At 36.8% G+C, this 279,570-nt stretch overlaps 3 protein-coding genes and 1 long non-coding RNA gene across 6 annotated transcripts; 1 reads left to right on the plus strand and 3 right to left on the minus strand.

Moving 5' to 3' along the window:
• The first annotated feature begins 12,130 nt into the window (after positions 1 to 12,130).
• NECAB1 (N-terminal EF-hand calcium binding protein 1) lies at positions 12,131 to 181,317 on the plus strand. Its single transcript, XM_009455618.5, has 13 exons — positions 12,131 to 12,397; positions 22,132 to 22,156; positions 45,132 to 45,240; positions 94,398 to 94,423; positions 103,077 to 103,174; positions 139,534 to 139,670; positions 147,487 to 147,608; positions 150,174 to 150,250; positions 156,259 to 156,312; positions 162,738 to 162,850; positions 171,749 to 171,826; positions 173,056 to 173,147; positions 177,412 to 181,317. The coding sequence occupies exons 1-13, from the start codon at positions 12,299 to 12,301 to the stop codon at positions 177,438 to 177,440; spliced, it is 1,059 nt and encodes a 352-aa protein (XP_009453893.3). The 5' UTR covers positions 12,131 to 12,298; the 3' UTR covers positions 177,441 to 181,317.
• LOC129135790 (uncharacterized) lies at positions 168,478 to 175,991 on the minus strand. Its single transcript, XR_008536927.2, has 2 exons — positions 175,894 to 175,991; positions 168,478 to 168,775 (listed from the first exon to the last, which is right to left on the minus strand). It is a non-coding gene; the product is annotated as an uncharacterized LOC129135790 (long non-coding RNA).
• On the minus strand, positions 180,372 to 207,583 carry C8H8orf88 (chromosome 8 C8orf88 homolog). 2 transcript variants are annotated; one of them, XM_016959660.4, is made up of 7 exons: positions 206,868 to 207,001; positions 206,153 to 206,373; positions 202,278 to 202,376; positions 200,445 to 200,518; positions 192,940 to 193,015; positions 182,624 to 182,730; positions 180,538 to 180,931 (listed from the first exon to the last, which is right to left on the minus strand). In XM_016959660.4, the coding sequence occupies exons 3-7, from the start codon at positions 202,348 to 202,350 to the stop codon at positions 180,908 to 180,910; spliced, it is 354 nt and encodes a 117-aa protein (XP_016815149.1). In that variant the 5' UTR covers positions 202,351 to 202,376; positions 206,153 to 206,373; positions 206,868 to 207,001; the 3' UTR covers positions 180,538 to 180,907. The 2 variants fall into 2 exon arrangements, with proteins under 2 accessions (XP_519853.2, XP_016815149.1); XM_519853.9 differs by lacking the exons at positions 206,153 to 206,373; positions 206,868 to 207,001 and adding an exon at positions 207,028 to 207,583 and having other exon boundaries at positions 180,372 to 180,931.
• Positions 207,584 to 212,619: 5,036 nt separating this feature from the next.
• Positions 212,620 to 263,628, minus strand: PIP4P2 (phosphatidylinositol-4,5-bisphosphate 4-phosphatase 2). Of its 2 annotated transcripts, none has more exons than XM_054657396.2 (8): positions 263,305 to 263,628; positions 243,900 to 244,048; positions 242,801 to 242,907; positions 241,046 to 241,169; positions 231,416 to 231,468; positions 218,667 to 218,757; positions 217,664 to 217,832; positions 212,620 to 214,060 (listed from the first exon to the last, which is right to left on the minus strand). In XM_054657396.2, the coding sequence occupies exons 1-7, from the start codon at positions 263,408 to 263,410 to the stop codon at positions 217,689 to 217,691; spliced, it is 774 nt and encodes a 257-aa protein (XP_054513371.1). In that variant the 5' UTR covers positions 263,411 to 263,628; the 3' UTR covers positions 212,620 to 214,060; positions 217,664 to 217,688. The 2 variants fall into 2 exon arrangements, with proteins under 2 accessions (XP_054513371.1, XP_054513372.1); XM_054657397.2 differs by having other exon boundaries at positions 213,046 to 213,064.
• Positions 263,629 to 279,570: the final 15,942 nt, after the last annotated feature.

Consider the following 279,570-nt stretch of genomic DNA (forward strand, 5'->3'; position numbering starts at 1 on the left):
GTGTGAGCCACCGTGCCCAGACTTGAGTTGATTTTTCTAGATGGTGAGAGATAAGAGTCCAGTTTCATTTTTTTTGCACATGGTTAGCCTGTTTTCCCAGCACTATTTACCAAATAGAGTATCCTTTCCCCATTGTTTATTTTTGCCAATCTTGTCAAAGATCTGTTGGTTGTAGGTGTGTGGCTTTATTTCAAGGGTCTCTATTCTGTTCCGTTGGTCTATGTGTCTATTTCTGTATCACTGTTTTGGTTACTATAACCTGGTATCATTTGAAGTTGAGTGATGTGATCCCTCTGGCTTTATTCTTTCTTCTTAGGATTGCATTAGCTATTCAGCCTTTTTTTTTTTTTTGGTTCTGTATGAAATTTAGAATAATTTTTCTAATTCCCTCAAAGTAGTCTTACTTACTACATTATCTGACTTCCTTAAAGAGCAGGACTTCAGGCTTCACATCAGGCCCCAGTATGGCAGGGCTCTAGTGTATGGAAAGAGAGACGTAGCATCCAAGTTTCTCTGGACAGTTTATTGAATCTTGGACTCGGTACGAAAATTCAGGTGCAGTACCAGATTCAGGAAAAGTACTCTGCCCCATGCCTGTGATGGTCTATCCAGTTACCTTTACCAGGCTGTGTGCCAGTTCCCCAGCTGCTTTGGGTCTTAGCTACTGTCAGCTCAAATCTACATCCTGATGGGAACTTACTCTTCTCCCCATCTCCAAGCCCCACATGACAAATGCCTGGCTGCTGAGGCAGTATAGTGGTCTAATCTCAGTAGGACTGACTGGGGAGGGTGCACAAGTACCCCCAGAAAGAACGTGAGTGTGCCTCAGAGTAATTTGGAGGGTGCGGACTGAAGTGGGAGGTGTGAATGAAATGCAAGATGCAGGAGATTTTGTCAATATAGGGAACTCTCCCAGTCTCCTGGTTGTTATGTCCTGGCAAAGGTCTCTAGAGCTACTCCTAATACACTTGCTTCTGGGATCATGCTTGGAAGCTTGGACAAAACTGTGGCCTACATAAATCTAGCAGAGATGGCAGAAGCACTGTGGCTACAAGGTCATCTAACTAGCATCAAGCCTCTTGCAAACTGTATGATCTTGGGATTATTTAAATTTCTGAGGCTCAATTTTCTTGTGAATGAAATGGGGATAACAATAATACCTACGTCATAGTGGGAGAATGATAAATGAGTTCTGAGAAGGACATGTGATTCTAAAAGGCCCTGGCTCCATTTAAGGAATAAAAAATATCGTTTTATCACTACTGTAAGAGTTCTTTGATGGATGTTATTTGCTTGGGACTCGGAATATTGCCTCTTCCTGCATTCCCCAGGGCTTTACTGAACTTGTGTGTTGGAAACCAATGCTCTCCCACCCCAATCCTGCCTCGTATTAGTCTCTTTGGATATGGCTGCAACCTCCTTCCTGGATCCCAGGTTCTGTCGGCTGGCCTCCACTCCCAGTGGGCAGATCTGGTTCTTAACTCCAGCCCCCTCTCAACTATCTCTCACTTCCTCTCAGTCTGCATTGGGTGGAAGTGGTCCCACCCCTGGAAGAAGTACAATGGAGTTTACTATGGTCTCTGTGCTTTGGAACTAATCACATTATGAAGCAAGAGCCAGCTTCAGAGTGTAAGAGTCTTCAAAACCACCATGTCATTTCATTTATTCAACTTCAATGCTTTAGAATATATTTGTACTGTATCGCTGTCTCATTTTGCAGCTGAGTATTATTTTCAAGCATGATTCGTTCATGTCACATAAAATGATAAATTTGTTCGTTTAGAACTGCAAATCTAGTTATTCATGCTTTATGTAAGCAAATTAAATTTTTTTCTTTGGGATTCTTGATAATATTTAATATTATGAATTCTATCAAGGTGTTAAAAAGGGAATCTGAATTTTAAGAATCATAGTAAATTGCAAAATGGGTTTATTAATTTGGGGAGGAGAGGTGTTGCAGAAGAGGTGACATGTGAGCTGGGACTTGGAGGAAGAAGTCAAGTTCCCCAAGTGCAGATATGGGGTAGGGGAGAGCAGAGAGTTGGATATACTGGAGAGAAGATGGCATGAGCAAAGGTGTGGGGAAGGGAAAGGATGGGGTTAGAGTGAGACAAATCTACTGGTGCCCAGTTTGGAACACAGTCCGAACAAATGGCTAGAAAGGTATTATGCGGACACATCTATAGAAATCCTTGAATAATGCATTTTTGATGTATCCATGCTTCAGCCTTGCTGCTTAACAGCAAATGAAATTAATTCATTTGTGATAATAAAACCATAGGTAATGTTATGGGGTGTTGATATACATACCAAATCTTTTGAGGTTAGAGTCACAGTGGATCTATTGGAGAAAAGCAGACCCAAAATGAAAATTATTCTCTTTTTATTTATGACAAGTGCTATGGTATCATAATATGACCATCTATCTTAATGTGAAATGCTTAAAAATATAAATAACTGCAATATTTCTGATTATAAAATGTATGCAGTCATTTGTTGTAATTTTTAAATACAAAAAATATTTAGAAAGAAGGTCAAAAGTCACTTGAAATACTTTCATCCAGATAAAATAGCCATTAATGTTTTGCATTTTGGTGATCTTCCTTCCCAAAGTCTTGTGTGTGTGTGTGCATGTGTGCATGTGAAGGTAAGTATATGTGCACATGTATGTGTGTGCATAGGCATGTATGAGCGTGTGTCTGGAAGGTGGGCTCATGGGGAGAGAGGCAATCAGACTTTGCAGAGTCTTGAGAGCAACACAATGGATATTTGGACTCAGTCTCAAGGTCAGTGATCGCCAATGAACATTTATGAACAGAATAAAAAATGAGATAGTATGTTCAAGATTGTTGCTCTGACTGTGACATTAATAGGGAAAGGAAATATGAGAGGTCAGGTATTTCAGGAAGAGGCTATAACTCTGGAGTTGAGGTAGTCAGAGAGGTGAACTAGGGCAGAAATTCAGGCAGGTAGAGGGCTGTGCATCCCAGAACTATTTATGTGTTCAAATTCACAAGACCTTGTGGATGACCAGATTTGTGAGAGATGAAGGGAATCAAAGATGATTCTTACTCTTCTTTAAAAATAAAAAGATGAAAATGTTCATCAAAGCATGTCCTGTTCTCTTGCTCATATTCACAAGGCATTACAAAGAGATTTATAAAATTGCTTATTACATAAACTAATGATAATGAACTTTACTGAGCAATCATTTTGAGCCAGAGGTCAGATATTTCATTTAATCCTCACAACTGTCCTTAGGTCAAATGATTGACCTAAGGACACACAGTTCAGAAGTAAAAGAGCCTGTGCAAGACCTAATTCTCTCCCTCTCTCAAAATTTCACATTATATTGATGACTGCTATGGACTGGATTTTTCGCCACCCCACCACCCAAATTAATTTGTTAAAATGAGGTTGCAAAGGTGAAGGTTTAATCCAATAAGGCTGGTATCCTACCAAGAAAAGGAAGAGACACAAAAGCTCTCTCTCCACACACACATATAGAAAAGGTCATGTAAAGGCATAGCAAGAAGATAACTGTTTACAAGAGAGGAAGAGGGCCCCTGCCAGGAACCAAATCAACTGACACCTTGATCTAGGACTTCCCAGCCTCCAGAATGGTGAGAAAATTAATTTCTGTTGTTTCAGCCCCCTAGTCTGTGGTATTTTGTTATGGCAGCCTGAGCCAATTAATAGAATGCCTTCTAGTAGCAACAATCAAAGAGAATCCAGTGACGTTAGGGAATCCTTTTAAACCTAAAGCAAGTTTGCCAATTGGAAGATGGGCAGTTCACTTAAAAGAATTTTAAAAGTCCAACTTCTTAGACATTAAGTATCAGTTAAGGCTAGTGGAGCAGAACTTCATGATTACTTAGAAGTTTTTTTTATTTTTGAAATGATCAGTATTGTTAATTTTTAAAGTGTTAATGCTTTTAAGCCAAAACTTTCTCCTTTTTTTTTTTTAAACAAAAGACAAATTTGAAGCTGTGAAGGAAATTGGAAGGAGGAAGTCACTGCTGTTGTTAAGCTCTGAGAATTTTCCCAAGTGTAATTCAGTCTGTAAATTGCTTTTGTAAAGTAGATTCTTTGGAAAACGTTTGCAAAGATGTAAATAAAATGCTGTATTTTATATAGTACCTACATAGTATTGAATCTACTCACCTCAAGGGTGAACTACGATCCACAAGGACTAATTTTGTTCTTAAAAAATGTTATAACAGGTTTATGTTGTTGGTTCTGAAATGTCTACTAGAAGAATAGCTGCATGAATAGAAGAATATAATTTCCAACTCATGGAGTGAAAAGCAGGTTAATAAATCTAGTTCAAAAATCACTTTAAAATTGTTTCAAATAACCTTGGCTCACTCACAAGCTAAGTAACATATTTTAGCTTTCAGGGGTTCTGTTTAGAGAAATTGTTAAGTGGTCCATCTGTTTTATATGTATTTCCCTAATTAGAAGCTAATTTGCACAGTTTAAGGGAAATGTCAAATGCATTACAGAAGCCCCTTTGCATATATAAAGGAGCAACCAAGAGCAGAAAATGGAAACCAGGGTGAAACTGGGTGCTTTTACCCTCTCGATAATTACAGGCTTATGAAGAACGTCATGACTACCACAATGCCTGCCAAGGTGAAGAGTGGGCACATTATGGCATTCACAGTATCATGCACCTGCCTCTCTTTACATCTCTTTGAGGTTAATAAAGTTCATGATACTGTACACGTAATGATGATCCTACTGTGCACGGGTTGCTGATTTATTCAACCAGTATTCACTGAGAGCTGGGACACAATGAACAAAACAGACAGGGGCTGCCCATAGAGTATTCACAGCAAAATCTTCATCCATCATCATGAATCTCACAAAAGTCTTATGAAGTGGCTATTATTATCTGATCTTTAGAAATAAAATTAGGGCTTGGACAGTTAAGTGACTTGCCCATGGCTCAGTGGCTGGCATGGCCAAGTTGGATGCGGCTCCCAAATCCTGCCCCTACTGCATTTCTTCCTAATGGTTCCCCAGGGTTTAGTAACACATCTTTAGGAATTTACTGTGAGATTCCTAGGTGTCCCCATTAGTGTGAATAGGCCAAGTCTGAAATAAATTAGGCCTTTTTTTTAAGACCTGGGCAAAACCCTTAGGGCCTCTATACAGAGTTGCCAGATCCTCTCTTCCATCTCCCTACATCTCCCTTAATTAAAAAAAAAAGTAGATGCAAAATTATAATAGCTGTTTTCTGCATTTTCTGACTGTGACATGGTAGCTTAATTCATCAAAGTTTAACCTTTCTTTTTGGGGGAGGCAGGGTTCCTGTGCTTTGTTTCCCTAAGCACATCCTTAATTTGCCACTTGGTGACCCAGCCCTCAGCTCTGCCCACCTCTAGAAGCCGATGCTTATAAATCTTTCACCAGATTTTGAGGCCTCTCTGCTTTGTCTCTGTATCTTTTTAATCATCAATTCATGTCATCGGACGTTATGACAAGGAAGCAGCTAACATCATTCAATTTCTTACTCTGATGCCTATGTTCAGTATAAGATTGATTTAGCCTTTCCTTCCTTTGTTCATTCATTCCACATTTGAGTGCCTACCATGTGTGTAGCAATATACCAGGCACAAGATACAGATGAAAAATAGAGTTCCTACTCTGAAGCATCTCAGAGTTCAGACAGGCAGGCAGAGAAGGTACTAAAAAATCATTTTTAAAAATATGATAAAGGACGTGAAAGGGGTACGCAGAGAGTGCTATGGAAACAAGGAGGAGAAACCAATCCAGCCCGGGGGATTGGTGGGGCTGGAGCAGGGAGGAGGCTCTTCTGCAGAGGAAAAGATGTCTGAGCTGACTCTTAAAAAGCCAACTAAGTGATGGGCCACATGATTAAGAAAGACATGTATTCTAGGCAGATAATGCCAAGGGCAACGGCCCAGGAGCATGGGAGAGCAGTGCACAACCAGGGATCTACAAGTAATGATAAATAGGCACATTTTTTCTGTCATTATTTTTGTGCAGGCTTCTATGCTAAGTGTCTTGCATACATTATTTAACTGAATTCTCATCTAAACACTGTGCAGCAGGTACCATTCTTATTTCTATTTGAGAGTTGAGAAAAACAGAGGCTAAATAACATACCTTAGTATTAACCAAAGATAATAAGAAGTTAGGCTGGGCTTTGAGCACCAGTCTTTTGAATATCATAATTTGCCTGCTCAACCACCCCATGCCACTCCAGTAATTCTGTGTGGCTAGAATATTGAGGCTGGGAAGGAGGCAGGGAGAGAAAGGCAAGAGATGACACAGAAAAGGTGATTTTACTTTAAAGGCTCCAGTAAGCCTCTGAAGGATTTTAAGCAGGTGTGTGCTATGCTTAGATGTGCATTTTAGAAGCCTCACTCTGTGGAAAGGATAAAGTACAGATGAGAAGAGAGCCAGATTGGAGACAGAGAAATCAGACAGGCAGCTGGGCACTGCTCCTGGTGAGAGATGACAGGTTTTTGGTCGCATATAGTGGCGACAGAGATGGAGAGGAGAGGAGTGATTCCAAAGATAACCCTTGCAACTGATTAGAGAGAGGTGAGGATGGGATAGAGGTAGGGTGAAGGACAGTGAGGGAAGGAGTCCAAGTTTATTTCGGGGTTTCTCTTTTGGATGAATTGGTGAAGGTTGATGTTATTCAACAAGTGATGGAGCATAAAATAATTAGGAAAAAATGATGAATTCCTTTTTAGACATGCTCAATTCAAAATGCCTAAGAAACATTAATAAGAAGACGTGTACCAGTCAGACTGAAATATGAATCTACATAGTCATCAGCCTACACATGAAAAATCATGGGCTTGGGTAATATCAGTGTATGGAGGAAAGAAAGAGAACAAGAATGGGAAGGGAGCAGATGAAGCAAGGGTACAATTTAGAAAATCTAACATCTAGAAGGCTAGAAGAATTAGGAGACTCCATGAAGACTAAGGAGAGTAGGAGGAACATGATCAGAAAGAAAAAGCAAGAGTTTCAAGAAGGAGGGGAAAATCTGTAGCATCCAGGACAATAGACAGCAATGTCTTGGTCACAGTGACCACCACTGCTCACCAGACCCGCATGTTCCAGACACCATACCCTACCGGGTACTTATGTGAAGTCTCTCTATTCTTAACAACATGGTTGCAAAGCAGTGGTGCTGGTGGGGAAAACAGTGACTAACTGTTGAATACCTGCTTTGTGCCTACTGTTTACTAAGCTCTTTGCACACAATACCTCATTCTTGCTTTTACAGATGAGAAATTTTGCCTGTGATAAAGATAAAGACAGGGAACACTAATTGTAACAACACAGAGGGTTAAGGGAGGATACTAGGCACTGAGGATTTCTTTTCTTTTTTTGTTTCAAAATGGAAGAGCTCCAAGTTGAGTAAGCTAGTAGCACACACTGGCATAACACAAAAATGTATCCTCAGGGTAAAATAGTTCATAGGAAGATCACCATTATTAGTTAATAATTTTGGCCCATGGCACTTACTACTCCTGAGTCCTAATTTTGCCCTCTTCAGTTAGATAAACGGTCACACAGAATAGGCACTTATGGGGAGAAGTCTCTTTCTCTGTCCTGCCTCAGCCTTCACCACAAACATCTGGTGTTACTCTTGTCTCACTGCATTAAAATTATCTATTAAAATAGTGTTTCCTTAAGTTGTGTATGTTCTGCAAAGGCAAGGCCAGTCCTTTTCATCATTTCCCCAGCTTGCCTGTCAGTTGCCTGGATTGAAGCAAGCAATCAATAAATGTCGGAAGATAATTAAATGTTTTAAACAGCTATTTCCAATGACTTAACTATGGCCTTCTTTAACACTAGAAATTTAGATTGAATTTATCTGTCAGAATCCAAACATAAAAAACTAACTTTGACTAAGGTAAAACAGAAAAGAAAGTTTTGGAAGGATACTAGGTCTCTCAGGAAGTCGGCAGAAAGCCTCGAGATCAAGATTGGAGGACAGGGCTGCTGAAATCACAGAGTGCCATTATCCATTTGATTAATTCATCCTCAGGGCTCCCCTGGCACTGTGGCCACACTCAACACTACACTGTGAGTGTCTACTGCCATTAATAAACTTCCCTGCACATCCCTTGATTCAGGTTTAAACACACAAGTGAAGTGTCCTATCAGCTGAGCCTGGCTCTCAGCCTGTGCTCCAGCTACCAGGGAAGAGGGAGAGGATCTCCTTCCTTTCCTTCAGAAGGGGCGAGTTCTGCCCCCAGTCAGGAAACACACCATGGGGATAGGCACTTAAAGCGGAAGGGGATTTGGATCCTAAGCTGCCAAGGCAACAAAAATGTCCACTAACCTGACTGAAAGGATTCTGAGTCATCACTCAAAAGGGAAGGATAACCTTCCCTAGAATTTAAGATATAAATAAGATAGATTCCCAGCTGTCTGAAATGGTTTAGATAATAGTTCTTCTACAAGGCAGAGATGGATTGAAATACAATATATTCCCACACAGCTATCATCTCCTGAAATGCTAGAAATATCTTCACGTCAAAGTCTTATCATAGGAAGCCTGAGAGCTGGAATCTGGAATTACATTTCTATTTTTTTTAGGCCCTTGCTACAAAGAAGTTGCATTTCCTCCCTCAAGTGGGTTGTCTGCTGTTTGTGACTGATACTATGCACAGCAGTGAGGCATGTGTGTTTCACGAAAATGTGTGAAAACTGCTTTCAAAAATGCATGCCATCTAGATAAAAAGAAAACTATAAAAATATGTTTGGTTGCCACTTCGTAGAGCCTATTGAATTTGTCTGTGAATGTGAATCTAATTGCCATTTTTTCTACTACAGCCTCTGTGAACATTACATTTCCATTAAAAAGAGAAGTCAGTTACAGCAGAATGTATTCCTGTGTTCACATAGGAATCATAAAAATAAATAATGATCGGTTGATTGCTTAATAATTTATGTTTCTTCTTGATAGACCATTAGAGGAAATAAGCAAATCCGCAGGTACAGAAAATGTCATTCATTGTCAGTAAAGTGTTACAAACAGCTTCCTGTAACTGAAGTGTTTGTAACTAAAGTGTTACAAACAGCTTCCTGGTTTTGAATGATGACTGCTGATTATTCTCCTGTTCTTCATTTATAATCAGAGAAAGTCTCCTTTATTAACTATTCTTGTTACCATGGGATTGGCATAAAAATATTATCACTTGTGTGGTTGAATTTGAGGGCTGAGGGACCCGCACAACTTGGGTTAGAGGGGTCAGACTTAAACTGCACTTGTTGCAGAAAAATCTATTCCATTCTTCATCCAATGGCAGGAATAAACAACATGTTATTTTGATAAATTCAGTAACTTGATGTTAATGGTTGACAGCCCCCCTCCTTCTCGTGGTTTTTCTCCTTCAGTGATTTGAATGACCTGTGTCTATCTGATGGGTTGACCAGTATGTTTTTTTTTTAATGATTTTGTATCTATTTTGATGAACAGTTGTCAAAGAGAAGGGTCTATTCTCACTGTTCAGGTAAGGAAATTTGCAGTTAATGAGGAAAATGCACATAAAGATGCCAGATAAATATTCCTAAAGCACAGCTCCAATCAATATCTCACCCCTGATTAAGTTTAATGTCTCTAACTCTCTACCTAATTAAGTCCAGAGTTCTATCCCCGGGCTTCACAGATTTTCATCCTATAGCCTCTGCCTATTTTCTGAGATTTTATTCTACTTTTTTCCTGTACTGTATGTACAGCACAGTTAAGTTTGGTGATTCTTAATCCTTGCTGCACATCAGAATCACATGGAAATCTTCAAACAAACAAACATTAATCCACTGGGCCCACCGCATACTAATTGAAAGTGAATTTGAGGATGAAGCACAGGCATCAGTTTGGTTTGTGTGTGTGTGTGTTTGTGCAGGGAGGGTTAGCTCCTTATTTTGGTTATCTATTGTTACAAATCCAACCACCTCAACACTTATTTGTATGAAACGGTATACATTTTATTATGCTCCCAATTCTGTGGTCCAACTGTTCTGACACAGCACAGCACTGGTAGTGTGCCTTTACTCCATGATGCCTGGGGTTTTGGCTAGGACAACTCACACGGCTAGGGATGTCTGCAAGAGCTGGGAGCTGGAGTCATTTGCAGGCTTCCTCATTGACATTTCTGCTGCTGAGGCTGGGATAATGCAAAGGCTCTGCTTAGCTATACCTGTAAGCCAGGTGTCTACACTTGCCTTTCCATATAGCTTGGGCTTCCTCAAAGCATGGTGGCTTAAGGTAGAAAAACTTCCTATACGGAAGTTCAAGAATCCAGGAGCAAATCCACTGTAAAAAGTGGAATTGCAAAGGCTTTTATGCACCTACCCTCGGAAAGCACATAGCAACACTTCTGTTCCATTTCATTCATTGTAGCAGTCACAACCCTTCAGATTTAAGGGGAGGGGACCCACTTCTCTATAGGAAGAATGTCAATGAATTTGTGGGCACATTTTAAAGTTACCACACACCCCAGGTGATTCCAATGTACAGGCAGAGTTGAGAACAACTGGATTCATTTTTTTTTTTTTGTAAGCACCCATCCACAAAGGAGCAGTGGGACTTGGGTGAAGTGAACAAGACACCTAGGGTGCAAAATTTAAGAAAATCATTCTCAGGATCATGCAAGCACAGGATAGAGATTGAGAGCAAGTGCCTCCTTACATTCTGTGCTCAAGTGGCCCCACTTGCCACACCCTAGTCCTGAGCCTACTACAGAGCAACTGTGTATGAATCATTAGGGTGAGGGGGACTTGGATTTCTGGACTAGACAGTACTTTAGTATTGGGATTTGGAAAGCCCAGGTAGGATCTGGGATTCTGTATGTTTATAGGAATCCCCAGTGGACTACTTCCAGCTTCCACGTGCTTTCCTGGTGCCATGCTTTGCTTACGCTGTTCCTTCTGCCTGGAAGTGTTTTCCTTCTATTTCTATCAAGCATGGAGTATCCACTGATTTTTAAGGTCCATTTCATATACCGCTTCTTTCATCAAGCTTTTATTGGTCCCCACAGCCAGAGTGTAACCTGTCTCTCCTGAGAAACCCCTAGCATGTTTTACATGCCTTTAAGACACTCACATGTTGATCAGCATTTTGGTTGTGTGTGGGCCTGTCTTATAGGAAGAATATGTTTACTTTTCTCTGAAGGCCACAAAATGGAGATCTGGATCCTCCTCACCCGTTCTCACTGGTAGAGGCAGAGTCTTGTTTAGACAAGGTTCCCTCTTTTTTGCCTTATCTCGCTCCCAGATAGCTCAAGTTTGTAACCAACACATACACATTTTAGATGCCCAATAAACTGGATCTCTCTCCTGATGAAAGGTGTGGTCAGTTTCCTATTTTTACAGCCTTCGCAGAAGCCGTCAAATATTGAATAATTACCCTGGTTTAAATGCTTAAACACAGATAAGGACTTCGTCTTGTGACTTTGGAAAACTTCATATTTGAATATTACCTAACAATCCTTGCCCCATAGCAAACGTTTCGAAGCCTACTCTAGGCAGAGTTCATAGCACCGCCTTTGTCAGCAGCACTGCCATAGGTAAGCCTCAGAACCCTCTGGGGTGAGACCGGTGTAACCATTTTACTGATGAGGAAAAGTGAGGCTTACAGGTTAAGTCCTTAGAGCGCAAGATAACACCGAATGGCTTAATCCCTACACCAAACCAGCTGCTCCTCGATTGCTGGTATTCGTGAACCCTGCCCCCGCCTTTGGGGAAGGTCGGGCAGACAGGCCACTGGGACCAAAAGCAGAGTAGGTAGAACCTCTCTGAGTTCCTCCCTATTTATGGCATCCACTCAGGTGAGGCTGGCGGCGTCCTTACCTTGCGCTTTGGCTGCTCAGGACAAACGCCCTGCCATTCGTCCCTTCTCTCTGTCCGGACGCCCTCCTCCATCCCTGCACTTGGGGCCGTCGTGGGGCTGGTAGGGGTCCCCAGGCTATCTCCAGCCGTGGCCGATGGCCGTGCCGGGGGCAGAGCCCGCTCCCCTCTGCGCGTTGCTACGTGCGGGGATGACATGGATCCAGACGCTGTCAACTACAGGAAGGGGGAGGCGAGAGTTGGAGCGCGTGGGAGCGCAGAGGCCGGAGGAGGGAGGGGGGACACCGAGCGCGGAGAGCGCGGAGAGCGCGGAGGGAGGCGCGCGCGGGAGCGAACATCCTCCCGGATCCAGAGCCCGGCGGCGGCGAAGCAGCAGCTGCGGCCGCGCCCTTGCCAGAGCAGGTGCGTCCGCCTAGCCCCGCTCCGCCTGAGGCCGTCAGGGCTCCCGAGGATGGAAGATTCCCAGGAGACATCGCCGTCCTCCAACAACTCCTCGGAGGAGCTCAGCTCTGCTCTGCACCTGTCCAAGGGCATGTCGATCTTCCTCGACGTAAGTACAGATGGTGGGAGCTGGGCGGTTGCTTCCCAGCACCTTTCTTTTCCCCGAAAGGAAGGGGTTCGGCTCAGGTGCTGACCAGCCAATGCTTTGTCCCCAGAACACAGGCGAGAACTACCTCCTTTCCCTCTAGAGAACCACCGATGCAAATGCAGGAGGAACGACTGTCCCTTAACTTGCAGCTAAGGCTGTCCCAGACCTGCAGCTTGTGGCTTAACACCCTTAAGAAAACTGCAAAAGTTAGATTTTCCAACAGGCTGGGTTTCGTAGAGACACTATTGCAAATACAACAGACAACATTTGAGTGCATAGGACATTTTAAAGAGGCACAAGGTGTGGGGGGTGAGGTGGGGACAGTGTCCCAACTCATCTCTCTAATGCGCCCTATTCGCAGCCTTCACACTCGTGGATGCTCTCAAGCAACCCAGCCAGGGAAGCAGCAGCGATTGAGATGCCCTCGTCATCCTCCCCCAGACCCCCTCGGAAAACAATTACTTTGAGCATATTTGTTTTTCTTTTTACAGCGGTGGGAAAGATCATTTTCATAATGATTCTTTTTGTCACTGCCACCTCTTCTATTTTCCCTTTTTCTTCCCTGATATTCTCCTTCTCTGTACCTCTCCAAGTTCTAATTACTACTGTCACCTCCATCAATTCTAGCTTTTGACTATTTTCCCTTTGGTCCTATTTCTCACTTCGGTATCGACTGCCTGCCTTCATTACTCTGATCTGATTACATCCTTTCTTTTCCTTCTGTGCTGTTTCTTTTTCCCGTATGGTGTGGTTTCTATCTTTACAGCACTTTTATTTCTTATTTATTTCTCAATTTTGTTTTCCTCTCCTGCCTGCTGTTTCTGTTCTCTCTATTTTTCCCTCTGTTGCCTATCTCTTCTCTCTGCTTTGGGGTTTCTCTCAGCTGCTTGCCGGGCTCCAGGCTCTCCCAGCCCCTCAGTTGTCACATTCATGCTGTTGCCGGAGGTCGTGTCTATCTCAGTGGGGACAATTCTGTCTGCTTCTTGTTTAGGCATGATAGAAAATGTCAAAGGACATGGAGGAGTGCTACGTGCTCTGTCCTCTACCCTTCTGAGTTATCTTTTCTTATTAAAGTCAAAATGAGTGGGAGATGGGCCAGAAGCCAGATACATTTGTTTGTGGAGAGATGAAAATATGAGGAAATCAAATTATTAGTATCATAATGGTGAGGCAGAGATAAAGAGGATAGGAGGATGTGAGGCGCTCTCCCAAGCTTATTTTGAATGGATTGGCTAGAATTCTTTTTAATTCTAGGGAAAGAAACTCCTATCAATAATTCAAACTGTTGTAAGGCAAATGATAGAAGTGAGGTTCAACTGTGTGTACTGGCAGCCTTCACCCTTTATCACCTGGTGGCTCCAATTGGCGATCCGGGCATTCTGGGCTGGTCATCTCCTTCCCACCAAATCTCAGGTGTGGTCATTCCTATTCAGCCACCCAATCAGGTGGTTAAGTACCTTATCCTTCATGAGCATTTATCTCTGCCTGGCTTGGGTCAGTCAGATGGTATTATTGGTGCTCATGGCTTAACGGGCTGATCTTATGCAAGTTTTGCTGTTCAGGGCCATAAAGCACTTGAGGAGGTAAGCTGAGAGAAGAGAAGGGCACCACAACATGCCTGAAAAGTCAGGGCCCCTGGAAATCATGTCAGTTATGAGGCTGACAATTAAGGGGCCATGGAGTTGATTCAAAGGGGACAAGTGGGGCCTCCATTCATTCTGACCTGATCTTCACTCTGTCCCCCATTGAGATCAAGTGCTTCCCTGTGCTTTTTAAAAAGCACTTAACAAACCCCAGTGATAGTGTGGAGATGAATGGATTAAAACTACACAAATGGAAAATCATCCTCCTGACTCATACACCAGCCATTGCTTAAGTGTTCAACTGCAATGTTTTCGAAGAGAAAATTAAAATTTCATTTTTTATTATGTATGCATGATTGTTTCCAAGTCTGTAAACAAATAGCATCAGGTCCCTGTACTAAAGGAACTTGTAGTCTGTGAATAGGGTGGTCTTGCCTTTTATATTTCAGAGATTTAAAAATAAAAATAGGAAACTGATTCCCTATGAGAGGTGTTGGCATGCTTGTTTGTCGGTAAAATGCTAGAGTCTACAAAAAAAAACCTGCCATTGGATTTTGTGTCAAATGGAAAAGATTTTGTTTACACTTTTCTTTGAGTTATTTTGTGAAAAATCTAACACTGGTGAAATATGTGATATGAAAAATGATTTGTTACTTAGGGATTTGTGAATTATTCATTTCTGGATCATACCACTTTTAGCAAAATAAAATGTAAAATATACATGCATCACTTTATTTATTTGATTTAATATATTCTAGTGGCACTAGCAAGAAAGATTACTTTTAAAATTATCTTCATATTATAATACATAGGTGATAGATATTACCTGTTCCAAACTGGAACAGGTAATTTTCTGTGTGTCTTCTGTATCAAACAGACAATTTCCAAATTTGAGGAAAACTTTGATTTGCAGTGCTTTTTATTGCAATGTCACTGGAATAATCAATCATTTAAGAAATGATGTAAACTGCTACTGAGAACACTATTAATGACATGATACATGACCAGCTGGTTAGAAACTAGAGACAGATTTTAACAAGAAAATCAGAGATAGATTTGCCACAACTGTTGGCTTTTCCTTCAGTATCCTCTCCAAATCAGCAATAGTAATCACTATGATACTTCCTTAGGCTGTTGTGAGTATGAAATAAGGGAAAATGGAAACAAAGCAAAAAGTATTGCATAAATTTGAAGTATTATGGTTATTTCAGTGCTGCACACTGAGTGTATTAAATAACAGTAACAGTAGCTAAATCCACAAACTGATGCAGGGACTATTTCTTCATGAATCTAATTTATAGAATTGTCTTGCTAGAATATGACAGAATTAAGTATCGGTTCATCATAAATACTCTTGAATACTGACGGGAGGCTTAGAAAACCTAGCACTGGTGCCAAGGTATGCCAGTGCATTGAGGCTGGAGCAAGCATTTGCATATGGCATGCCTGCCAGCCACAGGAGAGGGACTCTACTGGGTCCTGGCAACACATAGGACCACAGGGATTACTATTGCTTTTCCTTTTACACCAATGGACTATCATTTCCCCAGTTGCTGCAATCCAGTTAACAGAAGAGGAACTCTAGTTTGGAATACTAGTCCATGTAGCATGTGTCTCCTCTTTTAAGTCATTACATTAATCAACTCCGCTACTGTGAAAAGGGAGAAAAACAAACCTTCAACTCATCCCCAAAAGCAAGAGAAATTCCCAAACGAAATTAGTTGCAACTTCATCCACCCAATGCCACTTTCCTTTCCCATCAGTTTTCCTTTGATTTTTAACTGGAAGGGAAGTGACTGTTCCCCACTTCACTGCTAAAGTTGGAATGAGGCTGGAAAGTTGTGAAGGGGATGAATGACTTTACTGCTTGTCTTCCCTTCCTTCCTTCGTCTAAGCATGCACACTCATGTACACTCTGAATGCAAGATACAGAGCATAGATGGTCAGGAACTTGGTGAAAACAAGAAATAGTTTCTTTTCACAAGGACACTTAATTCTGAAGCCCCATATATGCTCATTTGTATGATGTGTGAGATGCACAGAGGAATGTCGAAGCCGAATGAGTCTTCCAGATGCAATGGTTCTGTGACTGAACTCTGTTATAGCCACACACCTCCCATCTCACCTCATCTCTCTCTCACACATACACACACACACACACTTGCTCATTTGAGTGAGATTGTCCAGTTCAGAGGATGGCAGTTAACCCCATCATTGTCTACCCTCATTGGCAAGGCAAATGTCACTCTTGTAGTTACAGGAAACAGCAGAAATTAGGAAAAAAAAATTTAATGCATGCTGGGCTTAATACCTAGGTGATGGATTGATAGGTGCAGCAAACTACCATAGCACACGTTTACCTATGTAACAACCCTGCACATCCTGTACATGTACCCCGGAACTTAAAAAAATTTTTTTAAAGTATTTAAAAATACACTTAGTCTTACTGTTATCATACATTAAAAATTGTTTTCCCACACTGGGCCTACCCTAGGCAAAATTGAGAAGATGAAAATATGTGCGCTGATTCCTTCTCTCCATCCATCTTTCAGTGCCTGCTTCCCCTTATCCAGTTTCAGGGCAACCAGTGGCCTGGTAGTAAAACTACCTGCTGGAAGTCTGGGCCCACCCACCCTGGTAATGGGAGAGACTCCCATCTGACCCCAGGCAGTCTAATGATTGAGACACCTGGGCAACACCAGGCATTCTAATGGGAGAGACTCCTGCCGACCCTGTGTGGTGGGACTCCATGTTCTGGATTAGTCCTGAGTCCCTGTCTTATATTCTAGTTTCTCAGGAATCTACCAAGGGACTATTTCACCTCATTATCAAATCTTAACCTAATTCATGGTAGGAGGCACTTAGAAATATTAGTTCAGTAAATTATGATTGTGTCCATCTTTTAATGTTTCAAAGATAACATTTACATTTTAACACCTGCCTTCAATAACTTAAAGTGATGAATAAGGGATTTTAGTTGAGGCCATCAAAGAATATTTTTGAAATAAAGGAATCTATTTGATAATCTTTGAATTGTAGTGAAAACACAGTATTGCCTGTCTTCAAATTTTAAGCCTGACCATAATATTTAAATTTATTTACCATCCATCCAGTGGTAGCAACCTTAAGATCGGCTGACACAGATTATTCTGGTACCATAAAATAATGAACTTGATTCTCATCTGGAGTACATTTTTTATTAGTCTGTGGGATCAGAGGCAAAATTTGCAGCAGAGACAGTTCTGTTCATATTTAATTACAAGAACTGTCTTAATAACAAAAGCTGCTGTTTTTATTTCATCTTTCAGAGGCTAAATGCTACTTGAGATTGTTCTTTATGAAATGAAATGAACAGAAGTCCTGGGTCCAACTCTGTGGTGTGTGATTATTCTATTCTAGTTACTTCAAAATCCTGAGGACAAAATACAGCTTGAAATAGAATCTTAGAATGAACCAAAAGTAAGAAATAGGATGCGTTTCATGTCTCCCTGACTCTCAGCTGGGGCTCCATGGTTGCAGAGGACAGGAAGAAGCTGGTTGTGATAAGGGAATGAATCCTCAAAATCCCCTCTATCAATTAACTCTATGGAGGAAAAATAATCTGGGTCTCATTTTGCTTTAAGCATAGCTCTTACTATTGAAAGCAGTCCTCCTGCAGTAATTACATCAATTTAGTAAAAAACGAGGACCATCTTCTTCTGCATGCGAGTCTAGGTGATACCTACCTGTTGCTGGAACAGTTTCATGGGTGAGATCTTTAATAGTAATACTAGTATCTTAAAACACATTGTGGCAATGATTAGATTTATCTATACCTCATTTCCGTGAAGTTGGCAGAATGAAAGGAGGATAATGTTTTTATAGTAGAAAGCAGTAAAACAGACAACTTGGGAATAAAAATGATTGCTCATGTTTCAAGCTGGCCAGCAAGAAGTGACAATCTAAATATAAGAGTAGTTCTGGTTATTTAACTATAACTACAGGTTACTTAGGGAAAAAAAGTCATCCTCAAGGGCCCCTTCCAAGCAATTAAAGTTTGTCTTTGCAATGTGCTAGTGGGGCATCCTCTTTGGTACTGTATATAACATAGCTCTGTAGTATGTTATCCAGATTATTTTCTATTAGCATACCTATCAGGGTTAACTTCATTGCAGCTAGCAGGAAAAATAATGCAAACTGTTTTAAGATTGTTTTAAAAAATAATGTATTGGCTCCTGTAATGAAAAAGCAGAGATCATCTCATCAAGATTACTTAATCAGAGACTCAAGGAGTGCTATCTGGACCCAGTTTCCCTAAGTCTCTGAAAACTACTTTCCTGGGTGTTGGTTCTTTCCAGGTTATATATTGTATTAGTTTCCTAGGGCTGCTCTAACAAACTATCACAATAGAATGTACCCTCCACAGTTCTGGAGGTGAGAAGGGCGAAATCAAGCTGCTAGCAGGATGATGCTCCCTGGGAAGGCTCCAGAGGGGGAACTGTATCATGCTTCCTCTCTTGCTTCTGATGGCACCTGTCAGTACTTTGGCATCCTTGGCTTTCAGCTGCACCACGCCAATACCTGACTCTTTGATCATATGGTCTCTATCCTCTATCTCTGCATCTCTGAATTTCTCTCCTTGTAAGATCCCCAGTCATTGGACTTAGGGACCACCCAATCCAGTTATATTTTATCTTAATGGGATTACATCAGCAAACCCTATTTCTTTTCTTTTTATAACTTAAAGTTTTATTTTAGATTCAGGAGGAATATGTGCAGGTTTGTTACATGGGTGTATCACATGATGGCGAGATTTGGGGTACAAATGATTCCATCACCCAGGTAGTGAGCATAATACTCAACAGTTAGTGTTTCAACTCTTCTCCCCAACCTCCGTCTTCCCTCTATTAGTCCCCAGTGTATGTTGCTGCCATCTTTATGTTCATGTGTACCCAATGTTTAGCTCCCACTTATAAGTGAGAATATGCAGTGTTTGGTTTTCTGCTTCTGCATTAATTCACTCAGGATAATGGCCTCCAGTTGCATCCATGTCACTGCAAAGGACATTATCTTGTTCTTTTTTATGGCTGTGTAGTATTCCATGATGTATATGTACCACATTTTCTTTATCCAATTGACCACTGATGGGCACTTAAGTTGATTTAGCATTTTTGCTATTGTGAATAATGCTGCAATGAATATACGAGTGCCATGTGTCTTTTTGGTACAATGATTTATTTACTTTTGGATATATACTCAGTAACGGGATTGCAGAGTCAAATGGTAGTTCTGTTTTAAGTTCTCTGAGAAATCTCCAAACTGCTTTCCACAGGCTAGACTAATTTACATCCCCACCAACTGTATATAGGCATTCCCTTTTCTCTGCAGCAGCTCCAGAATCTGGTTGTGTTTTTTTTTGACTTTCTGATAATAGCCATTCTGACTGGTGTGAGATGATAGCATATTGTGGTTTTGATTTGCATTTCTCTGATGATTAGTGATGTTGAGCATTTTTTCATATGTTTGTTGGCCACTTGTATGTCTTCTTTTGAGAAGTGTCTGTTCATGTCTTTTCCCACTTCTTAATGGGGTTCTTTTTTGTTTTTTGAAATATAATTTTTACAGATTCTGTATATTAGTAATATGTTGAATACATAGTTGGTGAATATTTTCTCCCATTCTTTAGATTCTCTGTTTACTCTGTTGATAGTTCATTTTCCTGTGCTCTAGCTCTTTAGTTTAATTAGGTCCCACTTGTCAATTTTTGTTTTTGTTGCAATTGCTTTTGAGAACTTAGTTATAACTTTTTTCTCAAGGCCAATTTTTTCTCAATGTCAAGAATGATATTTTCTAGGTTTTCTTATAGGATTTTTATAGTGTGAGGTCTTATATCTAAATTTTTAATCCATCTTGAGTTAATTTTTGTCTATAGTATTAGATAGTGCTCCAGTTTCATTCTTCTGCATATGACCTACTAGATATCCCAGCACCATTTATTGAATAGGGAATCCTTTCCCCATTATTTATTTTTGTTGATTTTGTTGAAGATCAGATGGCTGTAAGTGTACAGCTTTATTGCTGGGTTCTCTATTCTGTTTCATTTTTGTATCTGTTTTTTGTACCAATACCATGCTGTTTTGTCTACTGTAGCCTTATTGTATAGTTTGAAGTCAAGTAATGTGATGCTTCCAGCTTTGTTCTTTTTGTTTAGAATTGCTTTGGCTATTCAGGCTCCATTTTGGTTCCATATGAATTTTAGAACAGTTTTTTCTAATTCTGTAAAAAATGACATTGGTAGTTTGATAGGAATAGTATTGAATGTATACATTGCTTTGGGTAGTATGGCCATTTTAACAATATTGATTCTTCCAATTCTTGAGCATGGAATGTTTTCCCATTTGTTTCTGTCATCTGTGATTTCTTTCAGCAGTGTTTTGTAGTTCTCCTTGTGGATGTCTTTCACTTCTTTGGTTAAATGTATTCCTAGGTATTTTATTTTTTGTGTAGCTATTGTAAATGGGATTGCATTCTTGATTTGGCTCTCAGATTGAATGCTATTGCTGCATAGATATGCTACTGAGTTTTGTACCTTTATTTTGTATCCTGAAACTTTACTGAAGTCATTTATCAGTCCCAGGAGGCTTTTGGTGGAGTCTTTGAGTTTTCTAGGTATAAGATTATATCATCAGTGAAGAGAGACCATTTGGCTTCTTATTTTGCTATTTGGATGCCTTTTATTTCTTTCTCTTGCCTGATTGCTCTGGCAAGGACTTCCAGTACTATGTTGAATAGGAGTGGTGAGAGTGGGCGTCCTTGTCTTGTTCCAGTTCCAGTTCTAGTTCTAGCATTCAAGGAGATGCTTCCAGCTTTTGCCTGTTTAGTGTGATGTTGGCTGTGGGTTTGGCATAGATGGCTCTTATTATTTTGAGGTATGTTCCTTCAATGCCTAGTTTGTTCAGAGTTTTTATCATGAAGGAAGGTTGGATTTTATCAAAGGCTTTTCCTCCCAAACCCCTATTTCCAGATAAAGTTACATTCGTGGATACTGAGCATTAGGATTTCAACATTTGGTTTTGGAGGACACAATTCAACCTACAATATATCCAATAACAAAACGAATGACAGCAGTGCATTGCCTATATATTCCTAGGTTCAAAGTCAGCAGAAAGAAGAGTATGTCTCTCTCCTAACCACTCAGGCAAAACCATGGCCTGTCATTCACTGGCCCTAATGTGCTCATCCCTGAGCAGTCACCGTGACCAGAGGGATATGACACCGTGTTTGTCAGACTTAAGTGCCCTGCCCAGCACTGGAGCACCTAGGCCAAGCATGTAGGAAAGGTTGGCTTTCCAGAAGAACATTAGAAATCATTACTAAAGAGTAATGGATACCGGATGGCCAAATAGTTCTTATACATCAAGACAATTTAAAATACGTCCAAGATAATATGATTAATAAAGTATAAATAAAGTAGATATAGCATAGACATGTGGTTACTCTTTACCCATGATGTATTATTTTTCTTTTATGTTTTGTTGAATCCCAGTTTTATTGAGGTATGATTGACTTACATTAATGTGCACATATGTAAAGTGTAAACGTGATGAGTTTTAACATATATGAAACCATTTCCACATTCAAGATAATCACTATCTCTATCACCTGCAAAAGTTTTCTTACATCCTCTTGTAATCCACCCTCCCCTGCCCTGCCCATTCCTAGGAAGCTTAATCTGTTTTCTGTCCCTATAGATTAGTTTGCATTTTTAAGAATTTTATATAAATGGAATTATAAGTAGGTATTATTTTGCATCTAGGTTTTCTACTCAGCCTAGTTATTTTTGGTTCTATCCAAGTTGTTGTGTGTATAAATAGCTCATTCATTTTTATTGCTCAGTAGTATTCTATTGTATGGCTATATCACAGTTGGTTTGTTCATTCACGGTTTGTTTATCCATGGACATTTGGGTCATTTTCAGGTTTTAGATATTATAAAGAAAGATCTCAATTGGGAAACGCTTACTTAAAATTAGAATATATTTTATTTAATTACGAATAAATTATGTGTAAGTGTAATGTTCGCTGCAATATTTATTTAAAATGCTGATAAAATTTTTTCCTTTTTCCTTTCCAGATACTGAGGAGAGCAGACAAAAATGGTAAGACCAAAAATCTACAATATCTATTTATTAATCTCTTACATTTTATATTACCTTATAAATAATAATCAGGAAAAAGGGGAGAGTCCGGGAAAATTACATATAAAATACTACCTTATTGTACTAGTGATCGTTTTAGATAAGTTTTAGGCCCTAAATATTCATAAGAAGTTGGCAGAAGGATTTACATTTGAAAGGAATGTTTATGCCTTTGAAGTGAGGAGCTCTGCCATATTTGGACTCTGGCTTTTCCTTTTCATGCACCAAAAAATAATTTTGCAGCAATAGCAGCTTCTATTCATTGAGTGTCTACTGTGTGCCAGGCATTGGGCCAAGTGCTTTGTGCATATTATGTCCTAGAATTATTACGATACAAAGCTGAGACTGGACCCCAGGTCTGTATGACACGCAAGTCTAGACTCTCCACACTGAGCTTTAACATGGCTTTGGGGATTTTACTGTACTCCAAGAGGTCTGCCTGGAAACCTGCATTGCTAGCTTTATCTCTACCCCATTGTTCCTGGCCACTGCTTTCCTATTTGAAGTGTATGCCCTGGAAATGATCATCTATAGCAACAGAGAAGTAGGAGATGGCAACCTCGAAGTAAAAACTTGCTCTGTTGATTTAATGATGACTGCACAACATCTAAGTTGTCATAAGCAGTATCTTTCGACTCTATTATTCCACTAGAAACTTTGTCCCACAGAACACCAAATAAAAGCTTGTTTTGTTTTTGTTTTGTTTTGTTTTTCTTTTTGCTGCTATATTATAAGTACCATGGTAGAGGTATATTCTTGACAAGAATTTCTTGACAAATTTAGGATACAAAGGGTTCTTTCCCTTTTTTGAAATCCCATTTATCTATGGGGAGAGATTATAGGCAGAGTCCAGATCTGACAGTTTAAAGATATATGTTGTGGTCTATTTTACCCTTACGCGGGCAGATCAAGAAAAGCTTGACTGACAAGACACACCTTTCTACACAAAAGAAGATTATTAATCCAAGGAACAATGTAATAGCATCCCAAGTCCCAATAATATTTAATTGTGCTTGGCCATCAAAATATTTTCTCAGACTCTGTTGTGGTGATTGATATATTGTCAGTTCAAATGTGCTTTTTGTCCCCATTTGAAGCATTTCACTATTTTGTTTTTAGTTTTAGTTTTTGGGTTTTTTTTTTTTTTTTTTTGAGACAGAATCTCGCTCTGTCACCCAGACTGGAGTGCAGTGGTGGGATCTCGGCTTACTGCAACCTCCGTCTCCTGGGTTCAAGCAATTCTCCTGCCTCAGCCTCCCAAGTAACTTGGAATACAGGCACACGCCATCACACCCGGCTAATTTTTGTATTTTTAGTAGTGACAGTGTTTCACCATGTTGGCCAGGCTAGTCTCAAACTCCTGACCTCAAGTGATCCACCCTCTTCGGCCTCCCAAAGTGCCGGGATTACAAGCATGGGCCACTGCGCCTGGCCCATTTGATTACTTTTAAAGACAGAAATAATGATGGCATCATTTTGTCTTCTCATCTCATCCTTTGGTCTTTTGCCTGATATCCAGCCCCAGGGATGCCTGGTGTACAATTGAATAGCCCACCTGTCTCTATGCCACCTGCCTTGTATTTTAATAGCAGTCTCCAGCTCAGAAATGCTTTTGCTCCCTCTCCACCCAAGCTCCTAGTTTTCTCAGGCTATACTTTCATTTCCTAGACCCCAAAGCTCTGATTTAGGTCCACCCTTACCTTTGTATGTATTTCTCTTCTTTCCATCAAAATTAGGATAATCCACAGTCAGAACAAAAAGCACTGAACAAAACAATGCACATGATTCAATGGCTTATGATAACCTCAAATATCGTGCTGCATGAAGTGGTCACTTGCACTGGCAGACCCATGTCTCATATTTCGTCACCTGCCCCCACTCTGCCTTCCTTACCGCCTCTCCTAATGTCCATTCCAACATGCTGTCAAACTACCTGCCTTTCTGCTCTTACTTCTCAAAATCTTCCACATGTATCCTCCTCTGCAGCTGCTGAAGCACTCAGTCCCCCTGTGCACCCTCCATCTGCCACACTGTTATGTTACCCTGCTGTGACCTCCGCCTCCTGTAACTTTCCACCCTCAGTCAGCTTGGGAACACTCACGCTTTGCTTACATTCCTGCTCAAAGACACCTTATCTGGGAAACCTCCCCCAGTTCCCTTGACAGGGTCCCACCCTCTCCCTGTGTTCTCAGCACAATTGGACAAATTAGCACAATTGAGTGTTCTCAGCACTTTGGCACATATTGATTATTGTCCTTAAGGTGGAGACTACTTGTTGGCTGGAGATTTTATTTCTCTAAGCCAAGCATGCCTCTCTAAGGCAAGGAACTTATGTTACAAGTAGATGGTATGCCCAGCCAGTGCTAGATGCTCAATAGACATTTGTTTAATGAATTAAGAAGAAAATACAGTATATATACTATTCAGCCTTAAAAGAAAGAAGAAATTCTGTCATTTGTGACAACATGAATGGAATTGGAGACCATTATGCTAAGTGAAATTAGCCAAACACAGAAAGACAAATACCTCTTATACATCTATATTGAGCCTAAAACAATTGAACTCATAGAAGCAGGGGGTAGAATGGTGGCTACAGAGGCTGGGGAGTGAAAGGAGTAGGGAGGTAATAGTTGAAGGGTACAAAGTTTCAGGAGGAATAAGTTTAATTTATTTTTAGATCAATTGCACAGCATAGTGAATATAGCTAATCATTGAGTTCTGTACATTTTAGTACCACTGAGAGTAAATTTCTTCTAATGTTCTCATCACCAAGAAATCGCAAATATTTGAGGTGATAGAGACATTAATCTTAATCTTTCCACATTGTATTCAAAAATCATAACATCACTTTTTATCCCATAAATAAATACAACTATAATTTGTCAATTTATGATAACAATTAAAATAAAAGAGGATTGAGGATGTTCTGCTCTATTATTTCTCTCTCTTCTCTCTGTCCACTTTTCCCCCTGCCTTTCATCCCACCTTACTCTTCTCCCTCATTCTCAGTGTAAAGTTGGAGGGAAGCAGAGTCAGGCAGTTTGGGTTTAAACCACAAGTATGCCACCTAGGAACCTTATAAAGAGCATAGATAATGACCTCTACCATGTCATGTGGTAATTATGAATAATAAATGAGGGACTATCCATAAAGTTACCAGGCAAGTGCCTGGAATGTAGTAACAACTAAACACTTGCTCATTTTGCTGCTATTATGATTAATATCATCTCTATTGCTACTGAAAGCTTGAGCTGTTTTTTCTGCTGTGATGACTTGGCTATCTGAGATACTTTTTAACATTTTAGTTATTTCTATTGCAGTGGAGTTTAGTAGAAAAGAAAAATAAAGCTATTTACCATATATGGAGTATTTGAAAGGGAAAAGGATAGTGGATAATCTAATGTAAATGAGAAGATAAAAGCATATAAAAGTAAGCATCCTTCTGTACCATGTGTTCATGGCATTCTGTATTTGCAAATAGACAGCTGCTACATGTATTTGAGCTCTTGCTAACAGACCCTCATGTGATAGAATCCCTTGTGGACAGCATAATTGGTGACAGAATAACGAAAGGAAGAAGAGGCAATAGGCAGTATAATTGTTCGCCTGCCCAGAGGACAGATTTAGCTTTTGGAATCTATCTGACATCTGACAAAAAAGAGAAGCTGCTGGATAAATTGGGTGGGGTGGGAGGGATACACATTAACAATTAGCTATAATAATGACATCTTGGAGAGATTTTTTTGGTTGTTTTTTTTTTTTAATCATAGGCTAGGATCCTAAACATAAAGATAGCCTTCAGAGTAGGATTGCTTAGGAGAGATGCTAGTGCTTTGAGCCAAAGAAACCCAAATTCAAATTTTTAGAAATATAAAACTTCTGAGAAAGCTTATTTACAGGATGAATTAAAATGGAAATGATACATGGGTATTTATACAATTTGCAAAAATATTTTTTAAATTTAAATATATTTTATTTTAAAATATTTAATTGGGAAATAAAGGTCAAATATATTCAAGGTATATAATATGATGATTAGATAAATGTATACATTGTGTAATTCTTACAATAATCAAATTAATTAAAACATTCATCACCACCCATCGTGTACATTAGAGCCCCAGAACTTGTTCATCTTATAACTGAAAGTTTGTACCCTTGATTATCATCTCCCATTTCCTCCACCCCCAGCCCATGGCACCCACTATTGTACTCTCTGCTTCTACGAGTTCAACTTTTTCAGATTCCACATGTAAGTGAGATTGCACAGTATTTGTTTTTGTGTGGGGTGGGGGGCAAGAATAGCTTTGAAATCTTAGTAAGAGGCAAAATGAAAAGCTTCGTAGTTGTGAATAGCACCATTGGATTCCTCTTGTTGATTTGCACTTGCTAAGGTCTGCTATCATTCTTGATCAGTAAGTAGGAAGGCTATATGGGTGGCACAATTGATCCCTGTTTAATCACTGTTCCCTCTAAGAGATTGTTATAGTTCTCCTCAGGACTTTAGTCCAATCCAGCAGCCTGCACGTATTAAATTTGTGAGAGCAGAGATGGTGCCTATTTCACATACCCCCAGGTCCACCGTGGTGAGCAAAATGCCTGCTGCAACACAGACATTCATTAATATTTGTGAATTATTTGTAAGAAATGCATAACCAACAATTTCACTGAAGAAATATAATCATATATATAATTTAATCAAACAAAGCACTGTTGTTATTTATCTGTTGCTTATTAATTAATAATGTTCGATAAAATGTATGGAGGACATATTACAAGCTGAGTCCTACCCTCTGTGATTTATATACATTGTCTTCAATCATTATGACAAGCCAACAGAATAAACAGTTTAGAGCAGTGGCGAGAACATAGGCTTTGAGGTCACACAAGCCCATGCTTGGCTGCGCCTCCTTCTAGCTTTATGACCTTGAGCAAGTTGTTCAAATTCCCTGTGCCTCAGTTTCCGCATCTGCAAAGGAAGGATAATAATATTACTTCTCATAAAGTTGTTTTGAGAATTAAATGAGATTATGCCTCTGAAACACTTATCCTGATCTCACCTAGTGATAATTGCTCAATATTTTTAGCTATTTTTATTATTTTCCCTATTTTTTAAGTGAAGCAAATGAAGCTCAGAGATGTCAGATAACTTTCTCCAGGTTACATTGTATGTTAACAGTAGCACCAGATTAGTGAACCCAGGTCTATTTCACTTCATATTTGGTGATTTTTTTTCACTTTGTTGTATATGCACCTATGTCACCTATGTATGTATTTCAGACTACAAATATACAAATATAATTATAGTTAGAGCCTGAATTTGTATACATCTTGAATATGATGTTCTGATGCTCCAATATGTGGTAGTTTAATTGATTTAATGCATTTGATGTTTCCTTGGTAGTCTGAATTATGAATGAATGACTAATACACCTCCAGAAAATAATGTTGGCAATGAAAATCCCAGCCTAAGAATAGTTGATGTAGTATTTATGTATTTAGAGATACTTTAAATACTTCATTGGATTATGATCAATTCATTTGGAATTGATTATGTAAGAATTGGTAATAGTCTTTCCAAACTGGTCACCTAAAGTTTGGTTTATTCTATTAACATGTAAAAATATGACCTTGAGTAGAAGCTGGAACAAAGGTTCGGTACGTATGAGTATTTCCAATAAAGGCTGGGTCATCACCTAGCAACACTTCAGAGTCCCGCAGAGCTCTGTGATTCTGTCTTTCGCACTTGGGAATAAAGCTGCCCTTTGATGTGAGCTATTCAGTCAAGCATCACCACCCCGCACTGTGCTCTCCAGACCCTCTTATCTTCTAATCGGGGCTCCTAGCTCCAAGTAAAATGTAAAGATTAAGGGCCGGGCCCTAGAAATGAGGGACATTGACATAAGGCTCTGTATTTCATAATTCCTCATACTTTTTGCAAACATTTTTGGGAAAATAATGAAACTGAGAATCAGATAACTTATAGATTAGTAGGGTTCTCACATAGCTCTGTACTCATATGTTAACTCTCAGGTACATGCAGACACCTCAACTACACATCTACCAGCTCGAAAGTCAAAGCAAAGTCTATTAGAAGTGATTCATTTAAAAAAAGTGCCCTAGCAATGACCTTATTGCAAGAAATGTCTCCTCCACCACTGCAAAATATGTGGGAGAAACCCATGAGTGCAAGTTCTGACTGTAATGATTTTTTTAACAAAATAAAGAAAAATAAATTTTCTATTTTCATAGTATGACTTTTTTTTCTAAAATGCAAAGCACTTTCACACCCATAAATGTGTTACTTTTCTGTTAAAAGCAGAAAACGGAAAATTCTTATCTTTACATAGCTGGGTTTATCAGCTGCCACAGAAACAAACAGAAATTTCAGATTCACTTTCCTGAGCCCTCAAAATGGCTCCCAAGGGCTGTCAAAGGCTCAAAATCAGGTCCTGCTCCAATACCAGATACTGGAGGGCACACAGCATAGACTTATCCCAAAACGTGGCTGCTACCTTAAGTGCTTTCTGTAATGGGCATCTGTGGTTGTCATCCCAGCCTTCCTTTCCTTTCTGTTCCTGCAATTTAATCGTCTACTCTGCTCCATCTAGATCCCAGAGATATGTAGCATAAGGGTTAAGCTTATGTATGATTTTGCAGTCAGATTACCTGGGCTCAAATCCCCATTCCACTTACGGTGCAATTTGGGTAACTTAATTTCCCCACATGTGAAGTGGAAATAAAGGCAATGCCTCTCTCACAGACTTGTTGGAAAATTAAATAGATCATACACAGAAACTCTTGGAAAGGTGCCTGGCCCTTAGGAAGTTCTTAATGTGTTACCTATTTCCATTTTTTCATCCTAATCCTTTTTTTCTTTTCTTTCTTTTTTTTTTTTTTGAGATAGAATCTCACTTTGTCGCCCAGGCTGGAGTGCAGTGGCGCAACCTCGGCTCACTGCAACCTCCACCTGCCGGGTTCAAGCAGTTCTCCTGCCTCAGTCTCGCAAGTAGCTGGGACTACAGGTGTGTGCCACCATGCCCGGCTAATTTTTTGTATTTTTAGTAGAGATGGGGTTTCACCATGCTGGTCAGGCTGGTCTCAAACTCCTGACCTCATGATCTGCCCACCTCAGCCTCCCAAAGTGCTGGGATTACAGGCGTGAGCCACCGCGCCCGGCCTTTTCATCCTAATTCTTATTCTTATTTGGCGGGACTGTCAATCACAATGTCCTGGTGCTGAATTTTTCACATGGCAGTGCCCAGAGGTCTGTCCATGACCACCTTACTAAGACTCCAGAGCTGCACTAGTGTTTGTTCTGCCTTTGCCCTGGTCATTCAGCTTTTCTTATTGTTTGCAAACCAATAATCCTAGTTGAAATTCTCGTGTGTCTTGGAGTTGGTGCTTTGCGCCCAGCCACCTGACTTGCCCCTCTAGATGTGTCTCCATCTCAGGACAGGAACCACCAAGCAACCCTTGCTCCAACCAAAAGTTTCAGAGGCTTCCACAACTCTTCTCTTTCTCTAGTAATTCCACATCCAATCTATTAGCAGGCCCTGTTGGCTCCACTGTCAAAACATCTTCAAAACCTAGTCACTTCTTGCTATTTCCAAATCTTCAACCCTAATTAAAGCCTCCTTAATCTGGCACTTAGCATACAGCAAAAATTTCCATATTAGAGCTATTGAAGACCAGAAAATCAGTGGCAAAGATGATAGAGATAAGAAAATGCATTTGATACTTTTGGATATATAATTAGCAGATTTGGTAATTAATTGGAAGTGTTAAGAGAGATGAAGGCATTTACTGACGTGGACATGTGCAAGGTTGTGTATGTTTCAGATTTCCAGTTTCTGACTTCAGTAACTAGATGGATAATGAGGCTATTAACTTCTTTATGGTTATGAAAGTGCCTTACATGTGAAAAACTTGATTTTGTTGTAATATTGGTTACTTTTAGTTATGAGAGTTCTCCTGTGAATATCTGTTGATCTAGTAATAAGTGATATTTCTGTGTTTTTCTTAATATTCAAAATCACACCTAAGTTGTTAAAAAATACTGAAAAATGTAATAGCCTCTATATTATCAACTCTTTATGGCCATGAGAATATTGGTTTAGACTTTACAAGAAAATATTACAGTAATAACAGTGAACAATCTTATTAAAAGATTATTATGCTGTGCGAGGCATAATTTTATTTAATCTGTATAACAATATTGCAAGGAAGATACTGTCATTGTCCCAATTTTATTTATGAGTAATCTGAGACATAGGGAACTCGTCCAAGGGCATGGAGTGAGTAAATAGGATTTGTATCCAGATTTTCTTCTAAACTAAAAGTCTTAGCACTTAACCAGGATGCTTCATTTGCTGTGGCTCATCTCTGTAGCAGAATTGTGCTGTTGAAATCTAGAAATACCAACATTTCCACATGGAGAATCCTAAATGATTCAGTGTAATTTAAAAAAAAGACAAAAATATTTGAAATTATTTTGGCTATGTTCCTGTTTTAAGGTGGCATGGTATGATGGAGAGTTGGAACTTTAATCTGCCATTTGTTCATTCACTCATTCCTTTATTTGCTTAATATTTTGTGAGTGCTCTTTAAATGCCGGAGACTGTGCTAGATGGCGGGAATACAAAGACAAAAGAATACATTTACTTTAGTATACATTTACTTGGATGTGATCTTAGACTAATTCATTAACCTCTCTGAGTTCATTTCCTCATTTTTTGAAAATAGGAATAATAAGAATTTGCAGGACTACTGGGAAGAAAAAGCCAAGTAAATATAGTTAAAGTCCCAAGGATGTTGTTTAGAATATTGTGAGTAATCAAAACATGTCAGTTCCCCTTTGCCTTCACTAATTTCTTATAGGTCCTAAAGATATGATTTCTTCACTTGCGAACTAAGGAAGGCAGACTATAAAAAAACTGAGCCCTTACAAAATTTTACGTTACTAGGAAAAATTATATACTTATGTAATAAAGGGAACTCACCTTTGATTTTTGCACATGGATTTGAGAAAACTTAGTCAATAAACTCTAAACTCTTAGAGATTTGAGGTGGGGTAAGGGGCATGGTGTTTGGGGACAACATTGTCCTCTGGGAGCTCAGCATCTTCTTGATAGATGAGTCATGCACATGGAGAAAATTGAATATTTTTCTTTTCTTTTCTTTTCTTTTTTTTTTTTGGAGACAGAGTCTTGCTCTGTCTCCCAGGCTGGAGTGCAGTGGTGCAATCTCGGCTCACCGCAACCTCCACCTCCCAGGTTCAAGAGATTCTCCTGCCTCCGCCTCCCGAGTAGCTGGGACTACAGGCGCTTGCCACCATACCCGGCTAATTTTTGGGGGTTTTTTTCAGCAGAGACAGGGTTTCACTCTGTTAGCCAGGATGGTCTCGATCTCCTGACCTCATGATCCACCTGCCTCGGCCTCCCAAAGTACTGGGATTACAGGCGTGAGCCACTGCACCTGGCGAAAATTGATTAATTTTCAACATCAACGTCAACAGCACAACTCTGCTACAGCGAAGAGCTACAGCAAATGAAGCATCAATAATTTTCAATGTGTTCACAATGCAAGAGGCATCACTAAGCCAAATGAGTGAGAAAACACCCTAATGCATTAGAGTTCTGAGGAGGAAGAGGTCTCTGGGATAGGATGGCCTAGGAAGGCTTATGGACTCATTGTCCTCAAATAAATCTCCAAGGATGAATAAAAATTCAGATAGCTAGCAAAAAAGAAAGATGATTATCAATTAGGACCAATTCAGTTTAAGTGACAGAAACCTAATTCAGATTAAAGTAAAATTGGGAAATTGTTGGCTCCTATAATTGAAAAACCCCCCAAATGGTAAAGCTTTGAGTACAGCTTTATCTAGGTGTTCAGAAATTACTCTCTTTATCTATCTCCTTTCTTGTCTCTACATCTCAATTTTGGTTTGTGTCTGGTTGGTCTTCCTTTCAGGTAGGCTTTCTTATCAGGGTGGTGAGATAGTACCTAGAACCCATCCCACCAGTTCAACAGGTCAGAATAAAGAGAGAATTTCTCCTTTACATTAATTTTAGCAAAAATCTCAAGATTTTCTCTGATTTATCAACTAGTCACATGCCCATCCTTGAAGCAATAACTGAGGGTTTGGATGAAGTGGTTTTCTAGGCTTAGATTATATACACCCCCCCAGAGATGATGGGTGCATAAAGCTGCACCTCAAATAGAGCTGGAGAGACAGCAGATGATCTCTCAAGCAAAAATCAGTGTTTCTACCAAAAGAAGAGAGAATAGATGTTGACCAGGCAAAATTAACAGATGTTCCTCTTTTGGAGGGTAAACTAGCTGAAAAAGCAGTGATTATCCAGTGAGAATGCAGGTATAGAGGAGGGGAAATGCAAGCGATTCGATTATGTATTGTACTCCTCTTTCTACCTCTAATGCCTGTGTTAAAATATTTAATTTTCATTTACCAGTGAAATTTGTCTACAAATGGAGTATTCTTCACGTTGCTAATTTTGAATCTACATCCGCTACAAACTAAATATTCCTCCGACACGTTTCATCTGTCATTCTACGAAAGCCTGAGTAAATAGAAGTGTTTTTTTCTTACTTTTCTCCTAGGCTCACATAAAATGTTATTGTTAATTCTCCATGGAAATGACATTAAACGGATTTTTTTTCACTAAATTAGGAGCACATTCTTTCTAGCCACGAAAACTAATACACATTCATTCCCTCAGAATGAAGACAGTTTTTTTCATTTTCCCAGCACATTTCCAAGTGACAAAAATATTTTGATGTAACAAATGAGGCTTCCCCAAAAAGTACCTAAATATATGATGTCAAGTCAGTAAAGAGCCAAGCATTTGACTGAATTATTCATTTTTCTACCTGATATCTGAGCATTTGGTTGATTTTAAACTGAGAGCAGCTTTAAAGACCCGCTTCCAGGAATGGGTCTCGGGAGGCGTGCTTTCCGGCCCCTCATCTGAATCATTTAACCTTGTCATATTTCAGTTTCCTTCCCCTCCTGAAAAGACAAATAAGAAGATGAAACTACTTCAAGAAATTATTGTGACTATAGTCAATAAAATTTAGACTAAAAGTACCTAGCAAAATAACAGGTCAAAATATACTTACTTGTGGCAGGGCGCGGTGGCTCACGCCTGTAATCCCAGCACTTTGGGAGGCAAGGCAGGCGGATCACGAGGTCAGGAGTTTGAGACCATCCTGGCTAACACGGTGAAACCCCGTCTCTACTAAAAATACAAAAAATTAGCCAGGCGCGGTGGCGGGTGCCTGTAGTTCCAGCTACTCGGGAGGCTGAGGCAGGAGAATGGCGGGAACCCGGGAGGCGGAGCTTTCAGTGAGCTGAGATTGTGCCACTGCACTCCAACCTGGGCGACAGAGCGAGACTCCGTCTCAAAATAATAAATAAATTAAATAAATAAATATATATGTGTGTATATATATATATATACACACACACACACACACTTGTATAAGCAGTGACACATGAAACGAATTTCATTTCTCCAAATAATCTGTAAAATACATGGAGCCAGGGTAGAATGTCTAGAGTTAAGAAACTGAATCTGTTGAGTCTATTACTGAGTTAAATATATGTTATATTTCAATATCTAATATGAATAAGTATAACTAATTTTGCCATGTTGATAATGTAGAGTCAGCTTTTAATATATTTTAATATGTTAAAATATTTTAATGCTACATAATTTTCATATTTTATTATTATCATTATTATTTTAGAGACAAGATCTCACTCTGTCACCCAGACTGGAGTGCAAGTGGCGTAATCATAGCTCACTATAAACTTGAATTCTTGAGTTCAAGCAATCCTCCTTGTCAGCCTATTGAGTAGCTAGTACTACAGGTGCACACCACCACACCCAGCTAATTTTTAAATTTTTTTTGTAGAGACAGGGTCTCACTATGTTGCCCAGGCTGGTCTCAAACTCCTGGCCTCAAGTGATCCTTCTGCCTTGGCCTCCCAAACTAATTTTTCAAAAAAGTTTTTGTTTTAAAAGGTTTAGATTTACAGAAAAATTGTGAAGCTAGTGTACAGAGTTCCCATATAACCCAAAACCAAGTTTCCCTTGTTATTAAACACATTATAATTAATTAGTGTGGTCCATTTGTTGTAACTGATAAATCTATGTTGATAAATTATTTGTCAACTAAAGTCCACACTTTGTTCAGATTTTTCTTAGTTTTTGCCTAATATTCTTTTTCTGTTCCAAGATCACATCAAAGATACTGAGACTGCATTCAGTCATTATGTCTCCTTAAGCTCCTCTTGGTTGAAACAGTTTCTCAGACTTTCTTTGATTTGATAATCTTGACAAGTTTCAAGGAGTACTAGGTCTGCTATTTTGTAGCATGCACTTCATTTGGGATTTGTCTGGTGTTTTTCTCTTAATTAGACTGGAATTATGTGTTTCGGAGAGAAAGACCACAGAGGTAAAATGCCATTATATCATATCAAGGATACATATGATCAATATGATTTAGGATGCTGATGTTGATATTGATCACCTGGCTGAGGTAGCATTTGTCAGCTTTCTCCACTGGAAAGTTTACTCTTTCACCTCTTTTCATACTTTACTCTGTAGGAAAGTCACTATGCCCAACCCACACCCAAGGAGAGGGGAGTTATGCTCTACCTCTTTGATGGTTGAGTATCTCCATGAATTATTTAGAACCCTTCTGCATGGGAGATTTGTCTATTTTCTTATTTATTTATTTAACATTTATTTACAACATTATGGACACATGGATATTTATTGTATACTTTGGATTATAATCCAATATTACTCAATTTGTTTTGTTCTTCAAATTTTCCCTCTTTGGCCATTGGGAGCTCCTTTAGTTGACTACTGTGTTCCTTTGACATACCCTCATAATTATGGGTGGGGAGTTTTTACATTCTGGTATTAACAGATGCTTCAGGCTCATCTTTTATAATCTCTACTCCAGTCCTAGAAAAAATTATTTCTCTGAGGAACTCAGGTCTTTTTTATCAGAGAATGTTATTAGAAACCAAGGTCTGGATAATTGTGCTCATTGTTACTGATGTGTCATCATTGCTTCTAAGCCCTTTCAGCTAAGAAGTAAGGAAATACATATGTGTATACTAACCCATGTATATGCACATATCTATAAATATTTCTCTATGTACCCATGGGTATCTATACTGAGCTAAACATGAGTTTATATTAATGTCTCAGACTCTAATCCATTACCACATGGATCGTTCTAGACTCCTGTCTTTGCTTGTCCATATCCTCTTACTCAATAGTGAGAAAACTGGCTCCTAGCCTCAGCCACCTATTTACATAATTGTTTAATCCCAGTCTACATTTGTACCAGTATCAGAATGTTTAACTCATAGCCTATGGAAAAAAACTTCATCGACTACAGCACAGTCTTATATACAGTTTCTTTTGCCTTTAGCTTATAGACTTCACTATTTTACAGTTACTTAAGTTAGCACCACTCTCCCTCAATCCCTCCAGTGAGATTGTTTTGTACATTCCTAATACAGTTAAATTGTTTTGTCACATTCTGCATTCTATCCTGAGATTCCCTGAACTCTTAAATTATTTTTTAAGATTTTGCATGCATTAAAGTTCATTCTTTGCACAGTAAACTTCTATAGGTTTTGGCAAATGCATGTTATATATCTATCATAGCATGTCATACAAAATAGTTTACCTACCTTCAAAAGTCCTCTGTTCTTGTCCTATTCACCCCTCCCTCCAACCTCCCCAAACTCCTGACAACCACTGATCTTTTTGCTATCTTTATAAATTTGCCCTTTCCAAAAGATCATAAAATTGGAATCATATATTATGTAACATTTTCAGACTAGCTTCTTTCAGTTAGCAATATGGATTTAAGATTCATTCAAGTTTTTCCATGACTTCATAGCACAACTTTTTATCATTGTATAATATTTCATTGTGTGGATGTATCAAATTATTTTATCCATGCGTCTACTTCAGTTGAGCTACTTCAGTAGAGACATGAATAAAATAATTTGTTTCCCATTTTTTGTGATTATGAACAAAGCTGTGATATACATTCACAGGGAGGTTTTTAAGTGGAAAAAATTTTCAAATGTTGGATAAAGACCTAGGAATGTGATTGCTAGATAAGAATGTACCAAAATGTCTTCCAAAGTGGCTAAATTATTTTGCTTTTCTACCAGTAATGAATGTTTCCATTGCTCCACTTTCTAGCCAAAAATTTGTATTATCAGTTTTTTTCAGGTTTTGTATCTCATTACTGTTTAAATTTTCAATTCCCTAATGACCATACGGAACATCTCAAATGCTTGTTTGTCATCTGCATGTCTTCTTTGGTAAAGTGTCTGTTTAGATCTTTTGCTGATTTTTAGTTGGCTTTTGTTTTCTTACTGTTGAGTTTTAAGAGTTCTTTGTATATTATGGATATGAGTCCTTATTCAGATATGGGTTTCGCAAATATTTTCTCCCAGACTGTGGCTTGTCTTTCATTCTCTTAACAGTTTCCCCTCCTCACAGAGAAAAAGTTTTTCATTTCAATGAAGTCCAATTTATTAATTTTTCTTTTATGATGTTATATCCAAAAGCTCATCATTCAAATCACGGTCACTTAGATTTTCTCCTAATTTTTAATTTTAAATGTAGGTCTAATATCCATTTGAAGTTAATTTTCGCTATCTCAAAGGTGTTAGGTCTGTGTCTAGATTAAATTTTCATACATGGATATCCAGTGATTTATGCACTATTTGTTGAAAAGATGATCTATCCTTTCTTCATTGAAGTGCCTTTTCTCCTTTGTCAACAATCAGTTGACTATACTAGTGTGGGTATACTTCTGGACTCTAAATTCTGATCAGTTTATTTATGCATGTATTGTTTTACAATACAACACTGGTTAAATTACTGTAGCTTTACAGTAAATCTTGCAATTGGGAAGTGTCTGTCCTCAAACTTTATTCTTCCTCTTCAGTATTGTGTTTCCTATTCTAGGTCTTTTTTGGAATCAATTTTTAAACACCACAGAGTACTTTCCTGGGATTTTGGTTGAGGTAACATTGAATCAATAGATTAAGTTGGGAAGGATTGACATCTTAATGATATTGAGTTTCCAACCCATGGACGTAGAATATCTCCTTATTTACTTACTTAGATCCTATTTAATTTCTTTCATCAGAGTTTTGTAGTTTTCTGCATTTAGAACCTTTACAATTTTGTTGGATCTACACCAAACTATTTTTCAGCTTCGATTATAAATGGTATTGTTTTAAATTTCTAATTCCAATTGCTTATTGCTGAAATAAGTAAAGCAATTGACTTTTGTATATTAACCTTGTATCGTATGACTTTGGTATATTTGCTTTTTAACTCTAGGGTTTTTGTTTTGTGTTTTGCTAATTTGGGAGATTTTCTACATTGATAATTATGTCATCATGAAGAAATAAAATTTTGTTTCTACCTTCCCAATCTATATAATATATATCCTTTATTTCTGCTTCTTGTCTTAGCAGCAGGTAGGACTTCCTATATATTATTCAATAAGATTGGTGAAAAAGGATACTTCCTAGGATTTCTTCTCAATCTTAAGGAAAAAAACATCTGCTTTCCCACCATTAAGTATGATGTCAGCTATAGATTTTTTTGTAGTTTTTTTTTTTTTATCAAGTTGGAGAAGTTTTTTTCTATTCCCAGTTTGCGGAGAGTTATTAATGGGTGTATGATTTTTCAAATGCATTTTCTTCATCAGTTGATATAATATGATTTTTTCCTATTTAGCCTGTTGATTTTGTGGATTACATTGATTGATTCTTAAATATCAATTCAGCCTTCCATACCTGAATTAAATTCCACTTGATCTTGGTGTGTAATTTTTAAGCATTGTTGGATTTGATTTGCTAATATTTTGTTGAGAATTTTTGTATTTATGTTCATTAGCTATATTGCTCTGTTGTTTTCCTTTTTGTAACGTTTTTATTTGGTTTTGGTATTAGGCTAATGCTAGCTTCATAGAATGAATTAGGGAGTGTTATTTATGCTTCAGTTTTCTGAAAAAGATTATGGAGAATCGCTATCATTTGTTGCTTACATGCTTGGTAGAATTTACCAGCGAAACGATTTGGTCTGTGCTTTATTTTTTGTAAGGTTATTAATAACTGATTATTTAATATATATCAACCTACGGAGATTAACTATTTCTCCTTGGCAGTTTTGTGTCTTTCAATGAATTGATCCATTTCAGGTAAATTATGAAATTATGGACATAGAGTTGTTCATAGTACTACTTTATTATCCTTTCAATGTTTGTGGGAACAACAATAATTAACTCTTCCTTCATTTTTGATATTGATAATGTATGTTTTCTCTCATTTTTCTTGCTTAGGCTGATTAGAGGTTTATCAAGTCTATCAATCTTTTCAATCATATTTTAGTTCTGTTTATTTTCTCCATAGTTTTCCTATTTTGAAATTCATTGATTTCTGCCCTAATTTTTATTATTTATTTTCTTCTGCTTATTTTGAATTAAATTATTTTTCTCTCTTTAGTGTCCTAAAGTTGAAGCTCAGATATTGATTTTGGATCTTTCTTCTTTTAACATTTCTTGCGGAGCAATTCTGCTCACAATTAATTTGTTCAGTTTTATTTGTTTGAGAAGGACTTTATTTCACCATTACCTTTGAAGAGATTATCTAGATTGTGATGTTTTCTTTCAATACTTTAAATATTTCACTGCATATTCTTACTGCTTGCATTGTTTCTGACAAGAAGTCCACTGTAACTGCAATTCTTCTCCTTAGCCCTCTATAGCAGAGATGCTTGTTGTTTTCTTCTCGTTCTGTCTACATTTCCTCTTTGTCTTTGGTATGTTGCAGTTTGAATCTGATATATTGAGGTATGAGTTTGGTTTTGGGTGAGGGGAGATTGATCCTCTTTGGTACTCTCTGAGCTTCCTGGATCAGTGGTTTGGTTTCTGTCATGAATTTTGTCTTGGCCATTATTATTTGAAATATTTCTTTTGCCCTGTACTCTCTTTCTTCTTCTGGTATTCCAATTACATGTAACACTTTTTGAAATTTCCCAGAGTTCTTGGATTTTTTTAAATTCTCTTTTTGCTATGCATTGTTGTTTCAGAAAGTCAGTGTTTTAAAAGCATAATAATTTTAAATGCCCACAAAAACTAGATTAAAATTGTCACAGGGGAGGAGAAATACCGACATTTCTATTGACCTATCCTCAAGTTCTTTCATTCTTTCTTCAGCTGTGTCAAGTCCACTGATAAGCCCAACAGAGGTATTCTTCATTTCTGTAACAGTTTTTATTTATTTCTAGTATTTTTTCATTCTTTGTTAGAATTTTTATCCGTCTGTTTACATTACCCATCTCTCCTTCCATATTGTTTACTTTTTTCCAGTAGAGCCATATTAATCATAGTTATTTTAAATTTCTTGTTTCATAATTGTATGATTTGTGTCATATCTGAATCTGGTTCTAATGCATGTTTTGTCTCTTCAGACTGTGCTTTTCCTTGCATTTTAGCATGATTTGTGAATTTTTGTGTGTGTGAAAGCCTGGCATGATGTATCAGGTAATGGGAACTGAGATAAATAGGCCTCTAGTATGAGGATTTATGTCAATCTCACTAGGATGGGCTGTGTTTAATGTTTGCTCTAGTGGTAGGGCCAGAAGCTTCAAATTCCTTTTGTGTCTTTTTGTTTTTTCTGTTGACTCTGAGTTTCCCTAAGTATTCCCCCTCAAAAGGACTAAGTCTGGCAGCTCTTTCAGCTGCCATTCACCAATATCATACAGGAGTCCTTCTGTGGTGGTAAGGAGTGGGGAAGCAGACTTGATCTCTAAACTTATGATTAAATCTGAGTCTTTTTGTGGGCGTGTGTGCCTGGGCTGACACCTTTGCAGGTGTTTCTTAGCTGTCCATGCTCTTAGTTGAGGAAGAAAGGTTAGTATAAACTACGGTGAGAAAAATGCCCGTCCTCTCAGGTGGGACAGGGCTCTGGTAAAGTCTTTGACCTGGAGAGTAGATCTTTTTTTAGGGAGAACATTTGGGGTATATTTCTTGATAACTCTTCCCCTTCCCCTGCCAGAGCCACAAAGGAATCTTTCTTACCTCCTCACTGTGAGAAACTGGTGAAGTTTCTGGAGGTAAAACCCACCAAAGTATGGAGGTTCCCCAAAGGCTGCACCCCCAGCAGTTTCTCCCTCTCATGCTCATCCACAATCAGCCTCCAGCAATTCATCAAAACTACCATTAAAGGGTCCCTCTCAGTTTATGGCTACAGTAGCTTCTGTTCCAAATAAGCAGGTCTTAGCTGTGATTCTCTGCTTTTACCTGTCTTTCCAGATTTGGGGTAGCAGTTTACCCTGACTTCAGTTGTCCAATGAGTCAAAGAAAAGTCATTGAATTTCAGGTTTTTCAGCTTTTTGTTGTTTTAAGGACAGAAATGATGACATCTAAGGCTTAATGTTGGAGCTAAAATCAGAAGAGGTATTTTATTTTCATTTATATATTGTTAGTAAGTTGTTTTAAAACAAATATATGACATGAAAAGGTCAGAATAGGAGTAATTAAATTCAGTAATAATTTCTATGAGTTCATTTGGTTCTAAGGATTCCATTATTATTATTGAACATGATGTTTTCATTTTGATAAACTACAATATTTAAAGTGTTCAAAAATGCTAAAGTAATACATAAGTGAAAAACCAGTGTTTTGAGAGCATAATCATTTTAAATGCTCACAAAAACAGGATTAAAATTGCTGTGGGGGAGGGGCAATACTCAGATCAGAGCTCTAGTTGTTGTCATGTTTGTGGATGCAGCTTGAAGGAGACATTAAATTACTGTTTAAATAGTCTTTTTTTTTTTAAAGAAGCACTAGTTTTAAGATTTACAAACCTGATTACCTAAAACAAAAGTCTGTCATTAAACATACCTTAAATACCCATTTTCTATGTGTACTCAATAAATATTTTTCAAGGAAGAGTAGAAAATGGAAATTAAAAACACATAAATGATCTTCACTTAGCAAGAGTGAACTAGTAAATCCATATCTACCATTGTTGAACTCTTACTATGTGCTAGGTGCTGTGTTAAGTGTTTTCTATATAGCCTTTCTCTTAATCCTCTCAATAGCCAGGCATTTACGAAATCTGAAACTTAAAGGAATTAGTTGGTACTTCCAGCATTCTTTCTAGACCCTTTTCTTCCTTGTTGTAGGCATTCTCCCTGGGAGAACTCACTCACTTCTAAGTCAATTACTTGGTATTGGTAACTCCCAAGCATACACCTCAAGCCCCCATCGCCCATTGACTTTTCTAGACCCCTGTGATTCTACTACTGTGCACTAGATGCCTCTACTTACTCCACAGGTACCCCCAATCTCAGCATATCCAGAAGAACACTCTTGGCTCACTCCATGCTTTTGCTCAGTGTTCTTTCTAGCAATGAATGGTGATACCATCCGTTGCTCAGTTTGGAAAGCAAGTCTTATCCACAGTAAGGTTTCCAAAATATGACTGTGGCTCCTGAGCACTCTTGGGGTAAATTAAAATCTCTTTATCACAATTTTGATGGTTTCTCATATTTCCTCTTCATATCTAACTCTGACTCCTCCTTCTATCCTCCAAATATATACCCTTTGGCTGAGTATAGTGATTTTTCTTTTCAGTTTCCAACCCAAGTCTTTTCTTGCCTCCTAGCCTTGTCATTTGCATTCCCTCTGCCTGGAGTACTCTTTCTCTTTAAAGATCTTCCTTCACTAACCCCTATTTTTCATCTGTGTCTCATCACAAGTGCCACTTCTTCTGGGAAACCTTCCCTATCCCTTTATAGCTAGACTTTTTTTTTTCTTTTTTCAAAATGCTCTCACATCGCCCTGTGTCTCGTAGAATCCCCCTTATTATATCGTACCATTTACTATGTCATAATTATAAGATCCATAAAAGCTTGTCTACCTATGTTCTTAATACAAAACACAGTTTTTTGGCACATACTAGGACCTTGATAAACATTTGATGAAAGAGTGGATAAAGTGCCCTACTAGCAAATGGCAAAACGTGTTAAAAACTCAAGATTTTTTTATCCAAGACTGTGGTCTAAGCAACTGCACTCTGCTGCCTCCATCTCAAAAAATTATTGGAATTTGGAACATAAGGCCAGGATAATTTTTAAGTAAAGCAGAGGAGGGCCAACTATTTTCAGGATAAACTTGGACAAAGCATGTAATTCCAATTGAAAAAGCTGAAAAACCTGTACCCTTTGGTGGTAAAAGTTCAAATTTATTACCATAGGAAATCAGACCTCACAAGATTTGGCTATTCTGTGAGCCAAACCAGTATAAATCAAAGGTTAACTCTGTTGTTCCATTTCAAAAGAAAATATCAACAGGAAATTGAAGTTTGAATAAAATGTTTCTAATACAAATTTATAATTGCTTTATAAATACAGAATCATACTACAAGGGAATATTTTTCCCTTTCCTTTAAAAAATGTAATACTTTTGTTTAACATTAAGGCTCTAGTCTACAACTCTTCAAAAGTAACTCTTTGCAATTGCTTATTTAAAAGTGTGGCCACCTAAAGTGAAGTCTTTCAGGAATACTGCATGTGGTCACAACAGGTTTTCAAAGCATACTTTCCACCCTTCAAGCCAAGACTATAAGCTAATGCTTCCTTTTTCTTTTTATATATTTTTTCTAATAAGAGGGTTTTTTCCTAAATAAAAGGCTTTTAGCCCCAGAGAATCATCAGAGCCCTTATTAATCGATGCTTTTATTTGATAGAATGAACATTATTATTTGAAATCACTTACTTATCATAATTATAAAGCAGTATTACAGGGGCTCACCCTATCCACAGGGTGCACAGGCAACCCGAGTGCAGTAATAGCCTGTTTCCACTCACCTGAGAAATATTAACCATTCACCAAGGAAAACATATTCCATCATCAATGTATACGTATTACATTCACTACATATCATAGTGTTGGAGATGGAAATAGCAGGTCGATTTCTGTTTTTTCTTTTTTCTTTATTTTTTTTTTAAATAGTACAAGAAAAGGTCTTTCTTTTTCGCTCTTTAACCTCGTCTGATTTGTGTCCAGTTTTTCAACCTGGCAATATATTTTTCGTCAAAGCAAGGAGATACACAGTAGAAATACCACACTTTGCCTTGTCTAGCATATCCATCAGGTTACATGGGGCTAAGTTTAAAATAGTCATATGAGGCATAAAACTACCTCATTCAAAAACAGAAACACAAAATTAGGAAATTGATGAGCCTGGGGATTGAACTTCATTTTGCAATGGGTTGTTATGTCACCTGAATCGCTAAGCTGGCTTGGCCCAGGAGGACCCAGAAGATCGGGTCCCTAGATCTGTGCTTGATTCAGATCTGGATTTATTCTACCTCTAAGGCTGTGTCTGCCCAGTTAAATGTTAGCAAAAATTAACTGGAAAATTAGATTATTGTGCCTTTTGTGTTAAAAAGCAAAATGAAATACAATTTAAAACCTTCCAGGACTATTTATACTTATATTTTTTGCAAATAAGGATTTTTTTTAAAAATGTTGTAGTCTGTAAGTCCTTATCTGAAAAAAATAAGTAATTCTATGATTAGGCTTATTTTATCCTTTATAATAAAAATTCAAATTTCTTGTCTACCCACCCCTCCATGCCCTCTGTGAGATTCTAATTTGCTTGTGGGGCCTAGGAATCTGCATTTCAGCAGTGCTCCAGGCAATGTGTGGGCCATATTTTGGGGAAACAAAATGTTCTAGATGAATCTAGAGGAGCTCATTCTATTAAATCAAACATTCTTCTACTCAAAGACAAATTCCACTTTGTTCAGTATAGAGTTGTTGGTAGAAGTACATTATAGGAGTTTCGTGACCCTGGACAAATTCCATCCTCCTTAAACCTCAGTTTTCTCATTGTAGATGGAAGGGATCTTACTATGTTTTACAGTTATTTGGCAGCTTATCTGAGATAACTGAAAAACTAGCTCCCTGCACAGAGAGAAAGATGCTTCCCTCTCTTTTCTCGTCCATTCGTTTCTCTAGGTTTGCTGCTGCTGCATTTTGTACAAATCTTTTGCCTGTTATTAATGTGTTTCTTCCATCTCTGCTGATCTAGATTTTACCTGTTGTCCAAAGTCAGGGGTGAATGCTACTAAAACCCCTCAGGCCCTCAAATGGAAAGAATCTTTTGTTACCCAAACTCCCATACAGTTAAAATACCTCTGTCTCTTATTGCATTAACCGTATTCTACTGTATAAAATACTTATAATGTCTGTATATATTATCTCTTTTATGATCTCTTTTATTATATGTTATCTCTCTGATTGGGTTTCACCTTTGTGCCCTACAGTAAGTAAAATGTCTTTGGCTTTAAAGGTACTCACTGATTTAAAGGGCATAGGAATGGACATAGTTTGTTAGACTATAATAACAACTCTGATATACATTTATTAAACACACCATATTTATCCTGCAATCTGCTAGGTCCTATATGTGTTTGGTACCATGAAGGTAAAACATCTAAATAATTGACTCTGTGTTGAGCTCTTTATTTGGTTATGTGGACATCTTTCTTGTATGGCCTGTTAAATGGTTCATTAAATGTTAAATGTTTGTCATGTGAATAAATGAACCAAAAAATACCTAGAACCTTGTAGACTTATATTTTATTAGAGTGTACACATCTGTGTTCTATATCATATAAAGATATATTAAATTATTTTTCTTTTTAACACCTTCAGCTGTTCTTTCTTTTTGAGTACACGTGTGTACATGAACAAGCGTTTGGGTGAAGTTTTATAAAGCAAAAACAGAACAATGTACAAAATTAAAATAATTTGTGTCTCTTTGTTCTTGCCATTTCAGATGATGGAAAATTATCCTTTGAAGAATTCAAAGCATATTTTGCAGATGGTGTTCTCAGTGGAGAAGAATTACACGAGCTTTTCCATACCATTGATACACATAATACTAAGTAAGAAACTTTTTTATCACTGGATTCCACAAGTGAGGCACAGAGAGCGTGAATGCATTCATGTCCAGGAAGAAGAAAGGGAGGAACAATATAGAGGGTATATTTTGCCATGTTTGCCTATGCTTAATTCTGAGATACCTCTTTAGTAATTAAAATTGCTCTGAAAAATTGACTTTGAATCAGAAAATAATGATCTTTTGTAGAAAGCTCCCCTGAAGTGTTTTTAGATTGTTCCCACTTTGCAGAATGTAAAACAAAGTATAAATTATAAATAAATATAGTTCTGCTATTAATTTAAAAAGTAGAATTTTGCCTTGTTATTTAGGCTTAATCTCAATTTGCTTTGTTTAAAAATTATTCTTAGGCCATTCTTACATTAACACAGTGAAAAGGAAGAATTGTTGCAGTTATCTGGACAATTCAGGTGTGCTGAATTCCAAATCACTGTTACCTGAGGACATAATTATCTCTGGAGAGCCAATGTATATGGTGATCCATTCTTTTACTTATTTTGCCTATATAGATCTCTCTTTTGTATTAGCATAACGTTTCTGAAGTTTCTATTTATATTCTCACTATGCTTAAAAATATAAAATAATGAGGACTTTAGGGTATAGAGCAATAGAAATATGCTGCTTGTTTTGGGCAATTGAACCAAATCAGATTATTTGTGACAGTCACAGTTACAAAACGCTTATATGAAAAACCACCATTTCAACCATGTCTTCAGACCTATCAGTGTGTCCATTGCTTGAAAAATCATTATATTTCCTTAGGCAAAGTGTTGAGATGGCTCCAGGCAGTGAGCCAAGATGCCAAGAAAATGCTCTTGGGCTACATCTATAAACAGACATTTTTTTGAAGCTAACTATTAAGAAAAATTAAAAGATTAAATTCACTTTACTCAAGCAGTTGAATATTTTTTAAACAACCAATTTAGAACTTTCTTGACTTCATTGGGGTTTCAAATTCTTCATCAAACAGCTTAAGTATTTTGTTGACAGAAACAGTATTCATGGGTAACTATACTCAACAATAACTCTAGCATATCAAGTCCATAGTAGGTATTGGTGGTACAACATGGAACCAGCTTACGGTTTTATGGAGAAATAGACCAATCAGCTGATCGTATCAATATAATTCATAAATGCTGTAATTGAGCTATGTACAGGACACTTTTGGACCATAAGTCCCAAAAGGGAGGAAATTTTAGCCCAATTTTTTAGGCTCGGGGAATATTTACAGGATCTGAGTCATTATGAGAGATTACAAATTCCTTAGGTAAAGAAAGGGGTGGGGAGAAGAATATTCTAATCAGAGGGAGAAGCATGAGAAAAGTCCTGGAAGAAGAAGGTGAAGAGCAGCAACAAGTAGTTTCTTACTACTAAAGTATCAGCTGGAAGGCTGAGAGTGAAAGATGAATCTGGAGAGGAAAGAAAGGACCAGACAAGATGGAATTTGCATTCTGTGTTTGCAAAAGTGCTTCAACTTTATTCTGAAGGCCAGGGAAAACTATTAAGGAAATTGAGCCAGGCTGCAACGTCTTTATAGGTAATTGTGGATCTACTTAAGGACAGGCTTAAAGGGGTAATAGTTGACTCCTTAAATCGCTACTGGGGAAGAATGTTTATTCGTGAAAGAAAGCAAGCCATGTTGCACTTTACTGGGATATGATGCTTTAAAGAATAAAAGAGCAGAGGCTCCCCTTGCGGCTTAGGTGTTGGACGTTGAGATGCTAATGCTTTGTTATGTATGCTGATTATTTCTTCCTCGTTACAAATAGTATTGAAGTTTAAACAACATTTGGGTTTGGAATATTTATTGAAAGCCATAATAGTTCCAGAATTGGGTGTTATGAAGATTTTTAATATGTTACATTTAATTTATATTAATATTAATATTTATTCATACTAACGAAAAATAAAGTTTTCAATAGATCTTGTTAGCCTGTTTTGCTATTTTATTTATATAGTTATTAATTTGGATTACTTGGCATAGCTTTAAGACTACTAAATGTTAAAGAAGTATATGTAATGATTTATACAGTAAGTCTAAAGGAATAATTATTACTAACAGTTTCTCTCATATGCATTAGTAACAAGTGTTTTCTGATCATAATGATGTTCAACTTTAATTTGGAGCTAAAGTGTATATTAGGTAGAGACTTCTGAATTATATTCATGAAATTCCTTTTTTTCTTAAGAAGGGATATCAGTGTCAGTCTTTGATCTTTTACTGAGATTAATTCAAATGTTGGCACAGAAATTTTGGAGCTATATTCGAAGCAACTGATAACTTTTATCTTTGCATGATCCAAGTTTTAATTATTTTAACAAATGCACTATATATGCCAATTATTTTCTCCTTCCACTCACCTTCTAAGAAGATAAGTTTTCCTCCAAATCCTGCCTCTGTTCATATGCCTGACCACTCTAATTTAATCAAGAGTACAGCCTGGCCTGAAGGAGTCAGTCATACATAACCTGGACCAAAACAGTCAGACTCACTGTCTCACACTGTTTATGGTAGGCTGTGAGAGTCAGAGTCTATGAACATTTGCTGCTGAGGCCCCTGTGGCTACCCAGCTCCTGCCTTTCCTTATGTCTGGAGTTGTGACTTCACTTTGGAGTCCATTAAATTGGTGTCTCCCTAATACACTGCATTTTCTTGAACTTGTTTAAGGTTCTGTTCCTTGTGAAAGAATGTTCTGAGACAGTGTTACCCAATCACAGTCCTGCCATCTCTAAAAATTCAAGTCTTTTTGCTACAAATATTATATTCGCCACGCTTGAGGAGTGACTTATCCACTTTGAGAATATTTGGAAAGAAAGAAGGAAAATAATAAGAACATATCTGGCTACTTAATTTTTTTCCTTTTATCTCATGAAAATACTCTTAAAATATTATGCTTGATTATGAAAAGCAAATATTGTTCAGAAGCATAATTAGAGCTTGTGTCTATAGTGCAGTATAATTATTTTAAATGTCAAAATTAAGTACATTATTCCTCATAAAATTACATTTAAAAAGCATCATGTAAACTTATGGACTTTAAAAGGTCATGTTTTATAAGTTACTTTTAAATGAACAAATGATAAATATAGAGTAGTGTAATTATTTAAAAAAAAGTCTTAAGAAAACAAAAATATATTGCCCTCTTCACACAAATTTAGATAGCAGTCATAATTCCCAAATCTAACTCTACTGGTTTTTCTCTTTTGTTTTAGTCACTTATTTCTTTAATCTTTCATTTTAAGAAATCAATATGTTCATTTGAGAAATTTCCTTAAGAGTAGTTCACTGCAGTTTTTTTTTTTTCTTTTGTATGCCCTGGAATTACTTGGATCTTTTCAGTCAGGTTTTCTCTCAGGAATGCAAATAAATCCCAGAAAAACAAACCCCAAATACATTTAACCTCAAAATAACTATGCAAAGATTTCTGCAAAGATTTTTGTATATGAATATTACCAAGGTTGGAGATATTTCAGGTCTTAATCATAGAGAATGTTTTTAGTGCATTTCAAAACCAAACTACCTGTATCAACCACATGTCCTTATATGCTAAGGAAAGTGTCTAGCAGTTGTAATCACCTTTCAAGCCTGTCCAGGCACAAGCTTAAGCTCAATGCTCAGTATAATCTCACTCTAATGAGAATTCCATGAATCATCCTACTTGTTTGTTGCTGTATTAGAATCCTTGTATAGTGACTGTTTGCCAGAATTCCTAATCTATATATCCTGAAGATTTCATTCAGAGCAGCAACTTTAGAAGTGAAAAGAACCCTGAGTAAAAGTAAGAGAAATTTGAAGGCATGGGAAACCCAGCTTTCCATCACCTTTTAAATTATTAAATTGATAGATATTTTTCATTATGTTCAGACATTTGGAAAGTTTTCCTGAGTTTTTCTTGCATATAGTAATTGATTGAGTGTAGAACAAAAGACCAGCTTCTTTCTGTTGATGGTACTTGGGATATTTTGCGTGGCAAAGGAGAAGAAAGTCAAATATGTTTTTGTCATCAGGGCAAAGTATTGCTGAAAACTTTGATTTTTCTCAAGCTTTAAGAGAAGTGCATACAATTTAATATTCTGAAGTAACCTGAAGGATATCATGTCCACCTTATAAAACTTTCATAATTTCCCAGATTTTTGTCAAGCCTCATTTTAACTGTATTATTTCTGGGCCAAATATGCTTAATCTTTCATTTTCTTTTAAAAAATTGTTAATCTCTCAATCATTGTAGTGAGCCTTATTGCACCCTTTCCAGACTCATTAAAGATGTTTTAAACTCACGTTTTTCTCAACTTTTATAAAGTTACTCTTCAGAAAAGATACTTAGAGCCCTTAAAATTTGTTTGTAAAAGAAACTAACCTAGCAAAAACTAAATCTATAGCTTGGTAGCTTACAAATTGGAACCATCACACCAGTTAAAGAGCAAGAATAAATACAGGAAAGATCATTAAGAGGAAACTTCCATGGTTCCTCAAAAGTGTCCTTATTCATCAGAAAGTTAGTCTGTCTACATTTTGCAGTTAGCTATAGGAAACTATGATGAATTTAGCATAAATCCTTGTGATGTTAATTATAGTAGAGAAAGGGGAGAGATCCCCTGGAGACCAAAACCAATTTTCCCAGCACACTGCACTTTGGAGTTCCAGATTGTTAGGGTACATCAAATGGTAGACCAGATGGACGTTTCACTTCTGTGTCAGAGAGTGAACGTACAGAAAAGCATCCCAGGGCCCTCAGATGGGAGTCTGTGGCTAGAGATAGATGACTGATATCTTCTGATCAAGTGTTCTTTGTTCCAAGCTAAAACAATTTTTTGGGTGCTGAGCACTGGGATTTCAACCCAGTACTTGTTAAATCACTGAAGCACACCAGAGTGACAAAAATATCACCACCTACTAAAAGAGCATAGTCCATCTTGAGCTAGCTCTGAAAGTTTAAAAAGCTCTTTTTTAAACCAAACTGAAATCTGTCTCTCTTAACTTCTACTTGGTTCTGCTCTGTAGGGCCGTTCAGAATATGAATATTTTATGACAAGTCTTTCTAATATTTGAAGACAGTTTTCATGCGCCAATGAGATAAAGTCCCATAATAATTGGAAAGTAATGATTTCAAAGGTTTTGTTTCAGATGGCAGAATTTTGCTCCTTTGGAAACAGAAAAAGTGCTTCACCTTGTATTTGTGCATGCAGATACATTCTAAAGCTTGATGAGTTAGGTGATGAAGCCCCTTTCTTTCTTGAGTTATCTTTTACTCTGCTTAAGTGGACATATGCTGTGGGCAGTAGAAAAAGAAGGAAGGGTCAGTGCTCATGGAATAGGCAGTAAGTTGGTCCAAAGAGCATGGAGCACAATCTGCATGACATTGCAACTACAAAGCTTATTGCAATTCCAATAGTGGACAAGAGAGATCTCCTGCTTAACATAGCTTATACCATCTTCAACTAAGCTGAAGTCTTGGAAAGCAGTACCAAGACTTAAGTTCCTGGAGAATAGAGCAGGCCACAGTCCCAGGTGCTCAGCTAAGCAAGTGTGGTATGACTGAGAGATACACAGGAAGGAACAAGAAAAGAGAGAGAGATGGTGTGGCTATATATCAAGAGAACAAAGTAAAGATCAAAGTCCAGAGTACATCAGACTAACATGCAATGAACAAACCGGGCTTGCCAGGCTTGGGTTTCAGCAATACAAATTTGGCCAAGGAGCCATGGCAGAACTGTGCTCCAGGTATTCAGACAAGCCCTGAACTGGCCATCAGTAAACTAGCATAGAACACAGAGTCCAGTTAGAACTTCTTTCTATCCATGAACCGAGGCTTGGCTGTGGAAACTAGGCAGTGGGCTGATCTTTGTCCAGGCTTTAAGTAGCTTTCTTGGCATAAGCAGATACAGGCCAGCAGATGTATGCTTTTTTTGAGAGAGAGGCATGATTTTCAGAATACTTTGCATGCCAGATGAGGGATGGAGTCAGAGGAACCACAAAGCTGTGGAGAGAATAACATACTTTTGACAGATTTTTCTCAACTCCTCTTAGGCCCTACTTGAGAGAAGTCACAGCAGGGCAAATGATTTTGTAGTAGGCAAGAATTATTGGATGTGAGTGACAGAAACAAATTAAGCTGACTTAAGGAAATAATTGTCTGGCTCACATGTCTTATAGGTCCAGAGATAGATTTCATGTGTGCTGGAGGTAGCTACTCAAATGGTGTTGCTGAAAAATCTGTCTCCCATCATCTCTCACCTCTTCTTTTGATGGTGTTAGCTGTTCTCTTGGGAGGGCCCTCTCACTGAGAGGCCAAGATGGTTACTAGAAGCTCAAGGTTCATATTGCCACTGGCTTAGCAAATACTCAGAGAAACTGCTTTTATTTCCCAATAACTCTCAGCAATTCCTGGTTTTGAATTATGATAGCCTGGCTTAGATCTCATGCATATCCCTGGACAAATCAGCATTTTCAAGAAAACATAATGCAAAATAGAACCAGGATGCTGTTTCAGAATAAAGGTGAATAGATGCCAGGCAGGCAAAACTTGAGTCCCCCGCAGATCAAATAACTGCTTATTCAGCCTCAAGGACTTCTCTTTACCCTCTCATATTTTAGAGGAAGATAATCTCCTTCCCCAAGAGGGCAAGGGGCATGAAGTTTAAACTCCAGAGAGTTCTTACTAATTGTGGGATCAATCAGGAAAATCTACAGCTATCTATAATGGGAAACACTGAAGTCAGGGAGAATTCTGTTGTCAGACTTCCTGGTCCCACTGAGCTGCCCAGGGTTCTATCCCCTGACACCCTCGCCCTTCCTGACCATCTGATTGTTTCCATTCCCAGGAGTCCTGCTTTCCCATTCTCTTCCTAGTACAGCCATGCCTCTGATGCCCTTCTTTTCTCCTAATGGTCTTGACAGCTCTTTGTATCTTCAGCAACTTCCAAAACTTAGATTTTGTAACATCTGGTTTTCTTCTCCTTAGCCTTTCTCTGTAATCACCCCCTTAGTATAGATGTTCTGGGAAATTCTCACATACTGTGCTACACTTATTTCTTGAGAATTTAAAAATTATGAAGAATTATGTACAAAGCTAAGAAACACTATTTGATTATATCCTGTACAGGTGTGCTTTTTACCACATTTTTAGAGGCTGAAAATTGAAGTCTTACACTTTTACCAGGACTCACTCTAAACCATTACTGGGCCTACGATTATTGATTCCATTTGGATATTAGAACTAACCTGTAGCCATCGGATTTCCTTATCATTCACTGATTTTTAGGTCTGCTTTTCACTTCAACAATTACTGAAACCCATTTACTTGCTTTAACTGAAACCCATTTACTTGCTTTGAGAATCTTTGATAAGCTCACAAAGATATGGAGAGAGAAAAAACCCAAAGTGGTTTTAAAAACTCTTCTTTCCTAGGAAGGCATTTCACTGGCATCACTACCATCTCCTTCTAAATCAGGCCACTCCACAACCTGCAGTGTGGATTGGGGCACTGCATTCTTCCCTGGAGGAAGAGTGCAGAATCAACAAGCCAAATTCTGCCTCATAATTAAAGGATTAGCAAAGTTTGGAGAATTTCTAAAGGAGAGAATGTTAAAGGGATTTTTTCAAATGACATGGAAATGGTTTATTCTTAGTTATAATTTTTTGGAAAAAGAAAAACTGGTTCTAATTTTCTCTGACAAAAATGGTAGTCAAGTCAAATTTTGTGTCAAGGCAGTTTCTATATAATTTCTAAAAATATTTAATTTCTAAAGGAAATGCTTAATTTCTAATTGAGTAGGAAAATGCATTTATGAAGTGATTATGTACCAGGCAATTAACTTGTATCATCTTATTTAATCTTTAAAACAAACAAACAAACAAAATAAGAATGTATTGTCATTCATAGCCTACAGTTAAGCAATCTGATACAAAAAGTTAAATAACTTGCCCAAAGTTACATCAATATTATGATTAAGGGTCTGGGGTTTTCCCAGGTCTGCCTGAAAACCAAACCCAAGCTCTTTCCATTGCCATATCATCTCAATAAAATTTCATGTTTTTTGCTTTATATTTCATGTATCAGAAATCAAAATATTCCAAGGCAATTTTTAAAAATCGCTTTCAGTAATTTATCCTTGATGAAAAGATGGTTAATTCTCTCTAACAGTAGAATATATTTGATGTATACTATAGAGGTAATTGCTTTAATTGCTGCCTTTTTCTCTTCTCTTTTTATATCTATTATGTAGGGTTTTTACAGTGTGGGAGTTGCTACAATGTAGAAATGTTATTCTTCTTTTCTGTGGACATTGTTTCCACTCTTTGCACATTTTCCCTCCCTCTATCCTACCTTTATACTTAGAAATCATCATCTACTTTTAGACTTAGTTCCTGCCATCCTCCATCTCATCACTTTGCATTTGCCATATTTTCTCTATTGCTCTTCAGAGTACTCACAGAGTTTTACTGTTTCCTTTAATCGTTTGTATTAAGGGCCTTTTCAAACTTTTTCATATCTTTTTTATATTTTCTTATCTAGAGAATTATTTTTCTGGTTTTCATCTATTCCTCCCAAAAAAAAGCTTAAATTCTTTTTTATTAATTTTACTTTAAGTTCTGGGATACATGTGCAGAATGTGCAGGTTTGTTACATAGGTATACATGTGCCATGGTGGTTTGCTACATCTAGCATACATGTGTTTAAATTCTTTTTTAAACTTGATTGAACTCTTTCTTTCCATCAGCCATGAAAGAGTTGCCATTAGTGAAGTAAAATCAATTACTGCTCAAAATAAAAATTGTCTACTGAGGAAGCTAGATGAATGATTTATTCACATAAATGCATTTTTTTTCTTAAGTCATCAATATCTACCAGATGGATGAAATCAATGCAGTAAAATTGTAACCCCAATCTCTCTAAAATACATGGTGCTCACTTCGTGGACAGTATTTTTCCTCCATTTCCAATGCCCCAACCAATTCTGTACATTTTTCTCAAGAATGGTCAGTTTAAGAGAACAGTTACAGTTGTTCTACATGAATTCTTAAGATTTCAGAATTCTCAGCCAGGCGTGGTGGCTCACGCCTGTAATCCCAGTACTTTGGAAGGCTGAGGCAGGTGGATCACTTGAGATCAAGAGTTCGAGACCAGCCTGGCCAACATGGTGAAACCCCACCTCTATTAAAAATACAAAAATTAGCTAGGCATGGTGGCACATGCCTGTAATCCCAGCTACTTGGGAGGCTAAGGTATGAGAATTGTTTGAACCCGGGAGGTGGCGGTTGCAGTGAGCTGAGACTGTGCACCACTGTACTCCAGCCTAAGAGACAGAGTGAAACTGTGTCTCAAAAAAAAAAAAAAAAGATTACAGAATTTTAGAAATAAATGTAGATTACAAATAACCAAAAAGTCACTGCTTACTTTTGAAGTGCAGGTTTTTTCAAGAGCAATTTTTAAGGAAAATATTTCCCCCACTGCTATGGTCTGAATGTATGTGTTTCTTGGAAATTTATATGTTGAAACTTAATATCCACAGTGATAGTATGAAAAGAGAGGGCCTTTGGCAAATGACTAGGTCATAAGGATTCCACCCTCATGAATGGGATGAGTGCTCTTTTATAAAAGAGCCCTGAAGGAGCTTGTGTGTCCCTTCCACTTATGTAAGGATACATAGAAAGTGCCATTGATGAGTAACAAGCCCTCATTAAACACCAAATCTGTTGGTGTCTTAATCTTCGACTTAGCCTCCAGAACTGTGAGCAATAAATTTCTGTTGCTTATAAATTACCCAGTCTGAAGTATTTGTTAGAGAAGCCCAAAATGACTAAGACACTCACAAACCAAATAATATAAACAGTACATAATTATTGTAAAAAGAGTTGAAAATATAGAAAATTAGAAGAAAGAGCATAAAATATCTGAAACCTCACAATCTTGAGATAATCACCAATAGCATTTGGTTACCATAGCTTTTATGTATGCATTCTATTTTAATCATGGAAAACTCTTGCTTTTAGATTTCTTTTCCTTTTCTACCCTCTATCCTTATACTATCCCCCATAACCAATCTTTATCACCTAAATTGGTCTTGTGTATTTTTTCCATGTTTATGTAATCATATACACATCTATATGTCTCATGAAAGCTTTCCCTGACTTTCTTTTTTTTTTTTTAAGAAAAAAGAGCCCGCATCGACTTTCTTTATTAGTTTAAAATTTCTATTCTGCATTCTCATTGTAACATGGACTGCTCTTTACAGCACCTATATTATTTACAATTTTATATTTATTAGGGTGTTTATTTGACTGGGATTTACTGCTAGCCTAAATTCCACGAAGGCAGAGGCCATAACTATCTTGCTTTTCATTGATTCTCAGCATAGTGTTTAGCACATATTGCAAGCTCAATAAACATTTGAGATGATAAGAGATAAATTCCTGCTTCCTCAAATCTCATGCTATGCACTTTGCCTGACTAGCCTTGCTCTTCTCCTTAACATAGTAAAGTTTTCCAGGCATTAGAGGCCACTCAATGCCATAAAAAGCAGTATTGCTATGCAGAAAGAACTCAGACTTGCCAGGCTTGGGCTTATGTCCCTCCACTATCTGTCTATGAGGAGTTTGGGTGGTCATTTCCTTTCACTGGACCACAATTTCATTGGCTTTAAAAGGGAGCCAACATAAGAACCCATTTTGCGGAATTTAGGACTAATATAAAAGTACTCGCCACAAAATAATAATAATAATTATTATTAAGATGTATTCACTAACCTTTCCTTTTCTTTTGGATCATTTGCTTTCTCCAAATTTCTGTAATTATAGTTTGCACCTTCAAGAGGTACCATTTAATTGCATAATATCTTCTGTTATGTTTGCTAATTGTTTCATTAGCATGTTAATCTTGTCTCCAAATACAGTTGTAAATTCCTGTGAAGCAAGGACCATTGTTCTCTACTACCTCCAGCAATTGCTGTAATACATTCAATAAGTGCTTGGTTACTTGACTGATATAGAAAAAGGATATTTTGATTTGATGTAAGAAAGGTGTGCAAAAGCACATTGCTGGTGACTTTTAGAGTCTAGACCCTGCCTGATTGATCATAGAAAGAGTAATGCCATTAACAGATCTTATCAAACACAGAAGGAGAACTGATTCCTTTTGTTTGGGAGGAGGATAAATGATAAATTTGACTTTAGACTCTCAGTTAAACTCAAGCACTTTTGAATGCTATTGCTGTATTAAAATAGTTCTCTACTCCTGTGATTTAAAGGCCGTGAAATATAATTTTGGATGTAAATGTGGATTATTTTCATATTTTAACAGACACAAAATACGTTCAAATGAGGAGTTTCTTTTTCCTAATATAATTATTGGATCTTCGTTTATATGTTAAAAAAAGTTTTCATTGCTTAAAAAGACGCTCCAACATTGCTTAAGAAGAAGCTCCTGCTACACCGAATATTATATTTTCTGATCTCTTAAAAGGTTTCTCACTGGGAAAAATAGACTAAATAGCAAAAGCTTTTAGCAGTTAACTCAAAATATAAGAAGAAGAAAACTGGGCATGAGAATCAGCTGAACGTTATTGTTCTTGTCTCATTCACTAATGGGTTTAATAGTTTAATTTTATTTTAAGGTTCTCCTGGGAACTTATTTTTAGTCAACTTTAGATTAAAAATGGTAATTTAGAATAATTAGAAATCTACCTGTGGTGGGCCATAGGGTTTTGATCATTTACATAACTAACTTTTCCTCAATCTTCCACCATCCTCATTGCCGTCAGATTAAAATAAATTTTGACTTCAGAGTGGCACAAAGAGTTTTTATTTTGTTTGAATTGTGAATAGTTTCCAAGTGAAAATTCAGTTTGTCAGACTTGACAACCATTATTCTAGTTGAGTTTGCAGCTTCCAAAAAATTAGTCATTTGTTCCCTAATTATTCATTTATTTATTCAACAAGCATTTATTAATCTGCAATGATATCATGTGCCATGTATTATGCATAAATGAATGAATATTACTTTATTTTTATGGGATGCAGACATACTGATGGATAGAAAACTATTTTCCAAATATCTCATGGAGGCTGATGTTTTGCCAAAATGAAGGCAATGGCTCATATTTACGATGATTGAGGAGCATAAGAAGCACTCTTGTTCTTTAACATTTCTATCTCTATGCTTGTCTTTAACTCAGGATCTTTGCAATAGTTAATTGTTGATAAAATGCACTTTAACACATTTAAGTCATCATTTTTTTACAAAAATTAAACTGCCAAAAATTATTAATGGGAAATTAACCTTTAAGAAATGGTTCCAAAAAGCCAGACATGCCTGGGTAATGTGCTGATCGCAGGGAGGTCACCTGTGCTACTTTGGCCAAAGGCCAGCCACCTAAGGAAATAATATAGACGGGGCAGTAAAATCCCATTACAGTACATTTATCTGCCAGGGATAAGTTCCAAGACCCACAGTGGATGCTTAAAACTCCAAATAGAACAGAACCCTATGTATATTATGTTTTTTCCTATCTGATAACCACGAGGGCTACTAAATGACTAATGGGCAGGTATTGTATACAGTGTGGTTACCTTGGACAAAGGGATGGTTTGCATCCTGGGTGCAACTGCAAAAGGTTTCTCCACACTATTTAGAACAGTGTGCAATTTAAAATTTATGAATTGTTTATTTCTAGGATTTTCCATTTAATATTTTTGGACCACAGTTGACTGCAAGTAACTGAAACTACGAAAAGTGAAACCTTGGAGAAGGGAAAATTACTGTAATTGAAAAATGATTGATCAGGGTCCCTTCCGCGGATTCATCAAGAATCAAATACGCACAATTACCATTTGACCTTTATTTTTAAAATACAAGTGGAAATAATAGAATTGTGTCTAGTGTCTCTGAGTCTCTTCCACTGGCTTCTCTCTCTCTCCGCCTCTTGTTGCTCTCTTGCTGTGATCCTTTTCCAAGCTTGAGCTTGACAAATCATTATGTCTGTACCAGACTTGTTTAAATTAGAATGGACTGTAAGAGGTTTCCAGTCATTGAGTTTTTGTTTTACTATTTAATCTAATTGTTTCTTTTCATTTCAACTTGTATTCTGAATTCCTAGCCCCAAATTTTTGCCCTTTATATTTTACGTTTCAAAATCTCTTTATTGTGCGTAGAGCTAATTGTGTCTATGTCCTGGTTGGCTCATAAAAATTCATAGGGATTGTGTCTTTAAAATAGAGCATAGTCAAAGAAACATATTCCAATGAAAAAATAAGGGTGTGTTTTTTTAATTAAGTTTGTTGAATGTACGAAAAATTATTATCCTTGTTGTATTTGATTGAAACTATTCACTAGGGTGAAGAAAGTACAGTAAGTCTTCACTTTACATCATTGATAGGTTCTTGGAAACTGAGACTTTAAGTGAAACAATATATAACAAAACCAATTTTACCATAGGCTAATTGATGTAAATAAGAGTTAAGTTCCTATAGCATATTTCTAGTCATAAAAGCATCATAAAACCTCTAAATAAAGACCCAAAACATTTCTAATACTAAATATTGAAATAAGTGTGAGCTATATATACATTTAAGAAAGACTAATAAAAACAAATAAGACAATTATTTACCCACTTACTCCAGTTCAGGGTTGCAGGTGGCCAGAGCCTATTCTGGCAGTTCAGGCACCAAGTAGGCACCAGCCTTGGACAGGATGCTGTCCCATCACAGGGTGCATGCACACTCACACCCACAGTCACTCAGCCTGGAACCATTCAGACAGGCCAGTAAACATAATGTGCACATCTTTGGAGGGGTAAGAGAAAATCTGAGTATCTGGAGAAAACTCACATAGACATGGAGAGAACATACAAACTCCACACAAACAGTGGCCTCTGTGGGGAATCAATTTTTTCCCTTGTCTATGTTATAACAAAACGAAGTTGAATGAAACAACTCTATTCAACTACCTGCTATAATCTATATTTCCAAACTCATGACAGAAATCTCCCTTTCACAGTCAGACTACATAGAAAATTCTGTCCTTGATTTGTTACTTAAAGTTGCTTGCACAAGATTTCTTAACCTGGGTAAAATCAACCCCTGGAAATTTAATATAAAATTAAATATAAAATGTTATTGCATATTGCCTATTTTTATTTTGAGAGGAATAGGGAAGGGATGATTGATACATTTTATCAGGCTTTCAGTGTTCTGTGCCAAAACAGCAAAGAACCACTACTCATCTTCTCTCTTAACTTCGAAATCAAATAATTAATCAACTTTTAATAAATCATTTTATATTTATCTTGCTATAACAAAAACAGTTTAAATATCGGAAGAGGCTACCACAAAAGGCTAGTGAAGTTTCTTAGGAATTCCTGGGAAGAGGATCCAGGAGATTAGGGAGAGAGGACACGGTTAAATTTGAACTCTGAAGTCAACCCAAGTCTAACTCAATTTGTGAAGTCAGTTGTGTATTGCCTATACAAACTGAGCTTGAGCTTGCTATTCCCTTTCAATGAGGAGTTCCTGGTGTTCTCCATGTGCAAGTTATTGTACCAGCTACTAGGGATATAGTGGTGGTAAACAAGGGATTTATAGTTTAGCAGAGAAAGTAGACAAGCAATAACTTGATTAATTATGACAGGGAGATATAGTGCTTTGAGGGGAACAGGGTGTGCTAACCTTATCTTAATGGTTAGCCAGGACCTCTTAGAGAAGCCATACAGTTTTACTAAGAAGAGGTATGAATAAGGATGGAGATAGAGATGATGTTTTCAGCCAAAGAGAATAGCACATATGGAAGCCTGTAGACGAGAGAGAGTGTGGCACGTTAGAGAAGCTGAAGGGCATTCAGCATGCGCAGAGCACTGAATCAGGGTGGAGAGAGGCTAGAAAAGCCAAGAGGGGACCTAACTGTAAAAGGCTTGAGAATCAGTGGGGTAATCAAATTTCTATCCTGAGGTCAGTGCCAAGCCATTGAAGGGTCTTAAACCTGGGAGTGACTGGATTAGGTTTATGTTTTCAAAAGACAGATCTCCCCAAGGCAAAGAGAATTGGTGGGAGAGGACAAGTCTGGAGACAGCAAAACCAGGTAAGAGGTGCTTCAGCTGTGCTTTAAAAAATGTTAGCTGGATTTTGAAAGATCTGAATCTCTAGTCTTTCTGATTTTGCCTAAATCTTTCTGATCTGGAAAGCTTTTGAATAAGAATACCCTGATGTTACAAAACAATAATAATAACAACAACAATAATAATGGTTAACATATATGGCTCAGTTTGCATAGGCAATACAGAATTGACTTCACGGATTGAGTTAGACGTGACTTGACTTCAGAATTCAAATTTAACAGTCAGGGAGACTCCCTAATCTCCATAATAACATTTATGGATTACTAACAATAATAACGGTTAACGTTTACTATGTGCCAGACCTAAGCACTTTCCATTCATTAACTTACTTAATCTTTACAACAGATCTATGATTGACCACATTTTGCACATAAGGAACCTGAGCCACAGTGAGATTGGGTCACTTTCTCAACATTGCCCAGAGAGTATGCACTAAGGCAAGCCACTCTGGCTCTTAAGTGTTATTCTATGCAGCTTCTTGCTAAATCCAACTTTGTTCACTGCCTTTGGAATCTGTCAGAGTGGTAATCTTCATTCTGTTTCTGAAGGCCCTGGCCGAGCAAATTTTTTATTGCTTTACTATCCCTCAATATTAAGTGGAGCTAATAATATTTTCTGGCAAGAAAATTGTAAAAACTTATGAGCAAATTTTTAAAAGTAGTGTAGCCTGCTAGCCAGGGGAGGTGATATGTCAATATATGAGGTTTGTTTGACTGGGGTTAGTAGTTCTTAGAGTGCAGAACCACATAACGCACAGTCATTGCTCATTGCCGGCTCTTGGGTTCACAACGGGAAAATTGTGGTACCAGCGAAGCCAGACCATTCATTTAGTTCTCTGCACATTGTCCTAACTCTTCTTTGGGGGATGTTGCTGCTATTTGTGGTGGGGGACACAGATATCTTCAATCAATAGAAATCTAATATTTCAGGAGGAAGAACAAAATGGTAGTGGTAAATCTATTCAAAAAAAAAAAAAAAAAAAAAGTGACCAAAGCCGGGCGCAGTGGCTCACACCTGTAATCCCAGCACTTTGGGAGGCCGAGGCGGGCGGATCACGAGGTCAGGAGATCGAAAGCATCCTGGCTAACATGTGAAACCCCGCCTCTACTAAAAATACAAAAAAAAAATTAGCCGGGCATGGTGGCAGGCGCCGGTAGTCCCAGGTACTTGGGAGGCTGAGGCAGCAGAATGGCGTGAACCTGGGAGGCGGAGCTTGCAGTGAGCCGAGATCGCACCACTGCACTCCAGCCTGGGTGACAGAGCGAGACTCTGTCTCAAAAAAAATAAATTAAAAAAAAAAAAAGGGACCAAGTAGTTGATGTAGTTCATTGGAAAATAGTGCATAGAAGTGACCTATCTTGGGCAGAGAGCCCTTCAAGATTAATATCTCCCTTTCTGAAGAGGCTTAGAAATGTGCACTTCAGTTGACAGTAACTGATTTTTCCCTCACTATGTCTTCAAGATGCAATAGTACCTTGTAAAATGGGTTTTCTTTGAAAACAGAGATTAACATAGTATTGAGATGCATGAGGGTCAAAAGCAACTTCACATTTTTAATAATAGGAGAATATTGGAGGCCACTTAAGCTTGTGGGTATCACCTAAGAAAGGAAGCTAAGAACTGCCATACCTGCTGGGGACTCTGCCTGCCTCTCTCCTCCTTAGGGTTTACTTCAGCAACAGTGAAAATGACCTGGGGATTTATTTTCAGGGACAACAAGGAAAGGGGGAACTGAGCATTCTGGGTTTCAGTATTGAGAGAAAAGAATCCTCTTGATGAAAAATGGGGAGGTGACAGCTCTGAGAATTACAGAAAAGCAATCTGAATCCTTGCATGAAAATGGCATGAGGAGGCATCTCAGGCCTGAGAAATAAAATTTGGAGGCTTTAACAGTCAGGAGCCCATGCAGTTCTCTAAAAGGTGGACCCTGAGTTATCCTTAGCAAACTAACACAGGAACAGAAAACCAAATACTGCATGTTCTCATTTATAAGTGGGAGCAACATGATGAGAACACATGGACACATGGTGGGGAACAACATACACTGGGCCTGTGGGAGGGCGAGGGTGAGAGGAGAAAGAGCATGAGGAATAAAAGCTAATGGATGCTGGGCTTAATGCCTGGGTGATGGGATAATTGGTGCAGTAAACCACCATGGCACACATTTACATATATAACAAACCTGTATATCCTGCACATGTACCCTTAAACTTAAAATAAAAAGTGGAAAATAATAATAATAAAAAGGTGGAGCCTGGGGAGTATTACATCATAGACCATTGGAAGCCTCCTAAAAGGTCCATCCACCTTCAACCTCAAAGGTCAACTTTCATCCTTCGGCTTGAAGTTGTATACACTACAAATCTATATGCCTAATGAAGAGATGTGATGTTGCCTTTTTTTTGAAATTTTCCATTGTTTCTCATTCCTTAAAGATAGGTGGAGGGTAGGAGTGAGGGTTGGTTAAGCTGCATCTCACATGATAGAAGCTGTCTGCAGGGGAACATCATCAGCAGGCTTTCAAGGACCTGGCTGTGTGGGTGGGCTTATTGGTTGCTGTGAGCTGTTTGTTTCATGTGGGCTGCCTGCTAGAGCAGCTTGTCTGCAGAGATCCTTGCTCTTCAAATGAATGCTGGGCTGTCTGGCCTGCCATTGTGCACCATTAGAGTTTTGTGACCACACTCAGAGACTTTTCCAATGTAAGGCATTTTCTGTAACAACACAAACTGCCAAGAAAATGCTGTCATTTAGATGGCCAGAGATTTTTCCTTTGTTGTCTGTTTTAATGGATGTCAGAACATTATGCATGATTTTTATGGTGTGTGCCTTGAGTTTCACTAAAGTTGCTAAGGCCTTTATGGGTAGTGCTAATGGTACATGATTATAAGTTCTAGAAAGGTTGCCTCAGAAAGTGGCAGGTAGGGATAGATGGAAACATGTAAGGTTTACCTCACTATTCTGTGTCCCTTTCACATTGTATTAGGCCATTTTCATACTGCTATGAAGAAATACCTGAGACTGGGTAATTTATAAAGAAAAATGAACTCACAGTTCCACATGGCTGGGGAGGCCTCCCAGTCATGGCAGAAGGCAAAGGAGGAGCAAAGGCACGTCCTACATGGCAGCAGGCAAGAAAGTGTGTGCAGGGGAACTTCTTTATAAAACCATCAGATCTTGTGAGAATTATTCACTATCATGAAAACAGGAAGGGGAAAAACCCACCCCCGTGATTCGATTACCTCCCACTGGATCCCTCCCATGGCACATGGGGATTATGGGAGCTACAATTCAAGATGAGATTTGGGTGAGGACACAGCCAAACCATATCACACACCATTTCTTTGGTTGAATAAGTGTATAATTGCTGGTCTCTTTCCCCCCATCATATATAAGAGAGTTATGAGTAAATATCTCCCGTAGCAAAAGAAAGAGAAGGATCTTTTTATGCTTTCTCCTTCTGTTCTTTTTCTTTAAGTTCTGAAGCAACTATGATATGCAGGGTCATGAATAGAAGATCTTTAATATTGCTTAGCGTGTAGCAGAGAATGAATTTGTTGACTTTTCCTTGGCTGTATTGTCTATTGTTAGAGACAACTGACTATTATACGCTCATCCGCCAGAACAGTGAGACAAAGTAGGTGGCAAGATCCCAAAGATAATTCAACACTGAACCTGAGATTTGCTTCATTTCGCTTAAACAGATATTTATTGAGCACTGGCTGTGGGCTAGAAACTGTGCAAATGCAAAATCTAGTATCATTTTTGGACAGCAGTACTTCCTTTTAAGCTGGATCTTCCTCTTGTATTTTTAGATCACTGACAATGTACATCAAGGAAAAGGAAAAATCCTTGCTTCTGGCAGAGAACTTCTAGTCTAAATTCTTCATCTTGCATTTGAGGAAACTGAGTTCAGCAGAGCTAAGGGACTTCCCAAAATTATGACTGATGAATCCTAGCTTGGAACCCATGTCTCCTGAATCCATCCCTCCATCTTTCCTCTATTCTATACTGCCTTTTTCCTTACAGGTATAACAGATCATGAAACTCAGGTGGGTAGAAAAGGAAAATGGAACTTTTTTTTCCCTGTAACTCAATTTCCATTTTAAGTCTTAATCCTACCAGATGTTAGAAATTTAATTTCAGTCAACTTGGGGTAACTTTCCTCCATGCCTTAGGGTTGTATACAAATCTGGGGTGTTACCTAGTGCAAAGTCATGAGAGAGGAGAGGCATCTCTTTCTCTCTGCTTAGTTCTCCATGATGCATCAGCAGGGGTGTCTTCATTCCCACTTGACCTTTGGTTAGTAGTTGAGGTAGGTCCCTGCACTTCCTCCTTTCTTCTTAACCTCCAGCCCTTTTCAAGTCTGCCAGCTCCCTCTGTGATGTTACCACTGCTCTCAGATCCTGAGGGTCCCTATAGTGTTTTCAAACCAGTCTCTAGTGCAAGTAATTCTTCAAAATTATCTCAGTCCTTCTGGCCAGACATACCATGCAGATGTGTCTGCTGCTCCCCACCAGGCTGATGGAAGAGAGCATTCTTTCTATCTGCAGATGGGTCACAGATCCTCCCTATTGTCAGATCCTCCCTACTGTCCTTATGTCTAAACTTCTGTAGGGCTCTCCCACCCGCAACATCATTTCCACCACTGTTTTCATCTTACAGGCTTGACCTACAGGGGAAAACAGCATAGATAACACCTGCTCCGGATTCACCTGAATCTAAGCTCTCTTCACTTTCACTTTCTCTCTTGTTCTAGGGAATCTTTATCCAGTTGGGAGATGAAAAGGCTTGACTTAGTTATTACTGAGCTACGTTCTTCTAAATCTTTTCTCTTACACCTGGGTCTAGACTTTTTTAATTGAAAAGTTAAAAATTTGGCCCATTGTTTGAGTCAGAGTTCTCTAGAGAAACAGAAACAATAGGATGTGTATCTATAAGAAGAGAGATTTATTGTAAGAAATTGGTTTATACGATTATGAAGTCTGGCAAGTTTAAAATCTGCAGGGTGGGTCATCAGGGTGAAGACCAAGGAAGAACTGATGTTCCGGTTCAAGTCCAAAAGCAACCTGCTGGAAAATTCCCTGTTGCTAATAGAAGGTCAGTTTTTTTTCCTAGTAATGCCTTCAACTGATTGGATGAGGCTTGCCCACATTGCAGAGGGCAATCTACTTTGTCCATATTCCTTTGATTTAAATACCTCATCCAAAACACCTTCACTGAAACAACCAGAATAATGTTTGACCACATGTGTGGGCACAGTGACCAAGCCAAGATGACACATAAAATTATCACATCCCTCTCCTGTCTGTTGCCTGCCTTGTCATTGCTTCTCTAAGATAACAGCAGCCTACTCAGTACAAGGAAATAATAGCAGGTGCTGTGGGGTAAAAGCAGATGGAGAGAATTTGGTTTATATTTTTTAAAATACCTAGCATGCATACTTATATTATGTATTTATTTATTTTCACTTGTGCTAATTAGAACTACCCAGTATGCTACTTCATAAGTATGTTTTCATTTTTGCAGAGGTTTTAATCTTTGGTTTTCAAAAAAAATAAAGCCTCTTAAAAGTAGGTATTGGTTCATCTCCCATTGATTGCAGTATTTTGTATAAATAGACAGTAAGTTCCATTAATTGAAAATATTTCATTTTAAACCTCAAGGTACAACACAGTATTAAGTGAAAGCTATGCAACTTTCAAGTAATATTTGTCACCAGAAAAAAATCGAAGTGTAAATGCTTTCATTGAACTTGATTTTCAAAAAAACAATGTTTTGAGACTTGTATTTTTTGCCTTTATGCAAAATCAAAGGTCAGTAGTCAGGTAAAAATTATAGAAAAAATTTTCCAAAGTGAGGAATGGTTTTTGCTTTAAACAGCACGGTGGCTTTTCTTCTTTGAATATCATCTGTGTTCTTAATTTTAAAAGTAGATTTTCTCTGAGTGATTTTTGAAAGCCAACAGAGTAATACTTACATCTTCCTTTAAGTTGCTGGGAGACCACAGAGTTTTCTAGCCTGAAGTGCCACCTGGTACATCTTAAATTATCTGAAGCAGAGCTCAAGCTGGGCTAAGGAACAAAAAGTGGCATATCCTTAATTACCACAAATGATACCTAATTACCTTCATGCCAGCTTTAATGTAATGCCGAACACAGCTGAGATGGTGTTTGATTTTAAAGTGAGTTACACAAGATTACCTTTCTGAACCAAACTGACTTTACCAATTTTGCCAACTTGCATTTTAATATTGCATTTCAATAGGTACGCTTTTGGTCACTGGTATTTAATACTTTCCTAGGCTTCTTATAACAAAATAGCTTTTGGTTTAACATTGAAATTGCAGAAGTAATTATTTCACTGTGAATGTGCTTAAAGCAGCTCTTGATACTTCAAGTAGAAACAGAAAATAACAGACATTTATTGCCATCAAAATGGAAATGCAGTAATTATGTCATAATAGATTGAATCTATGAACTTTGCTTGATCTCTGTTTAGATAAAACTGCAATAGTTGTACAAGCCTCAAAAAGCTACCTTAGTAAGTGTTTTAGAGTTTTCTTATTGTAAGAGACTAGCTATGACTGGTCTGCAGTCTTTTGTAGCAAAAGATTTAAGATAGTGTATTAGTCCATTCTCATGCTGCTAATAAAGAAATACCCAAACTGGGTAATTTATAAAGAAAAAGAGGTTTAATGGATTCACAGTTCCACAAGGCTGGGGAAGCCTCACAATCATGGCAGAAGGCAAAAGAGGAGCAAGTCATGTCTTACATGGCATTAGGCAAGAAAGCATGTGCAGGGGAACTCCCCTTTATAAAACCATCAGATTGTAAGACTATTCAGTATCATGAGAACAGCATGGGAAAAACCTGCCCCCAATGATTCAATTACCTCCCACCCTGGATTCCTCCCATGACATGTGGGGATTATGGGAGCTACAATTCAAGATGAGATTTGGGTGGGGACACAGCCAAACCATATCATTGTGCCCTGGCTCCTCTCAAATCTAATGTTCCCACATTTTAAAACACAATGGTACCCTTCCAACAGTCCCCCAAAGTCTTAACTCATTCCAGTATTAATTCAAAAGCTCAAGTCCAAAGTCTCATCTGAGACAAGACAAGTCCCTTCCACCTATGAGCCTGTAAAATGAAAAACAAGTTAGTTACTTCCTAGATAAAATGGGGGTACAGGCATTGGGTAAGTATAGCCATTCCAAATGGGAGAAATTGGCCAAAACAAAGGGGCCACAGGCCCCATGCAAGTTCAAATCCAATATGGCAGTCATTAAATCTTAAAGTTCCAAACTGATCTCCTTTGACTCTGTGTCTCACATCCAGGTCACGCTGATCCAAGAGGGGGTTTCCTATGGTCTTGGGCAGCTCTGCCCCTGTGGCTTTGCAGGGTACAGCCCCCTCCCAGCTGCCTTCAGAGGCTGGCATTGTCTGTATCTTTTCCAGGTGCACGGTGTAAGCTGTTGGTGGATTTACCATTCTGGGGTCTGGAGGATGGTGGCCCTCTTCTCACAGCTCCACTAGGCAGTGCCTCAGGTGGGGACTTTGTGTGGGGGCTACAACCCCACATTTCTCTTGTGCACTGCCCTAGCAGAAGTTCTCTATGAGGGCTCTGCTCCTGCAGCAAACTTCTGCCTAGACATCCAGGTGTTTTCTTACCTCTTCTGAAATCTAGGCAGAGGATCCCAAACCTCAGTTCTTGACTTCTCTGCACCCACAGGCCCAACACCACATGTAAGCCACCAAGGCTTGGGGCTTGCACCCTCCAAAGCCATGGCATGAACTGTATCTTGGCCCCTTTTAGCCACAGCTGGAGCAGCTGGGACACAGAACACCAAGTCCGTAGGCTGCACACAGCAGGGGCCTCTGGGTCCAGCCCACAGTACCATTTTTTCCACCTTGGCCTCCAGGCCTGTGATGGGAGGGGCTGCCGCAAAATTCTCTGACATGCCCTGGAAACATTTTTCCCATTGTCTTGGTGATTAACATTTGGCTCCTTGTTACTTATGCAAATTTCTGTAGCAGGCTTGAATTTCTCCCCAGAAAATGGGTTTGTCTTTTCTATTGCATTGTCAGGCTGCAAATTTTCCAAACTTTTATGGTTTGCTTCCTCTTGAATGCTTTGCTCCTTAGAAATTTCTTCCATCAGATACCCTAAATCATCTCTCTCAAGTTCAAAATTCCACATATCTCTAGGGCAGGGGCAAAATGCCAGCAGTCTATTTGCTAAAGCATAATAAGAGTCACCTTTGCTACAGTTCCCAGCAAGTTCCTCATCTCCCTCTAAGACCACCTCAGCCTGGACTTACTGTCCATATCACTATCAGCATTTTGAGAAAAGCCATTCAACAACTCTCTAGTTTGGGAAATTCCAAACTTTCCCACATTTTCCTGTCTTCCTCTGAGCCATCCAAACTCTTACAACTTCTGCCTGTTCCCCAGTTCCAAAGTCACTTCCACATTTTTGGGTATCTTTACAGCAGCACCCCACTACTGGGTACCAATTTATTGTGTTAGTCCATTTTCACACTACTAATAAAGAAATACCCAAGACTGGGTAATTTATGAAGAAAAAGGTTTAATGTACTCACAGTTCCACGTGGTTAGGGAGGCCTCACAATCATGGCAGAAGGCAAAGGAGGAGCAAAGGCACTTCTTACATGGTAGCAGGCAAGACAGCTTGTGCAGGGAACTGCCCTTTATAAAACCATCAGATCAGTCCAGGTGCAATGGCTCATGTCTGTAATCCCAGCACTTTGGGAGGCTGAGGTGGGCGGATCACTTGAGGTAAGGAGTTTGAGACTAGCTTGGCCAACATGGTGAAACCCTGTCTCTACTAAAACAAATACAAAAATAAGCTGGGTGTGGTGTCAGGAAAATTGCTTGAACCCAGGAGGTGGAGGTTGCAGTGAGCCAAGATCACACCACTGCACTCCGGTCTGTGTGACAAGAGTGAGACTCCATCTCAATCAATCAATAAGATCATCAGATCTCATGAGACATATTCACTACCACAAGAACAGCACACAAAAACCCACCCCCAATGATTCAATTACCTCCCACCCCATGTCCCTCCCATGACATATGGGGATTATGGAAGCTACAATTCAAGGTGAGATTTGGATGGGGACACAGCTAAACCATATCAGACAGGAAATTTAGTGCATCCAGTAAGGAGACTGCATCAATCTAATCAAGTACAGGCCTGAGTACAGTGGCTCATGCCTGTAATCCCAGTACTGTGGGAAGCCACAGAAGGGAGTCACTTGAAGCCACGAGTTCAAAACCAGACTGGGCAACATAGCAAGACCCTGTCTCTACAGAAAATTAAATAATTAGGTGAGTGCGGCAATGGGTGCCTGTAGTTCCAGCTGCTTGGGAGGCTGAGGTGGGAGGATCACTTGAGCCCAGGAGTTCAGGACAGCAATGAGCTATGATTGGGCCACTGAACTCTATCCTGGACAACAGAGCAAAACCCTATCTCAAAAAAGAAAAATGCTTTTTTGTTTTTTTTCTGTTTTTGCCATGTCCTACTCATTTGTTCTACAATTGAGTGCTTCCTATATGCCAAACTGTCCAGATAAGATTGACTTATAGGTTAATATAGCAGAATAATTTGAATTGTTATTTTTTAGATTTAGTATTATTATAGCAGAAGACCTAAAAAACTAGTTTTTTTATGTTTAAAGTTTCCAGTAAATTTTTTTTTTTTTTTGAAACGGAGTCTTGCTCTGTCTCCCAGGCAGGAGTGCAGTGGCGTGATCTCGGCTCACCACAAGCTCTGCCTTCCAGGTTCACGCCATTCTCCTGCCTCAGCCTCCCGAGTACACTATTACTTATTTTTAACAAGACTATTAACAAAACGGCCATAGTTGATCATTGTGTTTGGTTATAATTTCCATTTTTGTAATAAAATTATCTGCTTTTGCACTTGAACTCTTCAAAGCAGAAAGATAAGGGACTGTGGTCTAGCATTAATTTAATATGCCAGAATTGGTAAAAGGAAAGAATAATTCAATATACTCTGTCAAACAGAGTAGTCACCAATTAACTTCAAATCATTTAAATTACTTCTAGCTGTCAGCAAGGAAATTTCAAATCACTTAAACTTCTTCGAGTTGTCAGCAAGGAACAGAGAGAGAGATAAAAGTGGAGATGTGGAAAATAGCTAGAGGGACAAAAGGAGCATAAATAAGGTGGAGGTAGGAAAAGACAATTACTTGTTTAATTTTAAGGCCCATTTTCATAAATGAAATGATTTAACACGACTGATGAAGTTGCTCTGGAAGAAGAAAAATTATCTGCTTTGATAGTAATGCCCCTTGATCGTCATCTCAGTAACTTAAAGATGGTCCTGTGCATAAAGGAGCACATTTTCCCACTAGGATATTGAGTAAGGAATCAGTAAAATTAATGAACAACAGAAAGAAGATTTAGGCTTGAAAAGATCTGGTGTAATGTCAGAGAGGCCTGGGGAACCAGCAGTCTGGAACAAATAGCAAACCCTGGAGAGGGAGGGAAGATGAATCATGTAAAGTATTGTTTGTCATAAATACAGCGAGCTGATAAATGTGTAGCATGTGATACAAGAACACCATGCAAATCAGAATGTATGCTTTATTGGACAGCTGAGAGGAAAGAGTACTGGATTAGTCACTAGGAAAACTAGGGGTTTGGTGCTTTGTCTATATATCTTCTTACTGGGGTTCAAGCCTCTTTGTTTCCATTGAAATTATTACATTTCATATGATATTGTGATATAATTAAAATATACTTGATCTTTGTCCCTGGTTTCTGGCATAGAGCTTCTAAATGCCTTGGAATTTCCTGAGTGTTAGGGATGAGAGGAGCATCTTTTGTTATTTATGGTAAGCCCCTTTCAACCATACCTGAGTTTATGCTAATAAGGTGAGTCTTGAAGGATGGGGGCTGGTTTGCCAGAGGAACCAACCAAGTGATTAGAGGATCGGAACTTTCAGCCCAAACTCTCAACCTCCAGGGAGGATAGAGGGGCTAGAGAGTGACTTAGTCACCAAGGGTCAATGATTTACTCAACTGCCTATATAATGAGGCCTCCATGAAAACACTAAATGATGGGGTTAAGACAGCATCCAGGTTTGTGAACACATGCAGGTTCTGGGAAAGTGGTATACCCAAAGAGGGCATGGAAGCTCCATGCACCACTGCCCTCAATACCTTGTCTTGGGCATCTATTCCATTTGGCTGTTCCTGAGTTGTATCCTTTATAATAAACCAGTAATAGTGAGTAAAGTGTTTTCCTGAGTTCTGTGAATCATTCTAGCAAATTATCAAACCTGAGGAGGGAGTGCGGGATCCTCTGGACAGGACAGAAGTTGTGGGAAACCTGAGGACACTCTACCAGCAATTGGCATCTGCAGTGGGCTAGAGGCAGACTTGTGGACGAAGCCTATAACCTGTGGAGTTTGCCTAAACTCCCAGTATTAAGGATCATAATTGAATTAGGACACTCAATTGATATCCAGACTGTTGGAGAATTGTTTGATGTAAGGAAAAACCCCATACATTTGGTGTCATAAGTATTTTGTGGGTATAGAAAAAAAAAGGGGGCATCTTTTATTTCCATTTTTAAATAGATTTTAGTTTTTAGAGCAGGTTTAGGTTCACAGCAAAATGGAGTGAAAGATACAGAGATTTCCCATATACCCCCTGCATCCACATATGCACATCCTGCCCCATTATTAACATCCCCATCAGAGAGTACTTTTGTCACAACTGATGAACTTACATTGACACATCATTATCTCCCAAAATCCAAAGTTTACATTAGAGCTTACTCTTCATGTTGTACACTCTATGGGTTTAGACAAATTTATAATAACATGTACCCATAATTAGAGTATCATAAAGAGTAATTTCACTGCCCTAAGTTCCTCTGTGGTCCACCTGTGCATCCCTCCCCACCCCCAACCCCATTTTGTTTTTAAGTGTTTCTTTACTTCCCCAGTACACAGGCTCCAATGTCACCTTCACTAAAATGAGTTAAAATGAATCAATATAATGTTGTTGTTGTTATTTTTAATTTTATTTAGAAAGTGGGTATTGTTTTTGAAGAGATGCATCAGTAAAAGCCTCTCCTCGATATGCTGCATGCTCACTCATTGGGATAAATACCTGATTTCACCTTATATGAATGTCCATTAAGAAGGGTGCAAGCTAACATCTGCAGAATTCCTACTTTGTACAAAGTACTGTTCTAAACATTCTATACTGTCACCTCCTTTAAAATTACCACCACTCATCGAGGCCCTGAAAAGTTCAGTAAATTGCCCATTATCACATCACTTGTAAAGGATGGATCAGGGATCACACCAGGACATCATAGCTTCAAGGTTTGTATTTCTCCATCATAATATTTTGTACATACACACTGGTTGTACCAGTGATAGGGACAGGAGGCAGAGTAATTCTAGGCAGAAGAGGCAGGTCCCTGACAAAACCCCACCCTCAAGCCAAAGGCCTGAAACTGTGGCCCAAAATGAGAACCTACATCCTTGTTTTCCCATTCAAATGTTGCCTTTTCCTAAACCACCCATGGCCCACCCTGCCCTCCATCCTCTGCCTATAAAGACCCCAGACTCAGCCAGCAGAGAGGAGAAGCAGTGGGATGTTGGGCTGGATATCAGAGAGAAGTGGCTTGACTTCAGAGGGACAGCTTGACAGTGTAACTTTGGCAAAGAATCTGGCCAAAGACAGTCAGACTTTGGGGAAAGATTATGTGTCTGCCCTGTCTCCTTTTCAACTCCCCTTCCCGCTGAGAGCCACTTTCATCAGCAATAAAATCCCCTTCATTTACCATCCTTCAATTCATTCGTGCAACCTCATTTTTCCTGAACACTGGACAAGAGCTTGAGAGCCACAAGTGTGGATGCAAAAGGCTATCACACTGGCCCTTTGCCCTCGCTGATGGAGGGCAGCCACCTCATGCGAAAAGGCAGAGGACCCACTGAGTTGTTAACACTTAAGCTGTCCTTGGATGCCAGAGCTAAAAGAGCACTGTAACACACATTCTGGGGCTTCAGGGGTCAAAGGCAGCCCCCTTGAGGCTGCCATGGGGCCTGCATGGAGTTTGCTTCTGCTGGTGCGCAAAGCACTTGCCCTGGCTCCTGTAACTGCTCACCTGCATGCTGCCACCTGTGAGGGGTGGAGTGCAGCGGGTCTGAGTGAGTGGAGGTAACTCCTGCCAGTGCAGAAGCAGCCAGCTGGTTCCAGCACTCATGGACTCCAGTTCCTGCCTCTTTCTCTCACATGCTCTCTCCCACAAGGAGTTGAAAGCTGCGGGCTGGGTAAATGAGGCAACACTGCAGTGAGTCCCATGAATGGGTCAGGAAAATGTCCTGCTTCAGCAGAAATAAGTGGAATGTTAGAAGGAGCATATTTTGAGGGTTTTACATGTTTTCCCACTCATCCTAAACTTGGTTACACCCATTTTAAATAGAAAAAAACTGAAGTTGAGAATGATTGAGTAACTTGCTTAAATCTTGTTTTTTTAATTTATAGCAGCTCACTAATACTTCTTAGAGTATTTGTTTATTTATTAGTGAGCTCCATTAGCAGCTCACTAATACTTCTTAGAGTATTTGTTTGTTTATTTGGAGAGAATACAATATTAAAATCTATATTCAATTTTATCTTTTCAACTTCATCTTTATATAAAGACATTAAGAAACTAGTATTGTTGCCAAACAACAGGGGTTTGGTCAAGGTCCAGTTGCTTGCTGTGAAGAAAGCCAGTCATTGAGACGACAAATATTGCCAGGGAAGAAGGCTTTAAGGTGGGTGGTATCAGCCAGGAGATGGGAGATAAGTCTCAAATCTGTTCCCCTAACCCACTAAAAATAGGGATTTATGTAGTGGGTAAGGAATGTAGCTACATAAGGGAAAACAGGAATTAGGGAGGAGTAAGGAAAAGGAATTGGTTAACAGGAAGAAGATCATTGGTTAGGCAATCATAGGGGATGAGGGGTTTAGTGTCTCACTGTCTAGATGCTATTATCTGGTGAGTTTCAGGTCCTTGATACTATCTGGGAGACCTGAAGGTTAGTTTCCTGACAAAGGAACTCAGATAAGACAAATGTAAGTTTCAAGCTTTATGATGGGGAGAGTCAATTTCTATATTTATTCAAAAAATCTTGAACATTAGTTCTATTGGAAAATTGGGCTGGTTTTAGTCCCGCCTTTCTATTATTGGTTCATCAATCATGAGGAATCTTGGTGTTGATCTTTTGACTGCTTAATGCTGAGAAAGGGAGTGTTGGGATAATGAGGAATGAAAACGCTATGTCTGTAATTGAAGTACTCATGAGTACCTGGTCAGCATTGGGCTTGTTGGAGCACTGTGATCTGGGTACTCTCATTAACAGTTTTAGAACAACATTTTAAGCCACATTTAAATATAAGACTAAGCATGATGTGTAAAACCAAGATAATTAATAACGTAGATGACCCAACTTTAAAAATACCAGGGAATCCTGAAAACCTGTCCCCTAATCCAGGTCTGCTCTCCTTTACATGTTATAACTGGGAGACTTGCTGTCTTATCCTTCAATACGTACTCCTACTTCAACTGATGTATTAATGTAGGTAGAGCAAGATGATTTGGCAATTACATATACCCCTGCCTTGTTCAGTGAGCAAATACTCCAAAGCTATGTAGTTATATAAAACTACTCTAGCCAAGGAGTCTAGAGACTTTTTTTGGGCAACAATAGCAGTCACTGTTTCACTTGCTATAATCCACAGGGTAATGGAGAGCTTTCTAAGTACATGTTAATGAGCTGCTACTCCCCACCAGGGGAGTGTAACCAAAAAATATCTGGTTCTGTCAAGAATGCTCCCAGGCAAATACTCCTTGGGGACACCCTAATTGGGATCTCTCTCCAAGAGTCCTCTAGTTACCCTGGAGAATAATTTCAAAGAACTAGTCCAATGTCTGATCAAGCTCTCATTATCTACTGTAAAAGGGGTGACAGAGTATCCTAATAGACAGTGCCCTTTTTCTCCTTTCCTAGGCATCTATATGCCCAAGGCCTATTCTCTTGTTTGCAAACAAACATGTAGCCCTCAGGAGCACAGGTCACTGTATCTTGGGCAGAAGCAGTCATTCAGGCTATCTTTTCTAACCAGAGATCAGTTAGATTATTACCAAATCCAGACAAAGCCAAGCCTGCTCAAAAGTCTTCCTGATTCCTTATATCCTGATCAAATGGAGTTCTGTCTGGGTCACCATCAAAGAAAAAAAGTGCTTGACTTTTTATTTATTTATTTTAGGAAGAGTAAGGAATAGCCTTTCTGGGATGACAAATAGAAACAGGAGGTCTTCCTGGTCCCTAAAAGGGTCCATGTAAGGCATACTCATTACACTATTCTTTTAGGAGTCTTTGGATGTTCAAATGTGCAGATAGAGATATGCAAAAAGGTATGAACTGGTTGGATTAAGGAGTCATTATGGTCCAGAACAGATTGGAACTTTGGGTCACATATCCAACAGTGGGATAAGGTTGCTTATGAAGCAATAGCTTGTGAAATATGAATTAGTGAATTATCCTTCCATCTATAATCAGGAAGGATCTAGAGAACATAACAGCCTGGAAAGCACATGTTCCTTTATGATTTCTTATGTAAGATCTTTGGCTGGACTTTGAATATTAATTTAAAGTTGTAGGAGGGCTCACAATACCATGACTGTTTCCTCTGGAGGGATATTTGAGGGACTAGTTTTACCCAATTTTGGTGAATCCATGGCTTAACTTGTCAGATGAGTGGGTGGTCAGTTGTGGTCACAGCTGGTCTTCAGCCTGGTGGGATTTCCAGGTTTTCAGCAGGACTTGGTCCCTCAGTTTCAAATAGTAGAAAGGCACATTGGTAGGGACCTGGAGCCTATTGGAAGCAAACTTAGATGGACTACTTAATATATTTTCTATTTGTTTTATATATGTTTGGGGGTAGGTAAAATCTTCAAGTGATAGGGAGTCCGGGGGGTAAGAGAAATGGTTCCTGTTACTTAGGATGCACATTCTCCTGACCTTACTCCAAGCATAATAGAAACACAGTTACCACCCCTAGATTGCAGAGCTTGAGGAATCTTCTGGAATTAAATACAAAGTAAACATTTGGCAAAATCTAGACTAGTTTTGGAGACTCTGTTCAAGGTAACAGTTTCAGTCACTTGTTAACACATTTTCAAATTTTTTAAAGGGAGGAGGAATAACTGGTTTCCAATCTACTGACTTCATTGCCATAATAACAAATGTATTGTTCATATAGGTAGCAGAATGCATAGAAGAATTTTTCTTTTTTTTAAAAAAAGTGTATTTAATTTCTAAAAACTAAGTCTGAGTCTGAGAAATGATATCCCAAAGTCTAATCCAATCACCCTCAAAGCACCCCAGAGCTAGAAAGGATTTCAAAGGAGGATTAAAAACAAGATCAGCTTTAACATTAGGCAAAGATCCATGGGCAACCTTCTTTAAACAATAACAAAAAGAGCTTACTAAAGTTGATACTTAAATATCTGAAGTAATGGAATAGTTTATATAGTTCAATAGTAATGGAACAGAAATTGAATAATCTAAACATTTTAAATCCACTCATGATTTTTATTTGGAACGTGTTTTGGTCTGATCAATGCACATGAGTGTGTTATTGTGGAAATTCCTTTGAAAACAAAACTTTAGAAGAACTACAGGTCTATCCAGCATCCCTAAGTCTGCCAGTATCCTTACCTCTAGCCTATACTTTGACCCAGAGTGCTGACAAAGTGCAGCACTTGCTACCATGCACGTATCAAGGTAGCTTAGTAAAACTGCCTCCTAAAGATGATCACCGCCCTTGGAAGATGACCGATTTCCTCTGAACTAAGTAACGTGGCAACTTTTAGAATGAACAAAAGACTTAATGAAACAGAAATGTCTAATCTCTAAAGGTCTTAAAAGTAGGACTTGCCATGACTAATTAAGTGCTGACAACAGAAGAAATTCCAACTCCAACAAAAGGAATGATACACTATTGTGAAAGCATTCCCTAGGGTAAGCAAAAAATAAACTTTTTATCAGAAAATATTTCATAAATTTTTACTTTTTTTTCAGAGCAGGAGTGGAGGTTTATTTAAAAAGGCTTTAGAACAGGAAAGAAAGGAAGGTATACCTGGAAGAGACCCAAGCAGGTGACTTGAAGAACAAGTGCCTAAATTTCTATGTTTTTACTGTATGTTTGGGTAACATAAGGCATCTAAGAGGATTAAATAAATATTACTCCTATTTGGCACATGGATGCAAAGAATATTATGATACTATATATAATTATCTATCCCACTCCTACAGAAAACAATGTTCAGACACAGTGCGAAACAGCCAAGTTATATTTTAAGAACTAAAACAGATGCCACTTCTAATTCAAAACTAAGAAGAAAAACTGTATATTGTGGAACAAAGGATTTTCCCTTGTGAAATTAATTTTAGTGGCTAACCTCTCAAAAATTTGTAAATGTATGACTTTGTAAAATGTTTTACTCAATATACTTAACTAGTATATATATGCTTTTTCATGTGAAACACAGGAACATAATTTCTATCAGCAATGTTAAAAATGTAATTAAAGAAAAAGAAATCAAATTTAACATAAAAGATAGGCAATAGAGAAATGTCATTTTAACCTTGGTACCAAGCTACAATTCTTCCTTGGTCAACCTCTCCTATATTATACCAGATATTCAATTTATTTTCAATCTTTCATGAAATTGGACCTCTTACTCATTTAAAGAGCAGGAGAATTTACAATAACTCGTGAAAATTATTCAATTCTCATACATTAGTTATTTGCATTTGTGGATATAAAGTGGTGACTCAGTACTTTATCAAAATATAGGTTTATGAAAATATTGGGAATATAAGATTGAAATTTAACAATTACATTTTTAAAACTAAACTGAGAATTTTTATTTTAAGCATGAAGCATAATTGTTATAGAACGTCTTCTGAAACATCACTTGATTTTCAATAAAAACAGCTTCACACAATGCAGAAACTATAATGTATCATCCTGCAACAATATATTTACTTGTCAATCCTAATCTAAAATGTACTTAAACAACAATGAAAATCTCCTTTAATAAATCCATAAAGTCTTATTTTTAACCACTACCGCTCTGTAGCAATAATTGAAGTCCCAATATGAGCACTGAGAATGTGATAATAAAATATCAAAGGCTGTATCAATCTTTAAATAAAGACACTGAAGCCTGTCGCCAACTGGCATCAGGTGTAGTAAGTACATCAGAGAAATGTGAGTAATCCAAGGAAGTCCCCTGAAATCAGCAGTACCATCTGCCACAATTTAAAACATTAAGTGTAAAACTCTGTTCTAATTATTTTATAGAAGTTCTATTTCACACTTAATATTGTTAACATATTTGCAAACTTATAAAATTCTCTATATAAAGGGTTTTGAACTTCTTCAGCTAAACACTTCCTCATTGCCAGAAAAACATTTCTAATGAAAGAAAGAGCGTATATCCATGAATATCTGAGACTGAAGAATAAATTACTTCTTATGGTCATAGCCAATTACAATACAAGAAAAAAAAAATCACAATTTGAAGGAAAAAAAAAACAGCAAATGTAATTCCTCAGAAAGACCCCTGGAAGGGCCAAACTTCTCTAGATTCCGAAGAATATTGGGGCCAAACAGCATTACAAAAGAATATCATTTTCTTTTCATTCCATTGGCTCGTAACTATATTCAGACCAGTTTTGAAGAATGCACCCAAGTGGAGGCATTCCTAGATCAAATCCTGTGTTCCCTTGATCACATTGACACACACACACATAAGCAAATAAACATTATCAAAATACAATCTAACTGCAGCAGTGACTAACAAGCCACGAGAGTTCAAACTCAAACAGTTGGGGTGTTTTTTACTCTCATGCCAGTCAATTGGGCTTTTCCAACCTGCAAAAAATGGAAATTCCTTTGGAATTCCCCAAATTGAGGAGTAGCTCCCATGGTCTAGTACCCATAAAAGACACTCACCTTGATGGATACAGATGTCAAATTTCAAAGCCTGTCCTTCTTAAGTAATCAAGAATATGGTTGGGGCCAGCAGCAGTGAGGGAAGAGAGAGAAACAAAAACCCACCTCTGGACGAATATAGCTGGGCAGCTGCTGGGAGGGTTTCCAGATCTCTCTAGCCTGTGGCCACTGAGCCACAAGCACTGCAATCCAAGTCACAGCACCAGAATTTTATTGCTGAATGCCTGGGTGTTGGCCCAGCTGTGGTTTCTCACTGTATCGAAAGCTATCCATTGAAACAACGAGTATTGCTAGGGAAGAAGGTTTTAATGTGGATGATGTCAGCCAGGAGATGGGAGATAAGTCTCAAATCCACCTGACTAAAATTAGAGTTTTGTAGAGTGGGGAAAGAATGTAACTATGTGTGCCAAAACGGGAATTAGGGAGGGATAAGGAAGAGGAGTAGGTCAACAAGAAGCAAGTGGTTGGTTAGTCAGTTATGATGGTTGAGGGGTCTGCTGTCTCACCATCTGGATGCAGGGATCTGGTGAATTTCAGTTCCTTGATGCTATCTGAGAGGCCTGATAGTTGGTTTTCTAACAAAGGAACTCAGGTAAGACAAATGTAAGTTTCAAGCTTTATGATGGGGAGGGCCAATTTCTATATTTATCCAAAAAATCATAAACATTAGTTGTGTGGGAAAATTGAGCTGGTTTCAGCACTATTCAGCCAATTGAAACAGAGCTCACCATTTTTTCTAATGTAATAAATACATATTTAATGTATCTTTTTTTACTTTTTCAAATTTACAGTAATCCTAAAATAAAGATAGTATTATCTGAAGCTGAGAAAAACATAGTTACACATAGATTATTACTGCACCAAAATGTTTACAGGGAAATATTCTCTCCTGAAGCCAAACTCCCACAGCAACTTTACAAGTGAGCCTCAGAGCAAGGAAATAACTTGGTTAAGACCATGCAGCTAGAGGACAAGAGTTGGGATTCAAACCTGATAAATCTGACTTTGAAAATTTCACTACCGGCCACCCACCAATTGTTCTCAACTTTTCGTGCATGTTAAAATAATCTGGGACCTTAAAAAATATCACTAGGCCAAGGCTGTACCCAGAAACAATTAAATGAGAATTCTCAGGAGGGTCATGGCCCTGGCATCAGTGTTTTTCTGTTTCTTTTTTTTCTTTCTTTTTTTTTTTTAACGTCCTAGGTGATTCTAATGGGCAGCCAGTTTTGAGGATCACTGCACAATGACTCTTCGCTATTCCTGGTACACTCCTAACTCCTAGAAGGCAACTGTATTTAAGAAGTATTTATAGAGCTCTAAAAATGATGCCAATACATTTAAAAACTTATTATCCATGTCTTCAAGAACTTACTAAACTAGTATGAAGATAACAGATGTATTTATCAGCTAAATAACAATACAAGGTTGTGCTGTGTTGGTTGATTTGGAGACAAATGCTGTAGAACCTGAGGGTTTCAAGGATAGATTTAGGACATCCTGAGATCACCAAGCTAGTTTTTCTGCATAAGTATATATTCAGTTCCAAGACTGATTGATGGATAGATGAATAAAGAGATTATTCATAGCTTTTGTCAGATTCTCAGTATGAACATTGATGCAGAAAAGGCTAAGAATTTCTGCTGAGGGTTCAGAAGAGGGAAAGCTGCAAATGATGCAGTGGTCAGAGAGATCATTGCAAAGAAGATAGAACACATGCAGGGCACTGAAGGAACCCAATATGATGATATGAGAGGAAGGAAGGAAGATCCAGAGTGGAGCAGGAACAAAGCTATGAAGGCAAAAATATTCCCCCTAGTTTTAGGGAATTGTGAGGGAAGGTTAGCCTTGAGGCTCCTTGGGAAATTCGTAAGTTAAATGTCAGGGGTGATATTTTCTTCCTTCTAGATCTCTCACTAATTAATAGATTGCTTTTATAAGACTGTGAGTGAAAGGCTCAGTGCTCTAAGTAGATGCTCTAAGAAGACAGAAGACACTTTTACAGATTGCTTTATTTTCTATTTAATATAACATTCGGTAACAGTCAAGTATCACCTCCAGTGGCTCCTCTGATTTCTGTGATGAGGCCTTTATTACAATTGTTTCCATGTCCAAGGAGAATTAAAGGCATCCTCTACAATGTCTCCCTTGTCCATCTTAGGAGGGCCAGCCAAGGAGAGGTTGACCCACAGGCAAGCTCTGTAAATAGGGACTTCTGTCTCTCAAGGTAACCTGATGTGACTGGCAAGGATGACACATAATTCCACATTTCCCTTCCTCTTTGAGCTTCTTTCAAAGAAGGATGCATGGAAAATTTCCCTGACATAGGGCAAGATATAAATATTAAAGAGCATCTCATGCATTTATTATCTTTACCTTGTCATATATATAAATTATCACTAGAAATGGAATAGGCTAGGCTTTGCAACACCGTCCTCTCCTGATGAAAAGTAACCAATTCCATATGGTTAAGAGTAAAGGAAATGCTGTCACATGGCAAATGACCAGGAGTCTCTTACCCCTTTGGTCTGCTGAAGCATAATTATCTAAGTGTCTCTTGGAATAAGAGCTACCACTTTAGTGGATACTAATTATGTATTAAGCACTGGGCTAAAGACATTGAATATATTAGGTTATTCGATCTTCACAAACAATGTTGTGAAAAAAATATTATTAACCTTAATTTCTACTTGAGGGAATTCTGGCTTAGAAATGTAAGTAACCTGCCTAAGATCACACATCTGGTAAATGGGAGAGCCAGGGCCAAACCCAGATCTCTTGATTCTCTGCCACTACAGGATACAGCCTTCTGGTACAGATTTAAGTCCAAGTTTGAAACATGATAGTAATACCTTGAGAATAAGATGTCATCTAATAGCGATGAATGGAGGATGTATGGGAGACGGAATTGCCTGGGCTTAGGAGGAATAGTTAGGAACACACTAATATAGTACTCTTTTCCGTATCAGATACTTTTCAATTAGTTTGGAAGTGACCTGTTTTAACAGTTACATTCATTCAATAGAGATTCTATAAATTATGGTAGAAAACAATGTAGCTATTAAAAACAATGAAGCAATACTCTATATGGATAAAGAAAGATGTCTGAGATATGTTTTCAAGTAAATCAAACAAAATATAGAATATCCTGTACAGTTTTCTACTTTCTGATGAAATGGATATATGCATAAATTTGTTAGTAAATATAAAAATATTCATGGAAAGACACACATGAAACTGGAAATAATAGCTGTCCTTGTGTGGCTAGGTAACGAAGTGGGAGGGAAACAGAAGTTTCATTGGAGATACCTTTTTACCTTTTGGATGTTGGGCAGTGCGCATGTATTACCCATTTAAACACAGAGGTATTCTACCTCTATGATGACACAGGTGGAGTTCTCAATGGCAAGGTTGATATTTGAAATAAACTTGCAAATTTTAGTTTTAGAAACCTTAGTAAAATGAGGTATTTTATGAAGCAAACCAATGACGTAAGTTCATTTATTGGTCCTGAAGGGACATATGCAGGCTATTGAAGGAATATATTGTTCAGCATATGTACACAGACTTTTGTACTTGTTTATGTTTGAATTAATATGTTTTTTCTTTGAGACTGAATTTTTAAAATATAAGATCACTAACAAGCCATATTTTGAGGGGATAAATTAATAAGTAGATTGGAAGAAATTCTATTGAATGTTGGAAATATAAAGTATATGAAAAGTCTAAAATGTTTTTACAAAATATTTCCCTTATTTTCCCATCCCCAACTCACATACAAAGTTCAGAATACCAGAAAACTCGCTATGAGTACATGAGAAAACTGAAATAGATACCAAGTGTTTTGTTCCCACACAATAATCTTCCTTCTCTTTCACTTATAATTAATATTTTACATTTTTAAACTTTATATATTGCTTAATTTTTGCAAAATCTTCCCCTTCCAGTAACATCAGTATATGTAAACCCCAGAAAAATCGATTGTCCCCCTTTGTCCATCTCAAGTGCTTGAATGGATTTTGGTGAAAACCCAATACTGATTTGAAAGAAGAAGAAGAATAAAAAAAAGAATGTACTTTTCACTCCCAATCTTTCTCTGCTATATTGAGCAATTTTCTGGTATGTTTCTACTTGCCTTTCTTATACTGTCTGCCTGGTGACAAAGACTGATTTCTCAAAAGCAAACCAATATTTGAAATAAGCCCACAACATTCGGTTTTAGAATACTAGTAGAAAGATCAAGCATGCATTTTATGAGGCATGCCAGGTTCAGAATTATGCAAAACAATTTTTCATTGCATAAAAATAAAAGTATAAACATGCCCTAAACCCATCATTTTTCCTATTCTCTAAAGTAACATTCTTATTTCTCTGAGTTCTTTTCAATTTTTCAAAAGATTAAGACATTCTTAGTCATACCAAGCTTTCTTAAGTTAGGACAATTTTCTGATGCTTTTGTATACTTACAAAAATATGTGCATGAGTTTTCTGAAATTTAAACCCACTTATTTGGTGGAACCCCCTTATTAGCAAAAACAATTTGTATATGCCAGAACAAGCCATTTTATATAGAAATTCCACTAAGTAATAAGGAGATGAGAGAGTGTTATTATATTTAATACTTTCTTTACATTATTTCCTAAGTTTTAAAATCTAGAATTATTTCTTTTTTTTAGTTAAAATTGGGCTAAATTGGATTTTCTAAAATCCAGTTATTTTAAGAGATCAGACAATGGAAACTACTTACTAATGGCAGAACAAGAAGCAGTTCTACCAGAAATAGAAGCTAGTTTTTATTCCATATTGTGCTAATGTTTCTGACACAACCCACATTTCTTGGAAATACATTCTGAAAATTAAAACAGAAGTATTAGAACCCATTTGAACTGTAGCAGCTATTTATATTAGTGTGACTCAAAGTGCGGGTCACAGACTGATGCTGGTCCTCAAAGTGTTACTTGTTCATATTGACATAGGAAGAAAACTTGAGTTGTTTAGAAACTTTTATAGCAATTTGATATTGCTACAACATCCAAGCACACAATTTAGTAATTAGTTTTTATACTTTTCGAAAAAATGTCAATCTGGCAGGAATTGGAAATGTAAAAATCTTATTCTTTACCACAGAGAGTCTGAGAAGCACTGCTCTGGAGAACATTTGTGAGACTCTGGAAGAGTTTCAGGTAGAGAAGGAAATGGATAAGAAACAACTCTCTGGTGGAAAAAAAAATGAGGAAGGAAGGGAGGAAGGAAGCAAGGGTGGAAGGAAGGAAGGAAACAAGGAAGGAAGAGAGGGAGGGAGGGGGAGGGAGGAAGGGGGAAGGATGGAGGGAGGGAGGGACTTAAACTACTCAGCAACAGACACAAATGAACACAGTAGAAGACTGGAAATGTATGTCCCATGTGAGGGAAAGATTAATTTTCCCCTTCAAGTGTTCTCATTGATTGTGACTTCTCTGTTTAAGTCAGCCTCTTTCCAGCCTCAGGTGACAGAACCCAACTCAACACAGCATAAACAGAATGAGATAACCCATTGACTTGCATAAGTGGAGACTCTCGGTATAAAGCTTGTCACAGGGATTCTAAAGATTTGGGGTCATTATTATTATTTATTCATTTATGCTGTCCCACTCCTTCTCCTACCCCTCTCTCCCATCATTTCTCTGTCAGGATTGTCCTATACTGTTTTACTGTAGATGGGATTCTACCATGTAGTGGGGAAGAGGGGATAGCTTTTGGTGGCGCATGGCTTATGTCATCTTACCTTAGCCACTTCAGAGGTAAGAGGGAGCCTAAGAGAGCAGACATAAAATACCCAAGGAGTATTCTAACGGCCCCACTTATTCAGTGTGCTCAATTTTGTACCATTTCTCACAGCCAAGGAGAGAGGAGAATACATCTATGCACATGTCTGTGGCCAGGGTGGGTTAGAGTGGGGTAGGGCGCAAATGGAGAACTATGATCAATAGCCCCACTGGAAGCACATTGTTAAGGGCAAGTTCCCCAGTGATAGGGAGATGATGTTATAGAAGAATGGAAGAAGGGCGGAGCAGAACAAGCATGGAATCCAACAAATATGAGAAGTAGCAGGTGGTAGAAGACATAAGAAAAAATTCAATCAGGAAAATGAAAAGGGAAGAAGTGCTCATCCCCAGCAGCTTGAGAAAAATAAGATGATATGTTTTTCCAATTCCATTTTCTCTCTCATACATGAGGTACTGTGTTTATATATGAAAATAGTCTGACCCTAATTTGCCCCAGAATTAGAGAGGTTCAGAGTCTTGCTTATGGGACCTCCTATAGACTGGACTCCTATAGACTCCTGATAGAGGGGTGTGTGATGATCACTATACCCTCTGTAAGACAGACTTCAAGCCAACTGGGTGCCAAATGCTCTCTGATACAAGTCTCCATAGCCCTCTATATATTTAGGCTCTGACCCACTCAGGGTTCTAGGAATAATTGTGGTCTTAAGCAGAAGGGATTTGAAGAGCACTATGTTGACAGCCTTACCTTATGTATCATCTTGCTTCTGACAACTGAGTATTTATCTTGATTATAGGAACCAGTCTCCACTTCTACCCTGGTATGGCTTTCTCAGCTCACTGCACAGTTCAAGCCCCTATTTAATAACCCATACAATATCCTTGTTCCTCTAGAAGCAAGGCCTGTGTTTGTGCTAGGCCCTAGTGTTCAGATATGGGCTCAGTACTCTGGTGACTGAAACAATTGGCCCCTGCCTACTGGGCTATCAGAATAACATCTGTTCCTGATATCCCTTTGGTTGCATCTATTATGTCACCACATTCTTCTAGGTTAAATTCACCCAGTTCATAGATCTCAACTCAGTTTAGTTGGTATCTGCAGCACCTGATCTATTTCAGGAGGCACATCTATTTCTAGGTTAGTGTTTCCTACAGTCTTTACTGTCCCTTTGCTGTTAACCTGATTTTTATATGACCAATTACAAATATAATTCATGGAATTAAGAACAACTCAAAAATATTTGCAAGGTCAGATATTTGATCATTATTCTAATCTCCCAATTCTGCATCTGTTGATTTCCACTGATGCCATTCTGTTTAGTGTGCCAGAACCAACTCAACACATTTGCCCTGTTGATAATGGAAACATAATCTGCTCAAATTATCTTTATGAATTGAGAGATTATAATATTACTTTGTAAAATGGAGAACACAATGATGGCTGAGCATATTTGTTACTTGCTTAGTCTGCCAATAAACCAATGGGTGCATCTACTTCCATCAGAGTAGCTCAGCATATTGCTTATTGGGTCAGATTCTCCTGCCTCAAATACTGTTGTAAATGTCTTTGTAAGCCCCAATTAACACTTTTAGGCTATTAAGGGGTATAGCAGTGTTTAGCAGACTATTTTGCCGACTGAAAAATATTCTTCTGCACTGGTAATATTCAGACTGATGGGTGAAGAAGAGAAAACTCAGTAAAACATGAGTTAGGACTCAGAATTTAAAGATTCATAATTAGGTTCACAGTGTATGGAAATTTTAGTTTTGAAGCAAAGGAAGCTAAAAATAAACTTAAATATAATCAGGAAAAGCAAAGGAGGAGTTTAAAAGTCACAATCCTTTGTTCTTATTTATAAATTGAAGTTATACTGGTCATTAGAGAAATACAAATCAACGCCAGTTAGAATGGCAATCATTAAACAGTCAGGAAACAGAAGATGCTGGAGAGGATTTGGAGAAATAGGAACACTTTTACACTGTTGGTGGGAATGTAAATTAGTTCAACCATTGTGGAAGACAGTGTGTGATTCCTCAAGGATCTAGAACCAGAAATATCATTTGACCCAGCAATCTGATTACTGGGTATATACCGAAAGGATTATAAATCATTCTACTATAAAGATACGTGCACATGTATGTTTATTGCAACACTGTTCACAATAGCAAAGACTTGGAACCAACCCAAATGCCCATCAATAATAGACTGGATAAAGAAAACGTGGCACATACACACCATGGAATACAATGCAGCCATTAAAAAGGATGAGTTCATGTCCTTTGTAGGGACATGGATGTAGCTGGAAATCATCATTCTCAGCAAACTAACACAGGAACAGAAAACCAAACACCGCAGGTTCTCACTCATAAGTGGGAGTTGAACAAGGAGAACACATGGACACGGGGAGGGGAAAATCACACACCAGGGCCTGTTGGGGGATGGGGGACTAGGGGAAGGATAGCATTAGAAGAAATACCTAATGTAGACATTAGGGTTGATGGGTGCAGCAAACCACCATGGCATGTGTATACCTATGTAACAAACCCACATGTTCTACACATGTATCCCAGAACTTAAAGTATAATAAATAAAATAAATAAATAAACTGAAGTGATAAAGGCAGCAAATCTGTAGAAAAACACTTCAAAGAGAGACAACTAAGAATATTAACCTGAATGCAAAATTGTTTTGAGATCGTACTCTAGAATTGAGAGTTGGCATATAAAAGGGGGGTAATAGGAGGATTCTAAATTCCCAGCAGATATCAGACTGCATATCCCAAATATTTTTTATTTTCCTGATCAGTAAACATATTTTTTAGGAATTTGGATCATCAGAACTTGGAGTGCCCAATACAGAATAAAGTCAAAACAACTTTGACTGCCCCTAAGGATTGTAAATGAATGGTGTTAAGCTGTATATGTTGTGGCTTTTTGCAAAATGGAGAGTCTGGTCCAAACTGACATATCAAATGCAATTTATACCAAATAAGTGCATAGGAAATTAAATAATAAGAACAGAATAACTATGAAACTTACATTTTATGCTTCACACCTCTTACTTTTCCTGATTTCTTCTCTTTTTAATCACAATGTTTATTTTATTTTTCCCATTATGGATGAAACCTAATGATTAGAGAAAACAAAGATATGGAAAATTATAAAGACAGAATAGCAAACCCACTGGAAGCCCTAGCATCCAGAAGCAATGTGGCCCATTGTTGGCTATTGCTGTTCATTTCTTCTGAGCCTTTAAAAATACATGTTTTCATCATTGTATATATGCCTTGATATGGTTTGGTTGTCTCCCCACCCAAATCTCATCTTGAATTGTAATTCTCATAATCCTGATGTGTCGTGGGAGGTAATTGAATCATGGTAGTGGTTTCCCTTATGTTGTTCTCATGATAGTGAGTGAGCCCTCATGAGATCTGATGGTTTTATAAACATCTGGCATTTCCCCTGCTGGCACTCATTCTCTATCCTGTTGCCCTGTGAAGAGGTGCCTTCTGCCACGAATGCAACTTTCCTGAGGCCTCCCTAGCCATGTGGAACTGTGAGTCTATTAAATCTCTTTTCTTTATAAATTACAGTCTCTGGTATTTCCTTATAGCAATGTGAGAAAGGACGAATGCATACTATTTTTAATCTGGCATAATATTTACATAACTTTTAAACATAACCAAGTTATTGACAACCCTTTAGACACATTTTAATGATTTTACAGTGATACATAATTTACTTAGGTATTCATCTAATGAGCATTTAGTTTGTTTTCACTCTTTTCAGTATTGTCAGTCAGGCTGGGATTAACATCTTTGTTCTTTACTCTTCTTTGGCATCTAGCTGAGAATGCATTCTTGTGTAACAACCCGCAAGAATATGTTTACTATGTAACTAGCATTCATCTTTCCATTTAGCTTTTTTTATAAATTTGATGGCATCACTAGAATAGAGTTTCTTGCTGTAAACATAAGAAGCAGCAGGAAAATGTTGCATGCTATCAGATGTACATTAGGCTTATCTATGGATTAGTATTCTTTTTAAAATTCTGTACTACTAAAGAATGGATATATATATCACAGTAAGAAATGAATTCTACTAGAATTCATCCATGTAAGCCTTCTGCAACAGTGTTTTGCTACCCACTACTAACAACGTAGCACAAAAACAGCTGAATAAAGGAATATGTGAAGCCACAAACACTATAGTATTTTACAAACCTTGTCTCTTATTAAGGAACAAGTAGAACTAATGTCATGCAGATTATTCTAAACTGCTATGTTGTATGATATATTCCAAGTAATTCCATTTTCAATAATGGATTAGGGCTGTTTATTCTTTTGGAAATTCAAAATAAATCTCATTATGAAGCTGCAAACCATTCTGAGGAAAACAAATATAAAAACAAGATGAACTTTTATGTCCTTTTCAAGTCTGAACTGCTATGAAAACACTACGATTAGGAAATGACATGTTTTAATGACCAAAATGTTTTCAATGATGCTATTAAAAATTTCTAAGCTATCTAATCTTAATCTAATACATTTTCAAGTTTTGTTGGTTTTTACCTCAGAATCCTTTGCATCTATCTATTCATTTCTATCTATCATTTCGAGACTTCTAAACTGTTACTGATCAAACTCCCTTATTAGGTATTGCTTTTTAGCTTGCAATCCAGATATAGGTATATAGATTTGTTTATCAATTATACAAATGCACCACTGTATTAACATTTATACATTGTAAAATTATACAATGATAAATGAAAAACGTTTAAAAGTAAATATAAATACAAATAGAAGTTCAAATATTTCTTCTTGCCCATTCAGTGGCTGGCCTTCTATGCCACTTGGGTTATATTCCCCACTCTGAGAACTGGCCTGGACTGTAACTTGCAAACTGTTCTCTTGCCCCCTTTCTCACCCTTTTTCTGTCTGATATGGTTTGGCTCTATGTCCCCACTCAAATCTCATGTTGAATTATAATCCCCAATGTTGGGAAAGAAACCTGGGGAGAGGTGATTGCATCATGGGGGTGGATTTCCCCCTTGCTGTTCTTGTGATTGTGAGTGAATTTTCATAAGATCTGGTTGTTTGAAATTGTGTAGCACTTCCCCCTTCACTCTCTCTCTTTCTCCTGCTCCTGCCATATAAGATGTGTTCGCTTCCTCTTTCCCTTCTACCATAATTGTAAGTTTCCTGGGGCCTCTCCAGCCATGATCCTGTATAGCCTGCAAAACCTTGAGTCAATTAAATCTGTTTTCTTTATAAATTATGCAGTCTCAGGTAGTTCTTTATAGCAATCCAAGAATGGATCAATACTGAAAATTGGTAAGAAAGAAGTGGGACATTGCTATAAAGATAACTGAAAATGTGGAAGCAACTTTGGAGCTGAGTAATGGGCAGAGGTTGGAACTGTTTGGAGGGCTCAGAAGAAGACAGGAAGATGAGGGAAAGTGGGACTTGTTAAATGGTTGTTACCAAAATGTCCATAGTGATATGGGCAGTGAAGTCCAGTCTGAGGTGGTTTCAGACGGAGATGGGAACTGGATAAAGGTCATTCTCGCTATACTTTAGCCAAGTTACTGACAGCATTGTGCCCCTGTTCTAAGGATCTGTGGAACTTTGAATTTGAGAGAGATGATTTGGGATATCTGGCGGAACAAATTTCTAAGCAGCAAAGCATTCAAGATGTGGCCTGGTTGCTTCGAACAGCATATGCTCATATATGTGAACAAAGAGATTATCTGAAACTGAAACTTATATTTAAAAGGGAAGCAGAGCATAAAAGTTTAGAAAATTCTTAGCCCATCCATGTGGTAGAAAAGAAAAACCCATTTTCTGGAGAGGAATTCAACACTGCAGGAATTTGCGTAAGTATAGAGGAGCTGAATGTTAATAGGCAACACAATGGGGAAAATGTCTCCAGGGTATTTCAGAGACCTTTGTGGCAGCCCCTCCCATCATAGGCCTGGAGGCCTAGGAGGGAAAAATCATTTCATGGACAAGGCCTAGGGCCCTGCTGCTCTGTGCAGCCTCAGGACATGGAGCCCTGCATCACGGCCACAGCTGCTCCAGCTCCAGCCATGGCTAAAATGGACCAAGGTACAGCTCTTGTTGTTACTTCAGAGGGTGCAAGCCCTAAGCCTTGGCACCTTCCACATGGTGTTGAGCCTACAGGTGTGCAGAAGGCAAGAGCTGAGGGTTGGGAGCTTCTGCCTAGATTTCAGAGGATGAATGGAAATGCCTGGATATCCACTCAGAAGTCTGCTGCAGGGGTAGAACCCTCATGGAGAATCTCTACTAGGGCAGAGCAGAGAGGAAATGTGTGGTTGGAGCCTCCACATAGAGTCCCCACTGGGGCACTGCCTACTGGAGTTGTGAGAAGAGGGCCATCATCGTCCAGACCCCAGAATGGTAAATCCACTGACAAGTTTCACTGTGTAACTGGAAAAGCCACAAGTACTCAATGTCAGCCCATGAAAGCAGCTACAGGGGCTGGACCCTGCAGAACCACAGGGCTGAAGCTGTCCAAGGCCTTGGGAGGCCACCCCTCACATCAGTGTGGCCTGGATGTGAGATATGGATTCAAAGGAGATTATTTGGGAGCTTTAAGATTTAATAACTGCCCTGCTGAAGTTCAAACTTGCGTGGGACCTGTAGCCCTTTTTGTGTTGGCCAATATCTCCTTTTTGGAATAGGAGTATTTAGCCAGTGCCTGTACCCCCATTGTATCTTGGAAGTAACTAATTTGTTTTTGATTTTACAGGCTCAGAGGTGGAAGGGACTTGCCTTATCTCAGATGAGACTTTGGACTTGGACATTTGAGTTAACACTGAAATGAGTTAAGACTTGGGGGACTGTTAGAAGGGATGATATAATTTTGCAATGTGAGAAGGACATGAGATTTGGGAGGCATAGGGGAGGAACGATATGCTTTGGCTTTGTGTCTCCACCCAAATCTCATGTTGAATTTCTAATCCCCAGTGTTGGGGAGGGACCTGGTGGGACGTGATTGGGTCATGGGGGCTTATTTTCTTCTTGCTGTTCTTGTGATAGTGAGTAAGGTCTCACAAGATCTGGTTCTTTGAAAGTGTGTAGCACTTCCCTCTTCACTCTCTCTCTCTTCCTCCTGCTCCCACCATGTAAGAGGTGTTCGCTTCCCCTTTGCCTTCTGCCATGATTGTAAGTTTCCTGAGTCCTCCCTAGCCATGCTTCCTGACAGTCTGTGGAATCATGAACCGATTAAACCTCTTGTCTTTGTAAATTACCCAGTCTCAGGTAGTTCTTTATAGCAATGTGAGAACAGACTAATACATTGTCCAACCTCAACCCATCTGTCAGGGGCCTGTTTAAAGTGCAAATATGACCATGTTATTCACCATTTAAAAAGTATTCTATAATTCCAAACTGACAGAAAGGTAAAGTAGAAACTTCTTAGGTTATCATATAAGGCCTTTTATTGTCTAGTTCCATTCTCTCATTATTGATCTATGTTCTAACTAAAAAAACTACTCGGTTTTCTGAAATTGAATGCTCTTCATACTTTTAATTTTTATTACAGTGTTTCTTTTAACCAGAATCTGTTTCCTTTGGCTGCCTCCTCTACTACTATTTAGAGATTTAGCTCAACAATTTAACATTTGAGATTTAACTTGACAATTTTATCTTCTATGATATATTTCCGGACACCTTTTGCCAATTCTCTATTTCCCTTGTAACAACTATTTTATTGTATTAAAATTGTTTATGTGCTGTATGAGTCTACCTCTAAGTTGAGATTCTAGAGACAAGTAATCTGACAGAGTCGTGTTTGTAGATATTGCAACCTCATACATCTGTGGCAGTTAGAATAATGCCTGGCACATACCAATAAATGTTTGTGGAATTAATGAATGAATGGGAGTCCATACCAAAATTACTGGAGAACACTTAACATATTCTACCTGGTGGCAAATATTACTTTGCAAAAATATTCATTTAGTTATGAAGATATAATTTATCTAAGATCAAGTATTTAGTGTCTAGAATGAAATACTGAGTTTAAAATAACTTTTAAAAATGAGTGACAGAGTTCATAAAAGTACCCAACGTTTGGAATGTTTATACCAATGCCTCTCCTGGTTAGCAAACCTGGCTACTACTTAAAGGACAACTGGATTAGGAAGAATATTTACATTGAGCATTGACATGTGACAACTATATAAAGTCAAGATTTTCAGTTAACTAAACTAATATTTTCCGTTGCTCTTTAATAGCCTTCAGCATCTTTACAAGGTTGAGTTCTATTTCTATTTCATTTAAACTTTCTAAAACTTATGAATTACTGTTAAATTTTTAGGAAATTCCCATTCAGCATTTGCTAATATGATCATTTTTCTCCTTTAAGTTATGGTGTAATAAGTTATAATGATTTATTACCTGATATTGAACCGTCTGCATTCCTGTACCATACCTTTCTTGGTAAAGGACATTATTCTTCTGATAGTCATGTATTATATTTGCTAATATTTCATCTTGATGTTTGGCATTTGCCTTCATAAGAGTAATAGGTTTATATTGTTGATGAGTAATTTAATTTCTTATTTTGTTTTAGAAATCATATGAAATAAGCATTGAATCAAACTTACCTCAAAGGCTGAATTTAGGAAGGAAATTCTAGCATTTCTATCAAGTCAGGACTTATGATAGCTAACATTCATCAAGTGCTTATTTTGTGCCAATTACAGTTCAGTGCTTTATGTATTAATTCATTTAAACCCTACAGCATCCCATGAACCAGAAATTTTTATTACTATCATCATCTTGGGTCAGACGAATTGAGACACAGAGATGTAAAGTAGCCAGAATCATATAGAAGGTAAATTGCAGAGTCAGGATTTGAACTCAGGCATTCTGGATCCAGAGCCTACATTCTTTACCAATATGCATTCTTTTCCCCATCATGTTGCAGAGGAAAATAGAAATCTCAGGAATTATTTGTCCAAAGAATCTGACATAATCATTGTTAATTGACCTAAGACTATTTAAATAATGTAGAATTTATAAGAGAAATACCTTAACTACATACCATCAATTAATAATATAGATTGGAGACTAACTGTATTTAACTATTTTAAAACGTAGTTAAAAATATTACCAAAGTAATAACACTGTTTTTTTTTTTTGTTGTTTCATCTTTTCAGTAATCTTGACACAGAAGAGCTATGTGGTAAGTGTTTCTTTAAGATCAGTCAAACCCATTACTTGCTTAAGAAGGAAAAAGAGTATTGTCTGATATATATCAACCTTGGAATTAATGTTGTATATTAGGAGTTCAAAAACAAAGGAAAAATTAATCAAGATCTCAAGGGATTTATCTTTACCCATGAATTTTGCTCAAGTATGTATTTCACTCCAGAAAGAGTTGGGCCTCATTAGTTCGTTCATAGAAGAAGAATTGTTGTTACAATCAGTATATTAGTTTCGCAAGAGCAAATTCTCCACAAGTTTGAATATATTTTTAAATTGATGTTTAATACAACTTCATTATTCTCTGCATGATATATTGTGCAGAGCCTTTTGTTACTATCTTACAAAGCTCTCTTCTTGAAATGTAAAAATAACTTTGTCTCATACCTGCCTAAACCATTCTGGAGTTGTAAATGTCACTTGCAAAACAAGTGATTCAATGGGGACAGATACATCTTTACAAATGCCTGGTTTAATAGCCTTTTCATTTATTTTCTTCATCTTTATGGTTGGAACGATAGTTAAAGATTAGAAATATGGAAAGGTAAAATTTTAAAATTTTATTATTTTATGAAAAAATAGAACATTATGAGACTATTCCATTTAAAACAGCTATCTTTCTCTGAATACTGGAAGGTTTAATGTTTTATGTTTTAAGATAAATGTTTAAGATAATACTTTTATTTAAGTTTGATCTTATTGTCTAGGCTACTCAAAACATTTTTGGTAGTTAGAGTTGAGTTTTGTCTGAGAACTCCTCATTGAAACTATCAGCATTTCCTGAACATCTTCTAATTCTTACAGTTTCAGAATTTACCAAAACCATAAAAAAGGCCATTTTCTTATATTCAAGAGTGGTTATTTTCCATTTCATCAAAGTGGTAGAGCAACACCAAAAGATGTTATATGAGAACAAAATATCAGAATACAGGGTTTCAAGGCAATAAGTGAACAAAATGAGCATAATCTCCAACAACGACCTTTCAAATTTTCCAATGATTGTAAAAAAACTCATGCTTCTTATCCTAGCATAGTGTCCATCTCAGGTTCAGGGAGGAAAATCCAATTGAAATTCAAGATATGTTTATGGAGGAGCAAGGTACTCCGGTACCAAATCAGGACATGCTTTTGTTAGTTATGAAATACCAACAGGGAAAATCATGCCATTCTTTCAGACACAGTCAGATAGTAGCATTGTGCACACATGGTTAAGTACCTGAAAGTGCCCATATGGACCATTGCCGTGAGGCTTTATGAATAGCAGTCACCATAAAGGCCAAGTTGTGGTCCACTCTCATCTATGTGCACACAGTCCTGGTCAGTGAACTGAAAAGATAAAATGGAGAACACAAGATTATCTTGATAATTTCATTAAGGTAGCAGACCCATTTCCCTAAAATGTCTAGCTATGTCAGGCCAAAGTAATTATTTCCGCAAATCATTCATTTATATCTATTTTTTGTTTTTCACTTAACTTTGCCTGGGTAGGCCGCAGCTGATGACAAAGCAAACTGTTATAAAGGCTTTTAAGATAAAAACACTAAGTGGTTCTTCTTTATTTGCTATGTTGCCTGCCTATTGTCATTAAGGAATGTTGTGTTATCCTCTGTTTTCCCTTGAAAGTACTTCAAGTTCTAAAGTATGATAGCATATCTCCACTTACTCCTCTACTGAAAAAAATATTTTAAAAATATGCCTTTTTTCTATAATGGAACTAGATTAGGTCCCTATCCTGTATTTATGGAAAAAGCTTTGGCTATGATTTTCCCCCTATAGCTTTAGTTAGGGAACTGGTATGTGGGGCTTTAATTCAACAGGAATTGTTCTGTGTTTTTTAAATCCAGTGATTGTATTCACAGTCATGTGTTATAATCCTCCCCCTCTCTGTTCAAGAATATGCATTTTAATCTCCAGAGTGTCATTTCATTTCTCATTATTTTGTGAATATAAAGTAAATATTTAAGTTGGCTTCTAATCAAAGCCAAATGCTTCAGTGTTAGCAAGTGAAATATGTCAATTCACACCCGGCACAAATTCCCCCTTGTGCGTGGGAGGGGCAGAACTTGATTGGCATGAAAAGTAGATTTCATATGTTCTTTCCTAGAAGCCAATTAAAAGTTGCAGGTATGTAAAACTTTAATTCTGAGGCTTTTACTTAATTTGTCAGTTACTAAGTTAAGGACCTAGAATTTAAAATATTTATTTTGAAAAAAATGTGTTTGTAATTTTAATTGTGAAAGTAATACATAACTACTTTTTTAAAATTTAACAGAATTATGTAGGCGTATAAGCTAACATGTCAATCTTCTTTGCCACTCATTGTCGTCCCCAATACTGAGCTCTACTATTTACTTGGAACATATTCTTCCAGACATTATTATGTGTACATTGACATTGATATATATGTGTACGTGTTGTTGTTTTTTCCAACAGTGAGATTATACTATATGATTAGTGCAGTTGCATCCCCTTTTCCTTCATTTTATTTAAAGGCTGCATAGTGTCTCATGTACCTTAATTTTTTTCAATCAAGTTCCTTTTAATGGATTTTCAATTTGAATCCAACTTTCCATGGGAAAAACAGGATTGAAATAAATATTCTCATATACATTATTCTCACACTCATGTTCAAGTAATTCTGAATTCTGAATGGTAGATTCCCAAACATGTAATTCCTCAATCAAGGTTTCTCTAAGGTGCACACCCACCAGCAGTTTATAGAAGTGCCGAAATTATCCACTCTTCACATACAATTGTGAAGGCCTTCCTAAATGCATTTTTTTTGCCGTTATCTTATCACGATCAGTCAATACATAACTCAGTTTTAATTAGGCAATTGTGTTTGAACTCTGGCATTAAAGCTTTGATTTTGTATTTCTACCATAATTAGCTCTAATCTAAAGCATTCAGGAGTATAATTACTACCTTTCCTGGCCCTACCCTGTTTATGACTGTTTTCATAACCTTACTCATTTTTACTGAACCGTTTTGCAGATCTTGAAGTTGGTAGTTAAGAATAGGTAGTTGAAATATTTATAGATGAGCGAAGAATAATTGCAATGAATGTGCTTGATCTGAAAGCCTTTCTGTAAGAAAGCTTTGTGAGGAAGGTTGAATATATTTAATAGTGTAATTTCTCATCTAGTCGGCTGTTATCTACCAAATATTAAACTATTTTAAAAGTTATATGAAGTCTATAAATAAGATGGATAAAAACTGAGGGTACGGGGGCCGGGCGCGGTGGCTCACGCCTGTAATCCCAGCACTTTGGGAGGCTGAGGCGGGTGGATCACGAGATCAGGAGATCAAGACCACGGCAAAACCCCATCTCTACTAAAAATACAAAAAAAAAAAAAAAAAAAAAAATTAGCCGGGCGTGGTGGCAGGCGCCTGTAGTCCCAGCTACTCTGGAGGCTGAGGCAGGAGAATGGCGTGAACCCGGGAGGCGGAGCTTGCAGTGAGCTGAGATCAGGCCACTGCACTCCAGCCTGGGCGACAGAGCAAGACTCTGTCTCAAAAAATAATAATAATAAATAAAATAAAGTAAAATAAAATAAATGAGCGTACGGGAAACTCCAGAATAAAAGCTTATTCCCTTCATACCCAAGGTTCCTTTCGGTAGCTGTGCACTAAGCACCAAGGCTGCAGAGATTGGCAGAGCCTGGACAGTGCTCAGAGACCTGTGCCAGCAAGTCTGAGTGCTAGGAAATCAGAAGGCTCTATGCCCTCCTCCAGACTGCTGTGTCCTCCTCCAGTGGCACATGTCACTGATGATTGAGATGTAAGAGAGTTTGCGTGTCACTTATCCCCTCAAAATAGCCCACATTTCTAGATCTGACTGACCTCCCTATTCAGAACATGCGGGTTTTAACACTGTCTCTCATCTCAATTACTTTCTTTTCTACCTAGTCTACTACTTGAGAAATCCTAACTGCTTGAGAAGTTTAGATGAGACTCATCTAAACTCATGAGAATACTTTGTGAGACCAGTTTCCACTGAGACTTTTGTGGCAGCTGTGGGTCCTTTGCTTCTGACAGAATTATTAAGCTGACCTGAAAACTCAACAACTTGAAATACTAAGGTGCAGGATAGAAAAACAGAACAAAACTGTAGTTTGGTAATGCAACACCACTGATTAAGTACAGAAAGGCAGGTAGAAACTAATTTATTGTTAGCATTTTAGTAGAGAAGATGGCACACTGGATATCCATGAGAATATAGCCTGCTTCCTGACAGATAACAGGCCTACTACATCTGCCTATAAACTGTGCTCTACTTTTTCATCATACCTAATGTTCAGACTCTACTTTTCAATGATACTTCATTTAAACTGATGAGAATTGGTTTTCACACATTTCCATAAGTGTAATATAACTCTGTTTTGCTCAAGTTCATGAAACCCACATACAGGTTTCAACAAAATAGGTCTTTTCTTCAGGAAGTTCTTCTAGTTACCAAAGGAAAAGCATTTTAAGGAATCAGTATTTGTTCCAAGTCATTCTTTCTAATGCCATGACTTAAGGACAATATACATTTGCCCTACTCACACTGGTATTGTGATTCAAATGAGAAACATCAGTCACAAACATGAGAAACTTGGAATAAAACTTTAGTCCAAGCTCAGCCACTTCCAAAGATGTCACTGTCCTTCCCTCCTGCCTGCCACATCTTGGAGTTTGCAGATGTGCTGAAATTCTGGACTCCACCGCTCATTCCACTTCAAAGCTTTGGCATGGCTCATAGTCCTAGTTGTATGATGAAATCCCTCCCGGCAGTTGATACCTCCCTTCTCTCTTGATGGTGTCACCAACATTCCCAAATCATCCTTAGTGCATCCCTTCCTTTTCTGATAGGAGAATTTGAGGATGTCACTCTCCTTTCCATGGCTTCCCATTGCCCATAGTGGTCTCGAATTTACTCTGCATCATAATCTCCTAGGGAACCTCGCCCTCAACCCAAAGATTGTGATTTACTAGATGAGACCTTCTCAGTTATCTTCATGTCTAACAAGTACCCTAGAGTAGTGTTTCTCAAACTTAAATAAGCCTACAAATCACCTGGGGGTCTTATTAAAATGCAGAATGTGATTCAACAGGACTGGAAGTGGGCCTGAGACACTGAGTTCTAACAAGCTCCTAGGTGAAACTAATGCTGCTGATCCACAAAACAAACTTTGGACAGTGAGGTACTAGAGGATTCTGATGCAGGTGGTCAAAAACACTTACCTAGACTTGAGGATCAAAGAGCATCTGGCAAGGACTGTTTCCAACACATACAGCTTTATCTCCCAACACTGACTTTTAGGATTTCTTTCCTTGCTGCCTCCCATTCTCAAATATGTTCCAGCCCTGTTCTTTATGTCTTGGCAGTGCTGAACTACACATACTCCTGCAAACATGACAGGAAAACAGCTGCTTCCATGCCTTTCCTCTGAGTATTCAGCAGGTTAAGTCCTATTCATCTGTTAACTGAGCCATTGCTGGTGTTTCTCCTATGAAGCCCTCTCTGACTCACCCAGGCAGACTTGGGCATTCTTTTTCTTTTTTTTTTTTCAAAGACAGGATCTCATTCTGTCACCCAGGATGGAGTGCAGTGGCACAATCTCGGCTCACTGCAACCTTGGTATCCCTGGTTCAAGCAATTCTCCTGCCTTATCCTCTATTTGGATTGCACCTTGTATCTGGGCCCTTGAACCATTGTCTTTAACAATGATTATGTGTATTGCAGTTGTTACTTGGAATGTTTCTCTCTCCTCTCTGACTTTAGGGCTTCTGTCTTTTCACCTTTGTATTCCAAGCTCCTATGATAGCACCTGGCACATTTTTATGTGCCCTAAGTAAAGGTTTGTTAGGCCACAGAATGAGTAAGTGAACACTCGCTATGATGAAGTGGAGGGGAGTTCTCTCTCTTTATCTATGTTGGATGTGTCTGGCTCTTTCATCTAACTTCCGTCTTTGAGTTTATTGGAGCCCCCTTGCCTTGACTGCCTGACCCATATCCCTCAGTGAGTAAGTTATAAAAGAGCCTTAGTGACACTGAGCTGCACCACCTCAAAATAATCCTTACACTTAGATTTCCAACTTAAGCTCCTATCCACGACTTAAGTATTGTAATTCTCTTCCTTCTCAGTCATTTTCTTTACTATCTAGTGATTGTTCTTTTTTTCTAACTTGGAGAGTTGAGATGAATAAATGGATGAATGGACAGAAAGAATGAAGTCTAGATAGGTGTCAGCTCTGAAGCTTCTAGTCATTGTTTTTCTTATATGCTTTATCAGCATATGCCTGCATCTGTGTGCATAGGTCCAATTTCAAAGTGGAAAGACAACTTAAATTCTCTCCAGGAACCTTTACTAATTAAGCCAAATGTCCATGAGTGAAATATTTATTTTAAAAAGAGGCTTTACCTCTCTCTCTCTATATATATATATATAGTAATTATTTTCTTATTTATCTTCTAACTAATCACTGTCTCTCTCTCTCTCTCTACATATATTATATATAGATATCTATATTACATATAATATATATAATATATAATATATAGATATCTATATTATATATTATATATAAGATATATATATATTATATTATATATATATTATATATATATATATTATATATTATATATTATATATATTATATATAATATAGATATCTATATATAATATATAGAGATATATAATATATAGATATATATATTATATTATATATAATATAGATATCTATATATTATATATATAGAGAGAGAGAGACAGAGTTGCTTTTTTAGCAACAATTTTTTTGTTTTCACTTTCTTTTTTTTTTTTTTAGACAATGTCTCATCTGTAGCCCAGGCTGGAGTGCAGTGGCACTATCACGGCTCACTGCAGCCTCGACTTCCCAGGCTCAAGCAATCCTCCCACCTCAGCCTCCCAAGTAGCTGGGATCAGAGGCACATACCACCATGCTGTGTGGCCCAGGCTGGTCACGAATTCCTGGGCTCAAGTGATCCTTCTGCCTTGGCTTCCCAAAATACTGAGATTATACGCACGAGCCTCCATGCCCAACCTGTTTTCACTTTATATTTTTGTCTATTTGCATTTAAAACCCCTGTCACAATCCTCTTTGAGGCATTATATATACAAGTTTTAAAATAAAAATGAAGTAACAGCTTCACTTTTTGGCATTTCTCTTATGCTTTTTGCTTGTTTCAACATAGTATAGACTCAGTTCTGATATTCATTATTTTTCCAACTTATGAATATTCTACGGCCACATTAACTGCTCGCTGGTTGATGAAGAGTGTTCATTTGTTATAAATAAGTGCACAAATAAAGTTAGACATATTTGTCAACCTTATCAAAAAGTCAACATTATAACCACAAATTAAAATGTTATTTTGAAGCAGGTATTTAAGGAGTAAATATTTTATTTATCTTCCAACTAATCACTTTCTAAAGAATCTTTATAAGAGATAGTTTACACCACATTGTTTTTAAGGAATGCATTTTACTTTTTGTCAAAAATATGTTATTTGTTTTTAACCTAAGGGTATACAGACTGTATTTTGACAACCATGATCTGGAATTGATTTAGTGTCCACCTGTGTTTATTTTCTTCTCAAAAGAAGTCTGTACATTAACTAATATATCAGTCAATGGCAATTTCCAGTTGTTATTAATATCAATATAAACAAATATTTCCTAGAGTATTAAATAAATTAATCAAGGCGGTTTCCATCAAACATGCTGAAATGTATTCCCATAATCTCAAGTGGCTTATATGTGATAATATATATCATTTTAATTTAGTTCCACAAATACTGTGGCACATTAAAGAGAGATGGCAGTAAACTACAGTTCATCCAAGGAAGGGTTCACAGGAATGGTGAGGACTATTCATGTTTTAGTGTCTGAAAACCCTAGATCTTCTCAATATATAAATTTATGTTAACCTGGTTTGCTTTCATTATAGAAATGCATAGATTTCTATAAGTAAATATAATATTTTGCATTTATATATATTTCAACTTACTAGTTTAGGATCAGTCCATATTCCATACTTTTAATTTTAATCACAAATCCACTATATTATTTATTCCTAGCAACTGAAAAGAGTGATAGACTTTACTTTTTCTCTGCCCAAATTGTTGGGAAAAAAAAAAGATTGTGACAGGGACAGTTACATAGAAGGTGCCACAGAAGACCCTCTCATGTTTTGCATCACTGACTCTTAACCTTGAAAAGAGCTTACCTTCCTTAAATGTTTCCTCCAAGAAACAAAAAAATGTAACTTAACTTTTTTCTAAAATTACTATCCCAGTGAGATCTATAATACTATGTTGTCAAAAACAATTTTTTATTGAAACATCCTTGTCAGTAGATTCACATTCATTTTTTCCTACTTTTGTAGGAAGGAACATTTCTTCAAGGATAATGGTAATCATTCAGATTTCCTTTTCTTTTTTCTTGATGTCTTAGTGAAATGAGCAGATTGTCACCTTATTTAGTCTTATTTGGAAACCTTCCAGTTTTCACTTATAGCTGACATTTTGTTTTACTCATTTAAGGAGTAAAGAATTAGTTGATTTTTTTTGTTTTATGGTTACCTAAACTCAAATATGAATTTATTTCAATATTTTCATTTTTCAGAATATTTTTCTCAGCACTTGGGCGAGTATGAGAATGTACTAGCAGCACTTGAAGACCTGAATCTTTCCATCCTGAAGGCAATGGGCAAAACAAAGAAAGTAAGAAAATGTTAATGTTTATTTTCTATAAAAATCTCTTCTTTGAAAAAGATTTTTCTTGAAAATCATACCTATTTTCAACTATAGATTCTTTATTATCACTGATAGTTTATTTTTCTTCATACTAAATGAGCTATGTTATTCATTTGTAACATAATTATAAACACTATATGCTAAAGACTGTGCTTTGTGTTGAGGATACAAAGATACAAAGAGCTGTTAGAATAGCTCTCAGCCTGGTGGTGATGCAAGTGTGTTAACTAAGTAGTATGTTTTGGATCTTGTCCCTCCCCAAATCCCATGTCGAATTGTAATCCCCAGTGTTGGAGGTTGGGCCTGGTGGGAGATGATTGGATCATGGATCACCATTCCCCCAGTGCTGTTCTCCTGATGTTGAATGAGTGAGTTATCATGCAATCTGGTTGTTTAAAAGTGTATGGCGCCTCCTCCGCCCCTCTCCTTCCTCCTCTGGCCATGTGACATGCCTTGCTTCTCCTTTGCCTTCCACCATGATTGAAAGCTCCCTGAGGCCTCCCCAGAAACAGAAGCCACTATGCTTCCTGTACAGCCTGCAGAACTGTGAGCCAATTAAACCTACTTTCTTTATAAATTACTCTGCCTCAGGTATTTCTTTATAGCAATGAGGGAACTGGCTAATGTGCTAAGCATTACAGTATAGCCCAATGAGAAGCACAAGATAACACATCTAATTCATGCTGGAGATGAGATGACACCTGAACGCTTAGAGATAAAGGAAGTTGGTAGAGCTGGACAAAGGAGACAAACACAGGGAACAGCACGTGCAGAGGCTCTGAGTCAAGAGGGTCACAGGACACTCTAGGAAATGAAGCTGGACAGTAAGGATAAAGTACCAAAGAGTGGCATGATGTAAGATGAAACTGGAGTGCTAGGGAGGGCCCACATCTTTCATGATGTCAGCAAAGCTAAGGATTTAGGCCTGTATCCTAAGTGCAAATAAATCAGCAAATAATTTAAGCAGAAATAAAAACAAAAAACCTCATGCAGTCTTTCAAAAAGACCATACAAGAATTAACTTGGGATTGGGGTGGATAATATAGAGGAATAGGATCAGAAAGATGAGTGAGTAGGCTAATTCATTAGTCTGGGTAAGAAATGTTGATATTTGGAAAACAATAAAGACTCAACTGAATTTTGAAAAATAAAGTTCAGAAAGTCCCCTAAAACTTCCAGGAAAACAGAAAATATAGGAAAATTGGAGCACCAGCCTAGTGTATCCTATATCCAAATAACAAATTCCAAAAAGAGAGAGAGAGAAAAAAAATAAAGGAAAACAGGTAAAAGGTGGAATCAGAATACATTTTCTTTAGACCTCTTCAGGAATATTTGGAAACTGTATAATAACTTCATCCCTTGGAAACTTCTCTCCAGAAATGGCCATTAAAAAATTATCTGCTTTGTGTGTCTAGCTTCTTCTTGCTCTTCAAGTCTCATCTTAAATACCATGGCCTCAGAAAGGTCTTCTCTGACCACTCTATCTAAAAAAAAGAAAAGGTCATCTCAATTAGAGTAGATCATCTGTTCCTTGCTGGCAATTTATCATAATCAGTGAGTAACTGTGCAATGTTTTCGTTGTTGTTTATTTGTTGTCTGTAAAGAGAGAGAAGGGCAGTGACTGTTTTTTGTTTTTTTATGTTTTTTTTTTGTTTTGTTTTTGGCTTACCGTGTTTACTCTGAACCTAGCATAGGACCTGACAATTAAAATCATACTCAAAAATTTATTGATGGATTAAATTAATTGATTGGTTAAATGAACACACATATAGCTCCAAAAGCTAAATACTTTTGCTCCTAAAAGAAAAATTGCTCCTAAGTTAATTTAAGAAGCTTCCAGATTGCCTCTAATAGGAAGAAAAAAACAAGTTATATAATCTTCTTTATTTCCTCAGAAATATGCACTAAAATCATGCTGTTTTCCTTGTATTAAGACAATGAGATTTTGTGGGATTTAAATTGAGGTCAACCTGTTGTTTTGGTTTCTTAAGTTACAAAATCTTTTTCTTGGCACTGACCCTTAAAAATGCATGTGATTCATATTATACTGTTTAACCAAGAAAAACATATGTCTCTGATTTAAATTAAAAAGGAAAAAGAAAAAAAGAATTAGTCAAAATTAAAATTAGAAAAAGCCCCTTTGTGTAATAGCTCAAAGATGAGTAAAATGCAAGAGTTTTGACGTTTCTCAAGCCACTGTTGAATAGACATCTTCACACTGTCTAGCACATGGACCCTTCAGAATGAGAAATCTAGCATTTTTCTCTATATTTCTACCCAGATAAAAAGTCCTGTCTCAGTAGGAAGATCTGATTGTTCTAGGGTTTTATGAAAAATGAAATACAAGCCTTTTGTGATCTATCTTGACTGCCAGTACCTCTGTTTGCAGTGTCAGAGAATGGATAAAATGGGATTTAGCTGCCTACCTTAAACTCCAGGAAGTGACTCAGGACAGATACAACCCGTCATTATTTTCCCTCCTCCTCTTTCTCCCTTAACCCCAGCCTTTTGTCAGATCCTCAAGGGCTACATGGATTATTTTACTTTGCTTGTTATTCTGGAACAAAACACCATAGGTCAAATTCCAAATGGCCATTTGAAAGTCCCAGAGGTAACGAAAACCAGAACCCTCTGTCTGAATTTGGAATGTCTCACACACACACAAAAAAATAGCTTTGTCAATTAGTTTTTCTTCTTTCTACAGGGTAGAGGTGATAAGCTAACTTGCAGCATTAGTATGTGAAGTGCTTGCAATCTCAAAGCAAATGTAGAATTCTGATGCTACGGCTGAATTCATCGTGTGCTATGTTATATAAACACAAATGGGATTCCCTGTTTATTAGTAGGGCTTAAAAGGAGATTATCATAAGCTAAAGTGAAGAATGGCATTCTTAAAATAATTATTTGGGGTTTGTTAGTTACTTTAATGAGTGCAGCCGTTAAATTTTCCAAAATTAAAATGTATATATATTTTTTCTTCTGACAGTTATTTTTCAAACAAACACAGCCTACAATACATTTTCAATAATTCTAAGAAAGAAATAGACTTGAATCCTAGCACTGCCAGGCCTCTGCCTCTCTCTTACTCTCCTACATCTGTCTTCAGGATCTATGTTGATTTTAGCATCTACAGATCCCTTTATCTCAATCTTTTCATCTCTCCTCTATCTCTAGTTTTTTTATGTTGAGCATCTGGGCCTCCCAGGGCTCCATAGTCCTTTCACTAAAGATCACAATCATTTTATTTGAGTCTTACTATGAAAAAGATGAAATAGCAATAGGACACAGAATTTCTATTTGGGACAAACATCATTACTATAATTTTATGTAGGACTTATTATTAAAATTTTCCCTTGTTTTATGCAAAATATCCAAGCTGAAATGATACCATATGTGGCATAGTAAAATACCCTTGTAGGCTTACAGAAGGCAAGCATTTTAATTATTCATTATAGTTTCATTGCAATCCTTTACGTATTCAATCCTTAAGTATTTAAAAATAAAATGAAAAAATTATTCTTGGACTTCAGAGCAACCACAAAAATACTTTTTAAACCGTTTATATGACATCTTCTTTTTTCCTTGAAATTATCTGTCAAAATAAGTTTGCTTAGGGAAGAGGAAGTAGAGACTAGGAGGATGGAAAATAGGAGAGAAGTGTCTTGAGGTTGCAAGTTTGGTTCAATAGGACAGAAGCCCTGAGTCAGGCCCAAGCCTTGGAATCCTCCATGCAGCCCTGGCCAGACTTCTGCCCAACACCTGGCAAAGGGGAACTCAATGCCTCTGGAAAGGTTGCTCAATGAAGTAAGGAGGAACATATTCTCTCATATCAGACCCTACTTATCCTGAAGGACTCTGCAGTACCTACTTCCTGGACAGAGAAACCTCCACCTCTAACTGGGTAAGGAGGAGATAGAACTGAGATGAGAGCCCTAACCCTTCTAATTCATGTGAGCATGACTTTGGGTATAATTTAAAGGTGATAAAATACCACTTTGAGGTTATTGATAGAGTTCACACAGTGGTATAGATGAGTAGTTCAGGCAAAGATCATCAACAAGGTAGTGGCTAAGGTGGATATGCTAGAAGGATGGAGGACAGAGTACATAGTAATGTCTGGGCAGGCTCAAGACTTGCCCTGGCACCTACCTGGCAACCATGTCACTGGTTCTTTCTAGCCATTGCTGCAGCCCCACCAGACTCTTGGTGACTGATCTGACTTCTCCGAGCCAAGTTGCCAGATGATGCCTAATGACTCTTCTTTCCTGCCGGACTAGGGCTTCCGTGGCTATGACCAAAAAGAGAATGAGGAATAGCTGTCAATGCCAACTAGCATTCATATAGCACCTTGGAGTTTTCAACATGTTTTCATATACAGTATTTCAGTTACTCTTCATCACATCTTAGTAAGGAATGTTAGGCAAAAGGTAATATACACATTTCAAAAATGAGGAAACTGAGTCACAATGTGGCTAGTTGATTTATCAATATCCTAAAGATAATGAGATTTAAACCAAGTGATTCTCGTTTAATTTTTTTTATTTAAGGTTTATGTGGTTCCATATGAACATACTATAAATATGCAGCTGTAGGTTCTATCATGACACAAAACATTTCTGGTATTAGGTACCTTTGGTCTTTGAAACAATCAAAGTCTTTAGAGTTCAGCTGTGGCTCAGCAAAGGCATAAAGATTTTTAGCTTCTCTGTTAAAAATATTTTCAGTTTTGTTTTTGACAAATGAATAAGTAGGTGTCCAGAGCTCAGTGTAATATGTGAAGAAAATATGAAAGAAATTATAGACAGAAGCAGATGATAATTAAATGCTGAAATCATAATTAAATCCTGAAATCAAAAGATGAAGGTGCATAAGCAAAGTTCTAGGCAAGGAAGTTCATATTTTTTATTATAGTTTGTTGTCATTAGAGAAATGAAATTTAATTAGAAAATAAGAGAAGTTACATACCCAGGTCAAACAATAGATATTTAGCTTTTTACTTACTAGAATGAAATATATCCAAAGGAAAGGCTACTGTACTTGAGAGAAGTAAGCAAAAATATTGGTCTTCTGGGCTCTGGATGAATTTATAAAGGATCCGAAAGCATTCCAATAGGAGTCCTACTGATTTGTTTTTTTTTCAAATAGGTAACTGTACTATTTCTTGATTGACACTTAAAATGCCATGTTTACTATTTGCTAAATACTTATAATGTACTCAGTTTTGTGTCAGAGCTCACTATTCTGTTCCCGTGGTAAACTGTCTTTTCTAGTGTTAAGTATTATTAACACGTTATCTTAATTCTTGTATACTTAGATATATTTGAAAATGTAAAAGTGCAGGTCTTCTCTGTTCTCTCTCTCTCTCGTTTTTGATTTTTGTATGTTGTTTGTTTTGTTTTTTTTTGGTGGAGACAGGGTTTCACTGTGTTGCCCAGGCTGGTTTCAGACTCCTGAGCTCAGGTGATCCATCCACTTTAGCCTTCCAAAGTGCTGGGATTATAGGCGAGAGCCACAGCACCTGTCCTGATTGTTCTTCTTTAGCAGAGATTTTTGCCCTTAGTTTGCCATGTTTGCATAAGTTTTATAATTGTTTTTTTCAATTCTGGGAAAAACTTTTATTGGAATTTTCATTAAATTTATAAAGTAATTTTGAGAGAATTGTCATCTTGGTAATATTTTTCCTTCCCATGCAGGCACAAATATATTTTTCCATTTATTCAAGCTTATTTTTGTCTCATTAAATATTTTTATGATACCTCATATAGGTTCAAAACATTTCTTGTTAAATCAGGTCATATATATTTTATATTTTTGTTGTTTTATAAATGGCCACCCTCTCTAACTTCCTAACATAATGTTGGTGGTATATTGGAAAATGATTAATTTTTGTATACACATTTGGTAACTAGATTAGCTACCATCTTGAGTAGCTGTTCTGTCCGTGACATGCCATTTATCATCCTTTACTGATATTACAGCTTGAACATCGAGAGCCTCTGCACTGTAAGAAACAACCCACCTAATCTCTCTTTTAGGGAAGTTGACCAATCTGTATATAGTCTTTAATGCCCTGACTATCTTCTCCCATTTTTTTTATCTGAACTTTGAAGCTATACTTTACACCTATTGTTGTTACATAAGATTTCAAATTCTACTTCATTACCACAAGGCAGTAATAAACTATGACTTACACTTTAGAACTTGTGTCTGAAGGGAACAAGATCATTTTCCACAAAACCAAACATAGTTTTAAAAAGCTTGAGTAGCAAAATTCCATAAATACAAACATGTAAAACATTAGCCTATTCTTACGCATTTTTAACGGAAAAGACACAAACAAGTAAGTAAATAATGTATTTAATTAATTGGCAGTACATTGATATAGGCCAGAAATAAACTTGATGTTCAGAAAAGGGAGAGGTCAGTGCTCACTGAGTAATCAGATAAAACATCAGGGAGAAGGTGAGACTCAAATGAGTCTCAAAGAATGGGCAATTTTAATAAAGGAAAAAGAGAAGAGAAGAACCTGCAGATAATGACCCTACTTTGACTTTTTAAGGAGGCAGCTATGAAGCCTAGTTCCATCAGAGGCCCTCTTTCATGTCCAGAAGAGGCTGTGGTTTACAGATGGAGGGGTCAGGTCATGCTGACTGCAGTTGGTATTTCACCTTATTTACAGTTTCTCGAATGAATGTATAAATAGCAAACTGCGATCTTGCAAATAATCTTGAATCAAGGGGACTTAAAAAAAATACTTAACAGATTGCTAGAGCTGTGGTAGGTAGAAGCTCCAGGTCAACTGCTGGTGTATCCCAAATCCACAGAGGTCCCTATTAGTAATCATTTTTTTCATGATTGTTTTCTATTTTCAGACAGACCTACCAATCCTTCCTCCCCATCCCAACCAGAAATAAGATATAGTGATAAATTATTTTTATTTTGTTTCACGTACCTATAATTTCAAATAGCCATTTTTTTCCTTTGTAGGGATTTTCTTTTATTTATCTTACTTAGATTGCTAGTGGGAACATTTATATTCCTAATAGAAAGTGGGAGTTAATTTTCTGCCTAATGAAAGGACGAGTACAAAGTACACTGTTCTATTTAAAAAGAAAAGCTGTTTTACTTTGCCCAAAAATATAGTTCTGAACTACAGTTGCCTGAGTGAACATACAGCCCCATTTCTGAAGAATTGAACTTTGAAATTCTAAAAGCTAGATAAGGGAGAGAAGTTAATGCAGACATTCATGGGGGATAAACAGCACAGTATGTGATTCCTTCTGTCACGAGAATTAAATTTGATATGACTCATTTCTTTTGCCTGAAGTGGAAAAGTGCAGAGGGAGAGATTAAAAATTGGTCTGTGTTGTGCTTCTCAGATCTGATAGGCATCAGTTATTATCATGTTGAAGTTGTTCTTTCCCATTTTTATTTACAAAAAGGAAATACTAAATATTGCAAACCAGAAATACTAAATGTTATTTGAGAATTAATTAGTTTTGGCAAAGTTCTTATTTTCAAAATAAGTACATCCAAAAGAATGTACTTTCAAAAAGAAAATGAATATGTGCAAAAAAAGCTATTATAGGTGTTTCCCCTTGGCTGCAGGACAAGAGAGCTCAGGGCCACATGGTATTGTGTGACATCCCTTTGGAATGATTTATCCCGTGACCTGTCAGTTGTGTAATAACACATGGAATGTAGTTCTAACAGCCATGCAGGGTTATTGAATTGACTGAGATCTCTGGGAAACTTTCCTACACTTTCTTTGGATTTCAGTTTGAATTTCTGTTATGGATCATACTCACTTTTTAGGACTACCAATTATGCCACAAGCAGCCTAGTTTCTGACAGTATGGGAAGGAGATGTTTTCATCAGTTGTACATGCAGGTTTCAGAATACTGGCTGTGTATTACTACTCTGTAAGACTGAATGTCTATCTGGGAGACCACTTAGCTTTATTTTATGAACCAAAATAATAATAATAATAATGTAATAACATAGCTAACATCTATGGAGCCATTACCAGTTTCCAGGTACAATCCTAAGTACTTTTATTTTAGTAGTGTATTTTATCCTAATCTTCTTGGGGTAGATTCAGTGATTATCGCTGTAAGTGTAATAGGAAACGAAGACAAAAAATGTCAGCTAACTCCCTCAAGGTCACACAGCTGAGATGTGGATAGCGATCTTAAGTTGATCCCTATGAATTGCTTTCTGGTCCTCCTTGGCATGAAGCTATTATAGTTTCTAGTCAATTTCTTGAGAAGATGACAAAAATTATGGCTGAGAAGACAGAAAATATATTGAAGGATTTGTTAGTTGTAATCGTTATCTACTGTGGAAGTTTCTGTGGGTCAGGAATCCAAGGGTGGCTTAAGTGGGTGATTCCTATTCAGAGATTATCATGAGATTGTAGTCATTTTAAGGTCCTTGAGGAGTTGCTTTTGAGCTCACTCACATGGCTGCTGACACATTCCAAGGAAATAGAGTCAGCTATGTGGCTTCCATTTGTCACCACATGGGCCTCTCCATAGGGCTGCTCCTATGATATAGTAGCTGGCTTTCTCTAAAGAAGTGATTGTAAAGAGAGAGATGGGCTGGGCGTGGTGGCTCACGCCTGTAATCCCAGCACTTTGGGAGGCCTAAGCAGGTGGATCACTTCTGCCATATTCTATTACTAGAAGTAAGTCAATAAGTCCAGCCCACACTCAGTGGGAGCGGAATTAAACTCCACTTGTGTGTATATATCTTTAAAACTACCATAGTGGTCAACTTTTAACTTTGTGTGTGTGAGTGTGTGTGTGTGTGTGTGTGTGTTTGTGTGTGGTGGAGTGGTGGAAGAAAATCTTTATCTGTTTTTTCCCTCCATTTATATCTACCCCATTAAAATAAATCAAATTGATTTTTGAAACTCTGACATACATGCCTATCCCTTATATTAGTTGAATGCTTCTAATATGGTTTGGCTGTGCCCTCACCCAAAATCTCACTTTGAATTGTAATCCCTACAATCCCCATAATCCCCTTGTGTCAAGGATGGGACCAGGTGGAGGTAATGGGATCATAGGGACTGTTTCCCCCATGCTGTTCTCGTGATAGTGAATGTGTCTCACGAGATCTGATGGTTTTATAAGCGTCTGGCATTTCCCCTTCTTGCACTCCATCCTGCCACCCTGTGAAGAAGGTGCCTGATTGTCCTTTGCCTTCTGCCATGATTGTAAGTTTCCTGAGGCCTCCCCAGCAATGTGGAACTGTGAGTCAATTAAATGTCTTTTCTTTATAAATGACCTAATCTTGGGTATTTCTTTATAGCAATGTGAGAACAGACTAATACAGTAAAAATTCTGAAAGATAATGAGAATCAATTATGTTTTATCTTTAGAACTAAGCCACATATACAAATGTATATATAATGAATATATATCAATAGAGCCAAAACACATATAACAAGATGAAAAATACATTTTCCTGAGTTTGAGTTAATATTAAATATGGTCACCCTAAAACAAGTTTTTAAAGAAGTATTTTTAAACTATCAGCTTTCAAACAAAGAGGGTTCCAGATTTTAATGTCTGAAAATCCATGTCCCTGAAAAACAACTCAGTTTATTCACGGGTTCAGCAGAAATTCCATTCTAGGAAATGAAAGGAATCTAAGTTTTGCAACACAATGCCCTCAAGAGTCTCACCATAAAGCAAAATGGGTAATTTAGGACTATCTGCCATCCAAAACTTTAAGTAGATTTCATAAGAAAGGTTTAAACAACATGTAGTAAGACTAATAAATAGGAAAGCATCGCTTTGTCCAGTAAATCTGGAAAGTTATCATGGAGTAAACAGTATTGAAGATAAACTTCAAAGAGTGGAAGGTTTATGGCCGAAGATTGCTGGGAAATAATGAGAATGAAAGTCACTTCAAGGAAAAGAAGTAATAGAAACAAAAGTGTGAGAAACACAATGCATTTTCATAGAAATTTGGGGAATACAGAGTATTTGAAGCATTAAGCAATTTTGGACATTGTGAGTGTCCAGGCTGACAGGCAAATTGGCTGAGAAATTTAGCATTTAATCATTAAGTAGCAGAGGTATATTGGAAGTTTTTGAATAATGGAAATAAAGAAAGTTGGTCACATGAGGGTCAGTTAGGAAAGCTTTACTTCTCTCATATCTACTTATTTGTTTCCCAACTGTCACCTCTAAAATGAGGATAATGTTTAGTCATACTATTGATCTTTATTGTTTACTTGTAAGTTTCCTACTTACATAATATGTAGCTATTCTACATATTATGCCATTTTGTGTATATTTATATATATTCTAGGTATTTCTATGAATTCTAGAGGGTTTTTCATAATTTTCAACAAATATTACCTATTCCCATATATAAAAAAATGTAATAGAACCAAGAATTTTTCTCATTTTAAAAAATGTCATTCTTGATCTGATTCTTTTTTTGGTTGTTGACAGTCACAGAAGGAATTAAGAAAGACAAAGTTTAGGTTATTAGTACTGAATGCTGTCCTAGTCAAGATTTTTTTTCTTTTTCTTTTTTTTTTAGATAGGCTTTCACTCCTGTTGTGCAGGCTAGAGTGCAGTGGTGGGATCTCAGCTCATTGCAACCTCCACCTCCCAGGTTCAAGCGATTCTCCTGCCTCAGCCTCCCAAATAGCTGGGACCACAGAAACATACCACTGTGCCTGGCTAATTTTTGTATTTTTAGTAGAGACAGGGTTTCACCATATTGCCCAGGCTGGTCTCGAACTTCTGGGCTCAAGCAATCCAGCTGCCTTGGCCTCCCACATTGCTAGGATTACAGGCATGAGCCACCACACCCAGCCTCAAGTATACTTTTATACTTGATAAAGTTTTATGTTTATCCAAACATAGCAGCTAAAGGCCAAGAATTTTTGGTTTATAATGACAGGCAAAATGGCAATTATGCAAAATGTTCAGAAAATATTTGTAAGGATTTTTCCTGGTTTTCTCAGGAGCATCAGAAGACATAGCTTATCACTCTCTTCCTTACATGGTCATGTAGTTTTTCTATATTACTTTGAATATCAGCATTTCAATGAAATAAAATTGAGGTGGGTGAGGGGTTAATGCATAGGTTTTTTCTCTATTGTGGGAGAGAAATGTGCCTTGATTTTCTTCATCATTCAGTCAAATATGAGCATTAATAGCTATCTAACTATAATAAACATTGATAGCATCATAATTTCCATTTTCATAAAAAACATTGGCTAAGTATCACATCTATCAAATTTTCTTTGTAACATACAATATTTAAAATGATGTTTTAACAGTAAATAAATATTTTAAATGAAAAAGAAATGACCTATGTGATTATTAACCCCCGCAAAAGGTGATTGTCATATTTGTACCCCCTTTAGATCTTTGTTGCCTTGTGCTCTTTGCTTTATTCTCTACGATCAAGTCAGTCACCTACTCCTAATGATTTTGTCCTCGATGTTGGTCATGTCCATCTTCTTCCCTCGCAACCCACTGTCTGGGCCACATGAGGCAGAGCCTCCTTGACTCGCACAGGGATTCCTTGTCACAGCACTGAAGTCATTATTTTTCATCCAGTGTTGTCTACAGACCATGCTCCATCCTGCTGGATGAGACATCTTTCCAAAAAATAAGACTGTCCCCCACCTCCTTAAAACCTTACATTGGCTCCTCATTGACCTCAGGACAAAGTCTAGACTCTTTGCCCAGAGCACACAGGCCCACCCAAATCTGAGCCTTCCCTGCTCATCTGGTACCCTCCCCATCTCTCTAGTTCCACCTCGTGCCAGTCCTTACCAGATGATTTTCTCTCCAGCTATGCTCAGCCATTTGCACTTCTCTGAGTTCCCCACCATCTCTGTCTCCCAACTGGATCTTGCCATATAGTGGTCCTTCCTTGTGGATGACATCACTCTGCCCTCCCTAGGTCCTTCCTCAGGGCTCCTCCAGTTACCTACTTGCTCTTCATCTGGCTGGTCCTCTAATATTCCTGGTGATACTACGGGACTTAGCTTAACTGTCACTTCCCCTAGGAATCCTTTCTTGATCCTCCAAGTGCGGTGTCGGTGGGGGTAGAGGGGAGATTAGGTGTTTTCAAACCGCCTCTTGCACATCCCCATGGTAGCTCCTTTTACTTTTTACTTGTCTGTCATCCCAACTGTCTTGAAGTGTCTTCTCTCTCACTGTATCACCGACAACTACTAGTTAAGGCACTCAGTTAATTTTTAAAAATATATATCGGCTCCCAGGGGAGCTGCGGATGTGCTGAAGATCACTGATGATCATGAATCAATCACCTGGAAAGGAAGAGGGACTTGGCGACCACAATCCAATTCTGGACAGATGGACAGCCCAGATGGGTGTCCCTTCCAAGGGACTAGGGAGAACGTGAAAAGGGAGCAGATTTCTAGAATACACATCCCCAGACTGTTTCTAAAATTTGGAATGATTGCTTGTCCAGAGCAACACAATACTCTTTCTGAACTCACCAACTCATGGGGTGAAAACTGTCTATCTCCATCCTGCCTGAATTCCAGCAGTGCAGGAGGCAATCAGGGCCCCCTGCAATGGCTAGATGGATTTTATGGCTAGCTGGGGAGGTCTGGGGAAAAGAAAGGGATTAGCAGTTTTAATCCTAGTGCTCATACAGTTTTGCATTTTGTAAAGAATGCTATTTTTTTTAAATTATAGTCAACATCAACTATTCTCATGGTTGGATTTTTTTCTTCAGTTCATTATGTTGAATTTGCCTTTTAAATGATTTTGCCTATGACACATCTTTAGTTCATGATCTGCTCTGACATTTTGAGAGCTGTAACCAAGATTATAATGTGGCAGGACATGATAGGCATAGGTGACTAATGTTTTTAGAATTTCTTAGAAACAGAGGCTGATTTTCATGCTGATAACCTAAAAAGCAAGGAGGAGAAATAGACACATATAGCACAAATATCATATAAAGTGGACAAATAACATATTTAATTGTATATTTGTAACAGTTCCAGACACATTTTTTCTCACATAAATATTTTTAATAATGGTTATGCTAAACAGAGACCAATTCTTCCTTAATATATAAGGAAATACATGATATTAGAAGAATAAAACTATTTTCACTTCCTTGTTAATTCTGCCTTTGAGTTCTGCATAGGTCATTTATATACATTAAAATATGGAAAACTACCTCTCACTCCCCAAACTATACAAATCAGAATATGTAGGATAAATGGAGAGATGTCTCCAGAAATAACAATTTCATACTTAGGAAAAACTTGATATGATTCCTAGCTCTGCTACTTGCTAGCATATGCCCAAGTTAATCTTTTTGCCTTCATTTCTTTCATTGTCAGATGTTGGGAGGATAAAATGATATAATGCATGTAGGGGGTCTAGTACTGCAAGTGGCCCATAATAGGCACAATATAGGCATAATAGTCATGGGACTAGTTATCTTTCTACTTCCAAGGTCATTCTCAAGTTTCATACTTTGTTATTGGAAACAATTGCTAAACATGTGGCTTGGTGCTTTATATGGATATGATGGATTCTTTCTTACAACAACAACCAAAATATTTTATTTCTATAAGGTAGAGGGGAGAATTCAACAGAGCAGCTAACTAATAATCTAAGTAAAAATTTGGAATGTTGACCCTTCAGAGAAAATTTTAACTTTAAGTCAGAATTTTACATGCTGATTTTTTTAGATAAACAGATAATAAGTGTAAGTGCTTCATGAGACTTCCCTTCATTTTAAGGATATACATTTCAGCTGATCTATGACAACCAAATCAATAGTTTAATGAAGCACACGGACTTGTTTCTGGGAGAACTTCAGTCTGGTGAATGCATAGAGATGCATGTATTTCCCTGAGTGATTGACTAAGCTGCTGCTTATGGGAACAGACACATATGATTGCATAGAGGCACAAATGTCTGTTAAGAAAATTATCAAAACTAAACAGAAATTAATTCATAAAAATATAAAGGAACAACTAAAAGGGAAGCACAGCACCTAGTCAGCCATCTCCTTGTTAATATGATGAAAACAGATCATCTGCAGTGACAGAACATATACTCCTACAACACTCTTGGAAGCACAAAGGAGGTATGTGAGACCTAGCTACCAAAACTATAAATAACTCCAGGAGCAGAACTCAGTGTCTCTGAATCCCAGAGAAAGAAAACAGAAAAAGTAGTCTCAACACTGAGGAAGCATAGGAATCTTTCGAAAAGCAAAAAAGAAACAAACCAAAGGCATGTATGTACAGAGCAGGTGCCACCTCAAATCCAGTTTAATAGACACAAAAAGCACCTACTGTGTTCAGAGTGTTGCCATGTGCTAGTAATCAAAAGGAATATAATAGGAAACAAAAATTAGCCTTTGCTCTCCAATCAAATAATATAATAACAGCATTTTCTACTGTCTTGATCATTTTGTTGCAGGTTTATTTTTCAGCAGATAGAAAAAGTGATTATGTATTTGATAAAGAGAAACAGATTAGGAAATTCTGTGAAGCCCCCTTCCTTGCCCCATGAAGTTAAATGAAAATTAGTCAGATTTGTGGCCTCTTTTCAAAGAGAGGAGTGCTGAGTGGAACTGGCCTGTGGCCATAGAAGAAGTATTCCATAGAGAAGTATTCTGTACAATAGATCTGTGGCAGTAGCTGAAAGGGACTGTTTTCCTTCCTTTAATTGTAACTTTCTACTCCCTTTTATGTTTTCTCATGTAAATCAGAGGCACAATTAAAGCTCAATGAGCCGATGTCAGTAGAGAATAATTTTTTCAAGTTACTCATTTTAGACCAAGTTTTGTGCAAAGTCTGTATTTTATGCAGCCTAAGAGACATTCTGCAGATGAGTCTTAAGAATTTACCTCACACCCGTAATAGGTATACTTATTCTTGTCGGGTGCTGTGTCATACCATGCATCTGTAAGTCGATGCAGAGGCTCATAAAAACGGCACTTACTAAAACCTCCCTTAGCTATCCTCCACCTTATCCAGAGAAGCTTCTTCTTTTGGAAAATCAAGCAAAACAACTAAGCTAAGACATGTTTAAAAAGTTTGAAAAGAAAGCTGTAAGGAAATACAAGAGGAAGAGTTGTTAGGTATGAGTTCTAAATTTCTTTTCAAAGAATATGTCGGCCAGGCGAGGTGGTTCACGCCTGTAATCCCAGCACTTTGGGAGGCTGAGGTAGGCGGATCACAAGGTCAGGAGATCGAGACCATCCTGGCTAACATGGTGAAACCCCGTCTCTACTAAAAATACAAAAAAATTAGCCGGGCGTGGTGGCGGGTGCCTGTAGTCCCAGCTACTCAGGAGGCTGAGGCAGAAGAATGGCGGGAACCCAGGAGGCGGAGCTTGCAGTGAGCCGAGATCGCGCCACTGCACTCCAGCCTGGGCGACAGAGCGAGACTCTGTCTCAAAAAAAAAAACAACAACAAACAAACAAAGAAAAAACAAACTAATACGTCAGTATGTTCAATTCTCTGCCTTCTACTTTTAAACTTAACTTCCTCGTAAAGCAATCTTTTTCGATTATCTACTCCACCCTGACTCATCCTGATTACCTACTCCACCCTGACTCATTCAGATTACCTACTCCACTCTAACTCATTCGGATCACCTGCTCCACACTAACTCATTCTGATTACTTGCTACCTGTTCTGCCCTGACTCCCACCAAAGCACTCACCACTTCATTCTCTTTAAATTAGCCAATCAGAATTAGTTTAGCCTGTGAGGTCTAACCCTAGCCAATAGGGGAACGACACAGCAGCTGGGGCGACGTGCGTCAGGGATAAGAACCCCTTGCCCTCCCTTCTGCAAGTGTGCACTCCATTGTTCCTTCCATATAGAAGTACCTTGCTTTGCTGAGAAAAAGAAAATTTTAAAAAAAAATTAAAAAAAAGAATTTAGCAGGCAGAAAGCAGCAATAAAATTTTCTTCTTCAATTACAAGCCAAATTATTGGCAACTCTTCCTCTTCTGTTCCCACAATCCTTAAGAGGATCCTTTGAGGGGCACAGATTTACTATAGGTCCACCACTTATCTGCAATTCCAAAATCCAAAAGATTCTGAAAATGGAATGTTTTGGTTTTGTTGTTGTTGTTTGGTAAACTTAGCACCAAAGTCCATTTGGTAGCAAAATCTATTTTAATATTAATAATTTTGCTGCAAAACTACCAATATGGTCATTACAGGGTACTGCTCTAGACCCTGCTGTGGTATTATATAATTACATGACATATGCTAGGTATTACCTCTCTAGACCCTGAAAAATTCTGAACTTTGAAACGTATCTGGCTCAATGGTTTCAATAAAAAATTAAGATGGCTATGTCATTATATATGTTATGGAAATGGATGTTCTAATTATTTTTTCAGACTATCAGATTGCATGCTTCAGCAATGCTGAAATGTAATACTATCTTATGTTTAAAAAACAAAGTAAAACAAAAAACTATCAATTCTTGGAAAAGTTTATTGCATTTCAAAGAGCAGTCAAATAATATGCATAGACAAGTGAAAATTGACCCCCAGTGGTCTGTGGAAAATGTAAATGAATTTATTAACGTTTCAAAAATGACACTTTAGGAGACTCAACTGATAATGCTTGTGGCAAGTGTATTGGCGTGAAATAAATGAAGAATGCCTTCATTTGTAGGCTTAATTTACTAAGAGAAATCAGGACTTACCTCCTGTAAGTCACTGTTGGCAGATGATTTAAATGGCTGTGAGAGTAATCATTTGATTTAAAGAATAATTCCTTTTTATGTTTTACTATTGCTACAGAATAAGATTATCATCTCTTTATAAGCTTTTTATCCTCTGTCATTTTCTGTAGTAGTTTTCCTACTTATAGCCTGTATCTTCTTTGGAGGTAATATGACCTCAAATTTGTTCCTTGCATATAGAACATCTCTGTAATCAAATTACAGTTAAGAAAAGCCCATGATTACACACCTCACTATCAGGCTGCATTTTGAGTGATAGTAGAAAAAAGAACTACCAAGCCTGGCTGCTCCCATGAGAATAAGTTTAGATAGGAAGGAAGTCAAGGCTCACCCCAATGCTCTCTCTTGAGTCTCACCTCCCCTCTTCCATCACTACCACCACTCAGTGCCCCAAATCCAAATTTAAAATATAGCCTTGTCTTTAGACTTAAGAGTAGCACAACTTTTGTATTTAAATCAATATTGTCCCATTTCACTGAGATTAGACATCATATTAACCATTTGGGAATCTGTAAAACCACAGGACCCTAAAAAATTAACACATTTGATATTTGGGGCCACCTAGAACTGACAGTCTCCAGAAGGCCTAAAACTTCAATAGAAGTAGCAGCTCCAAGTGAGTTTGAAGCCTAGTTGCTGCTTGGACTGTGCTTCCTATTCCAATACCCCTGTCTTCTTCTCTTGCCTGGCTCATTGCATCTTCTATAATGCCCAGTATCTCATACCCATCTGTCCTTTTCACACCTAATTCAGCATTTATTGAGAAAGAGATAGCTACTATTTATTGAGCATAATACATGTTGACCACAGTGCATGCATTATCTCAATTAGTCTTTTAGCCCAACTGCACTGAGTCACTCTCACAATCAGGCACCTGGTACATGGTAGGTACACAATCTATTTTCCTCAGCTCTCTCTTCACCTTCCTAATAGTTCATTTGTCTCATCCCAACTGAGATTCGTTCATGTGGCACAAGTATTTATGGAATACTGTGTCTGCTCAAATCCTCTAGAAACAGAAGCCAAGTGCAAGAGATGTGTTGGGAGAAATGCCCTTGGAAGGTAAAGGGGAGAGGGAACAAGAGCAGTGGGAAGATCCTTCAGGCTGCCCTGCAGGTCTGGCACCTGTGAAAAGAGGAAGAAACGGAAGTTGGGCTGGCAGAGAGCCTCTGACAAAGTTCTGGCTATGCCAATGGGACGCCCGAGGGCAAAGACTGCTCATAAGAGGAGTCCCCCCAGACTTACACCATCCTTAGTCCGTGGCAAGGAATACTGGAGAGGATGTGGCTTCAGCATGAACACTGCTGATCCCCCAGCTGGAGATGGGTAGTTAAGCATACTTAAAACAGTTTCTTTCTGTGGTACCTCAGTGACTGCCATAGTGTATACCAGGATGTGATTTGAGGAACATGGGCAAAAATTCAAGAATCTGTGAAAATTCAGCTTTAAAGATCCACTTCTCTTAATCTCAAAGGTTTTTCAGTCTTTAAGAGTCTAGTCTTTACAAGTTTTTAAAAGTAAATATCCCTGGGAATAGAAAGATCTAAAGTCCTAGTTACTGAATAACTTAGCAGAGGGTAGTTAAAAGCTCACTAAAAGTAAAGAGATGGGACCCAAAATTTATTTGAGCTGGACCAAGTTTAGAAACTCTGGAACAGAGAGATGTGCAGAAAGAAATAGTGATGAACCAAAAACCAATTCCCTAGGTTTAGCTCTGCCATAGTTTAAAATATGTTGATGCTCAAATCTTGTCCCTCATGTATGTGATATTGTACAGTACACTTGATTTTTGTATGTGTTTATTATACCTTTGATTCAGAAAGGTTTACAATGCTTCCTTCTTTGTCATAAGAAACTCATAATTCAGGTGGGTGCTTGTTTCTTATACCAGCATGAAGCTAAACATAATAGTTGGAAACTATTGAAAATATTGAAACAGAATAGTTCTGAAAATATTATTTTCAGAATATTCTGGGACCTTAACTGCACAGTATGTAGGAAGAAAGGAAACATTCCTTCCTCCCTACAGTCTGATACACTAGTGAGAATAATAAGCATTACTAAACCAACAATGAGCACTCAATGGGGAGCCTTGAAGAGTACCTTAGTGTTTAATACGTTGCTGTAAAGGCATGAACCTTTCCCCTGCCTTTCTCTATGAGTAAACTTAGCATTGCTGCATTTTCCTTATTAGAATTATTTTCATTTCATTAGTAAAATAGGCAGTTGCCCGGGAGTAGAGCAACTGACCTTAGTCTTTATATACCAATATGGGATGATTCAAGGGTCATGTGAAATGTCAAGCTACACACAACAGAACAAGCATAATTCTGTGTACTCTGAATCTTCCCACATTGATCACTTTTGAGGCCAGAAAGTAACAACAGAAGGGTAGAGTAGGCATGACAGAATTGCTTCACCAATGGAACAAAGAAGAAAAATGGTTCTTTTCTTCTTCAACTCTAGATGAACCAGTGAACACAGCCTTAGCCAGTTCCAGGATGGAAACTGAGCCCCATGTTCTCATTTCATATATTTGAGAAAACAAACACAAAGGGGTTAATAGACTTGCCTAAAATCATAGTATGAGTCAATGGCAAAGCCCATAACCCAGTGTAGAATCTTATCCTCTATAAGGGTACGAAAAGTATTATTCAGAATTGGGTAGAATTAGTTCTTTCCCTTCCAATCACTAAACTGTTAACACAATGCCTCTTGGGAGCATAATTAAAACTATCACTGTAACCTTCCAGGTACAGGATTCTTTATCTGTTGCCATGGCAAAGGAGAAAAATGTAAGCCCCTGATTAAAATGAATGCTTTTGTAAGAAATAATCAAGATCCCTGTCAGGGTTTCATCACGCTCTTATACTCTTTGTCATTTTTTATATGACCCCAAGCCTGGGGCTCAAAGTGCCTACTTGAAATTTCTTTTTGTTGTTTGTATAATAACTGAATTAGTTTTGCTCCAGCAGTTTCTTGATGATTTTTCAGTAAGATAAAATCTTCAGTAATTTTTCAGTAAGATATTTAATCAGTCTAAATACTTGAACATTTTTATTTCAGTGGTAAAAAATAGACTGAGGCAGAGTGAAGTTATAAATTAGAATCTAAAAATTTACCCTTCAACATTAATATTTTTTAGTGCTCCAATATAAAACACAGAAAACCTATCTCAAATATAAAAGAGGAATATAAAATTATTAATTAAATAACTGGCAGCCTGGAGATATTCATTCCAGCATAGGCTTTGATAAATCTTTTCCTGAAGGCAGTTAAACCTTTTTGAGAAAAACCTTCTGAGGCTGATATGATTTAAGTCTCTCTGTTAAAAAAAAAAAAAAAAATTGGTGTTTATAAATTATGCTGCCTTTTTGCTACTCTCAGCTTAAATAGAAATTCAGCTGCAATTTAGATGATGTTTCCTTTCCTTTTTTAATTGCTGGTTTTCAGCTCTGAAAAGCTTTCCTTCCAGCGGTGCCCTCAAGGGCACAGTTTTATAATCAAGAGCCTTTGACCCTTGTAGCCTCATGAGACTAGAACCCGCTGTTTCTCTCCAGGTATGTTTAACACAGACCTGGGAACAATCGAAAAGCTTTTCGTGTTTTGTGCTTTAAACATCTTTTGATAAAAGGGTGCAGGAAAATGACACCAGTATTCTAGCCTAGCCGAGGAGAGCTATGTGGTCTTCAGCAAGTCTCCTTAATTTATCTGGGCTTCCTTTTGAAAATGAGGAATTTGTATTCAGTGGTTCCTTCTAGCTCTATGTCTTTGGTGGGTTTGCTGATTGCCTGTGAAATTTGTATAGTACGACCATTTGACCCTGAATTTTGTTTTTCGCTTCAACAGACTATGTATACTCTGTTCTTATCATTAATTGAATAGTATCACTCTCTCACACTAACTTGAGCCTTGTAGTTACACACATTTAATGGAGGAATGAGAATGTTCCTTCATTAGCAAACCCTATCTATATTTAGTGTTTGGCTAAAACCTCATTTGCACTCTCTGTATTTGTGTGTGTGTGTGTGTGTGTGTGTGTGTGTTAATGTTACATAAGTATCTGTTGAAGCATTTTAATCTATATTGTGAAAGGATGTTTTATTTCCTTCTTTAATGTACTTTGCACAGTTATATTTACAAAGGAATATTCTATAAATAATAGAGGTACTAATCCACATATTTTATTCTTTCTCTTAAAAATAAGAAAAGCCTGTTTTTTGAAACTTCTCAGATTGTTCTGTTATGAAACATCACTACTGGCTGGGTGTGATGGTTCACACCTGTAATCCCAGCACTTTGGGAGGCCGAGGAGGGTGGATCACTTGAGGTCAGGAGTTTGAGACCAGCCTGGACAACAGGGTGAAACCCTGCCTCTAGTAAAAATACAAAAATTAGCCAAGCACAATGGCACATGCCTGTAGTCCCAACTATTCGGGTGGCTGAGGTAGGAGAATCGCTTGAACCCAGGAGGCAGAAGTTGCAGTGAGCCAAGATCCACTGCCACTGCACTCCAGCCTGGGAGACAGAGTGAGACTCTAAAAAAACAAACGAACAAACAATTATTACTATTAAGTTACATATGTAGAAAAGGAGTCAATTGAATTACGTTGTACTTACTAATGCAAAGGGGCTCTCTGTCTCTCTTCATGTGTGTATAACACACACATAAATTATATGTATAATGTACCTGTACACACATTTTACAGTTTATATTCTATAAATGTTCAAGGTTATCAATAGTTAAATAAATATAAATTTAATTGACAATAAAATATACTTCTATCAATTAAAAATGTTTAAAATAATAATGCCAATTGTTCAAAAACACAGGAAAATGAAGACTCTTAAACATGATAATGGGACTTTAAATTAGTACTACCTGTAGGAGGGCAAACTTAGTGACCTTCTACCTGTAGGAGGGCAAATGTGAGAAAATATGTCTCACATTTTCAATTTAGGTATTATTCTACCTAGTAATTTCATTTCTAGAACATTAACTCGGAAATAATTTAGTATGTATACAAGGAATATTCACCATATAAATGTTTATACTAAGAAAAATTAGACAACTATCTTTAGTTTATATTCAACAATATGAGATTGATGAATAAATTATAAATATAAAATATACTATTTGGCTATTAAAAACTATATCATATATGAATACAATTGACATGGAAAGATGCATGTATTTTTATGTGCAAATAACTGATTTAAAATGTACATGTAGTTGGTTTTAAAAAAACAATATATTATAGATATTTCAATAGCTTTATTGAGTTATAATTTGTATACCATAAAATTAACCAAGTGTAAGCATACAATTAAATATTTTTATTAAATTTATAGAGTTATACAACAACCACTGCAATCCCATTTTAGAACAATTTTTTAAAAATATTTTATGTTGCCAATCTGTATTTTCTAATTTATAACATTGCTACTTCAAAAGTGAAAGTTATTTATATTTTTAATTTAAAATTTTCATACAGCTTTATCTGCAGAAAAAAAAGTCACATATCTTTTCAACCACTTTAGTCTGTAATTGTAAGTTTGTTATAATAAAAGTCAGTAGAGTTTTAAGGTAGTTACTAAAACCAGTTGCTTTTTATTTGTTAATTTTTTCTATGTATCAATGATTACTTACTCATGAACAAAAAAGTCAAAACTTACCTGTTAGCTATCTGACTTTAGGCAGATTACTTTATCTCTTATGACAAGTTTGGGAGGTCCAAATAAATGAATCCATAGAAAATACTTAGCAACTTCTGTTTATAGCAGTTTGGGGGAAGAGATTCTTTCAACAATTCTGTTGCCGAAACAAACTAAAAATAATGGATAGAATATATTTTTACATTTCTGAAATGTATCCAAGCCCTGGCAAGAAAGCAAAGACTTCTCAGAGGCCAAAATCTAAGTGAAAGAGGGAACACAAAGAAATAAGCAGTTGGAAGCGGCTTTAACTCATTGACCTTACATTTCAGTTTTGAAGACTTTCAGCACTGGGGCAAGAGAAAGCGTAGCCACCAGCACCCTGCAAGGTAAGGATTCTGATAACAACCTTCTGCAAAAACTTGGAACCCAAAAGCCTTTACTGTTCCTCGAAAGGAAAGTTACCCCTAGTGATCCAGGGCACCAAATAAACAAAGGGGGAAAGAAGTCTGCCCTGAGAATTTATAACTGCAAGTCAGCCCTCATGTAAATGTGCAGGCCAAATCAATTTCCTGGGTGGAGGGGAAAGCCTCAAGCCAAGAATTTAATTTAAAATTATTCCAAGATGATGGTGCCCCCAGATACTGGACAAAAGCAAAATCAAATTCTCCCTTAATCTAGATCTGGTAAAATTTCCACAGATTAATCCTGCAAGGAATATGTACTGAAAGCAAAAAAAAAAAATCTCAAAACATACTTCAGACAGTATTAAAAGACTTTATATATTGAAATCATCAGCTAAATAATAAGTATGTTAATGTATTTATATAAATATATGTGGGATTAAAAATAGGAGAAATGAGCAAGATATAAAAAAGACAAAACAAATTTGAGAAAGCACAAAAAGATTTGCTAAACATTTAAAAAATACAATAATTGAAATGAAAACATCAGGAAACCAGTTTTACAGTAGATTAAATAGAGTAGAAAAGAGAATTAGTGAACTAGAGGACACAACCGAAGATACCACAGAGAATGTGACTTAGAGAGACAAAGATCTAGAAAATAGAAAAGAAGTTAAGAGACCTAGAAGATTGAGTGGGAAGGTCCAATATACCTCTAATCAAATTTCCAAAAGAATTAATGAGAAAATTAGCAGAGAAGACAAATAATAAAAAAATTGTATATCTATAAACCAAGAATAGTTAGAACATGTATAGAAACCTAATTTATGATGGATCTGGCAAAAATGTATAGAAATCTTACTTGTGAAAGAGCTGACATGACATATCAGTGCCAAAAAAATACTGGACTGTTCAATAAATGGTGCTAGAAAAATGACTTATCTATATGAAAACAAAAGAGTTAAATTCTGAATCCATACACAAAAATCAATCCCAGTTTAAGACTTACATGTGTAAAAATTTAAGTTTTAGTATAGAAGAAAATAGTTTAATGACTGACTAGAGTAAGAAGGATTTCTTAAACAAGATGCAAAATATAAACTATACCTTTAGAACATAGTATGGCATAACTTTCACTTTATTAAGTTGTATATCAAAAGACAGCACTTACAAATTGAAAAAACAAACAAACCAAGAGAATTTGCAAAACTTAACTACCAAGGGCTGGTGTTAAAAACATTTAAACAAATGCTATAAATCAATAAGGAAAAATTAGAATACATAATAGCAAATGATTTGGCAAAATACAGGAACAGGAACTTCAAAAAGAAGCCAGGGAAAGTCCAATATAGCTATGAAGAATTACTGAAACTCTTGTTTGCAGAGAGTTGTAATGTGCAGTGTTGGGCAATTGTGACTTATCTTAAGCCAAGTTAGTGCAGTGGTTCAAGAGGTCCGTGCAGATAATTTAGCACTTGTACCCTAGAGTTTAAGTGTCTGGTGGAAGACAGAAGAGCAAGGCTGCACAGTTAATAGCCACAGGTTCATAGGCAGTTGGAACAAGGATTCATACATATTGTTTTAGCTGTGGATTTCAAGAAAGGAGAGAAAGAAAAAAAATTGCAGATTAATTGTTCTATTATTTTCTAAGGTTTTACTATATTGCATCTGGGTGCTAATTTCATCTGTGCTGCTGGACATCTGCTGTGATTTCTGACTCTGAAGAGTCATACCTTTGTTTAATACTGCAAAATTATCAGCAATTGTCTCTTTTCTGTTCTCTTTGTTCTCCTCTTAGAACTCCTTATATGTAAGTTAAATACTCTCGTTCTCTTCTCTGTCACTTCTATTTCATATTGTTCATCTGTCTGCTTCAGTTTGGATAATTACTTCAGATTAATATTCTAGTTCCTAATTATTCTTCATCTGTATCTAATCTATTTCACATATCCATTGGATGTTTATTTTTTGGAAGTTCTTACTGCCTCTTTTGAAACCTGCCCCGTTTCTTGCAATAGTCTCTCACTCCTTTCTCCTGCTTTTCATTACCCTTTTTATGTCCTTGAACATTTGAAGCATATTACCGCTGACTCTTTTTTTTGATACCTTTTTTCTTTGTGTGATACGGATATGTGCGGATAGATTGGCATTTTTCCACTATTAGTTTATACTTGGCTGATTAAATCATTGGGGATTTGATGTATTTCTTTACGGAGAATATGTTTTTGTTTATGCCAGCTGCCTCAACATACTACCAATACAGAACTGAGGTGAGTTAATCTCTCAGTTTTGGGCTTCTCTGAATATGCAGGTATAGGAGTTTGAACCTCAGACTGCTGAGTGGACTGAATCTTGATTTTAGGTTTTCAGGAGAGAGTTTTGCACCCAGAGTTAAGACTGAGAAAACTTATTTGTCATCTTGCTTTGTTCACGCATAGAGTTTTTTTTCCAGCTCTCTTTTAGTAAAAATGTGGTCCTTTGAGTGTTCCAGCTTCAACCCCCTACCTTGACTCATCCTCTGTTCTTCCAAAAGTTGTTAAAATCTGGAACTTAAGAGTCTCCAGTTAAATAAAATGCCTGCAGTAGAGCAAGGCCTTCAATGCAAGATTACTGTCAGTCTCTTTGTCTCCTGTTCATTGTTGACACTCTTGGTTTTCTCTTATGTTCTTAGAAGCTTTGCTGTACATTCAAATAATATTTGCCACACTTTACCTTTTATAGTGCATTCTATAGAAGGAGTATTTTAGGATATTTAACTAATCCTAATGCCAAAATTGGAACTTTCAGAAATTTTCTTTAATGTAAATATTACCTTCCAATTTATCAATAAGACATTCAGAACTAATTTTAAGTAGTCTGTATAGTCATCTAGAAACCTTTCTTAGAAAGGAGTATGCAGGTAGATTTGAATAATCCACCTTTTCCTTACATATGATATACATATATATATATATATCTTCTCACTTTATTGCTCTGGCTGGAGTGCAGTGGTGCAAACATGGCTCACTGCAGCCTCGACCTCCTGGACTCAAGCGATCATCCCATCTCAGCCTCCTGAGTAGCTGGGACCACAGGCACATGCCACCATGCCTGGCTAATTTCCCATATCATATATATTTTTAATAATGAAAATTTGAGGGTCTTTACTTCTTATAATCCACCCAATTTTGTGTGTGTGTGTGTGTGTGTGTGTGTGTGAGAGAGAGAGAGAGAGAGAGAGAGAGAGAATTAGTAGACTGCATTGTTTTAGCTAGCTAATACTATGAACTCTTGGCTTATTTTTCCGGATGACCATTAAAATTCCAGTTAGCTTCTGAGCCTGTCTAGATACTCCTAAAATGCCAGCAGACCTTGACACAAACTCAATGCTAAGAAAGGCAAGCCCAGGCTATGATTTCAGGCTATAGCCAGTCTCTTATGTTACCCAGTCATTTTCTTGAACATGTGTGAGAAATAGTGCTGTCTTTCAATCCTGATTTCTAAATGTGGGATATAGAACACAATAAAGTTACAGGTACAGACAGATCATCCACACCCCTTGCTTTCAGTCACAGGCCATATTGAAATGTAATAAAAAATACAATATATTTCACTATTTCTAGGATACATGTTTCCTTTTTCTGACAGCTATGAAATTGGGATATATCTATCAATTGATGGTGCATAAAAGTTAACTGGTGATATTGTTATTTCCTTGTGGTGTATAAAATACCAAAATAGTGGTGCATCTTATAATTAATGGCACTTTATATTTGATGAAGTACAGTATTTTGGTTTTTAAATCCCACTGGAAAAATAAGTCTTACCTGTTTGTTACTCTGAGCAAGTTATCTATTCCCAAAGGTTATTTTTTCCTGAATAAAAAATTACCGGAATATTTTGGTATTCTTTCATAGTAAGCCACAAGGGAAAATTAAATCCAGAAATGTGTCAGTTTTCACATATTTATAAACTATTGTTTTCCATACACTATGCTGTTTAGAAATGCTCATAATATTTTAATGTTCAATTATTCTTCTGTCACAAAATTTGTTTAGATCAAAAGCAAGGATAATTCGCCTTTGAAAGCAGAGAGATTATATATGATATTTTGAAAAATGTATTTGTGTCTGACAAATTTAGTAACTTAGGCCTATTAACTCAACATATTATAGGACTGTGGTTAAAATAGAACTATCCATCTGACACATATACTGTTTAGGAATAGTAACATTACAAATGAGTGTTATCCTTTGAGTATCATTTATGTCAACTTTGTCTCATGTGTATTCCACAAGCTTAAAAATGATATTCAAAGAAACGTGTGTGAGCAATAAGGTGGAAAGCAGTGTATTTATGGGGAAGAAATTTTGGTGATATTTTATCATCAATATCAACAAACATAAATTGAATCCAATTTATGTACGAACATAGTTCTGTGCTCTTCATACTTAAAAACATAACATTTGGTTCTACGTTACACTCCAGAAAAATGCATGCTAGCAGTTGAGAAGATGGCATATAAGAGGTGACAAAAATTACTAATTTGGAAGTGTTTACAGATTTTCTTGTCCTACTGCCTGCCAAAGAGTCCTGTATTTTACAGCCCCTATCTGTCTACTCCACAGCTCCTCAAACATATGAATATAGTATATTTCTACTAGACTGGTTCCTACACATACCTTAACCTTTTTATTGTAAAACAAAAAGGAAAGCCACACAAATCAAATGTAGAGCTTCATGATCATAAGGCAAACACTCTTGAATCCATCACCAAGATTTTAGAAACCTGACCTACCAGTTACCCCAGAAGTCTTTCCACATGCTCTGTCCCGATTATGATTCCTCCTTCCCCTGAAAATAGCTACCAATGGATCCTTCTAGTAGTCACTTCCTTGTGTTTTATTACACAGATTTTCATTCCCAGAAACTGTAGTTAAATTGTACTCATTTTCTCTGTATTGCATTTCTTTTAATTTATAGGCTATCTTGCAATCGCTTTTATTTATATATTTTTACAGTTTATCCGTTACAGAGCCCAGAGAGGTGCTTATGCTCATGGTTTAGGCTTTACTGATTGCCAATCATGGTACAAGTAAGCACGTTCTTCTGAACTCTATCTTTGCTAGAAATTGTCAGCTAAATCCAGAGGCTAATTTGACAAAACTATAGTGGATAGTGTGTTCTCCTGTCAAGGATCACATCTTTTAGTTGTTTTTATTTTTTAGGTTGGCAGCCTTTGATACTCAGTGACTGAAATAGTGATCAGCAAACTCCAGCCATTGGCCAAATTCTGCCAGTCATATATTTTATATGGTCTATGAACATAGTCCAACTAATTCAGTATTATCTATGGCTGCTTTCATGTGATCTCTTGTTCACAAAGTCTGAAATATTTACTGTCTAGGCCTTTACGAAAAAAAAAAAAAATGTTGCCTGGATCTGGTCTAGATCACCAGTATTTATGTTGAAGTCTCCCTGGTTGTTTTGGTTGTCTGCAGCTCATTTTCTAAGATTCCTGAGGAAGGGCTCACAAGAACAACATTACCTGAGTTTTAGTATGTTCACAGTTTTCGGGGACCGTTTATACTTAAAAGACAATTTTTCCTGATACAAAATTCTTGGCTCTATTTTAAATATCTTAAAATATGTTACTACATTTTTTTCTGGAATAAAAGTGTTGGTCTTGGAAAACCTTGTGGTAATCTAGATTTTATTTTGTTTTGTTTTTTACCCCATAAGTCATTTGCTCTATATGTCTCCATGCATGAAGAATTCTTGCTTTGTCTTTTAAAGTCCAGCAATTTTATGAAAATATGTCTTGATGTGTTTGTTCTGAGTCGATATTCTCATACATATGGCATACTTTCAGTGTTTAATATCAAATTATTTTATTTTAGGAAAACATTCTTGAATAATAGTTTCAAGTGTTATTTTCCTTTGTTAGTTTCTATACTTCCTTAGAAATTCCATTATCAGTATATTGTATATTCTTTGTATATTCAACATTTGTCACTTCCTCTCAAATCCCTTTTATTTGTTTTCTTTGTTATTTTTGATTTTAAAAGCTTTCTTTCCTTTCATTTTCTCTTATTAAGGTATTACATGTAATGTTTATTTGTTTTTATGTTCCTTCTAATTTTGACTTAATTTTGGAAATAATATTTTCTTCCATTACTAATTCTTTTCTGAATCCTATCACTTCATTTCTGAGTTAATCTAACTCTGATTTATGTTTTTGTTCATTTCTTGAAATCTTTTTCTTAATATATTCTAGCTTATTTTTAAATACTTGATTGCACTTGGGTCTGTTTTGTCGTCTTGTCTTTCTGGTATGCTTTCATTGTCTGCAGGGATGTTATTGTGCTTCTTATTTTTCTTTTTCTTATTATAACCTTGCATAGGATTTGACCTTAATAATTTTTTGCTGCTTTTAAGAATTCAGTTTTCCTGAATTTTTTCAAAGGAAATTGTGTTCAAAATTGTTTTTCTAACTTCACAGGGCTTCCTCTTAAGTGGTTTGTCTTATAGTACTGAAAAAATAAGGGAGCTTTTCTTCCAAGGCTTTCTGGCTCTGTTTCTCCCCCCAACTTTTTATCTGAATCTCCCTTTTTATTTCTTGTCTCTGTGACCATCCCTCTCAATTTTGAGTCCACTCCTAGCTAATTCCTCAGTGTAGGTCCCTCCTGACATAGCCTTTGGAGTGACCGATTTTAAGAGTTCACAGGGGCTACACAGTTCCAATCCCTTTAGGCCTTACTAAGATTTTTGTGCTCTCTCATTTTTGTACTCAACCACTTTTGGATAAAATGACTGCCAGTTTCAGTCGCTATTCTCAAATTAGCCATTGTTATTCTAGTGAACATTTGTTGGCTACTTTGGAGTTCTCTTGCTCTCAGGTTTGTCTCATAACCCGTTGTGTTCCTTTGTTTCTGCCTACACATCCAGCAACACCATGCAGTGCACCTCTTGTGGCTGTCAGTGATTTTGTCCTTACCCACCTGCAATTGTAGGTTGATGATGACACCTTGTCATCTAGTTTTGTTGCATTCATTGTCTATTGGAGCTTTTTGTTGTTGCTGTTTTCTAGTTGTTTGCTCTGTTTTTATGTGAAGATTCCAAGGGTTTTATAAACTATGCCACCAACATGGCCATCTTCCCCAAATCCTCCTGTTACTATTTTGTGGTTTCTACACAACTGTGATACAGAACAAGAACTGGGCCTAGATGAGTAAAACCAGACTCATACAAATTTGAGGAGAAAGGAAGAAATCTTAGCCAATGTACATATAAAGATATAGGAGAGACAGGAAGAAAGAGGAGTAAAATCAAAGACTAAGAAAGAATTTTGGAAAGATTCTAGAAAACAAGATGTTCTATAGGAGGATATGGCTCATAGAATTCAGAGGAGATAGAGGGGAATGCAAGAAGTACTGTTTATAAATTGTATCTGATTATATATATTATAAATTGTATCTAATTTACTATATCTAATTTACTAATTTACTATACTTGAGGAGAATCAAGTCAAGAATGGAAAAATTTTTGATAAATTTTGCACTTGAACTCTACATATTAAACTTGACACTCCTCAAACACCAAATTCCATGGATCACAGCTTCAATCTGGTAACAAGTATGTATATAAAAGGTGTACATTTTTGAATAAGCAAGCTAGCAGATATGCAGTAGAAAATATATGTCAAAAATAACTCAGGAAAATTAATATTTGTGGAGAGCCTGCTATGTGCCAAACACTAGCTACATATTTGTCCTAGCAATAATTCTGAGGTGAAGTATTATCACGGCAAACAAACCCAGGTCTTGTGAAGTTTGAGCCAATGATCTGTCCATTACACTTTATAATATCCTTTCTCCAATGGGTTAATAGCAATAATGAGCATTTATCAAAAATTATGAGCTAGACACCCTACTGTGTGTGCCACATGCTGTATTTAATTTTAATACTCGCAACAAACTTATGATAACTATTCTTATCCATAGTTAAGGAAATAGGGATTTAAAAAGGTTGAATACTTTCCAAAGTTCACACAGCTGTCAAGTGGCACAAACACAGAACGTAAGTGTGACTGTCTTCAGAGCCAGCTTCTTAACGACTACATTATGTTATTAGACACCTATGAATGTGACCTGGGTCCTCATCTAGTAGTTAATCTCAGATTTGGGCTGACTCTCTAGATGTCCCCATCCTCATACCCATGTGCATTTTTCTAAAATTCCCAGTGTTTGAAGAGGATTACTTCCCAGCAGAATGGGACTGTCCTTTAGGCAAAGACATCCAAGTAGTCTTATGTTCTTGTTAGGGTCTCCTGATATAAGACAGAGCAATAGGAGGAGCCAGAGGAAAGAATCCTACACAAAATAAGTTCTTGATGACTTTAAGATGAGCCCTTTAAAGTGGAGTTTGTCAACGTAAAGGTCTTAATATAATTCATCTCTAAAGTATCAACTTATTTCAAACTACAGAATATCTGGTTAAGATAGGGCTCAGAATTTATTTCAATTTATTAATTGTTTAATAATATTTAATCCAAAATTATAATTTTGTCTCCTCTTTCACTAATCTGAGAATCTATCATTTCCTTAATCCTTGGGAATCTGTAGTCTGAAATTATTTTGATATCTTGTTTTGCCATCTAAGGTTTGCAAAGACTAGCTGGAATTAACCTCTGTCCATTATTAGGACAAGTAAGAGCCAGTTCTTTATTTTTGTATTTTTATAAGGCTTAAATTTGATATAGTGGTCTCCCAGTTTGGAAAAAAAAAATGTGCCATTTAAAATAAAAGCCTGAGAATATTTAAAAGAAGTGGGACATAGATAATGTGTGTAACCCACTTAGTATTTTAAAAAGTAATAATTGTGGATAGAGTAGAAAAGAGCAAAAGACAACCTTATCTTTGTAAAGTTATTTTTTTTTTCTGTTATAGAAGCTGCTGCAGATGTCTTACACAAGAATGGCAAGAGCTGCAGGGAGTTAATCCAAAAGACAGTCAGAAGCAGTGCCCCTTGCTAAATGTGATTGTTATCTGACCTCATAAACAAGAATACACTAACCCTAGATGTCACTGACTTGATTGATTTTCAAACAGGGAAGACTGATGCTCTGATTTTCCTAATTAACTCAGATGATTCCATCAACCTGATGGGCAGAGCTTGCTTACTGAGAAATGATGTGAAAATTAGGATGCACAGACAGTTTTCTAAGAAACCTGATTCAAAGCACTATGCTTCCAATGCTAGGATTTTTACTCAGATGAATTCTAGCCCTGTTCCAGCTCCACCAAAGGAAATATGTAGATTGAAATGTTTACATTTTGGCTTTCCACAGACAAAAATGGAGGTATTAATACTACTTTGTTGACAATTTCCACTTAATGTTTTGTGTAACTAATAATTATCAATGACACGAATGAACATTATTAGGATCTGAGAAGTATAACGTTAGCTTTTACTTTCCCATATCCTTTCTGATAGACACGGAGGATTAAACTGCGTTTGAAAAAAAAAGAAGCAAAATCTGAATAATGAGTATAATCTGTACATTTTTAAACTACTTTATTTTGTCTGTAGGAGTTCTTTCTGCCAGTCTCTCAAATACAGGTTTTGCTCAAAGGAACGCATGCCTTATGCCAACATACCAGTCTTTTGGGGAATTAGGAATGCAAAAAATCTCTTTTTGTACCTTCGCTACCAACACATTTGCTGAGAATTAAAAGGGCCAGGCTTTGACATTTTCCAGCTTGTTATCTATTTAATTTTCCATCTGCTTCTTTTGCCACTGCCTTCCAAAGGAACATCTGCTGCATATCTGAGAAAAGGGAAGGAAGATTGGATCTGTGCCACCCGGGTCTGCAGTCGCAAACCTTGAGATCCAGAATAAAGGAAGGGAAGGAGACTAACAAATGGTCCAGAAAATAAAATGAGGACAAACAGTCTGTTAGAACAAAGCTGTATTTTTCTTTATTGCAGAGCCCACATGACTGGGCAAGTCGGGTGGCAACGTCTACAACCAGCAAGGGCTGGATGCAGGGGGAGGCAGGTGGTGACCAGCCAGTGGCAAGAGCACTTCCCAGAGCTTGGACACTCCCTCTGGTGCCTGACTCTCCATGTGGGACCCGGTTTCTCACACATTTCTTAAGCATTTATGGGGCAGCTGTTATGAGGCAATTTTGTTCTGAGTACTCTGGAGGCAGAGATGAATAAGACATAATCCCTGTGCTTAAAGAGCTAGCCTAAAATGGGGAAGATAGACAAATGAACAACAGATCACAATATCACAATGAAAAATTCTATATCCTATGAAAAATTCTATATCCTAGGTAGGGAAGAAATGTCACAAAAATACATAGAAGTGGAAAGATGTATTCCTAATCCTATGAAGAGAAGTGGTGGTTCAAGGACAGGAACATCTGTACAGAGACAGTGTTACAAGCTGAGTCTGGAAGGATAAGTAGGAATATTAGAAAACAAGGTTTTTTTTCTCCTTATCAATGAGGGGTAGTATAAAACAGCAAACCTTCATAATTGACTCAAAAAACTTAATCCTCCAAACCTTAAACCCACCCACCACCACTCTCAATGTCAAGGCATCAACATTTATATCAAAGAAATGTATCAACCAACTGGGTTCTGCCACTTTTCAATGTTACCTACAGAGTCACTAGTAAGGTTATCAAACTCTCATCAGAGTGAGATAAGAGGGTTAGCCTAATCATAACTTTCTGATTTGCTATGGTGGAGCAATGATGAGTGGCCAGTTGTCTGACTTTAACTTTTCTTAATTATTTAACTTTAACATCATCAAAATATTTGTATGTAAGATCACAATAGCAAATGCAATAAATTCTTAGAGTTAGGAGTGTATCTGCAAACCATCAGGTATGAATGAACCTCTACTCCACCATAAGGGATACAGAAATAAAAGACATGACCTTTCTGTCAAAGAAGCTGAAACCTAATTGCAATGACTGGAATGTTTAAAATGACTAACTATAATTTTTTAATCTCTTTTCTATAATTCTGACATGGCAAATATTTAACATTTAAATGAGAAAAGAGTAAGGACAATGCTATATGCTTTATTGCTCAGTAAATGTTTGCTTTCTTCATTTTTCAATGCAGTCTACAAATAAGTATAAAACTTTTTATCATTTGCTTTATATTAGTCATAGTATATATTGAGATGCAAAAATAGTTGGTATAATCCCTGACTTTGCAATTATATTTTATCTTCATTTTAATAAATTTTATTTTTTAAAATATCCATTGGTGATATGGAAATAACTGTGGGAAAAGACTCAAACACACCTTTTTTTCTATCATCACATTTTCTTTCAACCTCAAAGAAAAGCCTTCCTCAATTTTAAAAACTCATTCAGAGAGAATTTTTTGAAGTTTTTTTTTAACCAATAAATAGCAAGCTGTGAGATCAAATTAAATATTTGGAATATTTTTAGCTTGATTTAACTCACCCAAAACTCTTAAGATTATTATAAGCATGTAATGGTTATGTTTAGTTTATGGTTAGTTTCTTAAATGGAGTTTAAAGACATTGCAATTTTTAATTTTTAAATAGGACTATTATATATGGTAGATGTATTGGTCAGGGTTCTCTAGAGGGACAGAACTAATAGGATAGATGTTTATATGAAGGGAGTTTATTAAGGATAATTGATTCACACCACACGATCACACAGTAAAGTCCCACATAGGCCGTCTGCAAGTTGAGAAGCAAGGAAGCCAGTGGTGGATCAGTCTGAGTCCCAAAACCTCAGAAGTAGGGAAGCCAACAGTCCAGTCTTCAGACTGTGGCCAAAGGCCTGACAGCCCCTGGCAAACTACTGGTGTAAGTCCAAGAGTCCAAAAGCCAAAGAACTTGGAGTCTGATATTTGAGGGCAGAAAGCATCCAGCACAGAAGAAAGATGAAGGCCAGAAGACTCAGCAAGTCTGCTCTTCCATCTTCTCCTGCCTGCTTTATTCTAGCCACGCTGGCAGCTGTAGTAGTTGGTACCCACCCAGATGGAGGGTGGGTCTGCCCCTCCTATTCCACTGACTCAAATGTTAATCTCCTTTGGCAACACCCTCACAGACACACCCAAGGACAATACTTTGCATCCCTCAATCCAATCAAGTTTACACTCAATATTAACCATCTCTGTAGATAAGAAAATTTCCTGTGTTGTTCACCTGTAATGAAAGAGCTTAAAAAGAGGCTGATGATTGAAACTTTTTACTATTTCAAATTGAGAAAGAAATAAGATTTTCTATGCTATTACATTGTTCTTCTATTAGAAAAACTTCCAAAGTAAACTATATCAGGAGGCCATAGTCCAATTCTTCCTAAATTAAAGTTGATAGAAGCACAGAATATTTTTGAGTTGGAATGTATGCCAGAGTTACTTAGTGATTTATAAGTGGGAAAACTGAGAACCAGGAAGGTTAGATACCTAAATCTTACTTGTTTGGGTTTATAACTATGCCCTAAGCTTCTTCAGCATATCAGGATCCGTGGTATTGTGTTATCACCCTCAGTCGTTTTGTGTTTTGTCTTTTCAGCCGTAAAAAAATTTTGTTTAGGGACAGAGACAAATAAATCTTTTCCTTGGCTGAACTTGAATGTACCATTTCCACTCAAGATTCTAGAAAATCAGATTTCACTGGCTGGTCCCATGATCTGAACGAGTGGCCCTGTCACCATCTAATTCCACACCAACCTGGTTTTTGTTGTTGGTTCTCCCTGAGACTTTAGGGAGACAAGCACAGCAGGTGGTACCATCCACAGCTCACCCATCTACCTTGAGTAAGCTTGGCAAGTACACTTATTCAGTCTGCAGTGACCTCTGCAGTGACCCTGGGGCTGTTTCAGTGAATGCTGCTTTTGTGGCTCAGGTGTTGTCCTAGAAGTTAATTGTCAATGAGCCTCAGGTAAAGTTACTGAAGGAAAGACATAAGCAGATTTAGTAAACCATTTAAATATTCCAATCCTAACATTTTCTGAATTTTAAATAACTACACATAATTTTCTTTGTCTTCAGCATAATACGGATCAAGCATAATAAATACATCAGGAGTGAATTAAGCCAATTGCTGAAACATGGTTGCATTTTGTTGGTAATAGGGAAAATATATGATGGCGTGGTCAACATTCAAATGAGACATAGAACAAACCCTGAGTTAGTCACATTCTGATCTTTTTTTTCCCCCCCGGATATTTATTTTTTCTTTTCTACAGATGTCTATTTTGCAACTCTGCTGGTTTTGTCCTTTTTCTTAATCTTGAGGCAGGTATATTGGGAGGCAAGATATTCCAGTCATTTCTGCAGCTTTTTTATTCATCTCCTGGTGGGTGGATGAGAGCGATGCTGTAGCCTCCAGGGCTCAACAGATCTTTTCCCTTCTCTCCACCCTCTCTCTCTAGGATCAATCTGGGATTGATGGGTACATGGTAAAAGAAAAAAAAAAATCCTGGGTATTTTTTTCTACCATACTTCTAATTGCATTTGTTTTGTCACCCTTAGGACTACCAAGAAGCCTCCAATTTGGAACAATTCGTAACTCGATTTTTATTGAAGGAAACCCTGAATCAGCTGCAGTCTCTCCAGAATTCCCTGGAATGTGCCATGGAAACCACTGAGGAGCAAACCCGTCAAGAAAGGCAATTTACATGTTTTCATCTGATGTCTATTTAGTGACTCTATGTTCATGAAAAAACAATTGAGAGGCATTGTACTTACACTAGCAAAAACTAAAAAAGAGAACTGATAAATTTAAAAAGAATGACAGTGACCTCCACTGGTTGCTTGCCTTATTATTTGCCTCTAAAAAGACCATTCTACTTTTTCTTTTACTGTCAGTCATTTAGTAAACTATATATATATATATGTGTGTGTGCGTGTATATATATATATGTGTATATATACATATATATGTGTGTGTATATATATATATTTCTTTTTTTTTGAGACGGAGTCTCACTTTGTCACCCAGGCTTGAGTGCAGTGGCACGATCTTGGCTCATTGCAAACTCTGCCTCCCGGGTTCAAGCAATTCTTGTGCCTCAGCCTCCCAAATAGGTGGGATTACAGGCACACACCACCACGTCCAGCTAATTTATTGTATTTTTTAGAAGAGACGGGGTTTCACTATGTTGATCAGGCTGGTCTTGAACTCCTAACCTCAGGTGATCCGCCCATCTTGGCCTCCCAAAGTGCTGGGATTACAGGTGTGAGCCACTGAGCCCAGCTGAGTCAACAAATTTTAATTGAAAATTTAGTAGATGGAGAAGACTTTAAAGTATTATGAATAATGTAAAGATACATTTAACATAATGTCAATCCTTAAGGAAGCCTAAGTCTATCATATAAATAAGACATGAATACAAAAACTATACTGCAAGGAACAAAGTGATAATAAATACCACAGAGAAGAGGAAATACATTGCCAATTGTTTTCAGAATATTAAAAGATTAAATATGGATAGAGGGATGGAAGGATGAGAAAGTCAATTTCATGGAGTTTCTCTATTTGAGCTTGTCTTGCAAAATCTAGAGATCAGTGAAAAAGCCTGGTGGGAAGACAAGACTTGAACTGGACCTGTAGGATGAATTTGAATGGCAGAATGAGAGTCTCTCTAGAGGGATCCGTCTCACCCACCTCCTGTTACCCACCTCTCATCTGGCTCACTTCTCTTTGGTTGTCTGGTCACTGATTGGACAGTAATTTCTCTGGGAAGCCTTCACTGCTCATTCATACCTCCCACTTCACTACCGTGTATTCCTATAGTGCCCCCTATTTATATCTACTTATCTCAGCCCCTTCCTTGTTAATTTGGTGTAATTTTGAAAATGTGGAAATGATGGGAAAGACCCTTACAGACTACATGAACCTGGATATACTTGGGAGACCTGATAATTCAGTAAGCCTAATTATTTCAGGAAATGGAGAAAAGTGAATGATGGAAATTATTTCAAAATTCAATGCCACCAGTAGGTATCACTGAGAAAATAAGTAGTCATATTGCAATAGCTATATAAATAAAGGCACTAATGTTTAAGAGACACCTATACTAAAAATGTGTAGGGCACACATCAAGGTGATCCCAGCCAACAGTTGATATTTTTCTGAGTTGTCATTGCTTATACCTTGCAAGCTAGAGAAGCTTGCAAAACTCTTGCTCCTGGGGCATATTTTGGCAGATGTGTTACTTTAAACTTATAGATGTGCTTTATCTAACTTTTACATCTTAAATTAGAGAGAAGGAAACAGTAAGTTTTCTGAACAGGCTGATAATAGACTACCCTGCAGGACCAATTTTCCTGAACAAATTAACTGATACATAATTATTAGGACATCTCCAAAATAGTGGAATTTTCAACCATGTGTTTACAATGTCAAAATGAGTGAGCACCACCAACTTCCAACAAAAAATCCTGTAATTCCAGAATCTAATGAGCCTATGCAGCTGACTGTCACAGCGAAGTACTCTTCAGCAGATCTGTGAAGCATCCTCTACATCATAAACTTCCTGTTTTCACTGCGTTGGGTGATTCTATACCAAATGGCAAAGTATAACAATTCACTTTAGAAAAGCAAAACCCACCTCCTCAGCTTTGAGCAGAGGATAACTGAATGTCTTGAAGCACAGTGAAATGGATTTCATGTTCCTAATGAGAAAAATGAGGCCTCCTGTGTTGTTTCTTTTGTTTGGACTTTCTGGAAATAAAATGGGAACTCCCTTTTTAGAATCAGTCATCTGCCACCTGAGAAGAGGCTTGAAAAAGTGCTCTACTCCCCTTCTTCACCTGCGCTTTTGTTTTTTTCTACAGTCATCCTCTGAAAACTTGTGCTCTGCATTTACCACCATGCCGTGAATGTTTAAAGAACAACTGTTTTTTGTGTTAGGCCACAGGCTAACCTTGAACTCTTGTGACTGCTGCCAGCAGCTGCCTAGCAGCTGTGCTTAATGAGTAGGAGCATGACAATATAGACTTTAAGGAAAGTAGAAGGCACTAGAGGATTAATGAACCTTTTACTTCTGGATTTCTCACTCAAAAACAGCTTCAAATAATGGGAAATGTTACACGTCTGACTGCAGTTTAAGGGGTGCTGTTGTATGGCATTTGACTAAGACACCCAGGAATGACCAAATCCCACCCCAAATCTGTGATACTCCCCCTGAGAGGTTTATAAAGAAATGCATAAACAAGCAAACAGAAAATAAGGTACCACTATGGATTTATGCCCGTAATATCTGATGAACCAGACTGAAGCACGTGAATTATGCCCAAACCTAAAGGGACTGTGTCTCCTCTCCCAAGGCTATATCTTCCTATCAGCTGGCCACCAAAAGTGAGGAGAGCCCTGGGACCTTCATCAGTGAGGAAAAGATAGAGAGAGAAAAACTATACCTTTCCTATGATGTCAATCAAGAGACCAGTGAAAAAGCCTAATGGGAAGACAAGACTTGCACTGGAACTTTAGGATGAATTTGAATGGCAGAATGAGATTCTCTCTAGAGGGATCCGTCTCACCCATCTCATGTTACCCATCTCTCATCTGGCTCACTTCTCCTCGTCTGTCTTGTCACTGATTGGACAGTACTTTCTCTGGGAAGCCTTCACTGCTCATTTATACTTCCCACCTCATTACCATGTATTCCCATAGTGCCTTCTATTTATATCTACTTATCTCAGCCCCTTCCTTGTTTATCTCCCCCATTAGACATTGAGTTTTTAGATGGCAGAGACTTTGCATAAGTCCCCTCTACTTACTACAACTGCATGGTAAACATATGAAAGTGAATGAATGAAAGGAATTCTAGGTGAAAGGAGTGCTACAGAGGAGCAGTTGGTGAGGACCCAGAACACTGAGGAGACCAATCTAACAGTCATCTGGGGTTCAGAAAGATCTTAAAAGCTAGACAGATGCAAACAAAAATTCACCAGTTTTTTGTTTGTTTGTTTTGAGACAAAGTCTCACTTTGTCGCCCAGGATGGAGTGCAGTGATGCAATCTCAGCTCACTGCAACTTCCGCTTCCCGGGTTCAAGCAATTCTCCTGTCTTAGCCTCCCGAGTAACTGGGACTACAGTCATCTGCCACCATGCCCAGCTAATTTTTGTATTTTTAGTAGAGACGGGGTTTCACCATATTGGCCAGGCTGGACGCGAACTCCTGACCTCAGGTGATCTACCCGCCTCAGCCTCCAAGGTGTGGGATTACAGGCTTGAACCACCACGCCCAGCCAATTCATCAGTTTTTTTATGTTGTAAAGGAAGACTTCGTGATGCCCTTCACAGTCAAGAGTTGCAACCTGCAGGTCAGGCATGGTGGCTCACACCTGTAATTCCTGCACTTTGGGAGGCCCAGGCAGGTGGATCACCTGAGGTCAGGAGTTCGAGACCAGCCTGGCCAACATGATGAAATCCTGTCTCTACTCAAAATACAAAGAAATTAGCCCGGCGTGGTGGTGGCAGATACCTGTAATCCCAGCTACTCTGGAGGCTGAGGCAGAAGAATCACTTGAACCCAGGAGGCGGAGGTTGCAGTAAGCAGAGATCGCGCCACTACGCTCCATCCTGGGCAACAAGAGCGAAACTCCATCTCAAAAAAAAAAAATAAAAAACAAGAGTTACAACCTGCAGGTATCATTAAAATCTCTAGGATTGTGATAATTTGCTTTCCCTTCAGCATCAACATTACTTTGGGATTTAATATTTGTGAAACCTAGGGATACAAAGACTCCTTGGAATATAGCAAATTTAGGGAAGTCATCTATTCCATCTATCAGCCCCAGGGGAGAATCACACAGTATCATTCATCCTGCAGTAATGAGGTAGACATGCCATGTTGGGCAAAATGTCTGTGTCTATTCATGTAAAAATGGATATTTGAGAGAGAAAGGATGTGTACAGCTGGAATGCCACAGAGGTGGAATTTTCAGATGGCATGCTACAACACTCTTTGTATCTGCCCTGGCAAACTGACTAAATGTGAATTACATTAATTCCATGTGTTCAGAAAGTACGTAATAGCTAATGACAAGAATAATAAGTATGTTATATGGAAGTTTCCCCCTAGGGGTTCCCTATTCTCTTACATAAAACTCTCTTCCTCACAAACTAAATTTCTAGGAACACAGTTTTCATTATATGTGGATTTCCGTTTTATAATGGAATCCGCAAGTTTGCTCTATTTCCCAAAGTTTTTCTATATCCAGGAACGTAATTAATTCCTTCTTGACTTGAAAGTTATTTTTCTCCTTTCGATAGTTGTCTATTATAGAAGTGAGGAAAAGCTTTAATTTCACAAACAGGTGGTTATAAAAGTTTAGACAGCTTAGATTTCCTTAGCTTGAACATAGAGAAGGATTGCTCTAATCACCTACTCCCCTGACCACCAAGGCTGCCAAAAACTTGGATTTTTTTTTTTTTTTTTTTTCTTCGAGATGGAGTCTCACTCTGTAGCCCACGATGGAGTGCAGGGGCACAATCTCTGCTCACTGCAACCTCCGCCTCCCGGGTTCAAGCAATTCTCCTGCGTCAGCCTCCCAAGTAGCTGGGATTACAGGCGCCTGCCACCATGCCCAGCTAATTTTTGTGTTTTTAGTAGAGACGGGGTTTCACCATGTTGGCCAAGCTGGTTTCAAACTCCTGACCTCAGGTGATCCACCTGCCTGAGCCTCCCAAAGTGCTGGGATTATAGGCGTGAGCCACCACGCCTGGCCAAAAACTTGGATTTTTTTATACCATAGAAAAATTCATAGGGAGATTTAGTTAAAGATTGATGATTAAATGTATGATTTCTTTTGCTCTCTCTCTAAACCCTTCAAAACATGACATTAAAAGTACCTGGATAAAAGGAGGCATTAAACTGCAAAAATAAGAATAGAAGAAGAGCCAAAGGGACAGAAACTTGGAAGGTGGAGAGAAGGTAAATCTAGTGGAAATTGATTTAGAAGCTCTGAGAAAGCTGAAACTGAAGCAGGCAATGTAAGAAGCCAAGATACAATATATTTGGTACCACAGAACCTCAGAAAAGCTCAAGAATTGGCTGTACCATGTGGAACTGAAAATGAGGGTGAAGGTAGGGCTGATATATTGTTGGAAGCTCCACCCAGTGCTATATAGTGACTGCTCCTACCCGATCCTTGAAGAACCCCAGACATAAGCTGTCTGGAGAAGGTGAGCATATGCATACCTGGCACAGCTGATAGGGCACAATACTAACAAAGGAGATACTAACTGAAAGTCACCATACTGAAGAGTGAGATGTGAAATCTCCTTCATATATTTTACTCCCAGAGTACTAACAACAGGGCTCAGACCCTCCAGTTGGGGCGTGCTACTTTGAGGGATCTGATTAATCCCAGAGAAAAGACTTAACAATGCCAATGGTCAAGGTTCCCTGAAGAATAGGCCCAGCCAGGCCACTGTACAGTGAAGACTGCAAGTTGGCAATCCCTGCCACAAACAAAGAGGTTCCAGTCAGACTTGTAGTTCCTCCTTCTAAAATGTATGGGGTCAACCAAAAGGACAAATCAAACACAAGAAAAGAAACTCGAAAGAAACAGATAATCCAGAGAGCAGACAAAAAATTTCAAAAGAAAGTTTTCAATACCTTCAAAAACTAAATAAAAGATATTGCATTTATGAATTAAGGATAGAATGCTTTAAAAATAATATTCAAAGCACACAAAAGAGGTCTTGGAAATTATGATTGCAAAAATTACATTCTCTGAGGAAGGTTGAAATATAAAAGTGTGAGGAAATCTCCACAAAGAGGTGAAATATAAGAGATAAGGCAACTAGAGGCTCAGTCCAAGAGGTCTACTGTTTGTAAAATAGCAATTCCAGAAAGAGAACAAAGCAGAAAAATTATCAAAGGAAGAATTTAAGAAAAATAGTCAGAATTGGAATATGTGTCCAGTTTGATAGAACAGATCAAGAGCTCATTATAATGCTAATAAAAGTCCAACACAAAATACATCATTATGAAGTTTCACAATACTGGAAACAAAGACAAGTGTCTAAAAACTCCCAGAGAGAAAAACCAGGCCATATGCAAATAATCAAGAAAACACTAGATTTTTCACTAGTGACTCTGGGAGATAGAACACAATGGAGCAAATTTTTCAAAACAATTGGCAATCTAGAAATCTGTATGCCATAAAACCATCAATAAAGTAAGGAAGATTTTTATTCATGCAATGTTTCAAGAATTTTACCTTTCATTATGCACCTTTTCTTATGAAGCAATTAGGGGATATTTTCCACCAAAACAAAGGAGTCAGGTAAGAAAAAAAATGAAACCTAGTAAAAGGGGGATCAGAGGTCATCCAACACAGGAGAAAGGCTAAAGGAATCTTCCCTAGCTGATAGATAATGAAGATTTTTGGATGAGTACATTAATCTTAGATTTGTCTTAAACACAGAAGGATTATATCTTACACACAAGGGATTATATCTGCTATAAAGAAATCTTGTTGGAGGCAGCTTAAATATTATGTCCTTACAGATTTATCATAGACACTCTTTCTTTTTCACATATTAAGTGCATATTAACATAATAAACTATTGCCAAGTTTGCCTCATAGACCAAGATGTTTGTTGGCGATCCAGCTACCATGTTCACATTCCAACCAGGAAAGAAGATTAAGGAAAGACAAAAGGGATCCCTTCTAGCTGAATCTGTACTTTTAAGCAGCCTTCCTGGAAATTCCTTACAACATTTCCATTTGTATATCATTGGCCTGAGTTTTTCCATATTGTGAAGTTAATAGATAAAGCCTAAAACTAAAAATTAAAGACATAGCAATTTAAGCATGTTATATACTGATAATTTAGAAGGTGTTTACTTTCATATCAGTATATAACATATACTGTATATAGTATATAAGATATACTGTATATAATATATATTTTAACATATACTACTTTCATATCATAACATATACTCATATGAAAGTAAACACCTGCTAAAAAGTGTTGCCTTTTTGAAAGAGGAGTGGGAATATGATATGGGGGTGAAACGAGGGAGCTCCTGTTTGTTGAAATAAGATTTATAGAATCATTTGACTCCTAAAAATATATGGATGTATAGCTTTGATCCAAAAAATTAAAAACTGAATTACAGAAAAAACTCCATAAGTGTTTTCAAATTAAACAAAATACAATAGCTGCATACACATGTTTTTCCACTGAAAGTTGACCAACAAAGGAAAAAAGCCTACCTTAAATTACAATTTTTACTCAGAATTTTAAGAATAAAGAAAGCTCAGAATTCTCTTTCTTAGGTTCACATACTGTAGTACCAAATTACATTGGGTTTCTAGAGCATTTACAAGCAGTCATTCTCATAAGTTTTCATTTTGCTGCACTAGAAAACCTTTATGACTGACGCATAAAGATCTCTTCCCTGAATGAAGAGACTGAAGCACTAACATTAAGGTTAAATGTTATCTCTGTTGATCAAGGCAAGGGCCAGCCAAGCCAGAAGTCCTATCGATTCAATGGCCTGGAAAACGATCAAGCCGCCGAGTCCAGAGACACAACAGCTTCTCCCCAAACAGCCCTCAGTTTAATGTCAGCGGTCCAGGTAACATACCCTTCATTTGTTTTTATTTGTCAAAGTCTATTTATCTTGTGTTTTCCAATTGATTATTTTAACAAACAACAGACAAGACAATAGTAATGGAACACTTTCCTTATACCAAGTAAGTTTGAGACAGAAACAGTGAAGAGTGTAGGGTATGAAGAACTGGGGTGGTGAGCCTAAAATCAGCATGGTCAGAATCCTAGCAGTTGTGCCTGGAAAGCACACAGAGAGATGGTGAATAGGGAAGGCAGTAGCTTCATCAGCTAACATCTAAAAGACTTGAAGTCTATAAGGACCCCCCATGATCTTGAAATAAAGGGACTCTACCCGAATATGCTCTAGATCTCCAAGCCTCCCTAAGCCTATCCTAAGTTCATTTGGGGAAAGGATCCTTCTTTTCATAATAGGATTAGTCATAGCTGGTGTTTTTGAAGTTTGTAATGTGATATAAGATTTACTGGGCTAAACCATACCCATAATTGTTAGGTTATTAAATTTTAACTGTGTCACTTATAACCATTTTAAAATCAATTTGAAATATGCAAACTCATATTGCTAAATATTGGAGTAATTTTTATAAAGCATGCATATATACATGCACATATGTCACTTGAACATGTCATTTTAACACGAGTCTTTAAGTATCTAATATTCAGAAAATCAAGGTATAAGCTATATTCTATATTTTCACCAACTGTACTTGAAAGATTTCAGAGTATTTTCATGAATAAAGCCTTATTTTATCTTGACACCTGATAAAATAGATGTTAATTTCCCTATTTCTCCATTTAACAGGTAAGGAAACAAGCCTGGGAAGTTAAGTGATTTGTCCAAGGTCATATGGAATATTAGTCCATTTTTAATGTGAAACGACCTTAAAATCTTGATGGTTACACCTGTAGATACTTGTTTTTCTCTCTCATGAGTCTATGATTGGTGATTTGGGCAATTTCAGTTGGATGTGGTTCCAGGCTGTATGTAGGTTGAGTTTGGCCCCACTCCTCATGTAGCCTCCTTCTGGAATAAGCAACAGCTGGAGCATTTTCTTCTCCTAGTGGGTGTCAGAAGCACATGCAGCCAGCCCAAAATTATACATGCATATTAAAAACCATTGTTTTATGTACTGTGTGCATCTTGTCTGGTACCTCTCCATTGGCCAAACAAATCACATGTCAAGCACAGTAACAATGGGGAGGGAAATGTGCTTCATTCATTATAATAGGAGATACTGCAAAGTTGTGGTGCAAGGGTATATACAGATACTTCTATAGCAGGAAGAAAGTGAAGAATTGGGAAAAATAATATCATCTACCACATGGAACTAGAAAATGACAATGCTAAGCTCCTGAAGTAACATATAGATTGTTCTTTCCATTTTAACCATTTAGAAAATAGTCCAAAATATCTTTTCTTGGGTCTCTGATGTGACAGCCACCTTAAATTATTTTGGGAATAACCCAGATTAGAAATATTGTATTAGAATTTTAAAAAAACATAAATTTTATTAGTATATTTGTAATATTTTCTCCAATCAGCCCCTTTCTTTTCTCTCTCTCTTTTTTTTTTTTTTGTAGCCACTTCTTTGTGGCAGTGCCAGTGCTCATTTTTACATCATAATTTGGTGGGCCTTGAACGGTGCTTCCTCCAAGAAGGCAGGTGGAGAAGGAAATTCTGATGACATCACTCTCCCTTTATAATTTAGGTCTTGTCTTTATTGCATTCAAAGCTAACACAAGGCTTTATAGTCTTGAATTCAATCACATTCTGATTTCAAGAAATATTAAACAATACTACTTCAGCAAATGCCTATGAAAACATTTTTATTAAGCTGCAATCAGTATATACAAATATGCCAGGATGTTTGTGCACAGGCTCAGATCATAATTCTTCCCTTTGCATAACAATGTTAATAAAAACAATGATAGTAGCAGAACTTCTATAACATTTAACTTGGTGCTAGATACACACACACACACACACACACACTACATACCTACAAATACATATGTATGTTTATATTATATATATGAATATAGATCAACAGGCTCCAGTCTGCATTCTTAACCACTATGCCATGATTATAGAGTCCATGTATATATACTCAAGTTAGATCCTGGGAAAGGAGACACCAACTATCTTGCCCTTATGGGATTTTTTTGATCGTAGCAATTTACACCTTGCTATGGTCAGGGGTATGATTTCACTGGCTCTTGCCACTGACCTACAAGTAAGTTTAGAATTGTTGATTGATGCTTTCCTGTTTGCAAAAGAAAACCAATTACATCATGGGGTTTTGTAAATGGCTCAGCAGGATCTTTTCTTTGAATATCAAAGGCCAAATAGGCAATTACATAAAAAACAGGCCTGTGGAAGTGAACCCCTGGGATGCATGGATCTATGGAAATCAATACCTTAGAAAGCACTCGTGAATACATTTAAAAAAAAATGACCAGTCAGTGACACTGCATCTTTCCTTCAGGGTTGAAGGAAAGCTCTGATATAACCAAGCATTTCTTCTCTGTCTAAAGTTTAACATATTGCCCTCATGATTCCCCCTGGCCCCAGGCTTATTAGAAGAAGACAACCAGTGGATGACCCAGATAAATAGACTCCAGAAATTAATCGATAGACTGGAAAAGAAGGTAGGTGCTTTCTTTTCTTTATTCTCTCTTCCACTCTTCAAGATATTGTTACCTAATATTCCCCATTGCTTTATATCCATGACTGCCCCATAGATAGAATAACAGCCAGGATCCCAATGATTCTATGAATGGCTGCTTAGTAGTTATTTGAGGTTTTTGTTGTCATTGCTAAATACAGAAGCTTACATTAATTCTCCCCCTACCTCCCACTCCCAATTATATTTAAAATAGGATGTGGAGTTGAGAGTTAAATAAATCTACTGCACTGCCTGGCTCTTACATTTTCAAATGAACTAGGTGACAGTGTGCTTGAATGATGCTAATGACAGCTCTTAGGGATAATATGTTGAAGGGATAACATCCCTTTAACTTAGGGATAAGTTGAAGTCTTGGGAATCTTTCAAATTAATTCAGGAAAATGGCAGTGCTATCTACTGAAAGATGAGATTCCACACTCAACTTCTGGAAATTAGCACATTAACCGATGGTTTTGCTATTAAAACTATCTAAGCAAGCAAGTTAGAATGTGATGAAGAGTTCTTTAGAACTACATTTTATGTTCTTAGTTATTGTATTTTTATTAATTTAGTTAGTACCAAGTAGTCCTGTTATTGTAGTGATATTCTCCTTAAACATCTTTGATAGGAGAGACAACTTTTGTCAATCAGTAAGAAAAAAATGTGTTTTCTGCACATGTCAGGCACCAAGGGAGAAACATTTATGTTTGTGACAGCACTGATTTGAAGAAAGCAACTGTCTACTTATAAAACTAAGCTATTCTCCTAAAAAGGCAGAGCAAGAGAGATAACAGAATTTTTAAAAATTATATGGTAGCACAGAATGGGATTCATAGTTCATGGTCAGTAAGTATTTTAATGACTGACCGAGACATGTTAAAGGAGTGGATCAGATGTTAAAATCTATCCATGCTTACCTGATGGGTTGATCACTGTGACCTGGGGTGCTCAGGAAGGACTTTGTGTGGCAGGAAGAGTTCAAGTGGGGCCTTAAAAATGGTGACTTAATTAAAAATTTTATTGCAAACAATAGAAATCTTTTCTCTAATAAAAAAGAGAGTTTTCTGGAAGAATATGGAAGTACTCACAGAATCAACAGATAGTCCAGAGGTCTGAATTTGGAAAAGTCAGAAGACAAGATAACCCTACAGATCTAAATAGCAAGAAATAGTCAACAGTCTCTGAAGTTACCTCCACTGCAATAAATGAGTTCCTACCATTTCCAGTCTGCTGGCCTTCTGTTCAAAATTCTGCTTCCCAGAAGGAAGAGTCTGGTTGGTCATGGTAGGGTTGCATTGCTGGCCTCCTGGATAGGGGAGGGGGAAAAGTCTTGATAACAATCCCAGAGCACAGTACAGAAAGAAGAAGAGATAATTCAATGAAAAGAAAATGTATTGTCATTAAAGTTGGAATAAATGCTGATAAGCTAACAAACTAACAAGCAAAGTAATATTTGCTATGGAGAAGTAAAATTTCAGTAGAGGGTAGCTGGAAAGGGCATTCAGGTAAGGTGATGGCATGAACAAGGCGATGGCATCTGCAAGGTTCAGTAGATTGGCCTGGTTAAGAGTCTTTCATGTAGAGAAGTAGTAACAAATAAGGTTGTATGGACCAAAGAGGGCCAGATTATGGATAGCCTCAAATAATAGTCTAAGGAATTTGGACTTGGAAGCAACAGAAGGCATTTATTATTTTTTAACAGCTAAGTGACAAACCAAAAAAAATTCTTTAGATAGGAAATTGGGCAGCAAGATGCAAAGTGAATTAAAACAAATGCAAAATGGGTTAAAACAAGAAAAATGAGGCTCAGAGACACTAATACCAGCTCAGAAAATGGCATTGAAGAGGAGGTTTGTGAAACTGAACCCAGTGAAATCAGGTATGATATGAGATGGGCCTATATTAAGCTAATGAGTGAGAAGAAAATGGCAGATTTGAAACACTTGAAGTGCAACTAACAGCACTATTGAATGGGTTAAGGACAGGGGGAGCTCAAATAAGAATCTGAGGATTGGAGCCTGTGTTTCTGAAATAATTAATTATACCATTAACAGAAAAGGAAGAGACACATGAGAGAGAATTTGTGAGGTAAGGTGAGAAGGTAAACTAGTGTTTTTGATGTGTGAATTTCAAGGTACAATGGGACACTTAGGCAGAAATACCTAGTTAGATGTTAGAAGGAGAGAAGTCAGGCCAACAGGTTAAGGTATTTAGACGTATTTCCACAAAGATGAACCCTCATGTCCTGAGGATGGGTAAGGTCTCTGAAAAGGAGATTCTGTGCAAGAGCCAAGTTAAGGGGAAACAACCCTATAGAGTTCTTGTCCCTCTGCCATGGTGCCTTTATTTGTTAAATTTATATTGAACACTTACTGGAGCAAATACCTATACTACTAGCTTGCTGCAAATCAACTTTCCTCCTTTCTTATTTTATTGATATGTGAGCTGAAACTAAAAAGATTTGTAGGAAAAATAGTGGCTATGGAAATTAGTTTTCCAATATTGGAAGATCAAATCCAGGACCTCTATTTGCAAACTAAAGCTTGTTAAAACATAAGGATTCATTTGCTAAATAAGTCCAGATTCATTTAAAGAATACAAATACCTCTTTTTAAAGTGGTTTTGAATTTTTGGACAAAACTGTCTTTATTTGGTATCTGAAATTTTTATAGTTATTTTTAAAGGAATGGCTCAAACTTATTTCATGCCTTTTTTTCTAACTTTAAATCAAAGTATGTCACATTTCTTTTTTTTCTAGACTTTTTTTCTCCCTCCCTTCCTATAAAAGGGTTTCATTTTGAGGACAGTGTCTAAGAGGTTTGCTAAAAGTACAATGTGATGGTTTTCAGCATGGGGCTCCAGCTGTGTGGAGCTCAGTGTGAGCTGTCTTAATGAATGGAGAAGCAGTACAAGTTCAGTTTTCTTCTACAACTTATTCTGTACTGTGCTGATTAGGTTTTTAGAGAAAAACTACCCAATTGCCAAACAGTGGCTGAGTACGTCATTTCACTGCTGAGTACCTTGTCTCCTGTAGTTGTTAACACTAGTTTTGATCTTCCCATTAGAAGGAAGTGTACCTGCAGTGGAACATATGTTATCTTTTCTCCGCATGAAGTATTTAAGATAAATTCTTCCTGCACTGAAACCAAGCCCTATTCTATGCATGTAGGGGAATATAACACTTAGCAATTTCTATAAATAGGTTTCTTTAGGTATTCCTTGTATCCATTTCAGCCTCCATGAGAATTTATGGGGATATACTGAGGTTATGTCTTGTGTTTTGCTTGATCCCTGTAGAAAACACCTTTAATGGCTGGGTGCAGTGGCTCACGCCTGTAATCCCGGCACTTTGGGAGGCTGAGGCAAGTGGATCACCTGAGGTCAGGAGTTCAAGACCAGCCTGGCCAACATGGCGAAACCCCATCTCTACTAAAAATACAAAAATTAACCAGGCGTGGTGGTGTGCGCCTGTAATCCCAGCTACTTGGGAGGCTGAGGCAGGAGAATCGCTTGAACCCCGGAGGGAGAGGTGGCAGTGAGCCGAGATCGTGCCACTTCACTCCAGCCTGAGGGAAAGAGTAAAACTCCATCTCAAAAAAATAAAATAAAATAAAATAAACAAAAATAAAAAACAAAAAAAACCCCACCTTTAATGTTAAACAAAATAACAACAAGGACAACAATAAAAGCTCTTCATTCTTCACTAAGTCCTTAGTGTATCATCAGATCACAGGACATTCTCATTTGAAAGGATGTAATTCAGGATGTCACACTCATACAACTTATTTTAAGTTTTTCATACCTTAGATCAGGAAAGGTAGAACTGAAATTGTACCTTAGTTAGTGTCAGGGAAATAGTGGTCAAGGAGATTACTAGGTTACAGTTTCTATCTGCGGAGTACTTTTTAGTTTTCAATTCACATCTATATACATTACATATAATTTTGCCCTCATAGAAAAGCTATGATTTAGACAGGGCATTCATTCAGCCATTCATTTATTCAACATTTATTGAGTACCTACTGTGTGTCAGGTACTATTCCAGCAGTGGAAATACAGCAGTGATGAAAAGAATATCCTTGGTCTTTGAAGAGACAGACCAAAAAAACAACAAATCCATGAAACAAGGTAATATAAAATAATGGAAAGTGCTATAAAGAAAAAGTAGAGCAATATAATACAGATAGGGGGTTGAAAACTCCAAATGAGTGGTCTGGAAGTTCTCTCTAATAAGGTGATATTCGAATTGAGATGTGAAAGTCAAGAAGAAGGCAGCTATGTAAAGATTTAGGGATAGAGAATTTACAGCAAAGCAGGAAAAGTGAACCCCACAGAAGTTAAATACCTTGCCGAAAGTTCCACCACAAAATAACAGCACAGCTAGAGCAACATAGCTCTATTATTAACAGGCATATGTTATTTCAGATAGTCTGGATTTCTACAGTTTTCAGTTTATTTCTTATTTATTTGAAGGAGTTATTCTACATAATCCTCATTGGAAACAATGCTAGGATAGCCATTCACAGAATGAAGTTCTCAGAGATGAAGCACTAGGTTTCACTGGGGACATTAGGACATTAGCATTATTCATTGGTCATCACAGAAGACATTAAGGTCTTAATTCTCAAAAGAAGATATATAAAGGACCAACAAACATATGAAAAAATGCTCAACATCACCAATGATCAGGGAAATGTAAATCAAAACCACAATGTGATACTACCTTACTCCTGCAAGAAAGGCCATAATAAAAAAATTAAAAAATAATAGATGTTGGCATGGATGTGGTGAACAGGGAACACTTCTACACTGCTGGTGGGAATGTAAACAAGTACAACCACTATGGAAAATAGTGTGGAGATTCCTTAAAGAACTAGAAGTAGAACTACCATTTGATCCAGCAATTCCACTACTGGGTATCTACCCAGAAGAAAAGAAGTCATTATACAAAAAAGAACTTGCACACACATGTTTATAGCAGCACAATTTTCAGTTGCAAAAATGTGGAACCAACCCAAATGCCCACCAATCAATGGGTGGATAAAGAAATTATGGTGTGTATGTACGATGGAATACTACTCAGCCATAAAAAGGAATGAATTAATGGCATTTGTAGCAACCTGGATGGGACTGGAGACTATTATTCCAAGTGAAGTAACTCAGGAATGGACAACCAACCATTCTATATTCTCACTCATAAGTGGGAGCTAAGCTATGAGGATGCAAAGGCATAAGAATGACACAGTAGACTTTGGGGACTCAGGAGAAAAGGGTGGTAGGGAGATGAGGGATAAAAGACTACAAATCGGGTTCAGTGTATACTGTTCAGGTGACGGGTGCACCAAAATCTCACAAATCACCACTCAAGAACTTACCTGTACAAGCAAATACCACCTGTTCCCCAAAAACCTATGGAAATAAAAAAAAACTTTTTTTAAGACTTCAAGGTCTTTATAGGAGTTCTTCACTTTTAGCAAATGTCAACTGTATTTTCATTTACTCTTTAATTCACTTTCTATTTAATAAAGAAAAATTAACACCAGGGTATAAATGTATTGTAACAATAGACTAATGTTTATAATGATGTCCCAAGAAATGTAGAAATGTGGCAATACTCATTCATAGCAAAATAAAGCAGACTGTTAGGCTTAGTCATTCTGTTTCCTTTTCTTTCGTTTACCTTCCTACCCTTTCCCTCTCTGTTTTAATGTACCTCTCTCTTCCACTTTGCTCTCTAATGGCATTCAAGAAGTAAATTTAAAGCAATACTTTGAACATGTCTAAAACAGCTTCTTACAATTGATAAATAAGTACAAAGAGTCTTTATTGGAACAGCTGAGTTTTAAAAAAAATCAGTATTATTTCATCTTTAAGATAATGAGGTTCTTTTGGTTCAATGTTAGCCATGAGAGAACTATGATTTGAATATATGGCATTTTTTTAAATGATATAATTTTTTTTCTTTTCTGCCATTTCTTCCTCTTATTGAAGGATCTCAAACTTGAACCACCAGAAGAAGAAATTATTGAAGGGAATACTAAATCTGTAAGTATTTTTATCAGGTAAAAATGTTAGAAATATATTCTTTAAAAACATAATTTAATTTCTTCAAAAATTAGTTATCTCAATGAAAAATTGAAAAACTAAGTAGTCGTATTTCATTTTATAAGATTCAGTAGTGTTGTTTCTACATTGTGATTTGTGTAAACCTAATACCTACTTCACAGTTTTTGCAAAAGTACCTGGCATGTAATAGGTGCAAAATGAAAATTTTATACATGTATAAATCAATGAATTATTGAATAATTGAAGGAATATGACTGGCAGAGAAGGGCAACATTTAAGTTGTATCATAAACATTTTGTAAATCCTGCTATGTTGTACACTGGATATACCTGAGCGGAAACCTGGTTCTGTTCATTATTATATTTCCAGCATTTAGCCTAGGGCCAGGCACATTGAAAATGCTCAGAAATAATTTTTCAAAGAATAAATTGATGCAAAAGGGAACATTTGTATCCCTAGGGACAAGATGTCCATCCAGAGTGGCAGCAGTTTTTGGAAACAGAAGAAGAATGGACAAAGGGATCCTAAAAAGTACATTAAGATGCAACAAAAAGAAGTTAGCAAATAATTAAAAGCAGTACATACCAAGCTTTATTATTTACTTTATGTTGAGGCAAACATGCATAGTACATTTTGTTTCAGGAAGTTGGATGTTTATATTTACATTTAGTGAAAATTTGGATTTTAAAATCTTGGGTAACTAGGAGAAAAATCATTTTTTAATCCCTTAGATGTATTATATACTTTACAGATGTCAAAGGATTGGTCACACATTTATATGAAACCAAGATAGGAAATAACCTTTCATCTCTGAATCGTGCACAAGCACTGACTACATGATAGATGAAGGTGAGACCCACCTATGTGTAAGGCTCCTGCCCATCTGTCCAAACTCATAATCCAAAGGGATTCTTCAGAGGAAGCTTTGTGGGAGTCTCAGAAAAGTTTAATCATGGCTGCTACTGTTAGAATCCTATAGTTATGAATACTTTACCCCGATAAGCTAGATTTGTCACTGCATGTCTAGTGCTTTTATCCCTCCAGAGACAGGGATGTAGTCTGTGTTAATTCCTCAAGACCCCAACATTTTAAAATGGTAGACTTTCATGGGAAAGAGAGGAGAGGGGTGTTGAGCACATATACATACTAAGAATAGTGGATTTGTGCAGTCCCAGAGGCACAGGAATAGTTAACCTTGTGATCATGCATCTGTTATCTTCTCGTAGGTTTGCATAGAGGAAAAACTATACTCCAGACAAAGGAAAAACAAATATAACTTATCTAATGTTGTGAGAGATAATTGCCTATTCTTAAATAATTTTCTAATGTGAGATTATTTTTTCTCTCTAGTTATGAGGAGGAAAAATTGTCTAAGGATTGTTTGTGAAAGGAGGCAGCTATTCCATTTGCAGGTCCCTGAGCAGCCAAAGCCAAGGCCAATTTTAAAAGATCAACACACAAAACATTACTAATTCAGTAGTGCATAGAAGTACTTTAAACAAATAAGACTGAAGAAGGTCGTTCAGCTCTCAATATTGTTTAAAAGCAGGAAAGGATATTCCCTATTTCCAGCCATATATAGAGGTATAACAATTATGCTCTTTGGGAATAGACATAAAGATTTGAATTGGTTTGTTTTTTCAGAAGTAACAATAAGATATTTGTCATTAAAAGTTGTTTTTTAATTAATGGTAGTAAGTGCATTACTATAAATTCCTGTAAAACCTCCTATATTCAGAATGACCAAAATCATTTTTCACTGTTATTTCATAGCTAGTGCTCTAGTGCTCATAATTCCATCCTACCATGTGTTAAATGATCTATCCTGATGCCCAAAACCAGTTTTAGAATTTATTGAGTAGAGAGGTATTTTCCCTTTTCCATTAGTGAATGCTTGAGAACTTGGAAAAATAAATTCTATGACAGAAAGCAAAGAATAAATTTGTATTACACTTGGTTTTTGAAATGCTAATCTTTACTGATCCTTTGCTATGTGCCAAGTGTTGTACTAAACACATACATAACTCACTTAATCCTCACAATAGCCAAACGAGGTAGTGCTATCCTCAGACTCATTTTATCCATGAAGAAATTAAGGTTTAAAGGAGTTTACCTACCATAGCTGAACCCCTGCAGTTCAACCCCAGACCTATGCTCATCACCATGCTCTAACATTTTCAGCCTAAGTGTTTAGTGGATTTCTAGCCTGTAAAGTAGAATTGCTCTTTGCTAGCGAGGTTGTGGATGAGTGGATGATTGTTTTATGAGATTCTCTACCATAAGAGTAGAGCAGATTGTCTGGCAGGCTTGTTTAAGCACACAGCAAAAGTCCTGAACCCTAGCAACTGCCATCTCTAGTTTTCTGGGCAATGAGCCATTACATAATGATGAGTCCAGGAAATGATTTCTTTTTTTAAGTCCATTTTTTTTTTCTCAGCCCAGAGTAAGAGATGTAACACTTATTTAGTACCTGTCATGGAAAGGATCCTTATACACACTATTCTATTTAGTCCTCCCAAAACTTTGTGATATAAGTACCACTATTCTAATTTTACGTATCAGAAGACAAACTGAGAAAGAATTAAGTAACTTGTTAAAGGCCACATAGGAAAAGTGAAGCTAATTCTTTTCACTTTATATGCCTGCTCTTGAAGAAGAAGGAAGAAAATAAAAAGAGGACAGGATGGTGGAGACAGATGAAAGAGCACCTAACAATTATGCAGTGCTGTTGAGTTTCCAGGGCCACCTCAAATCCTCTCCTGGAATAAATAGTTTATTAAGGGAATTCTAAGATTAGTCAATGGCTAAAAGCAAAAGCATCTTTAATGTGTTTGTTCCACAAATAACTTGATCACCAACTATGTTCCAGGCCTGGAGATAGGGTCTGGAAATAAAGTGGTGAATATTATAGGCTAGAAAACAAACTAGAAGGAAATTATACAGAAGCTACAATAAAATGTGATGAGGATTATTATAGGAAAGTACAGATTTGCACAGTAAGGGGACACAACTCAATTTAAGAGACCAAGGAATACTTCCAAAATGACATAATACTTAAGATGAAATCATAAAAAATAAATAGAAGTTTTTTTAAAAAACTTATATATCTCTTACTACATCGAATGATTCTAACACTGCACTGAAAGAACACTCAAGTGCTAGATCAAAATATTCAAATGTTCCAAATGATTTATAACAAGCATATTATAAAGATGTGCCTGTATGGCACTTCTTACCAAAAGAGTACTGGAGTAAGATGATCGTTTTCCAGATATTTTCTTCATTCAAAGGTTTTTAAAAAGTCATGATAATTTTAAACAACATTTGAGCACGTTCTTGTGCTTTTCAAAAACTCAGACTCTTCTTCAGCATATTGTTGTTGTAATACACTAAAATAGCTGATCATACAATGAGTCTACAAACCTAGTTATCTTTTTCTGCCTCTCTACACCCATATAAAATCAATGGATAATGTCTTGAAGTCATTCCATTCTGCCATACATTCCTAAGGCTTTGGGGGCTATTCTCAAGTAATGTAACAGCGACTATCAAAATATAAGTCTTGTTTTACAATGGTTGTTAAGAGAGTCAGTGAGAGCATACAAGAAAGGCTATGGTATCTCTGAAGACATATTTGAAACACAACTGTAAATGTAGTAAATAGAACAAAGTAACATGAAAAAATAAGTTGTACTTAAAACATGCCTCTGTGTCCCAAGACTAAAAAAGATGACATTTCTTGAAATGTTCCAAGAAATCAAAGGCTGATGCAACAAAATCTCATGTCACTGGCAAATACTATCCTGTGAACTGAGACTGGCCTTTCATACTTACACAGCACTATTTAGTCCAAGACATTCCAAATATCCAGCCATACTTCTATTGCAACAAAATTTCTATAAGGTAAATGATAAATGATATACTACTACTCCTATAATAGAGAAACAAAAATGTAGCACCATGAAAGAATATTCAACCATGACAGAGTGCTCTGAGCTAACTATATCTTGGGATCCCACATTTTAGTAAGCTTCAGGCTGTGTATTTGACACAAGAGACACATAGAAATATTAACAAGATAGTGAGACTCCTGTTCCACCTCTCCCAAACCCCACATCCTACAATTTGTTTCGGCCTAGCCGGAACAGAAAATTTAAGCGTTTTTTTGGATTTCAGAAAATCTACTTTAACTATTATTTAAAAAGCTCCGCTTGTCAGAATAGTCATCAAACTTAGGCAGATTATCTGGGGCTCTTTAAATGGATTTCTTTGTGTAACTATCTTAGGAAAGGAGGGGAAAAAGATACATCTGGTTTGGGTTGCAAAGTTGGAAATTGCAACCCAATCTAGGAAGCCGAGAGCTCAATTTTTCCAACTCATACATCAATGTACATAAGTGAATGAATCAGTTAGGTATTGCTAACATAATAATGCATCCCCAAATGCAGTGGCTTAACACAATAACCACAATTTTGCAGGTAGGCAATTTAGGCTGGGATCAACTGGCTGGTTCTTATGGTCTCACATGGGCTCCTTGTATCTCTAGTAAGCTGTATGTTAGCTTTGCTGATCTTGGCTGAGCCTTCTCATATGTCTAGGAGCTCAAGTGTGCTCTATGTGGTTTTTAATCCTCTAATATAGGGGTTGGCAAACTACAGCATACCTCTTGTTTTTGTTCATAAAGTTTTATTGTAACACAGCCACACTCATTTGTTTATGTGTGGGCTGTGGCTGCTTTTACACAATAGCAGAGTTGACTAGCTGCAAAAGGAGCCATGTGGCACAGAAAGCCTAAATAAAATACTACCCATCCATTTACAGAAAATGTTTGCTGGACCCTGCTGTAGCAGGTCTTGTTCATATGGTAATCTCAGAGATCCAAGAGAAAGAGTGGAAATCCACCGGCCTCTTAGGGCCTGAATTTGAAACTGGTGCACTGTCAGTTCTGCTACGTTGATTGGCCAGAGCAGGTTAGAAAGCCAAACCAGATCCAAGGGGAGGGAAAATAGAATCCATGTCTTGAGGAGAGGAGCTAAAAAGTCAAATTAGTCAAAGGGCATGAGTTCAGGGGGGTAGTGAAGAATTCTGGTTATTTTTACAATCCATCCCACTTGATCACGTAAGAATTGCCTTTAGACGAAAAGAATTATGATGGAATAGGTGGATGTATTTATATATCTCATTAGGAAAGCCCATGAGCTTTCCTAATTATCTGAGTTAGTAATCACAAATGTCCAACCAAGAGGTCCCTGCAGATTTTTGTGAAAAGGATATATCCATCATTATTTTGGTAGAAATTAACCCTACTTAGTTATTAATACTAAACCCATGTCCTTTGGTTAGTCCAACAAAAGTAGGAATATTTGTTGAATATACTGAATACCTAACCTCTAAAATATCATTGGTATTCAACAAATAGTAGCTATTGACATGAAATGAGAAACCCATTGGAATAGAAAACAGTAGACCAGGGGTTTAATTCTCTCATGCTACATAGCTGGTATTATTGTGGAAGTTATTTTTCTCATATTCTAGATCATCCTTACCTTGTGTTTTGTTTTTGTTTATGCACTTTTATGATTCATGCCAATCCTTACTTTGATTTGCACTTTTATACTTTCACTACCAATTCTTGAAAAGAACTAATGTTGATATCTAAAATTCCATGAGAAGCCCACAGGCGGATCTTGAGGGAAGCCTTGAAACTACAATTGCTATAATGCTAATAGGATTTGTTACAGGAAACAGTTGGCATCCAATCCAGTGTGATCCATTAAAAACAAGCACCATCTGATGCCATTACCTTTTGAACAGGGCCTGTTGTAAGTAGTTAATGTGTTTGACAACCCTGTAATATTTGATATACCTTTGGAAATGCATGAGTTACTAATTTTTTTGAAATCTAGTTGTTTGTAATGATTGTCACTTATGTCTAATATCACAAAATATTCAAGAAATTGGAGCTGTGCAATGAACAATAGGACTTCTCTTTAAAAATTGGTAAGTTGTTATAGGGAAGTGATCCCAGCTCTGCCTGCACAATACAGACACTTAGGGAGGTTTTAAAAATAGCAGTGCCTGGGCCCCACTCCCAGAGATTTTGATATAAATATAAAGATAATTTTAAAACTTCTCGAGTCATTGAGAATCACTGCTTTTAAAGGGAAACACGTCATTGTAAAGAACACTTTGTTTAGCTTCTGGGACTAGAGGCAAGGAAAATATCTTGCCTAGATTACAGCCTTTATACAGTTTTATACTTGGAATAGTCATGGCCTTCCTTGGTCATATTTTTGGATGACAATCATCTGTTTTTGTGAGGAGGAATGGGATGGGCAGTAGGAGTCAGCTTAAATCGGGCTCCATGACAGCCAACGCAGTGACCCTCGCCCCTTCCTTGGCAGCACATCATGCTTGTGCAGCGGCAGATGTCTGTGATAGAAGAGGACCTGGAAGAATTCCAGCTCGCTCTGAAACACTACGTGGAGAGTGCTTCCTCCCAAAGTGGATGCTTGCGGTAAGTGCTCCTACTCCTGCACCTTAGGCCTTTGGCAGCCTGGGAATGCAGTGAAGGCATTTCTTACTTTAGACAAGGCTGGGGGTCTAGAAGACAGATATTTGAGAATCCTCACATTAAATTATACAGAGCATTCCACCTGGGTGATGTCATTTGCTGCCTTTAACTGAATGTTTTCTCTTTAATCTTTAAACCCCGTGTCGTCTGATCATTGGGGCACCAAGTAAAATGAAATAGAACAACTTGAATGAAGATACTGAATTTCAAATAAGTTGAAATTCCCTTTTGCATCCAGGCAGCCCACACTCTGATTTAAAATCATCTCTGGTAGATGAGGCGCCAACTCTAGGACATCTAGCTGTGATTGCTCCCTTGGCAGTACGCCCTGTGGCCTAATGACCATTTCAGCCATTAGGAAATTGCAGGCATCCCTGAAGTCATGATTTCAGGCCTTGGTCATTAAAAGAAAATGAAGCAGCAGCGGATCTTTTCTTTCCTCTTTCCATGGGTACCACCCAGCTCAGGCTTCGGATATCTCAAGCTACTAAAATATACTATTCCTCATCTTCAATTTTTTCACTCCAACCGGTTCAATAAATAGTTACTATAATAATTTTTTGGAAACAGTTATCATAGAATTCCCTTAACTGGGAACCTAAAGTAACTCTCTAATGAGTATCTTATCAAAGGCTAGACATTTGTCCTGACTCTATATTTAATCCTACTGACAGACCCAGGAATCCATATCACTACTATTATTTGTTCTCCCTCATCTAAACACTCTGCCTCGGTGATGCACAGATAGAATTTCTGATATAATCTGTTTGTTCCCCACTGTGCCTCAGACCTGGCTATTCTTCCTCTCAGAAATGTGCACCCAGCTGCAAATCTCTGCCAGCCCATGCACTGCCTCAAGTTCAGAGCCCAGGTCCAAATTCATCTGCTTTTAGAAAACTTCCACAACCAAGTCTAACCCTACCTTATGAGCTTGCTTAAACTATATTTCATAATGCTCTTCAAATGTTGCTTTGGGAAGGTTTTTAGAAAATGTGTGTGTGTTTGTGTATGTGTGTGTACATGTGTGCATAAACAGATACTTCATGTCTCTGGGTGTTTTGCTTTTCCTCTCGGTGTTCAATTAATTATATTTTATTCATACCCCAGCAGAATATTTCTCTAGCTAAGAAGTCTGGCTCTGGAAATAAACATGGAATTTTACTAGCTTTGTGGTTTTGAGAAAGACCCTCACTGGCTCTAAGCCTTAGTTTCCTCCTCAAGAGGCTCATGAGATGGTTGGGAGGATTAAGTGAGACAGTCCATATGCAGTGCTCAGCACAATGCTTCCCATCCACTGAAGACGTGAGCTGAAGTCACTATTGCGTTTACTACTGTTTCCTGGTTGTCTGGGTGGCTGACCTCCTCTCTAGAGTATGAGTACAGTACTTCCTCAGTGCCACTAACAGCTCATCATCTTCCAGTAGTGCCTTTGAAACTAGAACACAGGAAATGCTGTGTTTCCATGATTATTTTTATTATTCTATTTCACGCCAGACTCAGAGGGCACAAATCAAAACCCCATTTTAGTCCTTTTTACTTCAGTGACTCAAGACTTGCAAAGGTGGGAATATGTGTAGTTTTTAAGAGCCCACTCATTTGAAAATAAAATTGAATATTTAAAAATTCAGGGTGCAGTGGCTCACGCCTATAATCCCAGCACTTTGGGAGGCCGAGGCAGGCGGATCACGAAGTCAGGAGTTCAAGACCAGACTGACCAATGTGATGAGACCCCGTCTCTACTAAAAATACAAAAATTAGCTGGGCATGGTAGCATGTGCCTGTAATCCCAGCTACTCAGGAGGCTGAGGCAGGAGAATCGCTTGAACCCCGGAGGCGGAGGTTGCAGTGAGCCGAGATCGCGCTACTGCACCCCAGCCTGGATGACAGAGCGAGACTCTGTTTCAAAAAAAAAAAGAAAAAGAAAAATGCAAGCAGTACCTATATATACACCGTTCACAGTGTAAACTTCCCAAAATAGAGCTCAGTAAACTCTTTTTAATGAGGATATAGAGAAGATAAAGTCTATTTCAGTGTATTACAATCTCCAGGGATTGAGTGCATGTTTTATATTTATAAAAAAGGCACACAAGTTTATTTTTTAGGTTCAGAAACACTACTTTAATGGGTGTTGGGAAAATGACCTCGAGCTACTAGAACAGCCCCAGGGAAAGGGAAACAGGCTGTGGGGGAGTGAGAGAGTAGATAGATTTGTGCCGCCTGCTGCAAATTCCATTCTCTCAATAACCACAATAAATTGCTCCATCAGCTCCTGCTGTGAAGTAGAGGAAAGGAGAGCATCTTTTTCCTGTAAGATAGATTTTCAGCCTCTCTGTTTACTTTGCAAGATTGGTTTGTTTCATACAATTCTTCGTTCACTTCTTATTGCTGATTTTTCAGGTAATTTCTTTTACTGGAATTATCAAAATGTAGACTATATCAGATGGAATGAGCCTCAGGGAATCACTACACCCATATGGAATATATATGGTATAGATGTTATGCCAGTGTGTCTGTCTACATTCAATTTTTCAGTTGTACCAGTTAATCAAATTCAATTTTCTACCTGTATCAACTGATAATCAAATGCCACTGATGCCATCAGTCATGCTCCAATGCACCCAGCACAATTGCCTAGTGCTTGGCTGAGAAAGTAAATCTCTGTGAATGTCAGAGGTTCTGTTCTCCCATGATGTTTAGCTTAGTCTCATAATGATTAGGCACAAAATACCTCCATAAAATAAAACAGATATTATTAAGGACTAACAAGATTAGGCATTTTGCACCTATTTTCTTATTTATTTATTTTTGAGACAGGATCTTGCTCTGTTGCCCAGGCTGTAGTGCAGTGGCACAATCATGGCTCACTGCAGCCTCAACTTCTTGGGCTCAAGCAACCCTCCCACCTCAGCCACCAGAGTAGCTGGGGCCACAGGCACATGCCACCATATCTGGCTACTTTTTAAAAATTTTTTACAGACGGGGTTATGCCATGTTGCCCTGGCTGGTCTTGAACCCCCAGGCTCAAGCGATCCTCTTGCCTTGGCCTCCAAAAGTGCTGGGATTACAGGCTTGAGCCACTGTGCCTATCCTCCTGTCTTCACAGCAATAATCAAGAGGCACATATTACATTCAGCTTAGAAGGAACTGGCTCAGATGGGTTAAAAAAAACTTATTAAAGTTTGTCTGACTCTAAAACTAGCGTTTAATCCTTCTTGTCAATATTTGGTCATCCTTAGAGTTTCCTGGATTTTCTGTGATTAACCAGGGGTAGAACACACAAGTCCACTCCTGTTCCAATTACAACAAGGTCTTGCTTTCTTAAATTCAGGCCACTGAATTAGAGGTTTTGCCCTGTAAGTTTTTGATTAGGAGACTCCGAAGTATGGGGAGTTACAGAGGTTTTGTTTTAGTAGTTAGATGAATTTTTAAAAAGTTAAGTTAGTGAAAAACTCAAGCAGATTATGTGGATTCATGTTTATAACATATACACACACATTGTTTGATACAACACATACACACACTATTCTTCACTTATTTTGTAATCATGAAGGCTCATTAATCCCCGTTTTTGTCATAGGGAGGTACCAATTGAATATAAGTGGTGTACACGGTATGTTCTCAGAACCATTCTTGACACCAGAGAACAAGAGAATAGTTTTGCTTTCAAGGATCTTAGACTCCAGTTGGGAAAATAGGATGCTCATTTATGAAGGTAGAGCACAATTAAAATCATGTTCATGGCCTAAAATTTCATAGTCGTTAAATAGAACAAAATGATTTCTAAAGTCACTCAGCTATGAAATTTGAGAATTTGAATATATTCAAAACTCCATGTCAAGGGCCTAAGGAATATGAATGTAGGATTACATTGTAAGAATCAACTCTGAGACATCCTTAAGAAATAATGGTGGCACACTGAATCATTAATCATTTATCAGTATTTATTTATTTTTGAGACAGTGTCTCACACTGTTGCCCAGGCTGAAGTGCAGTGGTGCAATCTCGGCTCACTGCAGCCTCAACCTCCCAGGCTCAAGTGATCCTCTCACCTCAGCCTCCCAAGTAGCTGGGAGTACAGGTGCATGCCACCATGCCTGGCTAATTTATTTATTTATTTTTTTGAGATGGAGTCTCGCTCTGTCGCCCAGGCTGGAGTGCCCAGGCTTGCGTGATCTTGGCTCACTGCAACCTCCACCTCCCAGGTTCAAGCAATTCTCCTGCCTCAGCCTCCCAAGTAGCTGGGACTATAGGTGCGTGCTGCCACACCCGGCTAATTTTTTGTATTTTAGTAGAGACGGGGTTTCACCCTGTTGCCCAGGCTGGTCGCGAACCTCCGACTTCGTGATCCGCCCGCCTCAGTCTCCCAAAATGCTGGAATTACAGGCATGAGCTACCGTGCCGGGCCATTTTTGTATTGCTTATAGAGACAGGGTTTCATCATGTTGCCCTGGATGGTCTTGAACTCCTGGACTCAAGTGATCCGCCCACCTCGGCCTCCCAAAGTATTGGGATAACAGGAGTGAGCCACCGTGCCCAGCCTCATTAATCAGTAATTATATAGATGAAATAAATAAGTGACCCACAGCTTGGTATGGAGAAATGTGAGGACTGGCCCTCTTGCCATGTCTTTTCTTCACTGGTTAGGCCTTGCTTGTGATTTAAGGTAGGACATGCACATGGGGAAGGAAGAAGCCAAGAGGGAAAGTCCCGTCCATTATGGGCAGTTTCCTCATTTAAAATCTTTAATCCCACCTGTTCCTGAGCCACATCCATTTCCCCCAGAAGCCATTTCACTGACACATTTTCCAGCATCCAGGAATATTCAAGGTCTCCCAAAGCTCGAGGTTGAAGCTTTTAGGGCCTGCATCCAAAGACAGCTTAGCCAAAGAACTCTTGCTTTAGCCAATGAGTGTTAAGTGTCACAGGAAGTATGAAGATTTCAAGGAGAAAGACACAGGCTGTTTCGGGTGAGTAGAATCACATAAGAAACAAATCACAGGTGTGTTGTTGTGCAGTTTTACATTTACAAATAATCGAAAGCTAATCATTCAAGCCCTAAGCCTTTAACAACTGCTGACAAATCTTTCTAAAAATTATTTCACAATTGGACTTTTCTTGCTGTCTCAGTGTGATCATTGTGTGTCATTATCTATATGGTATAGTCTCAAATATCAATGTCCTTAAATGTCATTGCCCCATATTGGTCTTTTTGGCCCTTAACTGAAAGTACCCATTCTGTAAAGCAATTCTGGTTAGCACTTTCACCCATGTGCCTTTGAGACAGAATCTGCACTTTCATCACTGCATCTTCTTCTTGTCAGTCACCTTTATTAGGTTTCCTAACTCTTTGTCAGAGTGCAGCTTTTGGAGGCAAAGATGCCTAAGTTCAAAGTCTGGTTTACTCACTAGCAGCTGTGATGACCATGGACAAGACATTTCGTCTCTCCATTCCTCAGTTTCCTTATCTGTAAACAATGGAGAAATAAATACACAAAGATGACAACAGCACCTTCCGGTATCAAATAGGAATGCTTGCAACTGCAATCTAGAGTAAGCACAGTAACAGTCACTTATATTATAAGTACATTTATTATTCTCAAAAAGAAGTCGGAGGCAACAATCTCAAGGTTCTTCTACAGCTTAATGCTGTCATCAAAGATCCCACGTCTGTCTTTCAGATGTGCCTTCTGGCTCTTCACCAGATGGCCCACAGTCAGGAAGAAAAAGGGAGAACCAACAAGCTCTCCTCTCATGTCTGATCCTGAAGATGCAAATGTTTTCCCAGAGTCCCTGCTTCCCAGCATACTTCCCCTTGCATCTCACTGGCCAGAATTCAAGTCACATGGTCATTGCTGGCCACTGGGAAGGCTAGGAAACAAGTGTCCAGCAGAGAGGAGTAAGGTTATCAGGGTATTCTCAGTCCAACACTGAGTGGTACATTGGGTGTATTGCAAACTGAACAGTGGCAGAGTCATGTTAGTAAGAGGAGAGTACTATTTGGGGAGGCAATGGACAGTGTAGCCACATGACCCCCAAAGTACCTGTGAAGGTAAAATGGCTTATCTATGGAAAATGCTTAAATTAGACCCTGGAACAGAGCAATACATGTAGAAATCATCACCACCACCACCATTAATACTTATATTATTAGCTTGCTGCTTCTCATTGCTTTAATAGATATGTGCATTTTCCCTCCATTTCTTTTCTGGTTTTCCTCCCACCCCATTCCTTTTGTTTCTGTTAGCTTTGCTTCTTAGCTTAGACACCATTAAGGCTTAGCTTTCATAGCTACTCGCCCAATGAAAGTGATACTTTCCTTTTAGCTATTGGGCTAACAACACACACACACACACACACACACACACACACACACACACACACACACACACAGAATAAGCCAAGTACTGAGTTAAGAATTCTACATGTAACTTCTTTTTGTTTTTTTTCTTTTTTTTTCAGAAAGAATCTTGCTCTGTTGCCCAGGCTGGAGTGCAGTGGCTTGATCTTGGCTCACTGCAACCTTCACCTCCTGGGTTCAAGCGATTCTCCTGCCTCAGCCTCCTGAGTAGCTGAGATTACAGGCACGTGCCACTGTGCCCAGCTAATTTTTGTATTTTTAGTAGAGACAGGGTTTCACCATGTTGGCCAGGCTGGCCTTGAACTCCTGACCTCAAGTGATCCGCCCACCTTGGCCTCCCAAAGTGCTGGGATTACAGGTGTGAGTCACTGTGCCCGGCCTTACATGTAACACTTTAATTCTCAAAGTATTGTTATCATTATTGGACAGATAAGGAAACCAAGGTTGAGTATTGGAATCAAGGTGGCACAGCTAATAAATGGTGGATGGTGGAAGGTCTGCTGGGCTATACTTTAAATCACTGCCATTTCATACTGTGTTGTCCTCCTTTTTACTCCTTCAAAAGCTTTAGCATTATGCTAAAATTTTATGAATTTCTTATCTTATGGTCTTATGGCTAGCCTGGAAAATGAAAGGTTCAAATAGCAGGATAAGTGGGATTTTAATGTAATAAGTAAACAAATGAATTAGTTTTCAGGAAGCAGTTGATGAAGAGCTTGAAATACAAGGCTGAGTATTTTAAACTTTACCCTTAAGAAAATTGATATGGATTGTAATTTGTCCAGTATACTGTTGAAGGTTATGTTTGGGGATTACATCCCTTTGAAACTATGATGAAAGCTATAGATTCTCTTCCTAGGAAAACATATATATGCACATTCATTTGCAGATCATTTCTGGGAATTTAGTGAACCCCCAAAGAGCACATTCATGAACTCCTGGGATTAGAAAATCACAAATTCCACCTTCCATTTAATTCTTATGATTCCATAGTAAACCTTTCTCCAGAAAATCTGAAGTTGAGCTAAAAACAATATTTGCTGCATCATACCTTAATGAACCAAACTAGATAAACAACTGAAAAAAACACAAGCAGAACTAAAGAAAAAAAAAAATTAAAATCTCTGTGTGTAGTTACTGCCACCTGCTGGTCACACTTAGGTAAATCCTAAATCTACATTAATCAACTATTTTACTGCTAAGTTATTTGTTCTCTTACTGTTAAGTTTACTGATAAGTTCTTTGTTAACCCAAAAGCCTTATTGTTTTTCTAACCCCTCATTTTGCTTTCTAATACAAATATATTATGAACCATTAGGCTGAACAATCTGTATTTTTGTAATTCAGTTTTTAAAGGCATCTTTATTTTTGTCTCCCACTCTTAAGTTTATGAATCTGTCTCTATTGTTTCAAAATTAATTTGGGTCTTCATCATTTCTCACCTATGCTATTTCACTGTCTTTCCAGCTGTTCTTTCTACTTTATAATACCCTCCATACAAAACCCACTGTGCCATCGGAAGGATCTTTTAAAATATAGCTCTAGCCACGTCACTCTCCCTGCTTTAAATCCTTCAGTGACTTCTCATTGCTATAGGATTAAATTTGCAGTCACCTCAACCTGTGTCTTCAGCCAGCCTGCTTTCTTCACTCCTTCAAAACATATTATGTAGACTTTTTCCTCCTTCGGGCTAGTCAAAGGACTGGAAGGAACAAATTTGTCTCACCCAAATTGGAAAAGAAATTTAAAAGTAAAACAAACAAAAAACGCTTGCAATTATGGCCAGAATATGGACTCTCAAACTTCATCCAGAGACAACAGGCACTTTGTGTGTGTGTGTGTGTGTGTGTGTGTGTGTGTGTGTGTGTGTGTGTCAGAGGGAGAGAGAGTTGGAGAGAGAGGGAGAAAGAGAAAAAAGAGAAAGAGGGAGAGAGCCATTAGGTATTGGCAAACTAGGAGTCAGTTGTATAGCAGTAGTGTGGTCCAAGTGACTCAAATGGCATAGAGCAGGACCCACACAAAATCTGTCAATACAGGAATGTTGTATGGCTAAGAATTTGGCAGAGGTATGGTGGTTGATAGGGCCAATCCTAACAGCTACATTTGAGGGCAAAGGCAGGTAGCATGCACTCACATTTTTCTGGTCCTAGCACAACAGATGCTCAATAAACCTTTCTGAGTGAATGAACACAATTTTGCAAAAGTTACATTTGTGATGTCTGCAATATACTGAGACTGTTTTCATGATGCAAAACCAGAAAACTAAAAAAACAAACAAATAAACAAACAAAAACACTTATGCCTAACAGACATATTTAGAATAAATAAATTCTTGACAAATCTGTTTGATTTTCATGCAGGCACCTTAGATTGTTTCCTCTATTAATGGATAAGATTGTTTCATACTACATATGGATATTAGAAAAGTTAGCTTGCATCTTTAATTTCCAGTAGCTAATTATGCCTTTTATTTTCCATTTCAGTATTTCTATACAGAAGCTTTCAAATGAATCTCGCTACATGATCTATGAGTTCTGGGAGAATAGTAGTGTATGGAATAGGTAAGTTGTGAGCAAGCCTGATTTTATGTGAAGCCAGGAAGGTGGCAATATGCATGATGTAATTTTAGGATTTGTAGGAAAGCTCCATTCTCTTTTACCTTACCTTAAAACCTGTCCCATTTGCCCATTACCATGAATTCTACACACTTTAAAAAATGTATTTAATAGCTTAGAAACCACTTCTCTCTTGAAGTACAAATACTTTTGGTAATGATCCCACTTTGAGTCTTACCATTTTACTGATGTTTTCAGATAAGAAGATATAGATAGGGGGTATGAGTGTCTAAAGCTGGTGAGGGTAGTGGTGGGGGTGGAGACAAAGGATGGATGAAAGTGAGGTGGGAAAAAAAAGCTTTACCTCCTAATTTTTCATAGGATAGTCTGTGCAGTTATTTTATTTTACAATAAAACTACATATAATTTTTAGAGTCATTGCAGCCCAATACCTTCTAAATGTCTTTAAACACTAAAAATAAAGTGGAAATTCAAGACGTTGTCAAAAATTAAATCAGCTTCTTTAAAAATTAAAATAATTACTAATAGCAAACAAACATATAATTTTAAAATGGAATGAAAGAAATGTTTGCTCTTCTGAGAGTATATAACAATTCCCGACAGTTTAAAATGGTACAGAGAATACAGCTCTCTAAATAAGTCCATGTTTAGGGTGTTAAATATGATGATGGAAGTAATAGAATACCTGGAAATTCAGTTGATCCATGTTTCACCCAAAAGTTTTATTTTTGTGGCAATTTTGAAGGCACTTTGTGCTATAAGGAAGGCAAAATGACACCAACAGTATTTCAGCCATAGAAGGAAACGAGGTAACTTATTCGACTCTGCTTCCAGGCCAACACTTTCACATAGCTTTTTAGATTTATTTTTATTATCTAGAAATGTAAAATATACAGTCTGTCTTATTATCTATCTTGTTTTTAAACAAGATATATTTAAATTTGGTGCAATAAAATCTACTTCTTATTTTATCCTCTAAAAAAGTAATGTTCTCCTGGTTTAAAACCTTTTTAAAAAAGTTTCTGATGACAATTATTAAATTACTCCTGAGTCATTTTTGAAAGCTGAACAACAATTAAAAGAAGCTTGTATCCAGGAGCTTATTTAATCCAAATCATCCCAAACTTTGCCATCTTGATCAAATTTGATCTCTGCTGTACTTGGGAAGATTGTAAATAAAAATGCACAGCCTTAACCTATAATTATTTATACAGCCACCTTCAGACAAATTATAGCAAGACATTCCAAAGAAGTAATGTGGATTTCTTGGAAACTCCAGAACTCACATCTACAATGCTAGTTCCTGGTAATTATCCTGGGTTTACAATGCTTCTGTGTCCTTTTGTATTTTTGTTTGTTTGTTTCTTAAAAGATAGTATGCTCTTTCCTTCTATATTTTATCAATGGTACTCTCTTATTTATTTCTTTATATATTTTATGATTTGAGATTGGGGGGGAAGAAATAAAAGATCTATATATTTGTTCTATTTTGTCCTTAGTTGACCCTATTTGTATTCCCAGCTATACTGAACCATTAGTCATTTGCTAATCATATTAACAAACTTGAAGTACCACCAAATCATATTTCAAAAAATTATTCAAATATTTTATCATATTGTAATTTAGTGTACTGGATACAATTTGTTCATCTACCCATCCAATTACTGATTAAATATATATTTACTGAGTATTAATATGTGCTAGGCATCAGGGTGTTTAGCCTAATTTACTGGTACTGATTGAGCTCCATTTCTGAACAAGCACTGTGTTGGGAGCTACAAAGGGTACAAACTAAAGGCAAAATCCCTACCTATAAAGTGCTTTCTGTCCAGCTTCACAGAAACGTTTGCAAAGACAAATTTTAGCAGAAAAAAAAAACCCAGCTAAGGGCATAAAATAGCTGTCACCATTAGAGATAATATGTGTTTTGTGGACTTGGAGAAGAGATTACTTCTTTAATAGTTTTTAAGAAAATGACTTGAGCTAGTCCTTAAAAGATGAGATGTGGCAAAGTAAAGATGGAGAGGAAGGGTCCTTTGGTAAATTTGGACATGAACAAATGCAAGAAGTGTGAATGTGCTTTATTGGTGCAAAGGTGTCACTAAGGCATAAAACTTACAGTACAAGTGGAGACAGACGTGAGAGTAAGAAGTGAGGTTGAGAATGTCATAATGAGGCTTTTGAACAGCAACCTGGAATAATTTAAAGTTTTGAAAGGGATGGTGACATGTTCTAATCAGTAATAACTGACAGGAGGGAGAAAGGTGGATGTCATGGAGAGGAGAGAGATTAACCAATTAGGGCAATAATCTAGGCCAGGGAAGAAAAAAAAAAAAAAACCTGCACCAGGAAATAGCCAGAGTTTGGGACTCCAGTTGCAGATGTAATTTTCAGGAGTTAACCACAGCAAGATGATTGTTGAAGCCTGGGATTGGTAAGAAAGTATGTAGGTAAGAACAAAATATCTAAGAGAAGCTTGGGGAGATGCCTTTCTTTAAGCAGTGGAGTATCAAGGAAACCAAAAGAGTAAAATGCAAAGATACAGTGCTCCTGGGGATGAGTGGGGGATGTATAGTGTTATGATGTTATAAATGGGAGGAAGGCTGGGCGCGGTGGCTCACGCCTGTAATCCCAGCACTTTGGGAGGCTGAGGTGGGCGGATCACAAGGCCAGGAGCTCGAAACCAGCCTGACCAACATGGTGAAACCCCACCTCTACTAAAAATACAAAAAGTAGCTGGGCATGATGGGGCATGCCTGTAATCCTAGCTGCTCAGGAGGCTGAGGCAGGAGAATTGCTTGAACCCAGGTGGCGGAGGGTTGCAGTGAGCCAAGATCGCACCACTGCACTCCAGACTGGGCAACAGAGCGAGACTCCATGTCAAAAAACAATAATAATAAAATAAAATAAAATAAAATAAAATAGGGAGAAAAATCTTAGAATACAACTTCTGTAAATATGACTGCTGCAGGCTTTGTACATAGAATGCAGGAAAGTGAGATCCACATTTTATTTATCTTCACATTCCCTACCCTATTACAGTATTACTATAGTACAGTATATGGCAAGAAGAAATTATTTCCTAAATGAAGGAATGAATAGGACTTTGGCATCATCATAAATATATTGGTCTTCGGTCAAAATTTCCACGAAGTCCTGACACTTGTAATTTTTGTGTCTGTCATCACACCCATTTCCATCTCTCCCAAACCAATGTGGAAAGAAAGGAACAAAGCTTGTTCTTATTAGTGTCTTGAGTCTTTCCAGGACAGAAACAACCTGATCAAAAATAGAGTAGGAAAAGAGGATAGAACAGGAAGCTACTGAATTATCAGTGAGGGGAAAAATGCTATAGCAAGAATTGAAAATGTGGACTAATCTGATAGTTTTCTGACCCAACTTTATCATTATCTGGAATTATTTTCTAGACACTACTAGTGTCATTGGCACATGCATTATATTACTCTTTCTCTCTCAGAGCATTTCCTAATTTAGAAAGAAAAACTGACTACAGATAAAACTGGATCAATTCTTGTTCTGTGAATCCAGGTTCAATACAATTTAATGTCTTTTAATTGCTGCCCTATTTTGTATTAATTTCATGTTACATTTAATTTCAATAATGATTACTGGAATTTTGTAGAACAAGAGGAAAAGTTAGGCTTGATTTTTGACACAATTTTAAAACCTACAACATTTTGACATTTATTGGGACGTCCCACCTTATTTTAAAGTTTTATCACTGTGACAGCAGGCCTATTCCAGTAAGCAGAAGCTAGCATATAAATATTATTTATGGGTTTTAATGGCCATATAACTTCTAACACTATTTTTAAAAACCAGTTTTGTACATTTTGTGTTATAATGGTTATGAAGATTAAAAATAAAAATAATTAGCTGGGCGCTATGGCTCACGCCTGTAATCCCAGCACTTTGGGAGGCGAAGGTGGGCAGATGACCTGAGGACAGGAGATCGAGACCAGTGGCCAATATGGCGAAATCCTCTCTTTACTAAAAAATACAAAAAATTAGCCAGGCATGGTGGTGCATACCTGTAATCCCAGCTACTTGGTAGGCTGATGCAGGAGACTCACTTGAACCTGGGAGGCAGAGGTTGCAGTGAACTAAGTTCGTGCCAGTGCACTCCAGCCTGGGTGACAGAACGAGACTGTCTCAAAATAAATAAATAAATAAATAAATAAATAATTAGCTGCACATATTTATACCTAAAATTAAAATCTGAAAGAAAAAAAGCAGATATTACATTTAAAAATGCAGTATGAATAAGTTTGTATTTCTAATTTTACTCACAAATTATGATTTCTGGTAAGATTGCTTTTTATGGTTAAGACTACTAAGTGGTTTACCTAAGATACATCTAAAGTAATTAAGCAACTAAGCCAGACTGCATCCAGATATGAAAATACACACTATAATATATTCCAATGACCTCTCAAGTATAAAATCATTCAAATGAAGCATACTGGAATATGGCAGCCCAAACCACCCAGACAGAAGGAATATATAAACTTGGTCTGTGGAGCAGAATGTCCATTGGTAATAACAGAAAAACCTACGGTTATGAGAAAACAGGATACAAAAAAAAAAGATCCTATTGCCAGCAAATTACTTGAACAGCTTTGAAAGCAAATTTCAATCCTTTCCATTTATCTGTTTCTCACAGCATTCCACCAATCATACATCTTTGCCATTGGTTTGTTTTCAGGATATCTATATTCACTGGGATAAACATTTATAATTTTAACATAAAGATATACTAAAATATTATTTATAACCCACTTGCTTATACCCAATATTCATGAGATCCTATGTGTATAAATATATGGTATTTATAAATATCATATAGGTATAAATATATGTATAATAAATCACACATGTATTTATATGTATATTATATATTATACATAAGCTGCATATATTTATAAATATATGTATACATATGCATATATGTATATTATGTGTATGCATATGCATATATGTATATGTGTATACAAATGCATACGTATTATATGTATACATATATGTATACATATTATATGTATATATTATGTGTGTACATATATGTATGTATATGTATACATATGCATATATGTATATACATATATAAATGCAGGTGCATGTATGTACATATGTATAAATATATGGTATTTCTACATATAGGATTTCATAAATATTGGGTATATAAATACTATATATATATATATATATATATGGCCTAACTACTGCCAGTGTTGGGTAGATTCTAATAAGAACAATAGCATGATTCTGTCTTCAGTGCATTTATAAACTTGTTGCCAAAACAAGTTCTATTCACATAGAACAAAAAATTTTAGACTGCAACAAAGTGCCAAAAGATATGGTACAAATAACAAGTGCATAGGAAGAGTTCAATCTTGCCTCAAATAGTCAGGAAATGGTGACTAGAAAGATAAGTTATTATGCAGACTAAAGGTAAGGGGAATGGTCTCTTTAGAAATAATTTGCACCTTGAACGTTCTTTGCCCTATAAGTTATTTTCATTATTTTAGAAAACGTTTTTCTCTTTTCAGCTTCGTGGTGGATCCTGAACAACAACTAGATGTTCCTAGACATTTTCTTTATGGTTCCAAGTGCGAAACAGGTGTTCTTATCTAAAACGTCAATTAGAAAATTATCTGCAGTTGTTAATCTACTGTATATTTTTGTTTGGTATATTTACTAAGTGCACTCTTTCAAAACTTATTCTATAACTTTATCAATTCATGTGAATTTTAGCTCAATTTTCAAAGTTCACTAATATTCTCAATATTTAATGCTAAATGCTTTGCTACATTGTAACTCACCTAAAACCTTTTAGTGACAAAATCCTAATATGTGGAAAAAAGCATATGCATAAAGGAATAATATTGTGAAAATGAATTTGTTATGATAAAAAATAAAGTGGAAACTTTTAGAGTATTACTTCATAGGGCAGATTTTGTAAATTGTTGTATACTGTAAAGGGTTAAATCAGCGTTTTGTGATTTTTAAGTAACTGTGAGTGAAGTTTATTCTTTAACAATGTCTACTCCATCCCCAACCCAACTCACAGCCCTATGACTACTATCTTTGCATTAGTTAAAAAGTTAGTATATAGGCATCAAACAACCTTGGCTGTAACCTATAGAATCTCTATCCATGTATCAGGTTATAGACTGGTTTTTCAAAAGTGAACAATCCTGTGATAAGTTGGAGTACCATTTAGTAATACAGCAACATTGTGTCATTTATTAGCATCATAATTCTTTGTTATGTAAGTTAAATATATCAAGAAAGAAGAGACTGTTTGGAAAAATGTGGTTCAAGTTTTATGCTATATAGTTTTGGTATGCAATACAGACAGCTAACTTTTCTTATGAAAAATACATATTTGCATGTAAACAATGATTTCAAAATACTTGAAAAATAAAATTTTAACCCAAATGAATAACTAAGAAATATAAAACAAGCACAAAATCTTAGGGAAGTCATAAAATAGTAGTGAAAGTATTAGAAGACATCTGTTTTCCAATTTCAACACTAGAATGACTAAAACTATCTACCTACAGAACTATCTGTAGATAGTATACTATCTACACTGTGCTCAACAAGCTCAGAAATTAAATATTTTTAATAATAAAAATCTGTTCTCGTTATAAACCTTGCTAACGAAAATACAATACATATAAAAATGTATAGCCATGTTATTTTCTAGTATAAATTCCTTTGAAACTATAAGTCTTTGGGGAAAAATATAAGGTAAAATTTTCCTATTTTTCCCCCTTTGAAAAACTCAGGAAAAAAGGAAGATTGAACTAATAAAATTTTATTTCTTAAATATAAATTTGACCTAAAATATTTTCTCAAACTAATTCATGAAACAGCAACTTTTACCAATACCTTTGTATACTCTCAGTTCTCATTCTGTATAAATAAAATTTTAAAATCCTTTCATAGTTCTATTAGAAATAAGTAGTAAATTTTGATATATTGTACATATACACGTGTGTGTGTGTGTGTGTGTGTGTATTTGTGTGCCTCTGGTCAACTCTAAGGATGACAGACACTGTGTAACAACACCTGGGTCAACTCTTTTAATTTATATACAAAGCAAAGAACAACATTAATGGAGATGCACAATGATTATTCAAACAAGCTATATATATATGTACAAAGGCAAACAGACACATAACAGTCTCTGCAGACTGATTGTATATAGTAAGAAAAGATCAAAAGACTTTAAAACCTAAATGACTTTTGACATACAAACTCTTCTTGAGAATGTTTGTTGTAAATGGTTTCAAAAATACAAATTATAGCCAATCAAAACATTGCTTTGGTTGGTGTATTTAAGTATCCAACTCAAAAAGCATATCAAATATTTTGGGTACTAGGCAGTTTCCAAAGTAGCATGGTAGTATTATTTGTTAAAAGGGTTCTGTTTTCAGTAACAGTACCAAGTGGAAGGGATCTGCAGATTCCAAATTGGAATAAGCTCTATCATATTCTGAAACAAGAATTAGAATGACTTGAGAATGGGCAAATAACAAAGCAAACCAATATAATTATATGGTCATTCTGACGCCAGCTCTTATACAAATTATACATGTATTTTTGTGTATGTTTGTGAGAGTTGTATGTATGTGAATGTGTGTGAGTGTGTATTCACATACACATATATACTGGAACCTATAGTAGAAAAGGAAACTAGTAGGGCCAAAAAAAAAAAAAGAAAAAGAAAAAGAAAAAAGAAAAAAAAAGAAAAAACTGGGACCTAAGTATAAATATCTCATCTTAAACTAAACAATAAGTTTATAGTTAACGAAGATTTTTTTCTATTTAAAACCCCATTTTCCTAAAGAACAAAGTAGTAAAATAAAAAAAAAAATTAAAAAATAAAAAATAAAAAAAAGAGGTCACTAAAAGACCAAGATGGGAAATGTAACATGGAATACAAGCTTGAATCTAGGAAACAAGCTCAAAAAACAGTGAAAAAAAAGTACTGGTTTAGGAGTTCAAAATTCAGTGAAACAAACTTTTTGCCAATAGACCTAGGGATCTAAGAAATAGAATTAGGGAGAGTTTACACTTACCTATATATCAGCAGATTTTTCTGGAAGAAACCCTTTTTTTTTTTTTTTTTTAACAGTAACATCCAGAGTGACAAATTGCAGGAGATTTAATGTATATAATTTCTAGGAATTAAAAGCTTAAACCCAAAAATTGTTCATCCATATATAAGAAATTATAGAATTAAAACTTAATGTATGTCAATTATTTTCAAATGTCTAAATTCCTTTGGAAATAAAAATATCAGTTTTACTTTGAAATTGCTCAACTTCTGCTATTCATATGGTCTGATTAGTGACATAAGTAGCAGCCGTTTTTCGACTTCAGTTTCATTCACTACCATTGTTTCCAAATTATCAATCTCTGCTAGTAATTATGAATTTAAGACCATATTATTATCAAAAACCTAGAGACCAATCATATATCTGAAAAGAAATACCCATTAAAAATTCTGCCTCCTGTTTATTGAGAACTATGCATTGAACATTCTGAATCATTCTAAGCCTCTGGAGAGACTGTAATGATCCATTCATGAGCTGGTATGAAATCAGTGGGAAGCAGAACAACAGAAGCAACTTTAAAAGCAACAAGCAATTATGTACCATATATACACTGTAGCAAATATTTTATATTTGAGAGTCTTTACAGCTTACATTTCCATTCCATTATTACAAGTGATGAAAAACAAAAAATTGCAAGTAGTATGCAAATTATAAATATACAGTCTTCCCACTTCACTAACCAAATTCCTACTTTCCAGTGTTACTTCCCAATTTATGCAGGAAACCTCCTGCAAAGCTGAAACTGATTAGAAAATTCTTTATATTTTAAAATAGCTCTTTCTCATTTTTAGAGAAGTCAAATAGCCAACCATCAAAATTAAGAATAAATTGAATTGTCACAGTCCATTACAGTTATTGTTGCTAGATCCACCTCATTTGCAGATGTCCAAACTTAAATTCATCTGTTCTTAAAATGCTACTTAAAACTTTGGTTGTTTTCCTGTAATATAAAAGAGAAAGTTAATTTATCAACTGATGATTGAATACAGTTTTTACTAATTAGTTTATCAAACCAAATACCGTGAACGTACCGGGTGTTTACAGATTTAAATGCATGTTACCATAGAAACTATTAAAGTAACTAGAACTGTCAAATAACAAAATGGCTCATGTTTTTAAAATATATGTAACTCATTTTAAAATATATTAAATTGTATTCCAAACCTGTTCTTCTGTTTCTGTGGCACCTAGCTTTAAAATATGTATTAATGTGTAAATCACAAGTAAAATGAATTCTAATGTACAAGTTTGTTTTAAAAAGTCTATGTCAAGCTTTTATTTACACAATAAAATGTTATTAAAGATGGAAAGTCTACAAATGAAAAAGTGACTATAGTTTATATGGCACTGAAGTTTACATTTATTCTTACAGACCATGGATTACATATCCCAAAGATCTTTGAACCGGTGGGAAAGTTGAAACATCAAGTACATTTTTTATTATTTATGCATGAGAAGTATTATAAAAAATTTTAATTCCTGCTTTAATTAACTTTAAAAAGAATTGGCTAGAGATCTAAAGTTAGGGAGTTTAATAAATATTAACATAAACTATGAACAACATAATGTTTTTTAAAAATTATAATTTGAGGAAAAAAATACTATGAATTCCAAAGAATTAGAATACCAAAAATGGAGATAGAAGGTAGTAGTGTATATCTCCCATTCGAACTGTTCTCAGTAACCTATATTCTGAATCTCATTTCAGAAGAGTCCTAGCTGCCTTTACCTATATAAAGGTATTTACGAAAACTCTAATAGGAAGTTAAATTCCAGTCAAATGTAAGTAGAGACCACAAAGAATGGGAATCATTTACTAAAAGCATAATGAGAGAAAGGTATCATACTCAGTAATCTCATGCATTATTTTATTAATCCTAACAGCCAGAGATTATCATCCTTATCAGCAATTGCAAAACTAAGGTTCAATGAGGTTAAGTGACTTGTCCAAGTTCGAACTACCGGTACACAGAATGGAGCTACAATTTGAAGCCATGTCTGATGACAAAATCCATGTCCTTTCCAATGAATAGCCTAAGAGATGCATGTATGTATTTATTATGTGTATTTATTTAGATGGAATTTGATAAGTTAACACAGAAATATAAAGGGCTAAGAATAGCAAAGACATGTTAAAGAAAAATACATGAGATGATTTGTTATAATGTATAAAAAGACTAATTGAACAGAATGGATAGCCCATTAACAGACCATGCATACATTGCCACAAAGATGTCAGAGAAGTACCCTTTCAATAAATATTTTTAAAATGACTGTATATCTATGTAGAAAAAGGTAAAACTTGATGCCCACCTCACATCATAGAGTAAAATTAATTCCAGGTGGACAATATAATTTAATTGAAAAAATAAAACTTTTAGAGTATGGGATAATATTTTCATGACCTTTCAATTAAAAATATTTCTTAAACAAAATACAGCTATTCCATTCTATTTTTTGAACAGAGTTACTTTATAATAATTGGTTATATCTTTAGATTTTTGTAGTTTTCTGAATTACTTATATCTTATAATAAGGAAGGTTAAAAATCTAGAGGTAGAGTCTGATGAAAATGTTAAAGAAAAATATTTTGTAATATAATATTACAATACAAACTTAGAAAACTACTTACTGGTTTTTGCAGTACAATGGGATGATCAGGCAGAAAGTCTGGTTTTTTTCTGCAGATGGAAACACTTGAGAGCTTCAACAGGAAATCTCTGCTGTATTTAATTCTCTCTGTAGATATTAAACATCAAATGTAATGTTAGGAAATGTAGAGCTGTCTAGATCACTTTTTGGTTCATTTCTTTCTAGATGTCCTCTATTCATTATGTAAAATGATGAGTTGTGTGTCTATGCAAAAGAGAAGGAGGAGAAAAAAGGCTTTGAAAAGCATCTACTGCCTCCAATTCTCCTTTTACATAGAAAGAAAACCAAGTAACCAAGGAAAAATGAAAGAAATATAATTAAGAAAATGGGAAATGCATGGCTTTTTTCATCTGGTTATTCAGGTCTAGTAAAATGATCTTGTATAAAATATAACCACAGTAATAACTATTGGGCAATTCAGATCCTGCCAAAATGTTACTTTAATGAGTCTATCAAGTCTCAATCAATACTAAAAACTTAACACAATAAAAATAAATTCAAGAAACATTTATTGTACATCTTACTATGTATCAGGAACTGTGCTAGGTAATAATGAATAGGACCCAAGATAGGGCCCCTATCTTCAAGGAGAACAATGTTTCAAATATCTGCAGATTTCAAATCAGAAATGATTACCAGAAACGATCACCAAGACAGATTATATGCTGTCCCAGAAGACAATGGAATAACATTTTTAAGTGCTAAAAGAAAAGAACAGTAACCCAGAATTTCATGTCCAGTGGGGGGAAAAACCCTCAGAAATACATGTGAAGGAAAGACATTTTCAGATAAAGTAAAACTGAAAGAAGCCATCACTAGCAGATGTGATCTTCAAGAAATGCTAAAGGAATTTCTACAGGCTGAAGGGAATTATACTAGATGGAAACTTTACTCTTCAGAAATGAAGAGCAAAAGAGATGGTAAATAGGTGGGTAAGTATAACAGATTCCTTTTTTTCTCTAAGTTTTATTTTAAGAAATATGTATTACTGTTAAAAGCAAAAGCCGCCACAGATAATATATAGATGAAGGGTGTGGCTATGTTTCAATACATTTTTATTTATAAAAACAGGAATTGGTCTGTAAACCATAATTTACTGACCCCCTAAACATTACATTAAAGACTACAAATTGACAGAGTGGATTTAAAAAATAAGAAGACCCTATTATATACTGTCTGCAAGAGACACATATTAAATATAAAGGCATATAAGTTGAAAGTAAATGGATATAAAAAGATATACATGAAAAGACTAGGAATAAGAAGGGTTGAATTACTATCCTTACATCCTATCAACTAACAGGTAACAATTATTAATGTGTTGTTCCTAATACACAGTTCTGAAATACATCGAGGAAAAATTAACTTACCAAAAATTTTGGGTCTGGCTTCTTTCATTTAACATTTTTGAGGTTCATCCTTAATCTGGAACATTCTATGTAGCCAAACCATCAATCAAGTGTGAGAACAGAATAAAGATATTTTCAAATATGCAAACTCAAAGAATTCACCAACCCAATACCCTTTTTTCACGAAACTCCTGGAGAATGTACTTGAGCAAAATGAGGACGTAAATCAATAAAGAAGAAAACATAAAATTCAAGAAATGGAGGTAAGTGAAGTCAGGGAAAATAGCCAAGTAGAGAACTCTAAAAGTCTTTCACTCCACAAAAACAACAAGTAAGCTCATAAAAACTGTCAGAATCAACTTTCTCAGAACCCTGGACTCTAACCCAAAGCCTGTAAAAACCAGGGGAATACTTAGTGAAGAAAAAAAAATAGCTAAATTTGGGGAAAATTTTGTGGCATTTAACTTACCTGGGACCATCCCCCAGATAGGCCATGGCCTTGAAGACAACAGCCCTCATTACTTTTATAGGTTCCCAGAACTGGAGGGAGTAGTACAGACTTTATTCTCAAAAAATTATGATTATTTGTTTTGACCTTTCTTATAGTTCCCTGAGGAACCACCTTGAGAAGCTTGCCTGTACTTCACAACTAAGAATTCTCCTAGCATTAAAGCTGCTGCCCAGAGTCCATTTGTCCAAACATTTACAGGAAAATGTATCAGTTGCTTCCACCTGAGACAAGGGATAACAATTGGAGCAAACATTAGGCATAACAAAAAGTTTTGGAGGAAAAACTGAAAAAACAGGATGCTTTGAGGTAGAAGGGCACTGAAAGAATCCCAAATATTCTTTCTAGAAGCCCACATGCATGTCAAAGCTAGGCTCATGTTCACAGAAAAACTTGAGAAGATCCTAAGCACTCACTCCTGGCTGACTTTCAGATTCCTGCCAAGCAGGAAATGAAGGTGAAGGCAGAATTGAGGTAATACCTCAAAATACATAGAGGCCTTATGCAAAGGCTGAAAGAGGGGCTTCTTTGTTTTTCAGTTTGGTATGGTTCTAGACATTGAAGGCAATTATGTCAAATCACTAGCTGACCACTAAGATAACAGAACAGAGACTTCCATGGTCATGCATGACAAAGAATATAGATTTTACAATATTAGTTTGGAAAAGTCACTAAGCTAACAACAACTACTACAACAAAGAGCAACAACAAACCCAAGGGAAGGAAGAAAATCTGACTTCCAGAGCAGCCACATTTATAACATTCAAACTGTCCAGTTCTCAACCACCACAACAAAAATTATAAAGCATGCAAAGAATGAAGAAAGGATGGGCTCATTCACTGGAAAAAAAGAAATAGAAATTTTCAGTAAGGAAGCCAAGACATTGAATTTACTTGTGAAAGGCTTTCAATATACTATTTTAAATATGCTCAAAGAGCTAAAGAAAATTATGAGAAGAGTGTCTCATTAAATAGAGAACATCAATAAAGAGATGGAACTTATAAGAAGAAGCCAGATAGAAATTATTGAGAAGTACAATAATGGAAATGACAAATTCATGAGAGGGTTTCAACAGCAGATTTGAGCAGGTGGAAGAAAGAATCAGCAAATTTAAAAGTAATTCAATTAACATTATTCAGTCTGAGGAGTAGAAAGAAAAAAGAATAAAGAAAATGAACAGAGCCTAAGACACTTATGGATTACCATCAAGCATACCAACAAATAAATAATGGGAGTCCCAGGAGAAGAGAGAGAAAAAGGAGAAGAAATGATATTTGAAGAAATCGTGGAATAAAATTTCCAAAATTTAACAACAAAAAAAGAATCTATACATCTAAGAAGTTCAACAAACTACAAATAGAATGCAGACAACCCCCAACTTATGATGGTTTGACTTACAATTGTTTGACTTTATGATGATGTGAAAGCAATTCAAGATTTCCAACTTTAAGCACTGGTGATTCTCTGACCAAAGACTCTCTGGGCCAAAGACTCTCATAACCAACATATTATATTTTCAACTTATGATGGGTTTATTGGGAAGTAATCCCACCATAAATTAAGGAGCATCTATCTGTACAATAAAAGAGATTCTTCACACATAGATACATCATAATCAATCTGTCAAAGTCAATGAAAATCTTGAGGTCAGAAAGACAGTAGCAATTCATCACTTACAAGAGATTATCTATCAGATAAACAGCTGATTTCTCATCAGAAACTATGGATGTCAGAAGTCATGTGATGACATATTTAAAGTGCTGAAATCAAAAACATGTCAATCAAGAAATCTATATCTGACAAAAGCTCCTTCAAAAATGAAGCAGAAATGGAGACATTCACAGATAATCAAATACTGACAGTTTACTGCTTGTAAACTTGTCTTACAAGAAATGCTAAAGGGAATCCTTCAGACTTAAAGGATAGTACACAACTAAAATCCACATGAGGAAATAAAGAACACCAGTAAATGTAACTACACAGGTAAATATAAAAGCATCAATAAATTTTCAGTATGAAATTCATCCTTTTCTCCCATATGATTTAAAAGACAAGTGCGTACAAATGCATAATTATAAATCTAGGTTGATAGATTACAGAATGTGTAAAGATGTAATTTATGACAACAACAACATAAAGGTGACTTTAGAAATATATATAGGAGCAATGTTTTATATAACATTGGAACTAAGTTGATATTAATTCAAACTAGTTTGTTATATATTAAATTAATACCCAACACAGCAACTAGGAACATAAAAAATATAGTAAAGCAAACTAAAAGGATATAAAAATAGTATACTAGAAAATATCTATTAAACACAAAAATATAATGGAGGAATTAAGTAACAAAAAAAGACGTATAGAAGACAAATAGCAAAATGGGAGGATTAAGTCCTTTTTTATCAGTTAATTACATTAAATATAAATGTACTAAACTTTTCAATTATTATAAAAGGCAGAGATTGGTAGAATGAATTTTTAAAAATCATCTAATTATATTCTGTCTACAAGAGACTCATTTTGGATCCAATGACAAAAATAAGTTGAAACTGAAAGACTGTAAAAGATATTCAATTCAAGCAGTAACCAAAAGAGAGCTGAAGTGAGTATACTAACATTAGACAAAAATAGACATTAAGACAAAAATTGTTATAAGAGACAATGGACATTTATGCCATGATAAAAGCATCAATTCATCAAGAAGATATAAGAATTATAAGCACATATATACCCAACAACAGAAAGAAAAACACAGAATTAAGCACAGAAACGGACATTTTAACATTAATAACTGGAGACTACAATATCCCATTCTCAATATTGGATAGGAAAACTTAACAGAAGATCAACAAGGAAACAGAATATGAACACCACAACCCAACTAACCTAATTACATATATACAACACTTTACCCAACAACAGCAGAATATACATTCTTCTGAAGCACACATAGAACCACAGCACACATGTTCCACACACATGGAACATTCTCCAGGATGAACTCATATGTTAGGCCACAAAAGAGTCTCAATAAATTTTAAAAAGATTCAAATCATACAAAGTATGCCCTATGACCACATTGAAATAAAACTAGAAATCAAAACCAGAAGTAAACTGGAAAATTCACAAATATGTGTAAATTAAAACACACTCTTATACAGCCAGTGCATCAAAGAATAAACAACAGGGGACTTAGAAAATATGTGACAAATGAAAGCAAAGTCACAACATATCAAAATTTATGAGATGCAGCAAAAACAGTGTTCAGATCATAGTTTATAGCTATAAATGTCTATATTAAAAAAGAAGAAATAACTCAATATCTAACATTACACATCAAGGAACTAGGAGAAAAGAGCAAACTAAATCAAATACTAGAAAAAAATGAACTAAATAATAAAGATCAGAGTGAAGAGAAATGAAATAGAGACTATAAAAACAACAGAGAAAATCAGCAAAATCAAAAGTTGGTTTTTTCAACCCAAATGTCCAACAATGATAGACTGGATTAAGAAAATGTGGCACATATACACCATGGAATACTATGCAGCCATAAAAAATGATGAGTTCATGTCCTTTGTAGGGACATGGATGAAATTGGAAATCGTCATTCTCAGTAAACTATCACAAGAACAAAAAACCAAACACTGCATATTCTCACTCATAGGTGGGAATTGAACAATGAGAACACATGGACACAGGAAGGGGAACATCACACTTTGGGGACTGTTGTGGGGTGGGGGCAGGGGGGAGGGATAGCATTGGGAGATATACCTAATGCTAGATGATGAGTTAGTGGGTGCAGCGCACCAGCATGGCACATGTATACATATGTAACTAACCTGCACATTGTGCACATGTACCCTAAAACTTAAAGTATAATAATAATAATAATAATAATAAAGAATTCACCAACCAAGTCTCTGCTGTCTTTAGGCGACTCACCAAAAAAAAAAAAAAAAAAAAAAAGTTGGTTTTTTGAAAAGATAAAAACTAAAAAACCTTTACCAAGACTGATTAGGAAAAAAATGACTCAAATTACTAAAATAATAAACAACAATGGTCTTGCATCCTGCAACTTTGTTGAATTTATTTTTATTAGCTCTAATAGTTTATGTGAATTCTCTAGGATCTTCTATATACACAGATGCTTCTCAACTTACAATGGAGTTATATCCTAATAAACCCATTATAAGTTAAAAATAGCAAAAGATGAAAATGCATGGCTGACTAGGAGTGGCATCTTGCTGATGCTGCCCAGCATCATGAGAAAAGTACAGTTTCTACTGAACAGATATTGTTTTTGAACTATCGTAAAATCAAAAACTCATAGGTCAAACCATCCTAATTGGGGAACATCTGTATAGGACTGTGTTCTCTGTGAATAGAGATGCTTTTACTTCATCTTTCCCAACTTAAATACCATTTATTATTTTTCTTGCCTAACTGCTATGGCTAGAACTTTCAACATAACATTGAAAAAAAAAACAGTGAAAGTGGGCACCCTTATCTTGTTCTTGATGGCGTGTTGTGTTTTGTCAAATGCTTTTTCTTCAATTGAGATGATCATGTGTTTTCCCCTGAATCCTGTTAATGTGGTCTATTATTACTGATTTTGATATGTTGACTCACCCTTGCATTCTTGAGATTAATCCCACTTGGACATGGTATATAATCTTTTTACTATGTTGATAATAAAAAGTTGTTAGTATTTTATTGAGAATTTTTGTATCTATATTTGAAGGGATATTGGCTACAGTTTTCTTTTCTTCTGATGTCTTTGGCTTTGGGTATCAGAATAATACTGGCCTCACTGGAAGTGTTACCCCTCTTCATTTTTTTGGGAATAGTTTGAGGATTAGTGTTAATTGTTCTTCAAATGTTTAGTAGAATTTACTGGTGAGAAGCAATCTAGTCCTGAACTTTTCTTTGTTGGGAGGTTTTTAATTACTGATTCAATCTTCTTACTTGCTATAGGTTTGTTCAGATTTTATATTTCTTCTTGAGTTAGTTTTGGTAAATTCTGTGTTCCTAATAATTTTTCTATTTTATCTAGGTTATCTAGTTTTTGGCATACAACTAACTGTTCATAATATTCTCATAATGTTTTTCATTTTCATAAATTCATAGTAATGTCCCCCACGAAATAAATTTATTTTATATATGATCAATGAATAATAAAAATATTCCATTTACAATAGCATCAAAAAGAATACAGTACTTAGGAATAAATTTAACCAAGGAGGTACATGACTTGTACACTGAAAACTGTAAAATATTGCTAAAAGAAGTTAAAGAATACCTAAATGGGAAGATTTCTTATATTTATGGATTGTCAGATTTAATATTGTTAAGTTGGCAATATTCCTCTCGAAGTGATCTATAAATTCAATGCTATCCCTATCAAATTTCTAATGGCCTCTTTTGCAGAAATGGAAACGTTGATCTCAAAATATCAAATGGAATTGCAAAGACCCCTAAATAGCCAGAACAATTTGGAAAAAACAAAGTTAGAAGACTTACACTTCCCAATTTTAACAGTTACTACAAAGCTATAGTAATCAAAAAAATGTGGTACTGACATAAGGGCAGGCATATAAAACAAGAGAACAGAATTAAGAGTCCAGGAATAAACACATTAAACACATACACCTATAGTCAACTGATTTTCAACAAAGGTGCCAAGTCCATTCAATGAAAAAAGAATAGCCTGTTTTACAAATTACAATGGGACAAGTGGATACCCACATGACAAACAATGAAGTTGGACTTTTATTTCCCATCATATATAAAAATTAACTCAAAATAGATGAAAGACCTAAATGCCAGAGCTAAAACTATAAAACTCTTAGAAGGAAACGGGTAAATCTTAATGACCTTAGATTTGGCAATGATTTGTTAGATATGACACCAAAAACACGAGCAACAAAAGGAAAAATAGTTAAAATTCATCAAAGCTAAAAAATTTGTGCATTAAAACACCCTATCAAGAGAATAACACAATCTCCAGTAGAGAATGAAAAGACAACATATATATATATATATATATATATATATATATATATATATATGCACACACTGGAAGGAGAACGGTGGCAGGAAGGAGAATAATAGATAATAGATAAGAGTCTAATATCCAGAAGTCTTGCAACTCAATAACAAACAACCCAGTTAAAATATCGTTAAACAACTTGAATAAAGCATTTATCCAAAAAAGAAATAGAAATAGCCAACAAGCACACGAAAAAACAGTATCATAATCATAAGAAAATGCAAATCAAAACCACAATGAGATACCACTTGTCACCCACTAGGATTGCTTATAATAAAAAGAGATAATAATAGCAAGAATATTGAGAGGTTGGAAACCCTAGTACCTTGCAACTAAGAATGTAAAATGGTAGAACTGCTGTGAAAAACAATTTGGCAGTTTCTTAAAATGTTAAACACACAACTACCAATGATCCAGCAAGTCGGCTCCTAGGTATATGCCTGAGAGAAATGAAAACAAGTGTTGAAACAAAAACTTGTACGCAAATGTCCACAGCAATGTTATTCACAATAGCCAAGAAGTGAAAACAACTCAAATGTGCGTCAGTTGAGAAATGGATAACAAAATGTGGCATAATCCACACAATGGAATATTATTTAGTCATAAAAAGGAATAAACTACTAATAGTGCTAAAACATGATGAACCTCGAAAACCTTATGGAAAGTGATAGAAGCCAGACTCAAAAGGTCACATATTGTTCACAAGAGAAAGGTAAATGTGATGGATATCTCAATTACCCTTATTTGATCATTACACATTGTACACAGTTATGAAAATATCACGTGCCCTCAATTATTTTAATTGATATAAAATATGTACAGCTATTATATATCAATTTAAAAAATAAATTGAAAAAAGGTGACAAATTGTATAATTCCATTTATATGATATGACCAAATAGCTAAATCCAAAGAGACAGAAATAGCTTAGTGTCTACTACACGGCCTAAGCAGAGAGAAGAGAAAGTAGTAACAGCTTAATGAGTAAGAGGTTTCTTTCTAGGGTGATAAAAATGTTCTGAAATTGGTAGTATTGTTGCACAACAATTGTGAATGTACTAAAAGCCATTTAATTGTACATTTTTAAATGGTTAAAATGGTGACTGGGTGAATTCCACTTCAATTTTTTAAAAAAGAAACCAAAGGATTATAAAGGGATATCCCAAGATAATAACAAAAGTCCACTCCGGAAAAATAGCTGCACATTAGTACTAAAGAACAACTAGTCCATATTGGAATAGGATAATGGAGTATTCTGAAAGGAATGTCCCATGTAAGGAAAAAAAGAACTGATATACTTGAGCATAAATAGTATAAAACAAGTGTGACAGAGTTGTTGGAGCATTTTAGTAAAAGAGTTAACAATAGATAACATAGAAAAATAAGGCAAACATTCGCTTTAGAAAAAACAATAAATTGCATGAAAAGGGAGATGTGCACTTCTTGGCTAAGCAGTTATATTTTACACAGTCATAGTAGTATAAAGAGTGAGTAACACTTTAATTGAAACTTGTGAAATAACTATGTGGTGGGGAGATGAAAAGGTGAAGAAGTGAAGAAACTGATGTGAAAGATGTAAGTTCTCATTTACCAAGATAAAACGTCAATATAAAGTTTTCAAAAATTAAGGAATTTGGAAATAATTGTATTTAGAAATATGAGGATAAATATTAGAAGAAAAAAATTAATGGTCTTTTCATACTTCAAACTTTCAAACTACATACATTAATTGACAAAAATTTGGAAACTAAAATCATTTTATTTTATTTTTAAAATAGCTAGTGTGGGAGACACTATTGGTTCTCCCCTAGAGCAGTTTTTTCTTTTTGCTTCAGTAATAGAATTAACTGTATTGCTAAAGACTATGTTTCCCAGTCTACCCTGCCAGTAGGCACAGTATGACCAAGTTCTGGCAATGTGATGTAAGTGGAAGTACTATGTGCAACTTCTGGGTCATACTCTTAAGGGAAACTTCCTTTCCCCTTTCCTCCTTCCTAATGGCTACACAGGAACATGATGGCAGGAGCAGAGGCAGTTATCTTGGGACCATGAGATGGAAGCCATGTGTTGAGGATGGCATAGCAATAAGATAACAGAACAGTGGGAAAATAGAAACTCCACAGGGCAAAATCATTACAACAGTTCAGAATTTTACGTGATATAGAAAATCTAGTAATAAACTCCTATCTTGTTTAAGCCATTGTATTCTGGTCTCTCCTTGAAAGCAGTCAAAGTGGTAGCCTGACTCATACAGATAGAAATCAATCTAAAAATATATAATAAAATTTCATATAAGTTTGCATCTAAGTGATAAAGTAATATTAACTTTATATGAATGCTAAGACATTCAATGATAAAATTGGGAATTATGATAAAATTTTACCTTTTTTAACTGGAGACTGCTGTTGCTGTTGCTCATTAAGACCTTGAGAAAAGGCTTGCATTCCATTCGTCTTACACTGTTAAACATGAAGAAAATAAACTTTTTAACTCAGGTTTTAAAATTTTATATAATTAGTTTAACTACCCAAAAATATTTTCCTAATAATAAATGCATTTAGTAGGAGCTAAGTAATAAGCAATCATTATAAGTCTGCTTATTTAAAATGAGTGACAAAAACATCTTTCAAAATATATTCACATATATCTACAGTGTTTTTGGCATTATTATAATTATTGTTGAAAAGGAATATAAAACTAAAGATGAATTTTATTGTCCTAAACATAAATAATTCCATAGCCATTAAAAGTATTTTTTCTTGACAAAAATGCCATTCAGAAAATTTAATTGATGAAAACAACACATTTTTATTCACAAAAATTCTGCAATAATACTAGAGTATTTACTTTTTTAATTTCTGAAGTAGAGACTGATGTCGCTTTATAAGCCCATGGACTGTTTCACCTAATGCCTTGGAAATAAGAGAAATAAGAAAAATTGATGTATCCAATGAGAGGAAGAAAATCAGAAACATTGGTAGAGCTCTATGTCTTGAAGAGAGACGCCTTAGTGCAGAGTTTTTCCAGTCTCACTTGCAAGACCATCTTTATGATAAGATTGGCTAAGCTAATCTGATGATATTTTAAAAATCCATTTTTACCTAAATCTTTTTCTTCTGATCCCATGCTCACCAAGACATACTCAGATTCAATTTAGCTTTCCATTAATCTCCCTAGAAGTAAACAATATACCAGTTGTACCAATAAGAGGAACCCAGAACGCAAGACATCAAGATTTCTCATTATAAAATAATTGGTGTTCTGATTTTATAAACCAGTTTTACAAACTTGGTTAATACTATCTACCCCTGAGAGATTATCTCCTCTTGTGCTGATGAAAATCAGTTTGCAAACCATCCCTGAATTAAGGTAAATCATGAAGGTAGGTTTCTTTGGAGACATCTATCCTTAAAAATAAATATCTCTGCTCCATCAATCATTATATTGACAAGTTGTAAGCCATTCCTTAAATTTCTGTGAATGCTAACTACTCCACCTAAAGGCAGTAGGACTAATTATCTAATGCTATGACACAATAAAGTCTATGGAGATAATTCTACACTATTGAAACAAGAATGTAGAAAATTCTTGAAACAAGAATGTAAAAAGAAATCAAGTTTTAGTAGAGCTTTTTAAGTAGAGAAGAAAAAATGGAAAATGCCTAAGATTTGGGTTCTCCAAAGTTCTTCTAGACTGTTGTATTTAATTAACTATAAAATGGTATTCTAAAAATTAAAAAAAAAACAATTTCTTGCCTCCAGAAATTTTAGCAGATGCACATTTCACTAACTGTGTAACATCTACTTAAATGCAAGATCTAAAATCAAACTTGAAGGTAAAATTGTACCTTGTCACGTCTGTACATATTAAAAACTTAAGATACTGATTATTTCAAATAATAGCATGTAAAAAGTACACCTACAAAAAGTTTTATACAGTGATTATCTATATGTTATCTCATTTAATTATAATCCTATAAGGAATAAGGCAAGTGCTATGATCACTATGTTATAGGTAAGGAAAATCAGACCAGAAGAGTTTGGTGACCAAGCCAAAAGTACACAGATAAGAAACAGCTGAGCTAGGTTTTGAAACTCAAGGCTACTATGTAAATTTGTGAAGGGTATGCATCTAAAGGGTTACCATTCACCACAGAAATGCTGTATATTTTCTAGCAGAGAGCAGCAAAGTATCTTACTCAAAAAAAAGAAAACTTGTATTTTTCTATAATTTTTCATTCCTCTTCTAATTCTTGCAAAGGTGCCAAATGTGTAGTAGTGGACCTGTTGAACTCATTCATTTAACAAACACAGAATGCCTATGACATGACAAGCACTGTGCTTTGTGTAAGGAAATACAAAGATGAACATGACATTCCAGTATCTGTTCTCAGAGACTCACAAACTAAAAGGCAGAAAAATAAAAGAGCAAATCATAATAAAATTTGAGAAGCTCTGTAATAAAGATATGCAGAAAGTACAATAAAAGGACTGAGTCAGGGTATCGAACTTGGCTTAGAAATGCCAGGAAAGGCTTTACATACGAGATGATGCTTATACTGACTCTTGAAGGATCAGTAGGAGTTAGCCTGGCAAACTGATGAAAAATTAATGTTTATGGAATAAAGGAATAGCCTTGTACTGAAGAGCATAGGAAAATATGGCTAGTTCAGGAAATGGAAAAGGTTAAACAGAGGAGTAAAGCAGGATAAGCATCAAGTTTCTTATAATTTTATTCAAATCAAGTGCTCTTTGCAATGGCACAATTCCCCAATATGCATGCCCAGATTTTCTATTTAGACTTTTTGTATTTTTTTGAGACAGTGTCTTGCTCTGTCACCCAGGCTGGAGTGCAGTGCCGTGATCATAGGTCACTGTAACCTTGAACTCCTGAACTCAAGTCATCCTCCCAACTCAGCCTCCTGAGGAGCTAGGACTACAGGCATATACCACCATATCCAGCTACTTTTCAAAAGTTTTTGTAGAGACAAGATCTTGCTACCTTGCCCAGGCTGGTCGCAAACTCCTGGGCTCAAGTGATCCTCCCACCTCAGCCTTCCAAAGTGCTAGGACTACAAGTGTGAGCACCCCATCTGGCCCTTTTATATTCTATAGCAAGAATGTTCCCAGCCTCTTGTCACTCGTCTTAAACAAATGTATACCACTCAGATTAGGAAAGAGAATAAAAGAGACAAATGCGTATCACTCTCCATTCCTAGAATGAAAAGTTAAAGTGTGAGATTTCTAGGCAATATCAAAAGACAAAAGGTAAACAGGAAAAAAAATTACAATTTGTATCTTAAATGGTTTCACCTAAAAGAGCTCCCAGGAAAACAATTTTTAAAAAAATAAAAAAGCCTATAGAAGAGAATGGGCAAAGGACAAGAAATGGTAACACAGAGGAGAGGAAATCCAAATGACTCTGAAACAGATCAAAATTAGCCACATATTCTTGATACTCTTCTCATCACGAGGTACATTCTGTATCTCCTTCACTTAAATCTTGGCAAAATCTATGACTGCTCCTATCAATGTACATTTCAGAAGTGACACAGTGCTAGTTTCCAGTCCCAGATATTAAGAGACTGGCAACTTCTATCTCCTGTCCCTTTGAACATTAGTCTTGGAACCCACATATAGTGTTATAAGAAGCCCAAGCCACTTGGAAAGGCCATTTGTAGGTGCTCATTCCAGTTCATAGTACCAGCTGAGCTCCAAGCCAATGGCCAGTATTAATTGACAGCCATGTGAGTGAGCCATTTTCATCATCCAGTCCAGTCAAGCCTTTAAGTGCTTCCTGTCCTCGATGCTAACTAACTGCAACTACATGACTACACTAAAGTGAGATAGGGCCAGCTGAGTCCAGTCATCCCAGGAGACCTTGAAAGATAAAAATAAGCTATTGTTTTAAGCCAAAATTTTCAAATACTTTGTTATGAAGAAATAATGAAAAACAGGTTAAAGGAAGTTGTTCATAAAGAAAGATAATACCAGACAGAGCCATGGATTTACACAAAGAAATAAAAAGTTCTAGAAAGGCAATAAATGAAAGTAAAATAAAATTCTTTCTTTTGGTTTTTAAAGTTAAAAGATAACACAGAAAGAAAAAAAACATTAGTAATGATTGTGTGTTTACAGTCCAAACAAAAGTAAAATTATCATCATAATAAGCACAAGAATGTAAGGGTGGTCTCTACAAAAAAAGTTGCTAGATCTAATAATTGAGTTTAACAAAATCACTATACAAAATCAATTATTTTTCTAAACCCTAGCAACCAACCAGTAAAATTTAAAATTTACAAAAAATACCATTTACAACAGTATCGAAATATCTGAAACACTTATAAATTTTATAAATGATGTTCAAAAGCCCTATGCTGGAAAATACAAAGAATCAAGGGATATGTCATGTTAATAGATCATAAGATGTCAATTCTTCCCATATTAATCTATAAATTCAATCAAAATGCCAATAGACTTTTTGTAGAAAATGACAAGCTCACTTAAAATTTATATGCAAATGCAAAAGACCTAGAATTGTAAAGATAAATTTTAGAAACGAAGTTAGTGACCTTTCACAACCTGGTTTCAAGACATCATAAAGCTACAGTAGACTATAAAGTGTAATATTGACATAAAGATAGACATAAATCAACAGATCATAATAGTTTTGAAATAAATTAACGCATGTATGATATACTGATTTTTCAATGAACTTTTGCAGTTCAATAATAAAAAGACAAACAACCCAAATAATAGAAATAGGCAAAAAGATATGAACAGACACACCATCAAAAAAAAATTTTTTAAAGAAAGAAAAACGGAAAGAAAACCAGATGTCAAAGAAGTTCATGGTAAGATGCCAAATCTCACTAAACATTAGGAAAATGTTAATTTAAATACAATGAGATACCACTACTTACACACTAAAATGGCTAAAAATAAAAAGATTGACCATACTAATGTTGGCAAGCTGTGAAGCATCTGGAGCTCCCTCATATTACTGATGAGAAGGTAAAATGGCCACTTTGGAAAACATTTTATGATATCTTATAATGCTAAACAAACTTACTATATGATCTATCAATTCCACTCCTGGGTAGTATGTGTATTTCCACACAAAGATTTGTACATGATAGTCTATAGTAGCATTATTTATAATATCTAAAAACTAGATACAATCCAATGTTGTCAACTGATGAATAAACAAACTGTTGTATATTTAAAGTAGGACACTATTCCACATTAAAAAAAAAAAACAACTACTGATATATACAACATGAAAGGATCTCATAAACATAACGCTGAGCAAAAGAACCCAGCACCAAGGAATATACATTATATTTTTCATTTATATGAAACTCTAGAACAGTAAAAACTAACTTATCATTAAAAGAAGTGGATCAGTGGATGTGTGGGGCAAGAAGGAGGGCAAGGGGTTAGTGTTAAGTGTAAGTGGTAAATTATTGCAAGGGGATATAAGGACATTTTGGAGGAAGATGGAAGATTTTCATTGTGGGGTTCATTACATAGGATAAATATTTCTCAAAAGTCATTGAACAAATGAGTTCACCTTACTATATGTAAATTATACCTCAATAAAGGTAGGTTTGAAAATATATCAAGTATCTCTAACATAGGTTCTAATAGCCTTTGCATTATAATTGAAGCAGCAGACAAAACTGTACGTTTAGAAGTAATATAATTCATAATTTGATTTTTCTCTATAAAACTGCAATGTTAACATATTAATTTTTTACATATAAAGTGAAAGAAGGTCAATGGTTCCAAAAAGTAATGAATATTACTGTTGTATTTAATTAGGGAAATGTTAGCTGCTAGAACAAATACAACATTTCTATGACTTATAGAAAACTCATAATAAAGCCAGAGTAATTAAGATATCATGATATTGATTATACAGAGATACAAAAATGATCACTAGAACAGAATAAAGAGCCCAGAACAGATATATCTATATGAAAAATTATTATATAATTAAGATTCCACTATAAATCAGTGTGGAAAGGATGAATTATTCAATAAATTATGCTTTACAATCAGTTGCTTATAGGAGAAAAACTAGACTTCTATCTTACACCATCCAAAAAATCACCTTGAGGTAGACTACACACCTAAATATGAAAGCAAATCTTCAAAGCTTTTGGAAGAATATATAGAAAACATCTTTTAATTTTGGAAATGGGAAGACTTTTTAAAAGTGAAATCCTAAAGAAAAACATTGATAATATCACTACATTAATATTTAAAACTTTTAAACAAAAAATGCCACATAAAAAATGACTCTCTAGCAGACCATATTCCTGGAAAAGAAAATATTTTTATGCACATAAGAAAAATAATTAGAATCCAGAACATATTTTAAAGGCATATAAATCAAAAAGAATAAAATCCTGGAAAAATGGGATAATAATTTGAATTGGCAATTCACAAAAGAGGAAATCCAAATGGTCAAACTAAACATATGAAAAGATGCTCTACTTCACAAGTAATAGAGAATTAAAAATTAAAACCAATCAAAATATATAATTTCTCATCCACTGTCTCACCCAATGTTCAAGTCTGACAATAGTAAGGTGAGGACGTAGACAAATCAGAGCCCCTGTTCATACAAATCGCTTTGAAGAGTAATTTGGCAGTATCTAAAAGTTGAAATTAAGAATACTTAGTAATTCTACTCTAACTTTATGCCACAGAAAACTTCTCAAACATGTAAAAATGAAACATATAGATGGCAGTCACAATAGCATTTATTATAATATAGAAACAAGCGCCCATCAACAGAAAATGGAAAAAAAATGTGGTATAGTCACATATATTAAAAGATTGTTCTACATCAGTTCATATTTAACTGCTTTATTCATTGTAAAGTTGCCTAGTATTCCATTTACAAATATACTTATGGTTGTGCATGCATAGTCTATTCCTGGATAAGAAATAGTATCTAGAGGCCAGGCACAGTGGCTCACGCCTGTAATCCCAACATTTTGGGAGGCCGAGGCAGGCAGATCACCTGAGATTGGAAGTTCAAGACCAGCCTGGCCAATATGGTGAAACCCCATCTGTACTAAAAATACAAAAAAAAAATTAGCTAGGCGTCGTGGTGGGTGCCTATAATCCCAGCTACTCGGGAGGCTGAAGCAGGAGAATCGCTTGACCCCTGGAGGTGGAGGTTGCAGTGAGTCGAGATTGTGCCATTGCACTCCAGCTTGGGCAACAAGAGTGAAACTCCATCTCAAAAACAAAACAAAACAAAACAAAAGACAGAGAGAGAAAGAAATAGTATCTAGGTAAGAAACTGGTACAATGCATCTGGCTAAGAAACTGGTGCAATGCTTACTTCTGATCAGAGGAAATAGGAGACTGGGACAGAGATTGGAGGGAAACTTTTCAATAAATGTCATTTTGTATATTTTGAATTTTAAACTTTGTGACTAATTTACTTAGTCAAAAAATTAAAATTTGTAATAAAATGTTAAAGCAAAGATGACAAAATCCTATTTACGTAAAACAAATAAAACAATTATATTTATCATAGCAAAAGTACAAATATATTCATGGAAAAAATAAATTGAGGATAGTTATCTATGGGCAGGATGGGAAGGAAATACCATGGTAGAAGCATATATATAGAGTTTGTAACTATATGTGAAGTTGTTTTTCTTTAAACTTTTTTAAAGCAAATATAGCAAAATGTTTAGACTTAAAAATGCTGGGTGACAGATAAATGGGTGTTACATTATCTTTAACATATGTACATAAATTTTTATAAAGTATATAAGCATAGTATCTGGCACATAATAGCCATCTAACACATGTTACTTTCCAATCTATAATATTTCCTTCTGTTATAATTTCTAAGACTTACTCTGCTAACTCCACTTTGTATGCACTGAGTGTTGCATGGATATTCATTTTGAAAGTTGAAAGGGAACACTGCTCCTGTTAGGAGAGGAAGAAAACAATTTCATATATCTATTATTTCAATAAATAATATAATCAACTAAAAAGCTTAAGTATCCAAGATATTCTTGGCACTGTTTTGAAATGTGTTCTGATAGTTCATTTATTCAACATTCATCCAACCTTATGAAATGTCAGATGCTGTGTTAAAAGGATGGACATACAAACATGAAAAGAGTTCAGAGATAAGAGTTCACAGTCTATTTTAAAAGACAAGTTCATATATAATGTTTCACAGTCTATTTTAAAAGACAAGTTCATATATAATGATTATAATACAATTTGATAAGCAGTATGCTTATTGAGAGATTTAGAGAAAGTACTAGGGCAAACGGAATAGGTTTGGGGTATCACATAGGTTTCACAACATGAAGTAATTAAATCTGAAACTGAATCTAAAAGAAAACGTAGTGATTCCTTTAGAGATCTGAGATGGCCAGGGAGTATGTAAGCGTGTTAAGAAACACCAAAATTAATTTCTGATTTACTAGACTTTTCTGCCTAATAATTCCCTACTCTGCGTCTGGATCTTAAGAAGGTACAACTAAATAAGATACCAGGGCTACCTGCCCACCTTGCATCCCCTCTCATTCTCATTCTTCCATGTAACAACCTTGGAGAGAAATCAGTGAAAAATTGGATCTGCAGAGATGAAGGGGGGTGGGAGTTGCTGGAGAAAGTCTGGTCACAGAAAAGAGCTGCTGCAATTGTTTTACATTCTTTCCTTTAGGATAAAATTTGAGACTTGACCCTGCACAACCGCTTCCACTGCACCAGAAGTATACAGAATCGCATTATTCAGCTATGGTCCCAGAAGATCCATTAATTTCATTTAGCTGACATAAGTCACAGGCATATTGAGAGCAAACATAACCAAAAGTGGAGATTATCATCTTCCTTGAAGGATCCAATGATGGGAAAATGAACACAGGATAGAAACTGGTGCCACTTCTACCTTTTTTGCTTCATTTGTAAACTCAACAAAGTATCTATATTTTCCCATTTATAAGTAGTAAGTTAATTCAGCTGAATACACAGACTAAGAAAAAGTTTAAAAAGTTATATGTGTATCACCTAAAGTAGACACAGAAGCCATTCTAGCAACAAGTAATGAACAGAATTAAAAGACTGATATTCCAATTTAGAAGTTAAATACCAGGTATTTCAGGAATTTCTCCAAAAGAATAGCTTCATGGGCAAAAGAAAAACATTTTAGAATGTTTAAAATAGATATTTTGAAATTAGACCTGTTCTAGTTCAAACACAGCCATAACCTCTATCAGAGCACAAGTATGACACAACTACTACAGAACCTTTAAGATTTGTGCTAATTTTTTTTTTTTGGCATTTAGTTATGTACTTATTCTTTTAAAAGGTTAAATTCTCTCTCCAGCATGATTGCCCTGCAGTGATCATAATCACAGGGCACAGTTTGTACTGGGAGTATCACTCTGACCAGAAGCCAGAAGCCTACAAAAATGAGACATGAGAAAAAACACACACACAGGAAGTTACTTTCAGTCAAGGGTTATTCTTCCTACTTTTGTTGGTCTGGTAGATTATAGATTGGTAGGTAATTATGAATCTTTCTCCTTCAGTAATACTTACAAACTCTTAGTTTTCATTATTTCTTTAAATATCCACCTGAAACAATTGCTTTATATATTATTTAGCTTTTCAAATACTAATTAGTCATTAATACATTAATATTTAAAGAACTGTACAATCTATTACTCACCTGGGGGAGAAGTCAGATGACGAACAGGTCTTGCTGGTTGAAGCGGTTTACCAATTAATTTTTTGGTTTCCATTGTCACAAAGACCTTGAGGTTCCATACTAGAAGACGAAAAAATACATTTTTATCTTTTGGACAAAATAATCAAGATGCTTTACATGTATACAAATAACTACATCTTTTTTTAAGATGCCTATTTTACAAGTTAAAGTGGAAAACACAAACACAAAAAAGTATTTAATATGCAATACTCAGACTCCTTTTATAGCATTTGTCACAGTTAAACATTCCCTCTTTGAAACATTTTCTTTAACTTTACTGACTCTATATTTCTGTTTTTCTTTTCTTTTGAGGCAGAGTCTCACTCTGTCACCCAGGCTGGACTGCAGTGGCACAATCATAGCTCACTTCAACTTAAAGCTCCTGGGCTCAAGAGATCCTCCTGCCTTAGCCTTCCAAATAGCTGGGATTACAGGCATGAACCACCATGCCCAGCTAATATATTTTTTTTAAAGATGCGGTCTCACTATGTTGCCCCAGCTATGTTCTTTTGGTTTGTTTCCTATTTCTTCGATTGTCTCTTCTAACTTCCTTAGCTGATTCCTCTTCTTCTGTCTTTCTTCCGAATTTGGCTTTGGTCTTCTTAGCTAAAACTCATCTATGCTCACGGCTGCAACTTCCTATCTACATGATAAATATGCCCTAATTTATACTTCCAGAATCTACTTATCTTTTAAACTCCAGTTCTATTTTTCTAATTGTCTAATAATATTTCAATTTATATATTATCACAGGTACCTCAAATTCAACATATCTAAAATCTAATTAATAACTTTAACTCCTGTATTCCTTTAAAGTCATCACCAACTCCCTTGGACCACACTTGGTAAAACTGCCTTCAATTTGACGGGCTAAATTAGAGCCTCTGATTCCAAAATCAGTCTTTAATTTCTGTTCACGCTACTTCCAAAATATTAATGTTATTTTGTTTCACCATATATTTGGACATTCAGGTGTTTTGTCTATAGTTCCCTTACTATCTCTGCTGCTCTTCTTCCAAACAGCTATTTATCTGTCAAGACCAAGATCAAGCTCTTGCCACTTCCTTGGAAAATATCCCCCTGTCTCAACAGGTAAGGTTAAATAAAATAGTCTACATGAAGTTCTCTAATAATAAAATAATAATAACAATAATAATAATTCCTCCTTCCTTACATTCCTCCTTCACTGGTCCCTACTGTATTTTATCAGTTTTTCTAAAATATATCATAGTAAATATATTACATGTCTACTTATTGGACTATCAGTTAGTTGAGGCCACAAAAACCAGACCTTATTTATTTGTGTATTCTAGTATCTGCAACATAGATTTATTAAATAAACTCTATAAACGTTAAGTACCTCGTCATTGCAACTAAAATCTGACACCTGTATGGGACACAAGATTTCCAAATTTTGATGCCCATCAAGACAAAGTCAAAAATAAAACTCCACTTGATTTTGCACCTGCTTATCCAGAAATCATTGTAACCATATGATATTAAGCAAATCATAAGTCTAAGTGCCTATTTCACCAAGTATAAGATAGAGTTAGTAACCCTTTAAGTTCCCAGAAATGCTTTATCCTATTTTTAAAATATCTTTGGACATGTATGATTCAAATGTTAAAATTATAAACTTATAAACAACCTCTCAAAATTAGGAATGATAAGTAAGCACCCAAAAGTTACTATTTGGAGATAAGCCAGCAAGTACTTCAAGTTAATACCAACCCAGCTTTGTAATGTGTCTGTTAACTAGTATTTCAACGTGGCAAAACTAATGCTCTCTGTACTTTTTGTGCAATACAATTGGATATAACAAGATGAAAAAAAGTTATAAGCACAAATAGAAAAAATACTTCAAATAAAGTTATTAATATTTTCTATGTAGAAGAGTATATTTAAAATAAGGACCAAAAAGCAACCTAATATACGTTGCTTTATTTGATGTTTATCCTAGTTATTTTAGTTAAGACCCTAATACTAGTATGTAGTAACTTTCCATCCTGTTCCCCATATGAAACTAGTGAATCAGAATACAATAGGATAGAGAACTTTGGCACACACTTCGTTGTTTTTCATTGCTCAGCTGAAATTTAGTTGTAGGTTGTTAAGTCTTTTCCAATCGCTGAGCAAGGCAAATCCACAGTATTCAAACTAGGGATTTTCAAGAGTTGGGGATTACAGAACTCCATTATATGACTTTGCAACACAAGTAAATAAACAAAAAATCAAAGCTCTTTTGGTGCCACCTACCCTTCAATTTACAGTAGGAAAGATACAGCAATGGCTCCCTGTATATAAATCCACATCAGTTAAGGAAATTAGAAAAGATGGTGTCATTCAGTACTCTGTTTAATATTTTTTTTAAAGTAAACGATGCCTGCAGGGAAACACTGACATTATAGGGGACAAGTTTGGGATTACAATGCATAGTACATTCCACCATCATGTTATTAATGAAAAAGGTTAAGTATTTATAAAAAGTAATTATTATTGTAAAACTGATTCACGAGATTATAATTAAGGCAGAACTCCATAAACCAAAACCTAATTCTCAGTTTAGTTAAAAATAATAAAGACTTAACTGCACTACAAAGTCATTATACAAAATAAATTCAATCTTAAACTCTAATGCCTGCTTCATCTATGGAATGTAGAGATCAAAAAGTTTCCCTTGAAGCTACTGGTGCTACCTAGAGTAGCCATGTATCATATCAACGATTCAAAGCACAGTTACAAAATAAACAGAATTCTGCCTACAACATTGGGTAGCAAGTAGTGGGCCTATCATAAGGTTGTAAAATGTAAATTTAAAAATGTAAATGTATAGTTTTGTGGTATAAATGTTAAAGGATATTTTGATCCAATGTCTCCAAAAAACTTTCTATTAATACATAGTGAGAAATGGTTGCTGAATGGTTTTTTTCAAGATCACACGCACTTAACAAATCATCTTTAAAGACCAAGTTGTATGAATAGAATATTGGTAAATCAGTTAGTTATTTACAGTTGCTATTCTACATCTGGCAATACTAACTATATCTTAGGTTCCTTTTCTGTTTTAAAAAATGTACCTAAGTATGAATCTTCAGGCCTTATCAGTCCTGATATTACCAGTAAACCTAGAATTGTCTAAAAATAATAAGCAGATACACTGACCACTTTGGCCAAAATCTTATTAATCTTATTTTTTAATTAAGATGCCATTTTTAAGGTCCTACTACATACTGAATATAATTTCATTTAATTTTGAGCCATATATGAACGGTGGAAGAAAATTATTATTAGTCCCACTTCACAGATAAGAAACCTGAGGCTCAGAAAAATAAGAGACATGCCCAAGTCCACATAGCTACTAAGTGCTAGATATTAGGATTTGACTACAAAGTTCACACCTTTATATCAAAACTTGCCTATTTGTTACATAAAAGAAAGATATCTGACTGTCCATTTATTACATGTGGACACTGAGTGTATAGATTTAAAAATTAATGTGAAAAGTAACATTTATTTATAAGGCCATGCAGAATAAATTGGTATATACTAATAATATCCATTTCTTCAATTTACCATTTTTCTTAGAATACTAAATAAATTAGGGAGTACTGTGCTTTCCTCACGCTACAGACATGGTATACTGCCATACTAACCATAGATCACAGCATATGAAATATACTATGCACTGTTTTTAGAAGCTGAGTACTATACTTAAACTCCAATACTCCAATATAAATTCTAGTCTTCTTTGGAAAGTACTGATGCTACCGCTGCCGTTGAGAAATAAGATCATATAAAGTGAAATAATGAAATGAAAAGACCATATTTGAATTTACCTTGTGTATAATTCCCATATGATAACCAGATAAAATTTCATCTCAATTTCCAACTTCAAAACATTACAAAGTTAGGATTCCTTGAAACCCAATACTGCTTGTAAGTAAACTGCTCACACTGACAAAATGATAGATGAAGAGAAACATACAGGAAACATCGGGGAGTAAGAAATAAACCACCTATGACTCAAGTGGTGAAAGACATTTCACGTTCCACATATCTGGTTGCACTATTAAGGAAAAATTAAAACGAAAATATCAAAAAACTAGAAGCTAGGAGAGTTCCAACATATCTTCCATTTCATGCCTTCTCTTTATAATTAATTTAATTTTTTTTTTTTTTTGGTCTATTTGAGGGATTTCTCAAAACAAAACACAATTTAACATTCGGATGGGCTAAAGCTGTCCAGGTAATAGGTGTCTGTGATTACTTTAGTCATGTAACTGTCCTTTCCGTAGCTTTGACTAAAACACCAGCAATGAAAACCTTGTGCCACCGGGTGGAGGGGGCAAATCGTCTTGAAAGCCTCCCACCGCCTGGCACCAGGTGCTGGGGCAGAGCCAAGGGGAGCTGTGTACTTAGCTCCTTTTTTGGCGATGGCTTTGGTCTCGGCCACTTGCCCCTCCGTCGGGCTCCCCTGGCCCCCTACACTTTCTTTCCCCTCATCCGACGCGCTCGCTCCCATCCCACTCCCATTCAGGGTCCACAGGGTACTGAAGGGGCCCTGAGAGATTTCCCGACCCAACTCAGAGCTTCTCTTCCTCGCCTCAACTTTCCCGGGGTCGGGCCTGGGAGACGGCGCCCACCCGCCTCCTCCACACCACGGGGCCCGACTTCCGTCCCCCAGTGTCGCTCATCCTCCCCAGCCACTTACCGACTCAAAATCCACGAGGATTTCGGGGCAGCAGCGTCGCCGCGCTCAGCCCACACGCGGAGGCCGAGCGCCCTGCTGCCCGTCGGGGAACGGCTCCTGCCGCTGGTCCGCTGGCTGACCGCGGTGGCGGCGGCGGGGGGCGAGGGGCGGGGGGCGAGGGGCGGGGGGCGGGGCGGGAGGCGGCTCCGAGGGGCACGAGGCGGGCCCAGGGCGGGCGCGGGGCGTGGCCTCGAGCGCTGAGCCTCGAGAGCAGCCGCACGCCTGCCGGGGTAGAACCGTTAAAAGGGTGGCGCGCGCTTTCCCGGGCGAGCTGGGCGCGTGGGGTTGGAGCGGCGCCGCCCAGAGCCGGTCGTCTAGGGCAGGAGGCCGCGAGTGAGGCGCTGACAGGCTAGCCCTCGACGGGGCGCGCCCGCGTGAACGGCCTTGGGGGCCCCAGACCGTGGCCCTGCTTGTGCGAAGACTGGGAGGCGCCAGGCGGGCCGCCTGCTGGGGGCTTGGCGGCGGGTTCCAGGCAGCGTCTGTGAGGGAGGCCGCCTCTGTGAGGGAGGCCGCCTCTGTGAGGGAGGCCGCCTCTGTGAGGGAGGCCGCCTCTGTGAGGGAGGCCGCCTCTGTGAGGGAGGCCGCCTCTGTGAGGGAGGCCGCCTCTGTGAGGGAGGCCGCCGTCGTGCTGACGACTGAGTCCACCCCACTCCTGTCCCCCGTCAGAGCTGCTGGCAGGCGCTGCTTTCCCCTTGGTGCATTTAGTGGGTGTCGGGATTCGGGTTGGCAGGGAGGAAGATGTTTGAGACATGGTTTACCTCAGACCAGGGATACAGCGTTTCACACAGACTGCCATCCTGAAAGGAACAAAATGAATTAAGGCAACTCCATCCGAATCATTTCTTTTTAATCTTCACCTTCAATCCTTTTGCTAATTTTTCATTATCTTTGAGTGTCCCCAGAGGGGGCCTGTCTGCTTGTACTGAGGGACGTGGAGGTGGCAGTCCCTCACGTCCCCAAGCACCAAAAGGATAGTTGAAAATGCACTGGCAAACACTGAACGGTTTTAAGTGGGGCACTATCAGGATTTACCATTTTGGAAGGTATAAAGTTTCACAAGCACTTCCATGTATAGTCAAGTTATTGCTAGCTGTCTCCGTTTAGAAATGGCTTCCAGAAACACTCCTACTATCCACTGAGACAACTCGCCTGGCATCAGAGACCTAGGGTCCAGGGTCAGAGATGGGTCATGATAAAAGGGCATCCCTTGCGGTGAGGCACCAGAAGTCTGCACAGTGGAATCAATATATTCCAACCACCAGATGTAGAAAATCTTAAGTGCAGGATGTGGTTCTCATCCATCTAGTCACAACAGAAGTTTTCTTCTTCAGGAATATACTTAACAATGAAGCATGTATAATTTTATATACATCTTACAATAAAATTATTTTGTGCATATCACTGTATGAAGTCAGTAGAAACTATTGTGACAAAAATGTAAATTGGAAGAATTCCAATTCAGATCAGTATTAGTAATTTATTGAGAGGAAGAGAGAAATTAGACTAGACAGACTCCTTGATTTTTTGATAATTGAGGAAGAAAAAGGAACCATATAAACATATCGAAACTTTTCAAAATCTTATTGATAATGACATAAAATTTTGGCATCTACAAGGATAATCTAGAATTCATACCTTTACAACAAGAACTTGACAACAAACAGGTTAATGACTTTTAGCAACTTAAAGGTTAGTCACTGCCTGAGAAAACTTGAAGTGCCCTGAAATCACAGAGTTCACCTAAGAACCTCAAGATGAGTTTCCCCAAATTTAGCAATACTAAAAATTGGCATTATTACCAATAACAAATTGTGAAACTGCAATAACTTTTTTAAGCTTTCAATAACAAAAAATACATGTTGACTAACTTTGCTTTGAAAAGACTACCACATTATTCATTATCACCAGGGAAAGTGCATTACAAAATTACTGTCAAATGATGAGGCAATAAAAAAATGAAAACTAAAAATATAGGAAAAACATAGCAATGGTTCAGGTAGTTAATTTAAAATATCATTTTACTGAATTTCTAAAATATTTGTGGTATTTATCATCTTTTTAAAAATCTGTAATTTGTTGTCACTGATTTTCTTATTCTAAGTAAATATTTACTTTGGTCACTGCCCCCCATCCCTGCTTCCTGTCCTGCTCTGGCCACTCAAAGAATTGGAGAATGGATTGAGAAAAAGCAACAGTGGAAATAGATATCCCAGTTAGAAGGATAATAATTTATAATGTGTCTTACTACTTATAAGTAGAGGTTTTATTTAAACTTATATTTTCATATTTTATTTAACTCCACTTTCACAGTACCTAGAACTACACACACACACATACAAACTGGTTACTTGATCTCATGGTATGTGCTGTTTAGTGAGGGTGCAGATATGCAAACAGACAATTTCAACTCAGTAAGTTAATTGTTAAATCTGGGTGGTGCCACTGAAAGCCTGGCAACTCAGAAAGCTGAAGAGGTAGCATTATCTCATGTTTACCAAATGATTTCCTTGCCAACCTCCTGCCAATAGTCGCCTTTTATTCATTTATTCCTCAAACATTTACGAAGCATTTTATGAAGGATACACTAACAAACACACAACACAGATGCTCATAATTATTATAGGAATGTGTTAAAACAGTGGTCCCCAACATTGTTAGCACCAGGGGCTGGTTTCGTGGACTACTGGAAGGGCAGGGTATGGTTTTGGGATGAAACTGTTTCACCTCAGATCATCAGGCATTAGATTCTTATAAGGAGCACACGACCTAGATCCCTCGCATGTGCAGTTTACAATAGGGTTCACACTCCTATGGGCCACTGTTGATCTGACAGGTAGCAGAGCTCAGGCAGTAATGCCAGCAATGGGGAGGGGCTGTAAATGCAGATGAAGCTTCAGTCACTCACCTGCCACTCACCTCCTGCTGTGTGGCCTGTTTCCTAACAGGCCAATGACCAGTACCAGTCTGGGGTCTGGGGGAGGGCAGTGGTTAGAAACCCCTATGTTAAAAGCTATAATAATGACTTAGTTTCATTCAGCTCAGTTCAGCTCAGCAAAGGTTTTGAAGACCTATGTTTATGTGCTAGAAACTGAGGATACAAAGACAAACTGAAATACGACGAGAAAGGCTGATACACACTGAGGTTACAAAGAAAAACTCAAATATGATGAGAAAGGCTGATGCAAAATTAGCAAGAAGAGAACGCTAGCTTAATAATAGTGCCTATATATGAAATAGAAGATAGTATATGTAGTAGAAATGTTTACGTGGAATAAAAGAAGGACTACATGGAAAGGCGTAATTCTGTTGAACGGTAGGAGGATGGAGAAGAGACATCACGAAAGGGTTCACAGGGGAGGTAATGCCTGAGCAGGATTTTTAAGGATAAAACATTTACCCACTTAGAAAAGGGTATTCCTCGCAGGTGAAAGAACAAGCCCAGAGATATACAGGAATAGAGCAGCAGCCAATAAAAGAAAACATCAGTAATTCAGTACTGCAGAAACACAAAATACAAGAGACTGCCTGGTAGTGGCTTGATATTAGGCTAATAAAAGATGAAGTGTCTTTTATCTCCTTTATAAGGATATGGAGAGACACTGAAGGATTTTAGTTTGGGTTTAATAGTATTCTATGACCATTTGGGAAAAAATTACTTAAATGACAACATGAAAAATGGATTGGGAAGCAGAGTAGGCATCAGGCAAGACAAGAAGAGAGGCAGAGGAATCCGTTCAGAGGTTTACAGTAATCCAGGCAATGTTTATTGAGAGCCATAAGTAAAGGTAGATAGTGACCATAAGGAAAGAAAAGTACACATAGCTGAGAGAATAAGGAAAACTGCTAACAGTGTAGAGTGTGAGAATGGAAAGTGGAAAATAGTGATGCCAGTTATTGACTTGCGCACCCAGAGCGATACAGGAAAAAAATAAAAAGATACTGTGATTTGCCTGAGGAGGCACAAGAGAATGGGATCTAGATTGTAGGTGAAGGGAAGGGACAAAAGCAAGAATAGGTGAAGTAGAGATTATCCAGTATAAGTGGAAGGGGTCTACTGTGGAAAGCAGTAGGACTTTCAAATTTTGAGATAGCATTTCTGGGGAATGTTCACCTGAAAACAGGTGAACACTGTTGAGGAGACAGCTGAAGGTGAAGATCAGAAATTTATAAAGGCATTTACCTGCGTGGTTGTGAGATTCATTGGCAAATAAAGGAAGGGATGATAAATTGAAAGAATAATAAACCTGAAGTCCTCACAGTGTGAGACTTCTGGACAGACGAGGTATATTTTCGAAGAGGTGTATTTTCAGACAGTGGGATAACTGAGTGTGAGAGTTGAGATGGAGTGGTTCTGAGTATAACCACCCAGCATGCCGCTGTAGAGGTGAATACCAGAAGTGAAAGGAAAATAGACTTGACGAAGAACTGTGAGTCCAGACTGCAGTATTAGATAAGCCATTCACATTGACATTTAAATCAGTGGCATGTGATAAGAATAAAAACCAGATACTGAAGTCTGCATTGGTGAGGAGGGAGTTAAAGGAGATCTGTGGATGGCGGATGGTAGGTAGAAGGGAAGTTTATAAAGGAGTTAGGCAGGTACATAAGAAGAAACCAGAAAAAAAAAAAAAAAACATGGCCTTACATAAGCTAGGGAATTCTCCACGTTTCCTAAACTCTTTCTTGAGGCTTAATAACTAATAAAAATGTAATGCATTTTGGCCAGGTGCAGTGGCTCACGCCTGTAATCCCAGCACTTTGGGAGGCCGAGATGGGCGGATCACGTGGTCAGGAGAGCGAGACCATCCTGGCTAACACAGTGAAACCCCGTCTCTACTAAAAATACAAAAAAATTAGCTGGCCATGGTGGCGAGCGCCTGTAGTCCCAGCTACTCAGGAGGCTGAGGCAGGAGAATGGCATGAACCTGGGAGGTGGAGCTTGCAGTGAGCCAAGATGGCGCCACTGCACTCCAGCCTGGGCAACAGAGTGAGACTCCTTCTTAAAAAAGTAAATAAATAAAATAAAATAATTAAAAAAATAAAAAATTTAATGCATTTTCAAGATTATTTAAATGTCCACTATCTTAAGCCAAAGGTATATCTCATGTGGAAATATGAGATACTGAGGCAAGGTTTTTCAGAAAAATTTATTGGAACACTGGGAACTTTTCCATAACTCTGTATATCCTACCATTATTACCTACACCTATCAACAGGCCACCCAGGGCATTCAAAATTTCATAAGAGCAATGTGTGCGATCACTTCCTATTTAATAAGTTACCTTAAATAACTCTTAGTTACAAAATTGAAAAGACTGTTAGATCAAAGACTCTCATTTACTGTATTATAAACTAGACCTACTTCTTAAATCTTTGGCTTGATCTGATCCTTACTCTGTGAGGCCGTCCCCAAAAGAAAACAAATAGGCTCTTTATTTCTCTGTTTTTAATCTAATATTCCACTTCAAGTCAAACATATGCATGTTTAGCAAAATATAAAGAACATAGTATTTATTTAAATGTGTAACTGCATATGTAAAACAAATTTTAAAATTAAAAGCCTGTACAAATTTTTATTAGCATTTTGTGCTAACAAATCATTTTCATAAATATTGCCATTACAAGAAAAAGAAAATACAATTATGTTATTTAAAACTCATCGCATGTCAATTTCCTCATATTTAATAGAAAACACTTCTGACTGGGTGCATATGCCTTTAATCCCAGCAGCACTTTGGGAGGCCGAGGCAGGCGGATCGCTTAAGCTCAGGAGTTCCATTCCAGCCTGGGCAACATGGCGAAGCCACTTGTCTACAGAGAAAAAAAAAAAAAAACTATCCGGGCATGGTGGTGCACCTGTAGTCCCGGTTATTCAGGGGGTCAAAGTGGAAGGACTTCTTGAGTCCCAGAGACCGAGACTGTAGTGATCGAGAGGTTGAGTCTGCAGTCAGCCCTGAGATTCTGCTTCTGCACTCCAGCCTGGCTGACAGAGTGAGACCTTTTTTCAAAAAAAAAAAAAAAGAAAGAAAGAAAAAAATATTTTTACTTAGCCTTCCTATAATTTTATGCTAATTATAAAAAAGAAAATACACGTAATAATATTTTGCTACATAAATCAAAATGCTCTAAAATTAATGTAGTTGGATATAATATCAAATTCATTAAAAATTTTAAATTATTCTATGCTTTTGAAATGACTATTTTGGGCAAATATTTTCTAATAATTCTCTTTCTTCAGATGACCTACAGACAATGAACAGCAGGGGGCACAAAAATCAAAAGTTTTTCACTACAAAGTGAAACAATAAAACCTTATGTAGTGGAAAGCAGACACATTTCAGAAGCAGACAGACTGATTCCAGCTGGCTTCCTCACATATAAGCTAAGTGACCTTTAATTATTGAATCTGTCTTAGCCTCTTCAATGGTAGAATAATAACTGTGACAGACTAAATGTTAACATACGTAAGGTGGCTACATAAACACTAGGGCTTTTGTCTTCATTACTTATTACATATATATGTATGAGCATACCAGAAACATACATTGAATAAATGAAAACTTAGATTTTATAGCAATTTATGCAGATCATAAACAGGGAAATGGCTGTAGAGGTTTATCATAGCATATGAGTGCAGGTATAGCCATATCAAAACTAAACAAAAGCTAAACAAAAGGTGCACCAATATCTCATAAATCACCACTAAAGAACTTACTCATGTAACCAAATACCACCTGTACCCCAATAACTTATGGGAAAAAAATAAAATAAAATAAATCACAGCATTTTTCTGTATGTGAAAATATAAATGCCAAAGTGGATATAAACATGTAATACTATTTTCTACATGGTGTAGTAGTGTTTCTTCTTCTCCAGGTGTGATCCAGGAAAAATCTCCAATAGAATCATGAGGGAGTGATTGTTTTGAATGCAGATTCCTGTCCTACTCAGCATCTACTTTTTCAGATCTGTGGGAGCAGCAGTTCAATTTCCTCTGGTAAAATAGAAACAAGAATGCTGTACTTGCTTCCTAGGTTCTTGTGAATATTTAAACAGCATGTATTGTAAGGTTAGCACTCTACTTGGCACATGTCAAGTTTCCTTTTTTCTTCTAAAATAACATATATGTACTCACAAATGACTTGTTCAAGAATACCTGGTCATGGTGCCATTTTTCTCTTTTCTAAGAAGAACTAAGGCAATTTTTGCTACTTTGAACAGCAAGGGACAAACACATCATTCCTTTTCTGATTCATGGCTATGGTGTATTCTTTCAAATAACCTCTTCCCAGTTATTTTCTATGTTCCCTAGGCACTGGAAGACATGCTCTACTTAAAAAAGCAAAACAAAACAAAATAACAAAAGACAACACTGAGTATAAAGTTTCATAAATTTGAATTTAATTAATTAAAAATTTTAGGTAACTCACATAGGACTAAGCTTAAATATATATTCTCTGACTTTAAAGCTTAAGGTTTTATCAATGACCGTCATTGGTTTGGATTTTAATAAACTCATTTTAAAACTTTTCAAGAATCAAAATGAAAATTAACAAATATTGATGTAATCATCATATACTACTCTTATCTATTCATCAAGACTAAAACCTACTTTCCAACAATCTAGTTCAAAAATAAAGTAAAAATAATTTCTCTCTCTTCACCCAGAGATAACCACTCCTAATATTTTTGGTTTATTTTCCTTAGTTTTTTCAGTATGTACACATAAAATACATTTTCTAAAATGTGGATCATATTCTATGTATCACACAATTTGCGAGCCATTTCCAATTCAATAGATGAAATTTTTCGTCATATTCTTGATTGTCTGCTATTTCATTGTATAGGTGTGCCATAATTTATTTCATCAATCTCATGTTATTGGATTATTGGACTATATTTTTACTCTTTATTAGAAAATTGACAATACCTTTAGGATAAATTCTTAGAGAATTACTAGATCAAAGAATATGTGGTGTGTGTGTGCGCGTGTGTGTGTGTGTTTCCAATGTCCTCAGCATTACAGGGGTATTATTGTAATTTCTACTTCTTTGTTAATATGGTAAGTGAAAAATAGTATCTCTTTGTTTTAACTTACATTCTTCAAATATTAGAAAATTGGGATCTGGGTGTGGTGGCTCACACCTGTAATCCCAGCACTTTCGGGGGGTGAGCTGGGCATATCGCTTGAGCTTAGGAGTTCCAGACCAGCCTAGGCAACATAGCAAAACCCCATCTCTACAAAAAATACAAAAAAAAAAAAAAAAGCCCGGCATAGTGGCGCACGCTGTGATCCCAGCTACTTGGAAGGCTGAGGTGGGAGGATGGCTTGAGCCAGGGGAGTGGAAGCTGCAGTGAGCCGAGATCACACCACTGCACTCCAGACTAAGTGACAGAGTGAGACCCTGTTTAAAAAAAAAGAAAAATCGAAAAACAGTTTATGACCTATTGTAGTCATTTTGTGAATTGCTTTTTCATACCGTTAGTCCCTTCTGATATTACAGTCTTTCTCCTATTTTGAAAATAGCTTCACCAGTTTGTCTTTTGGCTTTGCTTAAGGGTTTTTATCATACAGAAGTATTTTGGGGATTTTGTCGTTGTTGTTTCATTGTATCAATGCTTTCCTATATAATTTCTTCTTTTAGGTTCTACTTAGAACGTTTTTTCTTAACCCAAGGTTATACAAATACTTACCTATACATTCTGGTACAAAATATAAAGTACATATTCAAGTGTATATAAGAATTTAAAATAGCAATTCATTCAACCATTTATTCATTCATGCATATTCATTCACATAAATTGAGCACATGTACACCAAGAACTGTTCTAAGTGGGGATAAAGCTGTGAACAAGACTACCAGGGTTCTTGCTCTCATAAAGTTATTATTCCAGAAGGAATATGACATAGCATATAATTTAATGTGAGTTTTCCAATCAATGAGGGAAAGAATGGATTATTCAGTATACAATGCTGTTACAACTAGTTAACCATTAGGAAAAGAAGTAAGATTATTTTATACCTAACATCAAGTGTATTACAAATGGATTTAAAAGCTATATTTTAAAAATAAAACCATTTGAAAATAGTACAAAAAACATAAATGAATATTATATAAAGAAACAGGTACATTCCTAAACATGAAAACTTTACAGCAAGATTTCAAGGCAACTCTGGAAGTGACATTATTTTTAATGGAATAAAACAAGGTAATTTTTGAACAATAATCTTTATTAGTGTATTTTTAAAGGTACATATAATCCTGAGCTACAGCATTTATACATTTGTCATTTACTCTTTGAAGTGTACATGTATTTTGCTTCAAATTCTGTGATGAGTACGTTTTTATACTAATCAGTATCATAAATAATTTAAAATATTAGTCTTATCTCTGGAATCACCAATCAATTTACTCAGATGATCTCACTGTCTAATTCTACTACATTTAAAGACTGTAGAACATTTGTGATTAAGCAATTTCTTTTTCAAAACTGCAAAGATGGGCAGTGCGAGAGCTGATTCCATAAATTTCAATGAATTCTTAGAAAATTATGTTGTTCTTTATCTCTGATCTATTTTCTTGAATAATTTGGGTAATTATCTGATCAGTTACCTTTGAGAAGAATAGTAAAAGTACCTCTAATCTCAACATTTTAGCTACTGTAAAATGTCATAAGCTTCCTTCAAATATAAGTAGTACATAATTACCTCAATAAGAAAAATTTACCATGATCTAAGGGAAAGGGGCACAACCCAATGTAAATATATCTTTGGATAAATGGTTAAGTATTATAAAACATGTTATGTGAAATACTTCCTCAAGCCTCTATAAAGGAATACATAGAGCTGATAAACATTAAATTCCATAATCCAGACCAGATCTTTTATAAATGGTAAATAAAAAGACAAAAATGAAAGACAAAAGTCCTGTGATCTTTGAGAAAAGACATTTATCCAACATCTCCAACTGTGGACAAATAAATATTCGTTCTTGTATTTTAAATTACTACCAAAATATTTTATCTTTCTACAAACAACAAAAAGCAAGCATACAGTATCTAGAAATTTTTTTTCCTCTGACAAGAATGTCAAGTCTTTGAAGGTACACTAAATTTATTTATTTTTTTCCTGAATAAGGTCACTATAATCTTAGGTTAAAGTTACAGTAAGCAGTTCAAGCAAAATGCATATTGCTTAGGTTTTAAGCAAGCAATTTTGATACTGTTTAATTAAAATGTAAATATAAATGTGAAACTATTGTAGAAATATTTATAAACACTTAGGAATACTCATGTATCAGCAAGTAATGAAATAACTTATTTAAAAATAATAAAAGGGTGAGAGTAAATGTAATGTTTGGTAACAAATCCAAAAATATCTGTAAGAGATGTAAAAGAACATGAAAAGGCTTTATTATTCAAATTTTGAAAACCTAGCAGCAAAACAATTTGCATATAATATAGTGCAATGAGCATTTGTTCATAAAAGACTCCCAAAGTCTTGAAACGATTATACATAAACCAGAATGGAATCCATTAGGATAAATAATTTAAAGATGTCCAGAGTAGCTTACCAAGAACTGCTAGACACTCTCACCTGCATTACTGAATCATAAACAAGCTTATGCAAAACTGTGTTCTGGATAACTGACTCTTATGGCTCCCCAATAACAAGCTCGGATAAGGCAGATCAATCCTAGGAGATAAGCAATTGCCCAAGAAACATAGGTTGCTCGAAATCGCCTTGCAAAATCTGGGGTGCCAACCTAAAGTAAAAAGCAATATAAAAACAAAATATTAGAAACTTTAAGAAAATATCTGCTTAGGGAACTTGTATCAGCTTACATGTGATTGTTATGAAATATACCCCCAGACCAAATACACAAAGTCCTTATAAGAGTAGGTGTATCTGTTGACTGCAACTGATAGACCATACTGCTACTTGTAGTAACTATAAATGTTATGAAGTAAGCAAAAAAGCACACTAAACTATATTATCTCTACAAGGAATTTAATCCATGTAACTTCTTACTATCATGGGACACAATAGGACATTGCTAGTAATAAGGGACTAGTTGTACTGACAAACAAAGGAGCATGGAAATGGCAGCAAAAGAGATTATCTTCCTCTTCTGGCATAATCCCCATGCTAACTGCTTAGCTCCAGTCTCCTCTAAAAACAAGCCATCCTCATATTGGTAATAAATCTCTGCTTGATTTGGATAAAGAGAAGAGTGGTTTTTTTAGATCTCTGTAGCTGAATGAATATTGCTTTGAATAATAAGAGACCCCATAGCCATAAAAATTAGTTCTGGCACTGATTTTTTTTTAAATGGACTTTTGCTAAATAGATGATAAAATCCCCAACAGTAAGGACTTTTGGAGGTAAAAAGACACCGTTTCACTTGGATGGGCGAGTTCAATCAAAAAGAGGTCCATGGATTGGGTTTCTGATTGCTCATAATCATTCAGAAGCTTCTAGTGCTGGCATGCCAAGGATGCAGCCTCTTCAGGAATCCCTGAAGGTTGTCCCAGGCCTCATGATTGACTACTGATAAAGTTGAGAGGACAGAATTCTAACATCAAAGTGTAACACTCACAGTTAACCCAACTCCAATGAAAATACATATCATTCCAATGGTAATGTATGCACAGCAGCGTCTTCGTGGAAGTGCACTACCCACTGAGGAGCTGCAAATTCATGAAAGCAAAAGAGAACATTAAGTATTTACATAAAAATTCTCTATTTCATTTTTGTGAGTTCTTATCTATGGCTTTAGTAATATTATATAATTTTTATTCATTGCTTCAACTTTACAGACAAGAACATGCATTAAACATGTCATTTTTAATGGGTGACAAAATCGTTCAGGGTGAATTTGTGATATTATTGTGGCTTTAAACAAAGTTCAATTGATAATATCCACAGAAATCCATTGTAGTACCTACTAATCTCCCAAGATAAAAGTTTATTTCCAAAAAATCTATTTCAGAACGGAAAAACAGCTATCTTACAAATAGCATTTGATTTTTTTACAGTTAAAAGAGTATGTATTTATGTAAAAAATTTAGAAAGTAGAATAAAAAGGAAAGAAACAATGAAGAAAAAGGAAAGAAAAAATTACCTATAATCCCAATATCATAAAATAGTCACTCAGTATTTTTGCATACTTTCCTGTAGCCAATTTTGTACCTTACCAATATATAGCATGAACCTTTTCCCATAATATTCTCAAACTAAAATTCTGATGGATGAATATAACATAATTAAAAAATTTTCTACTATTGTACATTAAAGTATGTTCATTATTATACATAATGCCAACAAAGTATCATTTAAAAGCATTGTGCTTATTTTTAATCATTCTTAAGATTTTTAAATTTAGAATTAGGATTACAAATTAAAGGGATTAAACTTTTTGAATTGTTTTTAATACATACTGCTAAAAACCCTCTACTGTGCTACTCAATTGAAATTCCAAATCTAATAGTATTAACCCTCTCTGTATCTAATTGTGGTAATTTTCAAAATGATATAAGTTATAGCAGAGATTAGTAGCCAAATTAGCACTTTCTTCTCTGTCTTAACGTACATATATTTATTACTATATACCATATGCAAGGCATCGTGTTAGTGAATGACACAGAAGTATCTGATTCACCTTTGTGTGGCCAGTGTCAAGATTATGCCTAACACATAATAACCTCTCAAAGAATGTCTGATGAATAAGTAAAATACAGAAATTCATCACTTACTAGGCATGATTTAGAAACATGTGATTCCAAATAGTTAATTTTGCATACAAAATTATTTCCTTTAATTTCCAAATCTTTTTGAAAAACTGATGAAGTTTGTTGCAAATATACATCGTAAATTTTCCTGGGTACTTGAGCCCAAACACAAACATCTGGATGACCTGGGGACCACCATTAATTACTATATATTGTACAGCTTGCTATCTAGAGTTACTAGGGCATGCAGGATTCACTGCTTTTATGTAACATTTAGCCCTAGTCTATTTTTGGTTTTAATTTCTATGCATCCACTGGTGGTTTTTCTTGCCTTATACATCACATCTGGTTGTTGTTTCTTATCACTGCCTGTGCATCTGCATTTGGCAGTTTGTAATATACCATTTATTAGAAGCCAACTAAGCTTATTAAAATTATGTATTGAATAAGTCAAAAGTTTCTAAGTGAATATTAGAGCGGCTTTTCTGTGAGCCAAGAGAATACACTTTAGTACATTAATTTCAGTGCATGAATTCTGCTTAGAAAACCTGTGCTCTCTTTTCATCACTCAAATTAAATAGTCACTACATCTGAGAAATCTTCTCTGAAAAAAATAACCTACTGCTACTCCACAACTCAAGTGCCATCTCCTCACAGGATAAGGCAATGACCAACAAGCACTTATTAATCATAAAATCTCTTACATATTTAGTACATATGTGGTATCTACATGCAATATATATTACTGGTACAAAAACAGACACACAGATCAATTGAACAGAATAGAGAACACAGAAATAAGGCCACACACTTACAAACGTACAACTATCTGATCTTCAACAAACCTTACAAAAACAAGCAATGGGGAAAGGATTCCCTATTCAATAAATGGTGCTGGAATAACTGGCTAGCCATATGCAGAACATTGAAACTGGACTCCTTCCTCATACCAAATTTAAAAATTAACTCAAGATGGATTAAAGACTTAAATGTAAACTATAACATTTATAGTTATATAGGTTGCCTGGAGGACAACCTAGGCAATGCCATTCTGGACATAGGAACAGGCAAAGATTTCACGATGATGACACCAAAAGAAACTGCAACAAAAGCAAAAATGAACAAATGATATCTAATTAAACTAAAGAGCTTTTGCACATCAAAGGAAACTATCAACAGGGTGAACAGACAACCTACAGAATGGGAGAAAAATTTTGCAAACTATGCATCTGACAAAGGTCTAACATCCAGCATCTATGAGAACTTAAAACAAGAAAAAAAAAACCAGCCCATTAAAAAGTGGGCAAAGAACATGAGCAGACACTTTTCAAAGGAAGATATACATGCAGCCAACAATTCTATGAAAAGAAGCTCAACATCACTGATCATTAGAGAAATGCAAATAAAAACCACAATGAGATACCATCTCCCACCAGTCAGAATTAATACTACTAAAAAGTCAAAAAATAACAGATGCTGGTGAGGTTGTAGAGAGAAAGGAACATAACATTCAGAAATTCAGAATACAGAAGTTTAAAAATAAGTTTATTTTTCTAGCAGATAAAACTTAAAGGTAAATGTACAGCCTAGGGTTGGTAGTCAGCTGTACTCCCTGATTGGTATTGCCAAACTCTACACAGGTAACAACATTCCTGCCAGTTGGCTTTTCCACTCAATTCAAAGAGGAGAGAAAAAACGAAGACAGGCAATTTTGTCTTTAAGGAGAGTATCAGAAAACTGTACTCATCACTTTTGTTCACATTCCATTGGTCCTAACTTAAAGATGGCCACACTATCTGCAAGACAGGCTAGGAAATCCATCTCTAGCTGAGTGGCTAGTCAAATTCAGAGGTCTACTAATAAAAGGAAGGAGAAAACAGCAGTCTCTGTTATTTTAATTGATATTAACATTACATTTTAATGTTGGCTAGTGTTTGCCTGGTATGTCTTTTCCTTTGGTTAGTGATTTATGGTTGTATCTTTTTCTATCCTTATACATTCACTCTATGTTCTAATATTCATGTGTTCCTTCTTCAAATTGTATATAGCTGTTCTTACATCTAGTCTTACCATTTCTGTTAAGTTTTACTAGCAAGATTAGTCTAATGATATACATGGACTATTTCTGACACCTTATTTTGGCTTGCTACTATTCCTGTATTTTCTGCTTTTCTACCTTTATTTCCAGACTTCTTTTATATTGACCATGACTCTTTCATTTCATTTTCCTCTTATTATTCTGAAAGTTTTACAATTTATTTCATTCATTTGGCAGTTGCACTTAAAATTTTAACTTTCATATGTTTTAAAATCTAAAGTCAATTATTAAATCCATCTTCCTGATAAATATAAAGATTTTAGAAAGTTTTAACACCAAACATTCCACTAGCATCTTAATGCTACTGTTTTCCAATATTTCAGTTTTATTGTATTTTTGTTTCTCAAAATTTATTAGCATTAATATAATTGGTACTGTCGTTTTGGCTATTTTATACAGTCAGCGTTTCTGGTGAATTGTTACAATTTCTTGGTTTACCTTTCCTTCCTGCACTGCAGAAATTTCTTCTGGAATATTTGTTCATATTCCCTAGTTCATCATTTAGCAGTTTTTTTTTTTAGTAAGGGTACCAGGATGGTAGATACCCTGGGTTTTGTTTGTAAGTTTGTTGGTTTTGCTTTTGAAAATATACTTATTTTACCTTCATTATTCTTTGATGGTTTAGATAGGTGTATAATACCAGTTTGACAGTTAATTTCTCTTAGTATTTTTGATGTATTTTAAAACTTGTTTTCTGGCTTCTATTTTTGCTGTTGAGACATTTGCTGACAGAACTGTTATCTTTTTCTTATTGAAAATATGCCTTTTGTCTCTCTGCTTTTAATTACCTTCTATTTCTCTTAGGTTTTCTACAATTTCACTGTAACACATTTACTTATCCTGCTTGGATTTCATTGTTCTTTTTGAATATAAAAATTCATATCTTTCATAGATCTGAAAATTCTTTGAGATTATCTCCTAAAGTGCCATATCCCATTCTTTATTTGTTCCTTCCAGGTCAGATATATAATTGGCATCTTAATAATATATTTTCTCTTAATCTTACATTCATCTTTGTCTCTCTATGCTAGATTCTGGGTAATTCACTTACCTCTATCTTCCAATTCACAACTTTAGTCTTCACCTTTAGCTGATGTGTTCTTTAAACCATACGTGCATTTTAATTTCTGTAATAATTTCTAGAAGTTCTATTGTTTCTTTCTATATCTATCTGGTTATTTTTTTGCAAATTTCTATTTGAGACAATTATAGATTCACAAGCAGTTGTAATAAATAACACATAAAAATACCATGTACGCTTTGCCCTATTTCCCCCATAGTAAATCTTGCAAATTATAATACAATATTATAAACAGGATATTAACATTCATATAATCCACCAATATTCAGATTTCTCAGGTATATGAGTATGGATTTGTCTTTAATTTTATGCAATTTTATCACGTTTAGGTTCATACCACAGCTAAAATAGAGAACAGTCTATCACTGTAAGGATCCTTTTATAACCACACCCTCCTTTCTGCCCATCCCGCACCCTGTGCCTGCCACACCATCATTAATCTGTTCCCTATTTCTACAATTTTGCCATTTGAAAAATGTTACATAAATGAAATCTTACTGCAGGTAACCTTGTATGGCTAGTTTTTTTTTTACTCAGCATAAATTCAATTCATCCAAGCTGTTGCATGTGTCAAATTTGCTACAAACACTCACATATACATTTCTGTGAGTACCTGGTAATTTTTAAATAGTCTTACATGTTTTCTCTTATTTTTATTTTAAAACATCTTAGGCATAGTTTTAACATACTCCATATTTAATAATTATAAATCTGAAGTTTTTAGAGGTCTAATTATGCTGTTTGCTGTCAATGTTGATTATGCTTCTGGAATCTTGTTTTCTCCTATGACTAGTAACTTTTGTTGAAAACTTATTTTGGCAGATCTCAATATAAAAAAATTTTGGCATGCATAGTTTGGGGGTGCTTTCCTACATACAGAACTTTCATTTGCTTTTCGCAGGCTCCCTAGACTGATACTAACCCTAAACTTTAAGTCAGTTTCTGGAACTAGGTTTTCCTAGATCGCATAAGTGATATAAAAATATAAACCTAAATTCACTGTTCTTATAAATTTTTTCCTCTGCAATCTTCCTTTTCTGGTTGATTTCTTTTTCCTAACTCACTCTTTTCCAGGGGAAGAGTACTTTAAGTACTTTATTGGGAGGAGGCAGTATTCTAACCCCGCTACCTTGTGTGAGGCCAACGCCTTCTCTCTCGTTCTTCCAAGGCTGTAGATCCCTAGTGTTGGCATATACCTTCAGGATAGTCCTGGTTGTCACTTAATCTTCATTTTTGGTCCCTGGGGATTTTCTTAACTGTCATATGAGCTGAGCTATGCATTTAAAAGGATGATTTTTACAGCTAATTGGTTTTTTATATTACTGCATGTGAAAGTCAAGGGGCATATACAAAAATGTGGACAGTGAATCTCCAAGCTGAAAAGACCATTCAATGCTCTCAAACATCTAACTATTCACTCTTCAAATTATTAATCTTTCGCTTCACAAAAACACCTTATGAAACACTAGGATTATGAAGAACACCTGGAAAATGGTAGTGTAGCTAGTGCTACAGGAATTTATAAGGGGAAAAGGTGGCAAACAATGTTCTTTACATTACAATTTTCAGACAAGGCAGCCAGGGATGGCTTTATTACACAAGACTTAAGGATAGCTTAAAATGTGAATAGATGGGGGAGTAAGTCATTTCAGCTGATTACATTAGAATTGTTCAGGTGTGAAAAGAAAATTTGTTCAAGGAATAAGCAGCAGAATAACCTTTCTGCCACAGAATGTTTCTACAGATGAAGAGTAGAAGCAAGGGATGTTTCAGCTAATTTTTTAGGTTAAATAGGTGTTTTCTAGGTAGACAAGGGCAAGGAAAGGAGTAGCCAGGCCATTCTAGGTCTAGCAGGATAAGACTCAGGAACAGAAGAAAGAAACTGCATAATATGTTTGTGGAAGTAGAAGTGCAATTTGTTGGGGCTAGGAAATAACTAGGTTGTGTGTGTAGAGACAGAAGAAAACAAAGATATCCCTAGAAAAGTTAGGCAAAGACTAAAAGAAGTTTGGAGTTTGATTTTGGATTTTAGGCAATGGGCTGATAGTAAACCATATGGTACATTTATGCCAACAAGTAAAAGAAGTCCTCAGAATAATTTATATGAAACTAAATATACAAACCTAAAATAACAATGGAAATTGTACCTCTTCGGGTTGTGCAGCATACAACTTGCACAACTGTATGCCATGGCTAAGAAATTGGGAGCCACTAAAAGATTTGATGCCAGAGAATCTAAAATGACGTATGCATTTAGGAACTACCACTCTAGTAAATGAATAGATAATTGCAGTATTGGAGGTCAAGAGATAAATTAGAAAACCAATGCAATAGTCCTGGTGAGAGATGCTGAATACATGAACTGAAGTAGAAATCATGAGAATAAGAGGACAGAATTAAAATGTCAAGGGACATAATTGATAGGATATTACCATTTAAATATGGAGAATGATAAAAAATACACTAATATTTCTTGGTTGGTCAGTTGGACAGACAGGATAACATTCATTAAAATAATATATTCTTTTTCTAGAAATAATGTAGGGGGTGAAAAAGAAAAACATAATATATTTATCAATACACATGGGAGATTGGTTTGCAGAGTAAGGTGGGAATGCTGGGTCAGGTTGTGCTTGAAATGACCATGAGATATCAAGTTGAAATAATTCTAGGCTAGATAGTGAATAGAGATAGTATATTTAAATCTGAAGCTCCAAAGAAATATCTGGGGTCATTTAATGGCATCTAAATGACATAGGAACATAAGAGAAAACCCGGATAAAGTGCGGTCAAGTTCCAACTTTGGAAAATAGCAAAATTTAACTTTTTTTTTTTTTTTTTTTTTTTTGCATTGGTAACTTCTTTTTTTTTATTTTTTATTATACTTTAAGTTTTAGGGTACATGTGCACATTGTGCAGGTTAGTTACATATGTATATATGTGCCATGCTGGTGCGCTGCACCCACTAACTCGTCATCTAGCATTAGGTATATCTCCCAATGCTATCCCTCCCCCCTCCCCCCTCCCCACCACAGTCCCCAGAGTATGATATTCCCCTTCCTGTGTCCATGTGATCTCATTGTTCAATTCCCACCTATGAGTGAGAATATGCGGTGTTTGGTTTTTTGTTCTTGCGATAGTTTACTGAGAATGATGGTTTCCAATTTCATCCATGTCCCTACAAAGGATATGAACTCATCATTTTTTATGGCTGCATAGTATTCCATGGTGTATATGTGCCACATTTTCTTAATCCAGTCTATCATTGTTGGACATTTGGGTTGGTTCCAAGTCTTTGCTATTGTGAATAATGCCGCAATAAACATACGTGTGCATGTGTCTTTATAGCAGCATGATTTATAGTCATTTGGGTATATACCCAGTAATGGGATGGCTGGGTCAAATGGTATTTCTAGTTCTAGATCCCTGAGGAATCGCCACACTGACTTCCACAATGGTTGAACTAGTTTACAGTCCCACCAACAGTGCAAAATTTAACAACTTGGAAGAGAAAATAAAGCCAACAAAGAAGAGTTGTGAGAAGTAGGAGAAACCCAGGAGAAAGCAGTATCTGGAAACCAAGAAAACAAACTTTAAGGAAAAGAAACCATTGTATTAGTCAGGGTTCTCCAGAAAGCCAGAACCAATAGGAGATAGATGATAGATAGATAGATAGATAGATAGATAGATAGATAGATAGATAGATGAAATAGATAAGAGGCAATTTATCAAGGAAATTGGCTACTGTGATTATAGAGGCTGAGAAGTCTTGCAACAGGGGATCTGTAAGAGACCCTGGACTGTTGGCAGTGTGACTCAGTCTAAGTCCAAAAGCCTCAGAATCAGGGAAGCCAATGGTGTAATTCTCAGTCTGGGGAGGAAGGTCTGCGGAGCTGAGGGACCACTGGTGTACGTCCCAGAGTCCAAAGGCCAGAGGGCCTGGAGTTCTGATGTTCAAGGGCAGGAAAAGAGTGTCCAAGTTCCAGAAGAGTGAAAATTGCCTTTCCACTGCTTTTTTTTTTTCTTTTGGGCCCCCAGCCAATTGGATGGTGTCCACTCACATTGAGGGCAGATCTTCTCCATTCAGTCCACTGTCTCCTCTAGAAACACCCTCTCACACATATCCAGAAGTAATGCTTTACCATTTCTTTAGACATTCCTTAATCCAGTCAAGTTGACACCTAAAATTAATCAGCACACCCAGGATGATCAATAGTATCAAATGCTACAGAGAAAACAAGCAGGATGAGAATCAAAATATTGGAATTTATTATTGGGATGTGAATTTCATTAGAGCAAATTCAGTGGCCCACTGGGGATGGATAGCTAATTGTGCCTTATTCCAGAGAGAATGGGGTGCAATAATCAAATGAAGGTATAAGCCTTGGAAAGAAGAGACATGCATCCCTCTGAGAAGAGGAAATGAAGTGAGCATGGATAGAGACAGGTTTACGAGTATGAAATACAAAAATGAGAGAATTCACAGATAGCCTCAATTATTTCAGAGATAGGAGGCAATTCATTGGATGAGACCTGGAGAGTTGGGGGTACTGAGGTGGGGGTTTAGGAGGAATAGTAGATATCTGGAGATAGCTGTTTTGGGAAATGGGAAGTCAATCAAGGACACTTAGGAATATAGATCAATTTAGATAAATTACAAATCTATACATTTGTAAAGAACTGAATACGGAATTTTTTCAACTCTCAGTTATCTTGGTGAAGGAAGGGAGAAGCCATGGCTATATTGATCCAAGATTGCTGCTTTGAAAAGCAGATAGATGGAATGATGATTAACCAATCTAGCAAACCTACTATTCTATATCTAATATGTTGAAAATGAATTTATCATCTTCTGCCAGACACATTTCTTCTAGATCCTGCATGTCCTGTCTCAGTGAATGGTTCTACAGCCTCTCAGAAATAGGGTCATTCTTGATCCCAATCTCTCTCTCTCTCATTCCTTCACATTCAGTCCTATCCATTCCATTTCCTTACTAGTACATCTATACTCTGACTCCTTTGTACCTTTGCACAGGTAGCTCCTTCTACAGTGCACCCTCTTTTTCACACAATTCTCACTCATCTTTTATAACTTAGTTCATATATCACTCCCTCCTGAAAACCTTCACTCAAGATCCCTTTGCCTCTAATCTGGACTAGGGACTCTTCAAAGCAGAGCATTCTGGTCATACCTCTTTCAAAGCACTTAAAACTTTATAGTAATTAACTATTCTCCCCACTATGCCCACAAGACTAAATTCCTTGAAGGCAAGATTATATCTTTTATTTCAAGCAATCAGTACTTAGCACAGAATTGTTTGTTGAATTAATGAATAATTATAAAATATAACACTAGATGGCAAAATAAAAGGATAACACTTGAGAATAAGCCCACTATTGTTTAAAATGGCAGGAGGTGATTCACAAAAGTACATCAGTGATGTAAAAGAAATGATATTCAATGATAATTGTCATGGATTAAATCAATGTCTCTACTAGTCATAGGTCCATTATAACATTTGCATGGAAACATAGTCCAAACTGTATTTCAGAATGCTACAAGTACACCTTCAGTCTGGCAGTGGCCACAAGCCACCTAATTAAAAGAACAACATCACCTTTAGCTACCATAGTACCAGCTACCATTCGAGTAAGAAACAGCAATATGAGAAAATGCCCCTCAGTCTTTGGAGCTCTAGGGGAAGCTTTCCCCATACATTTTGTGAGATAAAAGCACATAACACACTTGTTTCACAGTAATAAATTTACCAACTTCTGTAACTTAAAACTAATTTTAGGATATTTGTGTTTAAAGAAAAAAAATTCTGTCTCAGAATCTTACTCCAACAGATGACCCATCATTTTGCTCTGAAGGAAAACATTCAAAAAGAAAATAAATCTAGATACCAGCTAGGAGTGTTCATGTGGTCACAGTATTTGCACTCAAATAAGTAATGAATGCTCTGAGTCCTCCCATGTTTAGCATGTGACTCTGATTCTACAAACCTTCCTCTTAGAATAATGTTTAAGCCGATTTATTCCATGTGAATTTCTATGTAAGTTGTTCCCTAAGTAGTTGATACAAATTCTTCTTCATATTAATACACTGTCTTGTGATATTTTAACAAATCACGGAGTATTCAGACATTCAATACTTCCTTATCAGTAGTAAAAATATTGCCATTGTACGAAAATAATTAACCAAGCAAGTCCCTTGAGCAAAATCCTTAACCTCTCTTAACAGTTGCTGATTTGTAAAATTACAAAAATAATCCCTGTATTACAGGATTGCTGTAAAGATTACAGCTAGTATATATGTATATATAAAGCAACTATCACTCTGCTTAGCACACAGTCTGCTAACCACAGAGGTCTCTGTCAGGCCAGGTGCAGTGGCTCATGCCTGTATTCTCAGCACTTTGGGAGGCTGAGACAGGTGAATCACCCGAGGTCAGGAGTTCGAGACCAGCCTGGCCAAAATGGTGAAACCCCGCCTCTACTAAAAATACAAAAATTAGCCAGGCGTGGTGGTGTGTGCCTATAGTCCCAGCTACTTGGGAGGCTGAGGCAGGAGAATTGCTTGAACCCCGGAGGTGGAGGTTGCAGTAAGCTGAGATCGTGCCAGTGCATTCCAGCCTGGGCAACAGAGTGAGACTCTGTCTCAAAAAAAAAGAAGTCTCTGCCTTTTCTTTTCTATAAGATCTTTATTTCCATTTTAATGTTCTTGGTGAATATATTTGCAATTTAATTTTGTACATTTTCGTGAAAATACACATAATACCCAGAAATATGTATCATCCATATGCATATTCACATACTTTGGAGGGGGGAGTATAGGTGTGTTCCTCAAGTACATATATATTATTTTGTGCATGTATTAAGGGTTTATCCACTTTGCTTCTCCATGTACAGACTTCTATTGGATTCAGTAAGGAATTAGAATGATTAATTTCACAAATAAAAAAGAAACTATTTTTTATAAGCTAAGATATGCTGTAAAGTTATTCTTACAGAGCTATATTTAGTTGAAATCAGATCTAGCAGAGATGGAGATATTTTGCTACACACATTCTACTTCCAAATACTTTTTAATTACTTTCTCCTATAAACCATTCTTGGGATTTCTCAACTCTCAATGTAGATAAGGTATTTATATCATACTAAGGATCACACAAATTAAAATATGAATATTATTTCAAACCTCTTATTTTCAATAATAAAAATTGGATTGTCTAAGCATTCCAGTTTAATTTACTTTGCTTCAGTTATAATTCACATACATAAGAGGATAACAATAATTTTTTAAATTATAATTTTATTATCAAAATAGATGCAGTGCAGAAAAGAGTTAACACAGCAGGCCTGAGACTGCTATCCTTAGAAAGCCCTGCTTGTAAGGTTGGCCCTTAGCTGGCATCTAGAAATTTAGATTTGGGGAGAATTCCCAACATTCCCTAACTGGTAAGAGTGGCTTATTATGTATAAATTGTTTGTGTAAACAGTATGGTTTATGCTAAACATAAATTCCATTCAAACAGGAATTTGGAATTTTGGTGTGTGCTAGGTAGGATGTGCCTGTGTAACCAGCTCCAGTAGAAACCTTGAGTACTAAGTCTCTAATGAGCCTCCTGGTAGACAACATGGTACATGCATGGTAATAATTCACTGCTGGGGTACTTCACCGGGAGGGGCCCCTTGGAATCTTGTCCCTAGTTTCCTCCAGACTTTGCTCCATCTGCCTTTTCCTTTTGCTGATTCTGCTTTGCATACTTTTGCTATAATAAATCATACCTGTGAGTACAACTATATATTAATTTCTATGAGTCCCTGTAGAAAACCAAGGAACCTTGGTGTAGTCTTGGGACCCCCAACACAGACGCCATAAAATGTGTTTAATCAAAATACCTTCTATTATTTTTCATTTTATATTGTCATATTATTTTCATTAGGTGCATCATTTAGGAATAGAGAGAAATAGGCTAAATAATTAAGATAAACAAATAATTATATAAACGTTGCCATCAGTAATAATCTTATTAGGCAGGAGATGAAAAAGGCCAACAATCACCTAATTATGAAGTCCAGAACAATTTGAGTTTTCTCCTAGATTACAGCCCATTTTATAAATGTAAATTTTAGATTATTTGTAACAGATTATAATATCCTAACCAGGTTACTGAAAATTTTAGCAATTTCACTTTCTTATAATAGAAATTGATTTCCCTTTAGATGATGATAATCAAGCCTAATCATTTTAATTTCAAAATGGGATATTTTTGTTTTAGGATATCTTTTTAGTCTTAAAAAGCATAAATACATTGGCATGGATTCACTCCACAGCATGTTTTAAAATCAAAATCTACTTAAGTGAAAATTCTGAACTCTTCAAATTTGTCTCAAGTATTTCTCAATAATATTTCCAATGGTAGGGAACTTACATTTTTTTGCAGTGTGGGCATTTTGCCAGAGTGTTGAACCTCAGTTCCATCCACTGTAAAATAAATAAAGAGAGGAATTGAAAAGAAAACAACTGAAAACTATCCAATCTGATAAGACATTTCTTTTACTTTAAATGTCATCAGGGATCACAACAGAAGCAATCACCTTCTCACGGTTACATGAGCTTTTCCCTCCAACACTTCTCTCCCTCTCTTAAAATACAGTTTGGGATCCTCCTCTGAAATAGTTCCCATGACTTTTCCAATGCTCTGACGCAATCTAGGTTTGCTTTACATGAATACTGAATGTAATACCATAATCGGGGTCATCTTGTTCAGTAAGTCTCAGTTCACTTTCAACGAATACAATCATATTTCATATACCATCAAAGTTATTTTTCTTTTAAGTCTTGAGGGCTGGCCTTTTAAATACTTGAATATTTAGATTCATTACTAAAATTAAACTATTTATTCTACTTATGTGAGAAAGTCACCAAGTACATAAACTAAAAAGTCGGGAACTGTTTCCTGTTCTGTCATTGCTTATACAATATAACAAAAACACACTGCTTAGTACAATTTTCTTCCCTGTAAATCTAAGTAATAAATGTGCTACCTTCCTCACATGAATGTTATTCAGATACTTGAAATGACTTACTGGTTGTAGATAGTCTTTGAAGGAATATGCAATATAAATTTAAAGTAAATCTTTATCCCATGAAATATATTTTGTTAAATGACTTTCTAACAATCTTCTTCTATCTTGTTTGCTTTTCTATATACCTCCTTATAAAGGGTGTATTTCCTTGATAGTTTTGGGAAAACTTCTTAAAGTACTTTGGCAGTTTATCATCAAAACAACATATTTTTATTAAAATTGTTTCATTTGGAAATCTAGGCCACCAATTTTTCTTTTCAGAAGGCTCAAATTCTAGATACAGGGGTTTCAATAACTTACGGATATTCAAACGTTTTCCACACAATAGAAGATACCTTTTAGAAAATATCTGATGCATACTTTTTTCTTTTATGATTAGAGTTAAGAAAAGAAAATATAAATTTGGGTTTCCTAAACTCCTTTCTCTTCATTTTTATTTCAAATCTCATGAAATTTAGTTAACCTTGTTATGATCTCGCTTAGTCACAACAGGAACATATAGTCCCAAGATAAATAAAAGAGAAATAAAACTTTACATGAATGTTCACTCTCTTTACAAAATGATTATTTTTAAACATCTGCAAATGTCAAACCAAGGGCACTTATTTTTCAAGCAAGAGTGAATATTTCTCTCATTAATTATAATGAGAGAATTACTTATAATATCAATTTCTAACAAGTTAATTTATTTTAAAACTGCTCTTGAAGTAAAAATTCTTGAGTTAATGTGCTAAACAGATATTAATATAGATTTCTACAGAAATTGGTATAGAACATTAAGCAGTGGAAGAATATAGAACTATTATTAAGTGCTTTTTTATGTTTCTGTTACAGGCTTAGGATAGTTACTGAACTTGTAATGTCATTTCAAATGTTATTTATAAATAAAAAATTTAAGTTTTTCATAGTTAAAAGAAGCAAACTGGTTTGAGAAGGTAATTATGAAACCTTTGAGTCAAGAGTAACTCAAAATCCAAGACTTAAGGCTAACAGACTAACATAGGAATTTCAGTATTTTAGATGATGCCTAAGGAGATTGTTTAGTCCAATGTTATCATTTTATAGTGTTCTTCATTTTAGCACAAATTATGCATGATAAAATCAATGATAACTGACAAACAGTAGGGACTTTATTCTGTAATTAATGTATTACATTGCCAGCAACCTACCACATCTGGTTTTGTTGTTATCTGCAAGTACTCACTTAAACGGAGCAAACTAATAACAAAAAGCATCTATTATTAGAATAATTTTCTTATAATTTATTCAAATGAATCCCAAACCTATGCTTTGGAAAAGAAGTTGACTTAGTACTGTTCTCTCATCTAAAATCTGGCCTCTGGATTCTTAAAATTTTATTGCCAGACCTTGAAGTCTCATTAGACCAAAAAGAAAAAAATCTTAATTATATCAGCAAGATTAAAAGCAACTTCTCTAAAACCCAATCATTTTTAGTAGAGATCTTCTAAAATTTGACTTATTTCTAACTATTCTATAACATGTAATGGATAAATTGAGTTTCCCCAAGATATATTTTGCAACTAATCTTAGAAGATTTGTAAAAAAAAAAAAAAAAAAAAAAAAAAGCTATATTGCTTAAAACTAATAATTTAATTTTATAGTATCTTAGTGAGATAGATAGATAGATAGATAGATAGATAGATACAATAGGCAACTGGTAACACTTTGAAATATGTTCAAGTTAAAACTATTATCCCTCTCTGCTATGGCACCCATTTGTCCCTAGATACAAATGAAAAAAATCTGGCCCTGCCTGAAGGTACTAAATTGGCCCACTTCAGGGCAAAGTTAGAACTAAGTTGTGTTCACTTTTATTAAAGAACAACAACCCTCAGTCAATGTTGATTAACAAAGTATCTGGATACGCCTTTCACCAGCAACAGAGAGACCATGGGCCCTACAGAAATGTAATAGTAAACTCTGCTGTTCAGTTGTGTTAAGAAACTTCTTTGCATTTATGGAGAACTAGCTAAAGGCTTTATAAGTCAATTCATTCTTCTGGGAAATTATTTTTCAAACAATGCCCTTCAAATCACCACTCAGCTAGATGATCTCAAAATGGTTTGGAGGGTAAAAAATGTTTGGACATACAACATAAAAACTCACTCTTAAATATATACAATGGTATATGCTAAAACTGCTAAAGAATATCCTATTTTAAATTCTGTTTAATTTTTTAATCCTAGCAATTCCCAACAAACATGGAACTCTTTACTCACAAACACCTGTTATTAACCTATAAAATAAATGTGCCATTGAATACACTTTGGAAAACGCAAATCTGGCTTTTCTAAATTTATCCATGGTCCCAGCTAGGCTGTGGTATGAATAGTGTAAATATTGTGAATTCCTAGAAAATTTAACCTTACCATTATAGCACTGGTATATTAAACAATGTTATTATAAACAGAAGGATGCTGTGAGAATATGGAGAAGCTAGTCTCTAGCTTGCATATTACTTTAGCAATTGTGTTTTTTTCTGGGGGTAAAATATCAAAATTAAATTATTTTTAAGTATAAATTTTTTAAATAATAAAAGCCTTGTCACATATAATAGTTCTTTTATCTTAATCCTTGAGAGAATTCTCTCTCAGGAGAGAGAGCTCATTATTTCAGGAAAAGCATTTCCTATGTGATCTTTCCAATAAAATATCTTGAGTATTTTGTCACAGGTCATATTTTCTTTTCTTTGACTCTAGAAAACTCAGAGCTAAGATTCAGCCTGATTTTATCAACTGTATTAGACTAAATATTAGCATACTCATATTATGCATGACTTCAGGTTGTTTTTTTCTGCCCTACTTATTATTTTTCCTGATTTTTTTTCACATTTGATTTTCAATCATATTGAACTTAGTGTATCTTTGTAACTTATCTCAATTGCTTTTAGCCTTGCAAGCTAAGTCTAAAACAAAGTAGTAAATGAGTAAATGAATTAACCTAATAATTAACAGTGTGAAGGGCAAAAAACATATTATGAAGAATATAAGATTAGTCAAGATCAGCATAATAATAAGGATAAGGCTGTAAGAACTTTGTAGTCAGTGTATTCTTCATAATACTGAGCATCTCTCATTAATCCAAAACTCTCAAAAGTAACCAATACCTCTCCTATAGGTGTATACAGTGTTCCCCTAATCATCAAAAACTTTATTTTCTATAAAGTTTTAAAATCATCTTTAAATACTGTATTTTAATCCAATACATCTTTTCTTGCTAAAGAATTAAAGTTTTAAATAATAATTACTCTGCTAATATGATAATATGATTCACTTGCCTGCACTGAATGTTAAGTAAGGAAGAGCCAGCTTTAGAAGTTAGTCTCTGAAAGAGCCAGCTTTAGAAGTAAGTCTCTGGCTTGCACATTACTTTAGTAATTTTCTTCTTGGGGAAAAATATCTAAATGTACAAATTACTTTTTAAAATAATAGAAACCATGGCACATACATATCTACCTAAACTCTCAATTTAGATCATTCTCTAGAATTCATTGCCAGATGATTCTAAAAATTAAATATAAACCTTTATAACAACTGTCTTTTTGATTGTTCTTTTCTCCTCATTCCCTTTTCTACCCTATTAGTACAGTCAATTCTCTCTCAAATTCTTTATGCTATTCTTGACTATCATCATCACTTTGCTGAAAAATAAAAGCCGAAATTCTAGGCTTGTGCTTTTTCAGGCTTGTCTCTTTGCTATCCATTCCTCTCCTATTAGGTTAGAAAATTTCATGAAAGCAGACTGTGCTTCCTGTTCACCACTGTTTCCCTAGCACCTAGCTCAGTGCCTGGTACACACACTCAATATATATAATTGAAAAAATAAAATCATTCCTTTTGTAATGTGGCTACAAGGATTATCTATGGCAAATATTTGGAATATAAAACGAAACAAGAAAGAATGCAAGGTAGCTGTGGAAGGGAGATCTCCAGAAGTAGGTTGAAACAAATCTATATTGAAGATTTTAAAATTGTGTTACTGTCAAAAGTTTGTTCACATATGAAAAAGAAAATAACAAATATGCTTTATATATTTAATTTAGTTAATTCATTTAATATCTATTGGTAACTATAGAGTACTTTAGTTTATATTAAATCAGTATATACTGATTTTTATTTATTTATTTTAAAGATAGGGTCTCATTCTATCACCCAGGCTGGAATGCAGTGGTATGAACATAGCTCGCTGCAACCTCCAACTCCTGGGCTCAGGTAATCCTCCCACCTCAATCTCCTGAGTAGCTAGGACTATAGGTGCATGCCACTACCCCTGGCTAATTTTTAAATGTTTTTGTAGAGGTGAGGTCTCTATGTTGCCCAGGCTAGTCTCAAACTCCTGGCCTCAAGCGAGCCTCCCATGTTGGTCTCTCAAAGCACTGGAATATCAGACATGAGCCACCATGCCCAGCCTATAGTGACTTTTTAAAAAGAAAGTTGTTACCTATCCCCACCAAGTATATTTTCTAATTTATGTACTTAGTCACTGATTTAATCAATAAAATATAAATGTAACAAAGGAGATATATCCTACTAAATCAGAAAAATCCTAGCAATTCTGGTTAAATACAGTAAATTGAATAAATGCATGCATTTCCATTTTTTTCCAAACCTGACTAAAATAATAGTAAATGAATTTTGAAATGTATAATACCATAAGGATAAAAAAAGAGGGACTATGACTTCAAATTTTTGGACAATGGAAAGCAGATGGACTTTGCAACTCACTTAGCGAAAGGGATGTTGAAACTTAACTACCTACAGAGAGATAAGCCAATGATGGCAGGCTGCTTCACACTGAAAGACCCAGAATAGACCCTATACTTTTAAAGGTGGAGGCTGGGGTAAGGATAAAGCAGGAGTATCACAATCCCAAGCTCATTGCAGCATTATTCATAAAAACCAAGATATGGAAACAACCCAAATCTCCATCAACAGATGAACGGATAAAGAAATTGTGGTATATGCATACAATGAAATATTATTTAGCCTTAAAAAGAAGGGAATTTTGCCATTTGTAACAACATGTATTAACCTGGAAGATATTATGCTAAGTGAAATAAGCCTGACACAGGAAGACAAACACTGCACGATCATGCCTGTATGTGGAATGTAAAATAGTTTAATTCATAGAAGCAGAGAGTAGAAGGGTGGTTGCCAGGCATTGAGGTGGGTGAGGAAAGGGGAGATTTTAGTCAAAGAGTACAAAGTCTCAGTTAGGCAGGCTGAATAATTTCTGAAGATCTAATGTACAGTATAGTGACTATAGTTACCAATATTGTATTATATACTTGAAATTTACTAAGAAGGTAGATCTTTAGTGTTCTTACCACAAAGACACACACACACACACACACACACACACGGTAACTATATGAGGTAATCAAAATGTTAATTAACTTGATTGTGGTAATCATTTCACAGTATAGACGTATATCAAAACATTAGGCTGTACACCTCAAATATACAATTTCTGTTGGTCAAATATAACCCAATAAAGCTGGGAAAGAAAACAGAAATATTGATTGCAAATTCTCACAAAACCAGAAAACCACCCTTCCCCAATACATTAAGAGAAGAATGATTTATTCTGTAGAGAAATTGGACTATAGAGCTTGTGGACCAGGAACACCAGGCACAGAAGAAGGCACGAATAAAAAGTCACTCTAAAAACAAAGGATTTAAATTAATGTCTATTGTTTGAAAAGCATATAAGAGCTTCACCCCTATTACCTCTCTTAGCTCCTAAAAGGCTGTCTCTCGGGCATATCTCCTACAAGAGATTAGAGGATCTTTCCCCAGAGAAATCTGCCCTAAAGAAAAAAAGACCAATTGATACTAATAGCTGACAGCTTTACAAAGAAAGAAGAGGAGGAGGAGGAGGAAGAGGATAAGGAGGAGTGGAAGGAGGGGGAGAAGGAGGGAGAGGACGAGGAGGAGAAAGTTTTCACCTATCCCCTGCCTGCATACATAGAGACTCCAATCAGTGACTTGCTCTCAAATATAAACTTCTGCATAAAACTTCTATCAAAAGAAATACCAATAGAAAAAGTAGTGAGAAAACAGAGATAAGGCATAAAGAAGAATACCTCAGAAAAAATGTAATTAATGGCTTCAGACAGATGTTTGAAATGCTTGTTCTTTGGTGCCATAAAGAAATAGCACTTGAACATAAATTTAATTTTCTCAGCAAGGCCATTTTTATACTTTCTGCAGAAAGGGTACACTCGCCAGCAGTTTTGCCACAAGAGTACACTGAACAAAAGAGACAGGGTCATTTATAACCTGATGCATCTACCTTACTGCTGTGTCTGGTTTCTATTGGCTGGAACAGGACTTCACATTCTGTATTTGTCTTGATTGGCTAACAACTTAGAACTTTCTAAAAGAGGCAAAGGCAGAGGAGAACAAAGGAAGGAGGAAGTAACTTGTGGAATGCTGAGAAAGGTAAAAACACCTTCAAATAAGAAGAGGAACAGGCTATGACCAAATGCTTGCTTGGACCAGTATAAACATGCCAGGGCAAATATTTAGGCTAAATTGTGGGAGCTAAGAACATAAAGTACATTGATTTCTTTATTACAGCTAGCAGATATTTAATAATGTTAGCACAGGTCTTTGAATAAATTTTCCTTCTAAGAAAAGTTACTATTTACTCCTAATTAGACGGAGACGAAAGTCTTTGAAGAGGAACCTCTACTTTACTTTTTACAAAGATGTCATGAAAAAGGAATGCTATTAAAAAATCGGAGACAAACAAAGGCTCCTAGAAATTAAAAATTAAGTTAGATCATCTGAAATTAAAATTTTAAATTAAGATGAGGAGATATAATGAAGTTTCCCACTAAATAATATGAAAAAACAAAATTAAAAACCAAAAAAATGGAATGGACAATAACAGGGCCCACTGAATATCCAAATGATGAGTTCAAAAAGACCGTCACGAAGACACAGACTCATGAAATTTCGGAACACTGAAGAAAATGAAAGAGGAAAAAGAAAAAGAAGAAAAAATATGTCATATCAAAAGGATCAGGTATCACAATAGCTGTTGATCTTCTCATCAACAATGGAACAAAGACTTTAAATTTCTGAAAGGTGACAACTGGCAACCTAGAATTGCACATCTAGACAAATTATAAAGTGAATGTAAGATCAGATTAAAAACCACTTAAGAGAAAAAGAGCTCAAATATAATATTTCCCTGCATCTTTTCTCGGAAAGCAAAGAGTAGATGTGCTCCACCAAAATGAAGGAATAAACTAAGAACTCTGAGGATGGCATGGGATCCAACACAGGAAAGAGGTAAAAGGAATTTTCATGATGATGGTGAAGGGAAGGACGACAACTATGTAGCAGGAAGCCTAAATAATAGATTCCCTGATGCATTTAATTATAGTAATAGGTATTTTATAGTTCTACACAAGAATATGAGAAGAATGAATGATTTACACATAGAAAATTAAATCCAAAGGAGGGGGCAATTATTTGTAAGTCCAAGAAAATGTTAAAATGCATACACAAGAAAAATGTACCACATTGCTTGGTTCAGCTGTGAACAAAATTTACCTAATCATAAAAATTGTAAACACTAAGTATTAATTAAACAAAATGTTGCAATTTGACTGGGAGTATGAAAGCAAGGAAAGGAATATGAGTGGGAGGGCAGTGTAAGTGCTAAGTTCTCATTTTGCAGTTTACTATTTAGTGGGTAATGTCTAAAATTGCTTAATCAAATAGAAAAAGGATAAGCAATTTAAACACATAGAAGTCTGGCCAACATTATGTAACCCCATCTGTACTAAAAATACAAAAATTAGCCAGGTGTGGTGGTGTGCACCTGTAATCCCAGCTACTTGGGAGGCTGTGGCAGGAGAATTGCTTGAACCCGGGAGGCAGGGGTTGCAGTGAGCTGAGATCATGCCACTGTACTCCAGCCTGGGCGACAGAGTGAGACTTCATCTCAAAAAATAAATGAATAAATAAATAAAAATTAAAAAATTATAAAAAATAAACACATAGAAGTGACTATCAATAAAGCAGCTGAAAGAGTTGAAAGCATTTTGGGAACAGTAACTAGGGGTCAGCTAGATGAGAAGATTGCAGTCCCATTTGACATTTAGAACTATATACATAAAGTTCTTTAATAAAAGTAAAATTACAAATAAAAAAAAGCAAACCACTTACATTTTCTTAAGCTCATTCATGTCTTAGTGACAGCAGGTTTTGTTTAGACTCCCATGTGTATACTCTGATAAGTATTTTTCATATTCAAGTTCTAAAGAAAATTTTTGTCTCCTATATGGGCTGAACAATAAAAGAAAACCTGTCCTTATCCTTCCTGACAGGGTAAGTTAATTATGAATTTAACTTTAAAAAAAATCAAAATAAGTTTAAGTTAGAAATAGTAAAACAAAAAACTTCTATAACTTTTGCTCATATCAAATTACTTATACTTTCTTATTCTTTATCTAATGGCTTTATCTAATTATGGGTAACTGTTAATTCCCTTTGCTCCAAGAATAATTTATAAAAGTCAGAAAATTTTTGATAAATTATTATTCAAATTTTTCCTGAATCTAGAAGCCATGAAGCAAATCTACTGCATGAGATTGTGCACTTTGACCTCTGCTGAGCAGGTGAGAGCAGGGCTAAGACTCAGCTGCTCCCCAAGCCAAGATACTCATGGAACTAAGCCTGGGCACGATTTCTCATTGGCCTACATAGAGAGGATCCTTTTTGCAACTGGACTTATCAGAGGACGTACCTTTTATCTAGTTCACAGAAGATGCTCTATATCCTAGTTGCACTTCTGATTGTCTGCCTAAATAAGTCTCTATTTTAATATTTTGATTAATTTGCATTTGGACAAAACTATAAGACTATGGGCAGTGGTCTAATCTGTAAGATCATGACCTATATTTACAGATTAATGACAAATGTCCAGTGACTTACCAGGAATGTGTTTCCACAGTGCCCACACACGACCCTTGTACCTTCTGGTTGGATTGGCAATGCAGGCTGAGCTGGTTGTTCTTCAGAAATAAGCATTACTGGGCCAAGGTTAATTATCCGTCTACTGTGAAAAGAGAAAGGAAACAACTTCACTATCCCACAAATGGACTGAGAGCAAAACCTGCAACATATGGCCAAAAATATGAAATGTGCTATACTTGTTTCATAAATTAAGTGAATTAAATGTCAAGCTGGAGGCAAAACTACGAACAGTAGCAACAGTCAGTTTTTCAAAAGCAAAATACAAGTCTGTACTTGGGATAGAAACAATATATTATAGCATTGGTCCTAATCAATGGCAACCATTTAACTGTCATTTCCAAGTTTTTGTAAGTTCAAATCAGAAAACAGTTGTTACCCTTCCTTATCTAGGAAGCCAACTTGAGTTTGGTAGAAGACTAAGTTAAAAATATTCTATACCAACAAAAATCTCTGTGCCATGAAGGCACCGAAGGGCTGGGTTACAACCAAATTTCTCTGAGCAGTGTGATATTCCTTGATGCGTATTTAATCAGAGATGAAAAGAAAGCAAACAGGATCCTGCTTTCATTTCTATTCTCTAGTCTATCATTGGATAGGGCTGTACATGATTCATGTAATGGTCAAAAAGCCAGAGAGATCACAGAAAAAAAACACAAGTAAGGCCTTTATATACTTGTATCTGGGGACATCCATAATGGTACTGGGCATGAGCGAATAATTTCAGAATTTATTGCACATATACATTCAGCAGAGATTAGTATAATATACAGTGAGATACACAAAAATAACTAAAACACTTGCAGGTGAAGATTAATTATATCAAAAGTAAACTAAGTGATTACTTTTTTTTTTAAGAGATGGGCCGGGCATGGTGGCTCATGCCTGTAATCCCAGCACTTTGGGATCACTTGAACCCAGGAGTTCAAGACAGCCCGGGCAACATGGTGAAACCCTGTCTCTACAAAAAAAAAAAAAAAAAAAAATTAGCTGGGAGTGGTGGTGTGTGCTTGTAGTCCCAGCTACTCAGGAGGAGGCTATAGTGGGAAGGCTTTCAGGGCAGAAGGTAGAGGTCACAGTGAGCCAACTCTTTTGAGACTCTTCCCGTTGAGACTCTGTCTCAAAAAAAAAAAAAAAAGAGAGCGACAAACAGATGGGGTCTCACTCTGTTGCCCAGGCTGGAGTGCAGAGGCACAGTCATAGCTCATTGAAGGCTTTAATCCCTAGGCCCAAATGATACTCCTGCCTCAGTCTCCCAAGTAACTGGGAATATAGGTGCATGCTGTCACACCTGGCTAATTTTTTGTAGAGATGGGGTCTCACTATGTTGCTCAGTTTGGTCTCAAACTACCAGCTTCAGGCAATCCTCCCACCTCAGCCTCCCAAATTGCTAGGAATACAGGCATGAACCACTGGCCTGACCTCATTATTTTTAAATAAGTTCAATGTGTCATTGATTTATTACAGTGCATTAAGTACTTACATAACACAAAGAAAACATTAATTGCTCATTTAAGAATATTATATCCTACAAATATCTATGACTAAGTTCAAACTAAGCTTATCATTCCTTTAACAAAAAAATAATCTAGATTCTGGAATGACTTTGAAAACAAAAACTCTTTCTAGAACAAAGCCTGGCACATGAAGAACCTTTAGTAAATACTTGTTGCATGAACAAATGAATGAATCAATGAATTAATCTTTATCTCTTACCAGTTGGGTCTTGGGCATCCTATTCGCCGAGATGTGTCCTTACAAATGAGAAGACAATTACAAGGGCATCTAACATATTTCTTCCCTGTTGGGGGGTTTTTGATTGGCTGGATAAGGGAAGAAAATGCAAACACAGCAATTAACCAAAGTACAGATTGTCAAAGTTTGTTTGTGTTTAAAAAGGAAAGGATTCCATTAAAACTAATGAAATATATTGCTTTTGTAACTTAAGGTTTTATTTTATGATTTTTCTATAAAACATATGAAGTCAAGTATTCATGTTTTGTGGTCCTTCAAGACACAATAATCACTGGCTGACTTTTTTTAGACTTTTCTAAAGAGAAAAAAATAAAACGTCAAAGATAAAATTAATATTTAATTGCAGATTTTGAGAGATCAAAATGTAATATATAAAGCCTAACTATGAAAGAAATATATTTCATCTAAACCAGTGTATGCTTTACCAGTTTATTACTTGAAGCTATAAAAATACTGCTGAAAATTTAGTTGCTCCCCAAAGCTCAATTTTTAAAAAACGAAAGGTGTTATTCAATATTTTAAACATTCCTAAATTACTATCAACTAAATTGAATAAAATGTCAAACTATTTGTAAACACTTTGGCACAGATGCTAATAATAAATGCATAATCACAAAAGCCCAGAAAAACAATAGTGACATCCTACAGACATAAAATAACTTTAAATAATTTTCCACATAAATAGGGCAAAGTTTACATCTGTAATGAAGTTTAGTACACAATATTTTCATTTTAGTGAAAACTAGAATGAATGTAGTTGTGATGTGGATAGATATTGAAAGTATTTATACATAACTGCCATGCTTAGTCTAGTTTTTGAAAGTAAAAAGCCAAAAGGCATTATATTTAAATTCACCATGAAATTCTCTTAATGAGGTTAGCTTTAAACACAGTGAGGTATCCTATGATGAAAGAGAGACAGAAGAAAAGACAGGAAAAAAGATTACCATATTTGTATCCAGCCCACATATACTTTTAAGTAACATTATTGAAGTACTTCCTTTAGGAATAAAATGTCAAATAACAATTTATATTTTTGCTAATGGAAATCTCCACTTACCGTAGCTTCATTGCAAACTGTGCACTTAACCACATGCTGGTGAAGCTTGCCATCCAAATTGATTAGTGATTGGCACACACGGCAGTTTATTACTGGAATACCACTGGCGTCTGGACTGGCAATGGCTGTATATGGAGGTGGGAGCTCCGCTGAAAAGATGTTAGTCACTGAATCAGAGTCTTGGAGAAATTACTATGGCTGGTTTGAGTATAGAGGCAATATAAGTAAAGAAGAAACAATCAAGATTTTCCCACGTTCTTTTATTTATTTTTCAAAGCTAGCCAATTTATCTTACTTTTAGAGCACAAACATCCATGAGACTCTTATCAAGTAAAATAATTCTTAACTCTGATAAAATCTAAATCATGTTTGCCTAGGTCTATCCCAATAACCTAGTTTCCTTTTACTAATGTATACTCAAAATGTCACTCCATTCCTATTAGTAAATTCATACAGTCTCTAACAGGAGAGTGGTAATTTATGCCTACAATAAAAATTTTACACAAGTGATCGGATTCCCAGGAAATAAAAATGGTCGATGAAAGCAAAGTTTTAAAATTGCTTATCCATACATATAAATTATGTAGCTGTCATGCTCTGTCTTTATATTGGAACCAGTATAATGACTGCTGGCTATGACAAGAATAAAACAAGGTGTTGGAGGAAGTCAAGAAGAAACAAAAATGAACCTAAGAAAACTAAACTTCTCAGCATGGAACAAAAATGGGAACCATGCTAATTTCAGACACAAAACAAAAATAAAGTAAATATAACAATTTTTAGTCTCAAAATTTACCTACCATTAAAAATGTAAGAAATGCACCAAAGTGTTTATGAGTAAAAAAATGTAGTATGTGGGATTAAAAACTTCAAAAACCATAACAACAACAACCACAAAAAGAATGGGGAACCAGATGAAACGAGTAGCAAAATGTTGATAACTGATGAATATAATGACATGGAAGGTCATAGTTTCATACTACTTTTGTGAATGTTTGAAAATTCCCATAATACAAAGACACACACACAGTGTTTTTTTTGAGAGTCCTAAGGTTGACTCAGTGAGTGAGTGAAGGGTGGAGGCCCACTTTCAAAATCAAGTATCTACCAGAAGTGTATATTTGTTACAAAAGTCTGAGAAAAGGAATCCTGATATACTACTCTGGAATGGGATTTCTAAAGGAGACTGCCTAACCCCTTTCTGTAACTATCTCAACTACAGGAATAGAAGACTTTTCCAAGGTAAAGTTTTGTCTTGGGACATTTAGAAAGGGCCACACTCTAACACATGATTGAAGCACGAAAGAGAACTGGTATCTCAAGAGGCTTCTGTAACACTATAAAATATAATCACAATAGCTAATCATAATAAGAGCTATTTTTGAAATAAAGGTTTTCTATCCACTGTATTAGGTTCTAAACTTTGTGATATTTTAAAAAGAATTAGAGCATAAAACATTTTGGTATGTTTAAAATACACATATTTCTACCTGATCCTTGGGTTATAATATAGGATTTTTTTCAGACTGCTAAGGATTAGCAACAAGTGGTATTCGTTCAAATGATTCATAAGACAAATTTCTGCAGCAGCCAAGGCTCTGAAAGAGGCCACTTTGAAATGACGATATGCTTATGTTTCTGGGAGGCTTATAACAGAACACTGCCAAACACTGAAATTCAAAAGAAGCTGTACATGTCTTAAATTATAAAAATAATTTTAAATCCATGAAAAGAATTTGAGCGTGATCCAGAGTGACCTGTAATGTATTAATCAAGAAGAAAAAAACATGTTAAAGAAACAATGAGTCAACAATATACTTAAGGTCTTGCAATTTGCGGATTACTTTGTCAGATCTCAATAAAGACATTATTCTTGGGGAAAGAATATGTACCTCACTAGAAATTCAAGACACACTGCCTGGTATATGATAATGAATATTATTTTAATAATTATTTGCAGTAGCATTATTAACAAAAGTTGCTTCCTCTCTGGCCTTTTCCTTGAGTTGTACAGTAACATTACATAGTTCTCTCATAATCCCAGGTCTCTATCTTACACAGTATGATAGAAAGGAAACTTAAATGCAAGACAGTTTTATAAAGAAAACAAGGGCATTAGGGGGAGAGGAGGAAGTGACATATTGCTACACTACATAAAAGGACACCAACCCATACACTCCTCAGCTTTGCTCAAAGAAATCTCCTAAGAAAATTTCAGAGGGTGATCTTAACAATCAATAAAAGGGCATTAGAGCCAGTAAAACCCTGTGAATTTTTCTTCTAAGATTTGTACTATATAATTTTTAATCTGCCAAAAAAAAAACGCCTTCAATGACAGAAATATGCTCAAATCTACTCTTTTGGAGGCTTGGGAAGTGGAGGGACATGGACAGAACAAGCGGTGAGGATTATAAATCTAATATAAGAGAGACCATAAGCTCCACGAGGCCAGGGGCACATCTGGTTCGTCCACAGCTACTTCACCAGCGCTTGTCATAATGCCTGGTCTATGATGATGCTTACTAAATGTTTATTCAATGGTTGAATGAATTAATAAATCAGTGAGTCACTAAAATTTATTAGGCATATCTATTTGTCTTGGAAAAATAACACCAAGTATTAGGTTGCTGCAAAAGTAACTGCGGTTTTTGCTACGACTTTCAAAAATAGCAAAAACCGCAATTACTTTTGCACCAACGTAATACATTAACCCTACTCTCCTTGCAGAGGAGCTAAGGTTCTAGCAGGGGCGTGCAGCTTGATGGAAAACAAGGGCTTCTTTTATATAGAAGACAACTCTCTCCAAATAATGCACTGAGAGAGGTGAAGTAGTCAGGGGACACTGGCCTGGCCCACCAGATAAATGGAATCAATCCAAGAGATCAATAGAATGACAGATGCTGCAGCCTAATTGCCACAATAAACAGTGCTTCCTGGCCTTTCATTTCAATGTTCTATCCATTACTTCAGCCTTAAACTGATTTAGACAGATTATTTCTTGTACTTTTGGCCTTTCCCTTTCTCTCAGATTTTACCTCAAGGAAACATTTACTTGTAGCTCCATCTCCTCTTATATGGGACTTGTAATTCTGGAGATTCCACAGTTAGTAAACCTACAATAATTAGAATAAGATTATTAATTTAAATGATTAATAATTAGATTATTATAGATTAAACCTATAATAATTAAATTAACTTAGATTTATTCATTTTGTCTCTTTTCACTTTGGCATAATCATAGCTCAATACAGTCTTGAACTCCTGGGCTTAAGTGATCTTCTCACCTCAGCTTCCTCGGTAGCTGGGAATACAGGCATGCACCACCATGCCTATATTTTCACTTTAAAACAACCGATCACCAGTATCCTACCTATTTTAAATTTCCGCACTACATTTAAAAAGTCCACTGTAATCTCAGAACTTAGGATCATTAGATGTTGAAAGTCACAAAAATTCCTCATTTTGGAAAAGTCTTACTTGTTATCTAAACAATGGTCATTTTTCTCCATGGGGTTTTTCTAAATTAAAAAGCTTTTTTCCTCCATGTGAGCAGTATTTGTTAGGCCAGTAGTCCTTAATCCTAAAAAAAAACTCCCTCAAAGCTCCAGAATAGAACAATGTTAGAAATTCAAACAATCTTCGGAATTATGAAGTCTAATTTCTTTATTTTACAAAGGAGAAAACAAACCCAGAAATTCTGACTTTTTAAGGGTTATACACAACTTCAGCAAAACCAAGAGCTGACTCCTGTTCTGGAGATCGCTCCACAATAACAGCTGTCTCCTTTAATAAATAATGACTTAATACAGGGAAAATATTTAAGGATCAATGGGGGGATTTTTCTAGGAACAAGCAAACATCTGATAATGTAGATTTCTGGAGAATGAAATCTTGGTTAAAGAGAATTAAGAGGAAGAGGAGAAGGAAGAATCGGGGTGGGGGGGAATTAGAATATATTTTAAAAAGAAGAATCATTTCACAGTAAAAACTTCAGAGAAAAACGGACTCATAAAAGGGAGAGAATCATAGTTTATGGATCACAAGACATACATAATGATCTTTCTAAAACACTCAAAAGGAAGCATTATATCCTGTAAACCCACAAGTGATCAGATTACATTTCTCATCACATTTACCTAATTTATCTATTTTATGCCAAACAGCCCCTCTGTCTTGCTAATTCATCCTGGTGTATTAATCCATATTTCATCTTTTCTCAGATATATCCTCCAGTATTTTAAAGATTTAAATTGTTTTGTTGGATTGCTCTGACCTTTATTATCTCAATTATTCCTTTATACGTCTCCTCAATGACAATATTTGGCAGTTTAATTCACTTACTACATTAGCATCCTCTATATGCAGCCCTTCAGGCTCTTGACAAAGATGTTATATCAAAATTGAAAATGACGTCAGCTTAAAATGAGAGATATTTTACGATTATAAGAGGAGCAAGAAAAGTATAAAAGAGCAGCCTTTGAGGAAAGCCTGGCTTTTTTCTCCTCTAATTTTCATTGCAAGGATTCATTTTCCCTAGTATCTTTGTGCAGAATGTAGGTTAGGGACAGACTTAGCTTGGCCACTATGGGTTAGCTGCTTTTAGTGTCACACTTCTCCAGTTCAGTTCAATACAGAGCAAACGAAGACCACTTTCTGCTCCTCCCCATCTTTGAAACCAAAGAAAACTATTTTGGGGACTCAAGTTCTCCCAGAACAATGACATTCTTGGAAAAATTCATCTGGCTGAAGACAGGTTGAAAAGGAAATGTGCTAGTTATCAGGTTACTGACCCTCAGTTCCAAATCCACCTTTACTCTCTTTTGTGATGCTGGAGCAGGAACTCTGCAAACCACATTTTGGTTTTGTCAGCCGGCTCCAGGTTATGTTCTTAATAGGAGGTGATATTGGGAGGCTGCAAGGCTGGAGGAGAAATAAGGGACTTATTCCTTCTATTTGTTACCTGTTTGCTCCCAATCTGCTTGCTGTTTCTCTGAACATCACCCTAGGAGTATTACTTCACCCTGGCAGTGTAGTTCTTTCCCCTGGGAACACTGAAGTCAGTTTATAGTTTTCAACATTCGCCAGAACCAGCTTCCTGGTGTAGACCCCCACACCAAATAGCCAGTGCTCCTTCCCAAGGAAGGAGTTCAGAGAGTTTCTCTAGAGTTCAGAGACAACAGCACAAGCTAGCCAGTGCTTCTTCAGAAGTCATATTTCAGTTCTGCAGGACCCCTCCTCTAAGTTACTAAGTTTTAGTAAGTCCAATCTCTTCCCTTTTTTCCCATAGCCCTAGTGGTGGCAGTTGCTTCTTGCTACCTCCTTGATACCTTAGAGTAATATGTTTACCTTACAGTTACCTAGTTAGTAACTTTATACTTGGTTAATGATTCTTTATATTAAACTCCATTGTGTGGTTTCTATCTTCTGACCAATCCTGACTGATATAGAAATTCATATCAGAAGTGATCTCAGGAAACAATTCCTCAAAGATGGAATTGGAGAAGTGGTTTGGTGAACTTGAGCTTAAATGCTATGCCAAACTCCTTACCAATGGGAAATGGGATGGTAGTAATCTATGACACATGGTGCCATCCTGATGAATCAGATTATCCCCAGTAGTTGATTGTGATGTTTGTGGCTCCTTCACTTGAGCATTATGGTAGTAATAATTATTATATGGACTATGATGTGGATGGATCCTTATGAATGCATTGGGCCTCTACAGACAGAAAATGAGAAGCTCCGGTCTTTAAATTCTCAGCTCAAGTCATGGTTAGAGAACCAGGGAATGTCTATCTTAACCTTAAAAGTATCACTTATTTCTAATAAACAAAGAATTTATTGCTGGAAATCAAACAGAAATATTAATTGTGCAAATTGCAAAATTATAACATCAAGTAATTCCACAGCCTTACTAGGTAAATCCACAGCCTTATCAAGTTTCTCATTGAAAGTTGGGGCATTGATTGCAAAGAAGTGGAACTCTAAAACTTGGAATGAGACCAACTGATTGTACCCAAACAGAGCTGAAAATGTTAAACTCCTGAGTCACTCTGAACCTCCACTGCAAGTGGAAAATATCTTTCCTTCTTGTGCCTAAGCCTTCCCTTGCTGGAAAACTCCGTAATGCCCTTGCCTGAGGCAGTTGCCTTACAAGGGGATGACCATTCTTCTTAAAATCCACCATCAAGCCCTTTGTCTCAAGATCCATAACTAAGGTCAAATCTCAACATGTTTCAGAAGGGCAAATACAAAGTCTAATTCAGTAAGAGGCAGCTTCTACATAAAATAATTGCAACATTTTGATAATATGTATTTCCAGAAACCTGGAGAGTACTTGTGAAGTGGATCCTAAGGGTGTTAAACCAAAGAGAATAAAACACAATAATGAATTCAGCGAGATTTTCTGGATTCAATCTTTGTTTTAAAGCTAGAAGTAGCTTTAAACATTTAGTTAATTGGTTGATGAAGACTTGGTCTTACATTTAGTGAGGCTGAGATGCTAGAATATCCCTAGAATAATGCAGAAAACACAATCAAAGGCATACAGAGTTAGGAATGTTGAAGTGGATTTATCATATGAAACCTGCATATTCATACCTCACTACCTCCCCTGGGAAGGGCCAGAGCATACTCCCTTCACTAAGGCATCAATAAATACATTATTTAGAGGAGCACATGCATCCTGCTGTGGTTTCTCTCCAATGCGGACCAGACATTACAGTATGAGATGACCCCATTGAGATGTGCTGCCTGATTTCAATGAGGATGATGAAATCCTGGAGTAACAGGCCAAATAGCAGCAATTAAACACTGAATACAGGTGGGTGCATTTATTCCAAGAAGAAGTAGTGGATATTACAATATTTTGAGCCACAGGACTTTTGGCAGTGGCTAATTGAAATTAGCCTAGGATTGAAATGGATGGGTTACCTGCAAAGATGTTGCTTGGTTGTATATCTTAGAAAAAACTCTAAGTATTTTAACCAGCAACCCAACTTTGGTAGCCACAAGAAAGAGAGAGTCACAATCTTTCAACCAGTTTCCAACAAAAGTAGGTTCAACATGTACTGTAAATCTTCCTTCAAACTTTCTGCAAAGAGACCTGAGGCTATTTACAAGTCTATTTACAAGACTGTGTACTGGGGAAAAGAGAATACCCAGATGGTTCAGGAATTACTAGAAACTGGTGGTTAAACAGTGCTAATTCCAGAGGGACTCAAAGCGGCTATCAAGTGATAGATGATGTCTTAGCCTAGATTCAACTCACAGTGGTCCCAGTAGATATGGGGATCCACTCTGAAGTTATTTTATTAGCTATGAATAATAAATTGGAACAAATATTCTTGGCAACCAGTAAAATGGCCAACTTTGTTCCCTGGCCCATAGGTTAATATAGGAATGGCCAAGTGGCAGTCCCTGGAACTGATACCAAAAGCAACACCACATCCCTGGGGAAATTTCAGAGCTTGGTGCCACTAGGAAAGACCTGTTAAGATGCAAGGATGGTGATACCCATCACATCTTCATTCCACTTGCTTATTATCTAAATTTGACTGCTGCTTCATAACTGAAGTGATGTGATAAGGCCGTTGTATGAGCTCTAGTGCCAGAGAAAATCAAGAGTCTTTAGAATCAATATTTATTTTTTTAGGTAGGTGTTGAGAGAATATCTAGTGAATAAATCCCTTAAATTCTACTGTTTATCTGTAGCCCATGGATTAATCGAATTTTATTTTAAAATACAGAAATTATGGCTGGGCACAGTGGCTCATGCCTATAATCCCAGCACTTTGGGAGACCAAGGTGGACAGATCAAGAGGTCAGCAGTTAGAGACCAGCTTGGCCAACATCATGAAACCCTGTCTCCATTAAAAATACAAAAATTAGCCAGGAGTGATGGTGCACACCTGCAATCCTAGTGACTCGGGAGGCTGAGGCAGGAGAATCACTTGAACCCCGGAGGCGGAAGTTGCAGTGAGCCAAGATCGTGCTATTGCACTCCAGCCTGGGCTACAGAGTGAGACTCTGTCTCAAAAAAAGAAAAAAAAAAAAAAGAAATTACTGAAGAAATCTAGGAATTAAACCATTAAAATGGCACCCCCACTGTAGCAAGCAGGGGTTACAGCCATGGAGTTCTTCCCTTTGTCATGTGGATGTTTCTAATGAGGACAAAGATCTGACCACATGCTCTGCTGGATCACTTCTGTCTTTTGTTCCCACATTCCTCCAGCAACCTGTAAAACTTTCAGTTCCTAAGTGACTTCATCATCACCATCATGACATCCTTCCTTATTTTCTCAGGCTATCATTCATTCATACAATCAATATTTGTTAAGTGCCTAAATGTAAAAGTTCATAGGCAAGGGACTATAGTAGAGCTCCCTGATGAGACAGGAATCCTATCTCCCTCCTTGTCTCTCCTTATGGGATCATATGCATAGATAAGTATTAAGATATGTAGTGCAAATGCTTTGGGAGACCGAGGCAGGCAGATCATGAGGTCAGGAGATCGAGACCATCCTGGCTAACACGGTGAAATCCCATCTCTAAAAATACAAAGAATTAGCCGGGCGTGGTGGCAGGCGCCTGTAGTTCCAGCTACTCGGGAGGCTGAGGTAGGAGAATGGCGTGAACCTGGGAGGCAGAGCTTGCAGTGAGCCGAGATCGTGCCACTGAACTCCAGCCTGGGCGACAGAGCGAGACTCTGTCTCAAAAAAACAAAAACAAAAACAAAAAGATATATAGTACGAATATGAGGTATTGTTTTGGGAACATATATATTCCAGCAACAGAAATTAGAAAAGACTGCATGAAAGAAAGGAGCCTCAGCAAATGTGTAGAATTTAAATGTTACAATTTTAAGAATCCCTTTCCTACTCATCTACCTATAGGAAGTAAAAAGTAGATCTCATTTGTGCCATTGCACTACAGAGTGGGCGACAGAGCAAGACTCCATCTCAAAAAAAAAAAAAAGTAGATCTCATTTGGAAAAGACTATAAATGGCTAATAAGTGTATGAGGCAATGAGTATGGTCTTAGGGAAAAGTGTATAGATAGTAATAGATCTTCCATCTCAAAACAGGATTCTTCCTGTTAATATCTTTATAGGCTGGAGTAATCAAGCAGGATGAAATAACATATGCAACTGCAAGGACCTATACAGAGATGTGGGGACACAGCCTAAAAAAATGGCTTTGTTAACATGTTTGAGGTACTAATCCAAGACAAACTTCACAAATACCAATAATATAATGTAGCCAAAGTTTAATGTATTTATTACATATTAAATTTTTATTAGTAATATATTGGCATGGCTCAAAAATCAAAATCATGTAAAAAGGCATATGCTCAGAATTGTTACTCCAACCCTTATGCCCATTCGCCAAGTCTTACTTCAGAGATTTCCACTTATGTTATTATTATGTATCCTTTAAGTATTCCTTGAGTGTAGCACAGGTAATATACACATATACATATTCTCATTTATTCCATCATTCTTACAAAAGAGAGTATGACTTATAAACTATTCTTCATCTCATTGTTTTTTCATTTTACAGTGTATCTTTCCATAACTGTATATAGAGTTTAATAATTTCTTTTCCAGCATCATGTTGTTTCATTCTATGGATATGACATGGCTTATTATGGTGGTTTTACAAAATAGCCACAACTTCTTCGGCACTGCTCCCATTGAGAGGTGAGGTCTTGAATCTGGGTATTTGTAACTGCTTTGACAAATAGAGGATGGCAGAAATGACATTATATTTGACTTTTGAAGCTCGGTCATAAAAGACCACATGGCTTCCACTTAGGTCATCTTATATTCAGGCATGTCTGATAGTTTTAATAATGACCTATGTCCTCATTAAGGGATGGTAGCAAATCCAAATACGACTTTTGCTGAGCCTGGCAAGGTATTTTATATAGAGAACTAGAACATGACAACCAAATTCTATAAACTTGGAAAATGCTTTTGTTACAAAACTTTAAAATAACTTTATATTAGTTTGTAAAATCCATACAGCTAATAGAAATCAATGTTTATTTGGATATGTCCAATGGTCTAAAAGGTGTCTGAAAATCTCACTTTAAGTCTACTCACTATCATTTCTCTATATTGTTTCTCCTCTGGATTGTCGGTCTTAGCACTTAATCTCTCAAACAATAAAATGTCATATTGTAACATGCCTTCTTCCAAATTCTCCCCCTGTGGAAATCACATGTTAAAAATGTCAAAAAATTCGGGGCTTTCTTGTACACTGTTTTAAAATCCTTACTACAGATTGACCAAGCCTAAATATCTCAATATGAGAGGAAGAAAAATTTTGCCATTGCCTTTAGAAGTAAATGCTTAGAATAAAATGCCCTAATCAATCATGCAGCACACACATGCAAATATATTCTACAGAGAAATAAAACAGTGCATGCTAGTTGGGCTTCTAATTTTTACAAGAGTCATGTAACATCCTTAATCTTCAATATATTATCTTTCTCATTTCTAAAAGCATACTGGAAGGAATAGCTATTTAGGTGAAAGAGGGACATTGGAAGTAAAAGAGTGAGATAAGAAAGGATAACAAGCATCTACATTTTAAATTTATAGATATATTTTCCTAAGTGTGTCCAGCTTCCTAAGAACAACTGTGTCATAAAATATAAAAGCCAAAGGTAAATTTATAGATATATTTTCCTAAGTGTGTCCAGCTTCCTAAGAACAACTGTGTCATAAAATATAAAAGCCAAAGGAAACATAATGCACCACTCCTTGGATAAATGTGGGAAACTGAGGCCCTGAGATGTAAAGTAACGATTCCAAGGCCAAACAGGTAGTAACTGGTGGAGATAAAAAGCCTCAGGTCTCCCAAGCCAAACACTACCTGGTGGCAGACCTTCTCTGGACTCTAAAGGGAGTTAGTTACACAATACTTGCACAATGCACCTGAAGTCCAGAAAAAGGAACCATGCTTTTTGCTTTTTTCACATTTGGTTGTTGTGGTTTTTACAGAAGAAAAGGAACTCACTTTACAACAGCAACTGGAAAAGAAAAAATCTAGAAAAGTTCAAAAGCAACATAAACTCCTTTGCACACCCCCATTACCACCAAAAATTTTTCTAAAAAAGCACAGAAACCCTCATAAAATAACAGAAACAGCAGGAAGAATGTATTCCTTTTCAGGAGCTACTATGGAATGCCATTCCCAATTTATTGAATACCTCTTACTCATTAAAAATGAAGCACAGGCCAGGCGCGGTGGCTCATGCCTGTAATCCAAGCACTTTGGGAGGCCAAGGTGGGTGGATCATTTGAGGTCAGCAGCTCGAGACCAGCCTGGCCAACATGGTGAAACCCCACGTCTCCTAAAAATACAAAAATTAGTCAAGTGTGGTGGCAGGCACCTGTAGTCTCATCTACTTGGGAGGCTGAGGAAGGAGAATTGCTTGAACCTGGGAGGTAGGAGTTGCAGTGAGCCGAGATCACGCCACTGCACTCCAGCCTGGGCAACAGAGTGAGAGTCTGTCTCAAGAAAAAAAAAAAAAGAAAGAAAGAAACACAAAACACCTGAGCACAAGGTGTATTCAGGGTTACCTGCTTTTCCCAAATGGAAGTATTACAGTTTCCATTTAGATCACTTCCCAGATAGCTGTTTATTGCCCTCAAAGATAGTTATGAACATCCCTCCTGTTAACTTTCTTCTCCAATATCTATATCCATCTAGCTAACATTTGTATGCATTTGGCAAACCTTCCAAAATTTTAACAGAATGCTCTACCCTACAAGTTTTACATTCTTGAAGAGTCTGCATAGTCCTTGGAAACAAACAGGAAATTGAGAGCATCGTCTCCCTCTCCAGGAAAATGCTACTGTACATTTAATAAATAATTGTTGAATGAAATTTGCTCTCCAACCCTAAGTTTTCTCAGACCTCAGATTTGTACAACAAACTGCCTAATTCACATTTCTAATTGAATAACTAAAGGTATTGCAAACTCCACATGACTGAAACAGAATAGTGATTTCCACTGTTCTTCTCCCACCTCCCAAACACATGGCCAACTCTTCCTCCTGTTTGCCTATCTCAGATATAACCTTGTACCTACTTAGTTGGGTCATTTTTGGAGATTTGTGATTCCTTTCTTTTCACTGACTCAACCCATCAGCAAGTCCTGTTTAAAATACATCCTAACACCAACCACACCTCAGTGCTTCCATCACCTGTACCGTTGTTTAGATCACCATCCCCTGTTGCCTCTTCTGCTCTAACAGCATCCTGATTAGTGTCATGTCTCATTAGTCTGTTCTCCTCCACATGCCAACCAAGGGTGATTTTTTTAAAAAGTAAAGTGTTTTCATGTCTCTCCTTTGCTCCAACCTCTCCATAGCTTCTCATTATCCTCAGGACATAATCCCTTCTTCAGCAGGTGGAATAGAAATCTCCCCTGGGCTTCCCTCATTTACACCTCACACCTCCTCTACCTCTTCTGCTATCCTCTAAGTCACCATGCTCTAACCCACTGTCCCTTGTTTTTGTTTATTTATTTATTTATTTTTGAGACAGAGTCTCACTCTGTTGCGCAGGCTGGAGTACAATGGCACAATCGCAGCTCACTGCAGCCTCAAGCTCCTGGGCTCAAGAGATCCTCCAGCATCAGGCTCATGAGTAGCTGGGACTACAGGCATGAGCCGCAGTGCCCAGCCTCCTCCTTGTTTTTAAAATAGCAAGTGTTATACTTGCTGTTCCCGTTGCCTGGAGCACTCTTTCGGTAAATCTTCCAAAGGCTGATCCAACTCATGTTTCAGGTCTCTCGGTGATTGCTATCTCTGAGTTGTCTTTCCTGGACGCTCATCTCAAACATTTGCCATCCAAACAGTTACTCTCCACCCTCACAGGTTGCTTTATTTTCTTCACCCTCTGAAATTATAATGCTTACTGTATGTATCTCTCACAGGAATGTAAGCTCTCCAGCATCTGGAATACTGTAATAGGCATTCAAATATTTGAAAGGATGACTGAATGAAACATTTCTTGATTAATATTTTAAAGATGCTCAGTATAGACAAAAGGAAATGTGGGCATTATAAAACAGAATAAAAGAATCCTGGAGCCTGATGCCTACAGAATAATGACAAAAAGACTACAACAGCAAATGAGCTCACCACCATACTGGAAAGCTAGAAGCAGATCTATTTCACCAATGTGTGGGCTCTATTTTTCCTTGATGAGGATGTGGCCTCAGTGAAGCAAATTTTGATTCAAGAACCATTTTGAAAAAAATTCCCTTAAATGGAGCATTAGCATTAGCATAGCACAACAGGCTTCTCATATTTGCCAAGGCCCTGCTTGCTCAGTATTACAGCAGGTGAACACTCTACTGGGGCTTGGGGGAGCTTCAGGAAGCTGCTCTCAAATATCCTGCATCCTTTTCTCCTCATTGTGACAATCTGGCTTCCAGTGGGTTTCCGAATCCTTGGCAAGTAAAGTGAGAATTTAATCTAGTCTTACAATGGGTTGTGCATGTGGTAAGAGTCCCTGGATCTGTGTCATCTCTTCCTGCCAATCCACAGACAACCTTATACTCTGCAAGTATGCAGGGAGACTCAAAAATTTAAAAGACTGCCAAAATGTATTCAATCTCTTTAATTCAGTAAAAGTCTAGCCTAGTGTAGAACATAGTTAAAAATGAACTAAGACCTTACCTAACTTTAAACTAAGACACTATCTCTAACCTTAGATTTCTCCAGGTATAGGACATGAGAGTCACTAAAAATAAACCTATTTACTGTAGGATTTCTAAGAAAGCATAAGAGTACATATTAAATGATATGTCTCAAAACCAGGAGTCAATTTATTTTATTTTTCTACTCACTGAAAACATTTTCTCAAGCAATTTCAAGATTACATGTTTTTTAAAGGTGAAAAGGATATGGCAATGTCTTCTAAAACACAATTATGACAATTATGCTTCATAGAAAACCTAAATGAGTTTCAGAGTAAAGGAATATTAACCTTTTCATTTATGTTAAGCTGCTTTGAGGTCAGTTTGCAATTAAAATAAAGGTACATTGGAATATTACATTAGATGGAAATAGATAATTCTTCAATTCTTTAAAAAGAGCTTGAATATAAACAAATATAAACAACTGTCACTAAAGTCCCTAATGATCTCCATGACACTAACTTCAAAAGACATTTTTGGTCCTTATCATCTTTGCTCTTTCTTAAACTTTTGCACGAAGACTCCTTTCTTGAAGTATTTTCTTGCTCTTGACTCTGTGATATTATCATCTCCTGGTTTTTGTCACCTTGCCGGCAGCTACATTCACCTTCCTCTCCCTAGTCATTAAATGTGAAGGTTTTTCAAAGCTTTGTCCAGGCTTTCTCCTTTTCTTAGATTACTCTTTCTCCCTAGGTTATCTCACATGGAGCGCCTCAAAGTTTTTCACACTGTGGTACACAGAGAAAATGACAATATGTGTATGACATCTTAGAACTGGAGGTCTCTGGGCCTGGTGTGGTGGCTCATGCCTGTAATCCTGGCACTTTGGGAGGCCAAGGCAGGCAAATTGCTTGAGCCCAGGAGTTTGACACCAGCCTGGGCAAGCTGGTGAAACCTCATCTCTATAAAAAATACAAAAAAATTAGACGAGTGTGGTGGCTACTCAGGAGACTGAGGTGGGAGGATTAGTTGGGCCTGAGAGGTCAAGACTGCAGTGAGCTATGAGTATACCACTGCACTCCGGCCTGAGCAACAGAGTAAGAACCTGTCTCAAGAAAACAAAAACAAAAACAAAAAAACTGGAGGCCTCTGGCCTGAAGGCTTTAATCACTACCTTAGCACATGTATGTTCCATCACAGCACATCTTATGGTAGGGCCCTGGGAAGTTCTGAATCAACATCCATGTATTTAGCTATCACCAATATGCAAATAACACACAATTTTATATATTCAGCCCAGGTCCCATTTCTTAGTCCTAAGAAACGAGGACTAAGAAGAGATATGACAACCGGATCTACACTACAGGTCCCATTTTGCCAGAAATAGGATCTGTAGATCCAATTGTCACATCTCTTCTTGGATATTTGAAAGCATCTGAAATACATCATGTCTAAAACTAAGTTCATTATCCGTGTTCCCCAAAACTCGGTCCTCTTCTGGTGTTCTCCGTCTTCTGGTGTTCTGGTAATCACACCATGACGTTGCATAGCCAGAATTCTAGGAGATACCCTTGACACTTCTCCCTCACTTCCATGTGCAATCCATCATCAAGCCCTGTTCAATCCACCTCCTTAACATCATCCTTCATCTCTCCATCTCTACCACCACCTGAGTCCAAGCTACTGAAATAGTTCAGTTAAATTGCCCGAATTATTACAATAATCAAGGAAGTCATCTATTCTTGTCTACTCTAGCCAATCCTCTAATTCATTCTCTAATCTATAGAGTGGTTTAAAAACTAATAATAAAGATTTAATCCAGTCATCCCTTTGCTTATGGCAATATTCCTTAACACGACCAACAATATCCTGGATGGGCTGATTCATATTCATTATTCTGGTCATCTGTTGCTGCAGAACAAGTTGACCACATGTGGTTGTAGTAAGAATTTGGCTAAGGCTGGAGTCATGTGAAGGCTCAATTGAGCTTGGCATCCAAGATGGCATCTCCCTTCACATGTCTGAGGGCTGGTCAGGCATCTTTCTCTCTACGAGGCTAGTTTCAGGTTCCATAAAGCATGGCAGTCTCAGGGTGTTCCACTTCTTACATGACAAGTTACTTTCCCCAGAGTGTACTTTACAAAAGACCAAGATAAAAGCTGTAAAACCTCTTCTGACCTACCCTCCAAAGTCATTCAGCATATTTTCTACCTTATTCTAGAGGTTGAAATCAAGTCATGGCATCAGCCCAGATTCAAGGGGAGGAAACTGAATATCAGAAGACATAGTTCTTTGAAGGGGAAAGAGAGTCTTGGGAGAATATCCACCATACCTATCTCTCCAGTCCCATTTTGCAGTGCATTTCCTATTGCTGTTTCCATTTTAGCCACGTTGGCCTTCCTTAAGTTCCTTGTATTTGTCATACTCCACCCTGCTGATGGCTTTGCCAATACTGCTTTCTTTGCCTATAATGGTCTTCCAGTCCACCTTTTGCCAAGTTAACTCTTGCTCAACTTTCAGATCTCATTCAAGCATCAAGAAAGCCTTCCCCGACTCCCTCAACAAAATTAAATCTTAATTTATACTCTCAAGGTATTGCATATATTTCCAGCACTGTCTTCATCACCATTGCATTTTGCATCTGTTTGTGTGATTACATAATTTATTTCTCAATACCCCCACTACACTGGAAGAGGAGCCATGTCTATTTTTCTTCTCCTACCACAGATTTGGCTGGTACTCAAATATTTATTTGCTGAATAATAAACTAAGTAAATCAAACTGTCTGCCTCTGTATAACAAATTATTATTTTCCCTTTATGAATTATAGTGAAGTATATAATCCCATTTCCATATTGAATACATAATTAGACAACCCCAGATATAAACAATTTTCACAGAAAAAATCTTATAAATTCAAAGGTCATATTCTTTTGTTATATCCTAACTACAAAATTAGCAGATGTATAAAGGAATCAATTAATACATCAAAACTGTGTAAATTTTGTGGTATTTCTTCCAATCTCCTTTCAGATGAGCCTAAAACTCTCTTTAATTTTAATTTCTATACCTAAACAAAAACTGGCAAGTATATTAAACGAAGCACGGTAAGTAGGAGAGAAGCAATTTCCTATGCATGAATCCAATACTGACAGTAGAGAACACTAGACGTGCTCCACTTAGAAACCAACATGGATTGTTACACAGACCACACATGATTTTTCTTGTGCTAAAACCAAACACACAATACTAACTGCTCCCTGCTACATTATTAATAATCTGTCTAGAAATAAACACTCCACCAACTTTCAACCTGAAATGGACTATTTCATCTTGGAGGTGGGAACTAACATTCCTGTACTTTAGAAGGTAAAAGAGAAAAGGGTTAGATTGGAGAAAATATTCACTAGTTATAGCTTTTAACTTCTTTTTTTTAAAAAATAAAAGTCTGAATAATTGTAAATGGGATCATGAACTAAAATTCATTATCAGAAAGTGCATTCTATTTCTGATTGAATTCCAACTGTCAACCCTAATGGTTTTCAACTACCAAAAACATCTGATTTAGTGATAGAATTTTTTTTACAATCTGAAATAATTCAGCCATGTATTTATTTATTCTTTCTCCCTAATACAATATAGGCTTCATGAGGGTATGGGATTGATCACTCTTGTTCCCTTAGAGCAGTGTATGGCACATTGTGCTTCCCAATAAATTAATAAATGAATGAATAGTGGTGGTCTTCCAGATCTTGTGTGTTACTCATAATATTTATTACAATGTTTGTTACTTATGAAGAAAAATATTCTGTCAAAATGCAAATAAAATGCTTTTACCTCTCATTTATGCTTCTTCCTTAGTAGGTGTTATGTCATATGAAATTAAGAGTTTCTCTAATCATCTAACCTGTCTCATTCACCAATTAAGAAAAAATGTATTCTACCATAAGGCAGAAGAAGCTTTTTGCTAAGTCATTGAATTTCTCTGGTTGTTAAAAGTTTTCTACAATGACACTACTTTTTCTCAGTGGCTGAACTGGAACTTATACTTGTGTAGTTTGAGGAATCTTATTAGGTTAAACAAATATATGGAAAATAATAAAGATGTCTATAAGCCGGTCCCTGAGTGCAACCATTTTTAAAAAATAACTTATCCACTAGTTGAGGGCACGAAAATAGGTTATAGGACAAATACTTAAATTGAAACTTTGTCTCCTAATAAACCACCAAACATTTTGCCATAAAAGGCTGACTTGATGAAGTTGAAACATTCATTAGTGAGTGTTTAAGTCTATTCTACATAATACAATTTAGATAACAGTAAAATATTCATATCAAATTGGCCCATTAGAGGAAATTCTCTTGCCTGGTGTCCTCTGATACAAGTTTAATGCTGACCAACAAAAATGACCTGTAGGTTTTCTGTGGGCAAGTCTCTCTCTGTACCTTATTTCTCAAGCCATGGCTCACACTGAATTATTTACAGCTAAGCATCTTTTTCCTTTGTTTTTCTTCTTGTTAAGTATGGATTAAGATCTAGATAGTTTATTTTGAAGTTACAAAATGTTAAACAGAAATTTTAAATACTAAGCAAGTTCAACCTGCTCTACATCAGCTCTAATTCCAGACTTGAACTTAAAAACTTGTATTACAAGAAACATTACCTATTTATATTTTCAAAATCATTAACTTTTGCTTCCTTGGGTTTTTAAACTTTGCTCATATTTAGCCAAAAAAAGAGAGAGATGCACTTAAGGAACATTTGCAAGTGCCAATTTGACCAATCTTTTCACTAACCTAAGTGGGTTTTTTTAAGTCTTGCCTTCCATTTTCTTGTAACGCCTGACTCCACCTTATTTATTTACTATAGTAATCAACTAAAAGGCTTAGAACAATGATCGATTTTTAAATAAATCGAATAGTATGGTAAATAGATTTCATATTTCTCCAGATCCCATTGCATTTAATCTTTTTTTATTCTTCTTGAGAAAAAAATAGAAATATATGTATTATTAATTTGGGTTACTTTTTACAAGTTAATTTCAATCTCACCCAGATATGTGTTAAAAATATCCCATCTTCCCTTCTATGAGAAGTAAGGTCCTTCCTTCTCATTCACAATTAAATCTAACACATACTCCTTGAAAGTAGGAGTAAAAAGGAGGGGCAGGAATTTCAGACATATTAGGAATATTGATTAACTGTATTCGTTTTGGGTATGGCAATTCACTGAGTGAACAGAGCACTGTTGGGTGAATGGTAGCAGAAGCATATTGTTCAAGCTAAAGCCCTTTCAAGGACAGATGCCAAGGTGAGCAATACTCCTGGTTTCTCAGCAACGGAAAAGGATTTGTGAATGATTGTGAAAGATTTGCACCACCTCCTAGCTGCGCTTAGGGGCTGTTCTGAAAACAGCTAAGCAGAGCTTGGGAAATTCATGTCACATACTGTAGCCCTGGGTAAGAAGTGGTGAAATACACACACACACCATCACCACCACCACCACCACCACCACCATCACCACCACCACCACCACCACCACCATCACCACCACCACCAGAAAAACCCTGCGGAGAAGCTATCAGGCAGGCGGGCTTGCCTGGGAAGGCACAGTCAGCATCCTTCCTCAGCCCAAGCGAGAGGCTCACCTCCACCTCCAAGCTAGAGCTTCCAGGTCTTTATCCTTCTGGGCGTTTCCTTGCAAATCTACTTCCTTGCAAAGTAGAGGGATCTACGCTGGCCTTACCTCTGGGGCTGCTTTCTTGCAAGTACGGTGGGGCGGTGGGAGTGACATTTCCGGAGTGGGATGCTGACAGCAGAGGCGAGCGTTCGTCCACCCCATCAGCAGCCATGACTGCGGCAGCGGCGGGGCCTGGGGAGGCCGAGCCGGGGTTGCGGCCTCGGCGGAGTGGTGGCTACTGCTGCTGCCGCTGCTGCCGCTGCAGCCGCTGCTGCTGCCGCCTCCGGGAGGGCCCGGGATGTGTCACAAGGCAGGAAGCAGGGGCAGGGGAGGGGAGGGTGCAGGACCGGGAGGCGGGGGAAGGGAAGCGCGCTGGGAGGCATGGCTGGGGGAGGGGAGGGGAGGGAGAAAGAAAGAACCCGCAGAGTGGGAGGAGCAGGAGTGGAGGAGCGGGAGCCCAGCCAGCCAGAGAAAAGGGGAACAAATTAGGACCAACTGGGAAATGCGAGGAAAGGAAGATGCCAAGTAACTGAAAGGGGGTCGAGAGTAAATGGGATAGAGAGGGACAAGTCCTTTGCTCTAGGAAAGACGGATAAAAAGCAGCCTGAAAGGGGCTAGCGAAGAGGAAAGGCCTGTGACTTGATTACAAGAAAACTGGAGCAAAAGCAGATTATCAAGTTTATCTCCCCTAAGGAGGAGGAGGGACTGACTCTTTGCTGTCAAACTTTGCAGCAGTTATATAAAGAAAACATCTTCCTAGGGTTATCAATTCCTCTAGGGTTTTTTTGTGGGAAATCAGTTTTCAACATCTGTTATCTAAGAGAAAGTAGATCTTTGCGGAAGTGTCAGCATTCCCTACTTTTCCTGATTGATTTTTTTTAACAACAGGAATGTTGGCCTGACCGGTTTGGAACTCTGGTAACAGTACCTTTTTGGAACTATGCAGTGTGTTGCCTTTTACAAGTTTCATTTTACAAAATAGGTTGTCATCTTAGTTTTGGTTTTGTAGCCTATTGTCCCTGACACATATACAGTAAGTAGGTTTATGAATAACGTCAAACAACGAAAAACAAGTTTCTTGAGGCAAAAGTTTTAAAATAATCGTTTACTTGTAAAACAGAGTTAAAACACAAAAAACCCTAAGCACTGACAAAGATTCTTTGCTGGGTCAAACAAGTAAGGTTTCTGAATCTTATGCTGGGCCCATCTGCACTTCCTTATAAAATCCAGTTTTAGCAAAGAACCCTACTAACTTAATTTAGCAAGAAGCCCCATTCTCAATATTGATATTTGATCAGGTTCCTCATCCTCCAGCATCCCCCATGTGAGGCCTGAACTCCTGTTCTGTCTTCAGCAAGAATCCCGTTTGCTTGGTTTAGTCAGAATCCCCCTTATCCCTGATATTTCCTTGGTAATTTTCCATCTACTGCCCCTGTCCTGCATGCTCCTAGGCTATAAATTCCCACTTGTCCATGCTGTATTCAGAATTGAGCCTAATCTCTTCTTCAACATGGCAAGACCCTGCTGCCATGGTCCCTATACCTATCACTATAGCCCTAAATACAGTCTTCCTTAGCATGCTTTGACAAGAATCACTGAATAACTTTTTTCTTTAAAAACACAGTTCTTGCCATGTTTTATATGTTTTTCTTTTATTTTTTCTTTGGTGGTTTGTCATATTATCCAAAAGTAGTTTACATGAATATGAAAACAAATTAAAGTTTTGAGGCCAGGCGTGGTGGCTCACGCCTGTAATCCCAGCACTTTGGGAGTCCAAGGCAGGCAGATCACCTGAGGTCAGGAGTTCGAGATCAGCCTAACCAACATGGAGAAACCCCATCTCTACTAAAAATACAAAATTAGCGAGGCGTGCTGGCGCATGCCTGTAATCCCAGCTACTCGGGAGGCCGAGGCAGGAGAATCACTTGAATCCGGGAGGCGGAGGTAGAGGTGAGCTGAGATCCTGCCGTTGCACTCCAGCCTGGGCAACAAGAGTGAAACTCCGTCTCAAAAAAAAAAAAAAAAAAAAAATTAAAGTTTTGAACATGTCTAAATAAAAATGCAATAGAAAAATAGTAATGATCTAGGATGATAATTTTTCTGCAATAATTTTTGAGTCACTCAAAAGAAACATTTATTATTCATTTACTAAGTCTAAAAGATAACTACGACATGATCTCAATCCTCAAGATGCCTGAGAGAGTCAAAAACAAGTGGAAAATGAGGCTAGCTGTAGATTTCAGTGAGCATGAGGCAAAGCAGAAGTTAGACATATGAAACTATGTTTCAAATTACATTAGGAAGGATCCTCACTCTGCTTTCTAAAGATACATTCTTTCTTCCAGAAAAATCCACTTAGGCATCAGCTGGAAATCCTAAGGGGAAATCAAATAATGATGTTTGCACTAGCGCAGCATCTTTTGTGGATCAGTAGCATCAGGATACAATACAATATAAGGATCCCTATATGATATAAGGGCATTTCTAGGTCTCCAGGAACCTGGAAAGTACAGAATCAAGATGTAGCACTTCCTGCAAAAGTACCTGTAATTTACAAAAATGAACAGCAGTGTTTTTATAACTGCAGCCTGGAGACTATTGAGTTAAAGAAAATTATAAGAAAAATCAACAAAATCTTACTACTATAGTATTCTGTCGTGTTACCTGTCACACTCCATTGTGACAACTCCAGCCCCAACCAAATTTCTGAGGTCAGAAACCTATCTATCTTATTTATAACTAGATCTCCAGTATCTAGCACAATGCTTGGCACATTAGTAAACACTCAATATTTGTCAAATAAACAATTGAGTGAATGAACAAATATACACAGTCCCAGAATCTTACTAAAACAAAATGTTTGGCACAAAAAGATTAAGAACATTTCTTGGCATTTTGATGAAGATGACAGTTTTGCCATCTGACTGATCAATTTTTTTATTCCATCATACCTCTACAACTGTCTTCTTTTTTGCCCATGTAGTGATCAGTATAAAGGTTTTTTTGTTGTTGTTTGTTTTTTTCTTTACTTCATTATATGGTTTCTCTACTGCAGAACTCATTTGAGGCTCATGACAGTTACTCTTCTTACACTACAAAAGGTAGTAGGTATACTGAGATTATATTTGCAGCAATCTCAGCTTCCACAAAAAGCAAAAGGCTTTTATGAGATGAGTACTACTTCATTCTAGGTTAAAGATCATACTATGGTTTATGGTTTCTCAATAGTTGTTAAATAATACTCATCAATCCAAGGTATTTTTATGATTATGATTATGATACTTTGCCATCTCTATTCATGAGATGAGCTAATGTGTCTATTGGAATAAAAATACTCTATAAACAGATAATATGTGAGATCTAATGTACTTAAGCTGTTGTTTCAGTGATCTACTGCTAACAAACCATACCAATACTCAGTGGCTTAAAACAACATGAGTTGTTATTTTCTATGATTCTGTAGTTGATTGGGTGGCAATTCTGTCAGACTTGCCTGAACATTCAGGCAGCAGCATTCAGCTGGCAGGTTTGCTGGGGGCTAGGCTCAGCTGGGAAATTTGGGCTTACTGGGCAATTCTCTTCATGTAGTCTTTATTCCAGACTTCCTCATATACCTCGTATTCTCAGAACACTATTCTAAGAGGATGATGGTGGAAGGTAAGAGACCCCTAAGATCTAGGCTCTGGTTCTCAAACATCGCTTCTTATCACATTCTCCCACCATCAATGGCTTTCTCAGCCTACCTCCTGCTTGGAAAAAAACGAGCACCTAGAGGCCTCGTCATGATCAAAGGAAGTCACAAGGCTGGTGGAGGAACAGATTCCATCACTTCAAGTGAAGAGTAGCAATGTCACAATGCAAAGGGGTGTGGAACACAACAAGGCATGATCCACTGGATGCTATTATATAACAATCTACCATAGTCTGCCCACTGGTCACTGTGGTTCACATCCCCCTCACAGGCAAACTACACTTATCCACTCCCAACACCCCAAAGTCTAGTTTAATCACTAAAGTCAACTTTATGTATCTTTCACCTAAATCCAATCCAGGTGCAGTCAAAATTCCTGGAGGATAATTCCACAGGTCCAGCTCCTTGGGTACAGCATCTGTTGATCCAGAGACCTGTGAACTAAAAGGACGAAGCATGTGCCCTTCTTCTCTCCCAGCCGTCTCAACCCCCAACATTTAACAGTGGAACAAGAACAGGATAACAACTGACAGAAGAAGGGGGAGGGGGCATTCTGAATAGAAGGTACATAGAACACACGGGACTACAGAATTCTGAAATCCACTTGGGCCCATGTCACCAGCTCTTTTGACCCCAGAGGCGTGGAATGCTTCCTTATTAGGGCACAGTCTGCCTCTGTTGCTACTCCTTTTCCTCATCTGTTCCTATATTTGGCTCTTGGCCCTTCCCACTAAGTCTGGTCTTTTTCATAAGAAATGGCTCCTGTTTGCAGCTGCATACCTTTCTCAGCCTGCCTCCCCGCAAAGAAAGTTGGGAACCCGGAGGCCTCTTTTCATTTTGAACTGCCTCTGTCCCTTTTAATCCAAATTGATACAACTTCCTTAGAAATGTGTAGGCCTTTCCAATGAATCTGAATGGGGTTTACCTCATGCCCACAAAGCCACAAACATAATATTTTTTTTGAGACAGGTATTTCTCTATGTTTGGGTCACATTTGAGGCCCTTCAAATTCTTAGATGCTCCCTTGTCTATTTAAGGAAGTCTCCAAGTCACTACTTGAGTCTTTCAGAGGTCTTCAGGGAGGGTTTTACAGCCATATCCCTGATTTGAACTTTATTCTGAGGCCATTTCTTACATCAAGAATCTGTTGCTGGATGAAAGACTGTCTTAAGCCCCCTATATTTCCTCTAAATTCAATTGCAAACTGAAAGTTCCTACTTTAGTTCATTTCTGTGGTTGGCAAAATAATGCCTCCCCAAAGATGTCCATGCTCTTATTCCCAGAACCAGTGAATATTTTACCTTACTTAGCAAAACGGATGTTGCAGATATGATTACAGGGTGCAGACCTTCAGATGGGAAGATTATCCTGGATGATCCTTGTGAGCCAAACCTAATTATGAGTCTTTAAAAGCTGAGAACCTTTCTCAGCTGTAGTCAGAGGTATTCACAGGAGAGATTTAAAGTGAGAAAAGGACTCAGCCTACCATTGCTGGCCTGAGGATGGAGGAAGAGATCAAGGAGTATGGGTGTGCTCAAGAAGGTGGGAAAGACTTTCAGCTAACAGCAGCAAGGACATACAAATGTTAGTCCTAGACCACAAAGAAATGGATTCTGCAAACAACCCAAAAGAGCAAAGAAATAGATCTTCCCCTAGAACTTCTAGAAAGGGACATAGCCCCGCTGACACCTCGATTTTAGCGCTATAAGAGCCATGATAAACTTCTGACTTGCAGAACTATAAAATATAAAATTTGTATTAAGCTGCAAAATTTGTGGTAATTTTTATGGCATCAACAGAAAATGAAAACTTTCTCTTAAAATACCTTATTTAACACAGCTAAAAGAAGCTAGTTGTCGCTTTTAATTTTCTACATGGAAATTACTTTAGTGAAATCAACAAGTTCATTAGGAACATTTTCTATTTTCTAAGTTACTACAGGCAACAGTTAATTGGTGCACCTCTGTTTTTCTAGTCTCCAATAGCAATTTCCTCCCTACTCTTCTAGTTTCACATACTCCTCCTTAGTATTGTTCTGTGCCTGGCTCTTAAGACAATGCCATATACTTGGGGTTTTGTTACAGCAATATCAATTTGCTACATTTATCTATTGCTTTGTACTTTCAGTGCCAACTTCTAGTGGATTTATCTGTTGCTTTCTATTTTTAGTACAATGTTCTGTTTTATTTATCTATTGCTTTATAAGAATCCACCATCCTAAAACTTAGTGGATCAATTGTCAATGTACTGTATTTTTTTTTAATAATCATTAGGGTTAATCAGGTAGTTTTCTGCCAAGTCTCACCTGCACCCACTTAGGCCAATGCATTCAGCTGGTGGATCAGCTGGGGACTGATCTCAGCCAAGAAATCTGGTTGGCTGAACCTCTCTTTCCAAATGCAGTTTCATTGTGAGTTTCTTCATTGCATGACAGTCTTGGGGTAGGGTCCTTGGAGGCCAAAGGCAGTTGCTGCAAGGCTTCATAAGTCCAAGGTTTTGGAACGCACATGGCTGCATCTGCCACATTCTATTGGTCAGAGAAAGTGACATGGACAGAGTATATTGAAGCAGTCGGGGATAAACTCAGTCTCTTGATGGAAGATGTGGCTATGTCACATGCAAAAGGGCACGGATGCAGAAAGGTGTGATTCCTTGGGGGCCTTATATAGTGATCTAGTCCAGCTACAAACATGTCATTTAAGAAAAACATAGAGAATGACAGAGGAGAGGTCTGTACGGAACACTATGCTTTTGGAAGGAAGTTTAATATGAAATTCTAAAGTCAATATGAGAAGTATATTTTCCAGCAGACAGAGTAATAATCCTGAGAGAATAAGGCCATATTCAGGAATTTAAAAGGGCACAACATTTTGCAGGAATAATAGAGGAAGGTTGAAGGCTTAACTGTAGTCACAGAAGAGTCCAGGGAGGAAGACAAAGGGCTAGAGCCAGTCAACAGCCCAGAGCAGCAGTAGAGAAGCCTAGTGAAAGTTAAGGTATAGGTGTGGAATAGAACTAGAAGAGATCCTGTTTCCCTGTATTATTTCCAAACACTTCGAGGAAAAGGCAAGACCACATGGTTTCCTCCCAGGTGAGCAGTTCTTCAGTAAGAGGCATCATGGGAGTTCTGTTAGTGTTGATGTTGCAAGAAAACTTAAGAGGTCAAACCTACGGACTTTGTGGTCCTGAGTTCCAACCATTTGTGTTCTTGCCAATCCTTTAAATACCCATTCAAATGCCAGAGTTGAAATTATGTTCTCCCCTACTATAGTTGCATGACTTTTTTTTTTACCATGATAACATCATTTTAAAATAGCTTTATTCTATTTGACACATATACATGAGCAGAGACTACTTGTTTCTTTGTAGCATCTAGCACAGCACCACACACATATGTGGTGCTCAGTAAAGGTTTTTTTTTTCAAGTAATTAGTCCTAGGTTGCCTCTTATTGTCTCAGTTTCATCAGCAAATTTGAAGTAGCTGTCCTGCATCTCACAAGATGCTAATAAGAGTAAAATAAAATAAAAGCTCTGCAAACAATTCCAAAAAAGAAAAGAATGGAATGCAAAAGAGTGAAATGCAAAGTTCAATAGAGGACATGTAACTTGAAGTTGTATGAAACTTTCCCTGTTATACAAAACATAGCTAGGATCCAAAAATGAGGATGGAACCCCATATACTAAATCAGCAGAACTAGCCCCTCAATAACCACAATTACCTCAGTCCATATAAACAGGAGAATAGGAAGGAGGTAAACGGGAATTATTGGAGTCATGACTTTTGGCTTGGGAGGCACTGCTATGGCTTGCTCCTGCCCCTCCCCAAAAAGCCAAGTGAGACAGACTCTAAGGGAGTCACTGGCAAAGTCTGGGGTTGTCTGAAAAAAAGGAAAATCAGCACCTAATTTTCTAGTTATACATTAGGTTAGGACATAGGCTAGTCAATCTTCTGAAAGTCTATGTGAATAGGAAAAAAAAACAACTCGAGAATGATGGCAGGGCACACAGAGGCCGGTGGTTCAGCTCAGCTATCACTTCTGCTTTGATGAGAGCATACAAGTTTCCGGTAGGCAAAGTGAGCACCACAAAAAATAGCTGCACTTATGCCATCATGCTGACACCAACAAAAAAAGCTAACTCTTGGGTGAAATAACCAGCGACAAGAGCCCATGGAGTATACCAGTAAATGCAAGGGCCTTGGAGGGTTAGATGAGGTGAAGCAGGACGCTGTGGATTGGGAAGGCTTTGAAATAACTCACCTTTGTGTCTCCTCTATAAATCCAGTATTTGAGTGCCTGCCATTGAGAGGGCATTGCCAATGGACAGTCATTATTGGCCCAGCAATTAATGTCAAACACAGGAAAGAAGACTTCACTAATGGCCCAATGAATCTTTCTGATTCATCCTTGTGTCCGCTCACTGGAGAAGCTAGAATATCCAAGAGGGAAGAAGAAGCTGAGAACCAGAGGCAAAATATATTGTCCCCAATGTAGGTAATAGGAAAGAAATAAAAAGAAAATCATATCCTCCTTCCCTGTGTTAGGTCCCTCAAGCCACAATGCTAGAAGTTAGCCACAAAGAGAAAATCTTCAATTTGCATAGGAAATTTGATTTTTAGACAAATTGTTTGTTTTGTTTTGCTTTTGTTTTCAGCAGGGTCTCACTCTGTCATACAGGTTGCAGTGCAGTGGCATGATCTCAGCTCACTGCAACCTCCCCCACCCTACCCCTGGGTTCAAGTGATCTACTCACCTCAGCTCCTGAATAGCTGGGACTACAGCCTGTGTGACACCACACCTGGCTAACTATTTTTGTATTTTTAGTAAAGATGGGGGTCTCACCACGTTGCCCAGGCTGGTCTGGAACTCCTAAGCAATCCACCTGCCTTAGCCTCCCAAAGTGCTGGGATTACAGGTGTGAGCCACTTCACCTGGCCAACAAAGTGGGTTTTTAATCACTGAAATGGACTGGGAAATTATAGAATTTTCCCAAGATGTGATAATGTGATAAGATATCTGCTACAGGAGGTAAGGGGAATTTAAAATGGCCTTGTTAGTGGCAGTATTTGGAGAAAACTATAAACATTTCTGATTTATACTTCTACAAGTTCGGCTTATTTAATAACCTGCAGAGAGAGGGAAAAAGAGAGAGAGAGAGATGACTGTTACCTTAAATTCATGTTCCCCTTGATTTAAACATTTTTAACTAACATAAGTATTTGGTGCTAAATGCTGGGGTTACAAGTTGGGACAATATTGAGACAAACCATTCCTTCCTACCATGGAGATAAACACAAGTGTAAGAAGAAGTTGGGAAGATTACCAACATACATTGAAAATGTGACCACTTATCACCATTGTAACAAATTATTTTGGTCAAAAATACTTTTTGATGTTTCCAGACCCTACACAGCTAGCTTGGTGTGTAATTAAGCATTATCATTGCTGCCTTGAAGGAGCACTGTCAGGTACATTTCACTGTCTCAAACAAGTTTCTCTGAAAAATGTGTGTGTGTGTGTGTATGTGTGTGTCTTAGGGTTAAAATAGTTTTTTGTTTTGTTTTGTTTTATTTGAGACAGAGTTTCGCTCTGTCACCCAGACTGGAGTGCAATGGCGAGATCTCGGCTCACTGCAAACTCTGCCTCCAGGGCTGGGCGCGGTGGCTCACGCCTGTAATCCCAGCACTTTGGGAGGCTGAGGCGGGTGGATCACAAGGTCAAGAGATCGAGACCATCCTGGCTAACACGGTGAAACCCCCGTCTCCACTAAAAATACAAAAAATTAGCCGGGCGTGCTGGCAGGCGCCTGTAGTCCCAGCTACTTGGGAGGCTGAGGCAGGAGAATGGAGTGAACCTGGGAAGCGGAGCTTGCAGTGAGCCAACATCATGCCACTGCACTCCAGCCTGGGCTACAAAGCGAGACTCCGTCTCAAAAGAAAAAACAAAAAACTCTTCCTTAACTCCTGAGTAGCTGGGACTACAGACTCATGCCACCACGCCCGGCTAATTTTTTTTATTTTTAGTAGAGAAGGGGTTTCACCATGTTAGCCAGGGTGGTCTCGATCTCCTGACTTCGTGATCTGCCTGCCTCGGCCTCCCAAAGTGCTGGGATTACAGGCGTGAGCCACCGCGCCCGACAAAACAGTTTTTAAAAAGTGAGTTCTTTTTCTTCATTAAAACATTTATTTAACCTTTGAACAGTGTATTTTTCCTACTAACGAAATTTGGTTTTGATGTATTATTCTTATCACTTAATCGCTTTGCTAGTGTTTCCAAATTAATGGTCTCAACTAGAATAGTATTCCAAAAGGTTATTAGTTTAACTCAGTATATTCTCAGGATCTTTGGATAAATCTTAAAAAGAAAGCCTAGGAAAAAGCAATATTAGTTGAGGTGATGCAAAATAGGTTTAGTGACTGTTTGCTTTTTTAATAAACAGGGTAAATATACCTGAGACTGAATTGTGTGCCCCTCCCCTTGCCATTCACACGTTAAAGCCTAATCTGCAATGTGACTATATTTGGAGACAGGACATTTAGGAGGTAATTAAGGTTAATGAGGTTATAAGAATAGGGCCCTAATCTGGTAGAATGAATGTTCTTAGAAGAAGAGACACAAAAAGCTTGTTCACTCGCTCGCTGTCTGCACAAGCATGCATCATGGAAAGGCCACCAGCAACTTGGGAAGAAAACTCTCACCAAAAACCAAACCCTGCTGGACATAGATCTTGGGCTTGGAGCCTCCAGAACTGTGGGAAAATTAATTTCTGATCTTTAAACTATGCAGTCTGTGGTATTATTTTGTAGCAGCCCTAGCTGACCAATGACCAATGTAATCTGCAAATAATAAGATTACTTTAAAAAAAATCCATTTAGCCCTTGGACACACATACGTGCACGCGCGCGCGCGTGCACACACACACACACACACACACACTTACTTCACAGAGAAATCTATTTGAGACCATAGAATTAGTTGATACATGTAAAAGTAACTTTAGGATGAGAAACTTCCCTTTCCGATGGTTTCAGAAACCAATTGGGTAAGAAACGTAACTATTATCTATTTGGAAATTGGTATTGCCAGCACTTCCTCCAGTGAGATACAGAATCACATTCTCATTTATTTTATGCTTTTGATTCCATCTTGTCTGACTGTATGGCCTTTAAGTCAACCATCCCAGTTTATTTAACCAGTCTCCCATTTTTCAATGTTTCAGAATTTTTATAATATTTTACTATTCATTCATTTGGCAAATGTTTACTGAGCACCTTCTAGGTGCCCGGCACTATTTTAAGGGATACAAAATTCCTGACATCACAACACAGGAAGATAAGCAAAATTCAATTTACCAAGGATGTATATCAGATGGAGATAAATATTACTGAAGGAAATAGGAAAGGTGGGTGGAGGGAGCACATTGCTTTTTACATGGAGGGAATAGGATCAGCTTCATAGACAGTGAAGCAGAAATGTGGACGGTCAACAGCAAAGCCCTGAAGAGGAAGCATGCTTGGTTCGTGTAGGAACAGCAATGAAGTCTGTGTAGCCCGATGAAAGGGAGCAAGGAGAGAAGGGGTAGAAAGTAGATATTAGACCAGAGAAGTTTGTCATGGACTGCGATGGGGTAGATCACATGGGGCCAGTTGGGCTTTTCCTCTGAGATGAGAAAACTATAGAGCTCTTAAAGGCTTTTGAAGAGTGACCTTATTTGACGTAAGTTTTAAAAGGATTACAATGACTACTATGTGAAAATCGGATTATAGGTAACAAAGGAGTGGAGGTTGAAAGAGGGATCAGATTGTGGACATATTATGAAGCTAGATCTAACATGATTTACTCATCGATGTGATGTAGAATATGAAAGACAGAAATCTTTGAATACTTTTCTGATTATTTATTCTTGATAATTTTTTTGAATTGGAAGCCCAGATCAAAGACTATACCCATTTAAAAGTCTTTCAGATATATACTGTCAAATTGTCCTCTGAAACCTGAAAAAACATTTTTACACATTTTTTTTGAAACAGCGTCTGAGACTATTTCTCAGCAGCATAGGAAAATAACATGGTATTATCATTATTTTTAATATTGACAGTTTAATAGGGAAATATGTTTTTGTATCTTAGTTTTATCCTTAATGATTCTGAATATTTAATATTTTTATTGGTCAATGGTATTGGCCATTTTTTTTCCACTAGGGAGTTCGTCTATTTATCATTTAATATTTTTAATTATAATTCTTATTTAAAATTTTACTTATTTATAAAATCCATTCTCTTTTCCTCCTGGAAACCCAGATAAACTACATTTCTCAGCCATTCTTGCACTTAGGGGTAGTCATACGTCCAAATTCTGGGTAGTGGAACGTCAGTGGAAGTGATGTAGACTACTTGTAGACCATGTAGGCCATGAAAACCTTCCTTGTATGATCCTCCACACTCTTTTCTACTCAAAGCTAAGTGGAAAGAAAGAACCCCAAAGGAGCCCACAGGAGTCACATGGTGAAAATGGCACAAGAAGGGAGGATCTTGGCAAACTAAATCACTACTTATAGGAGAGTTGCCCACTAAGAACACCGGTTTTGAAGTGTTGTAAGAAATATACTTTATTGTGTTAAGTCACTGAGATTTCAGGGTTTATCAATTACAGCAGCAGGTGTATTTCCTAACTATTAAAGAAATATATAGAAAGAATTGTAAGAATTTCTTTACCTTCATAAATTAAATATGTGGACCTTTTGCTCTATGGAGAAATGTAAAACTTTCTTCTTTGACTGGACACTGATCTATGTTTCCTGGTACTGAGAGACTGACCCACTCCTTTTACTTCCTTCTTTAAGCGAACAGTTCCAAGAACAGAAGGTAATGGAGTCAAACAGGTCAAATCACTCTCGCTCTCACTCTCATGTTCTCTCTCACAGATACCTCTTGTCTAAAGGATTGCAATACCTTCTGACCAAAGCAGACAAACTGGCAACATTGTTAATTTGTCATAGAAAGCCTCTTTGTTTCCTGTTTTCCAGAAAATACTCTCTTTGGATATTCTCCCTGCTGCAACAGCCTGTATGAAGTGCCCAACACCTGCAGTCTCAGACAACTTTTGAAAGTTATAAACCTGTAATAAATAAGGTGAATATTTTTTCCTAGTTTGTAGTTTCTCTTTCAATGTTTGCTGTGTTTAAAACATTCTTACTGTCTATGTGGTGTCTCTGTATATAATCTTTCTTTAGATTCTCTGTGATTTACAGCCCATGAAATGTCAAACTGTCTTCTTTTCTGATAGAATTCCTGTCCTCATTCTTTCTTGCTTCATGTTAAGCCCAGAGTACATGATACTCTTAAATTAAATGGCATTCAGATGTGTGCCATTCCACTCATTGTTCTTTCAACTTTAGTGAAAGTGTGGGTAGAGTGTTGTTTCCCACTTGGTTCCTCTCACACCTATTGAACATTCACGCTGAAGGCTGCTCTCCCTCTTTGTTCATCTGACATTTGATATGCCTCATGTCACTCAGTCTTTCTGAGGGATACCGCCTTGTTTGCCTGGACAGCTTGTTACCAGCCTCACTTGTCACATATTCTCACTGATCTCACCGATCACCCTAGCCACATTAGTCAACACTAACTAGTCATACTAGCTAAACTGATCCTACTCAGCTGTCTCTAACAGTGGCCTACATAATGGGTGGGGATTTTAATTTACCAATTATATATATATATATATATAGCCATTAGGAAGATGTAGTAGTTGCCGATTGCTGCCATAACGACTTACCCACAAACTTAGTGTCTTAAAACAATGCAAATTTGTCTTATAATTCTGAAGGTCAGAAGTCAAAAATGGTTAACCTTGGTCACTGGGTTAAAATCAAGCAGTCAGGAATTCTGCATTCCTTTGTGGGATATCTAGTGGGAAATCCATTTTCTTACTTTTTCTGGCCTCAAGAGACCATTAGCATTCCTTACCTCCTGGCTGACTCCCTCCTCCATCTTCAAAGCCAACAATGAAGCATCTTCAAATCTCTGACTCTGACTCTCTTGCTTTCTCATTTCACTTATAAGGACCCTTGTGATTATTTACATGGATAATCCAAGAAAACCTTTTCATCTCAGTATCTTTAACTTAATCTCATCTGCAAAGTCCCTTTTGCCACATGCTATGGTTTGAATGTGTCCCCCAAAATTCATATGCTAAAACTTAATCACCAATGTGATGGTATTTCAGAGGTGACTCAGTCATGGGGGCAGAGTCCTCATGAATGGGATTAGGGCCCTTATAAAAGGGTTAGAGAGAGTGGGTTCATCCCTTTTTTGCCCTTTGGTTCCATCTGCCACATAAGGACACAGCATCCATTCCCTTCAGAAGATGCTGTAACAGGGCGCTATCTTGCAAGCAGAGAATGACCCTCACTGGGCACCGATTTGGCTGGCACCTTGATCTTGGACTTTACAGCATCCAAAACTGTGAGAAATAAATTTGTTTGTAAATAACACGGTCACAAATATTTTGTTATAGCAGCACAAATGAACTAAGACACTATGTAAGGTAGCATATTCACAGGTTCTGGGGTTTAGAATGTGGACATCTTTGGTAGGCCTTTATTCTACTTACCACAGAAGGATTTATCGACACAATAACACAAAGGCAAGCCCCTTCCATGGTTTTCCTATGACTCTTAAATTTAGTCTAGTCATGAACTATTCAGTGCATATATTTTCTCAGAGAAAAATCTCAACTCTTCTTAATTTTTTGCTTAATTAATATGAGTTGGTTAATATAAAGCTTTAAAATTTTAGAAGAAAGTAAAATATAGGCCAGGCATGAGGGCTCATGCCTGTAATCCCAGTACTGTGGGAGGCCAAGGTGGGAGGACCACTTGAGGCCAGAGGTTTGAGACCAGCCCAGACAACATCGAAGACAAAAAACTTAAAAGATTAAGCCAAGCGCAATGGCTCACGCCAGTAATCCCAGCACCTTGGAAGGCCGGGGTGGGCGGCACACATGTGTCCATGTGTTCTTATTGTTCAATTCCCACCTATGAGTGAGAACATGCGTACACCTACTAGGTCTTAAGCCTTGATTGTTCAGTCCTATCATGTGCACCAGGGAGAGGAAGAGAGCTAGTGTAAAAGCTGGACTCAGAGAAGAGCTGACCTTTCATATAGAAATGGGAACCTATTGGATGACAAAAGTAAAATGTAAGGGACATAGGGGATGGGGGGTAGAAGATAAGAAAGAAGAGAAATAAGAAAGTGAGGGAGAACAATATAATTAGATATTCATACCAGGGAAACAAAGGCATGACTAGAAAGGCAGAGGAAGGGTGAGCCAGAAATGAAATGTCGTATGTATGTGCATACAATTTATAATGCAAAAGATGCTTTGTATATAGATTCTCACTTCAGAGTAAACCTGTGTAATAAATAAGTGGGACAAATACTATTGAGCCATATATATCCAACCCTCAATTTCTTATCTCATGAAACATCTCCACAGGTTTATACCCAATTATACCACAATTGAGACTGGTTTTGCTAGAGGTATCCTAGGAAATAATAATTGGTTTGAAAGGGAAAGGTGGGGTATCAAAAGTAAGCAGAATACGTAGAATTTATTTAAGTATAGGGCAGGCTGTTACAGGGGTTGGTTAGCACTGTCCAAATGGTCAGGAAAAACTGTAGTGTGTTCCAGATCAAATCCGTACCCAAGGGCACCTAATCTAGCTGTGGAGGTACAGTGGCAAGGTTATCTAGGAAGAACTGAAATTCAAATCAGAAGAGCACTGAACCAGCTGATGAAGAATTAGAAGCCAGTAATTAGAGGCCCAGGTCTAACCTGTGGAGAAAGGGTTAGCTTGGGCTCCACAGGTTCTTGGGTATTAGTGAAGTAGGTTTAAATTCAAGGAAGAGCACAAGAGTTAGCAGCAGAAATCAGAGCTGGGGGCGGGTGTGGCAGACACCCAGGCACATGTAGACTGGGAAAATATGGGGGAAAGCTGTGGCTTGGAGGACACAAGTTGATAAGCTCAGAATTCCTAAGCAGAGGCCAGATGATATCCTGACCATGGCCCTGGTGGATACGTTTTTTGTTTTGTTTTGTTTTGTTTTTTTAAAAAATGTATTTTGTCTTACTTATTTTTTTACACAGGTTTACAGGTTAGCCCTGGTCAAAAATGGGAGAGATGCAAAGCTGAGCCAATTGGGGAAGCCAAGGATTTTCATACTTTATATCTCAAGTGAAAAAGTTTCTGACAATAAATTGGGTTATCTTTGATATTAACACTAGCTAACACATTTTAATGAGGGCTTACTACATTTTGTGAATCATCCCAATTTATCCTCAAAGCAATCCTTGAAACAGACACTACTAGTATATACTGAGATAGACACTGAAACACTCATTATGTTACTAGCCTTAAGTATTGAAATTGGAAACCCAATCCAAAACATCTGGTCCCAAATCCTTTCTTTTAAAACATATCTGCCTCTCATATAGAGATTGCTTATGTTGAGAAGTATGAAGCCATACACAGATGGTGGTAGCTATGATAATCCTTTAATAATTAGTTTTTAGTCAGAGTCTGCAAAAATGTATGTTGTTCAATTCTATTAGGATGCTCTGCTCCTGAATTTGAAAAT

Source organism: Pan troglodytes, chromosome 7 (genome assembly GCF_028858775.2).
Source record: "Pan troglodytes isolate AG18354 chromosome 7, NHGRI_mPanTro3-v2.0_pri, whole genome shotgun sequence".
Classification (NCBI taxonomy): Eukaryota; Metazoa; Chordata; class Mammalia; order Primates; family Hominidae; genus Pan; species Pan troglodytes.

Bases quoted from the DNA above. Each gene is read 5' to 3' on its own strand.
- NECAB1 (XM_009455618.5), top strand. From the start codon at position 12,299: ATGGAAGATTCCCAGGAGACATCGCCGTCCTCCAACAACTCCTCGGAG. The intron at 139,671-147,486 runs GCAATTTACATG...CTGTTGATCAAG, and splicing joins GAGCAAACCCGTCAAGAAAG to GCAAGGGCCAGCCAAGCCAG. The intron at 156,313-162,737 runs GTAAGTATTTTT...CTTCCTTGGCAG, and splicing joins TTGAAGGGAATACTAAATCT to CACATCATGCTTGTGCAGCG.
- C8H8orf88 (XM_519853.9), bottom strand. From the start codon at position 202,350: ATGGAAACCAAAAAATTAATTGGTAAACCGCTTCAACCAGCAAGACCT. The intron at 200,519-202,277 runs GTGAGTAATAGA...CTCTCCTAACAG, and splicing joins TCATCTGACTTCTCCCCCAG to GAGCAGTGTTCCCTTTCAAC. The intron at 180,932-182,623 runs GTAAGTAGTTTT...TTTATATTACAG, and splicing joins CCATTGTACTGCAAAAACCA to GAAAACAACCAAAGTTTTAA.
- PIP4P2 (XM_054657396.2), bottom strand. From the start codon at position 263,410: ATGGCTGCTGATGGGGTGGACGAACGCTCGCCTCTGCTGTCAGCATCC. The intron at 241,170-242,800 runs GTAAGAGATAAA...CTCTTTTCACAG, and splicing joins GGATGCCCAAGACCCAACTG to TAGACGGATAATTAACCTTG. The intron at 217,833-218,666 runs GTGAGTGTTACA...TTTTTACTTTAG, and splicing joins TCATTGGAGTTGGGTTAACT to GTTGGCACCCCAGATTTTGC.